Source organism: Pelmatolapia mariae, linkage group LG3_W, assembly GCF_036321145.2.
Source record: "Pelmatolapia mariae isolate MD_Pm_ZW linkage group LG3_W, Pm_UMD_F_2, whole genome shotgun sequence".
Lineage (NCBI taxonomy): Eukaryota > Metazoa > Chordata > Actinopteri > Cichliformes > Cichlidae > Pelmatolapia > Pelmatolapia mariae.
Window position 1 is genome coordinate 85589151 of NC_086229.1, and position 275414 is coordinate 85864564.

At 41.7% G+C, this 275414-nt stretch overlaps 13 protein-coding genes, 2 long non-coding RNA genes and 6 other non-coding genes across 31 annotated transcripts; 5 read left to right on the top strand and 16 right to left on the bottom strand.

Moving 5' to 3' along the window:
- Positions 1–10002: 10002 nt before the first annotated feature.
- Positions 10003–12500, bottom strand: gpha2 (glycoprotein hormone subunit alpha 2). Its single transcript, XM_063465308.1, has 3 exons — positions 12380–12500; positions 10201–10385; positions 10003–10107 (listed from the first exon to the last, which is right to left on the bottom strand). The coding sequence occupies exons 1-3, from the start codon at positions 12498–12500 to the stop codon at positions 10003–10005; spliced, it is 411 nt and encodes a 136-aa protein (XP_063321378.1).
- A 7210-nt stretch (positions 12501–19710) lies between these two features.
- LOC134619480 (glycoprotein hormone beta-5-like) lies at positions 19711–22716 on the bottom strand. The gene is made up of 3 exons (XM_063465316.1): positions 22637–22716; positions 21586–21787; positions 19711–20229 (listed from the first exon to the last, which is right to left on the bottom strand). Exons 2-3 carry the CDS (start codon positions 21784–21786, stop codon positions 20041–20043), a joined length of 390 nt encoding a protein of 129 aa, XP_063321386.1. The 5' UTR covers position 21787; positions 22637–22716; the 3' UTR covers positions 19711–20040.
- Positions 22717–26080: 3364 nt separating this feature from the next.
- On the bottom strand, positions 26081–78417 carry ppp2r5b (protein phosphatase 2, regulatory subunit B', beta). The gene is made up of 13 exons (XM_063470160.1): positions 76944–78417; positions 51226–51422; positions 47542–47643; positions 46939–47031; positions 46404–46534; positions 44459–44518; positions 41063–41171; positions 35538–35591; positions 34303–34353; positions 34049–34168; positions 33626–33753; positions 32471–32572; positions 26081–30835 (listed from the first exon to the last, which is right to left on the bottom strand). Exons 1-13 carry the CDS (start codon positions 77134–77136, stop codon positions 30607–30609), a joined length of 1569 nt encoding a protein of 522 aa, XP_063326230.1. The 5' UTR covers positions 77137–78417; the 3' UTR covers positions 26081–30606.
- Positions 65150–65231, top strand: trnal-aag (transfer RNA leucine (anticodon AAG)). Its single transcript has one exon. It is a non-coding gene; the product is annotated as a tRNA-Leu (tRNA).
- Positions 78418–83593: 5176 nt separating the features above from the next.
- batf2 (basic leucine zipper ATF-like transcription factor 2) lies at positions 83594–89782 on the bottom strand. Its single transcript, XM_063469023.1, has 3 exons — positions 89568–89782; positions 88402–88521; positions 83594–84667 (listed from the first exon to the last, which is right to left on the bottom strand). Exons 1-3 carry the CDS (start codon positions 89628–89630, stop codon positions 83594–83596), a joined length of 1257 nt encoding a protein of 418 aa, XP_063325093.1. The 5' UTR covers positions 89631–89782.
- A 5018-nt stretch (positions 89783–94800) lies between these two features.
- arl2 (ADP-ribosylation factor-like 2) lies at positions 94801–97128 on the top strand. The gene is made up of 5 exons (XM_063465327.1): positions 94801–94989; positions 95276–95386; positions 96005–96167; positions 96625–96705; positions 96804–97128. Exons 1-5 carry the CDS (start codon positions 94925–94927, stop codon positions 96936–96938), a joined length of 555 nt encoding a protein of 184 aa, XP_063321397.1. The 5' UTR covers positions 94801–94924; the 3' UTR covers positions 96939–97128.
- Positions 97129–97513: 385 nt separating this feature from the next.
- On the bottom strand, positions 97514–101529 carry LOC134619499 (uncharacterized). The gene is made up of 12 exons (XR_010091995.2): positions 101466–101529; positions 100864–100897; positions 100575–100605; positions 100161–100208; positions 99927–99972; positions 99593–99641; positions 99304–99349; positions 99046–99100; positions 98651–98694; positions 98155–98193; positions 97876–97952; positions 97514–97676 (listed from the first exon to the last, which is right to left on the bottom strand). It is a non-coding gene; the product is annotated as an uncharacterized LOC134619499 (long non-coding RNA).
- On the bottom strand, positions 97748–97819 carry LOC134625088 (small nucleolar RNA SNORD31). The gene has a single exon (XR_010093701.1). It is a non-coding gene; the product is annotated as a small nucleolar RNA SNORD31 (small nucleolar RNA).
- On the bottom strand, positions 98017–98088 carry LOC134625087 (small nucleolar RNA SNORD31). Its single transcript, XR_010093700.1, has one exon. It is a non-coding gene; the product is annotated as a small nucleolar RNA SNORD31 (small nucleolar RNA).
- LOC134625089 (small nucleolar RNA SNORD22) lies at positions 98804–98929 on the bottom strand. The gene has a single exon (XR_010093702.1). It is a non-coding gene; the product is annotated as a small nucleolar RNA SNORD22 (small nucleolar RNA).
- On the bottom strand, positions 99453–99517 carry LOC134625086 (small nucleolar RNA SNORD29). The gene has a single exon (XR_010093699.1). It is a non-coding gene; the product is annotated as a small nucleolar RNA SNORD29 (small nucleolar RNA).
- A 2708-nt stretch (positions 101530–104237) lies between the features above and the next one.
- On the bottom strand, positions 104238–110210 carry sb:cb1058 (uncharacterized protein LOC394209 homolog). Of its 2 annotated transcripts, none has more exons than XM_063465347.1 (3): positions 110127–110210; positions 106813–107561; positions 104238–105419 (listed from the first exon to the last, which is right to left on the bottom strand). In XM_063465347.1, exons 2-3 carry the CDS (start codon positions 107464–107466, stop codon positions 105267–105269), a joined length of 807 nt encoding a protein of 268 aa, XP_063321417.1. In that variant the 5' UTR covers positions 107467–107561; positions 110127–110210; the 3' UTR covers positions 104238–105266. The 2 variants fall into 2 exon arrangements, with proteins under 2 accessions (XP_063321417.1, XP_063321423.1); XM_063465353.1 differs by having other exon boundaries at positions 106813–107558; positions 110127–110166.
- A 6683-nt stretch (positions 110211–116893) lies between these two features.
- Positions 116894–121934, bottom strand: b3gat3 (beta-1,3-glucuronyltransferase 3 (glucuronosyltransferase I)). Its single transcript, XM_063470161.1, has 8 exons — positions 121780–121934; positions 121305–121412; positions 120996–121176; positions 120719–120902; positions 120463–120624; positions 120287–120373; positions 119698–119901; positions 116894–119449 (listed from the first exon to the last, which is right to left on the bottom strand). Exons 2-8 carry the CDS (start codon positions 121396–121398, stop codon positions 119351–119353), a joined length of 1011 nt encoding a protein of 336 aa, XP_063326231.1. The 5' UTR covers positions 121399–121412; positions 121780–121934; the 3' UTR covers positions 116894–119350.
- Positions 121935–123725: 1791 nt separating this feature from the next.
- On the bottom strand, positions 123726–132259 carry naa40 (N-alpha-acetyltransferase 40, NatD catalytic subunit). Its single transcript, XM_063470162.1, has 8 exons — positions 131898–132259; positions 129863–129958; positions 128976–129028; positions 128726–128821; positions 128247–128405; positions 128070–128153; positions 127202–127279; positions 123726–126081 (listed from the first exon to the last, which is right to left on the bottom strand). Exons 1-8 carry the CDS (start codon positions 131901–131903, stop codon positions 125934–125936), a joined length of 720 nt encoding a protein of 239 aa, XP_063326232.1. The 5' UTR covers positions 131904–132259; the 3' UTR covers positions 123726–125933.
- Positions 132260–133765: 1506 nt separating this feature from the next.
- Positions 133766–133847, bottom strand: trnal-aag (transfer RNA leucine (anticodon AAG)). The gene has a single exon. It is a non-coding gene; the product is annotated as a tRNA-Leu (tRNA).
- Positions 133848–151113: 17266 nt separating this feature from the next.
- Positions 151114–164698, top strand: rcor2 (REST corepressor 2). The gene is made up of 14 exons (XM_063465365.1): positions 151114–151296; positions 154335–154460; positions 156169–156225; positions 156988–157068; positions 157376–157428; positions 157528–157689; positions 157787–157911; positions 158183–158246; positions 158361–158600; positions 158769–158846; positions 159149–159206; positions 161024–161091; positions 161385–161546; positions 162401–164698. The coding sequence occupies exons 2-14, from the start codon at positions 154337–154339 to the stop codon at positions 162746–162748; spliced, it is 1620 nt and encodes a 539-aa protein (XP_063321435.1). The 5' UTR covers positions 151114–151296; positions 154335–154336; the 3' UTR covers positions 162749–164698.
- Positions 164699–165966: 1268 nt separating this feature from the next.
- Positions 165967–216657, bottom strand: mark2b (MAP/microtubule affinity-regulating kinase 2b). Of its 9 annotated transcripts, none has more exons than XM_063470165.1 (21): positions 215321–216657; positions 195053–195223; positions 193361–193414; positions 191266–191314; positions 190964–191029; positions 190450–190520; positions 190124–190180; positions 188172–188408; positions 187029–187148; positions 186020–186119; positions 185736–185848; positions 185459–185533; positions 185167–185224; positions 184702–184853; positions 183236–183330; positions 179703–179852; positions 174898–175164; positions 172600–172626; positions 169356–169394; positions 168536–168642; positions 165967–167881 (listed from the first exon to the last, which is right to left on the bottom strand). In XM_063470165.1, the coding sequence occupies exons 1-21, from the start codon at positions 215369–215371 to the stop codon at positions 167532–167534; spliced, it is 2409 nt and encodes an 802-aa protein (XP_063326235.1). In that variant the 5' UTR covers positions 215372–216657; the 3' UTR covers positions 165967–167531. The 9 variants fall into 9 exon arrangements, with proteins under 9 accessions (XP_063326235.1, XP_063326237.1, XP_063326240.1 ...); XM_063470167.1 differs by having other exon boundaries at positions 185495–185533; positions 186020–186122; XM_063470170.1 differs by lacking the exon at positions 179703–179852 and adding an exon at positions 176659–176706 and having other exon boundaries at positions 186020–186122.
- A 5350-nt stretch (positions 216658–222007) lies between these two features.
- krcp (kelch repeat-containing protein) lies at positions 222008–228887 on the bottom strand. The gene is made up of 14 exons (XM_063465375.1): positions 228803–228887; positions 228637–228713; positions 228171–228332; positions 228004–228085; positions 227838–227885; positions 227485–227728; positions 227290–227379; positions 225609–225740; positions 225333–225520; positions 225043–225239; positions 224837–224931; positions 224685–224739; positions 223232–223329; positions 222008–222752 (listed from the first exon to the last, which is right to left on the bottom strand). Exons 2-14 carry the CDS (start codon positions 228696–228698, stop codon positions 222523–222525), a joined length of 1683 nt encoding a protein of 560 aa, XP_063321445.1. The 5' UTR covers positions 228699–228713; positions 228803–228887; the 3' UTR covers positions 222008–222522.
- A 10800-nt stretch (positions 228888–239687) lies between these two features.
- On the top strand, positions 239688–243061 carry LOC135932574 (uncharacterized). Its single transcript, XR_010573574.1, has 3 exons — positions 239688–240048; positions 240849–241016; positions 242529–243061. It is a non-coding gene; the product is annotated as an uncharacterized LOC135932574 (long non-coding RNA).
- Positions 243062–245539: 2478 nt separating this feature from the next.
- Positions 245540–251474, top strand: cct7 (chaperonin containing TCP1, subunit 7 (eta)). Its single transcript, XM_063470173.1, has 12 exons — positions 245540–245617; positions 246856–246939; positions 247055–247124; positions 247213–247319; positions 247397–247575; positions 247664–247835; positions 247955–248119; positions 248198–248386; positions 248611–248708; positions 249909–250041; positions 250379–250585; positions 250677–251474. Exons 1-12 carry the CDS (start codon positions 245549–245551, stop codon positions 250905–250907), a joined length of 1704 nt encoding a protein of 567 aa, XP_063326243.1. The 5' UTR covers positions 245540–245548; the 3' UTR covers positions 250908–251474.
- A 158-nt stretch (positions 251475–251632) lies between these two features.
- hspa12b (heat shock protein 12B) lies at positions 251633–271016 on the bottom strand. Of its 2 annotated transcripts, none has more exons than XM_063470175.1 (14): positions 270650–271016; positions 268536–268599; positions 267875–267957; positions 267348–267472; positions 267077–267263; positions 266723–266827; positions 266404–266520; positions 263911–264088; positions 257818–257904; positions 256727–256831; positions 256394–256652; positions 256196–256299; positions 254360–254550; positions 251633–254274 (listed from the first exon to the last, which is right to left on the bottom strand). In XM_063470175.1, exons 2-14 carry the CDS (start codon positions 268579–268581, stop codon positions 253801–253803), a joined length of 2061 nt encoding a protein of 686 aa, XP_063326245.1. In that variant the 5' UTR covers positions 268582–268599; positions 270650–271016; the 3' UTR covers positions 251633–253800. The 2 variants fall into 2 exon arrangements, with proteins under 2 accessions (XP_063326245.1, XP_063326246.1); XM_063470176.1 differs by lacking the exon at positions 270650–271016 and adding an exon at positions 269361–269582.
- Between the last annotated feature and the right edge of the window lie 4398 nt (positions 271017–275414).

The window sequence follows — 275414 nt, forward strand, 5'->3', positions numbered from 1 at the left end:
TTATTCTCTTATATTTTTTTCAGTATTACAGTACTCTACAGTACTTTAATCCATAGTTCCTGATTAATGAGGAGTTACTGAAGTACAAGCTTTTAAAAAAGATGTTACTGTCTTTACAGATGTGGCAAGAGACTGAAAACATGCTGTTGTTTGCATATATTTGATATTCAGCTCTGCACAAGAGCTGCAGCAGGGTGCAGCCTGTTGCTTTTACAGTATAATACTTGTAATAAAAGTACAGTAACAGTAATTAGTGACTGAGTAGCCCGGGGCGTTTCTCTTGATTTCTTTAGTAAATTCATTTACCTGCACAGATTAGCTGAACGAACCCCGATAGCCGAGTGCTCATCTTAGCTAGCTAGGTCTCAGGACCTAGCAAAGGACGGTAGTTACGGAGTAGCTTACAATAACGTTTAACTTACCGAAAAAGTGCAGCGGGGCCTCGGGTCCTTCAGTCGGGTAGTCCAGTTTACTGAAGAGCACCTCAGGCTGTCAGGTTAAAACACTCGGTCGTGTTTTCGTAGCGTAAACGCTGGCCTTCCTCTCAGAGCCTACGCTCTATCTGCTATTCCCGAACAGAGATACGCAAGTTTCTCCGTGACTGCAGCTGCCAGTCAAAGCTGCTATGATGACGTTTCACCCCAATTTAACATCACCGCGGTAGGAATTAGAATCAAACTTATGGGAGAGGAGACCCCTTGGACATCAATCAGCATGATGAGAACTATTGATAACAAAAGAAAGAATCTTTGGAAAAAAATTATCTAAGGAGAATAAATTTATTTCAGCCTGACCCCAGTCCCATCCGCTAACATGGAGGAGGCGGGGTTTATGACCTACACTGCAGCCAGACACCAGGGGGCGATAGAGACGTTTTGGCTTCATTTTTTTGGGGAGCTGTGGCATCGTCCATGTTTTCTACAGTCAATGGGTCCGATCCAACAGATGAGCTACTGTAGCTCAGATTTTTGGAAAAAGTTATTATTGGTTCTGATAGACAGTGGTCAGAATACACAGAGTATCACAGTTTGTTTGCATAACCACAGACCAATCAGGGCAGAGCTTTATTCCCAGCGTGTAACAGCGACGATATGTCACACCCCTAGGTGTCACATAATAACGAGAAAGGTACCCTTCCGTGTCCTTATGAAACGCTTTGTTTTGTCAATTGAATCCAATAGAAAACCGCTCGCGGCAGTAAGACACGCTTAGAGAAGAGGCCAGCCGTCCATTCCAGCCCTAACCCTAACCTTAACCCTATCACATAGTGTTTTCCAAAGTGATTCAGGATCTGAAAGTGAACAGATTTAACATACATCATGTGCAAATATTGTGCAAATTTATTGTTTATAAGGTTGCGGAAACCTGCAGTCAGACTGAAGACTGAAGAAGTCACTTTGCATGCCTCCGAACGTGTAACATACCGACAATTTGTCACAGTCATCGGTATGTTCCACGTTGGGATGAGAACGTGTTGGTCAGGGTGTCCGTGGTGACCCTGTCCACTACCAACAATGGGCATGTGAGCATCAGAACTAGACCACAGAGCATTAGGGCAAGTGACATGGTCTGATGAATCACATTTTCTTCTACATTATGTGGTTGGTTAGGTGCACTATGGGAAGAAGGCAAGCCGACAGAGGAAGTGTGATGGTTTGGGCAGTGTTCTGCAGGGAAACCTTGGGTACCACCTACGTAAACATTGTTGCAGACCTTTAATGAAATCAAAAGCAAAAATGGTTTGAGGAGCACAACAAAAAGTTTGAGATGTTTACTTGACCTCCAAATTCCCCAGATCTCAGTCCACTCAAACATCTGTGGAAAACAAGTCTGATCCATGGAGGCTTTACCTCGCAACTTATAGGACTTGTCAGATTCCACAGCACACCTTCACGGGTCTGGTGGAGTCTGTGCCTCTGGCTGTTTTGGAACCCAAAGGGGGACAGATTTGAGTCTACAATTTAAATCGGACCAACACAACAACAACAACAAAAAAGCTGTCCAGTTCTGCTTCCTCTGAATTAGATCCAGCTCTAGATTTAAAACCAATGCAAACTGCAGCAGCTTTTCGCATACAGAATAACATTGTTCTAATCCTGACTTCATGGATTAATCCATTTGCTCCCTGTACATTTTAGAATTGATTTTAAGATATTAATAACTTCTAAAGCATGCCCGGACCTGCCCTCTGCTTCATCTGAGCCAGTCACAGTGTTAGATCCACGGATGAAGCCTTTCCAAAGTCAAGTTTTCCGTCTGAAGGTCACCATCCTTTTTCAATTGGGGCCTTAGAAGAGGACATAAAGCTTGTAGAGTCAGTGACTTCCTTTAAGGACTTGCTTTTTATTTGATGACATCTTTTGTCGCCCTTTTTCTCACTTTTTTTCTATTGATTAACATATTTTAGTCTTCTGGTGTATTCCTTTTTTATTTAATCCTTATAATTATTATTGTTATGATGATTATTATTATATAGGATCGGCCCATAGCTGACATCCTTTTGGCTATCTGGAGGACTGCACCAATGCACATCTTGTAGCTTCTGTATTGGCTCTGTGTACACGCAGAGCTAGACAAAGGGTCACCCAGTGGGGGCCTTAACCCTCGTTTAGATTTACTCTATTTCAGGTGAAATAAGGTGACTGAGTCACTGAGGTGACTGACATAGGTAAACTTTCTCGGAAAGAAGCCAGTGCATATTTTTGTGTTCTCCTTCGGAGTGCATTTATGTTGCTGTTATAAGACGATGTGAACAATAAGAGGACACTTGTTCATACAAGTATTATACACGCACAGTTTAGGGATCAAAATCAGTGTCCTTGTTCATAAAATCACTAAGTCATTCATTTTGATGACCACTTTGTTTCACACACACAAACGCACGCTTCAGTGGTTCTTGCAGTTATGAAACAGGCAAGAGGCGCCACCTCAATCACTCTGACAGTCAGATCAGTGGGGCGAAGATTATTATTTGAAATGTGTGCACACACATAAACAAGGTCTCGTGTTCCATCTAGTTTGTTTTAACTTATGTAAACAGAATTGTCTCCTTTTTAAAACTCAGGAAACACACACACACCCTGCAAACGGCACAGCCTCAAGCATCAGAACCAATTCACAGGAAATAAAGTTTCACTGAGAATTTTAAGCCTAATCTTAAAAGTAGAGATAGTGTCTGTCTCCCGAATCCAAACTGGAAGCTGGTTCCACAGAAGAGGGGCCTGAAAACTGAAGGCTCTGCCTCCCATTCTACTTTTAAATACTCTAGGAACAGCAAGTAAGCCTGCAGTGCGAGAGCGAAGTGCTCTAATAGGGTGATATGGTACTACAAGGTCATTAAGATAAGATGGGGCCTGATTATTTAAGACCTTGTATGTGAGGAGCAGAATTTTGAATTCAATTCTGGATTTAACAGGAAGCCAATACAGGAGAAATATGCTCTCTCTTTCTAGTCCCTGTCAGTACTCTTGCTGCAGCATTTTGGATTAACCGAAGGCTTTTCAGGGAGTTTTTAGGACTTCCTGATAATAATGAATTACATCTCTACTGTTTTCCTGTGAAGCAGGATCAGTTATACAGTTGTGGTCAAAAGTTTACATACACTTGTAAAGAATATAATATAATGGCTCTACCGAGTGTCCCGTTATTTCTAAAACTCTGATTTTTCTCTGATAGAGTGACTGGAACAGATACTTCTGTGTCACAAAAAACATTCACGAAGTTTGGTTCTTTTATGACTTTATTATGGGTTAACAGAAAAATAGTGAAAAATAGGTGGTTGTGAACAGGGCCTGCCTGCTGTGAACAGTGGTGTTATGGTCCTGGGTCGTTGACCCAGCTTTTTGTGTTTCATTTTGGTGTCATCTTATGTTTTGTGTTCATTCTTATTTTGTATTAGGGCTTAGGGTTTGGTTCTTGTGTTTAGTGCTTTAGTGTGCTCTGTTCGTGTCCCTGAGTTTGTCTTTGTGAATTTCCTGTTTTACTTTGAAGGTCTGTGTCTGTTATCACTGTGTCAGCTTGTGTCTTCCTGTCGTCTTGTGAATTAGCATCAGCTGTGCTCCCCTCCTGTGTGCCATTACCTTTTGTGTGTATATATAGTGGGTGTGAGGCTACGTCCACACGTACCCAGGTATTTTTGAAAACGCAGATTTTTCTATGCGTTTGCACCTTTCCTCCACACGTAAACGGCGTTTTCGGTCACTGAAAACGGAGATTTCTAAAAACGCCTACCAGGGTGGATATTTTCGAAAACTCCGTTTTTGCATTTACGTGTGGATGAGGAAAACGGAGAAAACGCAGCGTCAAAGGTGTGCGCCTTTTTTGACGTCACACTGTGCGCCACGTTATTGTTTCGGTGAAATGAATTTCTACAATACTGTTACTGTTAATTGTATTCTCTGCAGTGTTTAAATGCTTACATATACACACACAGTTACTGTCCCTCCACACATACGACTCGGTTCTGCTTCTACGCCCCATCTTTGTTTACTATTTCCCACCAAAGCTTCTAGACTTCTGATTGGCCAACATTTCTACACGGTTAGGAATATATCGCCACCTGTTGCTTTGGCATGTTCCTAGCAGCGTTTTCCTTCATTTCTGCGTTTACGTGTGGACGGGATTATTTTTTAAAATGAAAACGGAAAATCTCTGTTTTCAAAAATACCCGTGTACATGTGGACGTAGCCTCAGTCTGTGCTCCTTGTCGGTTCGTCTGTGTAACCTGTGTCATTCTGCGTCTTGTTGTCATCTCTACGGCTCTCTGTGCCACACTCTGATCTCTATTCCCAGCTCTTCATCCCCTACGTACCTCCTTATGTTTTCCCCGCGTATGACTTTGTGAGTTATAGTTTCGTGTTTTGTTATTATTAGTTTTCCCCAGTTTAGGTTCATGTTTAGTTCTGCCCTCGCCTTTGGTTATTGAGCACTGTAAATAAACCTCACTCGCATCTCCACCGCTGTCTGCAACTTGGGTCCTCATTCACTCCACCACACGGCTGCTGCCCCAGCTGTGACAAGTGGCCCCAGACTCTGGAGCTCTCTCACATTGAGCCCGAGATCTGTGGTGTCTTTTAAAAAGCACCAAAAAAAAAAAAAACTTTTTAAACTTGCTTTTGGCAAATAGTTGGTTCTTATTTTGTTCTCTCTTTTTTTTGTGTATTTTATTTATTTTTTGTCATTGACCTAGCAGATTAAAGTTCTTGGACTAACATGTTTTAACAGTAGGTTCTTTATTTGGCCGGACTTGGGTGGTGCTTTCTGTGAAAATAGAACCTTCTTAGAAAATGACAAAAGCTCTGATAGTTTGCTGTTACTGTCACAGTATCAGAGAGAGTTTTTAAGAACTGTGCAGACTAGTTACAGCTAGTAGAAATGTAAAAGAAACTAGATAATCTAATAAATGACCAAAGATCTGCCATCAATGATGTGATTCAGGTTCTCTGACTGTTTGCTTATGGTGATAGAAGTTAGCTAGTTGCTGTGTGTCCCTTACTTTTTGAAAGCCAGCATTAAAGTGCAGTACCACTCTCTACTATCTTGGATATGTATATATTAATATGAATACATTCTCTTTTTTTTTTTAAGCAACATGGTAATCGTCAATACCCCCCCCAAGTCTGCTGGGGGTTTTTTTATGTAAGTGTGTAATTTGGTCATATTATCATATTTTAAAGACTGCTAGTTTGTTCGAAGCTGGGTGTCATGCCCAAGAGCTGTGACTTTAAAAAACAAATCCTTCAACTTCAACAAAATTTTATCCTGGGATCTGCAGGTAACTGTTGCAACTGTTGCATCACCTTGCATGCGTCACCAATCAGAAAGACGCTGAACACAAATTTCAAAGTGAACAAAATCATAAAGACCATAACGCACACTTAAACGATCACACCAACACACTTGTTAAATCAGGACAATTATTGCCGAGGCAACCAAAACTGATTGACAGATCTTCTTGTATTTATAATAAAGTTCCTCAGATACTTGAAAGTTGTTTGAAAGTTGTCTGTGTCTAAATTACAGCAAGTTGGACTTGGTCGGTGAGCACTCACAGGGAAAGACCAAAGAAGATCCAGGACACGTTGACAAGGTGATCCTTTCCAGTTCGACGTTTTACTCATAACTTCTGATCGATTCTCACACTCTTCCGTGTAAAATTGAAGTGTCAGTCATTGTTTAGAGTTTACCGATTCCAACGCTTCAAACTCTAATGTCAATCTTGTAACACCCTTTCATTTCCTCTCTGACACACACACTCTTGTAGCATCTTTGTCTTTATTGCAGCCCGAGGCTAACATTAGCGCAGACAGGTAGGATAACGAGTGTCATTAAGGTTAATAATAGCATTACATCAGACACAGAACTCTGTAATTGTGTGCATGTGAGAGAGTGGTGATGTGCTTTGGTTTAATTAGCAGTAAAATCCAAAATTACCCCTCTCTCCGTTCCTTCTCGTTCATGCCCTTTCATCTAACCTGATCCTCTGTTTCTACATTTGTCCACTCTGTCTTTTTCCACCTCTCGCTTCTCTTCCTTTTTATCCCCTTCAGCATTTGTTTCAAGTGGAAAAAATGATTTAAACTTGTTATGTCAGCCCATTGAGTTATTATTGTCTTAACACTGAGAAGGAAGTGTCGATACAAGTCTGCGAGCTTTAAAAAGAATTATGTTCGAACGTTGTGGTCTTGATGATGTTAATGTACATACGAGCTTTAAGAGAAGGACGGCAAACATTTTTATGAAATTTCAATTTAAACTAATGTTGACTGCAAATTTGTGGTTATTTTAAGGAGGTAGTTTGCTTTTCACATGTAGTTTTAGTAACCCAGGACTTCACTTACTGAAAGAATAACTTTTGTGGTCACAACCTTTTGCCTTCAGAACTACCTTAATTTTTCATTACACAGATTCAACAAGGTGCTGGAAAGATTCCTCAGAGATTTTTCTCTGAGTCTTTCACATGATAGCATCACACATTTGTTAGCTGAACATCTGTGATCTAAGTCTCCTGTTCCACCAGATCCCAAATCTGCTCTATTGGATTGATCTGGTGACTGTGGAGGCCATACAAGTACAAAGAACTCATTGTCATGTTCAAGAAACCAGGTTGAGATGATTTGAGCTTTGTGACGTGTTGCGTTATCATGCTGGGAGTGGGCATCAGAAGATTGGCTCACTGTGGTTGTGTACCAATGGACGTGGTCAGCAACAGAATTCAGAGAGGCTGTGGTGTTTAAACAATGCTAAAGTAGTACTACGAGACCCAAAGAGTACCAATTGTGTACCACTAACACCAACTTGAGCCATTCGTATAAGGCTGGAGGGAGCCATGTTTTTACACCACATTCAGACCCATTTGAATTTTGCAGCAGAAATCAGACTCATCAGACCAGACAACATTTTTCCAATCTTCAATTGTCCAGACCTCATGAATTGTACTCTCAGTTTCCCATTATTAGCTTACAGGAGTGGTACCTGGTGGGGTCTTCTGCTGCTATAACCCATCTGCTTTAAGGTTCCACATGTTTAGCTTGAACTTCAGCAGGTCGTCTGGACCATGTCTTCACATCTAAAGCCATTGAGCGATGCAATGAATGTGATTGGTTGGTTACATATTTGAGTTAACAAGAGTTGAAAAAGTGTACATAACAAATTGGCTGTTGAATGGACCACTGAAAACCTTATACCGGCTTAGTTGATGCATCTCTTCTTATGCCCTTTTGTGGCTCTGTCCTGGTCAATTCACATACTTGAACATTTTAGATTTGTTTTGGGGGTTTTTTAATGCTTTTTGGGGTTATATCACCATATGGGACAAGTGGTGAAAACAAGTTATAGCACCTGTGTGTTATTTATCTACATTTTCTTCTCTTTTTTTAAATAAAAGCAGCCTGAGATAGTACTGCAGGAGCAGGGGACACCTGTGAGACCAGGATTTCTGAAGCAGCTGGCCAGGTCAGTATGACAGTGCAGTGCCAACACCATCAGTAGAGTTTTTCCTTGAATGCTGCAGGCAGACACAGCAGGGTAACAGTCAGACAGCTGATTGATTTTTTACACCCAGGGGAGAAACAAGAGCTGATTTGTACGGTCGATTTGCTGATAAAATAAGATGTCAAAGATTACAATGGGTTGGGAAGTCCCACTCTGCAGGAATGCTGTAATTCCTGTGCATGTAAGCACAGAAATTACAGTATTCCTGCGAAATGCCTGCTCACAGTCGCCCGATGTCCTTAGGCATATCAAGGACTGACATGAGCATGTTCTGAACGAGCATGCCAAACCATCTAACAAGTCTTTTCGTGGTGGTAATGAAATACGGTAGCAGCTCTGTGGACTGAGCCCAAGAACCCAGTCTTAATGTAATCAAATGTGCCTTTTGTTCACTGCAACAATCTCTAAAAGTCTTTGTTTTTTCTCTTTGCAGCCATGTCTTCCCTTTCTCATTGTTCGTCAAAGATCCAGAGAATTAGAAAAGCAAGTTCCTCAGTAATATTACCAACTGAATTGTTTATTGATATGATGCGTGTACAATGAGACAGTGATGAATGAGGTTGATAGGAGCACAAACTCACTCAACATTTATCACTTAATTCAAGGATGAATTTAAAGTTAAGCTTAGGGATAGAGGTTGTGGTTAGGCATGTTATGTGACCACTTAAGTTTATTTGTGCGTGGTTGTTAAGAAAAAAAAAAAGAAAATTCACAGAAATTATTTTAAAGTTGCAGAATAGAAATTTATTGACATACAGTTTCATTACAAATTACACAGTGCATTGTTCCTCTTTTTCATTTTCAACATTCTTTGGTTTCATCAATAGATATTATTTACAAAATGACTTTAGTTCAGATTCTTAAATATAAATAAATTGTGTACATTCTTTGGTCTCATGACTGTGATTAGTGGTTACTACAAGAATGACATTCCTCATATATTTGAGCTTTGTATTGTTTCCAAAGACGGTATTTCAACTTTTTTGTTAATCGAAGTCAACAAAGACATGACTCGACTGTTTTATCGACTGCTATGCTTTCATTCATTTTATATTAAAGTCATTCTAAATCTGACTTTTGGTTCCTGTGAGTTTGATTATCTCTGTGTCCTGACACTTGCTACTGAGTCACAAAGTGTGATGAAAGATGACTGAATTATGAAGTGTTTGCCAAGCCTCAAAGCCCTGAGGCAACACTATAAAAATGTTTAGTTTGTGTGCAGTGTGTGTGCGACAGGATGGTTTCTACAGCCTAAACTCAAAGCATGTCAATCAAGTTTCTCTTACATCACATTTTACACAAAAAAAACTAACAGTACATTAAAAAGTGTGAATTTTTCATGCAGTAATAAAGTAGTTAGATCTGTAGCCAGAGAATTTACTGTCTACAATTTCAGGGTGTCGTGGTCTTTAGTACGTTTAGTACTGCCGGGAGGCTTTCTATTTTGGATCTTTTGTTATTTCATTTCCTGTTATGCTCATTTCCGATCTTGGACTTTACTAGAGTAGCTTTGCATGAATCACATATCAGATTAATCTTTAATTATCTAATACTGAGACTTGGTGGAGCCCCTCAGCTCTTCCACTGTCAGAAATAAGTCGTTTTAGCTCCTCCCCCTCACCTCATGCTCACTTTGTTCTGATTGGCTGTCTGTCTTAAACAAAAGATTCGAATTGTGTGCTATATATGTATACTATATATGTATTTACAGCCAAAACTCTGTGCTTCTGATGACCATATTAAGGATGAGTTTAATTAATATGAGCGTCCACCACTAAAGCAAAGTATATATATTTCACAAAATTAAAGGAAAGCATAATAGGTCCACTTTAGTGAAGGAGACCCTGCTAATGAAAGTACCATATTACAATGTCAGTTAAAGTTAATTTTGTTCAAACAAGCCACAATGGACAGAAAAAGAAAAGTTGTAGCTCAGTATTTTACTGCCTACACTGTAACCTGGTTTGTCATTGTGGTTAACATTAGTATGCAGTATAATATGATTGTGTTTCAATAGCGTGATTTGCGGCACATGTCACAGCGGCACGCCTTTGCTGTCAGGATCTCTATTTCGTCATGGTGACGACCCTGCGGGCAGTCCAGGCGAACTTTGACCTAAGTGAAGAGAAGCCAAAGAAAATGAACAACAGTAAAAATGAAGCAGTAGTTGCTCCTATAATTGTTTCCTCAACATCTCCCACCTCTTACCTTGGCGTCCTTGCTAATGGTGCAGCATCGTGAAGTGGAAGTGATGTTGTGGGTGAAGTTGGAGGCCACCAGTACCGAGTATCTGGATGGAAAGGCGCTGGACTCGCAGTAGCCCACGCAGGCGTAGACCAGATGGGTGCCTTTACATGTGCCGCGACGATCGCTGCGGATGGTCACGTTGAAGGCTGGAGGAGGGGGAAAAGTACAGGTGAGTGTTTGGTTTGCAGATCCATGCAGGAATTTAAGACTAACCAATAGCTCACTCCCAAAGAATCATGGTCTTTGATATGCATTCCCACTAAGTCCAAGAGTGCTTAGTCATGTCTCTCTGTCATACAATCAAATGCATAAGAGTTCTCTGATCCTTTAATGGAAAGTTAAAATGTGTACATTTTCTCACCACTAGATGTCAGTAGATTGCAGATTCCAATCAACTGAGTTCTGTTGTCTTACCTCTCCCAATTCAAGTGCATAGTCCTTGCTATGGTGGCTGCTGTAGGACAAACGACCCAAAAAACATTCAATTTAGACTGGGCTGATCCGTTTGGACCGAATCCATCCGGGAGTTTTTCCCTATCTGTGGAAGGCTGCCATTTCCACATTTTACCTCAGCTGCCAATGCCGGCTGAGAAGTGTCCAACTTTATTTACACTGGGAGACGCTATAAAATTTGTGAACAAAAATTTGTGAAAAGAGTCCCATGCAAATCATCAAGTCAAGGAAGCTTGCTTCTGAAGAATATTACTGTGGTGATTTGTGAGGATATGCTAAACTGATGGTAGGGTTGCTTTGTTTCTTTGCCACCCTTAACTACTGTACTGTCTATTAGCTATTGTTAGCCTCTATCAGCTACTATTTGCTGACAATAATCAAACTTTCTTTGAAGTGACACTGGTGCACTTTGGCGCTTAGTGAATTAGCACTCATATGTTGTGAGAATGTAATGGACACTCAAGCTTAGCATTAGCTGGCGTAATGCTTTGGTGTTCTGCAAATGTGGTGGGTCTCTGGCTACATGGTGGAGCATGGTGGTTTCCACCAACTTCAGACCAGTTCCTATGTATTTTTAATGCATGAATTATAGGTTTATGAGAAGGCAGCATTCCTGGCTGCTCCCAAGTAACCTTAGGTAAATACTGAACCCTAAGTTGCTCCCCAGTGCGTCCATCGGAGTGGGAATGTTAGACAGAAAGCACTTAGGTAGAAAAGGTATAGAAAAAAAGTTCATCTATGAATGAATAAATGAGACATATTGTATAAAGCATTTTGAGTGCAGTGAATAGAAGAGCACTATATAAGAACTAGTCCATTTACCTTTTATTACATAACCACCCCCCCCCCTCCCCCCCCAAAAAAATAAAAAATGCTGAGTGTACTTTTTAAGTCCACAATGAAAATGTCAAAATGGTATTTTGACCTGGGACAGACTGGCGTCCTGTAGTGTGTACCCCAGCTCATGCTATGGCAGCTGGGATAAACTCCAGAACAGAACTGGATAAGTGGAAGAAAATGGATGTATGATACTTTGACAAGTACATACAAATTGATTATGGGACTATTACTTCTCAATCATGTTTATAAATGCAAAAGCCTATAAGTCAGTTTAAATCAGACCTAAGTCTCTGAGGTTATTCATCCATGAAAAAGTAAAATATGTTAAAATAAAAAAGATCCAAACCACAATTATGAAAAGTATGGTTTGGCACTGTCAGGATAATGCTGCTAGAATACCAAGGACATAATTTAAGTCTGTGAGGATTCAATGCTAAAAGCTAACTTTGAACAAAAAGTATATCTAAGCGGACACTGCAGCAACACTGAACTGATTCCATTCTGGTTGGTGAACCTATATTTGAAGCAAAACACCAAAAATTTGGTTCCTGTTTGGTTTACAGTTCGGAAAGGGGCCACAACTTAACCACTTCTAAAACTGTGTAACTGTGTCCACTGGCCTCAGTGTCTGCTGAGAAACAGCCCACACTGGAAGAGGTTTGGGAATTGATCATCGCGTAAAACTGTGCAGGCAAAGGTGGGGTAATTTCCGTAGTATGAGCATACTGAATCCGCGAATCATCTGTGAATTTCTTCTGGTTACCTCTTCCACAAACTTTAGACCTTTCTCTTTTTTTTAACTAAAAAGCTGGCACCTGGAAACTGAACTATACAGTTTAAAACTTACGGTAAAGGTGACAGCCTGGGGTGAGGACATCGGAGCTCCAACCAATAGAAGAGGAGAGCAGCAGGAGTGAGATCACTGGTAGGGCCAGCAGGCAGAGATGTGAGGTCATGCACAGCGACATCTGAATGGTTCAAACAGAGGGATACGTTACATGTTGCTACAAGAACCCAGAAAAGAGAAAAAGCGTTTTGTCCCCAGCTTTTAAGGAAATCATGCAAAATGCACAGGGCCAGTGGTTTCCGATCCTTGGCGCAATAAATCAGAGTGGCCTCAGGACGGCTCAGAATGATTATTGCTGCACAAAAGAGTTTTTCAGCTTTGTCTTATTTTATTGCCTGGTTTCCTGTAAAATCTTGGAGAGTTTAAGCTCTTTAAGCCGAGCAGGCATTGTTTGGTTTTGAAGAACATGCCAAAAAAAAGTTGGAGCCAGTCATTACGTCACTTAAATCAGATTTGCATTTGGTCTTCTGGGCCATGAAGAAGCCATGATGTCTTTTTTTAATCTTCTCAGGATGAACTTTCCCCTCAAATGAATGGCCTCCTGAGAGCCTCCTGCTCTTTCTGCCAAGGTGGTTTCCCATCCTGCATGTCTGCCTGTGTGTCACTCGGTTGAGTAACGGCTGATGTGAATAAAAACAATAGTGTCTCTATCTTTACAGTCTGCTTCATTTAACAGGTACCCGCTGACACACGCACGCACTCCGTTTAAGTTCACAGAACGTACACAGCTACAAATATATATGTCGAGCACACACACAGACGAACACAAGTCGCGATCGATGAGCCTGAACATCGTAGGTTTGACGTACCCACCATCTTCACCCACACGTGTGCAAACAATAAAGTCACGTTTTCCCGGGAATTTCACCCTGCTGACCCCTGCCATCTAAATTTGCAGCTCTTTCCAGCTCTACTTCCGAGGAATCACAACTGTGGCATTGGCAGAAAGGCCTGGGGGATGCCATTAACACTGCCTGTACAACCAAATCAACAGTCCAGCCGCTTACATATGACCGCATGATAGTAGAAATTTCTCCACTTTGGGAAAAGTTTTAGGCTTCTCTGAAAATAAAAAAAAGTAAAAGATAAATATTTAGCTTTAATTTAACTTGTTTCCTTAACCCTAAAGCTCTTCCTGTGAATATGATACACTAAAATAAATACATATTAGTGTGTTATATATGTTTGTTTGTTTGTTTTTATGTTACGGACTCCAACCTAGCTGAAAATTAGCTACACCAGTGAGATGTAAAATGAGTTTTTGGAGTAGGCTGTTTTATAAATGTGTTCAGATTGTAAAGATCTAATTCATATAAGAACTAAAAACCATTGTGTAAATAATATTCACTATGCTTAGTTTTACAAAGATAATTTTGAAAATAAAGGGATACAATTGTAGTCATGACTTTCAAAATAAAACCCCTGCAAAACTCTTTTCTACAAACTGCATCATTTGGATGTATTTTTGAGAAATGCAAATGAATAAAAAATTGCATTTTTTTCATATTTATGGATACTTGATATGACGCAAGATGTGCTTTTACTGTGATATGTTTGTTATTATATAATACATGAAAAATCCTCCCACAGCAGGATGTTAGGAAGCGAGAAAAAAGATGAAAGCTCTTCCTTAAAATTGAGAAATGTCAATATAATCTAGTTTGTAGGAAATTAAGAAAGAAAAGAGCACCATTTAAATGTCTAAGTGCATTAAAGTTTATATCTGGTGTGAAAAATAAAATAAACAAAAAGGAGAAGGCTCTTACCTGGAGATGCAGAGCTGAGAGTTCTCAAGTGCAGGGGTGTGTCGTCTGACAGGTGTCTGTGAGAGAGTGCTTGTTCTGAGCCTCATGCAGGGATATAAGTAACACAGGTAAGAACGAAGGCACTTATAGCTCTGGACACGCCCACAATTAGAGAGCTGAGTGTCTGAATCTTTTTTCTTTTCCTCTGCTCCCGTTTTCTCCTCCTCTGTGGCTGCTCTTTCTACCTGCACGACAAAACACTTGTGGTACTGAATTCTCTCTATATTCTAAAATTGAGGTGAACCTTTTTTCCTGAATGACTTCTTCTTGGAGCGTGTTACCATCCCTTCACCTCTCCCTCCCCTTTTGTCTCAGGCTCCCCAGTTTTTAACCTTTTTAAGGGGGCCGCTGCTGTGACACAGAGGAAAACTAGATAGGTTTTCCATCAAGCGAACCCACTCACAGCTTTGCCCCACATGCATGCATGGAGACACACACACACAAAAAAAAATCACACAGGAAATAATAATGTTGTAGGCCTCGGTTGCCAGTTGATACACAGCACGAGTGAACTGAGAGGCGGACCTCACACAAGCCCATACAGAGTCGGGCTGGCTTTTCCATTTGTGGCTGCAGGGGGAAGGACGGGGTCAGGTCCGAAGATTTTGTGGGTTTGGGTCAACTGTGTGTGTATGTGTTAGTAAGAGAGAGAGACACATGGTAGGTATATTGTATATTGTGGGGAACAGCTGGCTCTGCTTCTCTTCTTCCTCATCATGAGCAGAGAGAGTCAGCTTAGCAACCACCCTCATCCAAACTCCAGCGGGTAAAGACATTCTTTTAATAGACTCCCAGATTATTAGTTGGATTTTTAACAGCAGCTTCAGCGACATGTCGCTAATGTCCCAAACTGCCAGATCAGACCGCTGATGGCTGTGTAAATCTTTAAAAAGGTTCCCGAGGGATACTTTAATGTCTTTGATTTTTCAATGAGTTTTATTTAGTGTTGTAAGAAAGAATCTGGGACCCGAGTAGACCACTGATGTTAGGCTATACAACTGTGGACCTTTTAAAGCCATCTATGCCCCTGATAGAACTGGATATTGTGCCAGTAGAGATGATTTTAGGAAGTCAATAAAGTCAATAAAACTTAGCTTTGGTTTGGGTTCTTTGAACAGATGTTTCTGAGTGAAACTGTCACTTGAGATCAAAAGATGTCAGAAGGTGAAACTCTGCAAGCAATTTCTGAAGGTAACAACACTGTGAGTAAGACAGGAGGGCTGCTCTGTACTCTTATCAAAACTTTGCTTTTTATATTTGCCTTCAAAAATTCTGCTCTGTGATTTACTTATTGATAAATGTGGAGAGAAAAGGCAAAAATACCAAGTCTCATGAGTGATTCGAACTCAATCAGCAACTTTTAAAAATTGGTTTAAAACAAATTACTAAATTACTAAAGTCACATTTTTATATTTAGTCCACACGCTGGACTTCTTTGAGACATCAGAAATTAATCAAACATAAGATTTAACCAGTAAATCAGATTTTTCTGTTCAGTAAGGCCATAATTTTAAAGACTGTAATAATTTTTGGCATCTTAATAAACTACTTTTTGTAAAAGCTCAAATTTTAAAATTCACTGATAATAACAATTTTTATATTTTAGCATTAAAAATATGATTCTGATTTAAAAAAAAATTTTATTAAAAAATTGTTAAGTACTGTATAAAAATAAATGTTTACTGTAAGTTATTTAGTGGAATTATTTTATTTTACTTTACAATAGCAAAGGATAATTTGCTACACCACAATCAAGAAAATGGCTTTAGAAAACAATCGGCTGATTTGCACTGTAAGGAATCAATAAATAAAAATATAAATGTACATAGATCAGAAACATTTTTAAAATTTCAAGCCTGTTGCTTGTAGGCAAAAGTTAGAAAGCTGGGCTTTTCTTCCTTGCTGCTTCTGCTCCCTCACTGTAAACAACACTGTAAACAACATTGCGAAATATCAATACATCAACAGAAAATTAGAAATATAAAATAGTAATGATGCTGTCTGGGATGGAGAGATATTCCGTAACTATAACTGTAACAATATTAATGACAATATTATCATGTGCATTATTGACAAGACATATATGAATGTCGCTTTTATCATGACTTTGAGTTTGTAGCTAAAACATGGCAACGTTTCTCACTACAAGGACACTGTGAACACTTTATTTGAATGACATAAGCGGTTATATCTCCATGGTACTGCGAAGCAGTTCAACCCCTGAGAACATTGGTGCTTCCAGTGTGTGCAGCCTCACACACTCTTCTCTCTCTCTCTCTCTCTCTCTCTCTCACACACACACACACACACACACACACACACACACACACACACACACACACACACACCTTCTTAGGAAAACACAATTATCAATATGGCCCCTCTACCCCAAACATTCCCACTCCAGTTATGTCAATGGAAAATGGAGTGTGTGACATCATCACCGTGAACCCCCCACCTATACACACACGGAGTCATAAAACTATTAGCCTGTTGACCCCAAGTGTCATGGACGGTCACAGTGTGTGTGTGTGTGTGTGTGTGTGTGTGTGTGTGTGTGTGTGTGTGTGTGTGTGTGTGTGTGTGTGTGTGTGTGTGTGTGTGTGTTTCCTCTTATTCCATGCCAACCAGAAACAAAAAGAGAGAGAGACAGAGAGAGGTTATAAATCTGAAAGGGCCACAGCACCTCATCAGGAGTCAATGAACTGAGTTGAAGCATACACACACACACACACACACACACACACACACACACACACACATATTACTCCAGTGTGACTCAGCGGGGTGACTGATGTTTGTATCGCTCAGTGTCCCCGTCGCTTTCAGCTGCCATGGAAACCATGGCGTCTTGAATAACTATAATATCATTAATGTGTCCGCTTCCACTTCTGCCCTGTTATTTTAATCTCATTGTGTGCGTGTTTGTGTGTGTGTGTGTGTGTGTGTCTGAAGTGAGGGTAGGGATATTGTGTGCGACTGTTATTCTAAGCGGCGTACGTGTGTGTATCATCACGTCTGACGGGATATTGTGTGTGCTGTCAAAGTGTTGAAGTCGATGTGAGTTTGAGATAAATTACGTGTGTGTTATTTTGGGCACAGAGACAATGCACGGAGAGGATTAGACAAAGTTTCCCTGTTTCTAAGATGATGTTTTAATCCTGCCGACCCATTTACTTCCACTGATAATGCAAACAACCTTAGACGCACGCACGCACACACACACACACACACACACACACAGAGACGCACAAATTAACAAGCATACAGTCTTTTACTTTTTCTGTATCTTTATAATTCCAACAAGTGACACAAATCAGCTGTAAATAACTATTTGTGTGCATCTGAAATAGCATCATATATCAAAGACTGCACACACAAGCTCACAGAAACACACACACAGACACACACATAGAACACTTAACTAATTTAGACTGACAGGAGGAAAGTGGAGTTTCCACAAAGTGAGCTCAAGGTGTACCATTCTGAGGACACGTACACACACACAGACACGGAGGAGTGGAAATATAAAAAGGCCAGCATTGTCTACAAAAAGCAGAGCAAAAGCCTGTGGAATGTGTTCCTGTGAACTCATCTGACAGTCAGCGTGCTGAGGAGCATCAGGATGTCACTTATTGGATTAAACTGTGCCTGCATCCATTTAAACAGTGTGAGATTTATTTGAAGATGCCTGACATGTGAAGCTGCTCACACTTATTTCCATTTCACTTACAGCACACTGTTTAACCACTTGATCTCTCACTGTTGATACAGTGCTAAATCCTTTGTAATCTGTAGGTAAACCAAGAGGCAAACTGTGGGCATGTGTCAGAAACTGCAGTGCCCTTAACGGCCACTTGAGGCTGGCTGTAAAAGTGAAACAATAACCACAGACTCCTGAGTTGAAATGTTCGACTTTACAGCGTTCAAAAGCATGTTTACAGCCTGTTTTTTAGTCTCTATAGTTTCCCTCCTCATATCAACTCAACACTTGGTTCATGCACTTGGACATTGTGAAGGCTTGGAGTGGAGTGAGGGGATTGCTTTGATTACTAAGGAGCCATGACTGTTTTGGGTTGGGTGGGTTTCACCTCCAGTAATTGGAGGTACTGAACTGGAACTAGTAACTGTGTTTGTGCTGCTGGTGCCTTTCTGCCTTGTTTTAATTGAAATATTTGACTAATAATCTGGCTTGCTATCAGGTGGAGCCAGTCCAAGTAGAAGAAGAAGAAATTCTACTATTTTATTAGTCTGCGACTTAGCATGCATTTAGCATGTGCCTGTGGTATGTGCCAGTACAGATTACGAATGCAGCTTATAACTCTTCATTCGTTTTATTGTAAGGTAAAGAGATTACATTAGTACAGACAAAATCCCAGCAATCAAACGTCGCCCTATGAGCAAGCACTTGGTGACAGCGGGAAGGAAAAACTCCCTTTTAACAGGAAGGAGCAGAACTCTCAGAGAGAGGCGACCATCTGCCGAGACTGGTTGGAGATGAAGGGAGGAAGATGGGACAAAAGAAACACTGTGGAAGAAATTACACGTGGAGTTGTGTATAACCACACAGAGAGCGAATAAAGGTGAGTGAAGAAGAAACAGTGCATCATGGTAAGCAAAGTGCTCTATTGGGCCACTTCACTGCACTAAAAAGTGCTGAAAAAGTTTATGCCACTGGTTACCACGTTTATATGATAGAAAATGCTGAATTCATTTTCCAGTATAATAATTAACACTGATGGGTAGAAAGCCTTTGACCAGCCTGCCTTTGGAATTAATGCAAATCTGCCCACATCTGGAGGGTTACTCAGTAAATACATTGTAATTGTTACCATTTCCTTTCATGTGCGCTGCTGTCATGTCTCTGATGGCAGACAAGCAGATGCCATGTCCAGGAATCTGAGAGCTTGAAAAGAAGGCAAATGGACCTCTTTAGGTTTCTGAAGATGTTTTGCGTCTCCTCCTGTAACGAGGGTGCCGGTTTTGAGGGTCCCGCAGAGGTTTCACCTGCTAACCCCAGTGATGGTAATGACCCATCCATTTCTTTAATGTGATGACTCATATGATCAATAGCGAGTTAACAGCCCTCACCTCCCTTGCATTAGCTTTCCCTTTTATTTTCACCCATGTCATCTTTAATGTGTTTGAAGCCTGTTTTATGGTACAGGTAACTGCATCCCATAGTTTTTGCTTGCTTATAGTGTGTTTTTCCTAATGCCTTTAAGTATTACATGCTGACTCACTGTTTTTTTTTTTAACTTTTAAAAAAATGGCACATTTACTATAATGTTCATATTTGTTGTATTAAAAATTGAGTTAACAGAAAGGTAATTCCACCCTGCAGAAGACGAAGAGCTCTTGCAAACAGTGCACTGCATATTACCTGTTTTTTTTTTTTCTTTCAGACATTGATGTAAAAGTAGGAAAACTGCGGGCTGGAATTTTATTTTATTTTATTTGTGAGTATTCCCAAACATATTAGTTGTATCCAATTTCTGTATAACTTGGTACACAAGGACAGGAAAACAGTTACATTACAAAATGCATTCAATGCTAATTTTTGTGCAGTCTATATAATGAGAAACCGAGTATCGTGAACATTATGAGTATGACATTACTTGTATTTTTTACAGCAGATGCAAAATAGATGCACATTATTGTTAGTTGACAAAGTCATGAAATATCCATCTTCCTGGACTTTTTTTGTTTTTCAGTATAAACATCCTGCTGTTATATCTTTCTAAGTGCTATCACCACCAACTTAAAGTTTTAATCACATGTTTTTATCTTTTTTCAGTTCAGACTCCGCCATCACACTGTTGATGGAAGCGTTTAGGGAGAGGAGAGCCTTGTCTGTCAGAAGGTCTCACACTCTGTGTCCTGTGTGGAGCACACATCGCAGTGGCACTCCAGAGCCACGGGATAGTGGTAGAGAGGGGAGATGTCAGGCTGGCAGCCGGGCAGCCGGGCGGTCATGTGGCGACTGCGGTTGTACGTGCACACACGGTGGTGACGGTGGATGTAGGGGGGGTCTGGTACAGGTTTCTGCAGGGTTCACACACACACACAGAGGTGAATCACAGGTGGCGATTGGAGGAAACAAACTTCAGTGACTCTCACATGAATTAAAAGCTTTTAAGAAGTTGGTGGTTTTTTTTGGTAGTTTAAAAACAAACTTCAAATTTTATGTAGTAATAGTTGACATAAAAAATCAGTCTGAAAAACACAGATACTGCAAGTTGTTGTTGTCTAAAGTTACTCAGAGGTACAGCATTAACATGTCAAGTTTTCAGAAGTACAGTGAAAGATTGGTATCCCCTGACTGGGATCTGAGCATTTCTTATAAAAAAAAAAAGTAACCAGAGAGCTAACGAGACAAGAACAGATCATCAGCTTTGTTATAGTTTGGTACAAGTCCTAGGACATGTAGGTGGGCAGTTCAATCCAAATATCGATAGTTCGATACCAGTTTTGGTTAAAAGCATTTCTTCCCTGCACATTATACGCACCGCACTCGCTTGTATATCCCCAATGTTTCGATTATTGTATCGTCTGAGTCGTCTATGTCGTCATCCTGGATATGTCTCTTCCAAGATGTTTTTTCTGTTTTGTTTGCAAATTAAGTTGTTGTTTTTTAAAAGATTGTTTCTAGCGCGATGTTTCTATCTGCTACGTTCAGTATATAGCCCACTGTATTATGTAAAATCTTATTTACTTATTTTGTTTATGGAAGTAAAATAATATACCTCAAATATGCACTATGAAAAATGTCTCTTTTTTTATCAATCAGTCAATCAATCAATCAAACCTTTATTTGTCACATGCAATGTTTACACCTGCAGTGAAATTGGACCCCCCCGACCATACATACATAGCAAAGACATGATGTGGGGAGACAGGTCGGAGAGCCTATATCACATATTGCATTAAAACAACAGAAAATAACCCAAAGTCCTTTAGAGACAGGCGTATTTACATTCCATGTCTTCAAAAAACCCAGTTTCAAAATACATAAAAAGCTGAAAGGTGTGTCATTACTGTGTAAAATGAAAATCACAGTGATTAGGTAGTCATTAAAAAGTGTTCAGAATTTGCAAATTGATGATGATTCATCTCATAAATTAAAACACACTGCTCTCCCCTATACAGGCTGACTCTATAAGTTAAAAGTATCAGTATCGGTATCGGCCCCATAATTACTTAGTATCGGATCAATACCAAAATTTGTAGTATCGACATATTAATAGTGCACTAATAGGAGATGACTCTTTTATTGGATGTTTCAGTATCTCAGCGTTAAAGACACAAACTCCTGTGTAGGTTACAAGTAGCTGATGTGACATTTATTTTCTCTGTGTGTGTCTGTGTGTGTGTGTGTGTGTGTGAGAGAGAGAGAGATACCTCCCACGTGTGACAGCGCCCCCAGCAGGCCTCTGTGGTGATGCGCAGCCCCTTGCAGCCAGGCTTGTGGGCCACAAAGGAGAACTCCCGCACTGCGCATCCACGGAAACCCTGGAGCGTTGTTGTCACGGTGACACACAGCACGGCTGCCCCAGCAACCAGCAGGAGGAAAAAGGAGAAGGCGATACGGTGGAGGTGCATGCTGGGTATAATGGAACAAATAATACATAAAGAGGGTTAAGTTCAGCAGCTTTGTGGAATAAATGCTATTTTTCATATTATTATTTCACTTAATCATCAGGAACACGTGATGTGGTGTGATACATGGAAAGATGCTATCATTGATATTGAAGAAAAAAATATTAAATGAAGAAATATTATCACTAATTACTTAAAGAATATACCTATACAGTGTATATCTCTTCTTGTATATTGAAAACAATTGATAATAGTCAATAAAGGTGATGAATTGCCAATATTTTACATGAGAACAGAAGTTGATCTACAGCAGTGTGGCAATGAGCATGACTCACAACTCCCTCTAGTGTCTACTCTGGCTACTGCAGCCAGTAACGCCACTAAAAAGTTGGACACAAAAACATTTCTTAGTGTTGAGTACAAACATCTTTGCAGATGGGAAACCTGACACTGGTGTTTACATGCATAAAACCTCATCTTCGTCTTCTCTTGTAGGAAACAGAATAAACATTTGTGTCGTTTCAAAGGTCTTTAATGCTACAGGAGACTCAAAAACTGAACATTTTCAAGCAACCCACCTGAAGTTTACTGAAACAGCTGGATTTAACTCAATGTAGCCAGACTGTCAACTGTTTCACTGGTTTCTTTTAAGAATACATAAAACCCCATTAAGTTAGCAGAAAATTAAATTCTTTCAGAAGCTCTGAGACCACTGTCACTGGACTCACTCTGTAATTACTCTGTAAAGACTGCGAAAGCATCTGAACAAAACCATGCACATCAGGCTCAATTTGTTATTGTCGCATACCCATCCTACCTTATTTTAAAGATGTTTCAGAAGACGATCTCTCACCTTTTCAGCTGAAGATCTTTCAGAGGGTTTGAGCTGCAGGACTCGGGTCTCTCTCTGTCCGGACAATCCAGTGAATGGAACCAATCTGTCCTTGTTATTGTTTTTAGAAGGCCAATAGGGCGGACGGACACTCTGACATCATAGCAATTACAATAAAATACCATTAGAGACCCCAAGCCAGAAATAATGGAGACTCCCTGGAAAATAATGATGCTTGTCTGTATTTTCTTAACCTCAGCCTGTATTGTATCTCTCTCTCTCTCTCTCTCTCTCTCTGTGTGTGTGTGTGCAGTTTCATGTGGGGAGTTGCAGTACTGAACTGTACACCAGAGTTACAGAATGGATAGAAATATACACAAATCTTGGTAATAGTTGTTGGTTTAAAAACAACTAAAAACTTAAAGACTACATATCTCTCTCTCTCTCTCTCTCTCTCTCTCTCTATATATATATATATATATATATATATATATATATATACATATATATATATATATGTACAGTGTATTGTTATGATTTCCAAAAGTCATACTCAAAATCAAATCAGACTGAGTGTGACAGCAGGCTTTTGTCCTTGAAGGTCCTTGTGCATGTCTGGTGTATGTCCTACCCATAAACTGTATATAAAAGATGGACATAAGTCTGAAAAACAGAGAGACTGTCTTTAACCTGCATTCTTTCTAATTCCCAGCAGAGGCGATTCCTCTGATTTATCATCTTCCTTGACTGGTGTCGAGTCTTATTCAATACAAGTCCGTTAGAGTCATAAAGGATAATAAAGTTGTGTCGTCCATTGTTATATCTGGTTTCAAGATGGCGACAGCCAAAATGCACAAGCCAAACCGCTGACATCAGCAGTGTTTGCAATCTTCATTTATATGGTCTTAATGCATTTATTCAGAATACAAATTAACTGTGTCCTCAGCTACAGAACTGTTTAAACTGTACCCATTCTAGTGCTGTGACCATCGGGGATGCTCTTTTGCACTCACACACTGGCACTGCCAAGTTGAAAATCTAAAAACCAGAGTCACAATTATAGTCAGTTTGTTAAAATACCCCTGTGCGCTAGCAGTTACAAGTAAACAAAATGGGAACTAAAAATCAGGATCTCTGAGCACAAAAGCAAGACAAGAAGTGCTGAAAGATTCCCAATGGCTAAGCGTCGTAATCCAGCTGGCAATCTTGCAAATTCTCTTAAATTCCAAAATATAGAAATAATACTTCTTCCTAAAAGAGGCGGTGCCTGAGAAAGATTATTGCTACAAAGATAATCATACTGGATTCATGCCCTTCACACAGAAACGCTTGGATAAAAAAATATTGTCATATTATAGAATGTTTATGTTTTACTAATGTTTTACTGTCTGATAACTTTAGTGGAAATATGTCTGTGAAGGTTCTCAGTCATCCAGGTCATCATAGTCTAATGAGCTTGGAAAGAAAAGCGTCTGGGCTTCTTGAAGTTTTCTTGAAGACGTTTCACCTCTAATCCGAGAAGCTTCTTCAGTTCGATAAGCAACTGGTGGAGAGTCCCAGATTTTAAGCCCTATGGGAGTGTCCACAAGAGGGTCATGGACCCCCTATTGATCCTCTCCCTAATCACACGCTGAATTTGTGAACTTTCGGCCACTTTAGGAGGTAGAAGCATAAACTATATGAAAAAAAAATCAGATAAAATGATGATAAAATAGATATAAATATAAGTGTTTATTGGCAAAAAAGCTGCCTACACAACTAGCATACAGAAAGCATTAGCTCCATAATCTCTGGAGTCCTCCAACTCTCCACTTTCCTAATAGCTTAAGTTTGTGAGGAAGGGGCTCAACTAAAAATATTTAATTCCTCAGCAACAAATTACTGTATTTTGTTCACCAGCACTTTGGTAACTTTTGATATGTTTCAGTTATGCATACTTCCATACCTACATTTCAAGTGTATTCTCTTAGCCAAATATGACTACATAAACTATAGGTATCAGCACGATATCCTGTACAGATAAGTTTTCTACGCACCTTTCTCACCAACAGCAAAGCCCATCTTGGCTACAGAAAGGAAGGGGAAAGACCTTAAACCAATTTTTAGCCAGTATTATTAGGATACATCATCAGCACACAAGGTGACGCTTAGGCTAGCAAGCTACCAGCTAGCTTTTTTTTCCTTTCCTTTTTTTTAATCACGGTTAGAAGTTATATGTCTTGTGACATAGTTGATGGTATAGATTATATTTATGCATGGTAAATTGCCAGCTTTTCATTAAGAGTATTTAGTATTATATATGTGATTAGAGATTCAAGAACTCATGCAAAATGTAGCATCTAATGCTAAAAATGTTGCAATGGAGAGCAGGTTTACAGCACAGCCTCAGAAGCTAATTCCATCTTCTGAGGTGCGGGTACTCTTGATTTGACTCCCAGTTTATATTACAGTACTGATAAGTCATACATGCCAACCCTCCCGATTTTTCCAGGAGAATCCCGAATTTCAGTGCCCCTCCCGAAAATCTCCCAGAGCCACCATTCTCCCGAATTTCTCCTGATTTTCCACCTGAACAACAAAATTGAAAAACCATATCCCAGAACTCGGCCCAGCCAATTCCAGTTTCCAACAATGGCGGCAGCTACTTAGTTTTAATTTTACTCTTATTACTCTTTCTGAGTTGCAAAATAAACTTTTAACATATTTACACAGCTACATTCTCGCCTGAAAACTTCAAATATCTGAGCCGGCGAGAACAGCATACTCCCGGCACATCATTTTCAACCCCCCGCGGTCTTTTGCTAGTCAGGTTAAACATGATATATAAGTCACTCAGATAACTTAAAAATGTTATTATCTGGCTTTTTTTCAGTGTTTTTTATTTGTTCGTGAGTGCATCAGTTTGGCTGAGATTAAAGTTATTAGATTAGATTAGATTAAATAAAACTTTATTAATCCCTCGGGAGGGTTCCTCCGGGGTTTTCACACAGCTGAATAAACGTCAAACAGAAACTGATTAAACAGAAACATGAGATGGTCGAGAATTTATGCCAGCGTCCCGTTATATTTTAGATAGCAAGGAGAAGACGGCTGAGTTTATTCAACTCCACCGAGATAGTTCATGACGTAATCCGAAAGGCTAGACCGTCCAATTTCACAGTCGCTTACTTCCAGCCTACCCGACTTTTGGAGGACCCGGCCCACTTAGACTGCAAAGGCCGGGTCCTCAGGTGGATGCAGCCTCTGAATTTGGACACCCGGTGAAATCCAATTTATTTTATTCCGGGTTTTTTGTGTATATATGTATATGTACATTATATCCCCTCCCCAACAGCCCTTTTGAATGTCGCCCTAATTCTGAGGTCTCAAGGTTGGCAAGTATGTGATAAGTATCGCAATCATGTCTGGAAATGGAAGAATCATTGATAGGAATTAGGCGACACAAAAAAGACACAGACTCCAGAGTGTTTTCTCAAAGTGAAGTTTTAGTTTTTAGCACATTATATTTTTTTCTCCATTCTACACTTCCCTGTAATGATACATACAGTAGTAAGCCACTCTACATTCAAACCCCCCCACCACTGTGTTGGTCCCCAAAATATACATCTTCTTCGTCTGCATCATCTTTATCATTTTCTCTTGTTTTGTTTTTTTTCTTCAACACAACAAACAGACCATTGGGCAGACAGTGCAAATCTAGAAATTCAGTGAAATTGCTACGTAATGCAGTAGTAGGTTTCGGTAACGTTATATTCTCATTCTGTTGCTCTGACTTATTGCCATTCTATCGTGTCTATGTCTTTTCTTTCCTCTATCTTCCCCCTCCTCTGTTTTCTTTTTTTGTCTTTACTGTCTGTCTTTCATCAGATCCACCCACATCGCCCCTCTGACTTAAAGCATTTGTTAAAATCTGGCCTCCTGAAAACGGCCACAGAGAGGAAATGCGAGCGTCCATGAAAGCAGTGCTTGATGGCGGTCTGTGAGGCGACACCGGAGCTCTCTACAAACACTCTCTCCTCTCTCACTTCCTGTTCTGGAGCAGTTCCTGATTGGATGGCAGAATGCTAGAATCGAGGAATATTATTATTAATCATTATCATGGAGAATTCTTGAACATTGGGAGCTGGGGTCATCCCAACAACAACAATCTAGAGGGTTTGTGAGTAAGCAACCCAAGAAAAAAAAAAAAATCATGAAGCAAACCAAGTTTAGTGACAGCGAGGTCAAGTTTTGTCTCTGTTCGATTGTGTTTCTGAGTGTCACCTGCCTGAATCAAGACAATGTTTGAAATCCCAAAAATGGAAGGGTCTCTCGTTGTCAGCCAGGTGGCGACATGGAGTAAATTATAGGATTTAAGAAAGAAAATGTTCCACTTGTTTTTGGAGTTTTAGGCGATTGAGGTTGACGACAAAATCGGACTTTGGATTTTTGCACTCTTTTTGCAAAATACAATCAAAGAAAAAAGTCGAATTAATGAAACCAGCACCAATAACTTATCTGTAGTTGCCCGCTTCTAGCGTTACCCATAGACTTCAGTGATGTTCAGTTGTCCTGTTGTTATAACGATAACTTAGGCGCCTTTATGTGACAGTAGCTTTCAAACAGTCGCACAGTGAGTACTGGAGCTTTGTGCTAAATTGTAACAAAATTTGGTTTTTGGCGTCAAAGGTGACAGAAGTTGTAAGATCTTTATAAAAAAGAAAGGAAATAAAAACGCAAAGCCGCTTCACCAAAGTTTGAAAGCAACAAACCCTTTTGGTACGAAGCTGGAAACGATTTCGAAACATTGCTGATTCAGACAAGTTTTTAAGTGAGCGTCTAGGAAAAAAACGGTTCTGCGGGATTTTTTGAAAGTTTGGTTCGAAGCAGCCGACACTTAGCTCTGCGTGTCAAGCGTTAAAAAAAAAAAGAACAATCAGTTTTGTTTCACGATACATTCGGATTCAAACCCTGTCCCACAGGAAGGAGAGAAGGCGAGAGAGAGAAAAAGAAGCAAAGAGACGACTGCTTTCTCCCGTTCTCTGTCGCTCTGTCTACGCATATCTCCTGCTCGCCGAATCACTCACTGGATACACACTCAAGCACCCACGCACGCAAACACATGCGCGCTCACACACACGCACACACACACAACCTGACCGTCAAATAAGGTTACATTTCCTGATCAAATAGAAAATAAATAGCATCAGACTCAGTTTTCCACAAAAAACAAGATTATACAAAAACCAATAAAATTAACAACGTAATTTACAAAGCAAAAATTTCTCATCAAATAAATCTACACAGAAGGTACCTTTAAGACAATGTGAATATCAAGGACGCAACAGGAATAAAAACAAGAGTGGGAGGTAAACGTTTCAGTGTGACACCCACTTCCTGTCGTCACCCCCTGAAAAACACAGATTATCCTGAAAGAATGAAAATATTGCTAAAATAATTTTTTTCAGTTTTTTTCCTCCCTCTCTTGTATCCCATCACTCTATCATAATGATCAGACAAGAATAAACAGATTTTTGTTGGTTCACATCAAAAAAAAAAAAAAAAAAAAGCTTCCTCATCATGGTCACCATCTAGCAGCTTTAGGTCTGCTTGAACCTGCAGACGTTCCAGGTTCAGAAATCCAACTGGATTGCGGTGTTTTTCTTTTGATTTGACACACATGCGGTGGGTTTCATTCATTCTCCTGTGTTGGGTGGGCTTTATGAGTCTGCTTGGATTTGTTTAAATGTAATACTCTGTGATGAGGTTCTAAATTAGAAAATAAACACACGTACACACCAAAAAAAATATCATCATTTGGTGCCAAATTAAAATTAAAGGTAAGCTGTGGAACTTTCAACCAATAAGAGATGATAGATAAAGCATGTTTATTTACCCAACCTAGCTGTCTGCTAATCTGACCCAGTCAACTACACCCACGTGGAAAGCGTTTGTGGGGTTGGTGTGCTCTCTTAGAGCTCGGTTAAGAAGCTTGATCGTCCAGGAGGCGCTCAGACTAAAGCTGCCACTTCACCACACAGAAAATAAGTCGGTTCAGGTGGTTTGTGACCAGGATGCCTCCCGGGCACCTCCTAAAGGCCCATGTATGCTCAACATTCTCAGCCTCGTGAATGACAAAAGTGGCGTCGTATTGCATGCATCAAGTTGCGCTTGGTTACTTTTTGTGGCGATCGCGACAGTTTTCACAACCATTTTATTGACACAGATTTACAGATTAAACAGAGGGAGGTGTTGCAACAGTATTGAAAAGATGAGACCTTCTGGAATAAATAAACATTCAGTAATTTCTTTATTTACGATTTTGACCGAACCAGCGCTAATGTGGAGGTTTTGTCTGAATGGCGACGCCTACCATTTAGGAAAATACTGCGGCGAGTACCGAGTCGTGGCAAAGCCATTATTCGCAGACACGATGACCAACACGTCAAGGATTAATTAGCCATCGGTCACGGATGGATGCATGGATTGAGGCTATGCTACTCCCATTCAGTGTATGCACCTTGCTAACAAAGGTTGCTATCATTAGCCAATAACCTCTGGATCCAGAAAGTCAAACTTCAAAACAGGACTTCACAAACCAGTATCATCACAGAAGCTAAACCTAGCATATGTAGCTTGTTTTAGCTAGCAAATGCGGATGTTAAAAATGTAAATTCACCAGGCCTCCCGAACAGACAAAGTACATTCATGATGAGTAAGACATAAAATCATCTGTGTTTAGAACAAAACTCCACACAGCACCTTTAAAAAAAATGATTCACGAGCTTTAAACGTGGAATGTTTGGGGATTTCTTTGTTTGCTTTTTAAATCTACCACACCACAAGTAATGAATGAAAGCAAATCCACCCATGCCAATCCAGTTCATTCCTCCTCCTTTTAAGGTCTGCTAAAGGGGAATTCTGCTGAACTTCAGCACTCACATTACAGCCTCATACATTTAACACGTGATGTGAATTCAGAATTCGAGTGGACCTTCCCCTTTATGATATCTGCTACACTAGTGTTTCTCCCATAATACACTACAGAAATATCCAGAGACATATGTATATATATAAAAACATTATCATCATCAGTAGTACTTAGAGTAGAGTAATAGTAGTAGAGTAACAAGTAAGAAGAAGGAACATTATTGTACTTATATCATCATCTTCATCAGCGGTTATTAGGGACTTCAGGCTCATCCTTTGGTGGAACCCGGCAGACTGGGAGAGGAGTTAACGCCAGAATCAGCCGTGTGTGTCTGTGTATGTGTGTGTGTGTGTGTGTGTGAGAGAGACAGTGTGATTTAAAGTAATATTCAGGTGCATGAATTAGCTGTTGGCGTGTGAATTGTTTAACCTGGATAAACTCTCTGTAGCTCTGTCCTCTGATATTTACAATAAAAATGTACCTGTGCCCGCGTCTATGTGGCGGTTCGTGGGTTCGGCAATAGTTTTGGGACTTTTGTGTGAAATTGCTTCTTTTGTTTATTGATGTATTGTGCTATCCACGCATGAAATCAGCATCTCTGACCAAAAGATAAATACGAGGCCACGGCGCAGACTCGTCCTCCCTTAGGCGACTTAGAAATGTGTTAAACGTGGTAAGTGTTGCACCAAAAGAGATGTTTTATCTCTCGTTTTGAGGCAGATTTGAAGCAGACCAGCTACCGATTTCAGGGCACTGATCTGCCGTTTCCACGAATTTAAATGACAGTCTGCACTCGGACAGTATTTATCTTCTGGTCTGCAACATAATGTGTGTACAGCAAAAAGTGAACCAGTTTCACACAACTCTGTTAGAAAGAAGGTACAGTGTTTACCTTGGATCACCGAGTTTGCGCCTTTTTACAAAAAGCGACCACCTCCGTGACACAAGACGACAGAGAAAAAAAAACAGTGGACTTGTTTTGTACCTTTTTCTGTCTCCCAACACTTTTACCGTCATCTTCCTGCTTTCTCCCTGTCCCCTAACCCTCCCCTCCCCCCCATTTGATCTAATGGAGTGACACCTAGGTGGCGCTTTCCCCGGCTCCAGAAGAGGCCCCGCTGGGCTTGGGCTCGGGCTGGTCGGAGTGAGCTGTCTGCGGGGAGGAAGGGTTAAGCGTGTCCCCTCTCTCGCCTCGCTCCTGGAGGTTGCGCTGGTTCCTGGCGGCCTCCGTGAGCATCTGCATCCGGCGCTCCTGGTACTCCTCCAGGCCTCGCCAGAGCTCGGCACGCTCCCGTTCTCGCTTCAGCTCCCTGGAGAGGCAGCGGAGAAGGGAAAGTAGTTAAGTTTAAAGGGCAGAAATCAGACAGTGAAAACTTTTTTATTTTGTCCTGCAGGTTTACCGGCAGTCTCACACGGCAAACTGAAAAGTCATAGATAGTAGTTCTTTAAAGTTGGTGAACAGTGAATTTCCTAAATTTCTGCAAAAATACCACCTACAACATAAAGTGTTCATATTAGTCCTGATTGTAGATAAAGAGTACTTGATTAAACAAATTAGATTAAACCATCGAGACACCAGTAACAAGTCTGATTCAGTGCAGAGAGGTCTGTTAACACCTCTCTTCCACAGCATGTCTTTATCCTGTCTTCCTTCTCTCTCCCAACTGGTCGCAGCAGATGTCCCCGCCCCTCCCTGAGCCTGGTTCTGGGAGGTTTCTTCCTGTTAAAAGGGAGTTTTTCCTTCCCACTGTCGCCAAAGTGCCTGCTCAAAGGGGGTCATATGATTGCTGGGTTTCTCTCTGTATGTATTATTGTAGGGTCTGCCTTACAATATAAAGCATCTTGAGGCGACTGTTGTTGTGATTTGGCGCTATATAAATAAAACTGAATTGAATTGATTGACCTCTACTTTTAATATACGGCGTGACCTCTGTGCAGAAAAAAACAATATTAAAACTTTAACGTACAGGTCTGTTATTCAGGTATTCAGTCTTATATGTTGGCTAGGAGGAATTTTAAGGTCAAGAAATTAAAGTAAAGCGTCTTTTTTATTATTCTCTGACTAGTCTTTGTCTTAGTACACTTTCACAGATTCACTTCACATTTACAGACGTTCTGACATTTTGCTAGTAAAGTTAATGTTGGCAAATAGCTGACCACAAACTGTGCTGCTACCATCACCATGCTTTATAGATGGAATAAGATTCTGATGCTAGGGTACAGTGTTATTAGTTCCCTGAACACAACACACAGTCACAAGCATTGTTCATACAGCCTACTGGTTTATCCAAATGGGCTTTACATGTAGCAAAATGCAGGCTAGCATTTTCTCTGATCAATAGCTAAAGAGATAGATACTTTTAGTTGTTAAAAAGTTACCTCTGTTAACTCTTTTTTTTGTCTTAGGTTTCAAGAAATCTTCTTTGTTTGTTCCACATTTGTGTTGTGAAGATTAGCCTTTGATAGCTTGTTTGAGTCCTTTTCCTTTAACTATAATTTATATCAGACTGCCATCCCTGACTCTAATTTCAGCTTCTATTAAAATGCTAATTCTTACAGATATGTAATTCTAGATCTAGTTCGTGAATAACAGAGTCCAAAATTTCTATCCTAAGCGAAACTTAGATAAATTCATCTAGTCTTTACTTCATCACTTAACAAATAAAATGTGTCTTTTCATTAAGAGATGATCAAACTGCTGAACTATCCCTGTAGATTTTATTTTCCTCTGGTATCTACTATCTTGAGGTTGAGGCTGGAATTATGATGTGATCTGTGTCCAAAAGATGACCTAAGCGATACATACTTACGACGTGAAATACAATGTGACGGATAATGGAACAAACACCGCCTAAAAATGACTTAGTTCTTAGTTTCTTCCTCTTGTTGTCACCGTCGTATCCAGTGACACAAAGACACGCACAAAAGCAGTGAGTCACACTCACTTCTGTTTCTCCACTTTGTAGGAGGCAGTGAGGTCATCAAAGAGTTTGCTGTTCATCTCCATGAAGGTCTTCAGCACGTTGTAAATCAGAGACACGATGGTCCTGGAGAAACACAGATGGGTTATTGATCTGGCTCATCAAATGCTCCAATAATGGTGAGAATATGAAAAAAGTCATTTGGTGTGTACCTAAAAATTTAAATGAATAGTGAAAAGTAACAGGAGCTTGTATAGTAGTATGGCAGTATAGTATTAGGGTCTGAATACTGTGTGTGTTAAAGACAAGAATAAAAGGACTTCTGTTATGTCTAACTTAACAATTATTTTCATTATTCAACTACTTGTAGCCTAAAATATGACAAAAAATCTTCCCAAATGAACTCGCCACTAACAGTCTAAACTCATAGACTGAATATAAAAGATGGACACCAGCCCCTGCCTACTTTAAGCTGTAAAGCTTTGGCCTGAGTATTTTACATGTTGCCATCTTGGGGGGTTTGTAACCGAATATTACAAATGAGAAGCAGATCTCAGTGAGAAACGGAGGGTTATGCACGCTCGTGGTGTATCATCGTGTGAGCCACACGGCTGCAGACTCCTTTTTGACTCTAATGGGACCATAATTTGAAAGTGAACATCAGGCTGTATTCAGAAGGACTTGAAGCTAACGACTAAGCCTGTGAACCCATCAGGACCCTTTTGTAACCAAAAGACACCCCCCCCCCTTCCACTGGCTTCAATCTTCAGGCCTGTAAGCTACTTCCATCTTTGATACAGTCTGTGTCTGAAAGCATTGTTCAATTGGTCAAAACATGGGACGGAGAAAATCTGGAATGAGGTATTGTTTTTCAGGAACTTGACACATGCTCAGTCATCCAGGTAAGTAAATCTGGATGTAGCGTTTTTTTAGTGGGAGAAACATGACAGTGATAATGTAGAGATCTCAAGAATTCACAAAAACATCATCAATTATGATACACTTGGCGTTAAAGGTTTAATCACATGAGCTGCTTTTTTCCTCAGTGGTGCTCCCCGATGACCCTTTTCACCCTCTGACTGGACAAGTTGTGATATTTGCTTGTAACAGAGGTTAAGCTCCACGAGGAAAAGCTACAAACAAAAAGTTATGATGGGAGTGGTTATGCGTGCCACTGACTGGTTCCAGTGCTCCTTGGAGACTCTGTAGAGGGTAGCGAACACCAGTGGAAGGATGACTTGACAGTTTTCCTCAATCAGACTGAGGATGTATTCATTGTTCCAGAAGTAAAGAGCCCGCTCCGCTACCTAAAACACACACACACACACACACACACACACACACACACACACACACACACACACACACACACACACACAAAGAAGAGTTGATTTTCTTTCTTTCTTTTCTTTCATCAGAGTTGTGCAACATTCTTTTTATTAAACTGATTCGTCTGAGAAGTAACTGATTTTCCAGCCTAATACCTGGAGGTAATCAGATTACTATAATCACATTTGTTTTAATCCTGTCTACACCCAAAGCAGTTTTAATCTGTGAGTGACTTCTGTGGTTATTGTTTCCACTTCTGCGTTATTTTAGCACCTGGAAGTGAGGACTGGAGATGCAGGCTGCTATCTGCTTGAAGAGCGGCTCCTGAATCCGCATGAACTGAGATGGCTCTATCACATCCAGGATCTCCTCGATCTCCCCCAGGAACATCACCTAAGTGCGTGCACATTTTTTAAAATGCAGATACAGAGAGATAGGGAAGGACAGGTTAAATCGACACAGTTGCAGCGATGCAACAGTTGAGGAGAAAGAAACATCAACAGCTTTTTTGTCGTCATCGGTCTCACCTCTTTCTGCGTGCAGGTTTTAGGCCAGTACTTGAGCAGCCCTCTGATGATCTGCAGAGCAAATATGAGCACACGTTAAGAGAAATAAACACTGAAGCCATTAGCTCAGCAGGGTAGCTGGCTGACATCCATCTCTACCATCTCCAATGAGTCATTTCCATGCTCTGGCTTTTGCATTAAGATAAATGTCTTTAAGTTTTCACTGACTCTCAACTGGCTGCATGGGTAACATTAACTATGCTGCTTAAAACTCCTACTTGCTATCTGTCTAAAGTCTGGGAACATGGGGTTATTTTCGTTATTATTAAAAAGGCAAAAAAAGAGAAAGATTTTTAAAAACAATAAACTGGTTTCTTCGGGGGGTAAAACTAAAAAGGCATGCAGCTAAATGTTCAGAATCATTTTGAATTTCCTGTAAAGTGTAAACAGAAGTATATCTAAACCAAAATAATGAAGTTGTGGGCCCCAAAATCAAATCAGAAAAAGATCAAATGACTTAGTTTCAGGAAATTCACAACATATGGCTGCCCCTCGCTGAGCCTGCCTCTACCGATGATTCCTTCCTCTTAAAAGGGAGCTTTTCCTTCCCACTGTCACCAAGTGTTTGCTCATAGGGGCTCATCTGATTGTTAGGCTTTTCTCTGTATTATTCAACCCAGTATCAGCAAAACGTGTAACCGTGTGCACATTTTGCCTCTCCAAAATGTGAAATAGACATGCACCCATGTTGCAGTACCAGCAGGGGGAGATAATATCTTTAAAGCCAAGAAATCAAAAAACATATGGAGTATATTCCAGGGTTCTTAATAATCAGAAATGATTAAGTTAATATGTGTTTACAACACAACTTCTGCGTGTGTATTCCCTTCACGTTTTGGAGAGGAAAAGCGTGAAATGGGCACACTTTGCGGTGATATCAGGTTGTATTTTTGCCAGGTCTTTACTTTACAATCAAGAACGTTTTGAGGCGACTTTGTTTTGGCGCTTTATGAATGAAATTCAATTCAATTCATCCAATTACTTTTTGTGAGTTTATCTCTACAGCTGTGTTTCCTCACTTCACAAATAGTCAGATGACCCACTGTTCACCTTAAAGTATTGATTCATACAGCTTTGAAGCTTCTATGATTATTCACATGCATTATTTTCTCCCATATTTTCAGTTCTTAGGAAAAAACAGAAAATCTTTATAAAACGTGTTGGAATAAGTACAGCGAATGAAGAAGCAGTCTTACATATTCAGTGACTGTGGCATCTTTCTCCATAAACTGCACCACACAGTAGGCCAGCTGTAACGACAGAGAACACAGGGTTAAGCACACACAAACTGTCACACTCACACCTACGCACTCTCTCTCTCTCTGGAGCTGTCAACGAGACAATGGGGAATTTAGCACTTATCCCTCAGGATTACACACTGCTAAAGATCGGAAAGACAAGTTTTCCAAATGTGCGCGAGTGCGCGTACGTGTGAGTGTGTGTCTGCAACTACATAGCTTTTGTCTCCTCGTATATTAGCGGCAATCATTTCTTATTATTCTGAGATTGTGTGTGCATTTGTGTGTTTGCATATGTGTGTTCTGCGGTTGCCCCCTCCGCCCAGGCCGGTTGCCGTGGCGAGTGGGCACCGTGGCGACGGAGACTGTGTGTGCGTGTGTTTACTTCGGAAGGAGTGATGTCACACACACAAAGTCCCTTAAGGGCAATGTGAGATAGAGGTTAGACCTCTTGTCTCTCCCCCTCCGTCTGTCCTTTGACTGGTTCCCAGTATTACACTAGTGGTTCATTTTATCTTCATAAGTTAGATCCAAAGTGACTCAATTAAAGGTTTTTTGGTTTATACTGTCATATATCGATGATGTTTTTAGATCTTTTTGTAGGACAGTTCTTTCCTTTGTTGTTCCTTCCTTTGCCACCTCGTTGAACTGCAGCATCATTGTCTGCCTCACTGTCTGAGCTTTCATCTCTTACAGATTTTTCTGTCTAATCTCCCTTTTTCTCCATACTGGCTATCTTTCTTGTTCATCTTCTTCTCTCCCTTCATCCAAGACTTTCCTATTCCTTCACCCGTGGCACAACATGGTTACAAAAATACAGTGTAAGAGGGAGCGGCGGCTAAAAAAGGGAGTGTTGAAAGCTGGAATGTAAAGAAAGCAGGAGAAAAGAAGAGGATTAAAATAAAGTGGGCAAACTATTTAAAGCATTAGTGAGGCATTTGAGAAACTTGGGGTAAATATGACATTGGATTCTGCTGTCAAGTCAAGGTTTGCGGTTGCATGAGGTCATTGTTAGGCAGGGATTATGTAGTAGACTTCTGTGGACCTTTGTAAAGATTTTACTGATATTGATTTGTCAGGGTGACGGGTCAAATTAAGCTCTATTTTTGGAGCTGAAGTCATTCTGGCAAGCTCTACTTGATATTCTGTCAGGAAATGCAAGGCAAGCCCTGCTTGCCCAAAATAACCTAGCAAAAGACATTAATTAAAACCCAAGTGAGTGCTATCTCTGTCCTTGCATCTCAAACAATCTGTTCTATAAGCTTCTTCATTGCCTGTTTGCACCATCTTTTAAATTACTGCCATCTTCTGGCCACAGTTGGCTAGTGTCTCTAAAGCAGCTCTGCTTGCCCCTGATTCCACTGAAATCTGTCTATTTCATGCGCATGCCTGTGTCCAGTTAGCAATGACTGGAACATGTCAAGCTAAGAGGCCTAAAACTTTTTCTGGTTGCACATGTGAGAATTAACTTATAGCATATCATTTTATTGCTCTTTAAATACAGTATTGGGATACAAATATTACAGCTAAATATAGCCTATGACCAAATCATCTTTGTAGTGTCTCTATACTGTTTCCACACTTTGGAATTAAAGAACATAAAAATACTGAAATCAGAGGAATGAGACCATCCAAGAAGGACTGCTTGGTTCATAAAAATAAAATTATTACTTTCATAATAATGATAGACTTCAGTCACTTCAGTACACCTCACACTTCAGTACCCACAGTAACTGCTCAAAGCCTAACTATATGCTTAGGAAATGAAAATATGTGTGTTTTTAAAATCTGAGCGGCAAACAGTAGTCCATGGACCTGCAACCGAGAATAACAGCCATAAATCGCTCAGGAAAACCAACACACTTTTTAATTACACTGGTGACACAGTTAATGACTGGCAATGGGTAAGGGGTTAGGAGAGCAGAGAACTCCATTTGTGTTCATGAATAATTTTGCCAATGCACAAGTAAATAATAAAAAAGCCCCCGTACTGCATCCCTTGGTTCCCCATTTTATAATCAGATGCCGATCATAAACACTTGCCACCCTGGAAGTTACTGTTGCTGTATATGAGTTTATATCTACTCCTGAAACACAATCCATTGTTGTTTTAAGAAGCTTGCAGCAGCCAAAAAAGTGAAAAATTGTTTAGCAATGTTGTGTTTAATTTATGTTGAAGCAAATATATCTGCATTTAATGAAACATGTTTGTGTGAGACAATGTGGACATGTTACTGATGTTACTTGTGTTATTTTCATCGGACAGCCAAAGACGTGTAGCTCAGTTTAATCTGTGATTTTAAACTGGCCGTAGGTGTGAATGTGAGGTTGTGGTTATCTGTCTGTCTGTGCTAGCCACACGATGGGCTGGTGACCTCCAGAGTGTAACCTGCTTCCACTCCCTATGATAGTTTCGAGAGACTCCAGCCCAGCCCCCTGTAACCCTAAGTGAGAGAAGCTGTTAGGAAAATGGATGGCTGAATAGATGATTAGGTTTACTGAACCCACACTGGGGCCACATACTCTAAGTCAGTGATATCAATACATTCAAATGTATTTCAGTGCTCATCTTCTAAGATGTTTAAACAGTTTGCTGTGATATCATATTTTGATATTGGCATCCAGAACTAGGTCAGTCCTGAACAGCCACACCTACTGAGTACAAAACTGCCATCCACAAGACCATGCTTCTCCCGTGACCCTGTCAAACCGAGTGCGTGTGAGCGTGTGAATAATTTATGTGTGTGAACCACAGGGAGAGGAGAGATGGGGAGAAATGTAGGGCACAGTGATGCTGAGACCCAGAATACACACAGACACACATTTTGTGGGGAACAAACTGTATCTTCTGCATAAGCAAACAAAGTATGGCACAAATAAAATGCACAGGCGTGCACAAACACAATAGACTGGCAGCCATCTGTGTCACCAAGTATTATAATAACCCAGACACACATACTCGTACACAAACACCAAAAAAAAAAAAAAAAAATCAAAGGCACTCACACACGAACGTAACTCAGATGTGAGTGCGTCTCTCAGCGGCACTATCTGTGACTCAACCCTGCCTCCTAGTGGTAGATTTGACACATTGCTAAAATGTTTAACTACCAGTATTACCAGGAACAATTTTAGACACATTAAGCTCACTTACTTCTTCTTGGGTTCATACATATATTCAAGCCAGATGTTTGTTTAGATGTTTTTAAGTGCAGGAGACCAATCAGACAATTACAAAGAGATTTTGGTCATGGTGACAGCTAGAGTTTAGGACAGCTGATTAAAGTGTCTGTCAAGAATAAAAGCAACAAGCTTGCTTCTACCTGGAGATCTTTTTTATAGATTTGGTTTACAAAGACATGAATATAAAACTGTGCAAAAGTCTTGAGCTACCCTTCATTTTTTACATGTTATTTTATTCAAACCAGTTGAAACACAACTAGAAAGAAATGCAGTATATCAGGCAAAAACAGAGTTTGTGCAATTCTAAAAAGCTTAAAAGTTAATATTTGGTATGACCACCTTGATTCTTAAACACTTACGTGTGAGGTAAGCTTTCTTTTAATAATTTCTTTAAGTAGTCTTCAGGAATAATTCTCCAGTCTTCTTGAAGGGGACTGAAAGATCTGTTCTGTTCTCTGTCAAGATGATCCCACCTCTATGTTGAGGTCTGGGCTCTGGGGAGGCCAATCCACGACTGATGGTGCTTCACTAGTCATAACATCAGTCGTCTCCGTCCTTTTCTCTCCCCACACGTCACTGCCATTCTTGTTCATAGCCTGGTCGATTACTGCAACTCTCTTCTTTTTGGTCTTAGTCAAAAATCTCTCCATAAGCTTCAACGTGCCCAGAACTCTGCTGCCCGTATCATCACCAGGACCCCTTCTATGCACCACATCACCCGTGTGCTGCAGCAGCTTCATTGGCTTCCGGTTAAATACTGCATCAATTTCAAGATACTTTTGTATACATTCAAGGCTATCCATCATCTCTCGCCTTCATACCTCTCTGATCTGGTTCAGATCACCATTCCTGCTCGGTGTCTCTCTTTCCGTCCCTTCCCCTCAGCTAGCCACCATGGGGCGCAGGGCTTTCTGTTGCTCTGCCCCCCGACTTTGGAACTCGCTTCCTCCTGAGATAAGAAACATCACTTCCTTTTCTCTTTTTAAGGCCAGACTCAAAACTCACCTGTTCACAAAAGCCTATTCTAGCCTTTCCATCCTGCTATTTTAATTTATTTTATTTATTTGCTCTATGTTTTATCCTTATAAATTTGTAAATTGTTATGTTTGTTGTTGTTGTTGCTTGTCTCTATTCTGCTGTGTACAGTGTCCATGAGTGTTTTGAAAGGTGCTTTATTAAATAAAATGTATTATTACTGTGTTTTTTCTATCCAAGTAGGTTTTTTCACTGCATGGGGAGTTTGTTTGAGATCACTGTCAGGCTGAATAATGAAGTCTTTTTCAATCACACACTTTCCAGATGATATTGCTTGGTGCCTCTAAATCTGACAGAACTTTTCTATGTTCATAATTTGATCAGTTTTGACAAGTTTTCCAATACTCCTGACTTAAATGCAGCCCCAAACCACGACAGAGCCTCCATCATGTTTTACAGATAGCTATATCTCTCAGGTCCTGTGTGAGGTCTTTGCTTTTTTGCTAATTTTATCTTAAGACATGAATTTTATACACTGCTCATCTACTATAAATAGTTTTCAGGCCTGCCACTTCTTCTTTTCCCCACGACTTATCTACTTCCTCAATTTTATTAAGGACAGGCCAAGATATACTCTTCGGGAATCACCTTGATGGTGCAAAAATACTATTTTTTTCATGTCAAACTGGGTTATCTGTGTGAGCTTCCATAGATTCAGCTCAAGAAATGGGAGCAAATTATGTGTTTTACGAAGGGCTGCTGGTACCAGAATCAGAATCAGAGTACCACATCTGGTCACATTTGCTCCAAGACAGTAAGAACAATAACTAACTAAACTAAATTAATTAATACAATATATTAAGAAGTTACAAAATATAACAAAATAGCTCTACTAAATACAAATAGCTCTAATTATAAATATTCCAGTATATTATAGTAACAAAGTACCTAAAGAATCCCCTAAAATGGACTGAAACTGAGTGAAGGCAGGTATTTTTGCTTGAAAATGTAACAAATACAAGCAAAGTACACCAGCGCTGGCTTCCAAAGCCACATGAGGACACAGGAAAGTACGGCTGCAAGGAACATCAGTCATTCAAACACATACTGCATCTCTCCTCTTCATTCGGATGTATTTAGGGCATCAAACAACATCAAAAAATGTGACTGCATTCGTGGTGTTGCATCAACATAAATGGGTGTCAAAAACTGTTTCCCATGCTACACAAAATCAAAAGTAGCTGACGGCAGGGCTAAGCTTTGTTAAAGAGTCTAACCTTAAAGCACAAATATAAATTGGTAGTGAGGGTAGGATAGTCACCGACCTGCGCGTGGAAGATGGAAAGGGACTTTGCCGTGTGTAGCGGGATGAGGACCCGAACCAGGAACTGCTTATGTTCAGACTTCAGCGGCAGGGCGAAGCCGTTTATGATGCTGGAACAGAGGAGATGAGAAGACAGTTAAAAGTGACCGTCGTTCCTCGGGGGCATGTGGGGGGCATTTTTTAATGACAAAAAGCACGTGTACGCCTTTTACTTAAGTCATCCTGTTTAAAAATCAGCACCACAACCCTCCAACTTTAAGGCCACCTGTCCAAAAACATCCCGGTCACCTGTTACCAAATGCGATCTTCTAACGAACACGTTTCAACCAATGAATGGTGCGAATGGTGATATTTATTTACACCACAACATCATGTGTTGCTTCAAAAAAGAAAAAGAAAAACCCTCCTCTGACTCACACATGTGTACGCCTGTGCATTCATCTGTGCTCTCAGACTCTATTTTCGTACTGTGTCCGTTTCCGAATGACTGGACAAGCGCGTGGTCTGCTCTGTTCACAGCTGCACCGGCTGCCCACAGAGAGAAAAGTATGAGCAGCAGAAGAGTGGGAACTAAACTTGGAAAGCGCGACGCTCATTTAGCTGTAAAACGGGCCGCCTGTCAGTTCTTTTCACGGGCGATTCATGTGTTTGTCTGCATCAGTCCGTCCGTCTGTCTTCATTTCTAATAGCGCTGTTGTCAGTTTAACAGAGGAGTCCTTCAGTAATATCTCCCTCCTGCTGTTCCTCTAATCTGTCTCTCTGCTTCCTCTCTCACCCTCTTTCTGAACGCCTCCCCGTCTCCTCTATCTGTGCACCGCATCCTCTCTCACCCATCTCTCTCCTGCACTCTCCATGTGTGGGAGGAGCTATAAATACCTCTGTTACCACCAACATGAATACAAACCTCTCTCTCCTCTCCTGCTCCCTCCCCTCCCTCCTTCCTCCACTTCTGACTCACTGTTCACTCACTCGTCCCCTCTCCGGCTCCATCTATCCCTCCATTCCTCCTCCTTTTTCCCTCACCTTGGACTCGTCCTCTCCCTCGCCTTCCTTCCTCTTTCTCCAGAGTAACCTCCTCAAGCCGCCACTTGTTTCCGAGATCGCCTCACTATTGTTAAAGGCTGAAAAGTTACTGTTGGTCTCTTATGGCAGGAAAAAACACTCTCAGTCTGGATACATCCTTCTTTTTAACTCCTTTCTAAGTATAACATCAGACAAGGAAAGACAAACACACAGGGCAGAGCCTAGACTCCATTAGCCAAAAGTCCCCTGAGAGGAATTAATATTTATTATTTCTGATACTGATTTGTTTGCGTTCTTATTGCTTATTCCTTCTTTGGTTTATTGTCTTAGTCTTTCCACTTCTAAGTTATCATTAGCACATCTGTTTATCTGCTCTGGCTACAAACTTAAAACAGGGATGCAGCTTCACAGCGAGACTTCACTACCCAACATCAAGAAGCTAATGTGCATCTTTTACTCCCTGTCTGTGACTTTAAACTTGTGCCTTTGTGGGTTTCTCTGCCTTAGACTTACTAGAGTGCCCTTGTTAGCATAACAAGACCATTAGGCTACCGCTATATAGCCTGCTAAAAAGCTAGGTTGTTATGTAGCTTTAGATTATAAGACAGCATCAGCTGACATCAGCAGCATTGCAGCTCACAGGTTACTTCACCACAGTTTGGGTAAAGACTCATTATGCGATGGATGTTTGCAAGGATGCCGTTCTTTTGCACTGCAGACAGATGGGCGCCTCGCCATCACATTAGCTCATCTGTACTTTAGCTGGATGAGCTAAAAACATTAAGCTAACTTAATTCGGACTTTTCTCTGGAGTCTGTTCTGTTTTAAAATGGCTTTCATGGCTACAGAAGAGGATTAAGGTCAGAATTCCCCCAAATAATTTTTTTGCAGTGGCCCTAATCCTCATCAGTGCAAAATTGATATAATGCTAAATACTCATCTAAGCTACTAAGCATCTAAGCTAATCTACTGGAAGCAGTACATCTACTTAAATCCAGAACTATTTTCTGTCTCCTGCAGATGATAAATTTAGTTGTTTCTGAGTGAAAGCAATATGAGCAATATGACTGGAAATTTTTTATTTGCTGCTAGCCAACAATACTAACAGTAGCTCTTTCTTTGGTGCTAATTCTAAAATTACAACCCCTTCAGCTAATTAACAACAGAGCAATAAATAGATGTATACAAATAAATAAAACAGCTATAACTAATATCTGCAAATATGCAAACATGTGGATAAAATATTATTACTATTATTATTGCTATTATTATTATTATTATTATTGTACACTGAACAGTCTTACAGGAGCTGGTATAAAGGACCTCCAGAGGTACTCAGTCTTGCACCTTGGTGCAATCAGTCTTTGACAGGAGGTGCTACTGTGCTATTACTCTATAACTACCAGCGCATGGAGTTGGTGTTGATCATAACTGATTCAAGAGCATTCTTCTCATGGCCACCTGCTGGACTGTCTCAAGATCAGAACCGACCACTGAGCCGGCTTTCTCGATAAGTTTGTCTACTCTGACCCTGTCACAGGGGAAAGGTGTCCGCACCAGCAGACCACAGCAAAAACAGAGCACTGGCCACCCCTGTATGACACTTTGTCCCTTTGGCAGATGTCGCTTGACCTTAGCTTCCTTAGGAAATAAAGTCTATTGCTAAATATTATTGCTTAGAATATCAAATGTAACCATAACGGGCCCACAGGTGTTGATAAAGAGGCTTTTTTTCCCCATCTTGGACAGAGCCAGGCTATCGCTTTCTCTTTAACCTAGTCTGATATGCTAGGCTAACCACCAGCTCAGCAGCTACCATGAAGACACGGTGTTGATAGTAGTTTTTTATATCTCACAATGACAGCATGCACATTTCACGGATTCGTCCATTCTTGCTCCTGGTTGTTTACATGTGAGGATCAACATAAGAAACGCGTGTTTGTTTATCAGTTTGCCTTTCTTCTTTGCTGCCTCTTCATTTCTGGCTCCCTCATATTTTCCCTCACAAAAGAAGGCAAGAAATTAAACAAACCTGTGAGTCATATTTCGTTTATATCTTTAACCCCCACCTCCTCCTGCTTCTCTCCTTCCTGCACCATCGCCCACCTCACCCCTTTACTCATTGCCCTCCCTTCCTTACCCTCATTTCCCTTGCCGTCACCCTGGGTTGTCTTTACTTGATAAGAAAGAAGGAAAAATAAAAATGCATATTGTTTTATGTGCCGTGCAGATGCAGCAGCGGCTGTGCTTTGTAACCAGTTTTTGGTGCCGGCTGTCTCATAAACAGAAACAGCTGGCAAGTATAGAGTATATGTGTGTGTGTGTGCAGCACAGCAGCAATGTATAGTTCAAACGTGTGCTTTTGCAGACAAACCTGCCGAGGATTTCCAACAGTTCCGCAACTCCATTGAAGTGCTCAGTTTCATATATGAACCTGAAGGTCAGAGACAGGACACACACAGGCAAAAGCACTATTAAATCAAGCTACAACTGATAGTTAAACAACACTAAAAACAGGAATTAGATAAACATTAAATGAACAGTTTTATCTTCCTGTAAAATGACATGTGCGTGCATGAAAGTTGCTAGTATTCACAAACTTCCTATCAAACCATGTCTGAAGCACACCTCTGTGACATTCACAGTCCCAGTGAAGTTTATACACATTTTAGCTGAAACTACATTCAGCAAAAGGAAAAAATGAAAAGCAAGAAGCGCCTTCACTGAGGCAGCTCACTCTCTGGGCAGTATCACTATTTAAAAGAAAAGTATTGCATTTTGTTTTCTTTGTTCGCTTTTAACATAGTTTTTAACGTACTTTAAAAAGTTTGTAGTGTAGCAAAAGGAACAGCAAAGTGCAGGCTTTTCTTATTTGCCCTGTTAAACCTATTTTAATATATTCAATTCAATTTTATTTTATTTTATTTATATCGCGCAAAATCACAACAGCAGTCACCTCAAAGCACTTTATATTGTAAGGTAAAGACCCTACAATGATACAGAAAAAACCCTAGACAACCCAGTATGAGCAAGCACTTGGTGACAGTGGGAATGACAAACTCCCACAGGAAGAAGCCTTTGGCACAACCAGCCATCTGCCACGACCGGTTAGATTTGAGGGACACAAGACAAAAGACATGAAAATACTTCAAATAATTTTGAATATAATAATGTTTTTGTTATAGTTACATTTTATAATTAAAGATTATTATATTTATACTGTCTTAAAAAACCATCTTGGGGAATCTTGAAAGAAAGGCTCATATAACAGTATCATTCAGTATCAAATGTTACCAACACAAACAAAGGCAGTAGAATTTAAAACATAGTTTTAATGGTAAAAGACATTCTATGAAAGTTTGACCTTGAAGTAATGTACTGTTTAGAATGACCACATATCATTTCCTGTATACCTATATGAGTACAGTACAAACAATGGTAATAAGAAACATATTTTTAAATAGCTCTGTGGAGCGTTATTATCGCTTTGACTTTCAGATCAATCGATCGACCTTGAAGGAGAGTTCAGAGAGGTCATGTGTGACGTGATGTTTTAAATGTTTACACAGTACTTTCTATGTGTCGACAATCAACATCACACTTGTAAGAATCACAGTTTCCAAGTTTTACATCTTTTTGTCAATTTTGAACCAATATAATCTTCTATAATCATTTCACGACTGATTGATCAATCAGTGATTTAGGACACATGTAGGATGAACATTCAGTGAGCTGAACACATTCATGTTGTGTTTGTAGGAGAAAGAATACAACTGATTAAAGATTAAAGCTAGATTTTAACTTTTTGCTACAACACTAGTTACATTAACGGTCCTGTTTTTCACTCTTAATAATCTCCTTTATAAACTAAAAGTTCTAGTACAACAAAAATGCTAAGCAGACACTACAATTGAGGAACTGCTGCAGGATCCAAAAGATCTTTTCGTTTCTTTCTGAATTAACACTGCATTCAAACCCCTGTAAGGGCTTGGCAAAGTAGAGCTAAACCAATAAACCAATTTTGTTCTTGCAGAAGAGCAATAGCTCCTTTGGAGCTCAGGCTATAACCTCAATTAGAGATACAAAGAGAGCCAGCATTTAACAAGTATTCTCACAAGGTGCACGCTGGTTTAAAGTACTAACTCTGAGGTCATTTTGTGGCTGTAGCATAATTATCATTTATGCAGGATAGATGGGCAAAACGTGGTTTCTGAGCCTGCTCCCCTTCCTGCTCATCGTCTTTGACTGTCATGTGATGTTTAATTATTCGTTTTTAAATCATGAGCATGGGTTGGGTGGAGGTTTGGTGTAGCTTGTACCTGAGGAAGATGTTGTTGATCTGTTTGCGGATGTAGGCTCGGAGGCCCAGCAGTTTTCCATAGACGCGGTGCAGGATGGTCTTTAGGTACTCCCGCTCCCTCGGGTCCTCGCTGTCAAACAACTCCAGGAGCTACACACACACACACACGCGCACACACACACGCGCGCGCACACACACACACACACACACACATTTGCTATGAATGAAAGTCTGCACCTGTGAGTACTGCACTCTATTTTTGACCTCCTCACTCTTACAATTAGTCTCTCAAACTTCAGCTTCTGGAGAAAAATCAAACATTTGTACCAAATGCAGCAGGATGAATATTACAATAACAGTTAACAACACATTAAACATAAAAAAAGTCCATTTTTAATACATGCACTGAGAGGTCATAGTTGATGACATTTGAGAAGTACAGCTGCATGTTTAAGAGAAGTGCTTCATTTATTTATACCTTCACTTTTATCAAGCAGGAGTATCTCAAAACTTTGAATTTGCATCTTTCCAGGAGACGAAGAGGAAATGATTACCTGCAAGACAAACTTCTGGTCCACGTAGCGTTTGGCCATGGAGGGCTGGAAGTCCGGGCTCTCCAGGAAACGCAGAAAGAACTCATACACCAGCTGAAAGAGGAACAAACACCACAACATTACACAACATTTGGCGTGTCTGTGTTTTTATCTTCAGTGGATAGTGTGGCATCCAAAATGTCAAACTATTCTTTCAAAGACACACACGCCACACAAGCATTTTGACTCATCTCTTCCTGAAGATGCTGTAAAGTGACTGTACATCATGTCTAAATGTCATCTGGGTAAAGATCGAGTCTATGCAGGATTTGTGGGGTTTTTTGCAGGATTTGCATTTGTAATTGATGCTGGCTAAACTCATAATGTGTTGGCATAAAACTTGAGCCAACATTTAAATGATCTACATGATCCCCCCTCAGGTAAACACTCAACACAGCATTAAAAGCAATTTAACCCCACTGTGAGAGAATTAACAGTGCTAAAGGCATATTTTGCCTGAACTGTGCTTTTTCTTCCATTACACCTTCATGTTAACTTAGATGAAGTCTTGTAAATCTCCAGCAACACGTGACTTTGCATGTCACACGGATGTATGGTGTGTACCTGCAGGTGTGGCCAGGAGGCTTCCAGTGTCGGCTCATCTTCCTCGGGGTCAAACTCTGGATTCTCGCTGGGTGGGAGAGTCCTGAAGATATTTACAGAGATCTGGAAAAAAAAATCATAAACGCAGGCAAGGAGAAGGAGGTAGTGTGAAGTAGAGAGACAGGAAGTAGAAAAGATGAAAATGCAAAGGGAGGAGGAAGAGGAAAAAGAGATTAGTGAAGAATAAATAACATTCTCGCCAATTGTGGATATAATGTGCAATAATTCAGAGATGAAAGCAGGCGATGAATAGTTTTTAATACTCTATCCCATAATGGACGTGGCAGCCTTGTTACCTTCAGTAATCACCTGCAGTTTGAGGACGTTTGTGTCACTTTAACTCGCGGAAAAGTCGCCGCAACAATGAAACAATTCTCCTTCCGATGGAACGTTTCCAGGAGTAAAGCTGTTGTGTTTGGTGGGTGTCTGCGATAATCTTTTATATCAAACGACATCTACTTAGCAAGCGTGAAGACGTTTTGGGATGAGGGAAAAACGTCTTTCTGTGGTTTATGTTATCAGTTTCCAAGCAACTTCCACTACTGCTGGTCACACTTGATGGCGTGCACAGGATGAATAGCTGAAGGTTTAACTCACCCTGTCGTTACTTGCTCATTTTAAAGCTCTGTGTGAATCTTGGATAGGCCCAAATCATCTAACCTGTTCATTTTTCCATCTCACTATCTTTAAGATTGTTTATCTGCTGCAACTTTTCCTACTGTGCATCTCCAGAACTTTGACTATCAAAGAGTTCCAGAACATCAAAGTATCTTAAATTTGCACATTTCATTTTAAGCTTGATTAAATTACTATTTAAACAGCATAAACACTTTTTATTTGAGTGAGCACACACAGTCACAATCATTCGGTGCACTGCTGGTTCGACAGCTGTCCAGATGTTGATCATCAACAGAGGGAAACCCATAGATGATGATCGGTAACAGGACTGTTGCTCAGAGTGCTGTATCGAAGAATATTCATGGAAAGTTGACTTATAGAGAAGGACAGTGTGATAGAAAAAGGTCTGCAAGCAACAACGGTGACCTCAGCTTTGAGAGGATTGTCAAGAAAACTCTACAGAAGAACTTGAGAGATTCATGAGGAGAGGACTGACGCATAAAGAGTGAGCACGCATAGATGTCTTCAGGAAAGCAGAACCAGAGACATCATCAGAAGCGTCTTGTGTGGACTAAAGAGAAAAAGAACTGGACTGCTGCATTACACACTGTATTTTAGTTGGAAATCAGCATCCTAGAGTCTGGAGGAAGAGTGGAGAGGCTCAGAATCCAAGGTGTTAGAAGTCCAGTGTGAAGTTTCCACAGTCTGTGATGATTTAGGCTGTCGTGTCATCTGCTGATATTGGTGATGGTGGCGTTTTTGTTTTTTACAAGTCCAAAGTCAACACAGCATCTACCAGGAGGTTCCAGAGCACTTCATGCTTCCTTCTGCTGACCACAGTACTTAACTACTACTAATGGTTTACCGCGTCTGTTATTACTGAGCTTGATTGGCGAGCCCACTCCTTAACCCCACAGAGAACCTATGGGGTATTGTCAAGAGGACCAAAAATGCAGATGAGCTAAAGGTCACTATCAAAGCAGCAGTAACACCTCATCAGTGCTGATCTGCTCCATGCCACAGCACAATGACGCAGTTATTTATAGGAAAAGAGAAACAAAAAAGTCACGAGTGCATAAATGAACCGACTTTCTTTCTTGGCAATCGCATTATTTCCATGATGCATACATGTTGACATCACTGTGAGGACGTTAGCATGACTTTAACCTTTAACTCAATACCAGTGGGTAATAACAGAGCATCAAAGAGATTCTAGCTCGACTTAAGACTCTTAGGTTTGCAAAGCGTAGCAAACGTAGCCTCGCTTTTTTTTCTTGGCATGTTTCTCCTACGCTGCTTTAATTCCATAATGCTGCACTTGGCTTTAAGAGTTTGATTTCTAAGCTTTTTTTAAGTTCATTCACTTTCCTTCCACCCCATCCTCTGTCCTATCAGCATTTTCGCATCCTCTGGGTATAGCACCTCTATCTACTGCTGGCTTTCTTTTCCTGTTTCAGACCCTCCTTTCTCTCCTCCTCCCTTTATCCTCTGGGATCTCCGGAGTCCACACTTTCACTCCACTCTTTCTTCCTTTCTTTTCCATCCCTATCTCTCACACTCTCTCTCACACCATCTGTGCAGCCGATTGCTCTTTAGCACCTTTGTAAGCATTCTACTCTTCTCTCCTATCCTCTCTTTTTATTTATCTATCTATCCTTGCTCATCACCTTTGTTTATCTCCCATGGTAACTCCACCGGAGATCCTCCATTGGATACCACACTGACTAGCTTCTCTTTATTTCCCCCACAGCTTGGGATGGGCATCCAGGTGTTTGACAGGGACTGACTCACAGGTGAAAATGTCTTTCCGGCCTTCTAGATCTCTTCTCCCTTCAGGTATCAGGCTATCGATTCATTCGTCCACCCACCACTGTTTGTCACTGTCCATTCCCAAAATATTCCTGGTTTGGTTTTTGGATAGTGAATATTGGAGAATATTGCCTTGCACCTGAGGTCTCTTTTTCAACCCTTCCATTACTGTTTTAGTGCTTTTTAAAGTGCACTAATTTTCCACCTCTCTATTCTTAAACTGTACTACTGTAACTTTGTATTAATCACATTGTTTTCTTTATCATCGCCTGTGCCTCAGTCCAGCCCCTCAGTTCATACTTCGTCCGAAACAGGCTGTTTTAGGTCCTTTCTCCCAGCTTTCTTCTGATTGACTGCCCCTCAGAAGCACAAGATTTTCACAGATGTTTGGAGCTTTTATTTTTTGTGGGCATAGCCACAGCGCCAGAGCATCTAAAACCTGAGCTTCAAGCTCACAGGGATTTGTATACATGCTATCCTCATGCTTAACATGAACATTTACCACTGGAACCAGGATTTCTGCCAGTGTGTTGCAAGTCTAAGAGAGCTACCAGTATTTTTTTTGGCAAAAGAAAGAACCTTTACATTAGATAATGTATCCTCCAAGCCCACATTTACTGTTAAGTATTTTCACACATAAACGCCAGCTAGAATAAACAAGGGGATTAAATAACTAGCAGAATAACAGTTATACTAGTTACGCTGCTACCCAACCACTTGTCTCCACTAATGATGTTTCAAGAGCTAAATCATTCACTGCTGTATGTAAATGATGTTATATATATTTTATGCTGATATCTGTACACATCTGTTGTTATGCTGGAAATGGGAAATAAATAAATTCCCTGGTGTCTTTGTGTTCCTACATCTCTTCATTGTGCAGAGCTGCATATACACAGTGCTGATTTCTGTCTGCGTCACTGCACAATTAACCAGTAAGCAAAAGGGGCGTGCCACATTAATGCTGTTCAATATTTAACTGTACTCGGAGTGCTTTAAATTAAGTACTATGTACGAGGTGATGTCTTAACGTCACCCTTGTTTTAAGGGATTTTTATAAGATCAAAGAGAAACAGTAACCATGTTTCACAACGAATAAAAATTAGAGGAACATTTGTGCATCCTTTCAGTTATCTATGAGCTATGATCTTTATCTTTGGGCTGGAATTGTTTGCACTGGTGCATCATTTTAACCCCTAACCTCCCCTCCTACTGTACCATCTTTATAGCCTCCGGGTAGAGAGGCTCTATGAGGACTCCTCTGCTCGTGGCCACGCTCTCCACCAGCTCGTTGAGCGCCGCACGTTTGATCTCCTTCCCTTTCAGGTCAGCCACGCAGTCCAGGAAATCAAACAGCACGCAGCACTGCTGCAGCTTCTTACAGAACAGGTCGTGCAGCTCTGCCACCGGGGCGTCTGGACAATTGAGAGGTAGGAAGAAAGAGAGAAAGAGAAACGTCAGACACGGAGGTTAAACGAAAAAATGCTCCCCTGTGTGTAGAGCGTAACGCAGGAAGCTGGGGTTTACGTTTGTTTGGCGCGGATCTTCTCTCTAAAAGCTATTGAGGGATAGAGAATATTACTCTACAAACACATCTGTACACACCCACGCATACACACACGACTGTCCACACACACACCTTCCTCCAGAGGGCTGTGTTGTATCTCACTCCTATTACCTGTCAGATTCATTCCTTAGACCAGTTTGTCACGATGAAACTACCTGCTGCTGGTCGTCACGTCGAAATCTCATGCCTCCAAAAACTCCACTTTTCACAGACACAGAGAAAGCGCCTGATGCATTTGGATTACTGAAGCCCTAACTCATACAATGAGTTTTAAATTGATTCCACAGGCCTGGGGAGGAGGGGTGCAGAGGTGCGAAACTCAATGCAGCCTGTAAAGCTTTATGCAAAAGAAAAAAAAATTAAATCCACACAGAAAATAGAGAGCTGCAGGGTTTGACAGCAGCCCAATGGGAATGCTTGGTTTCTTTTTATGAGTAACCAGATGATTGATGACTCAATAGCTAAAAATAGCAGCAAAAAATCCACATCTAAGTGAGATGTACGAGAGGCTTGCACTGAAAGATAATAAACAAATCCATACGAGGAAGATTATGTTTAAAAAAACCAGTGCAAAATACTAAAACGACTCCTCTGTGCTAACATGCTAACAGCAACAATGTAAAAATGCTTTTGGAAAATGCTTTTGGACTATGGGTTCAATTCCTGTCATTTCTTGTTTTATGATGTAATCCCTGACTGTCATGCAATATTTGTAGTTTTTTCTCCGTGTTCTTAGTTGATTGTTCTGACCTCCTGCATGTCTAAGACCTTATCCTCAATTAAAGACTTAGATATTAAAACTTTTTACTCCAGAGTTTGCATCCAATTTTCCTCTGAATTGCTACAAAATTAGCATGTTGCTTTCACTAATTATCAACAAGGACATATATTATACTTCATGATGGTGAACACCATCCTGCCTATAAGCTTACTGTTTCTTTATTTATGAATAAAAGAAGCAGTAAAAGAAAACTCAGCATGGCCACCGTGATCAAAACAGTTTGTGTTTTGAACCAGGAACTCTTCTTTTGACTAAATTATATTACAGTAAATTTAGTTTTGTCACAACAATATTTCTTTCAAGGCAATTTATATTGTAAGGTAGAGGCCTTACAGTAAAACTGAGAAAAGCCCAACAATCAGATGACTGTCTGTGAGCAAGCATTTGGCAACAGTGGGAAGCAAAAACTCCCATTCAACAGGAAGAACCTCCACCAGAACCCGCCTCAGGGAGGGGCAGCAACATTTTGAAAAAATCCAACTGAACCAGCAGCTAAAATTTTAAAGTCTAAGGAGCTTGGAAGAAAAAGCGTCTGGACTTCTTTAAGTTGCTTGAAGACGTTTCACCTCTCATCCTAGAAGCTTCTTCAGCTCAAAGGTCAAATGGTGGAGAGTCCCAGATCATCCCGGGCCTTCTGGCCTCAGGAAATCACATGATAGGGTGGGGCTAGGTTTCAAAATGAGTTCACCCGAAACCTTGGCTGATTGTGACCCACACCCGTTCTCACACCTTGGCTCTTTTGGGGGGGGACACTCTCATAGGGCTTAAATCTGGGACTCCCCACCATTTGACCTTAGAACTGAAGAAGCTTCTCAGATGAGAGGTGAAACGTCTTCAAGCAACTTAAAGAAGTCCAGATGCTTTTCTTTCCAAGCTCCTCAGACTACGATGACAGAACCTTCACAGACCTAAAACTTTAAAAATAACTAAGTACAGATACACTGGTCAGCTGACGAGAGACCAGAATCGGATGATTTTCAGCATGCTCAGAGAAAAGTAAGCAATGCATCTGTAAATTTGTGTAAAATTACCATACTTAAAAACATATGGCATTTAATTGCATTTAACTGAACTGGTGTATACTGGTTACTCCGTATCCTTTCAGCCTGATATGTCCCATTAATCTCCCTCTGTCAGAGGAAAAAAATACAGCTTACCAGTGGCTGGGAAACAGTCTAGACTAACTGTGTTCGAAGGTTCGCACACTCACACACACAGCGGGAGTGGATTAATTTTAACCCTTCTTAACCCCCAGGTGGGAAGCACAGGAGGGATATGGGAGTGCTGACTAGAGCTCTTCCAAGCCCCAGACCCCTCACCTATTGTGGGCACACCACAGCCATCTGCTGCCTTTGGCACAGAGCTTCACAAGGATAGACGAGGACTGCCCTTCGCTTGAGGTGTGAGAACATGCTCTGTCGAGTCCATTTTATTTCATCGTTTATGCCCTTCTGTGTTTTCCATACGGTAATACCTCAGTCACGAGATCAGTGACCCAGGTTATCCGAATTAGCACTTTGGGGTTAGGATCAAGGTTACGTTTTAGAGCCTGGTCCAGGTCTTGTTTCTCCTCCATTCCCTGAGTAATCATTCCAGCAAGCTCTTCAATCTGATGTTTCTACAACCTTCTTGCCTTCCATAAACACTAATGGCTGCGGTTGGGGCTGGCATCCACTGAGCTGCACTGAGTGGTCAATTTGTTCTTGAATTGGAGCCATTTCTCTGTGACTGGACAAACGTGTGAAAGCCAAGTTCGCACAATCTTCTGACTATTTGTGACGGGAAAAAAAGCGAGTATGAAAAGTCCATGGGTGAACTACTTCTTCTGACAACTCGGAGAACAAATACGAGTCTAAAAGTACAAACATTTTCATGTCATTGACGTGAAGACGTGTCCCACCGCTCCACTTTTCCTCGCCCCTTCCTAATCTACCACCCCCTGTCCTTCCCATCTTTCCAATAGTCTCTTCTGATTCCTCAAAGCTCCACACCCCTGTTTTTTCTCCGTCCTCTCCCAACCTCTCCTCCCTTTCTGCTCTTCCTCTGTAGGCTGACTGTGAAGGTGAAATCTAATCCGTTTTTAATGGAGAGTAATTGTATGAAGATGTACCGTGCGGGACTGAGAGGAGGAAGGGAAAAAAACGAACACGGCAAGGTGAAAAGAAAAGGAAACGAAAAACTGTGTTTGTGCGCTCGTGCAGACAGGCAGCGAGGACGGGAGGTGAGAAAAAGAGAGGAAGGATGAAGGAAATAAAGGGACTCGTGGGTCGTGTGAGAGTGTGAGAGCAAGTGTGGGAGAGAGCAAACCAAAGAGCCGAGAAGAGAGGGGAAGTGTAGGGAGATGACAGCCACATACGGAGCGGCTGATGTCACCCCGTCATGCTGCTTACAGGTTGACGGTGGTTAGATTTAGAAAAAGAATTAACAAGGATACAAATTGAATACACAATGAGACGGCAGACGGATCAAACTGAGGCGATAATGAGCGCGTTTCAGTTTTTTGCAGGTCACTGCAGACTCGCTTATTCAAAGCAGCTTTAATATCGTGTCAGTGAAGCCATTAGAATATCAACTAAGGATCTTAATCACACTGAGTCACTTGTGACTGAGCTATTTTCATGTTTTCTGACAATCCAAATTGGGGTTTTAGTCGTTACCTAAATAACAGCTGAGCCGTGCTCTGACTGTAACACCGCTGCCATTAAAAGCAAGCGGTTACATTTTATTTTTTCGATTTAGTGCGTCTGTATTAGCTCAGGACATCCATCATCGACGTGGCACACACAGACACACACACACCAGGGTTACATCACCAGCACACAAATATAAAAGCACATAAAACACCCTTTCCCTTAAAAATATTCCCAGTTACACTCATGTATTAGAGCCAGTACTCAAAAACTGCTTTCCTAATACTTTTTTTTGCTGCTGGTCTTCGTACGGCTGCAAAGAGAACTATTTTTTTCAGACATGAGAAGAATAATTGATCAGTTTTGTCTTTTGAACTTCTTTCGTTTTCCTTTTAAACCTCCTCTTATATGTAACGTTCTCAGCTTTAAGCTTTTTGTTTTGGTTTAACCTCATTTCCAGCGATAGGCTGGTATTTTGAGGGGAAACGGATGTAAATCCTGCTGAACACTGCCTGCCCATGACCAAAGAGTGAACAAAGTAGGCCACTTTGCAAATAAAGACCCAGACGTTTGTCTCGGGAGAAGTTGGAGGCCAAAACAGAGCCAAAAGGAGAGTGAATATTTGTGTTGCATTTGTCAGGTGCACAAAAACATGTCCCCAGGGTCATAAATGCAAATGTAAACGCTAATGTAATCAGGCCACTGCTAGCAAACCCACATTAACTTTAGAAAGTAAGCTGCTTCCAAATGGCAAATTAATATATTACTGTACAACATCTTATTGATTTTTATTATTTAATCCATGAATTAAACTTTTAGAGTTCAGGCCGCAATATGCTGTCAGGACAGATTCGACGCACCGTAGCATCGTAATTTTAACAAGATTAAAAGTGTGTTGAAGATGTTGATGCCGAGCATGTTAACATTTCAAAGGACACAGTATATTGTTCACATCTACCCTAAAGACAGGGACTGTCACCCTGAAAAAAAAAACATTTCCACCAAGATAGAAATGTTTCATCATAGGATGAAGATGTTCACTCTGTGTAGCTGTGTGCGGGTGGTTGTTTAGCTCAGTAGCTGGACGCACAAGCAACCACATAGCCAAAAACAGCAGCTCGGGTTCAATCCTGTCCTAAGTGTCTCTGCTGTCTTTCTTTCTGTGTCAACATGTTTTTTAACAAAGCTGAAAAGAATAACTGTGTATTCATTTGCAGTAACCGCTCCTCTTAAGGAGAAAAGCGGGACCAAAACACACCAGCCAATTGTGATCACTTTCAGAGGGTCAGCGGTTCAGGTTTTCCCTTTAATGTGTCACCCTTATCTTCACTACTGTTGATGCACAATAAAAATACTTTCATATTAATTTTTAAAAATGCTGAAGGTGCAAAAGGAGTTGAAGGTATGAAAAAAGCAATTTAGTTAGAAAGTTGTAACAATAGCTGAACTAAAGTGATCAAGAGTTTATGTTCGGTTTAGGGAAGAAAATTTAATTAATAAAGAAGCAGTGAGCAGTTTATGGGATAAAAGCTCACATATAACTACAGCCTTAAAAAAAGCCATGTGAATGAAAATTAGGATCATTTTACATTTTACTGATACACAGAAGTTCATTTGCACATAAACTGAACGTCTTAAATAGCTGCCTCAAACAACTGGGCCACTATACCAAAATACAACCATTTATACAAAAGAAAGACACAATTACAAAATACAGAGATCTTTATGTGCCGAGGGGATCGCTGTTTTCTCCTCAAATGCATTTTTATCCAAATCAGAGCAGCATCATTGTGGGTTTTTCCATTGGGAAATCAAAGAAAATTTACTGTCGTCCACTCATACCTGTGTGTATTATTTATTAAAGCCTAAAGGGTTAGAGTAACTAAACTGTTCTTTCTGCAGGTCAAAATACTGTTTTTATATTACAAAAAACTGATTTATAAATTCATATGGGACAGTTTCATTTCATGTCTAAAACATTCAGGTTCACACAGTGGAGCTGATGCTATGATTTTTTCTTGTTGCTACAAAAACACCTAAATAGGCTTGTGTCAAGTGCTGCTGTCATGCATCGTGTCACGTAGAGGTAAATGCTAAATTCCTGACACAATTCAGCATCATTACAAAGCTTCTCTCACTGTGCAATGCGGGAGGCAACATGTCATAAAAATATAGTTTCATTAGTTATTATTAATCTCAGCCTCTCTTCCACACTGTGTTTTTGTCCTGTCTTCCTCCCCTCACACCCCCAACTGGTCGTGGCAGATGGCTGCCCCACCCTGAGCCAGGTGCTGCCGGAGGTTTCTTCCTGTTAAAAGGGAGTTTATCCTTCCCACTGCCACCAAGCGCTTGCTCAAAGGGGATTGTCTATCCCCTTTGTCTTCTTTATATATATGTAAAGGCAACTCTTGTTGTGATTTGGAATTGAAGTTTAACTAAAGAGAAAAAAAAGGAATCTCCTCAAAGGTGCTTGATCCGGAGTCAACACTGCATTTGTTGGCCTCTAGTTTTATCATCATTGTGGATACATATGTTAACAGTTGTAAATTTGTTTTGTGCATCAGCAGCAGGGTGGTGATTGTGTATCAGATGTTTACAATGAACGAACGCATGACTTGAAACGATCTGGTCATGAAGACCACAGGCACGGATGATGTTTTAGCGAAGCTGAGCCATTGTCTTTTGAAAAGGGTTTGTTGACCGTAAGAGAAATCTCCAGCATCTGCTTTCCACACAGAGAGGAGAAAGGCTTGGTGGCTGATTAAGAAAAGACGATGGACCACGAAGAAGGAACAGACAGAATGTGACGTAGAGTAAAAATGTGAGAGGAGGGTAGGGCTGATTTGGTAACGGGAGCATTAAAATGTAAGACCGAGCAGCGCCGAGCACGCCGCAACACCATCAAAACACAAACACTCACATACCCCCAGCTGCATGCGACTAAATATAGTCCTGCTGGAGAGCGACACAGAAAAGAAGGAAGAAGAATCTGGGGAGGAAACAGGAGAGAGGAGAGGGGAGCGGTACAGGGTTAAAAGATGACATCATCCCCTTCCTCCTCATCCTTCTGCTTCTGTCTCGCTCATCTATCCATCGATAGGTTCCTCCCTTCATTTGCCTCCTCTGGTCCCTCTCTTCACTCCTTCATTTCCCTTCTCTCCCCATCTCTCTGATGTTTTGTTTTTTTTAAATAAGCAAGTACAGCTCTGCTCTTTAAATAAGAGTCATTCTGTTTGGGGCTGAGTGTGTGACACAGAGAGACGGCAAGAGAGGAGGACAGCTTCTGTTTTAGCTACCATGCAAGCCGCCTCTGCAGCCCTGTCATTAAGCGCACACACTCAATGCACAGATAAAGTGACGCAGAGAGGAAGATAGGATGGGGAGGGAAGGGAAGAGGGGGGGCAGAAAGAGGTAGAGGGAGATAAAGCAGAGAATGGCACAGTTATAAATAGTAGAAGGAAGCTACAGCAGCTATCAGAGCTGAGACACCATGCAGTGAGTAAAAGTCCGGGCGGTATAAATATCACCTTAAGGGGTTTAGGTGACGCGCTTTAAGTCCATCTCTAAATAATCTAATCCTCCTGAAACACACGATCTGTCCACATCGTGGCAAACTGTCAGGGAAACATGTGCAACATGTATCTTGCTCATATAAACAGCATGATTAGGAAGATTAATGAGAAGCGAGGGTTGCGATGTACGATTAGACGTCCCCCGTTTTACACGTTTTCAAGAAGACTGAAGTGTAAACAACAATTTATCTCCCAGGGAAGCTCAGGACCAGTGATCCTGCTGCTTTAAATTAGAGCAGGAAATACTTGGAAGTTGTCATTTGGTGACGGTACTGAGAATTGGTAATGAGACCAGCTGGGTATTAGCATATAAGATGTAAATAGTGTTGTATGTACAGACTGTTAGAGGCAATTGAGCCTATACTGGCAAACAGAAATGGTAAAAAAAAAGTGGTGTTTGGGGTTTTTTTTGCTCTTATTATATTCCTCCAAGTCAGCTCAGATATCAGAACCGCTTTTCATGAAATTTGGTGGCATGCCCCTCCGGTGGTACTCCTTGGGCTCTCGCACTCTGGGGCCTCTGGATGTCTGGAGCCTGGATCTCCTCCATGCCTGCTTCATGCCCTGGGGGACGGGGCTATGGCCCTCTACACCCTCTAGCAGACCATTACATGGGGAAACCTTTTGAATACAAGCGCGCTGATCCACACAGGTGTGGACACGGGTGGTCACTGTCCATAGACATAAACTACACCTTTATTGGCTGCTATTTCCAAGCACATTGTGCGCTGTCGGTCCTGCTTGCTACACAACAACATTCAATATTTAGTATTTACTGCTGTTTACACTTAGCTAGATTAACGTGATGGTGTTGTGTTTAGTATGTTGCTCTGGTTTTTCTGCTTGTTTTCTCTTCTTTTTCTCTCAACAGGTGATCCAAGAGATTTTTTTCTCTCTTCTTTCTCTTTGTAAGTGCCCTTTCTCACTGTCCCTCTTCCCTTCTGTTTTTCTTTTCCTTCATCTTTCTTTCTCCCTTTCCTATCCCTCAGTCATGTCTGTCCCGTCTGTAACAACTGAAAATAAAATAAAATAAATAATAACAACAAAGGTTGATCAAATGGACCAATACGGCAAGGCCGTGATGATCCATTTGGCAAAGTAAATCCATTGGGTATCCTTGTTGGTCTTCAGACAACAATTCTGACGGCTGAAGAACCAAATGGGACAGGCAAAAAAAAAGAAAAAAAAGAAATTTGGTGGCATAAATGTGGTGAAAGGGTATTCCAGACGTCTGTTCTCCAGTTTCTCCATCAGGTGTCCAAACTAAATCAGCTGGCTCCTTACAGTCTCCGCTCTAATTCATCCCAAAGGTGTTCTATCAGGCCGAGGTCAGGACTGTGTACTGGTGAGCAGTCACAAAGTTGGGAGCAGGAAACTGTCCAAAATGTCTTGGTATGCTGAAGCACTAACAGTTCCTTTCACTGGAACAAAGGGGTCGAGCCCAGCCACTGAAAAATAACCCAACACCATAATCCCTCCTCCTCCAAACTTGGCACAAAGCAGTTAGACAAGTACTGTTTCTCATGGCAACCGCCAAACCCAGACTCGATCGTCACACGGAGAAGCGTGATTCACCACTTCAGGGAACACTTCTCTGCTGAGTCCAGTGGTGACGTGCTTTACACCACTGCATCCGACATTTTGGATTGCATTTGCTTGTCCATGGAAACCCATTCAATGAAGCTCCCTATTCACTGTTCTTGAGCTAACCTGAAGGCCACATTAAGTTTGGGGTACCATTGGGTTTCTTCATTTTTGCAATTATCAGAATGATATGAAAGCTTTAAAAAGTTAATCAGATTTGTGCAAATGGATTATCTTATTTAGTTTATGATCTGCTTTTCAGGGAAATTGTACAAATCGTGGCATTAAATAAATGAATATATGAAATCGCTATTCAAACTTCTAGGCTGCACTTGAGCTAACCAAAAGTGTGACTGATTGTGGCAAGTGTAAGTGGTAAGAGTAAGTTTTTGGGGGGCAGTTTAATTAATGTAGTGCTTATTTTCTGTCATATGTATTCTATATTGTTATTGTTCTGTATTGTAATGAATTCAGAATACAAGCTATCTTCTTGAGGCAAAAGCTTAGGCTCCAAGGTGCTCTAAACTCTCAGTTTCAGACATTTTTTACAAGTCTTGGGTCCACATGACATCACTGAGAGAGGATATTCCTAATATGGTCATCTAAAACACAGAGCTCTGGCAGGTAAAAGTGAATTATTTTGAACTGTGAATCATACAAAGCTACTCTAGTTGAGTCTGAGAACAAAAATAGTGAGCTTGACATGAATATTAAAGGTCTAATTTAAGATAAAGTGAGATGTTTTGTATCCAGGAAACCAAACGGACTATTTATGGTGTTGTTCAGCTAAAACACCATGAAGAAACATGATTGTACCCTACAAAGACTGACATGATCCTTAGGCAAGCTGATTTTGTCATCATCGAGGTCTGAATTTTTATAAGTTATGCAGGATGTTTGAAGGGTCAAAATCAAATTCACTATAAACTCTAGAAAGGATTGGTCTTGAATTGAAACTATGATTTCTTGGCCATCTTGTGGCTTTTAAGAAAGTGAAAATTATTTCTTTTTTTCTATTTTGAGGTCAAATCATCGCTAGGACCTTCTGAGTGCCAAAAAACAAGACAAAATCATATTTATGTATCAGTAATTTCTGATCGTGCATGCTAAAGTAAAACATCTACAGGATGAAAAAAACAAGGCTGAAGTGAAGCTTGTTACTGAATAACAATGACACCGGCAGCCACATCTGAAGACCTGTGCTCCAAATCGGCATTATATTTTAATAGCGGCAGATATCAAAACACGCAGCGAGTCTTTATGCCGTACTCAGCCATTCTCTGTGTGACAAAGGCTGTGAAAGAAACCTCTGTCATGGCAAAAGATTAAGTAGCGCGCTAAGCCCATCTTTAAATAATCCAATGTTACTAATAATACACTTTTCCACCACAAAGCATAATGAACAGAGACCGACTGGGCGTTCAGGCCGTGCGTTCACATCTGTTGTCTGTGATTTATTTATTTTTTGGTGCTTTGGTCATTACCTACGATCAGATTAGTCGCCATCAGGAAATGGATTTCTCATAAGGATCAATAAGAAACAAGCTATTTGAGCTGCCAAGCATCACCACTCGTCTCCTTTCTTAAAGCCCACACTGGCGTTGACAGCAGAGCGACTTTCAAAGATTGGAGATGTTGAAATTCTCCTTCAGAAACAGAATATTTGCTGTGAGAGATGTAAACACAAATTGGAGACGGTTAGTAAACAAATATGGGAGAAGGTTATCCCAGCTGGAGACATCCTCAACATTTGATTAGCAGCTTTCTGCGCTGCTGTTGCTGCTGCTTTTCACAAACAAGGAAATGTGATAAATGAAAAAAATCTCACATTTCTTGTTCTTGATTTAGGCCGAGCATGATTTTTTTTAAAGCTGCTTGTGATTCATTGCAAACTGGGAGCAAGCTCCTTGCAGCGTATTTACTTTCCTGCTTTTAATATCTCAGCCTTCTAAGAGCATTTTCCTCAAAACGACCATTCAGGGCTCGGCCAGGATTTGATGACTCTTTGTTTGCCTTGCTTTGCACGTGTGCATATTTAATAGTAAAGCACCCACAAAGGTTGAAACTTGCAGTGATTCAATCAGAGAGCTTATTTACCCGAGCATCGCTGTATTCCTTTAAGGATCCACTGTTTTTTCAGTGACACTGCAGCGCGCGTGCTTATTGCATTGCTGGCCGTTTCATTACATCCTCTCCCCTGCAATATCCTTTTTTTATTTTATTTTATTTTTTATCTCTACCGTCTCTCCTCCTCCACCTGCCAGCTTAATGCTCAGTCATTTCCTCTCTCCTCATCCACTCCATTTCTTTCATCATCCCCCTCACTTTCTCCCCCCCACGCTCCCTCTTAATTGATCTTAGACAGTCAGAGAGAGCAAAAACTACTCCATGCCTTCTGTAACCCAATACCAAGGCCCATCCAGCTGGCCCTAACACACACACACACACACAGAAAGAGAGAGTCATTCAATCGCCCACATGCAATCTGTGTGAGAAGGTGAATGTTTTACAGTAAACAGCACATTTAAAACAGAGCCTTCTGTACATTCATTATTTTAATGTGGACAAACACACAGCCCAGACAAGATAAAACACAAACATGTGAACACGGGGGCTGCTCATGTGGGGTTATGATACGCTGCTCAGACAATATTTCCCTCGTTGACAGATACAGTATGTAACCCTAAAAAAATGAGAGTAGTGAGGAAAATGAAATACACAAGGATATGACATAGCTTTAAATACTTAAACATGTGCTTTTTGGGGGGGGAATGAAAAATGTGGAGATTCAGAGGTACAGCTGGATAACGTGCACCTCGGCTTAGCTCTTTGAGCTAGCACAGCACAGTTTTTCTGTCACATTCACTGGTGTGGCTAATATTAGCTAATATTTGTAAACCTTATAGATACTGTAAATATTATTGAATTATGGACATGTTTGGTTAAGTTTCTCTACTCTATGACTCCTCTGCCATAGTTTTATTCCACAGGTTTGTACATTTTGCCTTGTTAGCATTAGCCATCAATGGACTAGCAGAGCACCACTGATGTATATAAACACTCATCATGACCATGAATGTCACGGTAATCTGGGGCTTTTAAGGATTTTTTTAACTGATTATACAGCAGACACCTTTCATGACTAAAAAACAAGAAGTGAGTGCAGAAGTCTGAATTTTGAAATAAATTTTCTCTAATCTACAGGAGTTTAATCAAAAGTTTAAAGTTTGAATACAGAATCAAATAGATAACTTTAATTAGATGATTTTGGTAGCCATCTGATCTTCTTGCGGATTGGTGGAGTTCATTTATTTTGTTGGTTCCCTGTCACGCACCAAGCTTTTAAACAAATTTTCAAGATTGCTGAGATCAGAATTTTGGACGGCCATTCCAGATGCCTAATGGGCTAAGTGAAGATTCAAGAATCATTAGTCTAAACAATTGTCTACCTCTGTACCAAGATCTGGAAGAAGACCCAAAATGTCACTTAAAATGTGAAGGAGTTGGTTCTTCGGGAACAACTCAGGAACCATCAAGGCTCAATCATGCCATGAACTGGAAACTGCTAGAACACCAGCTTCACTGTCCATGGTGAAGCACACTTTATATCACCTTGGACAGATAGGGTGCTGACCAAGAATGAAGCCAGTGCACCAAAATCCAATGCCAAATGCATTCTGGAGAAAGTTTGATGATAAAACAAATGAGACATAAAAAGTTGAAGGGCTGAACTTGAAGCTTTTAAACTTTAAGACTTAAGTACTAACCAAGCATGATGGTGGTAGCACGCTCTGGGGCTGTTTGCTACCAGCGGTATTTGTACATTGCACAAAGTGGATAGAATAATGAAGGACTGCCTTCAGATTGTTGGCTCAAACTTGGATACAATTGGGTGTTCCAACAGAACAATGATCACAAACGCACATTAACGCTGGTTTTGAAACAGATAAATCAAGCTAACATTAAGCTTCTCGAATGGACTTCCTAAATTCAACTCAAATGTATTCAAAATTTGATTTAAAGCCAGCTCTGTGCCAGGAAACCAGAAGATTTAAATGATCTCCACCAGTTCTACCAACAACAATGATCACATATCCAGCCAGAGTGCCACAAAGCATCGAGTTGGTCCAGCTGCAACAGGTGAGTGATTTTTAACCATATATCAGTGGGGGTGCATGTATACATTTAATCCTGTGTGGATTAGAGAAAATTCAAATTTGTGTGCTAATTCTATTTTTTTCAATTCTTTACAGATGTACGCTGTACGTTGCACCCTGGAAAAAGAAAAGTTCATCATTAAAATATTAAAAACCCAAAACTGCTATGACGTTCACGCCCCTGATGAGTGTATGTTAACTTTTGACCACAACTGCAGATGCTGCCTTCAGGCTTGTGAGATGCAGAGGGTATGACCTCTTTCTATTAAAAAAATACTTTGTGCTGCTTTGTGACGTTACAGTCAGCCAACAGGCCAGTGAGTGCTACTTCACAGGTGCCAATATTATTATGACATTTGATAGTAATCAGCATGTGTAATTGGCTATATCAAAACAATAAATCCTTTTTAAGCTGCCTAAATGAAGTGAGTGTCTGACACTGAATTAAACTACCTTACGTCAGATAAAGCAGACAAAAAGAGATAAACTATATCAACAATATGCTGACAGTGCAATTGTCCTTTGACTAAGCTGTATGTGTTATTATGTTAAGTGCTTTTAAATTATCTAGCAGAAGACAGGCATGGACAGCCATACTGAAGAGGAAATACTCCGAGTCATCTGCACCTCTTATTACAGAAAACTTCAACCACACTGGTTTACATGACGTCAGTAATCCAGTCAGTTTTTACATGTTACAGTTACTTTTTACAGGAGTAGCAGCTACAACTGTGATTTGTATTAGAGAACTATGATAGAATACGTATAAAAAAATTAAAAATGACATTTTTATTTAACTACAATTCTTGTGTCATAGTTGCAGCATTTGCAGAGCATGCCTTAGGCAATGTGGTAGCGTGGCCGAGCGGTCTAAGGCGCCGGATTAAGGCTCCAGTCTCTTCGGGGGCGTGGGTTCGAATCCCACCGCTGCCAGTCCTTTTTCTTTTACATAACTTCCTTAAGGACTAATAAGTATTCTGATTCAAGGTAGAAATGCATTGTTGTGTTCTCAATCCACAGCTCTCTTAAAACAGAGAGATATACAAAAACAACGCAGTGTAGCCACTATGTTGCTATAAGTTTGCCCATTTTCTGCTACGTATTAACGCAAAGGTTTACACAGCTGCTTTTTATCTACACCTGCCGGTCACCGCATTAGGTACACCTGTTCATCTGCTCATTAACATAATATCTCATCAGCCAATCAAATGGCAGAAACTCTTTACATTTAGGCATGTACAAATGATCAAAATGAGCTGCTGAAGTTCAAGTTAAATGCTGATCTACTATATTTTCCCACACAACCATCTGTAGCTAGATGGCAGAGGTCAGAGGAGAACAGCCAGACTGTTTTTATTTGATAGAAAGCCAATAATAACTCAAATAACCACTCATTACAAACAAGAGATGGAGAAGAGCATCTGTGAATGCACAACAAACAACATGAAAGCGTGTATCCATCCTGCCTCCTATCGCTGGCTCAGGCTGGTGGTATAATGGTACAACCGAGGGTTCCGGTTGGTACTGTTATTGACCATTCCCATCCTTACATGACCACAGTGTACCCATCTTCTGATGGCTGCTTCCAGCAGGATAACACCAAACCAAAATAATTTCAAACTGGTTTCTTGAACGTGACAAGGAGCTCACTTTGTACTCAGACGCCCTCCACAGTCACCAGATCTCAATCCACAGATTCACGTCACAGATCTGCAGCTACTGTGTGATGCTATCATGTCAACATGGACCAAAGTCTGTGAAGAATGTTTCCTGCACCTTGTTGAATCTATGGCATGAAGAATTAAAAGTAGGGTTCAACCCGGTACCACTATTAGTACCTAATAAAGTACATTATAGAGCAGGGCGATATGACCAAAAATATTTATCACGATATACATTTGAAAATTTGCGATAACGATATAACTGACGATATAATTGACACTAGAAAAAATACTTTACAACTCCACAACTTTATTAGTGCAAAAAAGAAAAAATCAACGTATTTTAAACGAGCAGCTGTTTTTTATGTGCATTAAAGTTATATAAAAATTTAACAGTGCAAATGCAAATTCCTTGCTGACAGTTTAACCAAAAGGCATTTCCAGTGGAAATTGGCCGACATATCCTCAGCATAACCATGTATAATATCCACAAAATTTAAAAAGAGGTTCTACACACACAATAATACTAGTAATACTATGTTGAAGCACAGTACGTATCACTCCGCGAGGCTCCTGCCTACGATAGCCGCAACGCTCCAACAATCCATCAAGTGGTGCGGCTTCGTAGCTTAGCAGAGTCGTACTAAAACATTTGACTGATTTTCGAGCGCCGTGTACCACATAAAATCGTTTCGAGATCAGTAAACACAACCAGAATTCATACATAAGGCACACGGGATTATAAGGGGCACTGTCGATTTTCAGAAAAATCGAAGGATTGATTTTAAGTGTGCCGTATTCTCCAAAAAACACGGTAGTAATGACGGCCCGCTAGCACGCTCTACCAAAAATAGTGCTTTGTTGTGTATCTGACAGACGAAAGCTAAACCAGTGCCACACCACTGAAGTTGCAGCATTTTTACAAACTAATTCTGGTTCATCCGTTTCATTCAACGATCCCCTTTCGCCCTTCTCATTCTCCGTCGCCGCCATGCTTTTTCCGCCATGTGCGTATGAAAACAAAGGCACTGCGCATGCGCGTTTTACCCATATTCTATCGCGATATTTCATTTTCCTATCGTTGCCCGACATTATACCGGCATTACCGTGAACGGTATGATATAGCCCAACCCTAGTACATTATGTCGTCTTGACCACACATTAAATACAACAGCCAAAGCGGCCGGTGAGTGTACACCACCAGCACGGTTTGCACTGAACCAGTGGAAAGAGTAAGACTGAACTTTTATTAGAATTCATCTTCTAACTCAAAGAAATGTCCTTATCCCATTAGCAGAGTGTGACGCTGCCAGATATTAACCTTTATTTATTTTTTAACTTCAAACACAGTGAGTCTCATACTGAACAAAATTACAGTCTTTTTCTATCTACATAAGATACCATTTTCTTATTCTGTTAGATTTTAGCATCTTCTCTAAGATTTCAATATGAATGTCTGACGGCGTGTTTTTTCCTTCTAATCCCTTCATTGTTAGCCGTGAAAATGGCCCATTTTCGAGAACATTACGAAACACAAGCAGCAGTGTATTTTTGTACTTTCCAAATCAGCAGTGGGAGCGTTTGAAATGCATTTCCTATCAGAAGCAGAGGCACTAAAAAAGCATACTTCGACCTGGTAAAGAGCATTCAGTGGGCTGATAACATAATCAGGCAAATGAAACGCTGCTAAGAAGCGCACTTCCAAAAAGACTGACTACCTACTGTGCAGATGAATATTTCTTATCTTAAAGGGGAACATGAGCTTCTAAACTATTACTTCACATAACCACTTATTCAAAACATGAAATGACATTCAGGTCTTCCTGTTATCCCACAATGCATCAACTCACCATCTGTTACTCTGCGAAACAGAGTCTGATTGTCTGTAGCGCTTGTCTCATGTCTGCAGGGTGTTTCGTAGCTTTTAGAGCTGCTTAAATGCTACATCGACTGGCAGAATGGGTTTTGTTCAGGTACGGGAGATTTAACACTCTCTAAGCTCACACAGCATCCTTTAGGGTCTTCAGTTATTTGAAGCCACTCAGCAGCCCTTTGAAAAGCCACTGCTGCTGGCAGCCAGTGATGAAAATGTCAAGGATGGAGAACATCATGCATGGCTATTCGCTTATGAGGATATTTCTTTGGCATGGTTCAAATATCAGTGAGAAATGCCAACGCTAGTTTGCAAACGGGCGGCTGTTTGCATGGAAATATGTGCGTGCTGCAGTTTTGCTGCTTTCACATAAGTGTGGGAGGTAATAATAAACAACTAGGTATCAATTTTTGATGAGCAGAAATCCAACACCATGGATGACTGCAAGAAACAGCTGTGGTGAAACAAATGCTTTATTTTTAATTTTTTTGCCCTTCATTTGCTGCTGTTTTACCAATAAGATGGTGAGCCTGACCAAATTGTGTTTTTCCTCTAACTGGGACGGCAAAACTAGAGCCTCTGGTGGCATTCGTTTTACAGGAATAGTTCGAGTATGATCATCTTGTGATTTCCAAATACAGATACATGTTTGCTTATGCCCTAATTTTAAAAGTAGAAAATGAGACATAGGGCAGGGCTTGAAGAAGGGCTTCGACCTTCCCTTTACGATGGGTCTCCTGTTGATCCATGTTTGGATTACATCATTCACTACAGTCAAATATGCAGTGTAAGCTGTAAAAGTGGGAGAGAATGAGCCGCTGGGATGGGCTGAGCAGAAAGTCTGCTTTGTGTGTTTTCTCTTTGAGCTCCTGCTGAGGTAGCTGCTGGCACCAACAATGTTCTCCAAGATCTCAAGATAGAAAAGCATCCCATGATCTCCATACAGTCATACACACTCAGACCTTGGGAACATTTTTCGGGCAGCTCGGAACATGATTGTTGATCTGCTACATAGTAAAACCACAATTTAGACTTTAATTTATTTATATGGCACCAAATCACAACAACAGTCGCCTCAAGGCACTTTATACTGTAAGATAAACCCCCTACAATAACAGAGAGAAAAGCCTAATAATGAAGCAAGCACTTTGGCGACAGTGGGAAGGAAAAACTCCCTTTTAGCAGGAAGAAATCTCCAGCAGAACCAGGGTCAGGGAGGGGCACCCTCTGATGGGTGGTAAAACCTGAAAAAGACCTATTCCAAAACTCTAGCTCCTATCATGCTTATTTGCTATCTGGACATCACGTCTGTAAGTAATTACACTTCTCTGTACAGTAATAACATTTGTCCTGCAGTGCAGGTGCTTTTATTTTCATTCACCATGTGGGCACACATATTATTTCATTTTAACCAATCACTGTTGATATTTCTACCAGCAGCAATGGCACCTCTGCTTTGATGTTATTGCTCATGGTGTGTTTTGTTCTTCCTGTCAATTCAGTCTGTTTGAGAAAGAGGCTGTGCGGATTGTACATGACCTACATGAATTACTGTAAATCAGACAAGAACGTAAGCACAGTGGAAACACAGGCTTCCAGTATACTGTACTATATTAAGTGCAACAGGAAGAAAAGTGCGAAAGTTAGCTGCAGAGGGAACAGAGACTGAGTGGATGTCAAGGTCAGTGGATGTCAGGCCTGCTCACAGCAGTTGCAGGTTCCTGTTTTAATCTATGGTGACAGCTGGCTCGGTAATCTCAAAAATCATCCTGAATCACATATGTGCAAATTCTCTTTGGTGTGGGAAAAGGCCACAAATCTTAATCACAAGTTTGTGTGTCTGCTGACTAGATGTCGAACAGGAATGTGACCTTAGTCTCGTTGGCCTGCCGGCAGCGACACAAGACCCGTGACCGAGGAGCTGTGCTGGTGTCTGTGGCCCCAGGGGAGAGCATCGCAACTGTGAAGGAGCATTGAGCTAACAGCCTGTTCTCTATTTAGGCAGGCAACTGTAGTGCACCTGAACAAATGGAGCACTAAACCCGGGACAATGAGCACCCCCAGCTAATAATTCTGCAATCAAATTCTTCTATAATATGTAAAGAAAAAAATGCCAAAACTCTGGATCTGACTGGTGAATCCCTTTAGGGATATGTGCAATTAATTAGACGATTAAATATTTTTGCCCCCTCTTGTTGGCACCAGAAATACTAATAGGTTAAGCTAATTATCCATATTTATTTATGTGCAACAGCAATTAACTGTTGTTCTTAGATGCCCCTAGCCAGCACTATAGTCCCGTCAGACAGCAGCACCACTCTCACTATGTGACAGGAAGTTGTATTCAAGAAAGGTGGAAAGTGAGACAAATAAAAGCCTGCAAAACACAGCTGGCATCTACCATTCAGTCATTGTAAATTAACCTGAATCCATAAATCATGGAGTCTATGGTGCTAGCAGTGGTGTTGCTAATAGAGGTGGCAATCACATGACACATAAAATCAAATGTATCTAATAAAATATTGATATTCGGCGTCTATGCATTAATACAATATCGCCACACAAAATATTGCGATACCACGCTATATATCAACCCCCCACCCCTACATGAGAAACTAACCTGACTGTATGTGTGTGCAATGTTCTGCCATTGAGTTAAGTGCTTTAAACCTCTATTCTTTCTAATGGCTAGCAAAGTCCGACTCCCTCTGGCGGACAGATCTGTTAAGAAGTCTGTTGGAAAACGAGCCTCAACATCTTTGCTCTTTGACCTCAGTGAACACTCTCCTGATGAGTTTAGTTTCAAATCCTATCCTATAGTACTGCATGATGTCTGTTTTCTTAATTCTTGATCCCTGTTAGAGTAAAAAAGGATAATAAAAACAGTATGGCATGTCTACCAAGCAAATGACAAGTCAACGAGCCAATGAGTGCACAGTATCTCTCAGTTTCTCAGTCGGATCCACCCTCGCTCATCATGTCTGGATTCAAAACTCTGAGATGGAAACGGAAAAATACTTTTCTTGAAGCTTCATATTGGATTTTACTAACCCAGAGGGTGACGTTACGGTGACTATCCATTGTTATAGTCTATGTGCTTTGCACAGCAGAAAGTCACAACCATGTTATCAGCATTTAAAAAAGTTTCGGTTATTAAAGAGGTTGATATAAGAGGTTCAAAGAGCTCAAATATCTACATGGACAATGTTTAACCTTTAATGGTGATTAATTTGATCAGTTCTTACTTTCTTACCAGTCAATTAATCTATATTTTTCACTCATTTTAGTGACTTGGTTTCCTGCAAAATGACTTCTTTAGGATTTGGATTGCTCATCGACTAATGGATGGATGGGTGGTTAGGTAGGTAAAGAGCTAACATGTGTTGCTCACTTTCAGACTTATTCGGGTATTTTACAAATGGAAACAGGGACGAGAGGACCGCGGACAGTTAGATCCACTTGGCTACGTTCCAAAACCATTAACTCCCAGCGTCTTTACTGGACACCATCCCCAAGTGTTTTATAATTTTTTAATGCAATGATGAAAGTGTGGAGAGAGTGGAAAGGAAGGCAATGCTTTCACCGTGTCTAAAACGTCGCTGATGCCGGTCTGTTGGCTCTGCATCTGTATGTGCTAATATGCTGGTTCTCTGACTTTATAATCACCTGCTTTTGCTGAAATTGAACCTGATCTCATTTGTGAACTCTAATTATTGACACCTATTTTAAAACTTTGCTGTTAAAGCTCAGTTTTAACAGGAGAATTTAGGTTACAATGAAGCAGAACCACTCAAAACAAAAGCACGTGCTCATTGCAATAAAGGCGATCTTTAATCTCACAATTTCATGAAATTCTTCTAGGAAACTGGAACAGAAATGTGAGGTTGTGTCAGCTGTTCTTAAAAAAAGTATTTCTGGATCTGTTTTTTAAAGAGTCTTTTACTAGTAAAGGATTTAACAAATCATAAATTTCACGTTTTAAAAAGGCGTTTCTATTTGTATTTAGACCAAATGTCCTCTGCAGAACGAGGCAGCCGCTTTGAAGAACCAGTCCTAAAACACAGCGCCCAGAGAGCAGTGAAATGCCTGTGTTTGTGTGTGAGTGTACGTGCACACATGCATGCTGCAGGCCAACTATGAATACACTGTAAAAAAGGATTATAGGGACCCAGTATCCTTCACCCTTCATCTGTGGATTAATTGACTTTCTTGGCTGTGCTGCTACTCTTTTATTAGCCAGTTCAGTGTTCCAGATCAGCTCCCTGTTTACTGGAGTTTCACAAGTCTCATGTGTTTATCTCACATTATTCATCTTTAATGCAAAAAAAACTTCATAGTAGTCTTTAATTTGTCTGATTTATCCCTAACTATCTGAAGAATAATATTAATAACACTCCTTCATCTTGTAATTCAAGAAACACTTCGACGTCAAATCACCAGCCCTGAATCTCGATCACAAGTCAATACCTTGTTCAACAACACACCAACAAGGTAGTTGCTCCCTTACACTAAAGTTTAACCAGTCTGTTTTACACATGTATTTATGTCATATCTGTGAAATTCGCCGTAACAGTTAATATGACTGATTACAACATCAGTATGTGGTGCTAATTATGGTCCATTGCCAGCATTTTTTAAAATCCAGCAACCTTAGATTAGCTGATACCTGTCTACACATCTAATAATGTAACTCATAAATTGTATGTTATATAAACTGCTTTAGCAGGTCTAGAACTGCTTCAAAATTGCAAGCTGCTTTGCAACCCACCTCCAAGTAGGGTTGGACAGCCGAGCTTTAATCTCAATCACAATTTTGGTTCGTTAAAATAAATGAAAATGACTGAGCAATACTAAAACTGCATGCTCTGCCAACAAAACGCAAAGCAAAGGCAAATCAAGCGCTCCCGAAATCGGCACCTGATACTGTGCCTGCATGTGCCAATCACAGCTGTTCCCTGGACTGCAGTGTGGAGTTCCCTGAGCGCGCTTGACCTCCGTGATATGCAACAGATAACACAGCACTGACACAAAATTCAAATTTGTGGCACAGCAGAAGGCGAAGAGCTTGTCCCTTGAAACAGATCGTCATCTGTTGTTTGGAAATAATTCAAATTTAGGGCAAGAGACGTTAACCAAGAAGAAATCATAAGGGCACCACGTGGCTGCACTGCAAAGAACACAAGTTAGTCAGCCGTCTGAAAACCCGCCACAATCTGCAGCACGACCAGTGCACGAGGCCAAGGAGAAACGGCGCAGCATCCGACACAAACTCACACGTCCAGGAAAAGGAGGCTGCACAGCATGTCGGCGTGTCAACACCACCCACAAAGATGAAGTCTGAACTGAAGTCAGTAAAGCAATCGCATGCCAGTTTGCAAGATATGGCACAATACGTGACTGATAATCAGTAAGTAACGACGACTTCCGCAAAATGGTCAAGACACTGGACAAAAAAGATGTTTTCGCCTTTTTCTGCAAACCTGCGCTGCTTGCAAAAGATCACAGGTGAAGTGGAAAGGCATACACAAGTTTCAAGTTTATTTTATTTACATTCATCATGCAGGCACCACAAATGTATTTTGCTTCTAGGAGACGCACAAACACACATTCGTCTGCAAAGATAAACTCACAGGACTGCAGCACAGTGTTAAAGTAAAGCAGCTCTGTTGATTTAATTTTGTATTAAGCTTTGGTACAATTTATATTTTATATTTTTCTTCAATGAGATGCTCTGAATTTAGATAAATAAAGAGGAGCAAATTTATTCTGCTGCAAAGGAATGGTGCAGCAAATGGATGTGAAAACAGTTTACATGACAGTGAAGTAAAAGCATTTTTGTATATTTCTATATTTAATGATTGATATTGATCAAAATAACTGTTATAATCATTTCCCTCCATCCCACGTGACTCAATAAAAGTCCAAATACACCTCAACTTCCAAGACATTTACTGTCCACCTCGCTACACTTGCTGTTCTTAGAGATCTGCACTGATTCTGGACTGAACTTTGTCTTCGTCTAACCCACAAAAAAAGATATTTTTAAGAAAGATATATTTCACAGGCTACTCAGATCGCAAAGATGGCAGCTATGAATGGATTCCATGCTAAAAGGGACCATTAATATGGTCAGTGAGGAAATGAACCTCTCAGAGATCAGCTAACAGCTTGAGGAACTTTACATGATGACACTACAGATTGTGGATCGGAAGAGACCAGAGGACTGGCCTGTTTAAGGCTTCTGACCTGAAAAAGACACACTGTTAGATCTTTCCTGCTGTCCAGTCATTCATAATCTCTGAACTCGGTTGAAAATGTTGTTTTTCATTCACATTTCCCCAAACCTCCCTTTTGTGCGTTTGCTATTTTACATTTAGTGACTCACTTTTCACTACAATGCCTTTTGAATACCACTAACGAGAGAGTTGGCTTTAAGCCACTGAGAGCTTTTAGTGAAAATATACAGTTCCATGTGCAAATAAGTTGTTTTGAAGCAAGATCAAACACATGTTTTAAAAAAGTCCTTGGTTCTTAATATTTCTGCTCTAAGCCATCCATCCATTCCACTTATCCTAATCAGGGTTGTGGGGGTGCTTGAGCCTATCCCAGATGCCACAGGGCGAGAGGTGAAGGACACCCTGGACAAATAGACAAACTAACACAGAAGCCGCCACAGAGGCAGCACAGTGGTGGGAAGATTAGCGCTGTTACCCCACAGCAACTGTTGCTGAGCTTAAACACTGCTAAAAATGTTTATTTTTACGACATATTCTAGTTTGCTGTTAAATGTCAGGTCTTCCAGTTTCATTTCTGTCATATCACAAGAATGAGATGAATCTTTGCTCAGAGTTTCGAGTGCAAGAAGCAGGAGGAGTTCAAATTAACAAAGAGAATGTGACTCCCTGGAGGGAAAAACACCCACAAGTCTGTCTACACTTGGCCTACATACTGCCCGTTAGAGACTTCCCCACACCAGACGCTTCTCCTGCTGCAGAATCTTACTATCAGTTCCTCAAGGGGGTCCAGAAACAGTGCAGCAGCAGTAGTGCAGTAACTGGGACTTCTACAGGACATGTGCAGAGACCCACCTCAACCAAAGGCGCTGTACTGATGCGGTAAAAACCTCTTATCACCTTGCTGCACACACCCCTCGCTCACGTGCTTCAGAAGAAGTTAAAACGCAGGCGCACACAGCTCACGCCGCCTCCGAAAGCACAGAGGTCTTCTTTTCAGAGGGTTAATGGGAAGAGATTGCAGGCTACGTGAAAGGGGGAGTAACCTTATAAAGAAGGGTCAGAAGGACACACGAGCACATGCAACCTGCTTTTGTACTGTACACGCAAGCGAGAGAGACAGGAGACAAGTCACGAAGCCAGAGAAGAGCAAGAACGTATATAAAAAGGACGGAACATGAAGTGATGGGGTTTGTTGACTGAGTGAAGCAAAGTACAAATTTATTGATCTGGCCAGCTCTAACGTGTACTCGCTGCCTAAACACAAAGCCTAGCAAGAAAATATATGCTGTTAAAGAACCTGTGCATGAAATCAATGCTGCAGCACGTTTATAGAAAAGCCATAATGTCAGTGAACTCCTTTTACGCCCGTTACTGTTCAAGAACCAAACCAAGCATCCACAAACCAAAGACATCCAATCAGCAAAAGCTCAGAGCTGACAGCTGGATTCAGAAAATTCTATTATCCATGAATCCATGCATTTACTTCACTTTACTATCTTTGTTTTACTTTACAGTCCACTGCACATTCATTCAGGTATTCCAATCACAGGTTTTCCACAGTATGATGTTGGGATGCACCAATTCCAGGCTGGGCTAAGAAACAAAACTACATTATAAAAGAAAAACAGAAACAAGACTTTCAACCCTTAATTACACAATCTTTGAACATTTAGCCAGTGCAAATATTAATGTACTCGTAAAGCGGTCCATGCCTAGTAGCAGGACCAGGAGGCTTCACCCAGGCAGGTAGAATATACAGGATATGCAGGGTGGTGCTTTTGCATCCCAGGGCTTGAATCTGAAAGGCCACAACACGCCTGCACAGATCAAATTGGCCTCTGTGTAGTAACTGCAGCTCTGGGATTACAGCTATGGCAACGACAGACCTGCAAATAGCGCAGCTCTGCCTGCCTTCATGGTGGATGCTGCACCAGCCTGAATGTCAACATCTTTGGCGTTTCACAGATTTTACAACCCGAGGTTTATTAACCGAGGCAGTCTTACTGACAGTGACCGTCAAGGGGAGAGGCCTCATGACGGAGAGACTCTTCTCTCATCGCCCCCGCCCCACCCCACTATCAGCCAATCAAGAAAACAAGCACATGTTGGATGGGTTTGCTTAGTGTGGGTGAAAGTGGTCAATGCAAATGAAGTGACTCCATGCAAGCAATTCATCTTCAAGAAAACAAACGACAAATTATAAAAAAGCTCAAAAGGAAGCATATGGTCTGATGAGAGCTCGACTGAAACAAAAAAACAGACACTTCACTGTCACCTGACTGAGAAACAGTCACATCTCAAAACCACCTAAAGGACAGAAATGCAACGATGATTCAATGCACTGACTACTTCTGCTCCTCCACTGTAAAAATTCACTGCTGCTTTAAAAGGACCTTAAACTGATTCTGTTATTATTTGGCTGTGATAATACTGCGATGGTCATTTTTTCACTTGTTTCTGACATTTGACAGGAGGAGGGAAATATGCATGACACATGTTAATCTATTAACTGCTAATGAAATGGTCTGTTTGTCCCAGCACAGAGAAGAAGAAGAAGGACAACAGCAAAAACAACAACAACAGGCCTTTTACATATCCAAAAGAAGACAGGCAGCAGATCTGTTAAATAAACCAAATCCACCACCATCACCTCCACCTGTCAGACCTGACAGGGACTGAGAGGAGAGCATGTTTAAGTGGAAACCAGTCAGTGGATAAGTGTGTGTGTTGTGTTTTAGTCATGTAGGTGAGCAAAGAAGGCAAACACAGAGAGTTGACTGTGACCTTTTACTGTCACAGCTTTCTCAGTGTCACATGTTCCAGCTGTTGTTTCTCACATTGATCTGTGACTGCTGTGGGGAAATCAGAGCCTCACCTTTGAGCAGGGGCAGCGGAGTGAGCTCCACCTGGGAGCTCTGGTAGCGGAACTGAGAGGAGCTGTGGGACCTCCTCTGTCGGGCCCTGCGCATGGACCTTCGCGGGAAGCCATCCACCTTCTCCGCAGACGGCACCGAGAAGCTGGTGGTCGGCGAGGACGGGCTGGACGGAGGCAGCTTGGTCGTCTCCATGATGGCTGGAGGTGGAGGTGGTGTGGATGCTTTTGCGAGTGAGTGTGTAACGAGGGGGAATGTTTATTAAGAGGATGTAAGGCTGAATAAAGCAGAGGATGAGGGTGGAGGGGGGAGTGGGTGGCTATCTGAATCACAGATGGATTATCAACTGATCAGAATTTTAAAAAAGCGGCTCCAGGGGTGGTGGTGGAGGAGGAGGAGGGAGGAGGAGGAGAGGGGTGAGAGATAGAAAGTAAGGAGGGGGGGAGAAAGGTGCAGAGGCGGAGGAGAGGTGAGGAGAGGAGAGAGAGAGCGAGATTTTCTAGGGGTCCAGTCCCGTGCTGCGCGCCTCGTTGTCTCTATCAGAGCCGGACTGGAAATGGCATCTTCATCATCGTCATCATCATCCTCGAAGCTTCAGCTTTTCACACACAGATGAAAAGAATCGCTTGTGTATCATCGCCGTGCAGGAGTAGCCTGGAACAGCTACCAGATGATGCTCAGACAGGCGCGTCTCCTCCTCACACACACACACACACACACACACACACACACGCCTCTGCTGCTGCTGCTGCTGTATTGGCGTCACACACCGCCTAAGTCATCAGCCTGGATTTGGATGTTTATTTGCTGTATGATATCATGCAGCTGAGCTCCTGATAGGCTTAAAAAATAAAGACAAAAAGCACCTCCTGTTTATCCGGATCAGACGCAAACAAACGCCCTCCGTGCCACTTTAAAGCTTCTTCTTCTTCTCCTCGATTTTTTTATCAATAAAAATCAGTGCTCGGTCCTGGCGGTGAATGATGATATCATAAAATCATCAATCTGGGCCCACTTCAGCTGCGGCATCACTGTTGTCCTCCTGCCTCGTTTTTCCCCCTCTATAATGGGTCCTTCTTTAAACCGTTAAAACCTGATATTTCTTTTTTTCTTTGATTTCCTTGAAGGCTAAAGATGTTATAGTCCACTCAGCCTCCTTCTCCTCCTGCCTTCCTTCAACCGTATCAGGGCGGGGAAACAAGCGGTCCCTCACCGCACCGACATGTGCAGGTCCTCCGATGTAACGGCGAGCCCCGCAGCTCCGCTCCGCTCGGCGTCTCCCTCCGCGGTCAGAGGACAGGGAAAAAGGTAAATGAAAGAAAAAAGAGGCCGCTCCTCCGCGCAGGGGCAGAGAGGAAAAGCTGAAGGCCTGTGTTATACAATAGCAAAACCGTCTGCGTCTGACACACTGACGCGTTTTTTTTTGTTTTTTGTTTTTTTTGCTCCTGTACCCCCTTCTCCGTTCCCGTTATCCGGTTGTCCTACAGCGACTCAGTGAGCTGCGTCAATATGCAGGCGATGAGTCGGGAACATACAGGAAATGAAGCTTCATGACTTTCAAAATAAAATAGGCTACCTGTGCAAGCGTGTGTCTGGATTGCGGAAATCAAGCCCCTTTTCATAGACTGTACATAAAAGATGATAGTAGACAAACTGACGTCACTTTTTGTCAGTGACGTTTCCTATTCTATATCAGCAGCTACTTGAAAATCACAAAAGAATAAAGAATAACCCGCTTTATCCTCATAAAGCTGGGTATAATGGCCATTGAGGCCAGTACACCAGCGCCGCAACATCATCACACAGTCACTTTTATTAATGCTCGCCGTTAAGGTGCTTTAAGACTCTGCAGCATTCAGTAGTATTATTTTGCTATTTCCATATAGTTGTGTATGTTGTACCGGTGCACGCTACAAGAACTACAAGTGCACTTGTTGCCAAATGCAGTGATCTGATTGATTAAATCTGTTTATCTGGATCTGGAAATCTAGCTTTGTTCAAAAAATAAATGCCGCAAATTCATCCAGCAAAATTACTCGGTCAGTGTGAACGGCTGTATTAATGATAGGTGAATCCAAAAAATCTTTTTGATTAACGATATATTTGCACAAAACTTTTCTAAAGGCCTTAACTGTGACCATAATTTATTAAATGAACGTCACCCTTTAATAAATAAGACTGGAAACTAGTGGCCTTGACCTCTAGTCCCTGGTCCCAGGTAATTCTAAACAACTGTACTTCTGCTTTACAACCAGAGGAGTAATTGTGAGAGCAATTGTGGCTTAACTTTTCAGACCTGAAAGCTGTTTTAGCCTGTGAGGGTTACTGGTGGAGCCTAAGGGCTTCTGTGTAGTCATAAAAAAAGGAAACTCCAGAGATCTAAATAGATTTTAATACAGCAACCCCTTAAGACAGCGCCTCAGGATCATCATGGATGTCAATAAGCCTGGTTACTTTGGTAACTGGAGTGCTATTGGACTGAAGCGTTAACTTGCAGGTAGAGATGAAAGCAAGGTTGAAAGTCTCTTTTTGATTTCTCTAGTTCAGTCTAGACAACAACAGCAAGGTGTACCAAATAAAAACTGAGCTCAGGAATTCTTTCTTTATAAGTATAATGGATGCGCAGAAAGAACTTCTTACTCGTTCTGTTCTACACAGATACTTTCATGGTTAACAGAGAAAATCCAACATGTTTAACTTCTTTTCGTGTACAGGCACTAAGCACTAAGGCGGTCAGCTATGATGAATCTTCTCTGGCATTTTTCACTGCGGAGTACAGGCTCAGCCAGCAAAAAAATAAATAAATAAAGATTTTATTTTGAAAGCGCTGAGCAGATGCTGCCTCGTCTCACTCTCCGCGTCTTGACGCAGGTTCCTTAGCCTTGAGGTGGTGCAAGGAGAGAGAGGAGTGAGCCTCCTCACTGCGGATGACGCTATAGGATGGAGTTATTTATTTATTTGCCTTTATTTACGCGTGGCCGGCCCTGGCTTTTTAAAGCCGGTCGATTATAAGCAGGTGTTTCATCGGCGTTCCTGCTCTTGCCGCACCACCTTTGGCTTTCTCACTGCCGTTTCATCCAGTAAAGAAATATCCCCTCCTATCCTCCATCAGTGCACCGCTTTGACGCTCACCGCCTCCCCCCCATTCCTCCCCCTCCCCTTTCCCCCATTTTGCTCTCCTCCTATTTGAGGTGAAGCTGGCTTTGAGGATCAAGTCCCATCCATTGTTCTTCAGCCTGCTCAGCCACTTGCTCGCGCTCACTCTCTCGTGTAAGCACACGCGCGTGCATTTAAAGGCGCATTTATCCGCACCTTTCATCTGTTTCTCAAAGTCACACACACACTGATTTTCTCCCCATAAACACACACAAGCCTATTTTATCTCATAGAGACTACAGTGCAGTAAGTGCTGTAACTGCGCATGCGTCCTTTGCTTTACATTACACCCTTGTCCCCTATGTGGTGTATCAGGTGAGTTCACCCAGTCATCTTCCGGGATAAAGACACACGCACAGGCACACAGAGTTTACAGTGTGGGTCAGGGCAGCATTGATGCTCTGCTTTACATTTGCTGTCAGGGAGGCTGTGGTGCTGTTAGAGACGTGCTGGTTAACCAACATTCAACAGCATTTTGGAGCTTTTTATTAGAGCAGTCTGCAGTTGTTAGCTGTGCACAGTGGACATTGTGGAGTCTGTTGGGGCCCCTCCAACCAGCATTCATCACCATTATGTTATGAGTAGTCTGACAGCACCAACAGCAGTCCTCTAAAACAACAGGGAAAACATTACTACAGCAGAGACCATGTTTATTTTAGCAACAGTGACCAAAGCCAGGTTGTCTGGTTATGCAGTGTTAATACTATAGAGTGCTGTGCAAAAGTAACTCCTCGTTCTGTTATGCATTGACAGAAAAAAGAGGAATAGATGCACTGGTTTACTGAAAGGTTTGCAAACATATGAGGATATAAATACCATGCTTCTTGAAGGACATTCAAAGCTCTTCTTTGGATGTTGACTGCCTTTTGTTTTATGAAGCAGGGTGGTTGCAGCAGGCGACCACCCTGCTTCAATAACAACAAGGTCCGGGCTCTGGGGAGACCAATCCATGACTGGTAGTGACTTGTATTTTTTTACCCAGGTATGCGTTTTCATCATCTTGGCAGTGTGTTTGCAATGGCTGTTACTGATTTTCAATCCAGTTCTTGTGTAATTTGACATACCACAGCCTTTTCTCAATTTTCCCTTCATAAGGAATAACTTCTTGACAGCCGCCCTTCCACTGAGACTATTTCTGTCGAGGCTTCAGTGAACAAGTGGATCAGTTGAAGGTCCAGATGCCACTGCTGTAGTTTAAGGTTTCTCAGCCCTCAGGGCACTACCAGGCACCTGGTGCCCCGAGCAGTCATCTGCCTTGCCTGGTGTCAAGAGGCACATCCGGCTATATATTACAGAATTTGCATAATTCTGCTAATAGACCCTAAACAAATATTCATATGTTGTGTAACAACATATGAATATTTGTTGTGTAACAACATATGAATGAGTGAGCTGAACTGCTTGAAAATTGTACTGTATTATAAAATAAAAAAAATTTAAAAACTTAATCAGGACAGCATTTTTTTAAAGCATAAAACCCATTTTAATATAATTTTTATTATTAGTTTCCTTGTTCAATATATTATTTGATCCATGATAAATACAAATAATACAAAGCCCCACAGCCGCCATATGCACAAATATACAGGTATACCATATAGGCTGAATATAAAATATATAAAATTTAAAAAAATTAAATCACTTGGAAAAAACACTTTTTTCAGCAGCAGTTCCTTTAAAAGACATTAATCCGCCTCCTGGTTCACGGGGTCAAATCACTTGAAATGAGCACAAAAAATGTACTAAAACATAAATTGTGTTAAATTGTCAGTTTGGACCAACAATTTTATATTTTTTATGGAAAGCAAGAGCTGCATCAAATATAGCATCTGATTTATAGAAAGATTTTTTAAATTACAAATGAATTTAAATTACAGGGTAATATTGCTCCCAATCCACCTGAAAAATAATGGGTGAAAACCATTACTCCATGCACAGCATACTTGTGTGCACCCCCCATCACCCACCCCTTGACATCCAGAAATGATTTTTATTTCTACGTCAGCTGTAATTATCCTTTTGGGCTCTATGAACAAACATAAAACGAATAACTTAAGCAACAACAGCTGCAGGTCCATCTTCAACCCTTTAAAGCCAAGTGTATCACAGCTGATACATGAGTTTTCGTGGGTTTACATCATCCTGACATCTACATCATCAGTGAGATTGGTTCCTTCTGATTCATTTATGAGGAATAAATTGCAAAAATATGCAGGATGCAAATTAATAGTTAATTTTTTTTTGTTTAAATGTTGTTAAAAGGTTCAATAAACACTCCACTTTCACTAAAGTTTGAATTTTTAGGTAATCGTTTCACAGTTCAGGCTTTGAAGGGTTAACCAGTCAACGGTTATACATAAGAGGTTATTTAATCTCATAGTGTGCTTCTACATGGAAGTCATGCTTGTATAAGCAAGTCTTAAGAGTGCGTGACAAAAAAAATGACCAAACAAACACTAAAACGTTTCTGTACAAGACTTTAAAATGTTATAAACATGATCTGACTCAACCACTGTCAATGAGCTGCTACACTGTTAGAGAGTTAGCTCCATTATTAGCTCTGATAGCTGGGATCACTATATTCTAATGCAACCTTGTAATAAAGCAGCCCTTCACAGTGGATCACAGGGAATTTAGAAGGCCAGCGATCCCACCGGGGCTTCATAGTAACTGTACCGATTTCATGAAAGTGGCTGATTTCACTTTAAGATTTAAATATCAATTAGCAGCAGTAGCAGAATATGTGCTGAGAATGTGTGTTCAATTAAGGTTAAGGTACACAAATAAAAAGAAGAAGAAAGTGAGTAAGGATGTGTTGTTATCTTTGGCACTGCCCTGTGTTTGTACTGCAGCTTAGAAGGAAATTTGTTCTGGTAACCTTTCCATGAAGTTGCAAGGAAGTGAGAGGACCACTCCACCCAATCTAAAATTAAAAGTTACAAGTTTCACCATGTTGACTCAGTTTTACTATGTTGATTCAGGAAAGAGCGGCGCCTGCAAACTGATTACTGACTGTGGAAAAATGTCTTTTTAGACACTGGAATTTATTGCGTTCGTTCGCATTTCAAAATCCTCGACTCTCAGCTAGGATGACTGGATTTTGGCTTGAAATTAGAGATTTCTGCTCAAAGACCCTCAAAGTTCGGGAGGCATTTTTATGCCACTCTCTAATAAGCGCAGACATAAAGATTACTTTAGTCTCAGAGAGGATGAGATAACCTGTGACGCTGGAGGTACAAATACATGAGAATCTAGTCAGCTACTGGTTGCATTCTGGAAACCGCAGGGTTCAGATTGACAATTATTCTGTGTCCAAACCAAATGGAAGATCAATCATGAAATCGCTGCATTTTTGTAACAGAAAGCTCAATAAATAAGTAGCATCTGGTATGAATATGAAATATGACAGAAGACATTTAGTCTTTGGTTTGTTACTAGCTTGAGTCCAGAGGTCATCTCCTCACAACACATGAATTAAAATGACTTTTCTGTAGCGCTATTGGTTATTATTCCCACTTATGAGCCAGTCGAAAAAATCACAAAATTCAAGATCCTTTGAGGGAACCCCTGGTTGTGGCGCCAATGGCGGAGGTTCAGACGGAGCCCTATCAAAGCTGCTGGAGGTAGCTTGAGATATATCGAGTGGACCGGGGACAGTGAGCAGGGAGAGCAGAGACACACTGTTTGATGTATTGTCTTGATCATAACTCTGCTTTGAGGAAAAAGAAGGCACGGGTGATGGCTCCAAACCTGAAACGGCTGGAGCTAAAAGAGAAGGAGGAAGAGGATTTTGAAGAGGTGATGGTAAAAAAGTAGACGGTGAAACTGAACTGCTTGGGTTTCCACTAAACCGACATGGAGAAAGCTGGGGCACGCAACCCGGTGCTACTACACCCGCGCTTCCAGCCTCTAAATGGGAATAAGGGGGTGTACCGTCAGCTGTAGCATTTAGAAAAGATGTTTTCTCCTTAAAAAATCCGTCCGCTGTGTAACCCATTTCACAGAGGATGTCTTGCTCCGGCGTGGGCTGCGCGGCTGTGGAAAGCACACCGGAGGGAACTGGGTTTGAAATAAGACCGTCACAGATGGGTATACCATTTGTTGTGCTTGAGGTCATTATAGGTTCTTTGCTAAATAAAGAGTGCGGAGCTGTGTATGTGGTGAAAGATGCTGAATAGGGAACTGTCACTGGGCTGGAGGAAGAGGAGGAGGAGGAATTGAAGAGCTTAGGTGAAGAATGAGCAGAGGAGGCTAATGTTGTGTTAGCTGGAGGAGAGACGTGGTTCCTTTTGACGCAGTCAAGGCTCTGAAGTCCCAGGCTGGAGGTCATGGAGGTCAGAGAGAAGGGGAGTGCAGAGGAAGCAGCCACGGTGGAGTCCGAGGCCTCGGCGATTCCGTGATGGTTGGAGCTGGTCTGACGGTCAGCAGAAGAAGAACCCGCAAGGCTGGAGGGGAGGCGGCAGTAAGGTTCGTGACGCTCCAGCGACGTCGTGTACAGGTGCAGCTCTTTTTTCAATGCAGCGATCTCCTTTTGAAGAGCCGAGTTTGAGTGCTCAAGACTCTGGAGTTCCTGAGGAGACAGAGGGCAAAGGGGAAAAGGAAGCGATTAAATAAGGGGGTGGGGAAAAAAGACAAAGCGGAGGGATCAATAGTAAAGAAGAAAAGTCAGGTATATCTTTATTATCCCTAATCGAGGCGCTCACCAGCCATAAAAACTTATTACAGACATACATCAAAGGACAAACAATGAACACAATCACATGCCACCCACATAATATCACACCAGGCCTGTGCTGCACAGTAATAAGACGACACAGCGAAACAATCTTAATGACGCTCTCCTTTAAGGCTCCGAGAGTGTACAGCAATAGAAAGCACAAGAGGCATAAAGCGGATGAAGTGTGGCCAACGCCAGAACCCCAAAGGAGAACTGAAATATTGCTCCTAAGTGACAGCACTGCGAGATCAGCATGAAACGAGTGGGTAGGCGGTGGAGAGAGAACAAAAGGTGATTCCTTGCTGATAAGTGCAGACTAATGCATGGGACTAATTAGGAAAATTTAGAATTGAAATGTGGCAAAAGGCTTTCTAAATAAACTTGTGCCTTTTTGGAGCATTTATGACAGTTTTCTTTACATTTAGCGGTAAACTTAAAGCACTTTCGAGATGCTGTTCCTGTTTTTAGTGGTCATATATACATACTGTTACCATGGTGGCCATAGTTTCAAATACATACAACTAATGAACTCAGTCTTTAACAATAAAATTCCCTGTTTTTGACTGTTCTACTCTTGGATCTGCCGGGGATATGCCTAATATAGTCATCTCGGACAGGCTGTGGCTGAAGCCCCATCACCTGCTGCTCAAACCTTCGAGTCGCAAAGAGCAGACAATAAGAAGAAAGCTGAGTCAGACCTCAGTAAGTTAGGCCTAGAGATCAGCTGATGATCCTCGGTAACCCCCGGTCACTATAGGGGGAAAATAAATGTATATTCCACGACCACCGCTTTGGCTTTGGCTGCTAGCAGAGTCGCCGGTAGTGTGCATGGAAGGTACCAACTCCTGCAAACACTCGCTAGCTAACCACCAACCGGCTGAGAAACTTGAAACAGTGTGGCGTAAACAAGACGCAAACAAGAACAAAGACCTTCAAAGTAAAAGTTGTACCTTATCGCTGAAACCAACACACGTTAAAAGGCACAACTTTTTGACGATGAAGGCAAAGGTTCTTTGTTTTTAGCTGAGGTCACATTTTTTCTCAAATTTCACTACTGCTTCGCGAGTCATTGCCACAGACAACTCAGCATCTTCCATAAAAACTAGAGGCCATCTCCGACTAACCAAAGCAAACACAGGGAGATAACACTGACGAAAGGCAATTTCGCCTTAAGGCAATGCTTGAAGTGAGCTGGAACAACATTCCAGCTCATTCAGTAAAGTACAGAGTAGTTAAATGTGATTGGCAGATTTGACTAATACATAATGACTAATGATTTCATTTGCAGCCTGCTTTCAGCTGACGGCATGGAGATATCTGCTTAGTTTCCCAAAAAAATTTAGTTCCTAAGAAAAGAAGAAAAAGGAGGTCAGCATACAACACCCTCAAAGATGGAGAAATGTGTGAACAGAGAACAGGAGAAGAAGATGAGAAACTGTTTTCAAAGTTAAGAACTTTTCAGCAAGGGACATTTGATAAAATGGAAATGCATATCTTACTTGCAGTACTTGAATCTACACATGATTTGCTGCTAATCATACTGGGTTTTTTTATCTATATATTGCAAAATTGTGAAGGTTGCATGAAAATACTAGTCATTGTGGTGCAAGTTACAGTGGTTAGTTAGCAGTTTTGTGGCAGAGCCTGCACACACACACACAAAATCTACTGTTGAGTTCAAAAATAAACATGCCGCTTGTCTCTAAGTGACTATTTTCACCCAGCAGTGAGGTTCCCACAGCTGCCAAATCCCACTTTAACCTCTACATAAAAGTAGAGCTTTTAAAGGAATGGGTGAAATCAGCGGCTACACCAGCGTACCAGTTTAAGATTTAAATAAGGATTATTTTGAACTGTGACCCATTCAAATCTACTCTAATGAGCCATCACTTCAGCACAGCTAACATTCGTCTCCTTTTAATATTAAAGTGTAAACTTGACAGTTGCCCTGAAAACTGTACTTCAGTAAGAAAAAAAATGTAGCTGCTTTATTTTTCTTAAGGTCAGAAGAGTCAGAGCTGTGCTATGCAGCTGTGAGTCGCGGTCTCTGTCCCATTGAATTGTAAGCTGCTGACACAACTTTGAGTTTTTAACAAGTTCGAGTGGCTTGTGGCAACGACACTTCCCAGAACTTCAAGTGAAGCACACACACACGCAGCAGAACTGAAAGAGAAGGAAAGAGGGAAAGCGAAAGTGCAAGTTCCCAACTCAAAAAAGACACGCACACACATTCACACCCATTCATAAATTTGGTACACGCAGACATATTGAGCAGGTTAAAACAGGTAGGATGTAATCTAAAAGGAAAATAGAGCTTAGTGGTAGTAAAAGAGCACGAGCTTGGGTGCAGCACAGCAAACCGGTGGTTTTGTTTTCTCTTTGTCAGAATGAGAGCAATTAAACACATTTTATGAGCGTGAACCGATGGACGAATCAGATTAGTGACATGACAGGAGAACAAATGCTTCTTTTTACTGCACAGAAACCTGAATTTGTACTACTCGACCTATTGGTTAAATAGGACTCTGTGGCTTAGGCTCATCCTCATGTCCACTCATACTTTTTTGGAATTGGAAATGGCAAAAAATTTTAGGATATGAATCACACTTATCAGATGTATCAAATTATCAAACGAAACTGCAGATCTCATGTGACGGGAGAAATTTTAAAACTATGAGCCAAGTAATCTGGCTGGAATACAGAAGTGCAAAGTTTAGCAAGATAAGACAAGAGGAACCTATTAAAGGTCTCACAAACAACCAAAGCAGGTGACCAGTGAAGTGAACGCAGCACAGAAAGCGTGCTAAGATACAGCATTCCCACTGTGCTTAAAGATGCACATCAACAGATTAACTGTGTTTACAACTGATATGTTGTCATTTATTACCACTGCTTATCAAAATCACCAGCATATGACGATGCACTATAACTTAGTTCCATTTAGCTCTTCATGTAACTAGTAACTAACATTATTTCAGTATTTTAGAGAACACCGCCACCTGAATACTTTCTGCTTCAATGGATGGGTTTCAAATCTCAGTAAGAAATCTTGAACACCACACTTTTACAATAACCCTTCTAATAGTTGTCATAACTGTAATGCATGTATGATCTTAAAACAGTTTTCAGGGCTACGTGCTGTTAGGCTTGTGTGTAAGCACGCGGTCGTCAAAGATACTTTAGAAATCTGACTGAGTGCTCTGGGAAGCGTGTCCATGTGTGTGGATGTGTACCCTGACCTGTGGAATTTGCTCCCCCCAGGGAAAAAAAAAAGACAGGCAAGTACAGATTGAAAACAAACGCGTCTGTGTGTGTGAGTGATAGTGCGTTTGTGTGTGTGTGTGTATGGCAGACAGGAAAGGGAGGGCTGGTAGAGAGGGCAAAGCAGAGGGAGTGAAAGCCCTTCTCCTAAAGCAGGCTATTTACAAGAAACGCCTGCAAGCATGCTGCCAGATTACACAATACGCACGCGTGTGCACACACATACACACACTGCTCATCAAACAGTCTGTGTGTGAAAAGGAGACAGAAAGTGACAGAGTCAGAGGATGACAATGGAAGGAAGCAGAGGGGGAAAGGAGTCAGACCTCATGAAGTTCATCTGCTCTCTCTGTCTGTTTTCTGCGGCTCTTCCTCGCCGCATCCCTGTTCTTCTCCCGTCTTTTTGTCCCTCTGGGTCCCATCTGTTGTCCCCCTCTTTCTCTCTCCTGCCAAAACAACGACAGAATTAAGGAGAAATATCTGGGGTTTATTAGACCGCACAGTGACACAGTGGGCGTTCAAGTATGCACTTCTATTCTGACTTTGGCTTTCTCCTTTTTAAAGGGCGTGTATCGATATCATTTCGATACCGCATTTTTGTTTTAAAGGTATAAGATGACTTACAAGGTCATGAGACAAACCAATCACATGAGACAGTGCATGTGGCCCTTCAAAATAAAGCGGGTCAATAATACGTGAACTGCTTTGATGCAGCGCGTGATGCGAAGCAAAGACGAGGGCTGACAAACATATGACAAACAACAAGGATGGTTTGATTCTTTTTATTGCACACAATAATTCAGGTCTTTATTAGAATACACCTTCCATTCATTTCATGAGTTCAATTTTCTCTCAGCACAGCTGTTGCTGACTGTTCTACAGGCAGTATATACAATCTGTGTATACTTTGCAAACACACACACGATAACTGCAGTAAATAACCTTAGCCGGACATGAACTGAGGGTTCAGGGCACCAGAGGTGGAAGACCAATTCTCAGTTTAAAAACTAATAATAATAATGATAATTAAGGTACTAATAATTTAAATGAAATTTAAATAAATCACTTATTTTACAAACAGATCTGTTTGGAGGGCTTAAAGTGGATCTGAGTTGATAAATAGTGGTTTTAGAGGCAGTGGACGATGATTATAACTAGCATGACTAATAATTAATACTATATATTACTATTTATTATTGTATATTACTATACAATAATGATAATAATTATAACTTTAGCTTTAATAATATATCATTTTTATTTACAGTGTAAAAAGGAAAAAAGCCAGAGGTTCATTAATCAGAAGAGGATCTGACTCAATACAAACAGTGAATGGGTGTTATACCTATTGTAGCCCATTATTATAATGAATTATAGTGAATTTTACATCACATAAGGTTACCCTTAGCATCAACAGCGTGAAAAGGTTCATAGGATGACCTGATTACGGGGATTTGATGATCGAGTCAAGAGAAGAGAAAGAGGAACTTACCGATCCTGCAGTACTGCTGGGGCTGGTGGACTCGGACTCGGAGTCCATGAATAACGGGGACATCTTGACCCACGCTCCTGCAGCAGACTGGCTCACCTGTCGGCTGGTCGCCTGCGGCAGCACGAGGCTTTCACCGGTCTTGGACCATGAGTGCAGCACGGGAAGCCGTATCCATTCATACGCGATTATCGGGATATCAGGACAGAGCAGGAGTGCAGGTTACAGAGCAGGTAATGCTGGGACCTGTTGCCGTGCTACAGACTAACATCTGATGTGTTGCTTGGTGACTGTGTGGCGCTGAATGAGGCGCTCGGTCGCTTTATCTGATGACTTATGAGTTCAGCAGGTTTGGCAACAGATGATGCAACATGATGCTGCGGTTCTCTTTCTCTTTCGGTTTCTCTTTATTTTAAACTGACCCGTTGCCATGCAGGGCTGGAGGTGGGGGCGTGCTGCTTTCACGTGCAGCATGTTAGTTTCACTCCCCACACGTGCTTACAAAGTGCAGTCGATTTATCTCTCACACACGCACATTGTTGTGCAGCTTCACGTCACGCAGTAAATCCGTGTTTTTCTGCTAACATCTCTGACATGTTAGCTTCACACTTTTAATTGTGACTGTGAAACGACCAACGTGTGAAATCCTAATTTCCGACAGCACGTGAATGCGTTATGTTAAATGGCTAGGGAAAGTTTCACAGGGGCAGGAAGAGCTCCGGTCTGCTGACCATATATAGACTAAGGTGTCTCCTTTCCCACGTGCAGGGAATTTCTAAAGCGGATTGCCAGGAAATTGTTGTCCAAGCCCCCAGAAATAAGCCAGCACTTGGAAGAGTTCTCGGCAGGAAATGATGTAACTTTCGACAGAAACATATGAGCTCTGAGGGCTTCAGGTCTTCTAAGCCAAGCAGAAAATGACTATTACTCATGGGATTTTCAGAGATACCTGATCCACCCTGTAGGCTGAAGGGTTTGTTTGTTTTGTCTGCATGTCATTGCACATGTGTATAGTGACAATAAAAGGCATTCTAGTCTTTTTTTTCTTTCTCTCCTTTAAACTTAACTTAATATTAGAAGCTACCATTATTTACTTTTTCACACATTGTCTTAAATTTCAAATGTAACATTTTATCTCTAAGATGTCAAACATTTGGTCCGAGGACCAGACCCGACTCACCAAGGGATCCAATCTGGCTCACTGCAGGGCTTGAAGGGCTGGAAAGTTTAAAATGCAACACATCTGGGAAGTGTTCACAGCGCTTCACTTGTTCTGCTTTTTGCATTGTTACAGCCTTATTCCAAAATTAATACATTCATTTTTCTCACTTTGTAATTATGGGGTATTGTGATGTGAAAAATGAATGTAATCCTCTTCTTTTTTTTTTAGTGTAAGGCTGTAAAAGGACAAAATGTAGAACAAGACAAGCTCTCTAAATAGATCCACATATTCAGTTTTTCCTAAAAAATTCCCCAAATGCTGCTATTCCTGGTGTTAAAGAGTGAAAATGTTTTCCAGCTGAAGTGGTGAGGGAAAGTACCAACAAGGTAGGTGGTATATCCTCTTGACAGGAAATTAGAAAGGGAAAGTTGGTGGTGAATTAAAGACATACGGGAAAGCATTTGAAGTAAGAGTCTAGAAAAAAAAGAAAAAGACAAAAAAAGTGGGAAATGAACAAAGTGCAAAGAAGAACTGGGAAACTAAGTGTACAGCAAGAAAAAATGTTTAGAGTGCATTGAATTTGAGTCTCGACAATAAAGGAAGGTGAAAATAACTTGTCAATTGGCTAGACAGAGATCGAGCTGGAAAAGATGAGCAGCAGGTTGGGGTGATTAAGGATAGAGTTGGAAATGTGCTAATGAGTCAAGTCAGGGTGTTGACAAGATGGAAGAAATACTTTTGAGGAACTGATGGGTGTAGAAAATGTCAGAGAGAGGAAGATGGGTGGAACACAGTTTGTGAATCAGAAAATGCAGATAAGAAAGGACGAAGTGAGGGCAGCTATGAAGAGAATGAAGAGTGCAAAGGTGGTTGGTCCAAATGACATACACTACCAGTCAAAGGTTTGAACACACCTTCTCATTTAATGGTTTTTCTTTATTTTTACTACTTTCTATATTGTAGATACATCAAATGTTATTAAGCAAGATAATATGTAGCAATTATGTAGCAAAGAAAACATTAATAAACAGCTCCAAATATGTTTTATATTTTAGATTCCTGAAAGTAGCCACGCTTTTCTTTGTTGACAAATGTTTTTCCTTCACAGGTGTGCCTTGTCAGGGTTCATTTGTGGAATTTCTTGCCTTCTTAATGGGGTTGGGACCATCAGTTGTATTGTGCAGAAGTCAGGTTGGTACACAGCTGACTGTCCTATTTGACAACTGTTAGAATTCATTTTATGGCAACCGATTGCATAAGTAAAGTGAAACGACAGTCTATCATTTCTTTAAGATCTGAATGTCAGTCAGTCAAAATTTGAATGTGTCCCCAAGTGGAGTCACAAAAACCATTGATCGCTCCGATGAAACTGGCTCACACGAGGACCGCCCAGGAAAGGAAGACCAAGAGTCACCTCTGCTACTGAGGATAAATTCATCTGAGTCAGCAGCCTCAGATTAGAGCCCAGATAAATGCCACACAGAGTTCCAGTAGCGGACACATCTCTACATCAACTGTTCAGAGGAGACTGCACAAATCAGGCCTTTATGGTCAAATAGCTGCTAAGAAACAAATCCAAAGAAAAGCAACAAGCAGAAGAGATTTGTTTGGGCGAGGAAACACAAGGAATGAACATTAGACCAGTGGAAATCTGTGCTTTGGTCTGATGAGTCCAAATTTGAGATGTTTGGTTCCACTCGCTGTGTCTTTGTGCGATGAAGAAAAGGTGAACAGATGGTCTCTACATTTATAGTTCCCACCGTGAAGCATGGAGGAGAAGGGTGAAGGTGTGAAGATGCTTTGCTCATGACAATGTTGGGCATTTACTCAAAACTGAAGGCACACTGAACCAGCATGGCTACCACAGCATCCTGCAGCGACATGCCATCCTATCGGGTTTGCGTTTAGTTGGACGATCATTTATTTCTCAACAGGACAATGACCCCAAACACACCTTCAGGCTGTGTAACGGCTATTTGACCAAGAAGCAGAGTGATGGAGGGCTGTACCAGATGGCCTGGCTTCCACAGTCACCTGACCTAAACCCAATGGAAATGGTTTGGGATGAGATGGACCTCAGAGTGAAGGCAAAAGGGCCAACAAGTGCTCAGCATCTCTGGGAACTCCTTCAAGACTGTTGGGAAACCATTTCAGGTGACGACCTCATGAAGCTCATAGAGACAATGCCAAGACTGTGCAAAGCAGTAATCAAAGCAAGGGGAGGCTATTTTGAAGAACATGTTTTGAGTTATTTCACACTTTTGTGTTCACTACATAAGTTGATGCCTTCAGTGAGAATCTGCAATGTAAACAGTCATGAAAATAAAGAAAAAACATTCAATGAGAAGGTGTCCAAACTTTTGACTGGTAGTGTACCCGTGGAGGGGGAGAAATCTAGGGAAGGCTGCAAGGGACTTTTTAATCTTGGAGAGTGAGAGGATGCCTGAAAAATGGAGAAGAAGTATACTGGTACTGATTTTGAAGAAAAATGGTAATGTGCAAAGCTGTAGTAACTCCAGAGAGATAAAGCCAGGAAAGATGTGCTGAAGAGTTGCTGAAGCTTGACAGTGTTGATTGAGAAGTTTAGAGAAGGTCAGGAGTTGCACTGTGTTTTTAAGGATCGAGAGAAAATATAGGATAGATCAGACGAGAGGAACAGTGGTGCTGCATGAGGAAGTCAGGAGCAGCAGAGAAGTATGTGAGGATGGTGCAGGACATGCATGAGGACAGTGAGCCAGGGCATGAGATTACCATCTTGCCCCTTCTTGTTTGCAGTGATGATGGGCAGGTTGACAGATGAGGAGCCAGAACTCTCCAGCGACTCTGATGTTTTCAGATGACATTATAATCTGTAATGAAAGCAGGGAGCAGGTGGCGGTATGCTCTGGAGAGAAGAGGAATTAAAGTCAGTAGTGAAAGTGAAAATTGTTCTAAAATAAGCTGACTGCTTAGGAACGCTGCAGAAGTACAGAGTGTGAAAAACAGCATCGCTATCAATCACAAATATCCACAAAAAAATCTTAATTTTCACCATCTTGTGAAGTCACCGCTGCAGAAGTATTTGCATACAATGACATTTGACCACATCTACACCAGCTCCCTGTGAGGGAGAGCTATTTATAATAATATGTTTTACTTAATGTAAATAGATTAAATTAGTTATTTTAGACCAATTATTGTTAGAAATGTCGCATCTTACTTAAATATATTATGTTTTCTCTAAAAAAATTCATATTTTACGTTTAGATTAACTGACTTGTTTAACTCCTACATAAAAAAGGTTGTTAATTTAAATTGTTTTGTTATCTTAAGTAAATCATGCAAGAAAAAAAATATGAAACAACTCAGATTTTACTTTACAGTTTAAGACTGAATGAAGAAACTATGTTTTTGTTTTCATTTATTTTTTTTAAGAAGAATAAGAAGAAGAGGGAAAGAGCTGGTATGGTAAAGCTTTGGACTACAGAGCCTGAACTGTACTTATTTTCTTTGGTTCTCTGTATATTAACTTAGATTAATTAGATTATTAATTAGATTTATTAATGTTTATTAATAAATCACATTTATCCTAAAAAGGTGTCATTGCAATTTTTCCAGTGTATTTTGTTAAAAATTAGAAAAGAAGCGCCTAAGAAATCTTTGCAAAAATCTGTAAAGTGGATTCAGTGGTTGAAAACTCTGTGGTAAAAATAGCTGCTTCCTAAATGGGTCTCAGTGGTTCCATAAAGAGTGTTAACCATTTATTAACATTCAAGCAGCTATAGGATTTTTCACATTCACAACTCCTAAATGTAAACATGTTCACATTTCTGATGCTTGTTTTCATTTTCAAAAGATCGTTAAAATTTTCTATTTTGAAAATTAGAACATTCCCCAAACCGACTCAAATGTGTAATTTCCACAACAGACACAAGTGGGCGCTGCCGCAAACCATCACAGTAGTTCTCTAATTCTTATAGCCCGGCCACACCTTAAAAATACACACTGACCAATCTGCCGGCGCCGGAAGTTAAAATCAACCAATCCACGTTCTCTTGCTGCGAAACAAGCCAATCGGTGGCTACATGGGGCGGGATTAGCACTGTGGCTTCTTCCTGAGTCGCAATGCTGCTTATGAGAGCCGAACATTATCATACTAAACTTTAAAATTATAACATACATTTATTACAATATAACAGTTAAACGGGGTAGCGCCACGATGGGTTTACTAACAATTTTGAAGAAGATGAAACAGAAGGAGCGCGAGATGAGGCTGCTGATGCTGTATCCTTTCTGTGACAGGTTTGGCTAGGCTGAAAACAAAGTGGCATTCGTGCACTTGGTTTATTATAACTATACCTGTATCAAATAAGAACCCGCAAGATTCTCTGTGTGTCTGTGTCGTTAGATAAAGATGCCGGATAACGCCTTTCTCTTTATTTTTCCTCTGTGCGGATTCATCCTTCTTGCTATGCTAGCTATTACACGTATTCAAGTAAATATACGAGACGCTGATTAATCGATTAAAACCCCTCAGGTGTGTGAGTTGTCTTTAACCTGGCGCGTGCAGAGGTCTGGACAACGCGGGGAAGACGACCATCTTGAAAAAATTCAACGGGGAGGACGTCAGCACCATCTCGCCCACACTGGGCTTCAACATCAAAACGCTGGAGCACAAAGGGTAACGCGCGCACGGGCTCAAACACGCGCACACGCACGTTGCTTTGACACCTATGTTTCTTTAAAAAAAAACAACTAATCTAGTCACGGAAAAATTTCAAAGATGGTCGATAGAATAATCTAAAATTAAAATGTGCCTATATGAATATGAAAGTAGGTTTTGTGTATTGTCTTGTGTGAAAACCATGACAAATAATAAATGAAGCTTCAGTGTAATAAAGGAATAAAAGTCACAGGAAATGCTTTATCCCTTTAGATCTATTTGCCTCTATTTCCTTCAGCCCGTGGTGCCTTTTTATTTGGCTTTTATTTCTGTGTGTCAGCCTGTTAAATCCAGAATCAAAGTTAAAATCCTTCATCTCTTAAATAATCAGGCCCCATCTTACCATAAAACCAAATGGGACTGTATTGTCCCAATAGAGCACTTTGTTCTCAGGCTGCTTGCCAACTTGTGGTTCGTACTGTATTTAAAAGTAGAACGGAGGCAAACGTTTGCTGAAAACCTTCTGTGTTAATGTACAAAAGTATTCTTTAGACCTGTTTTTCCACATTCATCTTTTTTTTTTTCTAGCCCAGTCTGTACATTTCCATTCATGCCTCCCACTCCTCGTGTTTCCAGGTTTAAACTGAATATTTGGGACGTAGGCGGTCAGAAGTCACTGCGCTCCTACTGGAGGAACTACTTTGAGAGCACAGATGGGCTGGTGTGGGTGGTGGACAGCGCAGACAGACTCAGACTGGAGGACTGCAGACAGGAGCTCAGCGCACTCCTCCTGGAGGAGGTATATGAGAATGACACACAGTGGAGTGACAGAATCCTTTATTTTGGTTGTTTTTGGGTTTTTTAAAAAGGATAAAAGAGTTTAAAATAAACGTAATGGGTTTGTGGTAACCGTTAGACCAGACGGGTAGGTGTGTGAAAATGTGACACTCACTAGTCCTGAACACCAGCCTTAACCCTGTTATTCTGCCTGTCATTTAAAAGGAATATTTCGCCCAAAGGAATCAGAAGTATCCATTTATCTTTAATAGAAAGCAAATCTTTAATCGTTTTTATCAGTCTTGTTTTTCTGAGTTGTCTGGACTTTCTATATCTTTTAAGATATTTTCAAAACTGGGCAACTCTCACTGGCCTCCATGGACAAACAGCCCTGCAAGCCAGAATCAAAATATGTAAATTTGATTTCAGTATGAACACGTTATGCTATTTTTAAATAAGCTGCGCTCCGTTCTTTGCAGAGGTTAGCTGGTGCAACGCTGCTGGTTTTTGCCAACAAACAGGATTTACCAGGAGCTCTGTCCAAAGAGGCAATACGAGAGGTGAGCTCTGCGCCCACTTGACACTGCTGTCACTGCATTTCAGCAATGATATAGTTGCATATATCAACAGTGGATGCTGACACTTTGTTCTTCTGCAGGCGCTGGCCCTGGATAACATCAAAAGTCATCACTGGTGTATCATTGGTTGCAGTGCAGTAACAGGAGAGAACTTGTTAGCTGGCGTGGACTGGTTATTAGATGACATCGCTGCGAGGATCTTCACTGCTGACTGAATGTTTAACTGCAGACCAGCTGGTCTTTGTTCATGACCTGCCGCCTTAAGTGACTGAATGCTTTTATACTTGTCCCATCAACTAATGATTTATCCAGCCGTCCTGGGTTTGCACTGATTTAAAGGAGACTGACCATAGTTTACGTGCATGAACCCAGTAATAAAAGTTCATACATTCTTGTGGCAAAACACTGCAGTTGTCTTCTTACAACATCCACACTTGATTCTTGCAGACAACTTGTTATGCTCATCTTTGTAGTCTAAAGTTCTCTCTTTGACATGCAATTCTTTGCAAATTCTGGTTGTATCACAAGCTCCTACAGAGCCAAATTTGGTACTTTCCACCATTCTTGCATAGGCCAGTGCTAGTTCTGCATAATTTGTAATCTCATTTATCAGCCTCAAGCTAATTGACAGTTAGCATTTAGGTTTGATTTAATTTGTGCTACAACACAAAGCATTCTGTGTCATCCCTTTAAGCCAGAAACCTGACATTCTAAAAACTTGCACTATTAAAATGTTCTGGTTTATAGAGTCTCCCCGCAGTCACACTTGAAATAAAACAGCTTAGTCTGCTAAATTTTAAACACTTTATTGTTTTGTTGCTGCAAATTTTAAGTGACAGAACCCCACAAATGTAAACATTATCACAGGTGTCCACACAATTCCAGTGTAGTTCAAACTGCAGTCATCTTGGTGGCAGCACACAGGAGGTCATCACGATGTGGCGTGTACCAATCTGCAAAGTTTAAAAACAAACAAACTTAGAAACATTGAGGGCAGGAACGCTCATGTTATGATTAAGTCAGTTTTAAATCAGAGTATACCAATCAGTCATGAATCTTCAGACTGGGGCGGTAAAACAACCTCATCACTTCTGCTTAACACTAAACCGTTGCCTAATTAAGTAACTTTCCCAGTTTAAACTGGTTACTCACCATCATGACTGTGCGCAATGTCTCATGACATGAGGTGCTGGACAGACCACATGACGCCATTGCCTCAAACAAGAAACCTGCAATAGATGAAATGTGTTAGTAGAGTCTGCTTGGCGAGTGACTGAGAACACATTTTAGCTGCTGAGATCAGAGTCTACCAATCAGTCATGAATCTTCAGACTGGGGCGGTAAAACAAACTCATCACTTCTGTTTAATGTTTAACTGGACATAAAGCTGCTGCATGCTGTTAACAAAACAGAAGCAGTGTTTGTACTCACCAGCATGGACCGACTGAACTGACGATCTGGTGTTTAAAGCTGTTTAAAGACAGACAAGTATTAAGTATCCTCCTCTATAAAGCAGCATTCAAAGCCACTGTGTTATAAAGTGTCAAAGAAGTTTAAATATGAAATTTCTGGGATGCGATCAGAAAACTCCTTTCAGCCATGCCTCAGTCAGCACTCCTTCTCCATCAGAGCACCAGCAGGTCACCTTACACCTGGAGGGGTAACAGTCAGGGTTCTCAGTGCCATGCTGGGTCAACAGGAGGGGAGACCAACTGAGATGGAGGGGGCCGAGTGAACCCCCTCTTTGACTGTCTGAACTATTCATCATTGGCACAAACCCAGCAGTACTAAAGTCAAGATCCAGGGCTTTCACAGTCTTATCAGACAGGAAGCATGACCGCACAGTTTTAGACCTTAATACCAGAATCATTCATCCTTCATTTTTACTATGATCACTTTTCTGATGGTTAACATGCACAGCACCTACCTAGGGCTTGCGTCCAGCTCACAGCTTTGACAGGCAGCTCTGTCCTGAAGGACGACACAAAGTTACATTAGCCACGTTTGCTCACAATGACATTAGGCTACAGGTTTGTTCCTCTGCAGATAAACATCAGATGATTCACAATTCCATTATGTTTCCATTCAGACTGTTGGTAACCCCAACAGGTCATCCCCTTATTGCCAAGGCAACACCAGTGGGTTCACCTTTTCAGGTCTGGCATTGACACGAGGCGTAAGACGTGTGCTAGTATCATCATACAGGAAACTGGAGCGACACGCATCAGTCTAAATTAAAGTTTTTAGAGTCCATCAAGCTCTAAGCCTCCTACATAAAGATGTCTCGATGAGCACTAAAACGAATCTACAGAGTTCACCCACCTGGACAAACAGCTGGGAAGGTGATAGCAGCACCTGAAGTCCAAACTTCAGCTACCTGTAAGATGATTGCATCAAGTCAAGGTACAGAAAGGAGGTTCAAGTCTCACAGTGTTCCCTGTGGACCATCACCGACTTCAGATTTAAATTTTATCAACAGCAGTTCAGACGAACGAGATTCCAAAATTTCTCTCATCATTTTCAGCAGGTCTGAATATTTAAAACTGTGCAGGGTTTTTTTTTTTTTTTTTATAAACATACCTTTGACAGGGAAAGCTCCATGGAGCTGCTGAAGCAGTCAAGTCACCTGACAACAGAAATCATTTACATCACTCAAGTGGCCATATAGATTGTATTATGACAAATAAAATACACAGATGATAGAAAATCCTTCAAAGTGAAAAGCTGCAGTTGCTCAGATGTTCGTGTCGTTTCACATCGGGTCAAAGTGAGCTAAGTTTCATCATCACTGAAACTGCGCTGCAGATGAGACGTCTCGTCTCTGCACTACAAGCTCAACAGAAAGAATATTCAAGTCTTAAATTCTTACCTTGAAACCTTCACGACTGCCTTCCTCCCCAAGCATTTGGTGGAAGTCCCTAAAGGAGAAGTTGGACTGTTAATAAAAAGCAGGAACTACTTCTTGTGCCATTAAGGACTTGCATGTTTGATCAGGGCTTTGGTGACAAACTGCCATGTGACATATGTCGTCCAGGTGTTTGATGGGTGCTAACCCATTTCATCCTTTCAAACGGTCAGAAATGCCTCACATTATGGAACCAATAAACTAATTTAGCATTTCAGATTCAATTTATAGAATTTGGGGAAATTGGCATTTCTGACAATTTCACCTTAACCTGAACAAATTAAAGCTTAATACTTACATGCTGATTTGGCATCGCTTCCTTCTGAAACAACTCCAACTTTAGCCTAGCAAAGAAATATCAGACTGTTAATAATTTGCAATAACATTTACATGTTTGTTAGCCCTAAATTAAAGGGTAATCAGATTAAAGGTTGACATCACATTAATCAGGCATATGCTTGTCATTAATGGTAATCATCATGCTTAAAACCCAACTGTGGAATTTGAACAACAGCAGAAAATCTTTACTGACCTCTGGATTTAAGCCACTCTGAACACTGCAGGGTTCACATCAGAGGACCTACATAGAAAAAAATAAATAAATATTTTGGTTAATGATATCTGTAAGCCCTCAGGAAATTAGAAGTCAACTAGAGATTTGTCAATTCAATCACTGCCCTTAACTTTAAACCACAGTCATTGTCTTATAAGTGTTTTAAGAGCCATTACAGCACAATCAGGTTGGAGCCTTCATGCTGCTCAGAATCTGGTAAAGAAGTTTCTTCAAAACGCTGATTCAGTAAGAGAGAGTTCCAAGACTCATCACCGCAGCACAACATGCTCATTTATAGCCACACAGATGTTTAACTGCAGAGCCACTGAGAGAGATCATTCAAATTCCTAATCCAGATTAAAATCTGAAGCACTCAGAGCATTTTCTAATTACCTGATGTAGGAAGTGTCATCACAGGCCATGCCTGAAACCAGACGAGGAGAAAAAAAAAAAAAGATGGCGCCATTATGGAGTTGTAAAAGAAAAAGCATGAGATGATCAGTGGTGATTCCTTCATGCTACTCAGTGTTTGAAATGCTGTCTTCAACGTTTTTATTCAGTGAGAGAGTTCAAACAGGTCATCACAGTAGCATGACCTTTCACGTTATGCCGTTTAATCAGTTTGCATGACCCTACTCTCCACTTTATAATGCAGTAAAGCGAATCTGTAAACAGACATTACCTGTGCAGGAAGCACGTTTCCAGCAGCTCCACATCTGGAAAGAAAAGAAAGAATGCGTTAGCATGCTGCAGCTAGCAACCAGCTAGCCATGCCGTTTACCACGTGACCGCTAAAATTCAACGTGCTACTGTTCCCATGAAACAGTATGAAAATTAAGCTTAACAGCGTCTCAAATCAGAATAAAAAGAGTGCAATCACTGCCATTCAGGACAGGTCTGTGAAAAGTTTCATCATTTAGAGACGCTGTTAGATGCAGTGCGGTCACTTCTGAAGCCACTAAAATGCAAGCCTGCTTTACGTTTATGTCTCAATACTGGATGCATCAGGTAGAGAACATATTTTTATTAGTAGTGACATAAGTTTCCGTCGAAATGTTTAAATTCTGCTGGTGGATGGTTGAAGATTACACTAAAATCTGGTCGGTGCTCAATGCAGAGAAACTTCTAGCAAAAACACCACGCAGCATTTAAAATGGCTGAAAATGAGAAGTGAACTAACGTGAAACTGCAGTATCACTACAGTAGTTTCTTTCTTTAAATCATCAAATTAGTGGATAAACTCTGCAGCTGAAATAAAGTGGCTAAGTGTTGCACAAATCTTACCTCTGCCAGAACATCGAAGGAAGTGGAAGAAGAGCGCGGTGCATCTCGTTTTTATGTCCCGCCTGTTGGACTCCGCCCACCGGCAAACGTCACCGAGTGGCTAACGCTTATCTTGACTCTTATCTGTATTCAGCTATGAGTGAATTAAACTGGATAGAGTATTTTGTACACAACCTAAACTCTGTATTTTTAACGCAAGAACATCGCTCTCAGCATGTAGCTGAAGAAAGCCTAGAGAGAGTGGATTTTACTACGTCACTTCCGCTAAGATTGAGCGCCATTTTTACCTCCACCAGATGGCAGCAAAGACACAGAAACAGGCTGCAGATTTTACAGACCTTAGTGAGTGTGGAGGGGGGGAATCCAATTTCTACATCAGGCAGGACAGAAAAGAATTATCCAGCTAAAACATAACATATATTTAAACAGCGGAGCACTTTGCTATCAGTAATACCTGCGTAGCCAAATAATGCAAAAGCAATTTTGACTCAGAACACGTGATTTTCTACTCTTCCACCCTCCACATTGTTATTCTTTCATGTAAATATCCTCCATTCCAGCAGTGGGCGAGATCAGGATCTGGGTATGACTATTGCAAACTAAACATTGTTCATTTACTGGAGTGATTTCTTTTCACTGAGTTCAGGATTTGAACACAACCTTAAATTAGGAATGAATTTTTTACTTATCATCTCTCATTCCCCTCTCTAGTCTTTACTTGCATCCCTTGTCCCCATGTAGAGATAATGTCCAAATGTCTCTCTTATTATGCTCGGATTCTCCAAAGTGTAAAAAAAAAAAAAAGACATGGTTTTATCTCTCTCGCTCTGTTTTTTTTTTAAGGCAGAAAATGAAACACAGTCCAGCCATCGATCTGGAACACACAGTGCTTGGATGAAGTATGAAGTGCTACCACAACATGAACAATGTGTTTCTGATACTTCCTGCCAGCCAGCAGCTCATGTGTGAGGGCAAAATAACCAGATAGTGACGGCAAATGATGAATCCAACCTGAAACAGTACGTTCCATGGTAACCAGAGTGAGCACAGGCAGCAGCTTTTGAAGTACATCTGACTTCAAGGATGACAGAAATGATGATTGAATAGGTGAGTTAGAAAAAATTTAAAAAAAAAAAATCTTTATACTACAGCGTGTACACTGCAGCAGTCATGGAGGTGAAAGCTATGATCAAAATGCTCACTGGCTCGACCTGTAAGAACCAAATACATTACTTGGTGGAAACTCACACTCCCTTTCTCACAGGTTCACCCACTGTGGGCAGCTCTTTATTTTGAGTTAAAAGGTTTTTTCCCCCCCATCAGATGCCCTTCCTGACACAATCCCAAAAAGGATTTGTGTCTTCTGCCAGAATCAAACTGGGGATCTTTTGCTTGTTAGGTGAATGTGTATATCACTGCACTCTAGAGGCGCTCTACATTATGCTTTATGAAGCCTAATACGAAGTGCTGTCCCTGACAGAGTAATAGAGTGGTGTGATTCATCACGCAGGTCATAGCTGGCATTTGGACCAACTTATAACTGCTTTTTTTTTTTTAAGAATACCGGTTATAAAGCCGAGCAGATTAAGTCTTTATCTAGATTCAGCTATCTTTGTAGGTCACAGCAACAATTACAGTGGATGATGGATTTTCTAAATGACTCTTTTTTATTCATCCAAACTAATTAAAATCTGATTCATCCAAGTCCACCAGGTTACACCTCAGACTGTCCTGGAGCTCAGTGATACCCTGGTTCAGATCTGGAAGGACATTCACCAGGAGACCAGACTGTCTCATTAGGAGCATGCTCCAACAATCTGAGACATGCATACAAGTACGTGGGGGCCACACAAACTACTGAGTATCATTTTGAGCTGCTGCATAATTTGTTAACTTGATTTTCAAGGTTTCTTTGGAGCTGTAGGTTCTCTGTAGGTTGATCATTTTCATTTCTATCAATGTGGGATCCTTTAGTTCCTAGCACATTACCCAGTCCATATCAGTATAGATCTGCATTTGTTCCCACTGAGATCTAAAGTGTTCATTTCCTTTAATTTTTTTAAAGTGTATGTTTTTTAAATTTATATATATATATATATATATATATATATATATATATATATATATATAGATATATAAATTTAAAGTTCCCATCTTTTATCCTTCATGTTCGGGAGGCCCTGGAGCTTGGGGGTCCTGCGAAGTATCTTTGCTGTACCTGTCTTTGCACTTCTGGACAGAGCTCTCCGATGTTGTTCCTGGGATCTGCTGGAGCCACTCGCCACATCTTCTCAAGCTCTTCTCTGAGCCCTTGGTATTTCTCAAGCTTCGCGTGTTCCTTCTTCCTGATGTTGCTGTCATTCGGTATTGCTACGTCTACCACTATGGCCGTCTTCCTCTGCTTGTCTAACACCACTGTGTACGGTTGGTTAGCCACCACCATTTTGTCCATATCTGGAAGGATATTAGCTCGGCCATTCTCCACCACCCTAGGGGGCATCTCCCATTTTGACCTCGGGACTTCTAGGTCATACTCGGCACAGATGTTTCTGTATACTGTGCTGGACACTTGGTTATGGCATTCCCTGTATGCCCTGCCTGCTACCATCTTGCACCCTGCTGTTATGGATCTCGTGCTTAGAGTACATATATATATATATATATATATATTTGCAGACATCTGTTCAGTATCTGTGAAGTGGATACAGGGCAATAAAAAATAGATGAATGAATGTTTGAAAATTAAAGACCATTTATTGCATTTTTGTCACATCTAAAAACGTCCATTATTAATAGTTCTTAAATACAGCCGTCAGTTTTACAAATCAAACACATAAAAAAGACACAACTTTGCATTCAAATAGAGATGCACTATTTAATATGACTTTTTTGACCAAAAATAAGCATTATCTTTTTCTGGACGGACATCTAAGCTTACACCTCCCTGCTCTGTCCCTTCAGGTTTAATAACCTTCACTAGAACACACACGCAGGGACCTCATGAGGAAAAAACTAAAAACCTGTAATAGATAACTCTTACATATTCCTTTGCACAAGGCTGGACCCTGTCCGTCTTTTTCACTTGCAATAAAGCCCACATAAATAATAGAATGTGTCCATAATAATGTGAATCCCTAATAAAGTTTAATTACTGATTTACTGCATACAATTGTGCATGTCCTACACTCATAAATAGCTTGTCTGATTAGGCAACGAGCACCACGGATAATCCTGCAGAAGTGTGTATTACTCCCCAGCTAAAGTCCATCAGTCAGCTGCTACGTTTTAAACTTTCCACCCCCTTTGGTTACACATCAACACTCGAGGAGTTTCACAGCGCTAAACCAAAGGAAGCAGCGATCATTTGCACTGCGAGCTCTTAGTAACGAACTGGATATTAAGAGCTAAAATGCTCTTACTTGACTAAAACTGGAGATTAGAAGGGTACCAGCAGCTGCTGAACTCAGTCACATAAAGACCAGGGATTTCTGTTCAGGCCAGTCTCATAGACTTCACTGTAAAACCAGCAGCCCATCGAGCTAAAGTGGATCCCTGCAGTTTGTGTCCTGACTAAGGTGCATCCTAATAAGGCGATAAAGGTTCAGCTGAGTAATTAAGACTCAGTAAGTTACATAACTGATTAATATTCCTGAGGTGATGACTCAGACATGTCATGTGGTAAATGTTATACAGGCAGGATTGTCCGATACTTTGCAGCAGTCACGGTAAAACACTGCATGACCCTGATATTATTAAATATTAAGAAGCCTCAAGCTTCATTGTCCATCTCTATCTCCATTTCTATTGAAATTCTGCTAACACTGAATTGTGCTGGTGCTTCTTCTTCGACGACGGTGAAGACGACGATGGCGAGGAGTTCACCGGTGCGAGTGTGACGCTGTAGAGGTTGGCGACGAAGGCCCCCCAGCCGCGGCGCAGTGCTCGGTCCAAGGCCTGGTGGGAACAGGAGGAATAAGGGTTAGCTACATTACAGCCACTGACAGGTGACAAGAAGAACCTCAGATGTAGTTACAATGTTACAATGATAAAGGCACTCCCCAATGGCAGCAGTCTCCCCTAGCAGGACATTGCATCACAGACAAAACAGCTCAGCAACACCTCAGGGAATATGACACAGCTGCTCGAGCGCCCTCGAAACTCTACATCACAGTCTGTTCGAGCATGTGTGAAACAATGGAGTAAACACCAACTGCTAGGACCCAAAGGATCACACCACAGGAGACCTCAGTGCTCTTGTGTCGATAATGAGTCAGTAATCAAAGCAGCTCCATGAAGCTGTTTTGTGACTGAGCTCTTCAGTCTTGAATTGAGTTTGTAGTTAGATGCTGAATTTAAATTGGCCAAGTGCTTCATTAAACAGTTAAAATAGTAATAAACATCTGGAAGTAGCCATTTGCTTAATATAAATGTATTACTGTAAGTTTTACTTCGAATTTTTACATATGTTGAATGATAACGTTTGACATTATCCTGCACTAGGCTCATTTCTTGTGCACTGAATAAAATGATTTTTCCTGGAATTCACTGGAATTCCTGTGTTCAGTATACAAATTAATGATTGTTTCTGTTGTGTCGCAGCACGGCTGCTTCCTGGGAAATTCCAAGAGACACACTATTGACTTTTTCTATAAAAAGAACCAATGAGCTTTATTATAGTCTAAAAGTCCATCTGGAAAATAATGAGCTCACTGGAAACAGGTTGTGAGCCGAGGCTGTGGTAACTCATGGCTAAATATTTAACCAGCGCCGCACACTGAGCAGAAACCAACCAATCGTCTGCAGAGCGGAGCTGATTAACAGCACTGGAATGTTTTTTCACGGTGTGGGGTTTAGCAGGCGGGTCAGCATCACCTGACCTCGTTCCACTGAGGACATGATAGAGGAGCCACAGGAATGTCACCTCTGTGTGTGTGTGTGTGTGTGTGTGTGTGTCAGCAGGAACAGAGATTCTTTACAATAACCTGCTTAATTTTTCGTCATTAAAAATGACGTAAAGGAAAAACTCATTTGGGGGTGACTTCATGTGCCGTGACACGCACCAGTGGCCGCTGGACCTTGGACGCGCAGTGGCAACATGTTATTAAGGTGATATGATAGTTTCCATGGCAGTTAATAACCCAGAGTGCATTACGTGGAGGATGGCGAGGGAGAACTTTACCCCTCTTGTCCACACATGCTGGGCGTGCAGTTATACAACCTTCAGCTTCGGCTTAAAGTTTAACCCGACGGAGCGAAGCTAAATATGGAGTTTATGTAAATGTGACAAACTGAAGAGGAAGTTGATACAAGTCTGCAGCCTAAAACAACACCGCACATTTTCTCTCACCTTGCGGTAATTTTTCCTCTTCACCACTTTCATCCCTTCCTCTTGCTCCTTCGTCATCCTCCTCTCCTCCTCCTCTTCGTCTTCTCTTCCTCTCTTCTTGTCTCGGATAAGGACTTGGTCGTCAGCGTCCTCCCGAGCCGGGAAGTGAACGAGCACGGGTTCCTTCTCCCTGCCCGCCTTTTCATTTTCTTCCTCCACCTTCTTCAGGTTCTCCATCTCTACCTCAATCTTCACCCTGATGTCCTCGGGGAAGTCAGCTGGACCCTCCGTGCCCAGGCTGGGCCTCTCCTCTCTGGCTGCGTCCTCCTCTGCTCTCCCCTCTTTCTGCTTCCTCCTGGAGCTTCTCCTCCACCTGCTGCTGCGGCGGCTGGGTTTCCTCCTCAGGAGGCTCTCATCGTCATCTTCCATCATGCCTTCGCTGAAGCCAAACACCTCGCCTTCTTCCTTCTCATCAGAACAGTGCACCGCGGTGATGGATGGGTCACTCGAGACTCCCTCCTCTATGTTGCAAACATTTACACCAGTCTCCTCTACCTCTGTGGCGGCCTCGGGCTCGTCGAGGCGACCGTAGAAGCCACTTGATTTGTCCAGAAACTTTGGGGCCCTGATGGAGCTTCGGACTGAGCTCATCCTGGAGTTCCTGCCAATAGCCATCTTTTTGTTATAGTTTCTTCGAGTTTCTGTCTGTCACTTCTTTTGGCCTCTGGTGCACTTTCTCACCCACTCCTTCTGCTCCTGGTTTGTTCCTGCTGAGAGAGGAGAGATTAGAGTTTAATGCTGTTACATAACCCTGCCCTCTGTCAAACACACAGTCTGATCCATTTCCATACAGGCAGCCAAAATTTCAGGAACAGTGATAGGAGATAAAAGCTGAAGGAAAAAGCGTAAAAGACCATAGACAAAAGATAATTACTTTTCACATCAATGTGAGTATGTGTGTGTTTTATCAGCCTCTCTGGATGGTAAGTACTGTACAACAGATATGCTATGCAGGCGTCACAAGAATGTCTGTGTTTGAATATCGGTGGCTGTGACCGAGGCTGGAGGTCAGAGTCAATGTTATCGGGGTTGTGATGATAACAGATGTCAAAAAACTGAACGCGCAGCATTCTTAGCGCTGAAGATAAACACACAGGGAGTCAGACAGCCGGATGTGCAGCCAAAATCAATGACTTCAGACTAACTGTCGGTGTCAGCGACCTGCTTGTCTGTCCATTCTCCACCTGTTCTGAAAGTTAGTCATACAATCTGCTTCAAACATTGGCATGTGTGTTTCGGGGGTCCCGTGTAAGCACAGTGCCAAATCACGGGCTGTTTGGATGAGTTTCTTATATTCTGGCTGTGTTGGAGTAGCTAATGACTGCTCCACTCCGTGTGCAGGAAGAGTAGCACGCGCACGCTCAGACGCAGGTGCTTTTGTCTCTGTGAGGACTTTTTTATTTTATTACCTCCACCAACGAGGTTATGTGCTGGTGGCGTTGGCACGGCTGATCCGCGTTAGTGCGTTAAAACAGGCTAATCCACGTTAACGAGTTAACGCAGATCAATCTGTGTAAGGGGTTACTCGGCGTTAACACATTAATGCAGCTTACACGCGTTAATGCTGTCATTATGACTAACGCGATTAACAATTAACCCATCTGGAGCGCAGACTGACTCAAAATCCCTGAAATGTCTCTGTCAACACATTTTGGGCAGTTTGTCCATTTTAATCGCATAATCATTAACCACGTTAACGCAGCCCTATTAGAAACTATTGCCAACATATTGAAACTTCCTTATAACTTCTAAAATATCATGTCACATTTGACCTCTGACCTCTACTTTATGATCAGTGGACTGACCTGTGTGTCACAGTGATTACAATGCTATATAGAGCTATTTAAAATGACAATAGGTTTCTAAACATTTAAGCGAATTTTACTAAACAATGAAATGAATGCTACAAATGTACAATATCCGCATAAAGAATAAACAATACGAAACGACACTTATTGCACTTGTTTTGTCCAAAAAGTCTACAGACCTACCTGTGTGTATGTGCGTGTCTTTGTGGGGACCAAATATTGGAAGTTTACTGTACTTGTTGGGACCAAAATCCTGGTCAAACAAGTTTGAAGGCATTTTTGAGACTCAAAATATGGTTTTAGTGACAGGGTTGCATTTGGGTTATGTTTAGGGTAAGGGTTAGGGCTAGGCATTCATTTTTCAAGGTTAGGGTAAGTGGCTCGGCAAAGTTCAACTTTATTGTCTTACATTTGTCGGCTACTCTTATTTTTCTCTCTCCTTTAAACCGCTACTCATATTAACGCATTCATCATTTTAATTTTAACCCTAAAAACAACTTGAAACGTTCAAACAAGCATTGCAAGGGCAACACGAGGTTCTACACTCAACTGCAGCAGGAACCGTTTTTCCAGTTTCAAAGATTTTGGAGTTTTCTCTGAGAAATGACGGCTCTCAAGAAAGCAACACAAACAACGAGTGTCTCTTAGAGCGCTCCTCCTTTGAGGCCCTCAATGATCATTGCTTGCTCGACTGTTGTGTGAATTAACAGGAAGTCATGTTAATCAACTTACAGATGTGCCTTTGGGGCAGAATTGCAACTGCAGCAAAAGCTTCGCTTGCACTGTCCGCCTGGTGGGAGAGCGTCACAGTTTTAATTAATAAAAGCGGCCAAACAAACATGTGTGTTAGCCCAGGATGAGGCAAGAAATCAGCTGCTGTGACATCACTGATTGCGCTGCTGCTAGAAGCGAGACGTACTCAGGGGTTTTGACCCTGCAGTGAAAAAGTGCAAGATCGCTTCCCCCCCTCTGTGATCACGCTGTTAATTACCTTGTAAACCGTTTCATCGCAAGTTACATAATAACCAAGTCCACACTAATGCTTCTCTGAAGGAGTACACTTCCTGCTAATAACCAGAAACCACAGACATATTTGGTGTTCTTTTCAGATCAACTTTGTTTTTGAAAACAAATTAAGACTTTGGATTGTTACAAGGGTGGCAAACAGAAGAGGAAACAAAAAAAACTTCCTTCTGTGCTCTGACAAACATGTCCTGGAAATCTTGAAGACTTGCGAAGTGCAGGTAACGTTTCATATAATGTGCAGATTGCAAAATAAAGAATGAAAGGTGTTGTGTAATAGGAGGCGAATAAAGAAAAGGATGCCTTAATTAAAGTGTTAAAAATTAAACAGGGCTGAGAAGCAGCCTAATACTGACAGCATTAAACAGGAGTGAACGGAAATGCCTGCTACCACATATTTAACAGTAACGCATTCAACAGGTGAAGAAATAGTTGGAGCCTTACCAGATCTCTCGCTCTCGTCTCTTTCCCCTCTCGGTGTGTGAGTCTGAGTGAGTGACACGGAGCCGGGAGCGCAGCTTATTGCCCTCATACACGTCACACGCCAACCCTGCCCAGACCTGCAGAGTGTTCGTCACTGGTACAAACACACACACACACACACACACGCTGACAAATGCTGTAAAACACTCTCGCTATCAAAGACTCTTTCTCTCCCTCTCTCCACCTACACACACACCTTGTCATTACGTCCTTGAACACACACTGACTTAGAGATAAAGCCATGTATTAAACAGGTCAAATATTAACTTAAAAATCTCAGCAGCAGCAGCGCACGTCCTACCTTTGCTGGCTAAACCTGCAGGGTCCAGCTTTAAAAACTTTGCAGGGATGCAGCGGTGGGTCAAGTCAACAAAGTTTTGCCTTCAATGCTCAATGCACCAAGGTCTCCATGGTCAAATAAATGATTTATTGGTCCGAGATGGACACAAAGCCTTATGACTTAGAAACTATGATCATTCAATCTCTGATTTACCTCATACTTTGTTTTAGACAGCTCTTTATAGATTAACCTTTTATAAAAACTCTATTAACTTTATTCTGCCTGTGAGCTCAGTTATTACACTCTTATGCATTACAACACATACAGTGGGGACTCTGTCTATCCTGGTAGTCCTGGAGAGGCTTACCTGAACAGTCTCTGAACTTTTTGGATACTACTCTGGATACTAGGACTTCCTCCCACAGTCCAACAATATGTAATTAGTGAGGTTGGGTTAAATGTTAGCCCTGTGACAGTCTGGCGACCTGTCCAAAGTACAAAAACTATTTACATACTGCATTAATCGATCATTTTATAATCAAATTATCTGGAATATACATTTCTCTTTCATTCAGTTAGCACTTTATCATCAGCTGGTTATGTTAACAGGACAATTCATCACTCGCTTGGTGTCCAGATATCAGAATGAATCAACTTACTTCAGTTTCTCGCCACACTTTTTAACCAGGCTGCCTGTCATGTGGTCTATGTCTGCGGTTGCAGTTTTGTCTTTGTTTTTGTCTGTGAGTTTGTTCTATTGTTTTGAGCTTATTATTAGCTGTGATGGAATGACAGGAATAGTTGTCCTTATCCTCCTTCCCATGAGAAGATCAGTTGGACTGTATCCATTTGCCAGTGGAGTGGCATGGTAGGCCATAAGGGCAAAATAAGGATTGCCAGAGTTCTTCACTTCTTCACAGAATGTGTTGTTAACATCAGTAATATAACATTTATGTACCATTCTGAACTGTATTAAGTTAGTGTAGATATGTTGCATGACCTAAACTAGACTGACTGATATGTAGAGAACAACTATAGCTTTTCCACTCTTGCACGAATCTTTGTCGTGATTCAAATTGAAGGCGTTCCTGTGAAACATGTTATTCTCTCAAAACACAGATATATTCATCCAAACACAAATAACACATTAATCTCTCTGCAAATCTTGCACAAAATCTCCCGTAACTGGTTGCATTTTTGATTTGTTTGCCACAAAAAAGACAGCTGTTTAAAAACACTTAAAACTTTGTCTTTTTAGAATAAGTGAGGGTTGCTAGAGTAGCAAAATGAGATCAAGCAATTTGTTCTGAAAATCAAAGCGTCTGCTTCATGTGTGTTTTTTGGTTTTTTGTTTGTTTTTTCTTTTGCCGTATCCACCTGTTTTTATCCACGGTGCCTGCAATGATTTTTAAATCCAGCAGATGTCGCTATTAAGCAACACACCAACACGGTGTAAACACAGTAAGGGTCATGTAGCACACACCCTGTGAGGCCTCATCTACCCATCACTAGTCTGACCTGATCTGATAAAACAGTTAAGTTTGTTTCTGTCACTTTGTGCAGATCTAAAAGGTCTTATAACTTATAGCTGCTGCATGCTAAGTGGGCTAATTTTTATGAATTGTGGGTGCAGCTCTGTGCAGCTAACCAGCAGGTTAACTTTAGTTATGTCTGTTGTAGATTCATCACTCTGGTCTCCAGCCGTGGAGCTACAGAACACAGGGAAACACAGGGAAGAGGTATCCTGCCATAAATCCTATACATAGAAAAGTAGTAATGAAGATGAAATGGGAGTCAGAACTCCATATGAGTTTTTCTGAGTTGTTCTGGGAGGGAGCGGTAAGGGCCATTAATTCGTCTTGTAGTTGTGCCAGACTTTCATTAATACAATTTAAAGTTTTCCACAGATTACACTACAGTAAAGAAAAATTGTCAAAATTATACCCTGCTAAATTTGATGATAAATGTAACAGATGCTCACAGATACCTTGCAATCTTACTCATATGTTCTGGGCGTGCCCTAGGTTGTCTGAATTTTGGCATCAATTCTTCAAAATAATTTCGGATATATTGGGTATAAAATTGACTCCGACTCCACATATCGCTATATTTGGCAAACCACCAAATAACCTTCATACTACAGCTATTCAAAATAACCTTATTGCCTTTGCTTCTCTCATCGCTAGAAAAAGAATTTTGTTGTTGTGGAAATCATCTCAGCCACCATTAATTAAAGTCTGGCTACAGGATATCTTAGGACTCTTAAAATTGGAGAAGATAAAATTCTCCATCAGAGGCTCATCGGATAGATTTTTTACTCACTGGAAACCATTACTTAAATACTTAGAAAAGTTACCAGCACGAGAAATCTCTCTGTAGCCCACCATATGACATTGTACAAATTTTTCTGCTATTCCCGGCAGTGGCTGTTTACCTTATAAGAATATTCTATTTAAAGATATTCCAGCATTATTAATTTATTTTGACCGAGGAGCAAGTAATCATTAATATTAATATTGTTACTATTGTTCGTTAAGATTTATATCAATATTGATTAATGTTAAGACCTTGTTTTTTGAGGCTAGCAGATGTTAATGTTAATATTAAACTATAAGGATACGTACTATTGTCTTATTGTTGATTTTTTTTTTGTATGGGTTTTGTATTTTTTGTATGGGTCAATTCATTTTCTCTGTAACATTCATTTTTATATTATTGGGAGGGAGTGGGGGGTATTCAGGTACTCATCCTGTTTATGTTTTTTTTTTTGTATGCTATAAAAAAAAGAAAAAGGAAAAGATTATTACTTCTATATGTACTTATGTGTTTTATGACAGTTTGGTATTGAAAAATAAAGGGACAATAGAAAAGTGGTAATGGTAAAGTAGTTGTACATAAACTTTTTCTGGAGTAAAAGTACACATGTTCTATATTAACAAACATTTCAAACTCTGTGTAATTGTTTAGTCGTTGAAGTGTACACCACAGCTGGAGCTAATTCACTCAATCACACCATAATTTATTATTTGATTAATAGTTTTATATGAATCTTTTAGTTCTGCTGAATAGCATGAGAACATAAAAACATTTTTATAGCTTCTCTGTTTTTGAATGAATCAAAAATCACCATGAAAGAGCTGATCTGTGCTACACATCAGTAACCTGCTGTCTTGAGGGTTTGTTGACTTTTTGAAGGTGAAGTTTGCCAATTTAACGTTACCTGTTGTTTCCACTGAGCACCGGTGGATGCACTGATTTATCACTGGTATTTCTACATCAGCAGTATTGTTTTACTCCCTTAAAACGTACGTAGCTTTTTGTTCTCTCCACAGATGGCACAATAGATGTTGATGTAGCCCTGAATCTCCCTTGTGGACGTGTAACTTAGTGTCGCGGAGGGTATGTAGTGCTCTTCTCTGGTCAAATTTGGACAAGCACGCCCAAAGATCAATCATTTGTTTGGCCTCGTCCTCTCTCCACAAGGCAAATAATTGGTCACGTTCTAATGAAAGTTTTAATGAAAGGAAGAGCTTCACAAATTAAAGTGCACTTGCAGTACTTAGGGAGGTGTCGTTTCAGTGCAGACAATCCCACCAAACGCTTTCAAAGCATACAAATGTGGCATGAACTGGATTCAGTAGAGCATCCCTGTTTTTTAGTTACACGATGAACACAAAGAGGGTGTTGCACCAAAGACCTCACTGTGCTCGGATTTCTAGCAGACTGCTGTCTGCAGCTTGTACGAAAGACGTCTGCAAACACTCGGCATTGACACAATCGCACTTCAAATCTATGAGTCAAAACGAGTCAAATGATCCACAGGAAGACCAAAGCCAGTGTCAGAGACCTTTTATATGGTCTGAACATAAAACTGTGCCATACGTCGATATCAGACTGCACATTCCTTCCTACGATCCCACATTCCTAGCTCTGTGAGAAAACAGTCTTCCAGATATGCCGGAGGCCTCCTGGATTTGGATGGGAAATGCCTCCTAAAATCAGAAGTCTGCTGGCTGGCCTCTGGCTGAACAGTGTCTGAAACAGGTTCTTAGGCGAAGCCTCAGGTGGATCAGTAGAAGTTTCTGGTGCCCCAGGAGTCCTTGAAAGATTGTAACTATTTCTTATCAGTGTGCTTATCTTGGCTAGCAAGGTCTTGGGTCCAAATCCACCTGCAGCCTGTCTGTGTAGTTTGCATTTTCTCCTAGTGTCTGCATGGTTTCTCTCCGGGTACTCTGGCTTATTCTCATAGTCAAAAGACAGTTAGTGGGTCAATTGGTCATTCTAAATTAGCCATAGGTGTGAACGGTTGTCAGTTCCTGTGTTGGTCCTGTGACAGGCTGGGACCTGTCCAGGGTGTACCCTGTGCCTCACCCTAGGACAGCTAGGCTACAGCCCAGCTGTGAGCCCAAAATGGATAAGCAGAAGAAAATGGTTAGATAGCTTTAACCATGTAAAGAAAACACAAAAATCAGACACATGATGGCAAAACATACATGATTGCTCTTTTCTCCCCTTTTCTGTTCATAAATGAATCTCAGAGTCTCAGAATCTCAATTTGGGATGACAATTAAGAATCATGCGCATCTCATTTGCGTTACTGATACTGAAAACAAGAAGGACAGACAACATTATCATCAGAGTATTACGACAATTAAACACTGGACCATATTTCTCTTCTGACTTTCCACAGGAAAGGTTAGTTTCCCAGCTGCAACTCATATCTGAGACCTCAACCCTGTGAGTGGATGTCTGTCTGTGATAAATACTGTTTACCACAAAAAGCAACAAAGTAAAAGACAAACACCTGATGAAAAAATACAGCTGTGTCGACATATTTGTCTCCGTGCACATATATGAATACTAATTTCTTATGTGTGGATTATATCCCAAATGTGAAGCAATTAGTGTTTCACAAATGATACACAGACAAAGAATTTTCTCAGATGATAACATTGGAAATAATTTACCAGCTTAGTACTTTCAGAAAATGTGTTGTTAACATCAGTAATATAACATTTATGTACCATTCTGAACTGTATTAAGTTAGTGTAGATACGTTGCCTGGCCTAAACTAGACTGACTGATATGCAGAGAACAACTATAGTTTTTCCACTCTTGCACGAATCTTGGTCGTGATTCAAATTGAAGGCGTTCCTGCAAAACATGTTATCATCTCAAAACACAGATACATTCATCCAAACACAACTAACGCATTAATCTCTCTGCAAATCTTGCACAAAATCTCCTGTAATTGGTTGCATCCTTGATTTGCTCGCCACAAAGAAGACAGCCATTTAAAAACCACACGTGAGTCAGTGTAACACCCTGAACTGTTAACTTCTAATGCAGGTAAACCCTGCAGCAGGAATGTGTGTATACGGATTAAAATCAGTTAGCCTGGTCAATGATATGGTAGTGTTTGCACAGTGAACACTTTGTCTGGGTGGGACTGGGAGCTGTTTAACTCTGTATGTGTGTGTGTCAATGCCTGCTTTTTTGCCCGTGTCACGTTTAATAGCCCTTTGTGCACCTTCATGTAAACGCATGCAGAGGGTTCCTCTGCAGCTGTGATGACACACCATCAGGAACACACAGAGATTAAAAGGAGTTTAATGATGTGTTATTCATGACAGTGAAGCTCATACTTTTAGAGGTAATAATAAAACTTCTTTCAGTATCACCACTAATATCGTCTACTGCGTGTGCGTGCAGCTGCACTTGTGACTCATCGTGGACCAACAGTGGCGTGCATGTAGCTCTGACTTCAGCTCCTCTTACTCATCTCCCACTGCATCTTCATCTTGGAGTCCCTCCGCGAGTACACCTCCACACGCTCCAAATATAGTCACCAAGTGGGCCGCTTCCCCTTAGAGAGGGCGTACCAGCTGTCAATCACACAACTTCAGCTGTTCTGAGGTTAGAGAATCCCCGCCCACGAGAGAGTAATCACCCATGACTGAGCAGGTTGCCATGGTCGCTGTCAGGCACAGACAAGTTGGGGCTTGGTATCTGGACAGTGAGGTGAGGATGTGGTGAATGTGCAGAACATTCGGCTGGAAGACGGCGTTATAGACGGTGCTAGGTGCAGACAACGTGATAAAAATAACAGACACGCTGCGTGACAGGTCAGAGGAGAGGGACCAAGTCATATATCACAGCTTGACTACTGAAAGTGACACGCTCAGACAGAGAACAGATGCGCACAATGAATGTGGCGTGTCAAGTCAGCAGCTTTTAAACACCTTGGGCTCAAAGTCCAAAAGGTGTTGGCCCTGAAAACTCGCTGCAGGGAGCAAAAGTTAAACGCCTCCAAAGCCTGTCTCACCGGAGACTACCTCCATGATTTTCAATATAACTGCTGTTTAAAAAAAAACAACAACTAATTTTAAAGACAAAAAAGCTTCACTTAAGTTCAAAAGAACTAGAGACAAACAAAAGTGACAAAACGTGTTTTTCATTACTTTTATTTCCAAGGCCAGGGACAGACATGATCACACTGTACAATGTAAAGAACAGTAATAAATACAATATACACCAGTAGAGAAGTTACTTACAGGCACTAATTACACGTAAGCAGGCACTAGCTGTTTTTACAGCGTCTGTTGAACTGCAGGAAGTGTGGAAGATGACGAAGCACAGCTCAAGTTTTCATATACGGCTATCTTTAAGTACCAGGGATTTCCTGCCCGCTGGAGGCAAATTCAAGTGTTTTTCTGATCGCAGCAGTGTCGAAATGTAACATGTTTGTTTATTGCGTAACTCGTTTATATGCGCTTCAGCAGAGTTGTTTGTTTAATCACTGCCTTAAATGGTTTCCACTTTAAAAGCATCACTAAAGCTGCTCACAAAACACTGGGTTAAACTAGCTGTGGTGTGATGACACCAGTTACAACCCAGAACTTGTGCATTGGGTGTGGAACAGTTACACAGGTGTTTGTCCTGCCCGTGTTGCTAAGTTGCACCACTTTGTCTGCAACACGGGTTGTTGAGGGCTTAATAAAGACGCAACAGCAAGTCGTCCGTGGGGTTTGTTCACTGCTCGGCATGTTTAGAGAGCACTGTTTCAGTCATGGATATTTTTATTGTTAAAAAAGACGTAAGTATCCACTGCCTTGGCTCTACAATGCTTAATCCTAGACATTGTTATTACAGTTTGAGTAAAGATTATTGACATTGCTTTGATGCTGATGACTTGTTTTTAGGGGTAAAAAGAAAAAAAAAGGAACTACATCCTGAATATTGACTTACAAACACAAAAATCAGAAGCCATGCATGAACTAAGTGCGCAGTTGTAGCTAATTCTCGGCCTGAAAACAGAAACGACACTGAAGGCTGCACTGCTAAACCAGGGTACACATTATATCCATGTGATTGAGGGACCAGAGCCAAACCTGGGACCATATAAACCCCTGTCCATTCAAAACTGTGAAGGATGCAGACTCTTGAGCCTGAACAATATACTGTTTGCTAATATTATCGGCCGATATCACAGATATATCTGTATCATTTCATGTTCTTTATACAAAACATAAAGCTGAAAAAGACCTAGGTGATTTAGAAATCTTGTCACAGCAAAGTAGCTAAGACGGCTAATTCCTGGAAAGCATACTCTAGAAATATGTATTTACACGTATGAGGAATATCGGCCGATATCAGTATCAGGTTTTTTTTTTGTTTTTGTTTTTTTAAACCCCCTAAATATCGGTATCTACCACAAATGTCCTGTATCTGTCAGAGACTAGTAGACACTTCCCTTGTTAATCACTTGTATATAAAAATAACAGTTTGCACAAAACGCTTAGACATGAGCTCAAATAAGCAGCTCAGTATCACTAAACATAAAATTCAGACCCAGAATTGAAAAAAAGGAAAATGTGTTTGGTGATCTCAGTTCTGAAATCATCACCAGCCCCATTCTGCTGTGTTAACAAAACTGGGGTGATAAACAGTCCAACACCTTCAAAGTAACCTTTCATACTTCATTATCACACCCACACTACTAAAATGTATATGAGGGTCCTCTGAGCTGCTCCCTTACTTCCCATGGGGTCATCCTTGCAGACTTAACCCTTGGGACTGCATTTGTGTCACCTCCTAGTCCCAACCCGGGGATCTTTGGCATGCTAGGCAAAGGTTTTACCCACAATAACATGAAGCCACAAACATTTATGATCATCAAACAATAATGATAAAATGCAGTAGTTTTTTCCCCCCTACAAGGCAGTTTGTGAATGAGACACTCACAAAAAATGACAAGCTTGGTTGTCTGTATTTCCCCCCTTCTTTCTTCATCGTCATATTGACTCAACTCACTATTTAAAAAAATGAAATGAAAAACCAAATCTTCCTTTTTAAAATACCACTCGATGTTTTGGAAAAGGTATATACACGGTTTCTGCCTGTCACATCATTTATACATCCAGCCCCTGATAAAAACATCTAACTGCTGCCGGGAACGGGAAACATCACAGGCGTCTAACTGAGCTACAAGTAAACAGAAGTGATACAAGACGACCCTGCTATGAGACGCACCCTCCCTCCAGTTTTAAGCCACAATGTTCCAGCAGGAGAACAGCATGGCTTCACAAACTAATACACTGGCGCCCCCATCAGGTAGTAGTTTAACATTGACACTGACTGTACTGCTAAACAAGGATTGCAAACTCAAAAACAAAAAAGACGCACACACTAACATACAATCAGCACAGTTATGACAAAACACACACTCGATACACATCTATATTTACAACCGGGTGTAACAGTCTCTCAAAACCAGGTTCTCTTCTGTACTTTAGTGTTTACAGTATTTACAATGCAGTTACATATGCAGCATTAACAGCAGAATATAATCACACACTGTGTGTGCACATGTGTGTGAGTGTGTGTTGATGTGCATGTGTTTCTCTCAGACCTCCACAGCAGGGTCTGAACCCAGTCCCTGAGCCTGCAGCGCCTCCTCTCTCTTCATCTTCGGTTTCTCTGTCCGTGTGTGCCACACCAGCACCTGCAAAGCACACAAACACACTATTACTACACGTGACCTTATATATAAACTGTTACTAGAATCGTAATGCAACTACTGCAAATGCCAATGCACGAACACTTCTTTCTTAAAGGTCTCTTTTTCTGCAATTTCCATAAATCATAAAGAGAAAAGACTGAAGACTTCAAAACAAAGCATTTCACACTGAATCATCTGTTCTAAAATAATTATAGACAAGTCTTCATTCTTATCTTTTAACACACACGTACTTTAGTGCAGTTGTCTGCTTTGGGCTCCAGTTCATCCATGGTAACCAGTCCCTGAAGAAAGCTGCTTTCCAGCAAGCCCGTTGGTGCCTCTCCGTCAAAGCATGCCTCCGGATTGGCCAGGACCAATTTAAGGGAAACAGCGAAGCCCGCCATGTCGATCGGAAAGGGCCGACTGGGACGCCAGCCGGTATGGAAGCGAATGACCTTAAACAAACCATCGTAAATATGATCTCAGTATTTTAGATCAAATGAAAAAGCTGAAAAGCTTAGCTCTACTGTGTAATGCTGATTTTGCGTTTGTAAGCTGTGTAAACATGCTACTCCTGAATTTCTTTAAAGAATTATAATGTAGGGTTGGGTAATATGTTCAAATCTTACCACTGGCCACTGTCGGCCCATCATTTGCCAATTCAACAACATAAAACGAGACAGATGTGGCCATCGTGACAGCCATCATCCCCTGGATACCTTCAGAAACTCTCGAGTTTTTAATTTTTGGGGTCCCCCCACCCACCCACCAGGTGCAGTTAGATGCAGGGGATTTTTGCATCTTTAAAACAGCAGCATGGCAAAATGTCAATGACCTTACCTTTCCTCCTTCAACCACAGGCCTCTCATACTTCATTCCTCCAACCAGGCCCACCGGCCAAACTGACACCCGCTGTGTGCTCCTCATCTGAGGAAAAGAGAACATTTGTTCCCAGGCATCAGTAATAAGCCTAATAGTAAAAGACATAAACATAGTCACACACTTAAATATCCCACCTCCTCAAACAACTGCAGGCTGTATGTGTTATCATCATCAGCAAAGTACACCACTCCTTGCTGGTTATCCCCTCCTGGCTGAGCCCTCCTGTCCTCTCTAAGCCACCGTAGCCCTTCGTTTCTCTGCTCCACTCCACGGGGCTTGAGCCAGCTGGGGTCACCCTGAGCAGGAGAATGACTCAGTGTTTTTAAATAAGGAACAAAAAATTGCAAGAACGTGCATGGATAAGTTGCACGTTCAAAAAATTGAGCGAACCTCCTGTAGTTTGCGGTCCTTGGCGGTGGGCATGTGTAGGTGAGTGTAGGTCAGGCCGCTCTTCATCAGCAGGTCGGTCACCAGAGGCGTCTTGTGTGGCGAGTCCTCCACCAAGATCCAGTGAAGCCGAGGGACATGGAGAAAAGTCTGGGACATACGAGTCAGCTCGGCCTTCTGCACCAGCCTGAAAACAGATGGAAATCGGAGAGAGGGTGAGATCAGTGAAGGAATGCACAGCAGAGGGTGGACACCAAGTAACGGCCGCTTGGAAGACTACCTTGCATATGTCGGCGTGATAACAAAGATGGTGGGCAGGGACGGTTTGGCTGGCTGCTTCTGAGGTTGCTTTGTTACCTCCAACTTCCTCATCTCCTCCTGAAGACGGTGTAGTTCCCCACGCAGCCGAGATATGGTGCGGTCTTTAGGGAAGTCGTGTTCTGTACAGTCACAGCGCTGGCCTGCACAAACAAATCAAAGCAAAGTGAAGCTCTGCCACTCAGGTTTGCACATTTTTGACTCCTTTACACCTGCTGATGCTGAAATTTTATACCATTATTAATTCTGCTCATAGGTAGGATTCGCTTACCGAGCTGCATCAGTGCATAGATGAGGCCCAGGAGCGAGACCATGAAGTAGAGCAAAAATACAGTCTTCAGCTTTAGCTTCATCCTCGTTGCCATGGTGCCCTGACTAGCTGAAAGTTGACAGAAAGTGCAACCTGTTCACGCTTTTCTTATTAATCCAGTTGTTTATGTTCTGATGAAGTTGTGCAAGCTGTAACCGAGGAGCTAAACTGAGTTCAAATGTACCCAATTTGACACAGGCAACATTTAGCTTGCTAACAAGCTAAGAGGGAAAGCATTCCCATGCAGCGGGACGTTTCTGAGAAGCTAACTGAGGAAAAGTTGAAGCTGTGCACGGGTCAGTGTGGCCTAACTCCTGACGAGGTCGAATAACATGAATCTAAACTGAACTCAATGATAAACCAGTGGAAGCTAAGCTATATTAACCAGACAAGCACAAACATTCCCATTTTTTTTCTTTTCTTTTTTTTTTCTTACCGGAGGCGACAATCGGCGGAGCTGAGCGAAGCTCAGAGCTTCATGTCATTTTGGACAGATGTGAGCAAAGGCACCTCACAGCATCCATTCATTCGGCTCAACTATGACATTTTTTCTGCAGCTAATGTACCAACAGCGTCCGGTTTCTGTGCGACGCGAAAAGGACTCCCCCTCGGAACATTTAAAGCCACACAGACAGTTCCAGAAGCGGCACAGAAATCTGTGCAGCGTAAAAATGAAAGAAAAAAGTACTTATTATCAAATGAATTATCACTCATTTTGATTAAACAAATATTTTTAAAATCTTAAAAAGGAGGTTCACATAAGCAGCTCATTCTCTTGACAGTACTTTCGTTAGAGGTTTTTTTTCTTTTTTTCTTTAAAGGTTGCATTTTAGGGTCAACTTGAAAGAAAGATAGAACAGCGAGGTCAGAGGTCAAATGTGACATCGTATTTGAATGCAAATTCTAATTTAAATATTTTGAATCCCAATATATAAAATTCCATATGTACCTGTATGTTGTCAGTAAAAACAGTAATAGGAAGAAACTAAACATAATTATTTATTTGACCTTTAGTTCTACTGACTTTGGAGGAGAGGTCAGAGGTCAAATTTGACATATTGTTTTAAATCATTACACAGTGCGTTCTATATGTTGGCAGTATACACCACACCTGTATATTAAGCATCAGTGACTGGTCTATACAGGCAAATCAGCAACCCTAACACATTTTGACGCAGCTACATGTGTAACAACAGCATAATGAAAATCTGAAAAACTGGCTTCCTGGCACATAATAATGAATAATTACCTATAAAAAGAAAAATAAATAAAATATATTAAACCTTTCCATACACATCCTCTTTTCCTGATGGAAATTCACTTATGTTTAAAAAGAAAAGAAAAGGAGGCATTTCTTGAAAAGTCAAACAACTTTCCTTTATTCGTAACATTATTTGTAACATAAAACACTGACAAGGCAGAATGACTTAGTTTTCCCTTTCATTGTCATTTACGGACAGGACTGGAACACTCACTCTCAAACACCGAGGTTTTTTTTTTTGCCTTTTATTAACATCATGTTTAAAAAAGTGTTTCTCCTGTAAAAGGCCAAGAAATGAAGATGGATCCACAACAGCTTATATATTTATATATATTTATATACATGTTGAGAAAAGACCAAAAGCAGTATCTGGAATTTTTTGTATCTGTAACCATTAAAAAAAAATAAAAATAAAGTCCTCACTGACTTCAAAGTAAATTAAATTCAGGCTCATTTCCAAAAATTACATTTTCACATAAGATTTTTTTTTCCCCAGTGAGCCTTTTTAAATTTTTTATGATCATTTGTTTTAACTGCCCACATGCCTGGATTGAATATGACCGAGTGCAGATCCAGTCTCTGTTCAAACTTTGTTACATTTACTTTCATGCAACTTCACATTTTCAAAGAATAGAATAAAACTAAACAAAAATCTCCTCCTGAATACCAGGACTACTTTCCGGTTGTTTCTTTAAACAGGATGGTAACAAGACTGAGCCGTGGGTCAATCCAATCCAGCCAGCGGCTGACTGACTGACAGCGTGGCTGTTAAGTACAACAGATGAGGTTTGATTATGTTTGATTAACCTGAGAGAGAGACTGTGAGTCCATCGATCTCCTACCCCTATGTACAACATCCTCTTTTTTTTGAAATTGTAACATATGAAGTACAAAATTTTTTTACTGTACTATTCAATCAGATAGTCTAGTCCCCGCAAACTGAAGCATGTTTAGTTGTTTCTGTTCCTCAGAGTTCAACCAAGCAAGAAAAACTACCATGTCTCCAGGTGCTGAATGTACTTTTAGCAGGAAACAACCAAAGCTTTCATCCCAGGATCCCATAAGACTTTTCTCCTCAAACCCTTTTTTTTTTTGGTACCAGATTATTTTAGTACCAAGTATTTATACCAAGTGTCTGTCTACTTCACATAACAGCCTCTAACTTCACGTATTTGTAGCAGGCTTTTCATTATTATTTCCATTATTGTCTGTCATTGGTGTGCTGTTACAGTGGTGGATCCAGCATATGTACACGTCCTCTCTGTGAACCAAAAAACTCAGGCTTCACACAGAAGCACCGTTTCAGACATGTTTATCTACTCCTGGCTTTGTGTGATGTTAATATAGATGACAATTGAAACCATCACTTTGACAGGGGTAGCCAATGAGAGGACAGCTGTCTTAAAGGGACAGGAGCTGTAACAGCTCATTTGAGACAGTGGATAAAATAAACTGCACCAGAGGCCAGGATAGGATAAATAAGGATTATTTTTAACTGAATCATGCAAAGCCAGAGGAAAAAAAATAGATACATGGAGCTGGAAATGTGCATAACTGAACCCCAGTCAATGCAGTCAATCTCAATTCTAAATCAAGTAAAAAACAAAACAAAACAAAAAAAAACACAGCAATTTAATCCAAAGACACAACAAAGGGTTTGTGAACAGGCGGGGATTCATTGTGGTTAAAGTGGCATTAAGATTATTCTAGACCAACATGAGAATTTTAGATGCTGCTTCTCGCAGTGGACCTAAATCTTAGAAGCCACTAGTCCGTAATCCTAATTTAAGACTAGATTTACTCCACCCGCCCCCACCCCCCAAAATACCAAATTTTACAGGAGGGGACCAGGAAAACAAGTTAAGACTGTGGAAGAACTAAAACAATTTAAAAAGCTCCCTCAAGTGCGCTGCTGTTACCCTCATCTGCATCCATTCACGTGTCGTTTTCAAGCAGCTATATGATCAAACGGTGACCTCTGTTGATGCTATTCCACCTTAATCCACAAGATATGCAAGAAGTGCAATGGAGGATGGATTTAGTTGTTTTTAAACAGGCCTAGTAGCGTCAGATTTGTCGTCAGAAACTAAAAGAAAAGAGGGAAACTGGGGTGTACTATGAAAATCCGTAAGCTAGGTAAAAATGAGAACTGTGTGGCAGCTGTGGGTGCAGGAAAAACTCATCTAAGGAAAAAAAAAAAAAGGAGGCCAAAAGGTCAAATGATTAATTTTCACAACTAAAGATGTCTTCTGTGAAGCTGAAAAAGTATCCAGTTACAGCATGCATCTCTGATGAGGCGATATGACACAGGTGGGGACACACTGGGAATATTTACTTAGTCGGATGCAGATTTACAGCAACTGATGATGTTGAGAAAACATTTTTTTAAACGTATTTTACTGAGAGACTCGAAAGAAAAAGGCAATCTTGGAAATCTCATTTGATAAGATGTAAGCATTAAAAGCGAGGGAGACATCGATACATTTACCTGAATCGAGGAGGCGGGTGGTGCCGATGGTGTATTGTAATCATGTAACAGTAGTATCACGTGCCAGCTGCTGCTAGCTGCAGTGCTTCTGTTACAGAATAACTTACAACTAGAGTCAGAACAGATAATATTACAGTGCAACGGCGCTTCTTGTGCTGGTTTAACCAGGACCTAAACTTGGGCTCTCACATGAAGCCCGATCCGAGGACCCCGGTGCAGTGAAACAAGCAAGTCGTCTCAGTGCAAAGGCCCCAGAGAAACCCCGAGCTGGATTGTAGAAACTGACTAACTCTGAGTTATTTTTATCAGCTTATTTTGGATGGTTTTAGTTGTGATTTCAAGACTCAACTAATCCTGTTTTACACTTGAGAGACCACAAGTGGGGAGTTTCTTTAATACAGCTCGAGGCCAAGAGTCAACTTTAAGTCTCAAACCACAGTTTAAGAAGCAGATCCAATACAGTATAGCAACACAGAGAGATGATGAGAGCTGCATGGGATAGGATCGGTCTCCGTGATGGAGACTGTCAGCTTTTTCTTGACTGGAAACTAGTTCTGGTAATAACAGCGATAAGAGAATGGGAAGAGATGATTTGGACAATGAGCCGAGGGGCTGGAAAACAAATCAAACAAACAAAACAAAAACAAAGAAAAGGCTGTGTGCGAAAGCTCACACTGCACGCTGCATCGAGATGCCGGCTTTTAATGCGCAGGTGGGTTTTCCCACCTGTCGGCCTCCATAATTCAAAACCACTTGTGGACTAGCAGGCAGCTGAAGCTTTCGCACGCAGCCGGTTAAAGTTGCTGGCTTTTAACCAATCGCGTGGCGTAACCGAAGCCGATCAGTGGCAGCAGCCCCCGCAGTGTCCGCCCCCGTGGGTGTGTCCCGCCGAGGCCTCGCCGTGCTTGGTCCGCCTGCTCAGGATCTCGTAAGAACAGTCATCGCCGCAGCAACCGGACATGCTCGGTGAGGTCTCATCTATCTCAAACCTGGAGGTGAGGGGAGACGGCGAGCTTCGTTAATGGGAGACCGAAGGAGGTCTGGTTTCAGACAAACAAGGTCCGAGTGTTTCCTGCCTGTATGTGACCTTTATAAGTGGGAACTTCCTGGAGAGTTAATGCACTAATGATGGCGATCACATGAAGACGCCATAACTGTAAGACCCGCCAGTCTCACACGAAAGAGAAAGTAAAAGATAATTCAATAAGGCAGCGCCGTGATGTCGCCATTATCCCAATAATAACCCTCAACAGTCCTCATGTTTGCAGCGCAGTGATCATAACAAAACTGATTGCGGTGTCATGAGACAAGGACTACTAAAAATGAAAGTCACCAGTTCAGTGTGGGACTAAAAGGGAAATCCGGTTGCAATCTTTGCTTCTGTTCCTGAGTTACGACATTGAACAAAGGCCAGAGAAGTTCCACATTTCTTTATGGTTTCATCTAATATGTATTAAATTTTCAGAATTAAAATTTCTGGATTATGTCCAGAAATACATTTTTGTGAACTACCAGCTTTGCCCATTCCTTTCTGATCTAAGACTGCAACTTCATGAGAAAGAGACTAACCCACAACACCTGTGGAGCCATACATACTGAGCTGTGAAGCACATTATATTCTAAGGAGCTTGGAAAGAAAAGCGTCTGGACTTCTTTAGGTTTCTTGAAGACGTTTCACCTCTCTTTCGAGAAGCTTCTTCAGAGCAATTGGTGGAGAGTCCCAGATTATAAACCCTATGGGAGGGTCCCCAAGAGGGTCAGGGTGTGGGTCACAATCAGCCAAGGTTTCGGGTGAATCCATTGTGAAACCTAGCCCCACCCTATCATGTGATGGCTTCACCCGAAACCTGTTTTCACACCTTGGCTCGTGTGAGTAGGTAGAGGATCAATAGGCGGTCCATGACCCTCTTGGGGTCATTACAGACTACAATGACCTGGATGACTGAGAAGCTTCGCAGACAACTAACCTTATATCATATTCCATAATAATATAATATAGTGTCCATATATTATATTATACTCCAGACTACATGTTCAAAGGCTGAACATTTGTCTCATTACAGTTAAACCCTCCATATTTCCTAAGCGTTAAAGAGCTGGCATACTCACTGTAAAGCTTCTCTGAAGAACTGGTATGCCCCTTTGTTCTGTTTAAAAACTGTCAACATCACCTTCTTCATCTGTGTACTGGACAGAGGACAAGAAAAAGAAACATCTCTTTAGTGTAAAGTGACCTGAAGGTGTGACCATAGACTGTATATAAAAGATGGATGTAGCCCATGTTTTAGCATTTGTTTGTTATGATAAATGTACTGTGAATGCGATGTTACATTCTCCAGTTGTGTTTGTATTCAGTGTAGGTCACCTGTAACCAACTTAACAGTCACCAAAATTTGGATCCACGGCAGATTTTTGTTCATCTCACTGCTAAATATAAAATTGACAATCTGAAAAAGGCATTCTCTCTAAACTACGTCTAAAATTCATAAGTTATTAAAAAGCTTCTGTCCGATAAAGTGCAAATAACTCCCTAAAAGCTACATTCAGCTGCTCCCTTGTCATGAGGGATGGCTCCGCCTACACTTGTTGTACTAGAGTTTTACCGCGAATGCCATTCCTGACTTAACCTCAAATGGGTTTTTTGTCTCTGGCTGGAATCAAATTCACACTCCATCTCCAGGAAAGCTCTTGGCTATGAGGGGAATCCTGACCTTGACAGTCAGAGTCGTCGCCCCCTGTTGGCCATTAACAAAAATGCAGGTTTAATGCACTTCTACATGTGCTCCACTTTCATCTTTTATTTACAGTCTATCACTGTGGACATTAATTCTTTGGAGATTTCTTTTTGTTGTTAAGAAATTAAAGTTATGTTTGCGTGTGTAAAAAACATGCTACAAGTATTTTCTTCTTTTTAAAGAATACCTAAAGAAGTAGCAACTTTTTTTCCTCCCATAGTCACACAACCTAAGTTTTTTACCTGTTAGCGATGAGCTGGAGTATCTGAATGAGAAACTTGCCAAGCCCTTTCCTTCGCACTCTGCTCTCTAACTGCACCTCATAGCTGCAGAGCGAAGAAAGAAGCGCAAATTTAAAAAAAGTCTTTTAAATTTGAAATCTTTTCTGAAATTCACAAACACACGGCTGGGTACCTCACCAATATAAAACCTCCTCCCCGCACTCTATGTCGAACCGGAAGTGGGAGAAGGCCACGGGGGAGGAGTCGGCGTCGCGGGCCAGCAGGTACCAAGCCCTCTCGTCATTCATCTCCTCCCTCTTTTCCCTCTCCTTCCATCCCCACTCACTCTGCTCGTACCTGCAACAGAAAGACAGCAGACGAACTCGAGTATGGCACAATAATTGGAATTCATGCTGCTCTCAGATTCTTCTAAACTGGACAAATACCGTTTAAAACTGAATATGAGACAATATTAAATACAGTGACTCAATCTCTGCCTTCTTTTTCTACTCTGTGTGTGTTTAATTCATGGCCTCAGATCCACATCTTGCCATCTGCCCTTATCTCATGTCACAAAAAGAATTTCTGGCCTATCTGCACTCTGCTCTGAAAAAGATAGGTCACTCTGTTCCTGAACTACTTCGAACTCTGAGAGGAGGCGAGAACAGACTTCTTACAGCGTCTGCATGTTGGCTCTTGTGAGTTCGAAAGCCCACTCCACAGACAGCGGGTTAAGCGCGGTCACTCTCTTGCACTCTATCTGCAGGTTCAGCCTGGAATGGGAGGACAAGTCAACGTGTGAGTTTATGAGTCTGTGTCTCCGGGAAAACCGGCTGTTCCCTCCATGCGGAAAACACAAAACAAGAATGAATTTCATGGAACGGGATACTGAATAAATCCTCTGTGGGTGTACAAAGCAGTGCGTACCCATTTCTGTCGTATTTTTTGAAGGCTGGGAAGGCGGCCAGGGGGTCTTCGAGCTGTGAGAAGAGAGGGCAAAATGAGAAAACGCTAAACTATCAGCACTGTTCTCCATTCAGTCATGTCCTTTAAGCAGCCTTTACGCTCAATGACCTGAAAAGCCAAATAAGGGCAGGACAGACTACACGTCCATTAGTCATTCACGATGACACAAAAGGTCAGCTTCACCTTGTTACTGTGAAGATCAAGACTACTCTCGTCCTTGGACAGATTATGGCACACTGGGCCAAAACCACAGACACTCAGGCTCAGAGAATTTAAGTCTGAAGGCCAAAAGTCAGACCCTAAAGATCAGGTTAAATTGCTCATTTATTCATTTGAAACTATGGTCCAGGCGTCACTTTAGGAGATTTTCTTGCATTCCTTTGCTGTTATCACATCCACCACAGTGGGGGCAACTCATTTTGAAACAAAGTGACACAAAAGTAATCGACCCAGCCAGGCCCATCATGATCCCAATGAGGAAGCTGCTGCAGCTCAGATCATGTTGTGCGAGCTCTGTTTTCCTCCAGTTTGCTAACGCTCTAGCCAACCTCCAAGCTGCAGGAGCCGTGCATTCGAATAGACGGGTGAGGGATTTAATGATGCAGATTAATTATGCATAAAGGCACACATGGTGCGGTATTTGCCTTTTCCTGTCATGCCCATATCAATTAAGGCTGTAATCGGGGTGAGGAGGGCATCCCCGAGCTTTTTTTTTTTTTCCCCCGTGCCTTAAGCTTACAATGGAACAGCGTGCAAGAGAGACAAAAATCAAACTGTGCATTTTTAACATCAGTGCAAAGCCACAGCAGAAGATTTCTCCTTTTCACTCATATCCACAACTGAGGTACCTTATTGGCTGCGTCTACTTTGGCGCATACGGCGTCCATAGCTGCCCTCTCCTCCAGACGTCTCGCTTTCTTCTCCTTTGCTCTGTTGGACTTCCTCTGAAGACACAAAATGAATGGAGAGGAAAAAAGCAGGGGACATTTGGTGAATTACAGATGGATCAGAAGGACATTTTTCACCCTGACACAGACACACAAAAAATGCAAAATCCTGAGGTCACTACAGACAAAGAGGTGCTATAACCCTTTGCCTTTTTTACCACTGAATTTATTCCCTTCTCTGCTTCGCATGATTAGTGCCAGGCATTTTTCACCACTTCTTTACTGCTGAATCGATCTTCCCTTGTCAAAGAGTGTAGCCTGTGCTGACGAAATGACAAGGTAATGCAGCATTCTGGCACAGCAGCTACAGCCTGTCAGGTCACAAGAAATCACGATGAAACCTGGTGGCAGCAGAGCCCACAAACACAGAAGCAGGTAGTAGCCAGAGGATACCACTGTACTTTTTCGCCAACACACACACACACACACACACACACACACACACACACACACACAATCGATCAAACCTAGAGTGCAGTCTTTCCCACTCATCTGAGTATTAGCAGATCTTTGAATTTCTGTTTAATAATGACGTGTGCTGCTGTACACGTTTTAATTACAACCACGAAGCCACGTGGCAAATTAATCAGAGAACAGATCGACCCTCAGACATGAGCATGAGCACATCCGGGAAGATCGAAGCTCCACAAATACATCAAGGCCTGGAAAACAATGAAAAAGCAGAGCTTATTACTCTTAATAACGTGATTATTGTCTCTCTGAAATGCTTTCATTCTAAAGCCATTACAGCAGTATAGTATTTCTATAGCCTGTGCAGCTCCCTGTGGGAAATTTCTCTGATACCGTTACTCTCATTAAGCCTGCTCCTGGTTTGATGTCCAAAGCATCTGCATTGATGGTGCAGCCATAACTCACACAAATGACCCTGATAGCGTTTATGCTGTGCAACAGAGAGATTAGACACTTTAACGGTTCCTATACTCATCCTCTGGACCTGATGTAGTGATTTTTTTTGTGGCTCCATGCCATTTAGATACTTATTTGTCTGATTGAGTCAAACAATCACAAGTAGTATTAGTATATTGCCCTGGTTGGAAGGCTCCATTAGTTATTAGAGTTGGTCGTGATGCGTTTAGGGTGCAGAATTGGTGCTTCACAGGGGAAACAACTAGGCATTAACTGAATTCCTTCATTCCAGGGCTGAGCAATTATGAAAAGGAATGCCAACTTTAGCTCCAAGCATTAACTCTGTACCGAGCACAGGGAGGCTGCACACTGAGCTGGGGAAGGGGGAACACGTGGATTGGTTTATCTGGAGCCAAAGAGAAGGACAAAGTCAAGTCTAGCTAAAGTTAATAAACTCAGCTTTACAGCTTCTGAGTGTGTGCAGGCCTGGCTGGTGTAGACGGGTAGCTCATATTATCAACTTCCAACATGTGTGAATTAGCCAAGGCCAGGTGGGGAAAAGACCCCACATCCTGGCCTGTTTGGAAAATGTACACACACATACGCACGCGCGCGCACACACACACACACACACACACACACACAGGTGATTAGCATTAATGGTTAGCAACGCACTCGCCATTTGCTGTAATGGCATTCCCCGACAGCTAACAAGGCTAGCGGGCTAACAATGTCACAACACACATGACATGTTAAGTGTGCGCAACGCCAAGGACAATGCAGTAACCCAGCTGAAAACGTCATAAAAAGCCATGTGTGTGCTCGAGCTAACGCTACAATGCTATGTTACTGGGTTTATGTGGAGGCAGCTAGACGGCTAACAGCCAAACCAGCACCTTCAGCCACATCCATCCACCATGGTCTTTCTCGCTTTCCCTCTCTCCTGCCTTCCTTCTTTCTTTCATATCTCCTCTGCTTAATCAGCCGCTGACGAGCTAAAAACCTTTCTTTGTGCCACCTCGCTTCATATATATATATATATTTTGGGGGAAAAACACATGCAACTCACCCCCATTTTGCTGCCGTATCTGCTCGATCCCCCTGGAGAAACACACCTCTATTGTCCCGGTGCTTTGCTGAGTTATTAGTATCGTGACTACAGGCAGAAAGAAGGGGGCCAGATGAATATGACAATGATGGATAGTGTGCTAACAAAGCTAGCTGGCTGACTGGCTACAGCAGACGACCGACGGCTTTGAAAGAAGCAGCAACCGGCTGCGAATTTGATCCCAACGTGAGTGAAAACCGAGCCGTTTAATTTCCCTCTGAAGTCGGATTGGCGCCAAGACTGCGAGGCTGAATTATCCGGGCTGCTTCGTTGCCCTTTTCTTTTCTCCTCTCCGCCGCGTCCAGCTATGCTGCGTTCACGTGTTCCACCTCACCTCGGACTTCTGACACCCTTAGCCCCCAAATAGATTTAAATAGTCTTAAGAAGACTATTATAGTGGTTTAAAACAAAACTAAAACCTAAAAATGTTAAACGTTAAATAAAAATATAAAATGGAAAACGAATTTAAACTACATTGTTTGTTTACAAATGTAGCTTCAATAAAAGTTTTTTTTTTAATTCTTAGCTGTAATATTTATTAATATGGTCATCAGGAGCCTCTGCTGCATGTTTATTTAGACTTGGATGTATACATGACTTTAAGTGTTGTGTTTGTGTAATATTTAATCTGAACTTCCTAAACCTGGACCGTCTATAATTTCTTTTTTTTTTTAAAAAAGCCAAACACTTAACATGTTCAAACAATAAAAAGGTGAACTGAAATAAGCAAACCCACCCTGGAAAGTAAGTGAATTTAAACTGAATTGAGAACGAAAATTCAAAATTAAACGAAAATTAAGACTTTTTTTAAGGCAAACAATAAATATAGAACCTAAACATAATGTGCAGTATCCTCACATACATCTACTACATGAAAAGTGGCACTGGAGAAAAGCGCAAACTATAGAAAATCAGCCACTGTGAAAGTGTCTTGAGCCTGCATTCCATCTGAAGGCCACTAGATGGCGACAGCTGTGTTGCAAAAATACTTGAGGTCCTATTGAAGTCTAAAGGAAACAGTTTCCTGTCTTGACCTCTGTAAGCACGTTGATGCTTGATTTATGATCTCAGTTCCTCATTTGGAGCTATACTGAATAAAAAATGAAGCCTATTTTGGCTTTTAGTCAATCTATCTTTCAAAATAGATCTGTATAAAGCTACACAATCATTTGCTAACTTGACAATCACAAGTCATCAGCCAATGAGTGTATGGTTTCACAAACCTGCACCTACTTGTCACATGTGGATTTTGGCAATCAACATGGCCACAGTGGAAACAATCAACTCAATGTTTCACAGCAAGAATTAAGAAACCAGTGCGTGACACACATTTATACCATGTGCAAAAACTACTAGAATTTACTCACCAAAACTGAAGCACACCCTCCTTGAACCATCTATAGCGCATAACAAGCCTAATTATTTTTCAGATAATTCCACTAAATCCTGTAAAAGAGACTAACAGCAAAAACTCACTGTTCAGTGATTCCAGTTAGTGGAGATGAGTAACTGTAGCTGCCAGTGTGGGATGAAATGAAATAATAATAATAACACAAATAAAAGTAGTCATTATGCAAATCCCCTTACATTGTGTTGGTGTAGTAAAACTTTAAATTCATTAAAAGCTGTTTTTTTCCATTACTATTCTACATCATTTTAAAAGGAGTCAAGTATCCTTGAATTATTGAAATTATACAGATTTCACTATCAACTCAACTGTCACACCTAATTCTGCTGTTGTTCTGCTCACAAACGTTGCGTAAAGACCACATGTTTAAAGTATATCCTGTGTATTAACTGTAGCTTTCTATGTGTACTTGAAAAATGTCTGGCAGCGGTGGGATTCGAACCCACGCCCCCGAAGAGACTGGAGCCTTAATCCAGCGCCTTAGACCGCTCGGCCACGCTACCACGTGCGAAGTAGCTTTCCTGAAAGAGCTGTTGGTCACTTTTCTGACAGTACCTGAACGCACCGCTGCGTTAGCGCGAACATGGTTTCCTTGTTTGTGACGACAGAGCGCCAGACAGCACAGGTCAGGAAGCACGCGGCACTTTCAGAACCAGGAGGATGACCTCTGACCTTTACGGCTACTCCTTCTATGACAGAATAATGCTTAAAACGTGAAAGGCTCATAAATAAGAGCAACACAGACAGGCTGGGAGTAACATGTGCGGTAGCTACAGTAATCTGGTATCTCATTAAATAGATTTTTTTTCCAGTTCTGGTTATCTGAGTCAAAAACATTATACAAACCTGTAAAATAAAAGTGATCGTGAAGCCTCCATTGGTCACCGTGGAGCACCTCTACATGACGTGACCGTCACTCAAACGCGCATGTGTCAAACAGCTGCATAGATGGCAGAAAACGCATGTAAACATTGTATTTTCAAATAAGACCCTATAGCCGAACATTTCTTTTTTTATAATGCACCGACTGTGTTCTGAACAAGTTTTCTCAGATTGAAAACAAACCATCCACATTTCACACGTGAGCTTGTTCATTTTCCTATGCTTTGTCTGTGTTTTCATGCAAAGCAGTGGAGGTTTAGAGAAATTATGGTACATTTGCCTGCTGAAGTCACTCTTCCAGTTTAGGGTGTTACAGCATCTAATGCTAATGTTACCACTTGGACCACTTTGGACTTCACTTTCCACATCTGCTCCAGCTGTTCCTTCAGCCCCTGGTACGTCTCTATTTTTATGTGCCGCTTCTTCCTGATGTTGCTGTCCGCTGGGATTGCCACATTTATCACCACTGCGGTCTGCTTCTCCTTCTCAAACACCAATATGTCTGGTTGTCAGTCTGGTTTAAGTCCCACAGGACCTTACCCCCATTAGCATTGTCTCCCACCAGGAGTTGGAGGCTTCTAATGTATATCACCCAGATGTTCCTGTACACTAGCCCAACCACTTAGTCTCTCAGTTGTGTTTATATATATATATATATATATATATATATATATATATATATATATATATATATATATATATATATATATATATATATATATATATATTTATTTGGGGCAAGTTTTTCAAAATATTTCTTTCTCACAATATATATTCACTACTTCGCTAGCACTTACATCACAATACTTTACATCATCATTATTACTAATAGTAATAGTGGTTAAATAATTTAATAATTTAATAATTTACATGGAAAAGAATAAAAGAAAGTGATTTCAAAGTATAGTTACATAATTATCGGTTTGGAATTTCCAGTAGAAAATTTCAGTGTCTTTTCTGCTATTTTGCTAAGATTTTATTAGAATACAAACAAAATACTCCACTTTTCTCAGTTGTGCATCTATAGCTCATAGTTAATCATGCGAGTGAAAGATAACTGCCACAGCTTGAAACCCCATGCTGCTCCGGGCAAATCTACCATGTTTGGAGAAGGAGTTTGCCACAATGACCAATAGGTGGAGGTGTAGGTTTGGGAAATTAGCCAGTTCATACTGCAGCTCTTATTTCATTCTACTGAAGCTAGAAATGAAAGTTTTTCTCAATTACTCTCTTTTGTTTTTTACAGCGTTTGTAAAACAAGATGCATTTCCCCAATCAGCTCATACACGCAGCAAAACATTATAACTAATGTGAAAAGAGTTGCAATTTAAAAACCTTTAACTGTTTATCAAAACAAACTATCTGCATTAAACGATGACACTGGTCAGCAGTTTTTTTTTTCCAGAGATGAAATGTGACATTTCTTAATGACTTTGCTGAATCCAAATATAACAATTTAAATGAATGATTGGCTGTTTCCCATGATGTTGAAGTTTTTACATTTCACACCTATATACGTTGTAACATTTTAAAATAAATAAAAAAAACAGTTCCACATAGAGACAAAATTACACCACAAAACAAAGCAGCGTTGTTCGGTTCACACAAAGGGTCTGTTAACGGTAAATTTATCTGGGCTCCAGCCTACCAGGCCAGACCAGCATGTTGTGTTTAGGTGGGATAATGTTATGACATGTAGCATGACATGTTGGTTTCTTCTTCTTGGCTGCATGTCTCTCTGTGGATCTCCACAACCAAACTTAGTTCATCATTTAACAATGTGGGGCACCAACAGTGAAAATGCAAAGGTTTAATTTGCATGTCATTGGTGCGCGCTCTGGGAGTCACGTCACTCAGTATGTTTTTAAAAAATCATGCAACTTTACTCTGAAGTATTACACATTTTCTGCTACTGGGAAGGACAAATTTAAGGTCACAGTACAGGTCAAAGGTCAAATAGAGAGAATATATTTAAATTTGATATTTGCTTATGATGCTTGATACCTCCACCTGGGCCACTTCTGTCAAAATACAGGGCTTTACTTTATTTATTTATTTATTTATTTATTTATTTCAGAATCACTGACTTTTTTTTTTTTTACCCACGTGTCGCCAGGTGTTGAATTCTGCTGTGCAGACGTAACACAACCCTTTTAAGGATTGTGCATGTTGTTTTAAGAAAAAACTTTGATTTGCATAAATCTGTAAAGATTTAAAGTAGTTTCCGGCTCATGTAAATATCGCAGTATTGTTAAACTTGTGGTAACATTTTGTCTCCTTAGGACAGCCCTGCTGTTTTTCCTAATAACAGCCAGTGGTCTGACCTTGATCTTCCAGCTTTTTTCTGGTTTCTTTACCACAGTGACTTCTTTCTAATGCCGCATCCAACAATTGAATTGTTCGCACTAGATCAGTCTGCTCTAAATGGAAGCCAAGCCAGTAAAGGTTGACATAAGAGTTTATATTTCCTATACTGCCTCATCATTTATCCTTGCTAGGGTATACTTTTTACTACTGAGCATTTCTCCTTCTTTCTTAGTGTCTGCACATGTTTCAGCACATTCAGGCAAATAATTAGGCACAATTGTCAATCGTTTGAACAGTTACTGCCTGTATAATATGTATATGTAAATGAAATTGCATGTGACATGAGAAGCTACTTTCAGCTGCCTCTTCCTTCGTCACAAGAGGTCACCACAGCAGGTAGCTCTGCATATTTGGCTTGGCAGGGTTTTTACAGCAGATGTCCTTCCTGATAGATCCCTCGAAGGGATTTGTGTTTCCTCCCAGAATCAAACCAGAGAGCTTTCACTTGGTAGGCAAACATTTAAACCACTAAGGTGAAGAGTCCATCTAGTATTCAAAATCTGAATGAACATGGAGGAGCTGCTCAGGTAACGAGGAAGCAAGACTATAGATTCTTCACTGCTTTTACTGCAGGGGGGGATTTATATGAGGACTGACTGTCAGCAGGTAAATGGAGTAACAGATTTTACAGTTATTTTGTTGTTGTAATACACTATTGCAAATTTTATTTCCACTGTATATGTTTGTTTTTTGTTTTCCGTATTTTTTCCATAAGTTTCTTTATCACCGTGTGAACAGACAAGTCAAAGGTAGAAGGCTTATATTTCTAAAAGTCTTCTACTTGTTAGTAAATGTCTGCTGTACCAAGCTACAGATATTTGTCTGAGAACACATGGCTGCTCGTCATGTGACTTGTTAAGGGTCACACATTATCACACTTTGGCTCGTGTGAACTGTAACGACTCGCATGATGACAGAGGGTGGGTCAACGACTCTCGGGACCAACTTCAAGGTCACAACCCCACTAGGTGTTAAATACCCAGTGCTCAGAGTCACAGCCTGTCGCTCCACGTAACCACACACTCTCAGTTATCTTCCTTGAAAAATATCAGGGAGGGACTGCTATGTATGCGGCACTCGTCTGCATCTTCCTATATTCTGATGCCTCTCACCGCCACACATCCTGGCTCCTCATCCATGGGCAGACGGTAGCCCTGGTAAAATATTTATATGCAGGTTCCTGCTTGTTGCAGTTTTTCTCTGTTGCTTTGGCTTCGTTCTCAAATTGCGTTTAAAGTTATCAAAAACATAAGAAATGCTTCACGGTGATTTTTTATTGTTATTGTTTGGAAATGTTTTAAGACATTAACACAAGTGACTTAATATACTGTCTACAGTTTACATGTGGGCAAAGTAGATGTATTGTTCTCAAGCAAATGCAATATTTGTGTTGTTTTTTCCACATTAATAAGACTTTTGACTTAAAAGACTGATGTCCCAGAAATTAAAGGTGGTATTATTGTGCAGCTGACATCCAAGATCCTGACAGATGAATCCTCCAACAACACAATTAGAGTGCAGCTTACACAAACTCTATGCTACATTTACAGAGTACGTTTGTGTATCCAGTAGCACGATCCTGTCCATCATATATTTTATACTTTAAATGTATTGATTTATTTATTTTGGATCAGTTCGATGGTGAATCAGTTCACCGAAACTGGTCTATGTTCTGAATAATGAGGAGGTAGCTATTCTAGTCTTCTTTTAAATATTGGTCATAAATGTCTTTGTGAGCAAAATTGATAACATTTCTCTAAAATGTGCTGTTGTTATTTCATTATGCGAGCCATCGCATTCAGGGTAAGCCTAATTCTCAGAATAAGCCAACCCCACGGGGTCGTGAGCGTCGCTGAAGTGGAGTTATAACAATTTGTGAAGATGGAGGAGAAAATATTTAGCTGGAGAAATAGTCTGCCAATAAAAAAGGAATAGGAGTAAGAATGTGTCACAGCTTAGAAAGTAAAGCACAAGAGCTCAGAGCTGACATGCTGGTTCTCCTATTATCGCCTATTTGTTTTAAATGACTGCTGAAAACTCATTTTCATAGATTAGATTAACATGTAATCTTGTCCCCTTTATTTTTGCCCATAGTTTGCAACTATGTGCATGTATGTGTGTATGTTGGCATGAATGTCTGAACGTATGGTTGATTATGTCTGTATACTGATCTTCAATGTGAAGCACTCTGTAACCCTGTGTTTTACAAATAAAGTTGGGTTTTTTTCCTGTCATTGTAACTGTAGTTGATTATAATGTGTGACCACTGAGGAAAAAGTATTCCCCTCACAGTGCATGACAGTGCAAGGGTGCTTTTTACAAACTAAACCTGAGACTGAAGAAGTCACTTGGGTGAGTGACGAAACGTTTCTCCCACGGAAAACGCTACGTCCAGATGAACAGAATCAACTTTTGGAGATTTACTTACCTGGATGATTGAGAATGCATCAAGATGTACAAACTAAAGCCACGTGGCAGTGAAATCAGCACCTGAAGAATATTCACTCAGGAAATCCAGCATGATTCTGACTTCATCTCCTCACAGTTTAAACACATTGGTTTACACATTGCCGAAATATGTTATTTTGGTGAAAGTGACTTTCTTTAGTTACACTAAAAAATAAATCTTGACAGATGATTAACTATTCCGGCAACGCTGCATTTAAAATGAAAAAAAAATGTGAAAAGCTGCTTCAGAATTGAGAACATCAACATTTTTAGCAAAAAATGTGCAAAAGCTGTTACGAAAAACTGTAACTCATTGTTTTAAATACTTATGACTTTCACCCCGGGGGCTCTGCAGACGACATAATGTGCATGTGATGATTTCCACAGACTGTTACTTCTCTGCTGAGAGGAAACAATCTATTTGGATCACAAACACACATACAAATTCCTCTTAATTCTCAAGTAAAACCTTGTCCTCATGAGTTCAGCATGTGTAGAGTTTTCACTTTGGGACACAGTAGCAACATTCTCCTCAGAAAAATGATAATCTGGTGCAGTAGGCATTCGATGTCAGTGATGACACTCTTTTATTATTGTGAAAAGTTAATTTGAGAGGAGAATAAAAGGTTTTGAGCAAGCTTCCACATTTTGCAGGTTAACTACAGTGTTTCCTGTACATATGAACAGTTTGGGGTACTGATTGCGTACTGGGTTTTTGCTAAATTTAAGGGTCTTCAGCTGTTAACTATGGTTACATATCATCTATGATCAGCTCTTCTATATCTGGAGCATACGCTCTTAAATCCCAAAGACTCTGTTTATCAGTAATTGGAGTTTATGACATCATACTGGTGAGTAAAGGGTGGTGAAGTAACTCTGAATACCATGAATTACCTTTCCAAATAAATTTTAATCTCATTGATCAGACGTGCGGGCCCGTTTTGAAGCTGACTGAAGGGTCGCCACCTCAGTACTTTTCCACATGTTGGCGCTGACTAGAATAAGGCCAGCCCAAAACAAAAGGGTTAATTATTAGACTCTGGATTGTTGACTCTGGGAATTCTTGATTTGGTGGGATATGAAATGGCCACCGACACAAGCCCACCCACTTTTCCATAATGCAAATAAAGGCCCTGTGTATGGGGGGTTCTCTCTCTCTCTCAGTAACCTCCCCAGCGCAGATGGCCCAGTCTCTAAACCCCGCCCACAGTCTTTTGTCTTCAGGGAATCTGTCTCTTGGCTGTTAGTAGAAAAACTATTTATTTCATGTGTCAGTAGGGGGCGCGACGAAGCCTACTGAGGCCCCATACTCACTGTAACAAGCCGGTCTTCTTTTATTTTTGGATGCATAGCCACTGCAGAAACACAGAATTATAAACAGGACCTGAACAGAAACTATTCGACTACATTTTCTTTTGTTTTGTCTGTAAATATGCACAGAGACCAGCATATGAGGGGATACTAAAAAGCAAGCTGCCCCCCCTCCCACTACCACCCACACATATACCGATATAAATATTCGCGCGCACAACTGTGAAGCTCAGCAATGCTCTGTGCATACATAGATAGATATATAGACAGGCACAAACCAAGAATATCAAGACAAGGACAGATGAGAGCAAACTTGAAAGGGTGAAGAGGAAAGTAAATGAAGATACAAGAGAAAGGATGAGGAGGAGGAGAGAGGTGAAAGATGAGGCAGCAGGGAGACACAGAGAAGCAGAGGGGAGGAGGATGAGAGAGGGAATCAACAGATGCAGTGTGGAAAGGACCGAAGGAGAATCGTGGATGAGAACGAGGCCTCTTTCAGCACAGAGAGCTCTGCAGCGTAGAACTGAAAAAGAGAGACTCGATATCCAGTTCGTGGCTGTCTCACTGTTAAAAATGCTGCACAGGATCCATATTTGACCTGAAATATCTGATATCTGCCTCCAGAATCACGTCTATCTCTATTCACTGGAAATATTTAATGTTTTATTTATTTTCAGACTAGTCTCACCAGATTTGTTTTTATTACTCGCCAACCAATTGATTGATTGTTAAAGGGAATGTCTGATCAGCTGTCAAGTGGAAGCACCTCAGTGCGTTTAGGCATATAGACATCATCAAGATGCCCTGCTGAAGGACGGGAAAGAAAGGTGATTTTAAGTGACTTTGAAAGTGGCATGGCTGTTGGTGCCAGATAGGTCATCTGAATATTTCAGAAAGAGCTGGTCTGCTGGGATTTCCCCCACAACATACTGTAGAGTTTACAGAGAACGGTCCAAAAAAGAGAAAATATCCAGCGAGCAGCAGTTCTCTGGCCAGACTCCTTCAAGCAGGTAGGAAGGCAACAGTAACTCAAATAGGCACTCACTGCAGCCAAGCCATGCAGAAGAGCATCTTTAAACACATAACACATCGAACCTTGAAGCAGATCGATTATAGCAGCAGAAAACCACACCTAACGTCAATCCTGTTAGCTAAGAACAAGACAATGAGGGTACAAATCACACTATTGGACAATAGAGGAAAAACAGTGTTGGTCTGATGAGCAATGTTGGGTAAGTTACTTTAAATTAGTAACTTAGTTACATTACTAGTTACTTCTATCAAAAGTAACTCAGTTACTTCAAGTTACTTGTTACTTTCAAAGTAACTAGTTACTAGGGAAAATAACTTTGGTTTTATTCAGAATTCTCTTGTTAATGTGTTGCTTCCACAACTGGATACCCAGCAAGAGTGCCAGTCTTCTAGCTTGCTTACTTGCCACAAGTGCACTGTGCCACCTACCAACAGAAAGGAAAAAATAATGTGCATATTTCCACGAGAGAAATCCCCCGACTGGACCGTCGTTGACTGCCGCCATGATTCTAGCCTACGTCACAGCGTCATGTGTGCTTTTTACATCCAACACAAAAACTGCAGTCGTGGTGCTTTCGATTGTACTCAGAACTCGGAAATTCTGCCTTCTGAATAGGAAGATGTAGGCAACTCCAGACTGCAGATGAGCTGCATACAGAGCTGGACTGGGACAAGAAATCGGCCCGGGCATTTTGACTAGAGACCGGCCCCCCATTATAGGAAAAATCATAAAGCCTTTGAATGAAAACAAACGCTGTTGTGACAGTGATGTACACTGTTTTGATGGTATATATGTATCAATCTATCAATCATTTGTTGTAAGACTCAGATAATTATTTTTTAAAAGCTAGACATTTTAAATGAGAATAAGAAAGAAAAGTATTTCTTTGTGCCCCCCTTTCCCTGTTAATGGGAACCTGGCCCCCTGGCAACACTTTGCTAGACCCGCCCCTGCACAGTTACCAGCTGTCAGCTACTTAGAAAAGGATCCTGGTGTTATCTGTCTCTCAGAAACAGTTCATAACTTCCCTTCAACTCATTCATGTCACCTAAAAGGTAAACCTGTTTCTCCATCACCTGTTCAGCTCTGATTCAGTAAGGACATCTCCTGGTTTCATCTTCATGTTTCCCTCTCATGAGATAACCAAACCGATATCATGACCAGCAGCTTTGCAGCTGTGGCTCCAGCAAACATCAGCTGATACTAGAAATTAATATTAAATAAATTCTAACAACAGCTGATCGAGCTTAAACGTACTGCTGTTGTTTAGCGCGACATCCGCTGGTTTCCTCTTTCTGGCACAAAGTGGGCGATAAACAAACAAGAGAGAAAAGCCGAACAGCTGATCATTGATCAGTTTAATGATTGAAGTAGAAACAGGAGAGGGAGGGGGGAGAGAATGAGAGAAGAAGAGGCAGCTGTGCAGCTCCAGCTTTGTGTCTTTTTCATTGTAGCTGAAGTACAGGGCAAACTGTGTTCCTTTTCACCTCAGTACGAAATGCGTAATATTTTCTCTGAATACGAGACGATTCTGTTTTTTAGGGGACGGTTGGCAACTCTAATAATTAACCTTATGAACAAAATAAAGTTCAACATCAGTAACATCATAGCACCCACCCAGCTGTATAGAAACTCCATCATGGTAGCTAGTACGCAGTACGAAAAAGTCAGCATAACGAAAATAAACTCCACCTAAACTTGGTTTATATCTGACCAGATAGACTGCAGGTCATAACTTCTTACCTGAAGTTCAGTTCACCTGACACTCGGACCGGCGGCCGCCTCGGGTCTCTCCTCCTCCTGCCTCCCCTTTCCTTCATCCACCTGCTGGCCTCCACCACTTGCTAATGTTGGTGAATCTGTGGAAGCTCCGCGATAGCCACCACACGAAGTAACGAATAACGAGCCTATCTAAATCCCAGTAACGAGTAACGCGTTCCTGGTTTTGGCATAATAACTAGTTACCGTGCTCGTTACCACAATAATAACGTAGTTACTGTAACGCGTTACTTAATAACGCGTTAGTCCCAACACTGCTGATGAGTCTCAATTTCTGCTCAAACAATGAGATTTAGCACAAAATGACATGAAAGACTGGGTCCACCCTGCCTTGTATCATAGTTCAAACTTTTGGTAGTGTAATGGTGTTAGGGATGTGTTCTTAGCACACTTTGGGGCCCTTAGTACAAACAGAACATTGTTTAAACACCACAGCCATTGTTGCTGAAGATGCCCATCCCTTTATGACCACCATGTACCATCTTCTGATGGCTGCTTGCAGCAGGATAACGCACCGCATCACAAAGATCAAATTATCCGAAACTGGTTTCTTGAACATGACAAGTCACTAGTCACCGACAAATTCACATTATGGATGCACAGCTGACAAATCTGCAGCAACTGTGTGATACTGTCAGGTCAATATGGAGCGAAATCTCAGGAATGTTTCAAGCACCTTATTGGATCAGCTTTGAAGGCAAAAGAGGATCCAGACCAGTGCTAGCAAGGTGTACCTAATAAAATGCCCACTGAGTGTATGTGGATCCAACACCTCTAAAATGTGAAGAAGTGCCATTTGATTGGATACCTAATAAACAGGATTTTGATAACCACTTGTCAAAATTCAGTTTCATATAAGAGCATAACTCTGGTAACAATGTCTGTTTATCAAAAAAAGTGATTATTAGGGCCCGAGCACCGAGAGTGCGAAGGCCCTATTGTATCTGCTCTGTTTATTATTATTATTATTATTATTATTATTATTATTATTATTATTATTATTATTTTTCATTGAAATGAATTGCTTTTTTGAGGGCTTTAACATGCTCCAAAACTCATGAAATTTTGCACACATGCCAGGTCTGGTGAAAAATTTTGTATTTTAATGGTTTTATATATGAGCACTGGGAAATGGCTCTGTAGCGCCACCTATGCGTTGTTAAATGCAGCCCTAAGAACACATCTTTTGAGCTACATGTATGAAATCTGGCACACATGTGTATCATGCCAAGACGAACAAAAAAGTCTGTGGGCCCAATGACGCAAACCCAACAGGAAGTCCACCATTTGGACTTGAAAGTGATATTTTGGCTTTAATTTTGCCATTTCCATGCCTCGAACTTTTTCGAACTCCTCCTTGGGATTTGGTCGTATAAGCTTCATCTTTGGTCAGTGTCAACTACACAGCTGGGCCATGTTAAATTGCGGAGCTTTTGAGTTTTCATGATATGGTGAGGCCGTGGCACCATGGCGAATTTCCATGATTCGCCATGAAAATCTTATTGTCTCTCATTCTGTCATACATGGTCCGACCTGGACCAAAGAGCACACATATGATAAGGCTCCACCCCTGAACATATTTCAACTGCCATATTTGACATGAGGGACAGCGCCACCTAGTGGGAACAGGAAGTGTCATGTTTTACACTTCGGGGTATAGTATTGTGATCGATGACATCTGCGGCCTCAAATTTCTTCAGGAAAGCCTTAAGGTGTTGGTCTTGGGTTACAGTGAAAACTGTGACTTTTCGTCAGAGGGTGTGACCCCTGCAGAATGGCGAACATTGATGTCTCACCATGAGGAAACAAATTAGTATAACTCAATGAAATCCAGTCTGATCAGTACCAGACTTTACAGGGATGATGTCAGACCCGCCCTGAACAGATTGATGTGCCCATTGTCAGGACTACATAGAGCGCCACCTAGTGGGAACAGGAAATGTCATGTCTTACATTTTGTTGTACTGATTTTCACAGGTACATCGTGGCCACCTCAAAAGCGGTGAATATCACAATCAGTCCCTCGTGATGCTTCAGTGAGAAAATTGTGACTTTAAACTGAACGGCGCACCCTGGTGGCAACACGGTTCACCATGAAAGATGAAACGGATTTTGAGGGGCTTGGGAAGTTTAAGAAGTCTTGAAATTTGGCACACACCTCCAATGTGATGAGGGCTTTCTTGTTATGTGAACACTTTCCGTGAATAGCGCGAAATGGCTCCACAGCGCCCCCTACAAAATTTCAAAACAACAGCCCCTGCTCTGTGTTTTATGTATGAGTCTGAAAATTGGTAAGGTTATGGAAGATATCATGATGTACAAAAAAGTCTCTTGGAGCAATATTCCAAATCCAACAGGAAGTCAGCCATATTGAAATTAATGTGTAATTTTGGCGACAATTTCCCTTCTTTTCAGCCACCGTTCTTTGACGAACTCCTCCCAGGGATTTCATCATATTGCCGCGATCTCCTCTGTGTGGAATCTAAAGACCTTTGTGATGTTAAATTGCGAAGCTTTTTACGTTCAGGGAAACGGGGTGGTCATGGCGGCACGTGGAGTTTCAATCGCTCGCCAAAAAGCAGTAATCTGCTGTCACTCAAAAACACAATGTCCAATCTCTCCCAAAGGTCGCAGGCGTGATGAGACTCGAGCTCGGAAATGTTTGTTATGCCATTTGTCAGTAATGGTTAGAGCGCCACCTAGTGGGACGACTATAATAATGGTTGAATTAGATGAAATGTTAGCTGGTGGTTAACTGCATGAATTCCATCAGTGTGACATCAGATCGGACGCACTGGTTTTAGGTGTTGGGCTTGGCTCGACGTGCTGGGGTGCGAGGGCCCTCATATCGCTGCTTGCAGCTTTAATTACATATTAGTATTGTTATTTAAACAACCCCCTGATAATTAAGATTTTTTTTCAGTAATGTTAGGACCTCAGAGTGTTAGATTGCTTCTAAGATTGCTGTGGCTACCGATTATATCATCCCTTAAAGAACTTTTACTGACGACCCGCTGAACATCACATGTCACCGTTTGCACTGGCAGACCATATGGAGGGAGGAGGAGGACCCAAATGCAGACAACGAAATTATAATTTAACAAAAGGCGAGCTGTTTATTTGTGGCTGGGAAAAGGTACAAAACAAAAGGCAGATGCACACTGAGGCAAAACTAACCAGAACTAAACTGGGAACAACTAAATGCTAAACAAAAGAGACAAAGAACAAAACCTTGAACATGAAAAAACCTGGAAATATGACGAGAACTCAACAGACAACCTAACACTGAATAAAGGAAGACAGGACTTAAATACACAGAACGGTAATGAGGGAAGTGGAAACACATGAGGAACATAGCTGACACAAATTAACATGATGCCACAAGGGAAACAAAACTAAACACACTGAACATGGAAACACGAGACTGTCAAAATAAAACAGGAAACATAATGAGACGAAGACTGTGATGACAAGAGCTTGACAATATGACATGGAAAACACAGACATGAAACATATAACAGACTGGGGAGACGGAATGATACACAAGGAGAGCTACATGGAAACAGATAATGGGAACGAGGCACAGACATAACTAAAAATCATATATAGAGGACAAGAGACTTACACAGGAAACAGAAAACAACAGAAGGGAGCATGGATGAAACTTTAACTAAACAAAACCTAATTACGACACTAGAACTTACCATTACTCTAATACATCATAAGAAATCAGGCATACAAAATAAACTCAAAATGCAGGGTCGCGTCCTGACAGTCACTAACTGTACCTCTTCAGAGCCCTGGAGGCCCTTGTACCACGCCTGGGCTGTATCTCTCTCTTTTTTTTTTAATGACAACCACCATTTTTCAACAAAAGATGCCAAAATGGCATCACTGGCTTACTGTGACTCAAAGGGATTTGTTGTGCTTGATTTGAGTTGCATCAGCTTTGGTGACGTTATAGTTAATAATTCAACAGATTTATTAGCAATAGTGCTTACTGACTCATTGCTTTACACTGCAATTTAGGCTACAAAGCTGAATAAGTAGAAGTAAACGTGTCAATATGTACTAGAGCTTTTAAGTAAAAACTGTGCTGGACAGCTAAGGTGTAAAGTTTGAAATGAACTAAAGACTCAAAAGCAAACTTTAATTTGTCTAAAAGCAAAGTCGAAAAAAGGAACCAAAAGAAACCCACAATCTTCATAAGAAGCCAGAAAAAGAGAAAATTCACCTGGGAAGATACACTGATGCTATATGAAAAAGACTAAGAGGAAGGACAGGACTGTAAATACACACAGATGATACACTGGGGCTTGGAAATAAGACGGAAAGAGACAAAGTTGAAACTAATCAAGGCAATCTGACAATCTGGAAATAAAATTCAAAACCAGAGAACAAGAGAAAAGATGTTACCAAACTAAAACATGAAACTAAAGACAGACAGTAGATGCAAACAAGAAACCCCAGACTAAACATGACTCAGAGAAACCCTGGGGAGGATAGAATAATAGAATCAAGGCAGAAAACAAAACGTAAAAATATTACAAACCTGAAGTGACTCACAAGACTGACAAAGCCCAAGCAGGAAGTCAAATCCTAAAGAGTGTAATAAAAAACCCAACTCAAATAAAGCAACAACAGATGTTAAGCAGAAAGTGACATACTAACAGTATTAAACAAGAATCCAGACCTCAAAAACACAACCAATCCCAGATCCCAGCTGTTACTGGGTAAACTTTAGGGTGTTTTTGTTTTAGTTGAAAAAAGTCAATATTACCCAAAAAATGAGGAAACCTAAGAGATTGCCTGAGGCTCTTCTACTTCTAAGAGTGCATGAACAGTGGCTGGATCGTTCTGTTCTCTAAATATGCTAATATTATTAAACTGTGTGAGCCATGTAAGAGTCCAAAGCTGGCCATGACGCTTTTTGTGTGTTATTTTTTTTAAATTTTGGACAACTGAATTTAAGGGTTTGGATGAGTTGCACCCTTTTGCAGATTTCTAGCCTTAAGCTACAGTTTGTGACTGGTACTGGATAAACTACCTCTGAGTTAAGCTGATAAACCAAGGAGGCTAAGTCCATTTTTTCCACCTTAACAACGCTTTTGACTGTAAGAAAGGTGTCTCAAAAACTGAATGTTGTGTTTTTGTGCAGTTTTTCAGTAAATTATGCCCCAAAGCAGGGATCCTGACTATCTTTGTTGACTAACTTCCACCGGCATCAGACTGAAGTTTGCATCAGTCAATACTGACACTAAATCTGCTGAGTGCAGTCATGCTCCTAACATGGCTGATAATGGATGGCAGTGTTAGTGCTTCTGTGTGTGTCTTTTTAAGTTCATCTTGTTGTATTACAGTTTATACTAAGGCCTGGAACCTACTTGTGGGGGTTTGAGCACTACATGCTGAGTACAGAACCTCAGGAAATTAACACCTGATCTGTGAGCAGAGAGTGCTTTACAGGGAAAAAAAGGTAAAAGTGATGCGGCCTTGAGACACGGCTGCCTATCTATTATGCAAGAGTTCCTAATTTCTTGTGCACACGATGACATTGCAGATATACAGCAGGCCGAGCTGTGCAGCAGACACTCCAGTGATGTTATTGTCCTTTTAAACGTTTACTCAGCTTGAATTTACATACCCTGATCCATTTCTGTCGCAAACCGATGAGGCCTCATCACATTTCACCGTGGCACTAAAACGAGCAGAAACATTCAGTGGTCCTCCAGTACAACGGCAGCTACAACCAACCTCAGCAGGAAGAATCCTTTCTATCGCATCTGATTCTACACCTTGCATCTCTTGAGATCAGAGAGACTCGGGGGAGTCAAAGGAGGGATAGATGGAGGGATGGGAGTCAGGGGGAGGAGGGGGACTGAAGACTTGGGAAGATAGTAGGGGAGACACGTTTTGCCTCGATGGAAGAGAGAAGAGCACACAGACTGACAGACAGACAGGCTAGAAGGAGAAATGAGACAAGTGGAGAGCTTGGGTGTGTGTCTGTGTGTGGGGTGGGGGTGGGGGGGAGGAGGTGGAAGAAAGAGTGAGCTAAAAAAGAGAGTAGGAGGTACACTCGGCTCTGAGAGATCGAAGAGAAACCGAGCGCGAAGAGGAGGGAAGGTGGTGGGGGGGTGGGGGGGAGATGGAGTGACAAGTGGAGGAGAGGACTGAGGATGAGGAGAGGAAAGGACAGAGAGAAAAGGGGGAGGACGGGTAAGGGGAGAAGGGCTGAGGGGAGAAATATAGCAGTTGTTCATTAGTGAGGATGTGTTAGGGACTGGAGGACTGAGCACGAGGAGAGACAGTGGAGTGGAGGGGTGAGTTATGGACACTGACTAATGAGAGGAGAGGAGGGAAGGAGGGAAGGGAGACACCAGGGGAGAGGAAAGGAGGGTAGAGGAGGTGGAAAGGGTGTAAATGAGACTGGAGAGGGAGGAAGAAGAGGGAGGGAGGAAGAAGAGGAGCAGGGGAGGAGAGGGGAGGGGGGGTTGGAAAAGAGCGAAGCGAAACTGATGGGGGAGGGGAAGAATCTGCACGTACGCACACACAGAGTTGAAAACTACAAGCGACATGAGAGGGAGACACAGGGGAGAGGAAGAGGGTAAGGAGGAGGCTGAAGAGAAGGAAGGAGGGGAAGGGAGAAAGACAGGAAAAGAGTCATTACTGGAAGGTAAAGGGGTGAGGGGGATGTGGAAGAGCAGAAGAGGGGAGGAAATGGAGAGAGGAAGGGGGGAGAGGAAGGGAGAGGAAGAAGAGGAGGAGAAAAAAAACAGGGAGGGGGCACAGATAGAAGACAAGAGATGAGGGGGGAGGAGAAGGAGAATTAGGGCAGATATTTAGGAAGGAAGAGGGAGAGGGGGGGAGGAAGGAAGGAAGGCAGGAGAGAAAGGGGGTAAAGTAGTGAAGAAGAAACAGGAGCAAAAACAAGGAGATGGAGAAAGAGAGAGAGAGCAGCAGTGAGGAGATAAGGTGAGAAGTGAGAGGATGAAGAGGAGGAGGTTGGGAAAGGGAGGAGGAAGTGGTGATGCCACAGAGAAAGAAAGAAGAGAGAAAGAGCTGGAGGAGTTTGTAACAGGCTGTTACATGTCAGCAGCAGGCACTGGTGACGGGAGCAGTGGCTTCTGTGAGAGTGTTACTGCGAAGGTTAGTGGGTTTATTCCCAGCATCAGGTGAGAGAGCTCCTGCTAAAGCTAACACTGAAACATCCCCCATTCTGCTCACACACCTGTGAACTCACACGCGCACAGGCTCGTGCACACAAACACATCCAGGTCGCAACTCTTTGAACTGTTCTGTTTTAAATAAATAAATAAAAACGAGCACACTGAGGCTATTCATCTGAGTCACTGTCAGTTTATGCACAAAGTAACGCACGCGCCTGAAGACACGTTCGCATACTGACGTACTCGCGCGCGCACACGCACGAACACTCGTTTCAATTGTGCTCCGCTCCTGCCCTTTTCTCCACCAAGCAAGTCTGGACAGCCTGCCTCAGTACAGAGATGCACTGAATCCCTCCGCCGACACACTGGCAAGTAGTCCCTAATTTATGGGATTTTGATAGATAGCGGATTAAGACTCTCTAACACCTATTGTTTTACAAAATGAAATACCTACACGTTTCTCTTCCATTTAAAGGCCATTAACGATGTAATGATCAAGACGTGAATTGTCAGGCAGGCATATTTAAAAGGAAAAATATTTTTAGGACAAAGATTTTAAGTATCACGCACTGACGTGAGCACTCTTAAAAGTCAATTCACACACATGGCACATAAGGTAAAATCCAAAACCAAGACTGAGATAAAGTTAATAGTTAAGGGACTACTTCTTGTCAATCCAAACGGCTCCCAAGCTTGGGAGAGGCGAACGCATCCAAGCGGATGTCCACCTCACTTTTCTCCGGGTGTTGTCCGTCTCCCGGCGCACACACACACTCACACACTCACAGCTTCCATCTATCCGTGCAGTTCTCCTCATTGTAGTGTGACTGTGCTCATCAATTAGGCGAGAGTTCAGGCTTTTTAGACACACTAATTGCCTTTGAGCGCTTCAGAGGGTACTGCAAGCTGCGGACAGAGGCTCGGAGAAGTTTTGGGTGCGGGGGAGCGGAGAGAAACGAAACACAGGTACAGTGTGACTATTATCTCCACTTCTAACTACTGGCGTTACTAATGTAACGCGAGGGTACTAGCCGCAAGCTAACTAGCTAACGTTAGCATCCCAGCGACCAACTAGGCTAGACTTAAATTGCACTTTGGTGATGAGGAGAGATATCGTATATATATTTTCTAGTTTCCAGCCTTTTGGAATGACTTGGACCTTGGAAATTGCTACTATTTTTAGTTTAAGGACCCTAAACATACCGGCAAGTTGGGCAATTATGACATAAAGAGCGAGTTTTTTTTTTTTTTTACTCCAGGGCAGCAGCAGACAGTAGCGTTGGTAGTAACAGCAGCGTACGCGTGGGGAAAACAAAAGGACTTCAAAGTGAGACACAGCGTACAGATGACTGTACAATGAAGCTGTTAAAAATATTGACTTTTTTTAAAGCTAGTAAACGTGACTCAAATTTGAGAAACACCCGGTGCGGGTCCGTGATCTTTTTTTTTCTTTTTAGTGGTGGGATCTCAGGATTTAACAGATTATAAAACACAGTCCGCCTATTACAATGTCAACTTTAACATGTAATGTCCCCCCGCTTTAAGGTCACCCTGTGCTGACTCTTGCGAGCCATGAGCACCTGACTAGTCACTGTAGGAGTACTATTGTTTTTCCTTTTACCACTGTGAGTCAAAAAGTGTTCATCATCAGACTACCCACTTAAAAATTGAGGTGAAGAACCTAAATAGATTTTAGACATATTACCCAAAACTAAATGATCGAATTGCTCGTGGTATTGTTCATTATAGTGCAAAGCATATCTGATGACCGAATATTCTGTTTAAAGTGAGGAAAAGTTTAAAAATCTGGCTATATGAGGGAAAAGGATGTGGAACAGGAAAACCTGCATGTAATCGCCTAGTTGAGTATCATGTATTACTACGAGTATCCCGTCCCTGTCGAGGTTATCAGTTAATATGTTGTAGTTATAGCTCTCATTCTATAAACGGTTGATAAATCTGCCAGTGATTGAGGCTACCGCGATAGAGGCTACCACAACTCTCCCCCCACCCCCTTCCACCACGAAACTCGCTGAAAGTGAAGCGGGGCGGTCTCACGCAGCGAGTTCTCTTGTAAATAAGTAAACTTGAGTATATCGACAAAGACGAAGGGATGTGTTGAAGGTGGCGATATTTCCAGTGTAGCCGGACAGGGGGCAGCCGCTGTAGTTTCGGAGGCCACCGGGAACAGCGATAGACAAAGACCACCAGAGAGCTTCAGACACTTGTATTGTCTGCTCGGAGTTTGGTGTGTATGATTTTTAATCTCGAGGATCGTGAGGGTTGCGACTCGTTTTCCCGCAGAGGCTTGACTGGCTCAGTATGTTGTGCGGTGCTGGTGATGTGTGTGTGGGGGTACAGTACCACATCGGTCACCCAACTTCGCGTCCATGCTTTGTTCTGGCCGCGGTTCAAGTTGACAAGTGAAGTTGCGGGTGGCACGCGCCTTTTAACGTGCGTTTGCACTGGGACCCGTGCCCGGTGTCGCCAGTCATTGTTTTAGGGGCTCTTATCGTTTGCGCTTGAGGAGGAAGGAGTTTAGATGGGCTACTTTCTGCTGTGGCCTGAACTGACCGTCTAGTCATTTGTGCTACGGCAGTATTTCATTGGTCCAGAGATGTAGAGACATCGAGAAGACAACAAATATCATGTAATAGTATAGCAATGGCTGTGGATCACACTTCGTCTCTTAGAGGAGGGTCTTATTTATTTATTTATTTATTTGTTTGTAGATGTTTCTTCTTATCGGTGATTATATTCTTTGTTTACTGATGTTGACGTAGATCCCCACTGAACAGGTTTTACTGCATGCCTTTGCTGTTGGAGGGGCTCATGTAATGGATTTCTCTTTATGTGTGATTACTTGCACTGTAGCAACCAGCGCCTTTCTGCACCAGCAGATGGGTGGTGTACTGGTATCAGCCAACAGCAGCTTTGTTGACTGATAGTATATTGGAAAGTAAAAATTGCCAGTATTGAACTAAAATTTGGTTCACCCTTTTTTCTTTTTCTTTTCTTTTCTTTTACATACACAAAAAGGTAGGACCACATATAGTTAATTACGCACTCATCTAATCATTGTTTGTTGGATTAAAGAAAGCTACTTTCAGCTTCTTCTTTGTCACAAGGTGTTGACACAGCAGGTAGCTCTGGATGTTTGATTTGGCAGAGTTGTACAGCGGACTTTCTTGACACGTCCCTAAAAGGATTTGTTTTGTAATTGGCTCTAAAAATGTGGCTTGTTAAACTTTTAGCTGAGAAATACTTGATTATGTTAACTGTAATCAAAATGATTTGATCAATTGCTTATTATTTATCTTTAATATTATTAGTTATTTGAATATCATAAAAACATTGTCAGATTTTGGTCCAGAGCTCAGTGTCGTGTCCTTGATGGCTCTTACAGAGCAACTGCGGTGAGATAACAGATGTTCATTTGGGAAAAAATGGGACGTTGACATGTCACTTGAAATGTAAACAATGGGTAAAATAGGCCTCTGTTCTGTTTGTTTGTGGGTATTGCTCCACCCAGACAAGAAGACATCTTTAATCAGCTGGAGCGACAAAGGAAGACTCCGGTTAATCAGTCTGGCTCTTTTGTTGAAGATGAAGTTGTTCCTGTTGATTTAGTCGGGATTTGCTCTTGATAAGCCAGAACCTGAGCCGAAAACTTGCATTTAGAGATTTAATCGTAAGTAGTTGAGGTCTTGACTGAGTTCTTGTATAGAAAACTGTTTTTTGGAAAGTAAACTCAGCTCCAGGGAGATAATGGGATTCCCTCCAAGGTAGCAACATAAGGGCCCATTTTACTTTACAAGCGTGAGTTGGTTTTTATAGGGTTGCAAGTGGAAACAAATAGCAGCCAGTGCACTAATGAAACAAGGCATAACTCATAGTTTAATAGGAGATTGAATCGCTTAGGGCAGAAATGTTGATGAATGGTGGATTTTTAACTAGTGACATGTTATATGTGTGTGTGTGTGTGTGTCTGTGTGTGTGTGCAGTCATGCCCTCAGTGATGGAGCGCTCGGGGGCTGGGGTCCTGTCCAGGAGCAGAGCCAAAACCGTAACCAACGGGAATAGCCAGCCACACTCTGAGGAGGAGAGCAGCGATGAAGAGCATGCTCACGGTACACACGTACACACTTTTTGTTATAGTGTTTGATTTATCAGATATCACGGTAAACGTCTGACTCTGGCATTCTAACATGGAGCATTACAAAGTGTACCTACATCTGATACTTGCAGGCATTTTCCTGCCAGCTGTTCCTGTTGCATGCATTGCATTGCTGCAGTGCTCTCTGTCATCCCCTCTCTTCATCCTTGTCCTCTGCCCACATACGTTTCTCCTTCCTTCATTCTCTCCTTCACCCACTGACTTCCTGTTGATCTTTGAGGAGCCCATTTTAAGATAAGAAATGGCAGTGTTACACAACTAGTTATCCTCTCTGTTACCTTTCTTCCCTCCTCTGTTCCTTCTATCAAGCATCCTTCTTCTTTATCATGCTCCTTCTGGCTCCATTCATTTCACCCATCTGCTCATGTTTCTATCATCCCCTTCTCCTCCCTTCCTGTCCTCTGTCCCAGAGGAACCTGTAATCTGTCTCTTCCTCCTTCAGGTTTGCTTCCCTGCATTTCTCAAAGTCTCTCTTCACTCCTCGCTTTCCACATTCTCCAGCTTCCTAGTTTCCTGCTAGCTTTACCGCCGCAATAATTACCTGATGTCTGCCACCCATCGATGCTCTACCCCCTTGTCTTCGTCGGATTTTATTAGTTAGTGGTGAACAATATCAAAATATTAAATAGCATTTCTGGATTAGCTTATTTATTGTTTTTATTTATTTATTAATGGAAGTTGTACATGGAAGTTTTTCTATATTTAAATGTTTTTTTCATATACTAGTGTTTTCCCCCACTTGTTTTTTTACTGTATTTTTACAAATGTAGTATAGTTTTGTTCTAATGTGTAATTAGAAAATATGTAGCTGACCTTATTATTTACCAATAGATTAATACATAATAAAATAAACAATAGATGCATTTAAAAACAGATTGGTTTGTTTTGAACATTAAGACTATATTTAAAAGTTAGATTTAGCCTGTGTGCCTGAAAAATGAAACAAATACAAAAATGCCTGAATGAATTCTTTCTGCTGCACTGAAGGGGGTGACACTTCTATGCCAAAAAGACACCTGGTTGTATGGAAGTTTATGCGAAAAGAAAAGTTCAGATTCCTCAGTAAACACTTTCTGAATTAATTTATGGTTACAGACGCTAGTTTGAAGTTATAGTGATGACTGCGTGATGTTAGACACCTTGACCAGGGGGCATCTTTGCGAGATACCTGAAGCACTCTCCAATGACTGAGCTCCTCAACCTCTGTAAGGGAGAGCCCAGCCATCCTTTACATAAAGCTCATTTCCACCGTTTGTATCTGCGATCTCATTCTTTTGGTCAATACCCAGAGCTCGTGACCATAGGTGGGAGTAGGGACGTAGATTGGCCAGTAAATCAAGAGGTTTGCATTAATGTTCAGGTCTTCTCTTCACCACAAAGGACCGGTGCAGTCTGCATCATTACACTTGTGGCCCAGATTCATGTGTCAATCTCATACTCCCCTCTCCCCTCAGTCGTGACCAAGACCCCAAGATATCTAAACTCCTCCAATATGACTATTTTATTAATTTTATTTTTCTCTTAATACCTCACTTGTTACTGTGGTGTGATCCACTTTGTTTAGTTTTGCAACTTGGAACCTTTTCTGGTGAGTTACAGAAACGTTTTTGCCCTGCATTGCAGCTCTTGAAATATAAACTTATGTACGCTTGTCTCTGCAGACAGCATGATCAGAGTGGGAGGAGACTACCAGGCTCAGATCCCAGAGTTCAAACCAGGTAAGCTGGGAGGGAGAAAAGCACAAGAAAAGGAGACGATAGAGGGCATTAAAATTGACGATAAAAAGAGGGAGAGGGAGGGAATAACCTCTGTGTCTCCTGTTGGGAGGAGACATAGAGGTTGAAGAGAAGTGTGGAGGAGACTAGAGGTGAATGCAGATTAGTAGAGGAGTGAAGGTCAAAAAGAGTCATTTTACAATAGAAAAAAAACAGGAAAATGAAAAGAAGGCTGGAGGGGAAAACGAGGAGCTGTTATCATCTTTGTCCAGTAATGCAGACGTCAGAGTGACGCTTATTTGTCAGTGTTTTAGTGTTATTGAATGCAAAATCAAAAGGTTCAAAAATATTAAGTGTCCTCCATGAAAGAGCCCTGTTGCTTTGCTTGAGTAGATGAAAAATGGTTTGATGCTGAGGAAACAGTCGTCATAACCTTCATGGAGGAACGGCAGCATGCTTCAACAGCTTGTACCAAAGAAGGGGACAAGCAGGCAAACCAGCATAATCTGTTTTACTGAGTGCACAAATGTTGACTTCCCAAAAGAGTTCAGCTGATGAAGAGGGAGCTTTAGCCAGATGGAAACATGCAAAGATGGGTGGATGGATAAGAAAAGAGAGATGCTGGGGATTGAGAGAGCTTAAGTGGTGGATAGGAGGGACATGGAGCTGACATGAATGAGTAAAAGAGGGACTGACAAATATGTATAACCTCAAATAAAGTGTGGATTTAAGTGTTCGCTTTGTGTTATTTGTTTCCATTTTCAGACAGCCCAGCCCGCTACAGTGAGAAGGACCAGAGGAGCATGTTGGTCTGGTGTCCCAACAGCCAGCTCTCTGATGCTATGTGTAAGCTCCACACACCTGCCTTACCTTGCATTCATGTGTGCGAGCTTAATGGATATATGCTGACTGGAGGGTGGCAATTAAAACTCTCGACTGTCTCTCCCTGTGCACTTATGTTCTTTCTCTCTCTTGCCCTTTTCCTCTTCATCTCCTCTCTGTTTTCTGTTATTATGCAACCCCCCTCCCCCCTATTAATTTTTTTAGTCTTCTCTTCATTCTCCTTCACCATCTTTAGATTATTATGTATTACTTTAACAATTTTTCTGGGTGTTTCTTTCTTCTCTGGTGACCAATTCTTGTCTTCTTCCAGTGGACGAGTACATCCTCATGGCTAAGGAGAAACACGGATACAACATGGAGCAGGTAAGGGCAGTGTATCAGAAACAAAAGCTCAGATGTTTATATTTCTTTCTGTCTTCTGACCTAAACTTTTCCTGGTTTCCTGACTTTCGGCTCCATCAGGCTCTGGGTATGTTATTATGGCACAAACACGACGTGGAGCGCTCACTGGCCGACCTGGCAAACTTCACCCCCTTCCCTGATGAGTGGACAGTTGAAGATAAAGTGCTGTTCGAGCAGGCCTTCAGCTTCCACGGCAAGAGCTTCCACCGCATCCAGCAGATGGTGCGTGACTGAGAGAGACGCACATGCACTTACCACCCGAAAGAATATTTAAAACAAGTGATGAAAACTAAATTTTCCTTTTTTTCCGCGTTTGTAGCTTCCAGACAAGCTGATCTCCAGCCTGGTAAAGTACTACTACAGCTGGAAGAAGACCAGAACCAGGACATCCGTCATGGACCGACAGGCCAGGAGGCTGATCAACAAGAGAGAGAAAGATGACAGGTTTGAGATGCCTTCACCAGTCATGGAGAAACAACTGCTCACCTGAGATCTGACATTTGGAGAACTTTTTTGTTAAATGACACTCAGTGAGCGTGGCATCCTGGGAAACCAGGCTCATGAATATAAATAAGACAGGCTGATATTATTTCTTGTCTTTTCAGCTGACATTGTAGAGCATTTCAGACGTGTGTTTGATGAAATTTAAACAATAAAACAGCACAAAGTTTAAGCACTGGTGTGCTTTGTGTAATTTATGTTTTTTGTCTTGCAGTAATGATGAGATTGAAGGAGAGCAGGCCAGTGACAGTGATTTTGAAATTGATGCCAAGAAAGAGGTAAGAAAAAAGTGTGTGTGTGTGTGTGTGCACATTCAGAGAAACGACTTCTGTGAGGTGAGGACAGAGCTGCCTTGACACTTGAATGATATTTGTGATTCGATGTGCACACAGGCGGCAAAACAGAACGCGAGCAGCACCAGCTCTGACAAAGCCACGCCCAGCCGCTCCGGTCCAGTGAAGAAGGAGAACATCGGAGCTCAGTACAGACACCACCCGCTCAGAGCCCGTCGCAGGCCACCCAAAGGCATGCACCTGGAGCAGGCGGACATCATGTCTCTGTCGGCCTCTCACGATGCTGGAGTTCTAACCATTCGCCAGCTGGACACACAGCTGGTTTCACTCAAGAGACAGGTACCAGGGTTTTCAGTGTGGCTTTAATGTCGTCTTTGGTCATCAGATTATAAATGCAAAGAGTAAATGCACATGAATGTTCTGAAAGCAGCTTTCAGCTGCAAAAACTACCACTCGGTGCTACCAGCTAAAAAATAACCCTACCTCACTGTCCCTCCTCTGTCTCAGGTCCAGTCTATCAAACAGAACAACAGCAGTTTTAAGCAGAGCCTAGCTGAAGGTGTTGATGGCCTCAAACCTACAGACGTAAGTCTTAAAACTCCCCTCTCTATGCCCTTTCCCTCCTTTCCATATCCCTTATTTACTGCCTCATTTCTTGCCTGTATTCAATTTTCTCCTCCCCTGATCTCGCTCCAGTTTGTTCCTTTCCTCATCTATTCACGCTGCCCTTCCTCAACTCCCTCCAGACAGTATTTCACCCCTCGTGGGACTGACTCTAGTCTTAACCTGCTCATTGCTCTCTTACTGCCATCTTCCTCCCTCTCTCCCCCCTTGTTTCCTACCACCTACCTCACTCTCATTCTAATCTCTATTTCTTTCTCTCCTAGCCTGCCCCTAAGATGAACTCTCGTTGGACCACAGAGGAGCAGCTCCTTGCAGTGCAGGGTGAGTAAAGGCTGTAGCTTCCTCTTCCTCCTCCTCCAAGAGGCACCTCTTGTTGTCAGCTCTTCTCTACCTACCTCCCATTCACAGCCAGATGTCTTATTAGACATTCATATTGATATTCTGCACACACAGGAGCTGCCTGTACTCGTGTGTTGGTACGGTTCAAGCTCCTCGATTATTTCTCCAGGAGCTACTATTGGATATTTTGCAATGGGCAGATTGTGCTAATCAAATGATGCTGGTGGGAGTTTTTGTCTTCAGGGTGGTAATGTTTAGAAAGCTTAATTTTGCCCCTAAAAGAGAGATTTATTTTTTTTATTTTGACATGAAAAGAGACAAAGTCCTATTATGAAGCCTCTGGGTGTATTTACCCTCATTATATTAGTTCTTTTGAAGACAGACATGAGTATGGGGTGATCTGACTGTGAGTGAAGTACTTACAAAAACTTATCATTAGCTCATTCCCAAAGTGAGGGCTGAGGCCCCCTGGTGGACCGCAGTAATAACGGAAATTCAATTTGAAATTAGTGGTAATAGGAGGTAGTTGGGTTGTGATATTACTCATTACTCTACCCTTGTGTTGAAGTCATTGTCCCAGTGACAGGAGGGTCACACATTGACCTCAACACTTTGCATATAACATAATATTAGCCATGTATAGCCAACCGCCTGCACTGTTTGATTTTGAATAAAATTTCCTAGCAAATGCATCACTTCTGTTTTGTATTTTGATTAGCATCAAGATTTAGGATTGGGTGGGCCTAGTGGGAATTTCTGGTTTTTAAGTGGGCTGCACCACTCTTGACTTTGGGAATGGTTGCCCTAATTAATCTATAGTTTTGTCCTTGTTGGAGACCATAACTTACAAAATTAATGTCATTTTATTTGGTATGAAACAAGCATTTGAGCTCAGAAACTCATTAAGAAAGTGCTTACTGAGGTCAAAGCGCAAGGGAACCAGGGGCTTTTTCCCAGTATACCTCTAAGACCTAAAATGCCTTTTTTGCCCATAGATGAGTCCCCCTGCTGGTCATTAGACAGAATGCAAATGTAAGGCACTTCTAATCTACTCTGTTTCGACATTAACTCCATCACCAGTATACAGTCTATAGGGGGAGAGCCCTGTTTGTTTCAGTATTTCATGACATGATGGAGCTACAGAGTGCAGTTGGACTGGAAAGTGCCGTAAACCTGCGTCTGCTCCACCCCACAGAGGTTCACAGTTCCTTACAGTGAATAACTCGGACTGCATGAATACAGAGCACTGTGCACTAAGGCACTCTGTCTTTGTTATCATTATTTTGGAAATTGTAAATTATTTCTTTGCAGTAGCTTAGGTTAAATGTACACACATTAGTCTAAATATTAAACTTCAGGTCTGTTTATGTGCGTGTGCATTATTTCAGCTTTAAAAGCGAGCATGAGGAGAGAAAATCAGAATTGGTGAGAAAAGACTGAAGTTGTTAGGAGCGTATCAGCCACAAAAGTGGAAGGTAAAATTAGCAGCTGCAGCCCGTGTGCCTTTGAGCAAAACCTGTACTTCCATCTAGTACAGCTGCTCCAACAGAAAAAAACAAAACAAAAACCCTGAAAGTGTGCAGTGAAGCAGGTCAGGGCGGGAAAAGAGCAGGTGCATTGAGCCAGCTGAGCTCAGATGGAGGTTAACTGTAAACATGCTCACCATACGTGACTCTTCCTCTCACATCCTCTGCCACGCACCTCTCACTGAGCGAGAGGAAGCTGGCTGATTCTGTTGCTTTTGATTGCTATATGCTGCTTGGTACAGGCAGGACATTAACCCGACTTCTCTTTTCCAGCTATCCGCCGTTATGGTAAAGACTTCACCGCCATCGCTGAAGTGATCGGGACTAAGACTCCGGCTCAGGTGAGCTTCCTCTTTCTCACATGTTGAAAGTGTGTGAAGACCACCTCTCGTCTTATTCTGACCTCACCCAGCAGTGCACTTGAGCGAGCTGCCTATCAGCTTTTCATCTCTTTTCCATTTTCCCTTTCATCCTCCGCCTAACGGTGTCCCCTATAGGATCTCTGTAATCTCCATTATCCCTGCTTTCATTTGTCTTCTCCCCTCTAACGTCCGCCTCTGTGTCCTTGAGATCGGCATCACTTTGTCCTCATTCTCTTCCTCGCTAACTCTCCGTCTCTCCCCGGCTTGCTCAGGTGAGCTCGTTCTTCGTGAGCTACCGGCGCCGCTTCAACCTAGACGAAGTGCTAAGGGAGTGGGCGGCGGAGCAAGTGGCCACCAGCCGAGACCAGAGAGACCCCAGGAGGAGTGGTGAGGAGATGGCAACGGCTACAGATGGCGGCGTAGAGGAGGAGGAGGTGAGACCAGACAGGATACATAGGACAGTTAATACCTAAGAGGTGCCTGTAAGAGTTTCTGATTTTGTTGTCACGTGAAATCTGTTTAAGAGAAGTTTTACATGAAACTGAAGCAGGTTGTAAGAATATTATTTGTATTTAATATAAAGCTGTCAGCATGTGAGTGCTGCAGGCTATACTGAAACCTTCCATGAAACAAACTCATTTGTAAATGAATCTGTACACCTCTGTTATATTTTAATTGCACCTTCTGCTTTTAATAAAGGATTAAACACATGACAAAGGCTGTAAACAGATTTGTATCTCTAAATAATTATTAGTTTGATGGAACTACTTTCAGCTGTGGATTAACACGTGTGTTGCAGGAGAGCACATGACTGAGCATAGAACATGCAACAGCATGTTAAAGCAACATGTGGCTTAACTAATATTTGGAAGTAGTAGGCTTTCAAGCTTAAAAACTGGGAGCTTTGCTATCTCCACCAACCCTGTCCTGTGTCTGACTAACAGATTTAAAACAGACGTGCTGTTCTCAGACCTCGTAATGCAACTTTGAGTGATTCACTGTTCAAACTCATCCCTATGTATCTCACACTGGGCTTCGGTGTAGCCCCTCTGTCCGACCCTTGCAAACAAAAGTTGAACAGCAGGTGGGCGGGGCCTCTGTGCTCACAGACACACTATTTGCTCACTCGGTGACAGCACACAGAGCCAAAAGTAGAAGAAACGATGAAACGCAGAATCTGATCACAAAATGTTAAGTTTTTATCTGCCCACCGCTTTTGTTCCTCTCTCTACATCCTGTTTGCACCTCCTCCTGACACTCCTCCATCTGTCTCTTCCCTCCCCTTCAGGTCAAAATGGAGGACCCCCCCTCAGACGCCACGGGCAGCTCCTCTCCGCCCTCCTCCGCTCACGCCCCGTCCTCTTTCTCCCAGCCTCCCCCACTGCTGCGTCCAGCTCCTCCTTCAGCACCCCCAAGCCTCCTCCGTCAGCCGCCTCCTCTTCAGACGCGCCCGCTTCAGAACAGAGCTCCCCACAACCACCCCCCACCTCCGCTCATCCGGCCCGCAGTGACCGCTGCCACCACCTCCTCCGGGAGTCTCAGGGGTTCTCCTCCCAGCTCGTCCTCTTCCTCCGCTGCAGTTCAGATGCCTCCATCACTGGTCGGGCTTAAAGTGGAGCAGCCCAACTCACACTGATACACACGCAGCAGTAGGAGTAGACACAGACACGCACACACATAAAAAACACACAAACACAAAGCTTCTCTTCCTTCACCCTGGGACCATCACATGACCACATCACCAAATGACATGCTCAGGTCCCCAGTGTGACATCAATCGTCATTAGTGACGTGAAGCTCCTTTACTGTACTGACAAACACCTACCTCCAACACAGACCTCTAAAACACACGCAAACACACACACACAGAGCTAGGGACTCCAAACACTACCTGCACACAACACAACACACAGAAGAGACACTGGATCATGAAGCCGTTAAAGAAAGCCACAACCACAAGAGTGCAAATCCACCTGCACGTCTCCATGGCAACTCTTGAACATCTGGAGGACTGTGGATGAACACTATGTATATCTATATGCTGTAGTTGCATCGGTCTAGTCATCCACACAACCATCAGGAGAAAGAAAAGGAATAAATGAGGGAAAGAGGAAGAGTGGCCCACAGCTGAGCCAGACGTGCTGCTCCTGAGAGGGCGTCTACGTCACACGCAGCATTTTTTTTTTCTTCTTTCAGATTTAGACCCTCAAAGGGGAGCAAAGGTACTTTTGCAAAAGCTTTGTGATCAAAGCTGAATCTTTTATTTTGGTTTTGAATTGTTGATTCTTTTTGTTCTGCGTTGGGCGAAATCTTCCCTCATAGCCATGTATTGCTAGTATTAACTGGAGTGGTGTTTTTGTTTTGTTTTTTTTGGTTCAACTAGAATTTTAAAGGTGTGCCTGAGGTAGGCAGTTAGTTACTGTAAGTAGATTAGATGGTGTACTTTGATTACTGAGCGCAAAGGAGAAAAAGAGCCTGTTAACATGCGCGATTGAGCTCGGTCTCACGTTTCTGGAGCTGTTCGTTGGATCAGTGTTCCGATCTTGTTACTTTGTTGGAATATTTGAAGTGATCAATCCCAACATCTGCAGTGCAGCTCTAAACATCAGTCTGTGATGTTTCAATAACGGTGTTAATATTCTCTAAATAAGTGACGTTTGATCTTTGACATCTGCGCCTGCCAAAGTGTATTGTTGCTTTAAACGCAGAGTTAAGCTTGGAGCGTCAGAGAGGAGTCTGACATTTTACATGGTTGCATTGTTTCTTACACAGGAAGAGTTTGACATTTTGGGAAACACTCGTTTGTGCTCTCGCAGGGTCTCGGTCTCCGAGCGGCAGCCTCGATTACCACTTCAGAGTGGTATCTCTCTGCACTCGTCAAAATGCCAAACCAGTCATTTAAACCCAAAATAGAGCAAGTTGCGACTTTCAGTTAGTGTGTCTGAGTAATTTATAGAAGTGACTTTACAAAGAGGTGATGACTTTGTGTTCCCCCCCCCGTCTAGATAAGGCAGCCTCGAGTCCTGTGCTGTCCTGGCGCAGAGGTCAGAGGAGATCTGGAAGACATCTTTGCTGCAGCGTCAGCCGCTTGATTCATTTATCCAATAAACTGAGTGCTTCTGAGTTGTGCAACAGTGCAGTTTTCTGTTCATGGCTAGTGCTTCCAAAAGTGATGGTATGGCACAACCTGATGAACAAATGCAGACGATTGAAGCATCTGTCTGGATGACCTTTGTTGTTTATTTCTGTTGCTAGTCTTAGACTACTCTTGTCCAGCTGTCTGCATTGCTGCCTTTTTATGCAGATCTGAGGTCAGTGGTCAAGCTTCCTTAAACTGTGAAGTGTTGCCCCAAGCGTAGCTTCAAATCACCTACTTTTGTTAGAGGCCTTCAGCGTTCAGTTGAACGCAGCACTGAGGAGGAACGGAAACTGCATTGCTACGTTTGGCTTTAATAGAAGTTTTGCCTTTCTCACCTGTTTTGTTTGTTCCTCCAAAAAACCCTGCTTGTGTGTACTGTATGTACCAAGGTGTTTACATTGTGGAAACTGAACTGTGTTTGAGGCGTTTTTTCTTTTGAATAAACAAATGACCAAATTCTTCATGTCAGTTTTTGAAGACATTTCTCCAGCTGATTTCTGCTTCAACGTTCAGATGTTTAGGTCAGAATTTAGCATGAACAACATGAAAGCAGGGATCCCTCCCACCCTGGTGGTGGTGCCATGGTGCACGGGACCAAAATCATAATGAAAACCAAGATTCAGTCAGGTTGGGAAGAGCCGAAAGAAAAAAAAAAGGGGGGGGGGGAGAGAGACACGTCTCACTCCTGTACAACATCCACTCGCCCAAGTTTAAACACAAACATCGACTCCATCTGCTCAGGTGATGTGACAAAGATTCACAGTGGCTACTAGACTACACCTCAACTGCTGCTCATATAATGGATTTTCAGAGTCAGGCTATCATTATATCATTGTTTTTATTACTATCATTGTAATTTTTCATCATTTTGTCTTTGCACAAAAAAAGAAAAGAAACAAAAAAACAAAACAAATAATACAAATTTCAGGAGTTGATCACCCCCTCCCAACCCCCCAAAAAACCCACCACTACAGTTACAGTTCGCTCAAAACACATTTAAATCAATGTAAATTACAGCAATGTAAAACGAAATAATGTCAAATAAAATCAACCCTGAAAGAGATAATATAACAGCAACAGCCAGAATAATTAGAATCCAATACCCAGCACCTTAATACAATGATCAACGTTTTAAAAGGAAAATCTGACGTATTAAAAACTGAAAGAACTAAAACAATAAAATTAAAATAAAAAAATAAAACGACAGTGTGTCATTGTGAGAGAAAGAAAGAAAAGTGTTCAGTTAGGTACAACCAGCTGACGGGCACCAGCCTTACTCCGACCCCTGCGTCTGTCCGTGTGTGTGTGTGTCTCTGTGTGTGTGGTTTCTTTTTCTGCATTGACAAAACTGGAGCATCAAACGCAACGAGAAAACGAGTTAAAGGAAGTGACTTCTTCTGCTTGTGGTTTCGAGAGTGAACGTGTGCTCTGAGAAGTCTTTCCTGCTTTTTTTTTTTTTTTTTTTTTTTTCTTCCTTTTTCCTCTCTCTCTGCTCCAAACTACTCTGGACCAACGAGTCCTTTATATAAAAAAAAAGAAAAGAAAAAGAATTAAAATAAAATAAAAGAAGGCCAAAAACGAACGAGCAGTAGTCGTCACCACCACCACCATCAACATCATTAAATACATCGATATGTCCTGCACCGGAGGAGAGGAGGGGGGCTGGGTTTGTCCGTGTGTTGAAGGTGCGCTTATACTGGGGGTGGGGGGGGTGGGGGGGTGGGGGGGGGGGGGGGGGGGGAGACAAGAAAACAAACAAAAAAAAAAGGCAGCGATGATGCGATCTGACAGTGAGCCTTCACTGTGCCCCAAATCTGTACAAACTCGACGACACAAAAATATATTATCAAATCAAAAGTAGAAGAAAATAATTCACCATTCGTCGTCGATGTCGTCCTTAATCGTTTTTGTTGCTTTTTATTTTTTCCAGTGATCTCTTACAACACAGTCTCGCACACATACCAACAACCACCGACTTGTGTGTCTGCTCTTTGGGAACACCGGGCTGGGGTAGAAATGCGTCGGTACTGGGTTGACATTCTGGATACGAAGGCGTGATGCCAACCAAGAGGTACCAAAAAAACCATAGGAAACCAGAAATCATCTGAGCGTTTATGTGCTGACAAATGGCAATGAAAACAAACGCCCAGATTTGATTCTTCAAAAGAAAGGCAACTTTAAAATGAAAAGAAAAATTCCATCATCAGTCCTCCCCTCTAATAAGATGCTGATCTTTTTCCAGTGCACAACTCTTTAAAAGCCAATAAAGAAATTCAGTTAAAAAAAAAAACAAAACAGAACTAAAAGTACGGACTTACAAAGCTGCAGCCCGCAGGATCAACTGGCCTCCTCGGACGTGACTGTGTGAAAGATTTAAAAAAAACATAATGGGGGGGAGAAAGGGAGTGAAAAGGTGAAAAGATGGATGTGCTTGTGCTGACTTCAGTCTGAAGGCGGAGGAAGAGACAGCGAAGAGTGTGTGAGGGCAGGAGGGAGGTGGAAGGTGGATGGATTAGATTTTTTTTGGGGGGGGGGGGGGGGGGGGGGGTGGAGAGGGTCCTTTAATCTTTAACAGCAGAGTTTGTCCATCCAAAATCCGTGTGTGTGTTTGTGTATGTGTTTGTGTGTTCTGGCTCAGGCTGGAGTCCACTCAGGTTTGGAGGAGAATCAGAGCAAAACTTCTTTTGAGTTTTCCAGCAAAATAAGGCTCCACGTTCCATTCTGAACTTTCTGTCAATCATTCAGAGCAAAGATTCCCCCCACAGCATCCCTCTGTTTGCTTTGATCTCCCATCCACCCGCCTGACCCCACCCCACCCCACCCTGTCCCGTTCTGGCATCAGAACCGTGCAGAGAAAACGGAATAAATAGCAGGAAGAAATGATAGGAGTGGTCAAAGTGTGCCTCCTAAAAAACAGAGAAGAAGAAGATCGGACATGCAGAAGAGTGGAACGTCTAAGTAGAACGTGACAGAAACCCCTCACCCTACAGGGGGGTGGAGAAGAAGAAGACCGGCCTGTAAGTTCTTCACAACTCAGAGGAATTCGGCTCCGGCTCTCTAATCCGAGCGCCTTGGGGAACTTATGGAACAAAACTTCTAGGGAAGAAAAAAAAAGTTTTCTAGTCTCAGAACTGGCAGCCCGACGTCAGACCTGACGTAACAATCGTGTCGTTTTTAAAGTGATCCCACCCCTTAGCTTACGTCCTAACCCAACCTACAGCATCACTCCTCTCGCCCTCATCCTTCACCCTTGCATCTCTTCTTCGCTGCTCCTCTGCGCTCACAGTTTGAGCTCGTTGGCGATCTTTGAGGCAATGTTCTTGAAGGCGATGGACGTGCCCGAGATCCGCTTGAAGCGCACGCCGTTGAGGGAGAGTCGCGGCAGCTTGCACACCTCCATTTCCCACTGGACGAAGTCGTCGTGCGCCGGTTTCCCGGACATGCACAGCAGCATGTAGCGCTCGCGCAGCTCGTACTCGCAGCTGTTGGAGTCGAGCACCTTGCGGATCTCGCGCATCATCTCCGTGGGCTCCATGGACGACGTGGTCTTCATGGACCAGGTGAAGCGCAGCGAGCGCGGCTTGACGGGGTCCTTCTGGCTAGAGATGGCGGGAGGGGTGCCAGTGCCACCTGGAGGAGTGGAGAAGAAGAACAGTGAGAGGAGAAAGCAATAATGTCTAATTTAAAACCTCATTAAGATGATTGTCTGAACAAGAAATGCTGACCTCAACAGCACCAGAGGTGGATTTAGTGTGCCCGAATGAGGGAACTTTAAAATCCCGGCGATGATCAATTTTCAGGAAATGTAGCTACTTATTGAATCTGCCATATCTGATTTCAACAGCGCTCTCTAGTGGTTTAGTAGACCTCGTTCACCAAACCAAAAGTAGAGTTTCTCTTATAGCCCTTTTCCACGAGTATCTACTCAGCTTGTCTGGACTCTGTTTTTAGGGTTTTCCATTAAGTGGTAGCACCTGGTACCAGGTACTTTAGTTCCTGCTCGATCAGGGTTCCAAGCGAGCCGAGTTGATCTGAAAATGTGACGTAAACAGAGAGCATGCCGCCGATTGGCCACTCAATGGCATCACTCTGAGTCATGAGCTTGTCTCCTTCAGAAATATCAAACCTGCCATTTTTGAACCTTCGCAAAAAGGGAAACGGCAGCAGAAAAAACACCACCGTGGTATACTATCGCCTAGATGTCCTCTGTTGCTGTGTTGTGTATCTGTCACATATAAAATGACCAAAACTGAGTTGAGAAGAGTCAAATTGTCATGAACCCACCAGTGTTTCCAGATCCTGGGGACGAGTTGTTCTCATCGTTGTTAGAAGAGGAGGACAAGCCACCGGACGTCTTCTCGGACTTGTCTACAGTACTGGTCAGCACAGACCTGTGTGGAGCGATGGGAGGGTGGAGGAGGAGGAGATAGGGAAATGAGAGGACAGAAGGAGAGATGGGGGAGGTGCAAGAGGGGTGGAGAAAAGGAAGGAAGGGGAGAAGGCAGTAAAAGGAGGGAGGATGGGCATAAGCAAAGAGAGAAAATGAGGATAAAAGTGTGAGAAATCAGAATTATTTAAAGAGCAGAGACAAAAAGGTGGAAGGAGGAGGAATGCAGAGGAAGGATTGAGAGGAGGGAAATAATGAGGATTGTGGAAATGAATGAAGACAAAAAGAAAAATTTGAGCACCCCTGAGTGCGTTTGTGCACACGACTCAGATCACCGGGCAGCACGCGGGTCGATCAGGCCCGAGTGCGCATTTGCGTTTCAGGTGTGCGAGCACACAAACGCACATCGGGGGCGCTTGGATTCTGATTTTCCCTTCACACACAGGCACCACCATGCAGCATCAACCTCCGCACCATCACTCTCAGCCTCTAAGATGCTACCATTCACCTCTCATCATCTCCCATCCCCTGATTGGTTAAACCGTTACCACCATCACCAACTAATTACACATCCACAGCTTGCCCCTTACCCCGGCCCCCACCATTCACAACAAGCTCAGATCATCTACTCATTGGTTCCACTCTACTGATTGGCAGGCGATTCGGTAGAGTCTGGGAGGTTTGTGGGAGTTTTTGTTTGTTTTTTCTGTATCTCACCTGCTCCCCTCATCATGACCCTCTCCCTCATATGGACCCCTCGAAAAAAAAAAAAATCAACACAAGTTTAGTCTTTATATTTTTTTAAGGGCTTATGGCAACAAGTGGGCTCTTACACAGACAGGAAACCAGCTGGCTGAACACAGTCACGCCACTCACCATGCCCGCCTCAACCTTCCAAGCCAACCATTTCAAGTGTGTGTGCCAAATATTGAATTCCACTCCAACTGCCTAAAAGTCTGAGGACTCCACAGCCCACAATGCACTGCTGTGGCAGGTGTTCCAGGTAATGCCAGTCCACTGTGAGCAAACACTATCATAGTACCACCACTCAGTGGAATTTAACAAGTTCAATTCAGCTTATATAGTTGTATAATGTAAGGTACAGACCCTACAATAAGACAGAAATCCCCAACAGTCAGACAGTGGGAAGGGAAAAACTCCCTTTTAACAGGAAGAAACATGTGGAAGAACCTCGCTCATGTAGGGGAAGCCATCTGCTGCTGCCAACATTAACATGTATTTACTAATACTAAAAAAAACCACAACAACAAAAGATTCAATGCGTCACTATGGACTTGTTCAACCTGTTTTAATGTTAGAAAACTCCACCTAGAAAACACCCAAGTTGTAAGGTGGAATTTAAGGAACTGGTTCAACTCGCTCTGGGATGGATGAGAAAATGTTTATGAGTCGAAATAAATTAAGAATGAAGCAAGTCCAAATGAAATAGCTAGCTACAAATGGAACGGCTCACTGTGGATCAGAAATGGGGTAATTTGAAGAGTATGGAACAGCATGGACTTTCACAAAATGGAACGGTGGGGTAAATGGTGTAACACTTTGGAGTGGAATGGAATCCAACAAACATGGAATGTTAGGAACACATCATGAAGTGGAACTGTCAAGATCCAAAATGGAATGGTTTGGAAGAGAATGGTCGGCATGGTGAGGGCAAGTCCTGTTGCTAGGAGGAGGTTAGGAGCATTAATAATCCCAGCACTGCGTTAAAACCTGTATTAGTAACACTTGACCTACAAGAAAGCTCTCTCTCTCTCTCTCTCTCTCTCTCTCACACACACACTCCCTGTAAACAACACATGAACTTGCAGCCCATCTAACACTTGACATATGCACACGCATCCTCTCTCACACCTGCAAACAACAACGAACACACACAAACGAGACTAAAGCAAGAAAAGCAGACGACAAACAGAAAAACACAGACAACAGCCAAACACGTGCAGACGATGCCAGGAAAGTGACACAAACATGGAAAAACTCAACACATGATTTGCAATTCAGTTTGTTTCGGACAAAGACAAAATTCTTGTTTTACATTATTGAAAAGAAAATGGGGGGGAAAAAAAGAATGACCAGAAACACCATGTCAAATACCTTCTGCAAAAGAAGCCATGGTTAAAAATATAGCACAGTGGAAATGACGAGGAGGAGTGTGGGGTGTGGGGAGACCCCAAACAAACTGTAGATGAGGAATTCTGTAACAATGTAAAGTCATTGTGCCATTTTGCATCCCATTGCCATTTAACTTAATATGAAGGGATGCAAAATGGCTCTCAGAGTACGAACACCGTGACCGTGATCAGTCTTTTGTTTTCCCGTGAAAGGGGAAACAAAAGACTGATCAGATGATTAACTGATTTTAAATACAGCTTACTCAGTCCCAACATACAGGTATGATAATCACTGGAAATATGTGACTACTATTTAGTCATGTGTTTAGCAGTAGCTTTAGATTTCACTCTATAGTTAGACATTTTCTACCATTACATTTTCAATTTGAAATATTTTTAGAGTCACTAAACAGCTTAGAGAAAACACAGCTATAATAATATCACCGTGATAATAAAGTAACAGCTTTAAGCCAGCAGGTGGAGCAATGGTCCACTCTAAGACCTGCTGGTTAAAAATCATCCAATACACTAATCAGGAGACATGTCCAGTCTGGCTGTGTACATACAGAAATGTAAAGTGTGTCAACACATGTCTTTCATTTAGACCAAATATGTGGATGGACATGGAAATAAGGTGTTTTTATCTTAATGTATGCACACAGACACACTGAGCTCAGTGTGTCTGTGTGCGTAAATGTGAAACAAATGTAATTGTGTTTATATATTCACAGCATTTAAAAAAAAAAAAATGAAAAAAAAAAGCTTCTTTTCCAGTCACTGTAGGTCAAAGCCATCCACTTGTGTTTCTGCTGCTGTTAAAGAGCCAGTGCTACAGTGAGAACAGAGCAATGAATGAGTGGAAAGAGTGCAGCCTCCAGGAAATAGTGCAGCCCCGTCCCTCCTGGGCCCTCTCCTCCTCTCTGACTTCGTCCACAACTACAACCGTATGCTGACAGGGACTTATTACAAGCTACCTCCCCACTGGGATCTAACAACAGGACACCTTTAGCCTGCGTGGCTAAGGCAATTCAGATTACGGAGACCAAACTAATGAAAGCAGGAAGGTGAAATGGGTGATGGTTTGGTTAGCTGGGGTAATGGTTAGCCACACTTTAAACAGACTACTGGTTCTATTGCTGTGCTTCTGTTATTTCTACACTGAGTTATTTAGTCTAAACCGTGGTCAGCGACATGACACGTTTTAGTATTGCCTCACTAGTTTTACATTTTACTATGATCCAGAGTAACAACATGACTGGCATCTCAAGCTACGAACGGGTTAAATGAGGGAATGGATGAGTTTGATGATGGATTCGTCATTAAGGCTTGACCTAAATCTGGGACTCTACAGGGAGATGCGAGCTCACACACAATCTACCTGGAAAACAAATGTGGGGTGAGGATGAAGTAGAGGTGGGCAGGAGGGACAATGGAGGGACGAAGAGGAAGATGAGTGAGGTGTTAATGTGCCACTTGATGATGGAGTGAGTGAGTTAAGTGAGTGGATGGCTGGGTGAGGGAGGGGAGTTAGTAAAATGAAATACATTTTTAAAAAGAGAAAGAAAATGGACCAAAACACAGCACTCAAAATCAGAAGGCTCAAAAAACAAAGGGGCCAAACCACAGAGAAACAAAAAAAACAACAAAAAGGTGAAAAGATAAAGGCTCAAGGCACAAAAGGAAGATCTCAACAAAAAGCTGCACGAAACACCAAAAGGGGAGGAAGTATTTATATATATATGCATATATATATGTAAAATATATATAAAGAAGAGACGTGTGTTTATATAAATCAAGGGGTTATATTTAACGTTGGGTATGTTGCCTACCTTCTCGGAAACCTGAACGAGAGATTTCTACAAAAACAAAAGAGGGATAAAGAAAGAGAAAAAAAACGTATGTGTAAAACGCATATATCAATGACGTTCTTGTAAAAGACAAAGCTGCCCTCTGAGGAGCAAACTTCAACAGAAAAAAGAAAAATCAGTCCAGACTCACTTGGGATTGAAACGGCAAACAACACCACAGTTAACACAAAGAGAAGAAGGACAACAACAACAACAAAAAGAAGAAGTTACTGCACTGCTGTCGACGTGCAATCTGAACGTGTTTAGATGTACCCTTTATTGGTGTGAATGTGTGAACAAAAACACCTCAGAGGGATTTAACGGGCTCTCTCTGAACACACTCCCCTCCCTTACACAAAGATGTCCGGGATGATCCTGAAAAGAAGCGTTTGTGAGGTGAAAAGTTCAAATGTGATAAAACTTTAAAAAGAAAGAGAGAAGGCGAGAGAACAGCTGCTATAAAAAACACAAATCACACATGTACAAATGACAAAAAGAAAAAAGAAAAGCAGACGTTAAGCAACAACTTTTATCTCCTTCAACACAGACAAACCATCGCTCTCCAGACCAGATAGGGAGCTTATATGATATGGTAACAAAACACACAGATTTACCGTGTGTGTGTGTGTGTCTGTGTGTGTGTGTGAGAGAGACAGAGAGACTGGTCAAAATGTACAAATGCAACACAATCTGTCTGCCTGCTGTGCTACAGGCACATAACTGTCTGTGTGTGTGTGAGCATGTGTATCAAGGTGTCCCCAGTAGCGGTATTTATAGTTGAGGGAAAAGTGATATCTCCGGTGTAACCATGGATACTGTCGCCACGGAGCTACAGTATCTCTGAGTGGGAGGCCTGGAGAGTGGCTGTGCCTGTACTCTACACACAGATACACAGACAGACTCTACACCATGCACGTAGGCTACACATATGATCATTTTTTTAAGCAGACAAAAACAACTAAAAATATAAGCAAACATATTCTCTCCTCACGCGCGCACACACACACAGGATAAAAGAACAAAAACCCTTCTATGGTGGCTGTGACACATTGCTCACTTGGAACTTTTCTCACTTTTGTCAGAGGTTTTCACTTCCTGTCCTCAGCATTTTTCATTCTAGCATTTGCTCTCACTGTGAGGTAGCTACATTAAAAACACACTTCTCTTATTAAGTATATGATATCTTAAATGTAACATCTGTTACTTGATCAACTTTGCCAAGTGTAAAACAACCTGCGGGCCATGCATCTGAAATGACCTGTGTTCATGTGGTTTATGGTAGTTCACTGTAACGAGTCAGTCAACAAATCTTATAAGACCACTAAAACCAATAATAAATCCACTAAAATCTGCATTATTTACTCAGCCGTGTGTTAAGAATGCTATTCTTCTTCCTATATGACAAACACTGACAGTGCAGTTCATTTGGAGTCAGGTCCAAAGTCCACATACGCAGACCTGCTGCTGTAAATGCTAAAGTAGGAAACGTGCCTTAATACCTGTCAAAACAACACTTTATATCACATTAGCCTCATTATTTGATTACTTAAACATTTTTTAATATCAGCAACATCAAATTCTCCTGAAACTGAAAGTTATTTATTTGACAAATGCAGAAATCAGTATCCTGTATTTACCCAGCAGAGTTAGACAGCCAGATCAAAGCAGGAAAAGTTCACTTTACTTCCAGAGAAAGTTATAAATATCGAAATAAACAGTGCTGGCTTTTATTACAATCAGGTACCCTTGAGAGCGGCTTCACTGCTGCAACCTGCACTACAAGACTGAGATGAAAACTAGGCCAGACTGGAACCACAACCAAAATTACTCCTCCGTCACCACTGCTCCAAGCAAAATTATAGAGGACGCACAGCTGTTCCCTTCCTCTCCCTTTCTGCTCTGAGCACAGTTACAGATCAGCGCGTGGTTAGTGACAGACGAGACCAGCCCCTTTAAAAAAGTACTCAGTGATGATATGGCCACAGAGTACAATGTTCCTCGGAGAATATCAAAATGACTTGTAATGGAAACTTAGTCATTTTCTGGTTCAAGCTGAAACCTCAATAGACTTTAAACTGCACTGGTAGCTGGATAATAAATAGACTAGCTGTTATCACAACTGCTTTGCATTTACCAAACTCCACGCTTCCTCCTTCTACCACACGTCCTCTCCTGTACTTCAGGTTTTTCGGCTTCCTTCCGTTGCTCTCTAACGCTACAGAATCAAACATCAACTAACCAGTGTTTACTTTTTGTGTGCGGCTTACGCCCGTTACTCACTTGCGTACAAACTTGGATGTGAACTTGCTGAAAATCCCCGTGGCGCCATGTGTTCTTCGGGCCTGGCTGTTGCCATGCGACAGTGATGGAGAAGCAGGCCCGCCGGGGTAGGCGGAGCCCTGCTGGTCCCGGGCACTCCGCTGCTGACCTGCGTGGAACGTGCTGCGGATGCCCACCCCTCTGGAGAAATTGGTACGGTCTGACACGGCGGCGCTGCTGATGTTGTGGGCAGAAGGGGAGGCGCCGGGTGCCCGCTGCGCCGGGGCACTACAGGAGAGAGGGTGGAAAGACAAGAAGGAGAAAAAGAGAAGGAAGGATGGTAAAGAAAAGGCGACACAGAGGAAGGACAGCGGAGAAGTGGTCATGAGGAGGAGGAACGAAGTGCGAAACATTTTTTGTGAGCAATAAAAGGTTTGAAGGTGCGATAAGTAAAGAGGCGGGAACGAGGAGGTGAAAATGAAAAAGAATGGTGATGGATATGGGACAGGAGACAACAGAAGAGAGGAGATAAAGGAAACACGGAAAGAGAAGGATGAAGTAGACGAAAGTGAAGTGTGGGAGGTGATGCAGGAGGAGAGAAAAGGTATGAAGAGAGAGGATTGCAGTGGAGAAGAGTGTGGGACAGGAACATAAAATTAGTCCAACAGTTAAAGATTAAAAATCACCTCCTTCTGATGTGCTGTTAACTTCAGCGCAAGGTCACACAAGTATTTACGTCTACTCATCCTCGTGTTTCATCTAATCCCTCAAGTCAGTATTTAGAGCCACATGAGGTCAGTGGTCCGTGCACATGCACGCGCACAGACACACACGAGAACGCTTTTAGCTCAGTGACTGGTTGCAGTCACTGAGCTAAAAGGCTGGATTTGCTTTGTAGGGATGTGCATCTTCCATGACAGCGTGTGGCTGTGGCACGCCTGCAGCAGATGGCAACAAACAAGCACAAATGCATGCACACACACACACAGATTAACACCAACACAGAAGAGCAGGAATACAAAAATGAACACTCATTGGCAATGTAGCAAGACCGCTCGGACGCTTCAGGTGCCCATCTTAACAGTTGCCTACCAGCTGAAAGTTGTTGCCAGTAACTGGTATGATCACAGTCTAGCTTGAATGATTGCTGAGCTCTTATGAGAGCAGGTGGTGCTGATCAAAAATGCAGTTTCTCAAGTGCAACAGAAACCAAACGGTCCTGCACAATCCCACTGACAGTTTCAAAATCAAGAAAAAAGACGAAAGAAGGGGCTCCATTCAAAGCACCAGTGAGATGGAGCGAAAAACAGCTGGGTGTCCTTTAATTTGATGTAGATGTGATCATGCTGTCCAGTAGATCAAAGGTATCCAACACACACACACACACACAGATGCAAATTCAAGGAGAGAAAAGCTGGATGAGGCAGATTAGTAGGGACCAGTATCCAGTGTTTAAGTTGAAGATGATAAACTTAATCAGACTGGTATATATTTCTGATTGGTTTCAACCTATTTTCCTTCTCACTTGCACATTAAGTGAAGTAGTGGAGAAAAGGCTTATTCTAAGGTGGTTCAGGGTCATATTGTAGTCTGCACCTACCCTATATACATTTCAGCACCAACCTGCTTTATGGCAGTACTGTTATGAACACGTCATTCAGAAAGATTTCAGACTAGATGTATCAAACAGGAATGGATGTGAGTTAAGGGTACAGATTATGTTCTGGAAAAAAAAGGTGCCTAATCATCACTCAGGGTACAGTCTACGTGTTGAAGCGGTACCTTCTCTCCAGCGTTCCCAACCAGGTTCTGAACAGCCCAAGCTGACTGCTGAACGACGCATGCAACAGAACAAGACTTCAACATAGAGCAGACAAAACCACATACAGCCAAAAAGGGCCACCTTAACACGTGCATGGGTGGAATCAGTCAGACATTTAGCGGTCTTCTTTTTTTGTTTTAAAAAAGGGTCGAAAGCTATCACAAAAATGGCTGGAGGGTCTGCAGACTGTATTTAAGGTAGCTGAGGAACACATGCAGTCCTTCCACCTTGTTCTGTGAGAGAGCTGTCTGAACTAAAGCCCAAAAATGTTAAAGTAGCCCGTGAAACAAACACTGTGAAGCAGGGGAGCTAGCCAACAGAGCAACATATATAGACAAACACACAGATGGCAAATATACACACAGGCATTTCACACACACACACACGACCAGTAGGATCCTCGGGTCATTACTCCATTTCACTGACTCACAGAAACAATGTCAGAGCACAGTTAATGCTTAATAGATGAAAATGGGGTTTTCCCAGGCAAACTCATAACTGAGGGAGGATTACATATATCAGAGTGAGACTGTATGAGGGGAAAATCTTCCTCAAAGAGCCTTTGGGAACAAAACACTGAGGCTGGGAAACCTTAAAGGTGGATAAATTCCCACAAACAGAGCTGAAAAGCATTTCTACCAGCCGGGGAAAACCCTCATCAACAAACACAATGTGTGCCATAATATCAAATCGGGGACAAATGGAAAATACCTATAGAAGACATGCAACAGATAACACAAAGGTGTTTTCACATAAACAGAAAGTAACACAGCTACATCTGTAATTTGTCTGGTTCTCCCCAGAGCAACTGCACATTCTCTTTTATTTCCTCTAAATGACACAACACAGGGATTGTCCGCTCCTTCAGCTTTTCTATTTTACACGCTGGACTGAGAAAATAGGTGTAGGATTATCAAACCAAGATTCTTATGCAATCTATTAAGGCTTTTGAGTATAGACATAATTCTTGTTAGTCCGCAGATGGTTTATGCTGCGAGGAAACAAAAACAAGTAGAAAAACAGCTCTGGCCTGTCAGAGGTACAGGACAGCTTAAAAAATAAAAAATGAACCTGCTCATCTTGTTCTCAAATCCTGCCTGCTCAGTTATGTCTCCACTGATAGATGAGAGCTTTGAATGTGAGTGACTGGCCAAAGACGAGCTATGTCAACATCTCCACAATTGTGCAGCTTTTCTGAGCTCCACGATGTACTTCCTGGCCGTTGCTAAGTAACTGGTGAGCCTATGATTGCAAGCCTTAGAAATGTTGACCATCTCACTATGGTGATGTTATAGTGGAGAATGTATACATGCAGACAGTGCATATCACAGCAAGAATAGCAGCAGCAGAGCCTCCAATATGGCAGTGTTACTTAGTGTGTTTGCTGCTGCACGTTTCTTCACAGTTCTGCTTCGTCATGGGGGGGAAATAATTGTTACCATGAAGTAGAGCTGGGCGATATAAGATTTTTTCATATCACGATATGTTTTTTTCATTTCAGGCGATAACGATATATATCACGATATAAGCCAAATAACTATATTTGTAAGATTTAGATGTGCCGTTGCTCACAAGTAAAATGTGAAATAATCAGCAGCTTGTCTTGATTTTAATATTTATTTCCCATAATAAGTTCAACAGGGTAGATGTACTTAAGGAACATGAGACTTTTTCAGATAAACAAAGGCAAATATTGCAAACTACACAAAAGGCAGCCGCTAAAGCGTTTAAGTTTCAAAATAGAACATACAAAACAGACTACTAAATTGTCAATTCCACTTAGAAACAAAATATTAATTCTAAAAATAAATCTTAGTTTGTTTTACAGAAGAACAGACAAAATTGACTAACTTTTGTCAATATCAAATAAACTGAGAACTAAAAGGAAATTTTCAATCTCTCCTTGTTGTATAGCTTTCTGAACTTTCTCAATCCTTTATCATCCGCAACTGAAAATAGTTGTGGATGATTACTATACCTTTCTAATGTGACGTTGTTGTCCCTGGCTGTCTTTCTCTCTCTCTCTCCCTACTGCTCTGTTCCTGTGCTACTGCGAGTGTAACTACCGCCCCTCCCCCCTCTTCCCAGCGCAAAGCACAAGGCTCCCGTGCGGAGTGAAGCGGAAAAAAAAGTGCGAGAGAGAGGGTGAGAGAAAGAAAGAAAAAAACCCCACGGCTCGCGATAAGGAGCCGGCTCGCGTCGTTCACGTCAAAGATCCGGCTCTAAGAGCCATTTCGTTCGCGACCGACACATCACTACGAAATACCTTCGCACTACGGAACTTCTACGGCCCTTCCGTTCGACAATCTCTCCGGCATTGGAACCATCATCTGTTTTCTCTTCGGTAACCTGGTCACCCACGCTCTCTAGTCAGCACACTAATTTCCTCCATTACCGGGGCGGCACGGCGGCTGGCTGCTTCCCAAACAACTACACATGTGCGGCTTGGCACTTGTGCTGTACGTAACAAGTCACGTGACGTGACGCTGCGGTTGTGATTGGTTCGGCTCTGCGCTACTTAATTTGGATTGGCTGTTCCTCTTTTCTTTTTCTATTTTTTTAAGAGAGCAAGAGAGAGACGAGGTCTATCGCAATAGTTTAATTTTTCTATCAAGAAAAAGTTATTTCGCAATACATATCGTTATCGTTCTATCGCCCAGCTCTACCATGAAGTTATACAGTGACCGTAAGCTTTATGCAGGATATCCATCATAAGAAAAAGAGGATTTTTTTTTCTGATTACTGTACACTTTACTGTTTTGTGATGTTTGGTCCTGTAATCAGCTGCATTTAGTCATATTTTTAGAAGCTTTTAATCAATTCTGCATTTAGTGTAGATGAGCAGGTGTAACACAATCTGAGGACTTTTCTTAGTGTGCTTGGGGTAAATCACTTTATCCTGTCTTCATCTCTTCTTTTTCTTTTGTGTCCATTGCAGGAAAGATGATGATCTGAGCAGAGAGGTGTGTGTGTGTGAAAGACAAACAGAGTGTGAGAGACTTGCCTGGGCCGTGGTGCGTGCAGGTCAGAGGGGCATGGATGATTGGAGGAGGACAGGGACTTGTGGTGGCGGGGACGCGAGGATGAGGAGGAGGAGGAGGAGAGGACGGCAGCGGCTGAGGCAGTGGAGGCGCGGGAACCCGGAGTGTTTAGGCTGAGAGGAAGGACGGGGAGGAAGAGGAGGAGGAGTGCCCCGCCCAACACACACACACACACACGTACGTGTATATGCAAACACACCCACAAACGTGAGTAAGACAGGACAGGCACGCCAAACAGAGACACAATCAAACATCCACCCCAAAAAACAAAAACAAAACACAAGCACACCGGGCGGGGTTTGTGTGTAGGTGGGCAGGGAGGTGAAGTGGAGTATGGTTAGAAGCAGCACTTATCATACACTGTAAGGGGGGAGGGGGGAGGGGGAAGACTGGAGGAGGGAGAGAAGAGCAGAGAAAACAGGACACAAGAGGAAGAACAGAGGAAGTAGAAACAAAGAGCGACAGAAAACACACACACACACACAGACACACAGCAGAAGAACTGGAACAAAGGAGGAGGGCCAGTGCGTTGCTGTGAACATTGCTTCATTGTGAAACCACATTCAAAAGGCTGCCTGTCCCTTTATCTTTACATATAAAAATGTACGTGACACAGAGGGCAGAGCACAAGAGACCAGCTTCTTATCTCTCACACACTCACACACAGCACAGCACAGCAGAAAGTCAAATTATGTGGATAAAGTCAATAAACACACAGTAAAAACAAAGTTTTGCCTATAAATTAAAGAGATAAATAAAACAACCATCCGTGCCTTCATTTAGGTATAAAATCTGCCAGATCTTCCCTCCATGACAACGCGAGGCTTTAGTGTAATGTAGTTTCTATCTTTAGCGCAATGCCCCAAAGTCCGTTCTGACCACCTGCACTCGTGCATCTGTGAGTTCAACACAGACGTCAACCTGACAAAACCTCTGAACAGAGCGTTCAGCAGAGATCGGCCAAATTTCACTTACGTGTATACATGACTGGGGAAAAAAGAAAAACACACAAAAACTCGACGTCCTTTATGTACACAGTAAAATAACAAACGATATTTTTCCTGTTAAGTTCCCCCATCAGTGGATAAATGTGCTTTGTTGCCTCTTTTAGGACAAATTTCTTTCGTTACATTTTCAAAATAAATACTACTGATAGAAGCAAAATGTGCTATATTAAGTCAAATCTGACAACAAACCGTTTCCTTTGCAAACAGTCATGCCAAAAATGCAGATTCCAGCAAATGACACGTTAACAAGTTTAGTTTCTTACAGTAAACCAGCTGGGTAGGAGATCAGAGCTTGCAGTTCCTGACTTACCACTTTCACATACCTCCTCAAATGTAAACAATCCAAACTTTTTCCATCTATTTTATCATCTACAAAGTTGCACAACTGACATATCTTATGAATTACTTAAGAAAACAAACAAACAAACAAAAACAAACAAAATGCTGAGTACTTCCTGAACCCTCTGCTAATCAGGAGGCTGCTACGGCCTACAAAGCTCTGCACATTACCGACGGCGTTAACTTGACTTTATCCACATGCACAAGAGAAAAAACAGACACACACACAGAGTGTAAGGGACAGCGGAGAGTGGTACCGTGGAGAGACAAGAGATATCAAGAGTGTGGAAGAATGAACAGTGAGAGAAAGAGGGACATTTACACAGAAAACAAACACACAGTTGAGAGAAACACAGGGATTAGCATGGCTGGTGATGGAAAATATTAACTGGATAACCCAGTGTGTAGTGAGTGTGAGCGTGTATGACTCGTGTTGAAATTTGTGCATGCCCAGCCGCCTCTCTGCATGTGAGTGGATGTATTTGTGCATATGTAAGCCTATTAGGAGGTGAATGCGGGGACCATATAGTGCCACTAAGAGTTAATATTCCATCACAAGTCTCTAATCTCCTTAGAGAGAGGGGAGGAAAAGAAAGAAATAAGAAGAAAGATTAATATAAGGACAAGAAGAGGGGGAAAAAAGGAAGCTGGAATAAAGCAAAGGAAGGAGGTGCCAAGAAAATGTGAGCGACTCCAGAGGGAGGCTCAGCAGCAGATAAAAGAAGCCAAATTAAGGAAATTAGAAAAGGACAGAAAGGAGGGAAAAAGAGAGAGGGGGTGGTGTGGGTAGGGTATAACAAGTATAAAAGCCCAAACTTCAAAGCATTAGTGATGATCAAATAAAGTAACTTTAAAATCAAAGCAGATGACAACCACTGAGTTAGCAGAGCCTACCATAGTTAACAGACCCACAGTACTAAAAAAGCAATGCTGTCTCAAATGACCGTTTCCAACAGTGAACGAAGAGGAGACTTGATTTTACAGCCTTTACTTGGGTTCAACTGAATCTGCCATACTGTAGGTGGTTCGCCACGTTGGGAACAATGGGGTCATTTGAGACGGACACATGAACAGGTAAACAAAGCCGTATGAACCATGACCATGAATGCTGCGTCCTAGTAGGGATTATGGTTTGGTTTTATGTTTAATGCTCATGAAAAAGCCCACAAAGCACATGGCTGGGTTAAGCATGAGTGATGTGCGTATAGCTGTATGCAGGGATGTATTATGAGCTGCTTGACACCAGAAGTTAGCGCGCGCAGAACCGTCAGAGGGCAACAAGATTTGGACCGTTCTTTTAAAAACCGAAAGGGGATTGAGGATGAGAGGAGAGCCGGGAGGATGAATCACACGCAGAAAGTTTAAAATGAGAAATTAGAAAGTGGAAAATAGGGGGAATACGCCATAAAACTCCACAGTAGCTCATTCCAGTGAACAAGGAGGGGGAAAAAAGATGGAAGCTTGACTTAAGGCTAAAGAAAATGGGGACTAGTCGATTATTTAACTTAAATGCTGCTTTTAGCCATCTGGGATTTTATAGGATTAATGTCACTTCTGCACCTTCTTTTATCTTGGTGCAGCATGGGTGTAACACCTGAAGGGACTCTGGAGGGACTTATAGGTGTCACATCCATATGACACTTCTATTGTGCGTTTTTATTTTATTTTTTCTAGCTGAAGAGAAAATAGAGTTTGAAGATCGAGTACGTAAACCTGCACACTTGGATGCGCTTGCACGTCGGGGCTTTCTCCCGGCCTCCATCAGGCCATCACGAGTAATCTGTAATCTTCTGGAGGTTTGGCCTAAATTCCCGAGAGAGCCCAATTTCCATGTCCAGCAGAGCTCACCCCACCCTGGGGGAAGGCTGCGGGCCTCCCTGAGCCAGCTGGCAGAGCTCTGGAGAGTACCAGCCAAGGTCTGGGATTCAGTCACCGAGACAGCTGTGGGACTGCTTCATTCACAAACCATGGTGAGTGTGTGTTTGTATTATGTGTATATGAGTGAAGAAGAGGCGCTGCCTCAAAGCAACTAGTTGGGCTTTGAATGACGAGAAAGAGTGCCTGTGAGAACGTCTGAGTGGCTGTGTTTGCCCTTGTCTTCTCTCATTTGTAATTCTGTGTGTGTATTTAGTGTGCGTGCGTTTGTGTACCTGTCTTTGCCGTTCTGAATGCTCTGGTCAAGAGTGGCTCTGTCGGTCAGAGGAGAATTCCGACTGCGGCCGGTACCGGTGGACAGGATGCTATTCTGAAAAGGAGGAGCATCAAAACAGAAATGTTAGAAAAAAGGGACAAAGGTTTGAGTAAGGGTTGATGACCCCACCAAGGTATCCAGGGAACAGCCTTTCAGCAACTTCTCAATGAAAAAAGGACAAGCAGCTTAAACAACCTAATATGAATGAAATCTTTCCGTAATTAGCACTCAAGAGAATTTCCCGGATCAAATTAATTTTTATGCACCCTTGTCCAAATGATCTGTGAATGACACAATAAAGAAAAAAAAAACCCAATTCATTTTCACCTTGCTATGCTTGAATAGTCATTTGAAACCTCTCCACTCCCACGCGTGCACTTTCCATTAGAATGACAGTTAAGCTCCGCACAGTTTGAGGTTGGGCAGAGCTATAATACATATCTGTTATGTCACCAAAGCCCACAGATAAATTAATAATAAATGTCTAAAGGCGTGTCGAGCTGACAGGTGCAACAAACCTCAAGAGAGAAGTCAATCGAGCAAAGTTTTTAAACACCCACACAGTCCTACCAAGAGGTCTGTCCAGGGGCTTTAAACCAAAACGGTTGGACATGAAATTTCCTAAAATATTTTTCATATGCACACTCGACCTTTACAGTTACGTTTTAGTTTAATGTTTGATGGTAGGCGTCAAATACAGATCCCTGTCAGGCACTTCCTGTGTCAGATGTTAAGGTTATAAGACTCCCTCAGGGTTCTGCCAATTGATGCCAACTGAGCAGATGAGAGCGGGTGAAGCACTTAAGGCATGTGACACGTGCTTATGTCATTAAATGAACGAAGACGTAACCAATGCGGGCGGATGTGCTGTGGAATGCATGTTCTCTTTGTTCAGGGTTGTGTGAGTAACCGGAAAGACGAGCTTCTGAGCTCTCGTTCTCGGAGGCCTGAGCCCGGCACAAGGCTGTGAAACATCAAGTTTTTCACCAAGTTTGTGGACGCTGCTCTCACCCCTGGTGAGACGTTTTGGGTGTATATAACTTAAAGATAAAGGCCTTATCTAACTATCTTCTAATGTAAAAGCAACTACATAGCACGGCAGTGTAACAGCTCCACACCCGCACAGTTTCACTTTCACAGAGCAGTTAAGATGTTCATGGTTTAAAGGCCACTTGTTTTTATTTAGTTTGATAATTAACTAGGAATTATTTTGATCTTTGGACCACAGCATGTGAGTAATTATGGCTGATGACAGCATACAATAAAGGGCAAAAATTACAGCTCTGCAGACGCAGCAGTTACTTGTGACTTGTGCGCATGTTTGGGAATTTGTGTGTGTACCAAGCGATGACGCAAATACAACCCTTTGTGTTTTTGATACGGCTTAAATGCAAATATATCAGCAGTATGGGTATTAGGTCTCACGGTGGAGGGTGTGGCACTCTTCTTGCGGTCGGACGAGGCCAGAGGACTGGCCGGCACCTTGGTGGTGGAGCTGCCTGATGAACCCTTCCTCCCAGAATCCTCCCCTGCTGACCGGTTGTCTGTCTGACCTCCCCTTTTGGAGTAGGAGGAGCCTGGAAAAAAAAGGAAGACAGTGCGTCAGACCAGGACTTAATAGGCTTGAACCTTGGACCTTTTTTCTGCTTTGTCTGCTGGTTTGTCACTTCCTTTTTTACTTTAATCAAACAAGAAGCAGTCATAGCAAACCCTCTACTCATGCACTCACTCTTCTACTTCCTTCGCTTAACCTTCTCTTCCTTGTTCATTCTCCTTGTTAACCTTTATTCCAGCCTAAATCTTGTCCTCGTCTTGAGCTTCCATGTCTACAACACAACTACAACTATGTCTCCAGTGTTCCCGTTCCCCTTCAACACACACCAATCTCACCCTGGTCGGTGGTTCGGCGGTTCTGAGGCTTCTGGTTGGATGACACGCTGCGCTGTACCTTAAAGAGGGAAAAGATACACAAAAGTCAGAGCAGCATTTAACATGCTTAAATACACAACGGGATAGTTTAATGTAGAAGTCATGACCTATGTGTGTAATTAAGAACCTCAAACATCAAAGTAAAGAGCCTTTGTTACATGTGTGCGGTCAAGTGAGTGTATCTGTGTCGCTTGCTGGAGTTGGGGAAACCTCATTAAGCGCTAGCTGAAGACATTATGTGTTCTCATTATACCTTATGAAGCGGGGAGGGAGCATTTATGTTGCTTACATCACTTCCGGGCCGAGGTTTGATGCCACCTTCATCAAGCTGAGGGAAAAACCAAAACAGACGTCTTAATACGAGAGAGAAAGAGAAAGAAACTGGAAAGTACAAAAAAAAATATAAAGATATAAAGATAGAGTCACTTCTTCATAAAGGACAGCTCAGCTCTGACAAACAGTACCTTGCATAGTTATTATGACTCTGGTATTGCTGGGTGAAGCATGCATTTAAAAAAAACCTGAGTAACCTCAGAGTTCCTATAGTCCAGAAGCAGGTATGTGGCCATCACGTCGTTGTACTTCTGGTTCACCAGCGAGTCCTGGATCTCCTCCTGAGAGAATCCCATCTGCAGCATGATGTCTGCACATACAGTAAAACCATGTTATAAATAGAATGGTGAACTTTATATATCTCCTAAAGATTAAAAAAGAAGAAGAAGAGAAAGAGAGAATGTATACAGGCTTAGGTGTGGCTGTGTGTGATGAAGAAAAAGGGGTTTAGAGAGTCTTTTTTTTTTTTTTTCTTGCCTACCTGTCCTCCTGGGGTCCTTATAATCTGGCTGAGGTTCGATGTAGGGTTTGAGTTCCTCTTCCTCATAGCCCACATTCATCCACCGGTCTCTCATTATCTGCTGCTGGTAGCAAGCCAAACAAACAGATAAAGGGAGGCATGAGTTGGCAAAAAGGACAAATGGGCAGAAAGGAGTGTGGGGAAGGATGAAAGATGAACAGAGTAGTAGTAGTTCACCGAGACTTTTCTCCTGGGCAACTAACGGTGTCACAATTCAGATACTACACTGGCAGAAGCATTTAGACTTTAAGGATGAAGCCCACAATATCGCTTATACGCTGCAGAGTCCATGCTGATGAAAATGGACATTATATAAAGACTGTATGTCTGATAAAAGCTGAGCGCAATCACAGCAGGTTTCAGTTAAGAGTTATTGATCCACTGGCTTCTTAAAGCAGATTAGACTGTACATTCATTGTTTGAGCGAGATGCACTTTGCCGATTGAAACAAGTGCGTACAATCTTAAGTGGGTTTAAACGAACAGGCACATGACTCATTTTTAAATACATTAAACTGAATTTATGGGGTTGCTTTAGCACGACCAATCAAGGATCGGGAATAACTACATACGCTATTAAAAGGAAAATCTACAACATGACAAGCCAATGCAAGCAGCAACACTTCCCCCCTCCCTGTCACCTTAGTAATATTTTTCATCCGAGCAAGTTACCTTCCATCCACATTCAACGCAACCAAATTAAATTACTCTTAACAGGTATTTACTAAGTCTTTAAAAAGCACTTTGCACCTCAGCAACAAACTCACATATAGCTGATGAAGCAAGTCTAACTTTACAGTCTTATATGGGCTGTAAACATCATTCTTAGCAACGAGCTACATTCAAAACACCTGTAGGATTCATGCAGTTACATTTAGGTGTCTGAAATGATCATTTCATTTATAACGAAACAAATGCAGTAACTGAATTGTGACTTGTGTATGTGCGTGTGGCACTGCTGTGCGTTATACCTCGAGGCTGCCTCTTTTTGAAGGGTTCAGGATGAGGAACTTTTTGAGCAGGTTCTCACAGTCGGTGGACATATAGAAAGGAATCCTGTATTTACCACGTAGCACGCGCTCTCTCAGTTCCTGGAGATGGACAGGTATATGAAAAGTCAACAGTAAGCGCAAACAATCAGCAATTTTAAACACACACACAGCTTTCTTTGAAAATAAATTTGGCCAAAACAAAGCAACTAAACATCCAAAGGTTTATGTAAAGATTAAACATTTTATGATGCGAGTGAAGAGGAAATCTCATCAGTATTCCCCTACCTCAATCAGATATGGCTCCACGTAGCCAAGCTAAACATTATCTATGCTTACAAATGAATTACAGTTTTATTAAACAGGAACCATATTCATATAAGCTGGTTAGCATTTCAAAAAGCTCTGATTCAATCAGAGCTGCAGCAGAGGACGTGGGTGATATAAGCATTAAATGAAATTCACCGACTTGTGGGTATTTCTACTTTAGCTTTAATACCAGAATGCACTTCCAGATCCCAGGCACAGAGTAACATCGCAATTTAACGTTTTTTTAAATCACCACCGTTCAGCTCATTTATCAACTTTCATGTGCTCAGACACGGAGCAGGTTAATGCACGTAGTTACGCTTGTTAACACAGCTGTAATGAATGTGCTTATTCTGTCAAGCACTGCATTTTCATAAAACTCAAAAGGAGGTAGAGCAAAAGGCATGCTCAGTAAGCCTATATTATATTTCTCTGGCATTTTAATATCAATACCATCACATTCAATGTCATATCGCCCACCCAAAATGTGTCTGCACTTCCAGAATGAGTCATGTGGGTACTGACTGAATGCACAGTGTGATAGGTGGTGTGAATGATTGGTAGCAAAAGCAGTTCATAGAAAACATTAAATCTCCTCTCTTTAAACACTGAACACACATCATCAACTAACGCAAATTTGGAAAGTCAATACAGGCAGAGAGATAATAACTTTCACCCATTCTAGAGTTCAATTTCTGCATTCTGCAGGAAGAGGGAACAGAAACCAGCATGACAAATACTACAACCACCCACAGAATACAGACTTCCACTTATGTAATGCGTGCACACACACATACACACACTCATCCTTCCGACCTTGAGGTTTTGTCCATCGAAGGGCAGCGAGCCGCTGACCAGTGTGTAGAGGATCACTCCGAGGCTCCAGACATCCACCTCAGGCCCGTCGTACTTCTTGCCCTGGAAGAGCTCTGGAGCAGCGTACGGCGGAGAGCCACAGAACGTGTCCAGCTTGTTCCCCAGAGTAAATTCATTACTGAAGCCAAAGTCGGCTATTTTGATGTTCATGTCTGCGTCCAGCAGCAAGTTCTCTGCCTGCAGGTAAACGGCAAGGAGAGAGGTCAGAAGAAGGGACATTTACTATGTTCAAAATACAGGAGGAGGAAAGAAACCACGCCATACCAAATGTGCCAAAAAATGAAAAACACTTAAGATCTGCTTTGTGGGCTCATCAGATCAGAGATCAGAGGCACAAAAAGTATAAATCTGAGCTGTTGACAAAGTGAAATTAAGAAACTGACTAGCTTGGCATCAAACGTAACATGATCTGACATGCAAATGGCTTTGTAGGCAGCACATTCATGGTACAGATGGATTTCTAAAACACTTTTCTTTGGGTTAAAATAAACAGCTGTGTGGGAAAGAGAGCTTTCACAGGAATCGTCTGTGCCGTTCAAGCAGCGCACAATGGGTAAACGTGAGAGACCACAGTTTTTTCCTGCGTGTTTGTATCTTTAAGCTTGAAGTGAACCAGTGAGCAAGGAGGCTGGGGTTGCCTAGCAACAGGTCCGCTCTCCTTTTCACTTGCTCTGAATACTTTGCAGCTTCTGTGCGTTTGAGTGTGTGAGAGTGTGCATGCACACATTAAATACAATACTGACATCATCTCTAACCTCTGAGCTAAAAAAATAAATAAAGGAACATCACAGGTTTTTAATGATTTGTTGTTGATATTAATTACCTATTAGTCATCCACATCAACCTTATTATCTCTCATGAAAAGAAGCAGAGATACAGTAGAGCATGACATCAACGATACAGTATTCGTTTATTTATTTTTTTAAATTCTTGGCACTCAAATGGGGTCATTTTAAATGCACACTCATCAAAATTTGCTCTCAGTGTAAGACCAAACAACAGACCTGAAAAATGAAGCCATGGCATTAGTGCCTAAGCCTGCAGTTCATCTTGTGGCCACTTGAGGCTGGCTCTAAAAGTAGGTCAATCTAAGTATGAGGGTCTAAGATCAACATGTTTACAACCTTGCCAACCAGCTTTCTTATGGACAAAAACGGGTGATACCAGCAGGTCTACAGCCACCCTTTTGGAGCACTTCTTAGAAATAAGCCTGTGCCTGATTTTTATTTTATTTTACAACCCTCAGATCAACAGTGATTGTGTTAATGTGAAGGAAGGCAAGCATTATGATAATCCTTCTGTCTCAACCAGAAACGGCTTACTTCTCAGCCTGCCTTTTATTGTGTGTGTGTGTGTGTGTGTGTGTGTGTGTTTTAAATGACAACCATTAGTAACTGTTATCCGTAGGAAATCCATGACCTTGCTAAAAGCTGTTAAAATTTCATTAAAAACCCCCAAAATAGACTAGAAACAACTTTGAAATAGGAGGTTTCTGTCCCATTAATCATGATAATGTGTTGACTACAGGTCTGTCTGGTGGGGCAATAAGAGGATTTACAACTCTGAATAATACTATGAACCAAACTGACCCAGAGGCCTTGGATCTGTGTGTGCATATTGTGCGCTTTGGTTTTTGGGATAATCTAAGATGAACTGGCAGAAAGAAAAAAAATACAATAAACAACAAAAAGATGACATAGGAGGAGAAATGTATACAATGCATGTTTGCGTTTAACAGACTTTGTGTATATCGTCTGGGTGACTCGTTTGTGGAGGTGGGATTTCAGCTCAAAGAGCCAATTGTATGAAGATTAAATGTGGAGGTGCGGAGAGGGGAGGAGGTTGCTTTGACACCAACTCTAATTCAATAATGCCTTCGAGTGTGTTCTCACCTTGAGGTCTCTGTGTACTATACACTTCTGATGGCAATACTGCACAGCTGACACAATCTGGAGAGTGACAAAGTGAGCGAGAGAGAGGGAACAGGGAGAAGCAGGGGAGAGGAGGGATGACAGGACGGAGAGGTTCAAACAGTGAGCTCTTCATTAGGAGTTCATCCAAAAAGCAATTTCGAGATAGAGCTAGTGATGCAAGACTTAGTACAAACTGTACACTCTTAATATCAGTCCAAACTGGCTTGAAACATACGACGCATACAAAGTTGGACTAGTTTCTGTGAAAGGAGGGGAAAAAAGAAGCAGTTTTCAACCCAACACACCTGTCTGAATTTGGCACGGGCTTCCTTCTCCTTCATCCTGCCATGAGCCACCAAGTAATCAAAGACCTCTCCTGGGAGACGACAGAAAGAGGAGGAGAGCAGATTTAGTGCTAGAACTGGATACCTGCCTCCAGAATAAAGGGTCAGAGGAGTACTGAACTGAACGTTGTCCTTTAGGAGTTTATTACTGATACTCTGTTTTATTACAGACTTGACTGATAATGATACAACAGCAGTACCAACAAGCAGTCTGCTAATATTTTCCAATTTCATGTTTTCAGGAGAAAAAAATAAATAAATAAAATCTGGTCATCACGTTGAGTCAATAACATAAATAGATTATTATAATAACATTTACAGTGGCATTCATTTTCAGCAAATTTATCAATAATAAAGCTCTTTGCAAATGATCTTGCTTATAAAGGTCTTTTTATTTTTATTTTTTCGTTTACTTATGATCTATCACAGAATGACAACTTTTAGGGGGAATCATTTCACAGTGACACACACTTACCTCCACTAGCGTACTCCATTACCAGGTACAAAGTCTTCTCTGTTTCTATCACCTCAAAGAGCTTGACTGCAGGTGAAAAGAGAAAGGCAAAGCAAGAGGAATGGAGGAGGAGGGAGTGATGGGGCAAGGAAATAAGAAGAGAACAAAGGGAGAAGCAGAGCAAAGAGCAAGAATGAAAGTAAAAAGGGGTAAAAAACCAAAATCAAATAGCAGGATTAATATTATCTGGCTACATGGCCTTAAAAACACTGGCTCCCAGCAAGTGACGACACACTTGAACCTCATGTTTCAGGGTGACTCACCTATGTTGGGATGATTCAACATCTTCATGATCCTCACCTCCCGGAAGAGCTGTGAGAAACGAGACAGACCGTCAAGCACGCCATCAGACTGCAGAGGGAGTTGTTCTTGTTGTGACACTCATTTATACGGTCATTTCTCCAGTGTAAATGTCTATCACTTGATTATGTGCATTTGCTCCAAATGACAGGGAGCGAAAACAAACGCCAGTATTGTAATTTCTGTATGATTACAAAGACTCCAGAGTCTCTGTTTGTGGTGGGTAAATTGACACTGACACACAACCACTCACTTCCTGTTCAAGAGCAGGAAGGAAAACAAAAACAGTTAGTGATGATATACCAACAGAGATCAAAGTAATTCAGCTACCAATCTAAAGCCTGGTAAAATTTAGAATTGCATAATTGAACAAAAATGAGTTAAAGGCGACTATTTAGCGTTTTCTAGACAAGCACTTCCTGCAGGTAACATCTGAACATATCAGCTCAATAACTTTTCTGTTGAAGTTAGAACCGTAATCTTTCTAGATCAGACCCAATAACACTTCTGTCTGTTTCGGCACGGCCAAATTGATCGTTTTAACAGCTGCTGGTTCCAGATGTTTCTCAAAGTCTTTCATGTGAGTTTATTACATGCCTCCAGCATCGTGCAGCAGCAGTATCTATTCATAAGCTTCTCCAAAATGAGAGATTGTGTTCTCTTTCCATGTGGCACTTCAATAATCAATCATTATGACCAACAGAGACACAAAATTAATCAGAACCCAACAGTAAATGATAGTTTACAGAGGCACAGTTTATAAGCTGTAATAAGCTGCATTCCCATAACTGCATAAAGGGAGTATGGCCTTTTTAATAACCACAATAGCCAAATATCAAAATACAGACCCCAAATTTTAAAAGGTTCTGAGCCCATGTATTAGACTGTAGTGTTAAATCATGCATGTAGTATAAAACATTGCATATTTCATATCAGGAAAGGGTGTAAAGATGCTCTGCTCCCTGCTCATTATATTTCTTCTGAGTCAGCAGATAAGGTCAAGCGAGGCCGACTGAGCACTTTATGGGCACATTAACTATTTATCCATACAAAAACTGTGCAAACCAGGAACTATTAAAGTTACCAACAGCCCTAAATGCACCACTAAAGCAGCATCTCAGTGTAAAATATTTATTGCTTTGTTACAAGTGTTACCTTCTTCAAAGACTGCTGTCCTTGAGCGTAATCTAAAAACGACATCAAAACATTAAAGCTGAGTTTATGCTTATGTTAACATGAAAGCGGCTACACTGTTGCACCTATTGTGTGCTCTGTAGCTAGAAAAAAAATACACAAAAATACAGCCTCTTAGTTTGGATTGCAAAACAAACTAACTTGTATTAACTGTCTGATAACCCAAATAAAACAGATAAATGAGCCACACTGCACTGGAGTGCAAACGTGTACTAATCTGCCACATTATATAGTCCACAGCAAACATATTTAAATCTTATGCTGAATGAAACTAAAACTGCTTGGCTTTTTTTTTTTTTAGATTTAGAAACTTGAGACTTCAGACTGACGTATTCTTAGTTCGGCCTTTATATAAATCAATGTTTAAAAAAGAAAAAGAAAGAAAAAGAAAAAGCCACTTCAAGATATGATAGCTTATTTTAACTAGCATTCCCTGCCAATTCCTGTTCCAACTTCCGTGTGACCTTTTCCCTTCGTCTTTACATTTCCTTATCATCTGTGCATCGGCGTTTATAGAAGTATATACTCTATGTTATATATATGTCTGTGGAGTGGTTGGTTTGTGCGTTCAGTGTGCACGTATACATGGTTAGACAGTGTGTGCGTGTAAGTGGACAGACCCCACCCTGCCACGATCAAAGGAAGTAATTGCAGCTTGTTTCCTGTAATTAAAACTCTCTCCGAAAACTAGACCACTTCAGAAAGCCAGAGAGAGCGAGGGAGAACGAGAGAAAAAGACACTTGGGGCAGGGAGAGTGGCTTAAAATGACTTCTGAGAAAAGGGATGAGAAGGACTGAGGTTTAAATTCTGTGCTGGGAGTGTGTGTGTCTGTAGCGAGAGAGAAAGAAAGCGAGGTAACTCACCTTTTGCAAACTGGAGGAGTTGAGCTGTGTCTTATCTATGATCTTTACAGCCACCTAGAAGCAAAGCAAGAATGTGCTCACTTGTCATTACACTTTGATTCATTTATTATGGCGCATTTTGCTCACACAAACCCGCAAAACCACAGCCTGCGACAGCACCGCACAAACAAATGTCCACACACTTCTCTCTTTTTGGGACACATCTCACACACACACACACACAAGGAATGATACAATTTCACAGCATTAAGTGATAAATACACAATCGCAGCAGGTGATAGTTGCATAATAGGATAGAAAATAGGAGAGAGGCACACGCACTCTCAAGCTCAAGCATGCTTTTTATCCATGCCATTTTAAGGGCCTACAGCTCATAATCCAACAGCAGTCCCCAGCAAGGGAGACTGAAAAACAAAAAGCCATAAGGGCAAAGACAAATAATCAAAACAGCCGCAGAGGGAAAATATATATATATATATATATATATATATATATATATATATAAAGAGAGAAATGCACAGATGGGATGGATTCAAAGTGAGAGCTGTAGGAAAAAGAGGATGACGCAGAAAATGAGGAGAGAGGACATGAAGGCAGGGGGAACAAAGAATCGTGTCTTCAAAGGGACACGGAAAAGGGAGGGCTACTCCTCAGTCCAATTATTGTCTTTCACTGTCAACTAACGTCTTTCTTTCACTCCTGTTTCTGGTCGTGCTCGTCTATCTGACTCCTTCGTGCCCTCTGACTATCCCTTGTTTTCGTTTTGTGCGAGAGTGCGTGTGCGCCAGCCAGCAGGTCACATGGCATGTTATCAGGGTGTCAGGCACAGAGTTGTCACACATTGACAGAGCACGCCCACCCCACTCTCTCTCTCTCTCACACTCTCACACACACACACACACACACACACACACACACACACACACACACACACACACACACACACACAGTTGGAGAGCCGACTTGACTGGGCAACAGACAGAACCAAGCATGGGCTCACTGCAGTCCCAGCTTTTCCCTTAAAGGGACTGATCACCGGGTTACATCACATCTGGAATTCAAAGTAAACTGGAGACATTTAGGGCCTCTCTATTCAGGCTGACAATGGTGAACTAATCTCCTGCAGCAGATGCACTGTCTCCAAAGCCATGCAAGCCTCAGACCAAACCTACTGTGTAGCACAGCATGAACCCTCCCCTACACTCAGCGACCAGGAAGACAGATTAACACTTAGACAGCAGCCATTTTTCCTGCTTTTTACCATCTTTGCTAACTGGAAAGAAAAGGTTGAGGCTTCTTTTCTGTCAAAGTCTAATTACCAGGTATACTTGTATTGTCAATAAGTACACTATTATTACTATTACTGTTATTATTACTATTACTACTATTATTATTGTTATTATTATCATCACCACCAGCAGTCGATCATCAGGTTTCATCATCACAACATGACAGCATGTCTCAGCAGTTTCCCTAGCATTGCCTGTTTGTTATTGAAACACTGACGAGCCTGTTTCTGGTTAAATAAAGAGTCAATACTAGAGCATTTCTCCTGAATGTGATCGAAGCAGCTAAAAATAAAAGCCAAGTTCACAAAGTCAGAACGACTCTGTAAGTGGAACCGCAGGATAAGATTAAAGCGTACAGTCCAATCTAGCCTGTGTGTGTGTGGGAGCGTGCGCACATGCCTACCTCTTTTCCGGTGAGGACGTGTCGTGCCAGTTTGACCTTGGCAAAGTTGCCTTTGCCAATGGTTTTCAGTAACCGATAGTTACCGATGTGCGGCTGCTCGTCTGATGTGGTCGTGGCCACGGAGTTTCGACCTCGCGACGTACTGGAGCGGCCAGATGATAACTTGGACTCCTGTGAAAGAGGGAGTACAGTGCAGTTTAACCATAAAGACAATGTAATGAAATAAAGGCTAAAGAAATTTAACTAAGAAACATGACAGAGCACAAATTACAGGGCATTTAAAAGGTTTGTGATTCTCTGACTTTTTAGTGCCACTGACCAGCTCTATTTCCTTAAAACTGCAAGAACACAGAATCAGTCATTACAAAAAAAAAAAAAAAAAAAAAAAAAAAAAAAAGTACACGACTTTAAAGTAAAAGGCAATCTTCTGAATCTTCAAAGCATTTGGGTCAGTGATTATATAACAATTACCCAAGTGAAATATAATAAGCATCACACACAAACACACGGTTTTTTCTGTGAACTTTTGGAGGAAGACAGTAATAACGCATTTTAAACCTAGAGATGTAATTGGAAACCGTCCTCATCCGACAGCTGTCACCATTATAGAGAAAACACCACATCTGTTGCTTCAGATGTAAGAAAATCTGTAAATAGCTGGGAAGCAAATGCTGATTAAAAATACAGCAAGAAATGGAAATTCCCCTTTTTTCTCCTATTAAAACTTGTATAGGCTACCAGTTCTGCTGGTGGACTGCTCACATTACACCATTTCTAACATTTAAGATTCAAATTCACAGTTTTCCCTGTAGTACCTACCACATTATGACAGTGCTTATTATTTAGGCATGTGTAGACGTCAGAGAACTGCTGCTCTAAAACTAAGCTAACAGTCTGATAAACCGGTTCTCTTATGTACTGAGGATAGGCGCTACCACTGTGGGCTTAAGCCTCAATTATCCTCTGTTGTGGTCACAGGCAGCTGAAGACGTGACGGCCAAGTAGTCATTCCTGTTGTACTTCAGAGGTTTGCTTCAAGTCTGTTGCCTGAGGTGACGTTGGTGCGTTGTAAAGTCACAAAAAATTAGCAGGTACGCGGATATCCCCACAACACAAACCCTTGCGCTCACAGTCTCAAGTTTACGTCACTAGGAAAAGCAGACCCTTAGAGGTTGGTTATAATCTAGACACGCTAGATCTAGACATGCTGGCCCTGTTTTTAAGCAACACGTTTTTAGTTACTGAGTAGATTATTTTTTCCTCAAAGCCAAATATTTTTCCCCAGTCTCAACATGTTTACATATTCTCAGCTTTTAACAATTTGGGGCCTTGTGTCCAACTGGTGACAGGTCTGGACTGTAGGGCACCCAGACCATTACGCTAGCCATACATGTGGTATACATTTAGCATGCTATTAGGACCCGATGAAGTATGCAAGGCCTTCCCAAAAAAACCATGAACGTCAGCATGTGGCACTGAAATTTGTAAATATGGTTCAGCATTAACTGTGCCTTACAAGACATATGAGATAGTTGTGGCTTTTGCACTTCACATCACACAATATCACAGAAAATGGCAATTCTCTGCTTTACCCCAGAGTCATTTTAATTGCATTTACTCATACCGAGTAGAAAACCAGGAAATAAATACTGATCCATTTAATAAAGATGTTCCAAGTGTTTCTGAGCCAATCCATCGAGTTTGAGTACAGAAACATCTTTTTTTTTTAGTGCATTGCCACATGAAGATCATCTAATATTAGGTTTTTGGATTTGTCTCTTGCATACTGAGATTTCACAAGCATGTTTACATATTACTAAAAGATTTAATGTAGCTGATGGACTTTATGAAACACTGTTTTTCAGCATATTTTCAGTGATTTAGGAAAGTTTCTGAATTTTAACATTTGATATTTTGTATATTTTGTGTAACTACTGTTTAACTCAGCTGCTGGGCTTTGTTGGAAAAAAGGTTAGACATCATTTAAGTTCTTTAAACGACTCAGTCCAAGGTCAATAATGTGTATGTGTTATTTTAAGTCCTTTAACATGGTCGTACTGAGCCTTCGTTCATCTCAAAGTAGACAGTAAGTTGTTCGAATCAAACGCATACACCCCCCAACATTAAAAAAAAGAAAAACACAACCTTGCTGTGCTGGCAAGTTTTGCATGGCTGGCAACTGCGATAGGATTTCAGCTCCAGGAAAGGGTCACAGCAATTGTGTGTCTGTGTGTGTGATCTGAGCAGACAGGTGACGGGGATCAGGGTCAGAGGAGAGAACGACTGGCTCCAGGGTGACGAGTCTCAAACACAAACACACACACACACACACACACACACACACACTAGAATACGCACAAAGGTGAGGGTGTGAGTTGCACACATCTCTTAGAGATTTGATACCAACGGAAGAAAGCGTCAGGTGAAATTCACACTGCTGGTAAAGAGTAAAGATGTCAGTACAAACTGACCCTTTTTTTTTTTGTCGTCTCCCACTGACCGGTCATTTTAATCACCCAATTATCTCCCCCTGGCTTGCGCGAATGAGAAGCTGTCGTTGGGTTGCAAAATACCCTCAGACCACGTTTTTATCAACACCGTCTTCACCGTTAGCAAATCTTGAGCCACGGGAAAGAAAGATAACCGTGATTACTTCACTATGTTTGCGTGTTCCTTTCTCCAGATGGTATGATCTAACGTCTGCGTCCCGACAAACCCCCGCGCACACATGCTCAAGCATCCTCATCCTGACAGTGCAGACCTGCATAACATATAATAGGCCAGATTAAGCTCCAACACAATCGGGGGAATTGAGATAAAAAAACAAATGACAGCTACATTAAGCCCAGAGGACAGGAGAAGGGGGCTTATGTGCACTTATGTGAGGGGCGAAGCAAATGATTTTTATTTTTGGAACATGTGGGAGAGGGAGACAGACAAAATGTCCAGTGTGGGCATTACTTGAGACAATGAGGCCCAATCTGACGGTGCAAAGCTGATTTCTACATCAGTTGGGCTGTCCTCAGAGTTCGTAACACAACATATTATAAAAATCACAAAATTTAACAAATTAGCTCTACTATATATAAACAGCTCTAATTACAAATATCCCAGTATACGACATAAAATTGCTGTACTTCTCTTATACTGCAATAACATTCCATGTGTACATAGGAAATCACATCATGGCTTTTTCCTCTCAGTGCACTTTCAGCTAGAGAAGAAACGGTACATTTTCATGACTGAACTGTTTGCAGGAATCAGTGATGTGTGCTTTAACTTCACTGCAGCGGATATGACTGAAATGACAGTACCAGCCAGACTGACAGGTGAAGCTGTCGCTGTCAACAATGACTAAGAAAATAAATCAACCATTCTGTGTTAAATAAATAAAGACAACTGCACACAAACAGACCGCATTACAATACACGAGTGGCAATGGAGACACTGTAAATCATGGGAAGAGTCGAGTCATTTCCAGTGAACCGAAACCTACTCAGCTGTCAGCCTCAGACTCTACAGGCAGATAGAGAGAAAAACATATCACGATGTTCCACGCGTCAAATATTTGAACGCTTCAGAAAAGAAACACTATGAAGCGATCTAAGATTTCAGTGCGGACGCTAATCTCAGGATCAGGACTTTATCACACGGCAACACAGAATGACTAACCTTGTGTTGTGGATAAGGTCGTTTCAGATGTTTTGTCTGTTTTCTGTCTTCTTCCTGTCACATGATGGCATTTGCCTGCCTCTTATTAGGAACAATTTAACCCCCATCTTACATGTTCCCTAATGTGGTTATAACGGCCTAACCACAGCTCTGCAGCTACCACGAGGAAGTGCATCAGGTTGTGTCAACTAACCAGACTTCAGTAATCCTCCACACATCGCTGGTATTTACATTTTTAGGTTTACTTGCATTAAAGTTATAGCAACGCTGCCTGTTTGAGGGTTGTTTGTTGTAGAAATACTTCAGAACATGGAATATGGGTGTGATGTCAGTACCAACAGGTGGATAGCTGTTCTCTAGTCTCTAATCTGCATTTAAAAACAGCCAAGCTTTGAAAAAAATCCCCATCAGAGATACACTTATGAGGATGCAGCAAGAGGAGATAAAGAGGAGCAGCTCTGTGAATCCAGAAGAAACTGCATCAAGAGCACAGGTGCAGCACAGCACTGCCACTGTTCAGCTGTGCACGTTTTGGGGTCAATACAGTGACAGTGTAAAGTTGAGAACAATTCGTAATCACGATTGCTGAGCAGTAAAGGAACTGTCAATTTGTGTCTGCCAGAGCGACAGCAGCAGGAGTCATTCACGCCGTTTAATTTCTGGGTGGCAACTTTAAAAATAAAAGACAAGCGTACACTGAACTAACTGAGACTGCAAATGCAAAAGTTTAGTCTGTGGGAGTGTGAATTCTTTAGTTTCCTGTTGAAGGAGAGGAAAATCTAGATGAGTATAAGGTTAAGACTGGACAATTTGTCATTAGGATGCTTTCCCACACTTTAAGCCAATTTTTCACACGCGCGCTGAAGACCTGAACTCTTGCCCGATTGCTGGATGTTACACTGCTAGCTCCCTACCACAGTGCGATTGTCCATAAAAGCATTTTAGACTCAAGGGACAGCCCTTTCCTAAACACATAGTATTTCAGGTAACAACAAGGTTACTGAACAATATCTACATGTGAATGAGCAACTCTGCATAATCTTTGGGAGTTGTAAAGATGATTCTATGTTTTTGTATTAATTAACATTAGTTCATAAACAATGACTGAATGTAAATGTGAGAGACACTTCAAAGGGCTAATGCGTGCCTGCTGTCACAACGCCATTTGATACATTACATTAAAACAGAAATTGACACACAAAAACAGAAGCCAGAAGAACATTAAAGCATATTTAAAGTAAACGGACTAACCGAGGCAGTGTAAAGTATGAAACCTGACTTCTGAGGGTGATACCATCTGAAATTCACACCCAGATGAAGAGAGAGAGTGCGGGGTCATTGTACCACTTCATCTAGTTCTCCTTTTTTCGCCTGTTTACTGTATTTGTGGCCTTTTTCATGTGAAGTCCAGATATAATGAGCGTGCACAATTAGCTTGGCTTTTTAAACAGTATCGCATCCCCACTGACTCTGCGATAGCCGACTTTTCGCTCGGCCACTGGACTGTGGCTGTTCTAAACAGCTACAATCAGTGGAGATTCCTGCTGGGATAGCACGTCCTGCAAACTAGTTCTGAGGGCAAATGCTGGTCTTTACAATTCAAGCGCGTTTCCTCCAAGTTCCTTCATGCTTCCTACACCCCTCTGCTCTTTAGTCTTCCTCCTCTCCTATCCTCTTTCATGTCTGACTATTTTTGTCTTCTGATTCTTCCTTCATTTTTGGGCAGCTGCAGAGCATGCAAACCCCCTCCCCCAGTATACACACACACGCATACTCACTTCCCCCAGTTTTAATTATAGACGTGTCGGAGGACAATAAGTGACATCATTGTTTTCTACTCATATTACTCTCTGAAGTTGATTCTGACTCATGAATACCAACGTGGAACTGGTAATATACACAGTTTAGACAAGAGTTTAACCACACAAAGACTCGGCGTAATATAAATTTTCATGTCCGTCAAGACCATCAGAGGCCATTGGAGAGTTGATCCTATTCTCAGTGGAAAAAGTTTAGGTAGTAAATTGGAGACAAAAATCCCAACTAATCTACGTAGCAACGCTAAAATAAGGACAGAAATTAAAGGCACAATTCTAAACTTTAGTTAATAGACCAGCACATTAATGAGGGACATTAAGGATGAGATTGAAGGAAAAAAAAAAAAAAACCTTTCCAGTGAAACCAGCTGCATGTTTAGAGTTAAATTTAGTCTAGATTTTACAGAACTTTAAGTCAACTCATTCTCGCGTCATCTCATGAAATAGTCACAACCTACCAAACTAATGATTCTAATTTTTGGACTTTATACATTTTTCCCCCCCATGCTCCTCAAGAAAGATTTACCACCATTTACTTTCGATGCCTGCACATGACTTCTCTCACATATACATGAACAACTGACGTTTTTCCACTTTCAAATAAAAAATTCTAACTACAACAAACTGAAAACCACACAAACCACCCATCAACCAGCCATCAGTGTGAACATTTGCACAATTTGGGAGGTTGGAGGTTCTGGTGGTGGAGATGGCTGTCTTACCAGAGACCAAAATTCAAGTCATTAATATCTCAGATTTTTATCATTTTTAAATACGCTAATAATTAAAATGCTGTTGCCTAATTAAGTTCTGGCTTTATCCTAAAACAAATTAGTCATGTTTATGGAGTACAGAGGGCGTGTTTAGGTTTGAATGTGAAAAACAAGTTGGTTATGTTTAGGCATCAAAAGCTGCTGGGTCAGGTTTACCAAACCACAAGCTTGGGTTAAAACATACAACAGCTGCCACTTCTTTAAAAACTTCACTTTCTTGGTTGCCATGGTGACTCCTAACTTTCTCTGGACCAAATATGTGCTTCTGATCCAATACAGTACTTGGAGATTCATGTTACTGACATGAAAAACAAAAAACGAGTCCAAATATGGACTGTAAAACTTGTTTTTATTATCTCTTAGTTAAACACTCCTGTGGCGATTGTATTGCAGCATCTATGGAATGCTTAAAACCAATACATGCACATTGTGCATATGTCTTGACAGCATTGTAAGCCACTTCCTTACAGTAACACACAAACATTAACATGTTTACACAAGTTTCTGGTTTGTATAAAGTAGTGAATTTTAAAGCAATACATGATACCATGGGGTTAGGGAAGTATTCTATTTTAATTATCTTCATACACTTTGCAACTTAAGACTGTGGGGACACTGTTAAGGCATACTAAAAGTTACTGTGTGCCTGTGCAGTAAGGGTGACACAGGACACTAATCAGATGTAACCCCCCCCCCTCCCCCTCCCTATATATAAATACCCATATTCAAAGTTATATTTAAATTTTAGTGAAATTACCGTTTAGTTCATTTGTAATTTGGCTGTTTCATATTGTTGTTACTTAATACAAGGTTGGCTGTGAAAGTTCACAAGGTTTACCAACCTGTTACACATCTGCAGTACAATGAAATAAAGGAAGATAAGCCACCCGCAAAACTCAGAGCCACACTTTTTTGGCTACCGTGTCTCAACTAATCTGCAGTGAGGACAGCCCTGTTCTAAAACATAAATATAATAGCAGTGTAGTGTTCAGACCCAGTCCAACTAAAACACACCTCCCAGCACATGCTCAAGATGAAAAGTCACTGACAAGATGTTTGCAGCTTAAATCCACTCTGTCACACTGTAAACACAAGCATTTGCAATTGACCACAACACAGACATAGAGGCAAAGCAGTCGAGCTAATCTAAGGTACTGCCTGTGTTTTGACTTCCAATCACTGACCTTTACTAATCTGAGTTCTGGGAGGAAGGCACTCAGATACAGCCTTTTTTCTTTTAAATACAACAGTGCAGTTACGAAAGTAAGGGAGGGCTGCACAAGAAGTATGCGTTATGCACTAATAGTAGGACAGCCAAAACCAAATGTGAGATTGGCCTGTGTTTGCCTGCTTTTGTCAACTGACCTCAACAACAGAGAGCTAACCTAAGGTTTAAAAAACAGGGATAGGTGACTTTAAACACACCAAGAAAAATGATCATTACAAACTAAGCTAGGATAAGAAAAAAAACGACCCAACTTGCAGCACATTAAGAGAAACAGACACTGTTCATTCTTTCCAGTTTACCACTACCAGACGCCAGTCAATTATCAACTATTAAACTGATTAAGCGTTAAGTGTACATTCAATTGTAATCACAACTGAAAGTTCATTAGTTTTTATAAGAGAAACGGTCTGAAATTAGGATAGGATTATTTTTGTTACATCTCTGTAGAATGTAACAAACTGTGCGAGTTTAATTCTTAAAAAAAAAAAAAAAAAAGCAGCATTATGACAAAGACAGGTCAACTAATGCAATTACACACAATTAAAATCTTGCAACTTTGTTTTACCAATGTTGGCAACAACTAACATGGTACACTGGCAGCTACTATTAGATGCTGTTTTTCTTTCCAAATTACATTTTTAAATACCACATCCCAAACTGCTGTTAACAATTAAACATTCTTGCAATGTTCCCCCTCATTTGAAATGATTAACTACAAATTTGCGACTCTTTCCATTCTTGTCTAGAGACAACTTCAGTTTGTTGTTAAAGCCTCAGAGAAAGCTTGAAACAACACACTTCAGTCTGAAATACTACAGTGCAAAGTAACTAATAAACAATATTTTCTTCTTTTTTTTTTTAAATGCATGAGTAATGAGCTGACAGTTTCCTATTTGACAATACATCAATATTTGTAGTTTTACACTCAAGCAAAAACCTACAAATCAGCTGATACAAATAAAGAAAACAACAGCTGATAATTAATCAAAGCTTATAAATTATAAAGAGGGCTTGGAGCTGGACAATTTCAACATAGTAATAGTAATATCACTTTATTGTTTAAGCTCCAATCAAATCCAGAGATAAACCAAGTCATGACTCATAATTTTTGCTTTTCTTCAATTTTAAAGACCATTTGCACTGCTTCTCAGCTGTAATTGGAAGCCTGTACATCCAAACAAGAAAAATGGAAAATCTTCAAGCCCAGCCAGATTCTCTGACTTCATTAATAGAGCTGCTGCAATGTCAGCTACATGTGATCTTACTAACAGGCTTGTAAGCTGCCTTCACATAGCCAATTTACCATGTGAGGAAATCTGAGGTGGTCTGTAACAAACCTCTTGCTGTAATTTGGCAGCAAGATGTGTAGTTGATGAGAGCAGTCCTCCTTAAATACACTTGTCCAAACTTAATCTTATTTAATAAATATTAAATTGGGCTTAATCAAGTGCGGCCATGCTTCTATAAAAAGAAACAAAGTTATTAAGCTATAGTTTTCTGCCCCCAATTGCTCACTACCAATATCCTTGAATGCTGTGCAGTAAGTTAATGTTCTATCGGTAGGGCTGCAACGATTTGTCGTCGTAATCGATGATGTCGACGCTGAATTTAATTGTTGACGAGTCATATCCTTAAGTCACATAAATGCGTTTTTGTAACCGCAATACACTACAGGAAGCTATGGGATCAGTAACGCCTGTATCGTCTGTCAAGACCGCACGCAATACCAATGAAGAAGAACAAAGGACAGAAGAAAATGGAAACAAGATTTATTTAATTTTTTTTAAATGTGAAAGCATTTGACAAAAAACAAATTTAAAGCAGACTGTGCAACGTGGACCTTTCCTTCCGCGACAACACTGCTGCAGCGCACGATCATTTAAAACGTCGGCACCCTGGAGCTGTGACGTTTCAGAATGAATAGTTAAATTAGTTTATGTTAATGTTTGTACAGTAGTGTTTATGTTAGCTTACCTGTCGGAAACTTGTCAGAATGATGTTTGCTAAGCGAACACCATTTCAGTTTTGTTAGCTAGTAGTAAGCCATTAAACAGGAGTGGCTACAAATGGCTGAAGTCATGACAGAGAGCATCGTTAGCATGTCCACTGTAATCGTAAACTCATGAACTGAATCATCTTTAAACTTTCAAAGCTTTTTTTTTTTTTAAGTTTAATTTTTATTTATTTTATTTTTTTATCTGACGGTTCTATTCAGTGTTGTTAAAATACTTTTGACTATTTTCAAATTCACGTGTTTCCTGGGTCATTAATTTTATTGAATGTGGGACCAGACAACAGGGTGATATTCACAGTTGGGCAGACTTGAGCAGGTGAGGTACTGGAGCCTGGAACAGGAGGTTTGCCCACAGGAAGCGGAGATAAGAGTTACTGAAATAATCATTGACTAATCGAAGAAAAATTTGGCAGATTAGTTGACTATCCAAAATAATATTTTCTTGCAGCTCTAGCTACAGGTGATACTCAAAGCACAGTTCGTTTTTCATGGCATCAACACAGGCGTCCTGTGAAAAAGCAGCTGCTGGTCCCCATTCGTGTGCGATTTGAAAACGTTGATCATATTCCTATAAGCACTTTTTGGCATGCATATGCCACGTCAGTTTGCTAAGGGTTGGTCTAAATGCTAGCACCAGCAGCGTTCTTTATGAATAGAATTATGCGATGCTTCTACCAAGCGGTTATGTCAGCTTACTATGACACAGGCTACATACAACCTTTGGTTTTCTAGATCAAAACAGTGCAGAAATGTGCTGCTTTTCACAGCTGTAATCCATCACAACTTTCCACCTAGCAGAAATGCAGCTCCAATAGGAGGCTGCTGCAGAGCATCTTAAAGCCAGCAGCTGACGTTCATTCCAAAAAAGAATATTTAGTTTGACGAGCATTTCTGGTTCTGACTAGCAAAGGCAGCAATGTTTACATGTCTAGCTGACTAGTGCACATTCTAGTAAAAAATTAGGTAATATGGGGACAGCAGTTATAACTCAAGTCTTAAAGTTATAAAAACTGTACTATTGCATCAAGGATTCAATCCCCCAACAACATTTGGACTTAATGTGCAAACTTACTTTACTACACACAGAACAACTACAGACAGAAGCTGCATTACTTCTACTTTATGAGTGAGAGGGAACACACACACACACACACACACACACACACACACACACACACACACACACACCAAGCTGAAGTCAAGATGGCTGTGTTGCCATGGAGATTTGTCACTTCCTAAATCCTGCCATCTATCTTAATGCTGGTTTCTTCTTCATACTTCTTTTATTACCCGTTGTGCTCTCTTCCTTCCTGTAATTCTTTTCTTCAACCCAAGATCAAAGCACATAAAAAGTGTACGTGACAAAGAGAGTTTATTGTCCTTAGACAGCAATATTTTGTGTATCATAACTGTCAGAAGTGTCAGGAAAATCCATCTGAACAGAGCACACTGTTATTATCTAATCACCATAGTCAGGGTTTTCCTGGCTCAGAATGGGGCTTTGGTACTAAAGGCAACCAGCCTACAATCAATCCTGGTTGTGTTATTTGACAGAAATCTATGCATTTCCTTGTTATTTGTGAATACTACAAAATAGATTAAACAAATTATACATGATAAAACGCAAGGAGCTGTGGGCCATCTTAGACAAGGATTAATAAGGCTTCGCTATCAGCATTATGCATGAGTTACGGGGCAAAAATAAACAGCTGTATAAGTGTAGGTCTCACATTTTACACTCATCCTTGTCAACCAAGGCTTCTGAACATCTGGCATTCGGTGAACTGGACCTTTACACACTTGGACTCATGTGAACAGGAATTTTATCAGACAGCTTCTTTGTTACAAAATCAGGGCTTTAGCGGTGAAGTGGATTAGAATAATAGCCTAGAAATTAGTCTTAGTGGGCGGCATAAAAAGAAAAGGAATATACAAAAGAACGGCTTTTGTTAAATGTTGCAAAAACAGTTCAGAAAGTTGGAGATCGGCAAATAGATTTAACGTTAGCTGCAGACAATTCTCATTCTAAACAGACTGACTTCCCTGCTGCTGTGGGGACATCGCTAATGGAAATAAAAGTTAATTCAAGTGGTCAATCGCTCAGATACTGGAGGGCATGATCTGGTGCTGAAATGTGGCACTTGACAACGCAAAGGCGTGTGTTTGTCTCTTACACACTCACACACAAGGGTTGGCTACTCTGTAATAAACTACTGCTAAAGCCCCTGGGAGAGTCTGGGATTTAACAGAGTGCTTTCTGCTCAGCTTTCAGACCATGGACAGTATAAACATTTCATTTCTTAATATTAGTCTGACAGAATCCGTATGCTTTATGCCTGAATGAGCAGCCTGGCCGTGTTTTTGTAACAGTCAATGACTGGAACGTTTACGTAAAACTTTCAAAGCAGCAGTGTTACCTCATGCACACACAATACCCCGACAGCATGCATCTCTGGTGTCCACTTCTAATTTACAGTAAGATTGAAATATTAATCTACAATGAATTTTTGCTGTTCAAATTCCAGAAGAGGGATCTGTATCTCTGAGCCAGTCAGCCAGCACCGAGCTCACACAGTCACAAATCACTGATATGATATGTCTCAATGAAGTCACGAGGAAAATAAGCAGGCCATGTCTGAATGGGAGACTTTTGCAGAATGTTGATGTTACATATCGAGCGTCTGAAAAATGCCTCACTTAAGAGCAGATCTGAAAATGTACCGTTCATTTGATTAAAAAAAAAAAAAAAATGGACAGTTTTTAAACTACAGTTAGACGCCAACACAAAGGAGAAATAATTTCGACAGCAAGTGCTAAAAGTATGACAAGCCGCTAAATTGAGCAACACACACACACACAAAAAAAGATAAATGTTTTTAAAAAGGCATAAAACATAAAACATCCAAGTCTGGGCATTTGAGGTAGGTTTAAAAAATAAATAATTTTACAGAGCTAACGACATTAAAAAAATGTGCCAATGCATATCAGCTTGCACCTTCCTTCGGGTGTAGGGAACAATGACGTGATTAAGCAACATTTCAGCTGAAGCGGTAATTCACACATCCAGGTGTAGATCCAGGTGTAGCTCCATCTCAATTTGAATTCAGGACAAAAAGCGATTGTAATATTAGTACACTGGTTAATATTGGTTCTTTGTCATGCCTTCTAAAATCCTGGAGGCTAACATGTAATGTACAGTACAGCTACTATATATCCATACTAGCCAAACAAACTTGACACCCCGCATGAGGCCAAGTAAATCTTTGAGAGGCCCTAACTTTAACAAGGTGGTGTCACGCTCGATCTCAGTTTGCTGTCAATGTAGTGTTGTGTGTGTTCTCTTACACTGAAACTCCCTAGATAAGTGAATGTGTGTGTACATGTCAAATCAGTTCAGAGTTTGTGTTTGCACTACTGCTGTCACAGTTGGGACACACTGCATAACACTTCCTTGTGTGCCCTCCTCCTGCTGCTATGTAACACTGGGTGTGAGCAGTGTGTGCGAGCCACCAGAGTAAACAGGTCTGTGTAGCTCTCACAGGGTGGAAAAGCTGAAGGTTACATGCGTGTTACATGCAGATGAAGCACCACGACCAGCCACCTCGCTTTAAACAAAGATGCTCTCTGACAACCCTGTAACACATTTACTTGCCCATTCTCAAAGCTCTACTGCAATACTGAGGACACACAAATAAGTAACAAGGTCTGACGGTACACGTTAACCAACTGATACAAATGCACAATGTGGCAAAAGTCGACAAAATTTGTCATGTGGGAATTTATTTTTCAAACAATCAGTCTCACAAACAGTAATTTGAACTTGCGGATCCAAACTAACAAATTAAACCAAAAACATAACCAATGCAGGCTGTAGACAGAGCAGCAAACTCCCTCATCATGCAAAGTAAAATTACTGTGTCGATTGAGTTTGCTTTGATGATGGTGCATAAAGGGTTTTTGATTGAAAGTAAAGGCCTAAAAATGTTCTTAATATAGCATACACTTAGATTGATTTTTTTGTAGGTTACTAAAATCCATTTGTAGATCGCCTGGCTTCTGTGCTGGTCAGTACTCCATGATGATTCAGAGCGTACAGAGGGATACATTTCACTGTGTGTTATACTTGTATAACTATGCATGTGACAAATAAAGAACCTTGAACCGATTTCCATCTGTTTTTGGAAACACTGGATCAGAACCTCATACATGCCAATTCCAAAAACTTTGAACTATGCCCAACTGAGTGAGCTCCGTGACAGTTAAAGTTATTTACATTTTTATAGATCTCCAGGTTTTCTGAAAGACTTTCAAAGTTTTTCTTTGGATACTGGCTGCTGTTTAACTCACTTTCAGTCCTGTCCTTGTACTTGAATGATTTCTGGCCGCAGCACCCAGCCCTAAGCAGAGATGACGTCTCTCTAAGCCTATGACATAGCCTGCGCAGGTGCCTGACGTCGTTCCCAGCATTTAAACCTGTGCGGGCTGCAACAACACAGTCACAATTCCAGGGAAGTGTCCATCAGGTTATGACACAGGCTACACTGTAAGGTTTCAGATGGGTTTGTGGTAACAATGTACCTGTAGCGTTTAATCCACACAAATGTTATAGTGGTGAATGCAGCATGAAGTTAAATATTAAGCTGGGCAACTAAAACCACTTTCAAAGACAGTTAAGTAGGCAAATCAAGTTCTGGCACAGCCAGTCTCAGCCTTGGGAAATATGTTTTGGATACTGAGCTGCACCACAACAGCATGAATGCAGTCAAGAGAGCAAAAACAATAGCACTTTGGATGCATGCTTGAAAGCCCTCGTTTTAAACTGAAACTAGGATGTTTTGTTTTTTTTAAAGGTCAAACTACATAAATAGCTTTACTTCAGGAAACAATTATCTCAGGAAACAATTATGAAGAAGTTAATAATCAAAAATGTGACAATTTAATGATGTTCTCAAGTTTTTAACTTTTCCTTGACACAAAAACCAGGCACACTGGATTATAGGAAGAAATCCAAGTATTCACAGCAAACTGATATCAAGCGACTGAATTACATTGAAGCAGTGAAAGAAACCCACACCTTCACCTAAATGACGTCAGGCTCTTCAAATCGCACATCTACAGTTGGCCGCCACACCTACCACTCTGCTCAACTGGTAGGGCCTGTTTTACCCTGTTCTCTCAAGACACAAAACACACACTCACAGACTGAGCACTGAATTTCAGTGCATGCCGGTCAGATCCCTCGGTAGCACCTGCACCCGGACCTTCAGGTATAAATGCACTTGCAGTTGACTAACTGAACGTACCCAGTTGTAAGGGGAAAATGAGAGACTGCTTGTGCTCGTGTGTGTGTGTGTGTGTGTGTATAGGCAGGAGCAAATCCGAGTGTGAGGAAGTAAACGCTCGTGTGTGTAAGGCAGGTTCTCTGTTGCTAAGGCCCTGGCCAGCTTTGTCTCTCTGTTCATCTGCCTAGTGATGGCTCTAATAGGGAGTGGGAGAGACATGGTTTATGGTTTCCTGGGCATTACAGCAACTTGTGTGTGCATACATGTGTCCTATAGCTCCTTTACACGATGACTCATCCAAAAAGAGCATGAATGAAGAGATGAAAAAAAAAAAAAGAAAGGTGGACACAGATCAAGTAAACACACTCACACGTTCAGTGCTTCTTTCTCATCTATATTACATTTCCAGCTCCCCAGCTTGGTGGGACATTCTTGCCTTCTTTCATATGCCTGAGGTATCGAGTGAAAAGCGTCAAACTGTGCTCAGCTCTACTCCTATTTCCTTCATGTTTGCTGTTGTGACGCTCAACAGGATTTTGAATCTGCAAGCATCACTATTTCAGTTCTCGTGGCGTTTACAAAGGTCAAACTAAAATAGAAACTACTGCTGATGAACTGTAACAGTTCAAGTTATATTAACCATTTGTATAAATCAATGAACTGATTTAGATGAATGAACTGCCATGCAGTTCATTCAATGACTTTGTTTTTGGTACACAAGTTACGTTTTCCACTCACTAACTAGAAGTAACCTGGTGTCTGCCAGTGACCAATGTCAGAGTAAACTGCAACCCTGACGAACCTAAGCCTGGAGCTACACTCACATCTTTTCATCAGGATACTTTTAAACTGTTTTTAAGTAGTTAAAAAAGTATCCTGCTTGGAATAGTTAGTTACTTTTGACTGTTTTAATAGTTACTATCTAATACAGTTTAACCCTCAGTTGTCAAGCTAATATCCATCCACTCAAGTTCACCAATTACCATAGGCTCAAGGCACTGCTGTCAAGACTGAAAGCAATGCCAGACGTGGTCGACGGCCTTCAATCATTCACTAATTCGGTGAACTCCAATCAGTCTGATCCAAACAAGCGCGTTTCCAACTGACGTTGCACCAGTCTCAATCACACTACTGTCAGAAGGATGCTCAATGATTAACCCAGCACTGAAACACACTTGACAAAGGAGGTATGACGGGAGAAATGATGGTTAATAAAAAGGCTTACAAACTGCACTTGTCAGTAATAGCTGTTTAAGATAAAGCATATGAACATGCCTTAAGTTCGAAATTTTCTATAGTCCTGTGTACACGACAAGAAAAGAAACCGATACGCTGATGATGATATTCTGTACTGATACCATTTTTAAAAATAACTGTCTGCCCCAGAGCAATACAGATATTTGTTTGCTTATCTTGTTGTTTATTCGTTTGTTTTTGCTTGAAAAAAACAAAACAATTTTATTCTTTCAGGAGCTAAAGTGGAAAAAGCCAGTGCAAAAGTGGAGTTACACAACAAATAAACAGACAACTAGATCACTACGTTCCATCCCATTGTGTCTGTCCACCACCTCATATCAACCACAGTGAGCTACAGAAAACATGTTTATGTCTGATCTGAAGGTGAGGAAATTCTCCCCACACATTTTTTAATGATTTTAATAGGAGTGTGAGTGAGGAAGTAACATCTGCATGTACTGTTTTATACATCTGGCTGGAGGTGGGCAAGTGCTTTATCTCCTATTGTGCTTTATTTCCTTGTTCCTTGTTGTAAGTCCTTTGGGAATAAAGACTTGTGTAAATAAACCTCATGAAAACTCAATAAAACCTCTAACGCCACTTCCAAATCTAGTTCAGTTAGTTGACCCAATGAGGAAATGTCTCAACTTTGACAAATTAATAGCTTGGCTCTATAATGTGCGGAAGATCCGGCATAGTGTGCAACCATCCAAACAAAGAAGGATGAACTGACAGACCTGAAGAGCCATACCAGTATTTCTAGCTATATTAGTGGGTCAGAAGACGTGGCTTAATGAATAGAGGCAGAGCACTGTAAAACAGGAAATCAGACAGTTGAGTGATCAAGTCTGGGAAGTGGACAAACTGTGCAAACGTGTTAACAAGATGACCTGTACCAAAACTTATTTCAAACTGCACTCATGTAATATTTTAACACCAGGTAGTTTAAACACAAAAATACAACCTAACACGTAATAAACATGCATTTATCCTGTTATTTAACACTGAAGTGTTGTTACACTCATGTGGACCACACAAATAAGTTCCTCAAACTAACAGCAGGCCTGAAGCCTTGCACAACGTGGGAACGTGTCCGATCAAAGCCACTCAACATATCTGCCATTTCACACCGTCAGAAAGATGTCATAAGCCACTTCTCTGTATTTGACAGCTCTCTAATTATACGTGCGCGGCAACTGTTCATGATGACTGAATGGAAAACTGTGTTGGTCAGTAACTTTACTCCACAATCCCCCCAGACCTGTAGAACCATTAACTCACAGATTAGCTGGCAGTCATGTGTAAAGAAGGAAAAAAAGAAAAGCTTGCAAACTCTGAAGCCAAGTAAAGCAGCTCCCAATTAGGGTCCCTCAAAATATTAAAACAAACCACTGCAATCAAGCCGTCTTTAGCAGATACAAGCGGATAATAACCTGCTCGTGGGTTGAAAGGATCAAAACCTAGACTTAAATCTCTGACGGGCACAGAGAGACTCGTCACCACTCAGCCCGTCCTCATGCCCGGTGCCATTTTGTCCCGTATCTTGAGACCTGACACCAAAGGCTTTCTATACATGGCCTTTAAAGACAGACTGGACTTGTGTGGGAGTATTCATCCATGGCCTTTTACCTACAAACCTAGTTAAGAATTTGCCATGACCCCAAACTTTTCTCTTTTTTTACCCCTCAAATCCAACCCTAAATCCTCACTGGATGCTGTGGGACGAGAATGGACGCATTCAGAACAACAGCAGGATTATTTCAAACCGACATAAGGTTAAGGCCGCACAAACACCGTCCGACAACAAGTTCAGTTTGAGGGGTTATTAATCGCCAAGGTACCGCAGTTAGGTTTTACACTCTTATGAGCCTGACAAGATATCACAGGAGCACTTATCTCCCTTCCTGCTTTGTGTGTCCTGTGCTACAAACTAAACACTGCTCCATATTCTGCCGGTTATGTCTGCTTTCAAGTATTTGCCTATCAGAATGGACAATGTTTGATTGTCCATTCTAGACCTGGCTAAAGTGGAGCCAGGTCTGACGTTTTAATCGACCGCTTCTCTTTCGCCAAGGTCCTGTGCAGAAGCTGTCACACTGAACACAGTGAGGAAGCTTCTGCTCATGACTTTGTACGTGTCTCTCTTACAGCAACATGTCCAAAAGTGCCCAGCTTTCACTATGACGTCAACTTTTAAGATCCCACTGGAGATGGAAATGCCCTGTCTGTTTGTACTGTACGCAAAAGGCAGCTACAGTGGATGACTCTACTGCATTACTGCTGACCTTTGTTCCCACAAGGGTGTAGCTGTGTACTCATGTCTCATTGTCACTGTGTCTACTTATTTGCCTACATATGAATATAAGCGTATGTCCACTTTTCTTTACACCCTGACGCTGTTTTTAAACGACAACTCCAGAAAACAAAGGTGAAAAAGTCTAAAAGTTTTTTTTTGGGTGAAATCTGACTGATCATGTGGACTCATTAGGAAGCTGGTAGGGTAGGTTAAAGACAGTTTGTCTGATCAGACATTTGCATTCTTGCACATAAGTCCATCAGGTAATAAATAGAAGAAGTTGTTTGCAGCTGCACTGCATGTGTAAGAAAAAAAAAAGTGGTTTAACAGAAGTGGCGACAGGCAGCGGTACACGTGCATTGTATCTACTGGTAAACTTATGTCAGCATTTTGCTTTTATGGGAAGTAAAGACAGAAAAAAATATCTTTGAACCCTTCAGTGTTTACTACCAAGACACACTCCTATTGGCTGATAAAATAAGTTCTGTATTTTGGTAGGGCCATGCATCAGCAGTTCACACTCAAGTTTGGGGTTTTGGTCATTTCTGTTTAGCTTGACAGAGTGCACTGTAGCACTCCCCTTATTGTGTTTCTTTTGTGTTACAAAGCCACGCATCTAATTTTTCACAAAGGTTTCATTAAAAATACTTTGCACGTCGGAAACAATAGTTCTATTTAAGTTCCCACACTCGTCAAAACTGCTGATCAGCTGCTAAAAGCAAATCCTCACCACAGATGCATTCGTAGGGCAGCACCGCAAAGTGGGTTTAGCTTCAAACGCTTGCTGACATCATCCAGTGGCTACACTGTCAATACCTAGACAATTTTCTTTCCCCATCAAACATTCAGAGATTTTAATGAGGAGGCAAATACCACGTGATGCTGAACATGGACTGCCCGAGTCACACTCTTCACTAGAAACTATAATAGCTTTCATGTGAGCAAATGCGACTTTCTCATAATGGAAAGATAAAACTGTCTGCAAGATTAAGGCAGATGCTGCAGATATGGAAGCTTATTTCCAGCGTTCTAGTATCAATTTGGAGCACATACCTCAAAGAACTGCTAATCAAATGTATAGAAACAAAAAAGGGTTCTTGAAGCGGGAAACCATATCTGCACAGCCTCTGCAACTGATGAATCTGAATTTTTAATTGGGATTTTTTGGAGCTCTTTCACATATGGATGGGGGTTAGCAGGCTTTTACTAGGTCAGAAGATGTGTATTGTTTGTACAGCCTGAGTGCCTTCAATCACCCCCTATAGCCCTACTTGCAATCCAAGTGTTACTTTTTTTTCCCTTGAACAATGATCTACAAGGGCTTTTGACTTGACTTAACAGTTTATTGTTAATAAACTGAGGATATATCCAAGAGCAAACCTTCTTGCAAGTTCCCATTTGAAATACAAATTCTCATTTGCATTTAAATGCCACTTCTTCTGTCTGATAGCTTTGTGACACATTTAAGGTTGCCAAATAAAGACTGCAACAAGCAAACACCACAACTTTCTTCCAGAAGGACAGGTAAGTTGCAAATTAGCATAAAAAAAAGAAGTCTACATGTCTTCATCAAACTTTGTGATAAAGCAATGTGTTGAAAACTGACTTTCAGCTCTCTTTTTTTTTTTGCAGAAGGTCAAAAGTGACAAAAAGTCAAGTGGGAGGACATGCCTAAACACAGACTAAACAGAAACCTAAATTTGCTCTGCTATCCTGTAAGGAGTGGGAAATCCAATGTGAGTGCGTAGGCAAGCTGGTGAATCACTGCTCTGTGGCAAAGACAACAGAGACACAGGAGAGGAAGGAGAAAAAAAAGCAACCAGAGACAACCAAAGCCTGTAAAAGGCCAACAAAGGCCTCTCTCCCCAGCAGATGAGAACTTAAAGTAATTTTGTGGACAAATATCACAAGTAATTACATTTTTAAGATTAATTTACAAGGACATCTTACCTGCCCGGCCGAATTTTCAATGACTTGAACCAGTGGGGGCCTTGTTGACATTTTTGAAGGAGTCTGTGTTGCCAAAAAAATAAAAATAAAAAAATGGACAAGGAACCTTGAAACTAGTACGATTCGTCAGTCTCTGCTGAGCATTTAAAACTTGTGTAGTTGATAGCTGAGGAAAATCTCCAACAGATGTCCAGTGCTAGCCAGCTAGCAGCGCGACAGACAGCCTGTGAATCAACAAGTTGAATCCCACCATCAGCGGCTAGCCGAGTTAGCCAGCTAGCTCGAAACTAGCTAGCAGCAGCAACCGAAGGTCTCATGTTTGTCAACAAGCAGAAAATGGGAAAAACTAATGTTTTCTTCAGCTCCGGCCTGGGTGTGAAGGCATTCAGTTCCCAGTTCAAGTTGATCTGCGTCGATAGCGAACAGTGAGGTATAGCACGGATGTAAGACGCGAGCTAACTACCTGGTGCTGTGACGTTTTGACCAGCTAGCTACTTATGCTAGCCTGAAGAAAAAGTTGGGCAATGGTTGTATTGAAAGAAGACAAGGTTCAGATTGGTGGCTATCGTGCTAACTTGTAAGGTCGACAACTGAGGTTTGAGGAACCAATGACCGCTTGCCAAAATCTACAGCAAATGTTGACACGGCGTCGTTTTCATCGCGCAGTGTCGCCGTTTGTCTTTCTCCTTTTGTGGCAGAGATGTTTCCTTTTAGGTCTTCAAACCAGTTCCGAGGTCTACAAACTTTCGGGCCAAAGTTATTTCCCAGCGAGGTCTCGACCTTCCCAACTCTCACAAAGCAAATTCAAATATTCCCAGTGAGTTATCCGGGGCCAGGGTATCCTAAAAATAAAAGCAGCACCTTGTAAAATGGTCACATGGCAGGTGAGAATCACAAATTATTTTGTTGCGCTAGCTAACTGGACGACATTAGCCCATGTAGCTAGCTAATTCAGGGTTTCTTTTGAGGTAAGGCTAGCTCGTTAGCTTATTCCCCAGCGACCGCAGTGGCGGTGACTGCCAGAGAGCAACCCACAGAGCTCAAAATCCACGGAAATCACCGGCGCTCTTCCTTGTGTTGCGTGATTGGAATAAGGTCGTTCACCAGTGCTGCACTGCAGTGTGGCGATATACCAGTTCGTTCTGTCGGTACACCGACTAATATTCCAGTCACCAGCCGACCAAAGGAGGAATCATCAAGTTGTAAAATCCATTATCAGCAAAGTGGGCTTTTCTTGCTCGGAGGTGCGTGTCACGGGCAACGGGGAGGGGGGAGAAAAGCGAGGAGCTGCGCCCGAATGCAGTCTATGCGCACGATCCTGCCCTCATACCGGAACAAGCTCGCGGCAACATGGCTGCTTGCTTGCACCACGACTTGAAAGGGGAGGGAGGGAGTTCTGAGTTCGGCTTCACTCGATTTTTTCCGAGCCTTTACTGCTGAATGACCGCAATTCCTCCATGCTGGTAAATGGCAGGTGCGGGAGACTGTAATTGTTCTCCTCCTCAACCTGGCAGGAATGAAGGCTCTGTCACAACTCCAGACATAATGGAAGAGAGAAACTTGGAGCCTCCGGGGTGCAAAAGTTCACCGGTCTTTCAGTTCATTTCCTCTTTTTTTTGGTTTATTGATTTATTTAAGTATGCCGATGAATATTTTATCGGGCTCTTTGCCTCCTGCATTGTTAATATTGTGGCAAAGTCTTTTACAGAGCTCTCCTGACAAGTTAATGTGCATGTTTCTGCTTCCAGCTGTGATGGAATTTAACCCACCCAAGTAAGTCTACTATCTTTAATTACAAACATGAGAAGCTTTACTCGAGTATGTCGGATTTATGTGATTTTACATTTACTCCACTACATTTCAGAGGGAGAGATTGCACTTTTTTACTACACTAATCTGTATTTAATGGTCATATTCAATACTTATAAATGTGCTGATTGGAGGAAGTTTCTGATTTTTACAGATATTACCAAAAAAAACCCAGAGACGTGCCTACAGCATGAATGCACGTAGTCCCACGAACACTGATCCCCCTTTCAGTAAAGCCAAAGGGAAGCTGGACTCTCGTTCAGTGAGTAACTAGTATTTCCTCGTTATGTCTGCGCAGATTAATTTCATCTGTAAACAGGCCTATGGACACACGTACACACGCCTGTTTCTGCTCGTCTCTGGAAGCTCCAGTTCTGCAGGCAACACCTACAAGAGTTGCCAGATATTTTTACCACTGAGTCACATCCCTGTTTCCTTTCATCTGTCACACGTTTAGCTTATTCCCATCACACCTCTAAGAATTCCAGTGCTCATTTAGTGAGGCACACTGTTACAGTGCAGTGCAACACTTATGGAGGGCACATAAACACTTCAATCTTTAAGCTTAAAACTAGTCTATTGGCTAGGATTTGATATTTTGGACTAAAACAATAATACTTTGGTTGATATACAAATCCATTTGAAGACAGATTTTTTTAAGCCAATTAGAGAACAATACCTCTTGGCAGCCACAGCTGTAAAAATAACATGTAAATAGAAACTCATGCCATCTAAAAGTGTGAGATGCTGACTGCAGGTACAGACATTTTCAAGTTACTTAGCAACAGCCATAGACTGACAAAGGTAATATGACTTCCACTGGAAGTAGTGATGCCACAAGTCTGTCAGCTGGGAGGTCGGCAGAGGTGCAATATAAAAAAAAATTAAAAAAAATCAGCATTTGAACAATGTGAGGATGTTGTGCAAAATAAAAAAGAAGAATTCAGGATATGAACGGGTATGAGAAGGTTGTTGGGGACGACCGGGAGAGCATCCAACTGGCAGGATTTCCCGATAAACCAAGGGGGAAAAAAATCACCTCCCTGATGATGGAGGGAGAGCACTCCAGGGTATGTGCACTGGGTATGTTCCAGGAAACAAACACGCCTGCTTTTAGCATATCAATCTACCCTCTATATATTTAATAATGAACCTTGTTAATGCAGAATCACTGCACCTTTCACTCAGTGCATAAACCTGGATCATGTCCAGTTTCATGGTGGATCAAAGTAGAGGGATGCCAGTTTGGGGGGGGAAATGTCAGAAAGCTATAGCAAAACAGTAAATATGTAAACTCAGTGACACCACAGTCTTTTTTTTTAGACTGTACATGGACCATTTTAGCAGGAGGCAAGCTGCTTACAGACAAATATGTGCTGAAGTGTCGCCATCTGCAGGAGGCCTCCTTATATTACATCTATCTATCTATCTATCTATCTATCTATCTATCTATCTATCTATCTATCTATCTATCTATCTATCTATCTATCTATCTAATGCACATTTGCACTGAAACACATTTTCTGGCTGCTGTAGATAAGAAACAACACTCTGTGTAGGAGGCTGAGTCGCAGACTGAATTGCACTAATCTAAGCATATTTTAAGTGTCACTGGAGGAACATTAATAAAATATATCAGCCTTTGAGTCTCCAATTACTATTTCCATGTGCCAAATGTATGTGGCTGCTTTGAGGATGTAATATGTAACAGTTATTTTTTGATATGCAGTCAATAGTTTTCCCAGTAGAGCACATAAAAAACAAACCATGAGCACTTTGATCTGTGATCGTCAGGCTTTTCCAGCAGTTGTGCTTTTCAGCAACTCCCCTCTGAAATCCACCTCAGCCTGGGTGTGTGTAAGTCAGTGGAAAAACACAGATCTTCACTACTACAGCACCTGATTAAAGCAGCACCCTTATTTAGTTATTTTTTCTTTCACATAGTTACACATGAACTGGTCTAAATCCACTGGAGCATGAGAAAAATCTAATTTTTTAAGCAATTATTAACTATTTTTTAATTTTGATATTTCAACACTGTTATATAACCCATGGCTCAAGTCACTGCATGCATGACATGCATGTATTTGGAGCTACTGATGTTGCAGTTTTGTGTCATACTTTATAGTCTCCTGTTCGCTGACAAATTCAAGCATTATTAACACCCACGCATATGTTTCAAATAGTTCTAATTAACACCTGTATTGAGTGTAAAGGTATGCATGCTGGAGTGCTGTGGGCCATTAAAGTGTAATATTGCTTATCCACCATGTAGAAGATTAAATGAAGCATCACAGGGGTGGCTATAAAACAAATGGAGCAATCTAAGGAAGCCAGGAAAAGAGTGGAGGACACAAACATAAAATTAGTGATTCCCTTAGAACCATCATTCTTTCTTCAGCAGTCCGCCGGGTGAAAATCCTGCCCTTAACCTTAGCAATTTAGAAGCTGCTGACTCGCAGCGTGGGCAAAAGTAGTACAGAAAGAACCAAAGCCAAAAACCAGGCTTTTTATCCACACTGTGCTATAATCACAGTAAGTGCAACACCATGTAATTAGATAAACGGATTGAAGCACATTACCATTAATTATGATGAACATAATAAAGACTTGTTTTGTGGCCCATTAAGCACGATGCATAGCAACACGTTTTGTTTTTTATCTAACAGTCTGTGAAATAATGAAGTGAGGACGGTTTTATATCCACAGGTATAAAATAAAATATGTTGAGGAAGTCGGGCTTTCCTTTGTATCGCCACAGGAAATACCATGGAGTAGGTGAAAGCAGTTTGATGGCCTCCAACTGATTGTGACCAGTTTGTTTTTGAGTTTTCAAGGTAGAAAAATTGCAAATGTCTGCCTCTCTCAGTAGATGTGGCGCCTTCCAAGAGACACTTTGACAAAGATATCTATAAAATACTGAAGTCTTAGTTGTACGTAAAATATAGCAGAATTTTACTGTTGAAATATTCAGTTGGATGGTCATTAAACTAAAGGTTTGATATAGATGGAGCAGTCCTAGAACATCCTGTCTCAACGATGCTGAAAAGCTATTCAACGTGTTACTTCTAGGCTGAACTAATGTAATTGTTTATCAGGTTTCCCTAAAACAGGGGTGGGGAACTCCAGGCCTCAAGGGCCGGTGTCCTGCAGGTTTTAGATGTGTCCTTGATCCAACACAGCTGATTTAAATGGCTAAATGACCTCCTCAACATGTCTTGAAGTTCTCCAGAGTCCTGGTAATGAACTAATAGTTTGATTCAGGTGTGTTGACCCAGGGCGATATCTAAAACCCGCAGGACACCGGCCCTCGAGGCCTGGAGTTCCCCATCTCTGCCCTAAAAGATCTCCAAAAAGCCTTCAGTTGATCCAAAACACTGCAGCAAGAATCCCGACAGGGACTAGAAATTGTGATGATATCACTCACATATTAGTTTTTGAAGTCACATATGATAGTTGGAGGTGTTAAGACTAAAGTACCATGTTAAACAAACAGAGCACTTCACTGTGAGAATTCAGGCTGACTAGAGTTTCAAAAACATGAATTAGAGGGAGCCTTCAGCTACCAGAATCCAGACAGCCTCTCTACTTTAAATATTAGGCTTCAAACTTTACTTTTTGATAAAGCTTATCGTTATGGCTGGATCAGCTGACTCTGGCATCAGATAAACATGCAAGTTTGCTAACTTTTGCATTAAATACATTTACAGCTGGGGATGATGTGGATCACATTTCTTTTGCAGGTTATGTATTAAGGTACATAGAACAGTTGGCCATGATGATGACACGCGCTTAAAATTCTTTCTTAGTGCTGTGAGAACGAATCTCTGTTTTAAATTAAGTGTGTATTTACTGACCTCTGTTAATCTCAAGTTACCCAACGTGGGGCTGTCTGTTTAATCCAGTGAAAAAAGTTCAAACACAGCCACAGTCATGACACCGTTATCAGGAACCGAGCGGATATGAACTTAATCCCTCCCACGCTCCATTAATCTTTTATTAAAAAGTCTCCATTTAGCTCTGGCTCTCTGAAGATAACAGTGTCACCATGCAGGTCTCACGTTAGCTTGCGTTACTGTCAAGTGACCACAGCAGCATGAACAGCCTTTTCTGTTTAAAACTGTCAAACCTCTTTTAATTGATGTTGGTTTGATTTGGTATAAAGTATTCCTCATGGAGTAATGCATAGACCAGGGGTGGGCAATCTCAGTCCACGAGGGCCGGTGTCCCTGCAGGTTTTAGATGTGTCCTCGAACCAACACAGCTGATTTAAATGGCTAAATTAGCTCCTCAACATGTCCTGAAGTTCTCCAGAGGCCTGGTAATGAAATAATCATGTGATTCAGGTGTGTTGACCCAAGGTGAGATCTAAAACCTGCAGGGACACCGGCCCTCGTGGACTGAGATTGCCCACCATAGACTGTAGAGAGTCTACTCTATATACTATCCATGTGGAAAATAATATGCAAGTGGGTTTAAAACAGGAGTTGTTATGCAGCTGCGTACTTTGATTCTTGGGACTCTGCTAGAGTAGCTTTGCAAGATTCATAGTTCAAAATAATCCTTGTTTATTTTATGTAGGGCGTCAGGGGCATCCATCAATTCATACTCTGTCTGATACAAGCCATTATACCTCCCTTTAAACCAGCTTCCACTGGCTGCAAGAAGTTTTATACGGCAGGTAGGTGGGACATTCTGCCATAATGACCATATTAAGGATATCTGCTCTTTCTGACATCATACTGATCCAAGAGGTAAAAAAAACCAAAACTAAATCTGAAGCTGAGTGTATATACACTGAACCAGTATATGCACAATTACAAAAAAAATAATAAGGGAAAATACAATAGTTAAACAATAATTACCTTTTAATGTGTATTAAGTAAAATCAGAAAAGCAAAATGGTACAGCCCAGTGACATGAACAGAAAATCCCCCCCCCCAGGAATAAACATTGTAAAAAATTCCGATGCGCTTACATATATCTGCAAGAAAAAAAATTAATTCTGAACTAAAGTAGAGCCTCAGTTTTTAAAAAACACAATCAATATAAACCAACATTTTAAAAAAGTACCTGAGGAAAAACAGAAATATTTACATCACTAAATCTTCCCTTTGCTTTAAAGCAGATATTGTTTTTATGAGTGGGAACTCCATAATGAGAGAAATCTTTCTTAATCCTTTTTTTCACGACATATTGATCTTTTGAGGTCTCTCTTTAGATGCTCAGATGTATTAAATAAAACTGGTGAAACCTTTTAAAGCGAAAGAAGAAAGGAGACATTCAACAGAAAGGGATAAAAACCCACAGGATTATAAATAACAAAGGGTGAGGGTGTTAAAATAGCTTTACATCCAGTGAGGCAGAGAGGATTCACCTCTGACTCGCTCTCTTTAAATAGCACCGAGCAGCTCCTCCACGGCGACAGTCGTCAGGTCGGAGTAGAAGTTGCCCTCGTTGTCCCCGCCTCCAAACACCAGCAGGGTTCTGCCGCCGTTCATATCCGCGTCTTCATCTTCCTCCGAGAAGCAGCGGTGACCGGCCGTCTCCATGGTGATGATGGAGTGCCCCGCCCTGGGTACAGACAGCTCAGGCACGCTCACCTCTGTCCAGCTGTTGGTGTCTGAAACAGCAAAACAAAGGCATGAAATTCTTGTTTTTACACTTTATGTTCAGAATAAACTCAGTCAGGTGAAGGTGGCGGTTAACACATTGTTAACATAAACAAGAAAATGTCAATTTAATTATTATTATTTTTTTAAATCTTCTTTATCATACCTGGTAAAATAAAGATGAGGCTCGATTTATATTCTAGAAGCTGCTCAAAATCGCTTTGACATACTTATGTAAGCTACTTTATTGTTTATATGTCTGTGGCTTTTATTTTAAATATTAAGGACATGAAGGAGATATTTTTTGGGCACAGAACAAACCGGACTTACAGTATGGATTGTGCAGGAACAGTAGAATAAGCCTACCTAGTTTGGGAATTACGTTACCAAAACCCTAAAATAATTCTGTCTTGATCTTAAATCCTCTATCAGTTAGACTCTGTCATTAACAACAAAAGAGCTACTTTTCAGAAACCAAACCTCTGCTCACCTATATCAAAGATGAAGGCATCACTGAGGGCATTGTTTCCATTGTAACCACCGTGGATCAGGAACTTTGTGTCAGACAGCACAGCGCTGCCGTGCCAGCTGAAACACACAAGCACACAATGTTCACATTTAATTTCAAGTTGCTTAAAGGTTCTTGAAATGACTGCAGATGATATTGTAACAATCTCTGCTCTCATTTTAATCTCCTGTCTTATTAAAATCGGATTAAACCTTAATTTGAGGAACGTAAATGTCTCCATAAAGCCCCCATTTGTCCCTAAATGTTACTGCTTGTGTTATGTTTATAATACAGCTGTGCCTACATAAAAGAAAAGCAGCTGGTCTCAGAGGCTAAAGTGTGGAATTAACTGAGCTATCCGCAAACATCATCAGTCTTTCCCCATCACAGTACACGATGTCCCCACCTGGGTAAAGACATCCATTATAGTACATGTTCCCAGACAGTTTGTAGTAAATTGCCTCAGTAACTACAGGCCAGGGGCTGTAACACTAAGAGACTGATCCTCAAATACATCAAGCACACTCCCACCTACTCTGGACCCACATCAGTATTTAAACAGAACCAATAAGTCAACAGATGTTGCCATTTACAGTGTCCTCCACACCACACTATACTATACCACCTGGAACACATGCGTTCAACACAGTCAGCCCTTCTAGACGCTTTCATCGTAACATCCGCCCACTGACTCTAGCTTTCTTGAGAACCTGGCCACAGTTGATCAGGATGGGTCCCCTACCACCCCTCCATCCTCTCCAAAGGAGCACCACAGGCTGTTTTGAGCCCTTAATAGCATCTCACAACACAAATGGCACCATTAAGTTTGCAGACAACACAAAAAAAAGATAGGACTGATCACTGGAGGAGACACGAAGAAGCTGACAGACTGAAAACAGCTTGGCTCTGAACACCAAAAAAACAAAACAAAGAGCTGTTCATTAGTTTCAGGAGAAATCAGAATGACCATCTGTCACTGAACATAAATGGAGAGGACGTGAAGAGTCTTTAGTTTTGGGTTCCTGGGAACACATATCACAGAAGATTTCCATGGACACACAGTAGGCACTGCCTCATTTAGGAAAAAAAAGTCTGTTTTCTGAGAACTGAGGAAATTAAATCGGCCTCAAAACCTGGTGTCTTTCTACCTCTGCACCACTGAAAATGTCCTCACAGCATCCTGACACGGTACCCAAACGGCTCCTGCAGCAGATAATAAAGCGCTGCACAAAAACAAAAGATTCCCAGCACGCAGCTGCCTGCTCCTTAAGACGCATAAAGAAACTACGCTGGATCCCCAAAGGATGCCCATCAGCTGTTTGAACGTCCCAGGTTCATCAAAGCACGTGTAACACAATCAGATCCATCGTCACACTGAACTCAGCTCTGACGTCTCACACGCTCACATAATATTTTGAAGTGTTATGTGCGATACCTTCGAGGAGAGGGGGGATTCCCAGTTGTTTTGACTGCAGAAAACTCCATCAGACCTAAGACATAAACACGTTGCATTTTAATAACGCAAGCATGGATGTGTAGTTACACGTTTCCCCTGATTTAGGTACTTTGTGTGTGTGTGTTGCTCACCAAGGTCCAACATGTACATGTCATTGTAGCATACTGGAGTGTCCCAGCCACCAAATACATAGATCTTCCTCTCCTGCATCACACATGCAGAATGACTGCAAGACAAAAAAAACAAAGAGGAGGTTAAAAATACGGAGCAATTATATTTAAAAAGAAAAAAGTTAAAAAGTGTGTGTTAAATAAAGCTTTGGACTGAGCCATGTTACCCTGAGCGGGGGGAGGGTTTGTCTCCGGTGACGATGGGCTGGTACCAGATGGAGAGGCGGGGGTCGAAGATATACAGAGAGTCGCTACAGCCATCGGGCTCTGGGTTGGGCCGAGGAAACACCCCTCCCAGCACGAACAGCTCACCCTGAAACATACTGCAGCTGTGGTAGGCCAGGGGAGGAACCTTACCCTGAGCCTGAAGAAGAAGAGCAGGAGGAAGTCATTTAAAAACAAAAAATAAAAACAGAAATAAAGTGAGCACAGGGTGTGGACACAGATCAACACGCACCTCTACCATGGTCCACTTCCAGCTCTGCGTGTCCAGGATGTGCACGTCATTAAACCACTTCTTGTTTTTAGAGCCACCGAACACAAAGATCCTTCTTGAGTCGGGGTCGTAGATGGCTGTGTGGCCGATCCTGGCCTCAGGGGTCGGACCCTCTGCCAGAGTCTCCGCGGCCACCCAGGACATGTCCTCTGTTGCACACAGAACGTCCCCTTAAACACGGCTCTCACCTGAGCTGTAATATCAACAAGAGTCTAAAATGCTGTTGACCTGACTGACCTGTGCAGAGCTTCCACATGGGATCTTTGCAGAACTGCATCCTGGCTCCCTGGCCTCCAATCAGAATTGCTGTTTGAGCATCGATGGGACATAACGTCTGACCCCAGCGACCTGACGGGCTGGCCAACGGAGCTGCAAGAAAACACGACATGTCATGTTCTGTTGGGAGTAGCCAGACACGATCATCACTCATGTTTCTGAAACACTCACAGCAGCCTGCCTGTCACCAACAACCATGTCAAAGTCAGTTAATTCAACTATATTCCCCATTCCAGCGCTTGGATGTTTGTCATCCGAATCCTGTGTACTACAAGCAGGATTTGGGGCTTAGTGACTTCACTTTAGTGTTACATTACTGGGTTACATCTCCATAGTAACCTGATCTGTAGCTCCATGTGCAAGTTTTGTAGAGTCAGGGTCAAAGTCATACAGTGCCAATAGGTTCTCAAGGGAGCTCAACCAGTTAAACCTGTATTTTTTTTACAAAAGCCCTAAAACTGCGTCCACACTGGCAGTGACGTGGCAACCAGACACCACAGAAAGTGATATTCAATGACTTTAAGCAGCTAGAGGTGAAAAAGCCAGCAGCGATAACAAGTTGAGCGACTCACAGATAAAAGATATACTTTTTTCAACTACCAATGAGAGCGCAGGAGACTGTTGACTGGCTTATGACTACATTAGATGGTTACCTAGACAACCTGACCCTGAAGTGACTGCAGGCAACTGGCTATCAGCTTTAAAGTGACGTGCGAATCATTTCCGGTGTGGATGCAGCTCTCATTTCAAGTTTGTGTAGTAATGGTGACATTGTATGGCCACACAGTAATGGTGACATAAAAAAATGACTTGACTGCAATTTATTACACTTTGCATAGCCGTGCAGAAGGCTTGTCCTCGTCCCCCGGCCGCATGTTCGACAGCCCTGCTGTAAATCCTTTATCCTTCCCCAAAGTGCAATGACAGATCCAACAAATTCTCATCTAACATAGATATATTCCCCCATTTGTGATGCCAGTTGCAAGCAGTTCTCATTAAGCAGATTGTCTCATTATTCTACAGACATATGGCGACATAGCCCTAAAACTGCAGAGCCTTGTTTGTAATTGCAAAGAGGCCTCATATTTGTTGTTTATTTGCTCACACACAGTCTGACACCAGCACTTTACACTACAAGCCACATTTACACATTCCACTATAGCTGCATACGAGGTGCGATTGGTCACATGCTCCCAACATTGCCTCTTGAATGCAAACTCGCTCATTGCTTTACTGGGAAGGCCTGGTTTGACCTCTCGGTTTGATGGCCACCTTAGAGAGGCCAAATTCGAATTTCTGGCTGATGAAACACAGCAGTGCTTCAACATGCTGATAATAAAGTGAGAAACGCTGTCTAGATTAATAATTCTCCCAAAAGGATTTGTATTTGAAATGCTCTTCCAAGTTATTCATTTGTTTGACTTGCACGAATACTGATACAACGCCAACAGCGCAATCTAAAATCAAACAGTCGGAGGGAGCCGAGCCCCGCGTGAGTCACACGCCCAGGTTTATGTTACTTTCCTGCAAGTGAGCAGTGAATGGAAAACATCTATGCGTGAATTGGGATGGGTGGTGTCAGCTGCTGGGACTGAAGAGGGAATAAATATGACAGAAAAAGGAAGAAAAAATGAAACAGCACCAGTGTGTGTGGGAGCCTTGGCCTGCCTACTCTTCGTCCTGACTGCACTCGGAGGAGGCGTTCTTCCCACGGTCCCCTGCATCTCTGCTGCTGTGTAGTGAGGACAGAGAGAAAGCAGGTTTGATAGAAGAAAAAGCACCTAAAGAATTTTTTTTTTTTTTAAAAACACAACGAAACAAAAAAAAAAAAACCCACCTCCTTTTTCACCTGCTCCCTTCAGCTTGGTGGTATCGGCACCGCTTGCAAACAGCTTTTGGCTGCCTTTGGCTTGACCTCTGACCTTGCGCACAGGTGTGGTCTTCTCAGTAGTTGCATTTGGACACATGTTCTCTTCTTCTTCTCTTTTCTTTGTCCAGTCATTGCTTTCTTCTTCTTCTGCAGTTTGCTCTCTTTTCCTCTTGCCGTGGAGCTCTCGGGCTGCGGGTGGAGCAGCCGTGTCCTGAGATGCAGCACAATTGAAATGATGTCATTATCACTACCTGCTTTCACCAACAGCAGCAACATTTCTTTGTGATATTATAAGACACAGTACATCCTTATCAGATTACCTTTGGTGTGTATTCCTTCACAGCCATGATGACTTCTGGTTCTGTTGACTAAAGAAAAAAAGGGGGATTATATACATTAACCTGTGACATCTGTCCATATCTTAAAGTTTTAACTTAAGAAAATCCTAATGTTTTCATAAGCTCTTTAGATTTCCTTAGTATTTACCAGGTTTCCTCCCTCCAGAGAGACGTTCAGTGTCACACTGTCTATCCAGGTCTCCTCTTCCCACTGCTCCCATGACAAACATCTGAAGGTGAAATATGCATCATTCACAGAAAGGCTGTTAGAGTGCATTAAAAAAATAACAAAACGGATAAATAGGGCGAACCTACTTATTATAAGGAGTCAGTTTTCCAATAGTGATGAGCATCCGATCAGAATCGCTGAGCTCTGCGTTGACGCAGATCCTCTCCCCCCACCGGCCGCTGCTAAACAGCACCACCTGGCGGACGCTTGGTGGAACTGCAACACGGACCCTGCTAGAGCCTTCAGCGCTGACACGGAAAAACAAACGAAGAAACAAGCAAATAAAGGCACACTGCTCGATTTTACATGCAGAAAAACGAGAGGCGAAAAGTATTTACTGTTTTAAAGAAAGAGAAGTTAAGCGACTGTGTGTAAAGAGGTCTAATTCAAAGAGGCGCCAATGAGGAGCAATAAAAGTGTAGCGACAGAGCTTTAGGCCTAGCAATTTTAGTTGAAGGCGACTGAGCTATTTAAAGACACATATGAGCGTCTCACAGATGCAAACGAAAAACAAATACATGACATTATGTGCGAGTCGAAAGCCTGCGTTACCTCAGCAGCTTCTGAGGCGGCCCGTTTACTCCGAAAACCGCATAAACTCCGAAATCATCCATCCTGGCGAAGTCCTCCTGAAAACACAAACAACATCCACCCGGTTCCGACTATACTCTTTTATTTTAAAGTGCGATTTAAAATATCTCAATAAATCACTCTTTACCCAATCTCCCGCCACCGCTGTTTGTACAGTATCTGTACTCCGCGCGAGCTCTGGGGTTAGTTTAGGTGCGCGTGTTTTGTCATCAGAGTATCGAGTAGACGCTGAAAGCTACACAGCAAACCAGTTCTCCGCCCGCACGGCAAACGCGGATAAAAATTTCAAGCAGACTCAGGGCTGCAACTTTGGGGGCTGCAAGCCAATCACAGGCCTGATTTCGGAGGCGCTGCGAGACGCAACAGAAGCTGCGTTCAATAACACCTTCAACAAAACGGTGAATTCTAGTTTAATTAAGGCATTACTTTTATTAGTAAGTTAATTCTATTTACTAATTAAGAAAACTTATCCGGTATATAGAAATTAAAACAGCAAATTAATAATAGAAACATAGACTATACAGATTATATACAGTGGGTGTACATAAATTACAGCCTTTATGAGACGAAGTGGTGTGCTGGAAGAGTGTTTGCAATGGTGATGGACAGGCTGACAGATGGTGAAGGAGGAGTCTTTGTGGACTAATGCTTGCAGATGACATTATAATCTGTATTGAGAGCAGGGAGCAGGTGGAAGAGAGCCTTGGGAGGCTGAGGTATGCAGAAAAGGAATGAAAGTCAGTAAAAGCAAAACAGAATGTGTGTGTGAATGAGAGTGAGACAGGTGTAACAGTGGAGATACAAGGAGCAGACATAGTGAAGGTAGATGATTTTACATACCTGCGGTCAACCATTCAAAACAATAGACAGCGCACAAAAGAGGTGAAGAAGAAGTGCTGGCAGGGTGGAGATGAGTGTCAGGGGTGATTTGTGACCAGAGGATAGCAGCAAGAGTGAAAGTTAAGGTTTATAAGATGGTAGTGACTTTTGTGGTTTGTGTTAAGTATTTCACTATAAGCAAAGTCATGTCCAAGTGACGAGATGACGTCAGAGAGGTGCGTGCCTGCGTGCACGAGATTGTTATTGTTTTCTCTTGTGAGCATGCGCAATAAAAACGGTTAGTGTGGTTCCCAGGCCAAAAAGGAAGATGGCTATCGTTATTTTCTCTCCGTGAATATTAAGCCACTAAAGAGTGCAAGCTAGCCACTTTGGAGAAGGTTTACACGCAAGACTGCTGTAGTAATGTCTACCGCTACAGGTTATGGGCCCAGTCATACCAGCCAAAGGTGGTTTAAGCTTTTATTCGACGGCGATGAGAAAAACTATGAGCTCTGGGAAACGCGGTTCCTCGCGCACATGGAGTTGCGCGGCCTCGGTGCTGTCCTGCAGCAGGAAGCAGAGGACGACGAGGATGCCCGCGCCGAAGACGAAGCGAAGAACGGGGAAGCATACGCAGAGCTGGTACAGTGCTTGGATGACAAGAGTCTGTCACTGGTCATGAGAGATGCAAGAAATAACGGAAGAAAAGCGCTGGAGATTCTCCGCGAGCACTATGCAGGAAAAGACAAACCACGTGTCGTAAGTTTATACTGTGAACTGTCCTCCCTCCAGATGACTAGTAAAGAAACAGTAACTGACTATATTATCAGAGCAGAGACTATATTCACGTCATTAAGAAGAGCTGATGAAAATATAAGTGATGGACTCCAGATAGCCATGGTAGTAAAAGGGCTACCTGATTCATATAAACCCTTTGTCGTGCACATCACTCAGACAAATGACACGGTAACGTTCAGCGAGTTTAAAACAAAACTGCGGAGTTACGAGAGTACCGAAAGATACGGGAGGAGTGACGTGAGTGTAGAGGAGGACAACGTGATGAAGACCATCGGCGGGACAAGGTCGCGGGGAAGACAGAGAGGAAAGAAAGTGGACATGGCTACTATCGAGTGCTACACCTGTGGTAAAAAGGGACACATGGCCAGGACTTGTCTTGCAGATCCCCAGTTAAAGAGAGAGGAGCAAAACTGGGGCACACCACAACGAGGAAGAGGACGCGGTCGTGGACGAGGACGTGACTACATGAATAAAGCAGAGGAAGAGGCTACATCCTTTTGTTTCTTTAAAATGAGTGACTGTCCTATGCAACAAGAAAAGAAAAGTCTTTTAGTAGACTGCGGTGCCACCACACACATGATTAACGACGCCACAAAGTTCAAGACAGTGGACAAGAACTTCAAACCAGAGAACCACGTGATCGAACTTGCAGATGGAACCAAGGTGAAAGGAATGGCGAAGATGAGGGGCGACGCAGAGATCTACATCCTGGACAGCGAGGGACGGCAGGTGAAAACAAGGCTGAAGCAAGCACTCTTCGTCCCATCGTTTCCTCAGAACATTTTCTCAGTTAAAGCAGCAACAGCCAACGGAGCCGAACTCCATTTCAAGAATGGGGATAACTGGTTATTCCACAAAAATGGAACCAAATTTGAGGTGAAGGTGTACGGTAGGCTGTATTACCTGAACACTGTAGAAAAAGAAAATGTTGATGAGATATATGGTTGTCATGATATTCAGACCTGGCACAGAATACTTGGTCATTGTAACCTAGATGATGTTGCAAAACTTGAAAAGGTGGTTAAAGGCATGACCATAAAAGGAAAACAGGAAGGGTCCAACCAAAACTGTGAAGTTTGCATACAGGGAAAATTCACACAAAACAGAAACAGACAGGCAGATGCTAAAGCTAAAACTATACTGGAGCTAGTACACACAGATTTATGTGGCCCTATAGAGCCAGTAGGCAAAGATGGGTACAAGTATGCGATAACATTTACTGATGATTACAGTGGAATGATTTTTCCGTACTTTATAAAAGCAAAGAGTGGCACAACAAAAGCTACAGAAAAGTTCATTGCAGATGTAGCTCCATATGGAAAGATAAAATGTATAAGATCCGACAATGGTACAGAGTTTACCGGGCAACCGTTCCAAACTTTACTCAGGAGTAATGGGATAAGGCACGAGACTAGTGCACCCTACTCACCACACCAGAACGGAACTGCAGAAAGAGGTTGGAGAACCTTATTTGAGATGTCACGATGCATGCTGTTGGAGAGCAAACTCCCAAAGCATTTATGGACGTATGCTGTGCAAACAGCTGCCCAAATCCGCAACAGATGTTACAGTAGGCGACTGGAACAGACTCCTTACTGTGTATTCACTGGAAAAACACCTGACCTATCAAACATGAAGGTATTCGGTTCTGAGTGCTACGTGTACAAACAGGATAAAAAGAAACTGGACTCTAGATGTGAAAAGGGAATTTTCCTAGGCTATGACAAATATAGCCCAGCCTACAATGTCTACTATCCTGAAGTAGGAAAGATCCAAAAACACAGGCTGATAAAATGTCTTACTAAAAGTAGTGCAGACAGTCAGACACAAACAGATTTTGACGTCAGAAATGTTTTTGAGATCCACAAAAATACACCACCAAACATGGTTGACCAAAATGACGTAGAACCAAAGGCGAGTGTAGAACCAAACCTAGATGAGTTTACAGGGACAGATTCAACAGAAAGTACTCAGGAAGGAGAAGAAGTGAGGTATCCTACAAGACAGAGAAAAGCTCCAGAGTATTTAAAGGATTATCAATGCAAAACTGAGTGTGACAATGATGATGATGAAGGTGTAGACTATTTCTATAAAGTGGCTTATGGGGTGCCAATAACATTCAAAGAAGCCATGGACTCTAAAAAATCAAAAATGTGGAAAAATGCCATGAGAGAGGAAATGAACTCTTTAAAGGAAAATGAGACTTTTATTTTGATGCCACTGCCAGAAGGTAAACAAGCAGTGGGAGGCCGTTGGGTGTATGCAGTAAAGGAAAGCCCAGATGGATCTGAGACTTACAAAGCAAGGTATGTTGCAAAAGGATATGGACAAAAAGAAGGGATTGACTATAAAGAGACTTTTTCACCAACAGCGAGTATGACGTCTGTTCGAGCTTTGATGCAGGTGGCGGTGCAGGAAGACCTCACACTGCACCAAATGGACGTAAAGACTGCTTATCTCCACGCTCCGATGGACTGTGAAGTTTATGTGGAGCAACCAGAAGGTTTTGAGGTAAAATCCAAGACAGGAGAACACTTAGTGTGTAAACTGAACAAGTCACTGTATGGTTTAAAACAGTCGGGACGTAACTGGAACTTGTTACTGCACGATTACCTTGAAGAGAATGGTTTTGTCCAAAATGATGCTGATCATTGTGTCTACAACAGAGGTTCTGAGAGTGGGAAGGTCATTCTATTAGTGTGGGTAGATGACTTGATCATAGCAGCAAGTGACAACACCTTACTCAGGGATGTGAAAGAGATGTTAAAGAAAAGGTTCAAGATGAAAGACATGGGTCCACTTAAACATTTTCTAGGCATCGATTTTTCACAGGATGAGGGAGAGATTAAAATGACTCAAAAAAGACATATTGAAAAGGTGCTGACAAAATTGGGGATGTCCGATTGTAAACCGAGATTCACGCCAGGCGAGCAAAAGTTAAGTTTTGGCAGTGAAGGAGAGATCATTGATCCTACAGGGTACAGAGAGATGGTGGGAAGCTTGATTTACATTATGACATGCACCAGACCCGATCTAAGCTGGATCGTTAGTAAATTATCACAACATCTTGCGGAACCAAAACAACAGCACTGGTCTGCAGCAAAACATCTATTGAGATATTTGAAGGGTACTAGAGACCAAGAGCTTCACTATCACAAAAGTGAGAAAGGTCTAAAGCTTGAAGGGTACAGTGATGCTGACTGGGCGTCAGATAAAGATGACAGGAGGAGCACAACTGGATACTGTTTTAGTCTAACTGAAAATGGTCCAGTTATATCCTGGAAAAGCAGAAAACAGTCAACAGTAGCTCTATCTACGTGTGAGGCAGAGTATATGGCGCTGGCTGCTGCTACTCAAGAAAGTATGTATCTTGTACAACTACTTAGAGGAGTAGATAGTAGAGAGCATGTACCTGTTAAGATATATGAAGACAACCAGGGGGCGATAGCTTTATCAAAGAACCCGGTATGCACACAGAGGAGCAAACACATAGATATAAAGTTTCACTTTGTTCGATCTGCGCACACTGAGGGAAAGATATCTATTGAGTACTGCCCTACTGAAAATATGATAGCTGATGTTCTTACTAAGTCAGTGACAAAGGTCAAGTTCGAGAGTTTCAAGGAGTATCTATTTGGAAAATAAAATGGATCAGCACAGAGAATCCTAAAAAATGAACAAAGGAGCGATGCAAAAGTTTTTTTTTTGGTATGGCCAGTATTGAAAAATATATCTGTATATTTTTTTTTGTTTGTTCTATTTTCTATTACAGAGAACAACGAACATGTCTTTGAGTGGGAGTGTTAAGTATTTCACTATAAGCAAAGTCATGTCCAAGTGACGAGATGACGTCAGAGAGGTGCGTGCCTGCGTGCACGAGATTGTTATTGTTTTCTCTTGTGAGCATGCGCAATAAAAACGGTTAGTGTGGTTCCCAGGCCAAAAAGGAAGATGGCTATCGTTATTTTCTCTCCGTGAATATTAAGCCACTAAAGAGTGCAAGCTAGCCACTTTGGAGAAGGTTTACACGCAAGACTGCTGTAGTAATGTCTACCGCTACAGTTTGGAGATGGTGGCTCTGACAAAAAGATCAATGGATGTAGTGAAGGAGGACAGAGGAGGATGCCAGGAATAGAGTGAGATGGAGATCTGCCACTGGGACCTCTAAAGAAAGCAGCCAAAAGAAGACGTTTATTGCATGCTACTTATTTATTTTTTTTATTTTAAACGGGACAATGGGACAAAGTATTCACTCACTGTCTCTTTACTGTTTCGCTAGCTTAGCTTAGCTCGTAGCTGACTCGTTAGCACCATGGCTACTTCACCTGTCCCTGTTGCACTTTCCTGCTCATTGTGTCAGATGTTTAGTTACTCCTCGGCCTCCTTTAGCAGTAATGATACCTGTAACAAATGTAGCATATTTGCAGCTCTGGAGGCCAGGATTACTGAATTGGAGACTCGGCTTCGCACCCTTCATTCACCCGTAGCTAGTCAGGCCCCTGTAGCTGGTGCAGCCGAAGATAGCGTAGGCCCCGCTAGCTGTTCCCCGGCAGACCCCAAGCAGCTGGGGAACGAGGGCGGTTGGGTGACGGTGAGGAGGAAGCATAGTCTTAAACTGAAGCCCCAGGTACACCACCAACCTGTTCATGTGTCTAACCGTTTTTCCCCACTCGGCGACACACCCGCCGGGGGTCAAACTCTGGTAATTGGTGATTCTGTTCTCAGACATGTGAAGCTAGAGACACCGGCAACCATAGTCAATTGCCTTCCAGGGGCCAGAGCAGGCGACATTGAAGGAAATTTAAAACTGCTGGCTAAGGGTAAACGTAAATACAGTAAGATCATAATTCACGTCGGCAGTAATGACACCCGGTTACGCCAATCGGAGGTCACTAAAATCAATATTGAATCGGTGTGCAACTTTGCCAAAACAATGTCGGACTCTGTAGTTTTCTCTGGTCCCCTCCCCAATCAGACCAGGAGTGACATGTTTAGCCGCATGTTCTCCTTAAATTGCTGGCTGTCTGAGTGGTGTCCCAGAAACGATGTGGGCTTCATAGATAATTGGCAAACCTTCTGGAGGAAACCTGGTCTTGTTAGGAGAGACGGCATCCATCCCACTTTGGATGGAGCAGCTCTCATTTCTAGAAATATGGACAAATTTATTAAACCCCCCAAAATCTGACTATCCAGAGTTGGGACCAGGAAGCAGAGTTGCAGTCTTACACGCCTCTCTGCAGCTTCTCTCCTCCCGCTACCCCCCCAAAAAACCATCTCCATTGAGACTGTGTCAGCTCCCAAACAGACAAAAAACAAACCAAAAACCAGCAATAAAAAACTTAAACATAAAAAATCAAAAAGAAAGAACAATACAGAATCCACATCTGAACCAAAGAGTAAAACAGTGAAATGTGGATTATTAAATATTAGGTCTCTCTCCTCCAAGTCTCTGTTAGTACATGACTTAATAATTGACCAACAAATCGATTTACTCTGCCTTACAGAAACCTGGTTGCAGCAGGATGATTATGTTAGTTTAAATGAATCAACACCCCCGAATCATTCTAACTACCAGAAACCTCGACGCACAGGCCGAGGGGGCGGTGTGGCAGCAATTTTTCACACCAGTCTATTAATTAACGAAAGACCAAGACAGACTTTTAATTCATTTGAAAGCCTGATGCTTAGCCTTGTCCACCCCAGCTGTAAAACTCAGAAACCAGTCTTACTTGTTATCATCTATCGTCCACCTGGGCCTTACACAGAGTTTCTCTCTGATTTCTCAGACTTTTTATCTGATTTAGTGCTCAGCTCAGATAAAATAATTATTGTGGGTGATTTTAACATCCATGTAGATGCTAAAAATGACAGCCTCAAAATTGCATTTAATCTGTTATTAGACTCAATTGGCTTCTCTCAAAATGTAAAAGAACCCACCCACCACTTTAATCACACTCTAGATCTTGTTTTAACATATGGCATAGAAACTGAACATTTAACAGTGTTTCCTGAAAACCCTCTGCTGTCTGATCATTTCCTGATAACATTTACATTTACAATAATTGATTACACAGCAGTGGAGAGTAGACTTTATCAAACTAGATGTCTTTCTGATAGTGCTGTAACTAAGTTTAAGAATATAATCCACCCACTGTTATCATCTTCAATGCCCTGTACCAACATAGAGCAGGGCAGCTATCTGAACGCTACTCCAACAGAGGTCGATTATCTTGTTAATAATTTTACCTCCTCACTACGTACGACTCTGGATACTGTAGCTCCAGTGAAAACTAAGGTCTCAAATCAGAAGTACCTGACTCCGTGGTATAATTCTCAAACACGTAGCCTAAAGCAGATAACTCGTAAGCTGGAGAGGAAATGGCGTGTCACAAATTTAGAGGATCATCATTTAGCCTGGAGAAATAGTTTGCTGCTTTATAAGAAAGCCCTCCGCAAAGCCAGAACATCTTACTATTCGTCACTGATTGAAGAAAATAAGAACAACCCCAGGTTTCTCTTCAGCACTGTAGCCAGGCTGACAAAAAGTCAGAGCTCTACTGAGCCAACAATCCCTTTAACGTTAACTAGTAATGACTTCATGAACTTCTTCAGAAATAAAATTTTTATCATTAGAGAAAAAATTACCAATAATCATCCCACAGATGTAATATTATCTACAGCTACTTTTAGTACCATTGATGTTAAGTTAGACTCTTTTTCTCCAATCGATCTTTCTGAGTTAACTTCAATAATTACTTCCTCCAAACCATCAACGTGTCTTTTAGACCCCATTCCTACAAAACTGCTCAAAGAAGTCCTGCCATTAATTAATTCTTCAATCTTAAATATGATCAATCTATCTCTAATAATTGGCTATGTACCACAGGCCTTCAAGGTGGCTGTAGTTAAACCCTTACTTAAAAAGCAATCTCTAGACCCAGCTGTCTTAGCTAATTATAGGCCAATCTCCAACCTTCCTTTCATATCAAAAATCCTTGAAAGAGTAGTTGTCAAACAGCTAACAGATCATCTGCAGAGGAATGGCTTATTTGAAGAGTTTCAGTCAGGTTTCAGAGCTCATCACAGCACAGAAACAGCTTTAGTGAAGGTTACAAATGATCTTCTTATGGCCTCTGACAGTGGACTCATCTCTGCTTGTCCTGCTAGACCTCAGTGCAGCGTTTGATACTGTCGACCATAATATCCTATTAGAGCGATTAGAACATGCTGTAGGTATTACAGGTACTGCACTGCAGTGGTTTGTATCATATCTATCTAATAGACTCCAATTTGTTCAAGTAAATGGAGAGTCTTCTTCACATGCTGAGGTTAATTATGGAGTTCCACAGGGTTCAGTGCTAGGACCAATTCTATTTACATTATACATGCTTCCCCTAGGTAGCATCATTAGAAGACATAGCATAAATTTTCACTGCTATGCAGATGATACGCAGCTCTATCTATCCATGAAGCCAGGTAACACACACCAATTAGTTAAACTGCAGGAATGTCTTAAAGACATAAAGACCTGGATGGCCGCTAACTTCCTGCTTCTTAATTCAGATAAAACTGAGGTTATTGTACTCGGCCCTGAAAATCTTAGAAATATGGTATCTAAGCAGATCCTTACTCTGGATGGCATTACCTTGGCCTCCAGTAATGCTGTGAGGAACCTTGGAGTCATTTTTGACCAGGACATGTCCTTCAAGGCACATATTAAACAAATATGTAAGACTGCTTTCTTCCATTTGCGCAACATCTCTAAAATTAGAAATATCCTGTCTCAGAGTGATGCTGAAAAACTAGTTCATGCCTTCATTACTTCCAGGCTGGACTACTGTAACTCATTATTATCAGGATGTCCTAAAAACTCCCTGAAAAGTCTTCAGTTAATCCAAAATGCTGCAGCAAGAGTACTGACAGGGACTAGAAAGAGAGAGCATATTTCTCCTGTTTTGGCTTCCCTTCATTGGCTTCCTGTTAAATCCAGAATTGAATTCAAAATCCTGCTCCTCACATACAAGGTCTTAAATAATCAGGCCCCATCTTATCTTAATGACCTTGTAGTACCATATCACCCTATTAGAGCACTTCGCTCTCGCTCTGCAGGCTTACTTGTTGTTCCTAGAGTATTTAAAAGTAGAATGGGAGGGAGAGCCTTCAGTTTTCAGGCCCCTCTTCTGTGGAACCAGCTTCCAGTTTGGATTCAGGAGACAGACACTATCTCTACTTTCAAGGTTAGGCTTAAAACTTTCCTTTTTGCTAAAGCATATAGTTAGGGCTGGACCAGGTGACCCTGAATCCTCCCTTAGTTATGCTGCAATAGACGTAGGCTGCCGGGGATTCCCATGATGCATTGAGTTTTTCCTTTCCAGTCACCTTCTCACTCACTATGTGTTAATAGACCTCTCTGCATCGAATCATATCTGTTATTAATCTCTGTCTCTCTTCCACAGCATGTCTTTCATCCTGTTTTCCTTCTTTCACCCCAACCGGTCGCAGCAGATGGCCGCCCCTCCCTGAGCCTGGTTCTGCCGGAGGTTTCTTCCTGTTAAAAGGGAGTTTTTCCTTCCCACTGTCGCCAAAGTGCTTGCTCATAGGGGGTCATATGATATGATTGTTGGGTTTTTCTCTGTATTTATTATTGTGCTATCTACTGTACAATATAAAGCGCCTTGAGGCGACTTTTGTTGTGATTTGGCGCTATATAAATAAAATTGAATTGAATTGAATTGAATTGACACTTTGATGCTGCAGATAAATAATTCACGCTCATATCACCAACACTTGTTTTATTTCAGAAACATACTATGGAGGACCAGAAGAGCCACGCGCATCGAAATAAAAATTTCTGTGCTTTAATAATGAATTGTAGAATAAATTCTGCAATTGTAAATTCATTTTTGAATTCCAATTTAATAAACTGCATTTCAAAATCCTTTTTCCAATTGCATTTCAAAATCCTTTTTCCAATTGCACTTTAATAAACTGCATTTTAAAATCCTTTTTTCAGTTGCAATTTAATAAACTGCAGTTTAAAATCCTTTTTCCACTTGCAATTTAATAAACTGCAGTTCAAAATCCTTTTTCCACCTGCAATTTAATAAACTGCAGTTCAAAATCCTTTTTCCACCTGCAATTTAATAAACTGCAGTTCAAAATCCTTTTTCCACCTGCAATTTAATAAACTGCAGTTCAAAATCCCTTTTCCACTTGCAATTTAATAAACTGCAGTTCAAAATCCTTTTTCCACTTGCAATTTAATAAACTGCAGTTCAAAATCCTTTTTCCACTTGCAATTTAATAAACTGCAGTTCAAAATCCTTTTTTCCACTTGCAATTTAATAAACTGCAGTTCAAAATCCTTTTTCCACCTGCAATTTAATAAAATGCAGTTCAAAATCCATTTCCCTTTCCTGTTCGCTCCTGGATTAGCTGCTGGATTAGCTCCTGGATTAGCTGCTGGATTAGCTCTTCGATTAACAACTTGCTGGAGGCTATTCAAATTAGCCACACCGTGGGATGTAAGGAGCTCTCTGATTGGTTGGTCAGACACAGGCTGTCTGCCAGCCTGGATTTTTCTAGCTCATAGCTTCTCCCTGCTACGAAGCGTGTGTGCTTGTACAAAGGCCGTTCAGCGTCGGGATTTACACTCGGCTCGACTCGGATATGTGAAGAATGAAGGGACCCTGCAGCGAAACGGAGAGCCAACCTCTGACTGAGTGCCTGTCTACACAGTCTGACCACCTGTTGAAGGTAAGGTGCTAACGTGGCTAACGCTAGCATCACCGCACGTAGCCCCGTTATTTTAAGATCATCTTAGCTAATGAAAGTTTTACGTCGCAGCTGTACGAGCTCGCTACGTGTTTTGTAAGCTGCTGTGCTCTTCACAAATAAAGCTGGAAGCAGCTCAGACTGTTAGAACCAGCACTGAGGCCTGTTACATTTATACAGTGTTAGAGCAACGGCTGCAACCTACAGCCTTAAACTAGCGATTACAATGCTGACAGTAAACTCGTCAGTCCAGATGTTACCACATTACTCTATGGTACTTAGAGTTAAAACAACTGAGACAGGCTGATTAAAATAACAGCTGTCAGTTCTCTCATTCCTTATATCAAGACTGGAGATCACACTACTGATTTCAGTTCATTTAATATGTGAGTGCACAGATTCATTCTCAACTGGACATAAACGATGATCAAAGGTTGTATATATGATGAAGTCATCAAATCCCAGCCTCTAACACAGTGCGCTGAATCTTTGAATGTCCAGTATATTCTAATCAGTGCAATGTAAGCATTCACTGAACCTACAGTATCTACACCTGTGTGGTAAAGATACAGATAATGAAGTTTAATTATTAATACAATATACATCATGAAAAATGAAAGCTGAAATTGATTCAGTTTAGTACTTTTCTCTGTATGTTCTGTGATTATAAAGGCCTTATATTCTGTGATATATACTGTAAATGATTTTCACAGAAGTCTTAAAGTACTTAAATCACTGCTGATAGTCTGGTTGTTTATATTTTCACGTTTTTGTGTCTGTAGGGCTGTTTGATGACGATTTGGACTCCTCTGGGAAATGAGGACACACCCACATCTGTTCCATACTGCAGCCATGGATGGTGTTACAGCTCTGAGTCAGCTTTGGGCCATCAGACGCACACACTGGAAAACCAGCGCCTGTACTTCATGCAGGAGAGACAGCCTCATGATGTAGGTTCATAAGCGAGTTCAAACATTTCTGGCCTCTTATCACTTAGATTTTGAATGCATTTAAAGCAGGAACTGCACACTAGGGGTGGGTTTTAATAATCGATTCATCGATTAAAATCGATTCTGGCTTGGATAACGTGAAATCGATTCATTAAAATCCTGAATCGATTTTTTAATATAAATTTATTTTGCCCAAAACGCCAGAATCTCAGGTGTAACCTCACAAAATTTCAACAACCACCAAACAGCTAAGACAGTAAATGAGAGCAGGTACACGGATTCTGCACAAGGACGTAAACACACAGCGCGACCTGCGGATCTGAATCAGTGAGATGTCGCCTTTCTCACCCGACGGGCGCTGCAGCTTTAAGCGTCTGCGCGCGACGGCAATCACTTTCTGGCACAACAACTGCACGGACACGGTCGGTGCCGAAAGCCGACAGCTCGCTGATTCTGATATTTCGGTGGGTAGCGCTTTGTGTTCACGTCATTTTTGCGCTGATTCTAAAGCTGTTAGTTTTATCTCTCTCCAAACAATATTGACCGAACCAGCAGCAAAAGAAGATCCAAACTACGCTTCACATAAACATCGTCATGAATTCCCTCTGACGTTTACTGTTTTGCTTTACCCACGATAAAATCACACTTCATGCACAGCTCTCTCTCTCTCTCTTTACTGTTTTCTGCATTATTTGCTTGCTTGTTACGCACAAGTCTACCGTTGTTTACAGCGCTGTCGGCCGCTGTTTTGTTTTTTTCGTTTTACATACTTCCGAAAAGAAAACCTAATTTCTGCCGTTCAATACTGAACAAATTTAAACTTTTTAAAATTATGCGAAATGCAAAACACTTAGCCGTGTCTCTAATAAAACCACTGTAACGTCAGAGGTAACGTTCATATGTTGATTAATGGTTTTCTTTCGTTTTTGATGTACTGCAGATACATATTTTTATAAAATCTCAGGCCAGGAAAACCACCTTCATGTTTTTCTGTTTTATCTTCAGCTACTTTGACACAAAGGAATCTGCTGTGACGCTCACACCTTTGATAGTCTTGCATGTGTCAGCTTCCTTTTTATAGATACAAAAATATGTAAATGTACTGATCTGAATTATAATATTTCTGACTGTCAAAATTTCCCAGATTCAAATCGAATTGAATCGGGACCTTGTGAATCGGAAATGAATCGATTCTAGAAATCAGTGACGATACCCAGCCCTACTGCACACCTAGCTGTCAAAAGTTTGGCAGCATGAGTACTGTAAAGTTTTGTAGGGTCCTTGTTAAAAATTCCACAAGCACCACACCACATTTGTCATATACAGTTCCATTTTGTACAGGACATTTTTGAAATTATATATATATATATGTATGTATATATATATATATATATATATATATATATATATCCTAGTTATCCACTTGTCAGTAATTTTTGAGTAAATGGATGTCACTGATAAATCAGTGGTGATTCACCTGCAAATGTTTTTAACTAACTTTGTTTTTCATAGAATTCATCAGCATCTGCGGAGAGATGCATTTGAATATCTTCTGGTTCCACTTTTCCTTACCTGGAAGCTGAGTATTGCTGATTTCTGACAAGGACACAAACCTCAGCGCTTATCATGGGTGTTACATCCTCTGTGCAGCAATTCCAGAAAAAACGAGAGAGCAACGACCACTCATAAAGACCAGCCAGAAAGCTGTCCCTTTCTGGCAGCTGTGGAAACGTCCAATAAGAAAGTTTGCATTCTTAGAACAATGCTGGGTCATGTGTGATGTGTCATATGAGGATATTACATTTTGACTTAATTCTGCTCAATTAAGTGTTTTGATCGTTGATCCAGTATGGCAGCTTTGTGTTGTGCTGCAAGTTAAAACCCATTGTCCTCATGAGCACAGCATGTAACAACTCTCCTTAAAAAAAAGTCGACTGACTTTAACTGGACACAATGGTTTCCAGTGGGAGATACATTCATCACTCATCCGTGACACTGGAGAAGTCATCTGGATGAGTGATAAAACAATTTTCCATGGAAAATCCAGAGGAACTAAACTTTGTTGTTGTTTCTTTGGGCTCAATTTCGCCTGAGGCTGAAATTGAGCCCAAAATGTTTTCTTCTTTCAGAAGACTGTTTTCTTGTGAAAGAAGAAAACATTTTGCCAATAATCAGATAAAAAAGATTGTTAAACCAGGTGGTATTCTCTGGAGTTTAAGACCAAAACTGAACTCAGTGAATTGACATTGGACTGGAATTCATAAGATGAATAGAAATACTGCTGAAGCTGAATGATATATATATATGTGTGTGTGTGTGATCTTTGTTTTCTCCAATTCACCAGGTCTGTAAAGTTCAGTATGACTGTAGTACATGATACAAAAGAATAAATACAGAAGAATAACAACTTTATGTGAATAACTTTACTCTTCTTAAAAATAACTCATAAAACAAGTAAAAGTACAAATGTGTACAAGTTAGAGACTTCCTCAGTAAGTTTACACTCTTTTGGAGTGATTGTAATTGTGTGTTAAAGAGAAAGAGATTAGGAGGTAAAGTAGAGGATGCAGAGTCCATCACTGAGGCCATCTCTCCTGCATGAAGTACGGGCGCTGGTTTTCCAGTGTGTGCGTCTGATGGCCCAAAGCTGACTCAGAGCTGTAACACCATCCATGGCTGCAGTATGGAACAGATGTGGGTGTGTCCTCATCTCCCAGAGGAGTTCATATCGTCATCAAACAGCCCTACAGACACAAAAAACGTGAAAATATAAACAACCAGACTATCAGCAGTGATTTAAGTACTTTAAGACTTCTGTAAAAATCATTTACAGTATATATCACAGAATATAAGGCCTTTATAATCACAGAACATACAGAGAAAAGTACTAAACTGAATCAATTTCAGCTTTCATTTTTCATGATGTATATTGTATTAATAATTAAACTTCATTATCTGTATCTTTACCACACAGGTGTAGATACTGTAGGTTCAGTGAATGCTTACATTGCACTGATTAGAATATACTGGACATTCAAAGATTCAGCGCACTGTGTTAGAGGCTGGGATTTGATGACTTCATCATATATACAACCTTTGATCATCGTTTATGTCCAGTTGAGAATGAATCTGTGCACTCACATATTAAATGAACTGAAATCAGTAGTGTGATCTCCAGTCTTGATATAAGGAATGAGAGAACTGACAGCTGTTATTTTAATCAGCCTGTCTCAGTTGTTTTAACTCTAAGTACCATAGAGTAATGTGGTAACATCTGGACTGACGAGTTTACTGTCAGCATTGTAATCGCTAGTTTAAAGCTGTAGGTTGCAGCCGTTGCTCTAACACTGTATAAATGTAACAGGCCTCAGTGCTGGTTCTAACAGTCTGAGCTGCTTCCAGCTTTATTTGTGAAGAGCACAGCAGCTTACAAAACACGTAGCGAGCTCGTACAGCTGCGACGTAAAACTTTCATTAGCTAAGATGATCTTAAAATAACGGGGCTACGTGCGGTGATGCTAGCGTTAGCCACGTTAGCACCTTACCTTCAACAGGTGGTCAGACTGTGTAGACAGGCACTCAGTCAGAGGTTGGCTCTCCGTTTCGCTGCAGGGTCCCTTCATTCTTCACATATCCGAGTCGAGCCGAGTGTAAATCCCGACGCTGAACGGCCTTTGTACAAGCACACACGCTTCGTAGCAGGGAGAAGCTATGAGCTAGAAAAATCCAGGCTGGCAGACAGCCTGTGTCTGACCAACCAATCAGAGAGCTCCTTACATCCCACGGTGTGGCTAATTTGAATAGCCTCCAGCAAGTTGTTAATCGAAGAGCTAATCCAGCAGCTAATCCAGGAGCTAATCCAGCAGCTAATCCAGGAGCGAACAGGAAAGGGAAATGGATTTTGAACTGCATTTTATTAAATTGCAGGTGGAAAAAGGATTTTGAACTGCAGTTTATTAAATTGCAAGTGGAAAAAAGGATTTTGAACTGCAGTTTATTAAATTGCAAGTGGAAAAAGGATTTTGAACTGCAGTTTATTAAATTGCAATTGGAAAAAGGATTTTGAACTGCAGTTTATTAAATTGCAAGTGGAAAAGGGATTTTGAACTGCAGTTTATTAAATTGCAGGTGGAAAAAGGATTTTGAACTGCAGTTTATTAAATTGCAGGTGGAAAAAGGATTTTGAACTGCAGTTTATTAAATTGCAAGTGGAAAAAGGATTTTAAACTGCAGTTTATTAAATTGCAACTGAAAAAAGGATTTTAAAATGCAGTTTATTAAAGTGCAATTGGAAAAAGGATTTAAAATGCAATTGGAAAAAGGATTTTGAAATGCAGTTTATTAAATTGGAATTCAAAAATGAATTTACAATTGCAGAATTTATTCTACAATTCATTATTAAAGCACAGAAATTTTTATTTCGATGCGCGTGGCTCTTCTGGTCCTCCATACATAACAGCGTGAAATAGTACATCTCAAATCGTTGACAAACTACTGCCGCTTGTTCTTGAACGTACCCCCACCAACAGCGCATGCTTTCGAAAAGCATTCTGGGATCCGATGCCGGTGGAAAGCTTCTCGAAAGAACTGCAAAGATGATGGTGAGTCAGCTAGCATCATGCACCACGCTCAAACATCTAATCCACCTCCATCCTGTAGTTTATCAGGGAACATGGTCTCCCGGAGTGCGCCTGGTGTCGGTGACGGGCCGTTAGAAGTCCCGGAAAGCTCTTATTTTGTGAAATGGCTTTTAAAAAGGTTATTATTTTTAGCCAGACAATGCTAGCATAGCCGCTATCAATGGGCGGATACGATGCTAACGGTGATGCTAAACGGCTTCCTATAAACTAGTGTTAAAATTTGAGCTAGCGTCGTGTAGTTACATATTTAACTACTTCACATGGATTCGCTTTTAGCATTTGAACATATTTGATTTTAATACCGCCCTCCACCTAGTTTGTGATGAGCTGAGCTGCTGTGTGTTTAGCCTCTTTGTACGGCTGAGGAGCTGCACCGGTTTATGTGATGTTCTGCTTTTAGCAGTAAAAATCTGAAAGCTAATGGCCCGGAAAATAATGCGAGCTGTACAAACCTACATGCATGCACTGAGACCACTGACAAAGCTATTGCTACAACAATGTTGTGTATAAATAACCTAGGCATTTGTACTTTGACATATTGTTCATCCTTAAGAGTGCCTACAATGTGGCATCAATCCTTCTGGCAATGTGGATGTACAATAGATGTTTGCGCATCGTCACTGTCACAGTGCTTTTGCAGGACTTTTCCCTCCTATTCTTGGATTTGTGTGATGTCAGAGTGTATATGTCTGTGTAGGTTCTCAGTCATCCGGGTCATGATCGTCTTAGGAGCTTAGAAAGGAGGCGAGTGGACTTCTTTAGGTTGGTTGAAGACATTTAGCCTCTTATCCAAGAGGCTTCTTCAGTTCTGAACTGAAAGTGAGAGGGGAAACATCATCACCAAATTTAAAGAAATCTGTTTGCCTGCTTTTTAAGCACCTGAGATCAGCGTGTATGTACTTAAAATAGCACCAATGTGAGCAAATGAACCACAGCCACCTTCTATTTGTGAGGGATGGACAGTCAGAAGAAATTTGAGGCTGAAGTGTGTTAAAATGGTTTGTTCCAGATAGTGGACAGACTGAGAGGCTTTGTTGCAAAGCTCCTGTAGCGGAGTCCAAAAACACTAACGTTGTGCTGGAAACGAGCAGAATGATGGGATTTCTGAGGTGCCCACTCACGATGGATGCTGCTGACAGGTGTGAGCAGATTTGCTTACCCTCTCTTCTTGTCTTCCTGTGTCTCCCTCTCTACTTCAGCCCACACCGGTTATCCTGCTTAAGGAGGGGACGGACACATCTCAGGGCATTCCCCAGCTCATCAGCAACATCAATGCTTGCCAGGTCAGAACATAAACTCATCTCTTTGTAGTTCTCTGTGTCTATTTTTCATTTGCTCTGAATTTAACTAAACATTCTTGAATTCCTCTAAATGTGCTGCTCGTGTTTCCTTCTGCAGGTGATTTCTGAGGCTGTGAGGACCACCCTGGGGCCCAGGGGGATGGACAAACTGATGGTGGACAGCAGAGGTGAGATGGATGGTGGAAAAAGAAGGCGTTATTGTTCCTGGATTGGTCTGCGGCACAGTCGGTGTAATGCAAATGTTTATTTTTCCAGGAAAGGCCACAATCTCCAACGATGGAGCCACCATCCTGAAACTGCTGGATGTGGTTCACCCTGCGGCCAAAACTCTGGTGGACATCGCCCGCTCCCAGGACGCTGAGGTGAGCTGTTTGAGGCCATTCGTGCATCAGAGTTTATGCTGTCAGGAATTTCAGATTGACACCGTCTTTGTCCTCAGGTTGGGGACGGCACCACCTCCGTCACCCTCCTGGCTGCAGAGTTCCTGAAGCAGCTGAAGCCGTACGTGGAGGAGGGTCTCCACCCGCAGACCATCATCAGAGCGTTCCGCACCGCCACCAATCTCGCCGTCAGCAAGATCAAGGAGATCGCCGTCTCTGTGAAAAAAGACGATAAGCAGTGAGTTCTCTGTTTGACTTGAGCAACTTTTGATGTTTCTCCGGGGAGCAGTACAGCTGACGACCTCTTTTCTGCTTCACTGTGCCAGAGAGCAGAGGGAGCTGTTGGAGAAATGTGCGGCCACAGCTCTAAACTCCAAGCTGATCGCCGGTCAGAAGGAATTCTTCTCCAAAATGGTTGTGGATGCAGTCATGTCACTGGATGAGCTCATGTCTCTGAAAATGATCGGTATCAAGAAGGTCCAGGGAGGAGCTCTGGAGGTTGGTGCCAGGAAGTGTGATTTTCCTGTGTAAAATCTTTCAAAACAACAGTGTTAAAGAAGCAGATAATATATCATACATGGTCTTACCTCAACATGTTGGTTTTTTAAATTGTTCAGGAGTCCCAGCTGGTCTCTGGCGTTGCGTTCAAGAAGACGTTCTCCTACGCCGGCTTTGAGATGCAGCCCAAACGCTACGAAAATCCAAAGATCGCTTTGCTCAATGTGGAGCTGGAGCTGAAAGCCGAGAAGGACAACGCTGAAGTCCGTGTGAAATCTGTGGAGGTACGAATCAGCCACCACAAAGCTGTTTGTGAAAGGGTTTTGTTTCCATGCTCCCTCTAACCTGAACCTTTGCTGCAGGACTACCAGGCCATCGTGGATGCAGAGTGGAACATCTTATACGACAAGCTGGAGAAGATCTATCAGTCAGGAGCCAAGGTGGTCCTGTCAAAGTTGCCCATCGGTGATGTGGCCACCCAGTTCTTCGCTGACAGAGACCTGTTCTGTGCTGGGCGGGTTCAGGAGGAAGACTTAAAGAGGACCATGATGGTGAGGCATTCACAAACTGTTAGTTTTTTGTTATGGATCAACCAGGACGCCAAAAATCCAAAACCAATCTTGGTAGTTGATTATTATGTTGAAAACTGCTGTTGGACAGTTGGTCATTTAGCTTGAAAAAAGACAGCTAGTTGGAGCTGACTTGGCTTTTGAAGTGCTGATGCTTGGACTGATTCTGAGGGTGAAAGCAGCTGACTGTGTAATGTAACCACCAGGCCTGCGGAGGCTCCATCCAGACGTCTGTAGGAGCGATGACCGACGATGTGCTGGGACAGTGTGAGCTCTTTGAAGAGGTCCAGGTCGGAGGAGAGAGGTGAGAGAGGCATCTATTGTGACCATACATAAGTGTAATGGCCAAACATATTATAATAATTATGCTACATTCGTTCAGTGGAAGAAGAAGTGTTGAAAAGTTTGAAAGATCAGTTTTGCATATTCTTCCATCCCTCTGAGAGTTGTTTGTGGTGGGTTGCACTAGAGCTACCATCGTATGGCTTCTGAGGAAAAGAAGGGGTGTACACTCCAGGGGGACCTTTTATTTTTAAGTGTTAATAAAATTTTCATCCATACATTTTCTACTGCTTATCTGTGTTTGGGCCATGGGGGCAGCATTCACCACTTCCAGCTCATCCCGGGAACACTGAGCCTGGGAACGACCTGCCAAGAGGTTGGCCAGTGAACAAGTCACAGTTTCTGTCCTGGACCCCTTTGCAGTAGGACATGCCTGAAACATCACCTAAGAGGCCCCCTGCATCAACTTGCCACATTTAAAGATCAGAACGAACTAAACCAACAGTTTCTAATGTTGCTTTTCTCAGGCTTTGTTGCAATGTACGGTAAAACAGCGGTGAATGGGAGGAGGTGAAGAGATCAGCGGTGCTGTTATGAACCTCAGCAAAACGGTTTGTTTCTCTCCACCAGATTTCACGTCTCAGTCACAGCTCCACTTCTGTGCGTTGCAGCCCAGCACAAAAGCTCGAGAATAAAGCTGATATGGATGCATACTGGGCGTCTCCTGGGTGAGGTAGATCCAGGACACGCTAGAAAGATTATATCGCTCAGATGGCCTGGGAAGGTCTTGGTGCTCCACCAGATAAACCGTAGCAGGTGGTTGGGGTTAAAGAGGTCTGGACTTCTCTGCTAACACGTGTATTATAATTCTGCGTCAGATCTACGGCGTAACTTGCACCATAACTGGAACCTCATTTTAGCCCTACTCCGCAACCATCTGCATAACCTTACATGCGCCTCCCTGAGAAATGTAACTACATGTTGGTCGGATGCGGTTTAGGGATAAAAGGACTTTCCGGTTACTGTGCAAGTTAAAGTCTAAATCAACGTTAGGCTGCTGCCCCCGTGACCCCGGCCCAAAAGAAGCAGAAGAGGATTTATGGATGGATGAGATTTTACTCAGTGTGACAAAAGTCAAAACTGTCACTGCAATGGCAAAATTGGTAAAGCAGCAACTTTAAAGTGACAAATTTGTGTTTTGTTGTGTATTTTTTCTGTGTAGGTACAACTTCTTTAAGGGCTGCCCAAAGGCAAAGACATGCACCATCATCCTGAGGGGCGGGGCCGAGCAGTTCACAGAGGAGACGGAGCGGTCGCTGCACGATGCCATCATGATCGTGCGCAGAGCCATCAAGGTCAGCTGCACAAGTTTTCAGATGCTGGTTATTCCTGGTTGAGTTTAAAGAATCGGTGTCTGTTTTTATTTAGCGCATGTGGGAGGAAAAAACATGTGATTGTACTTAAAAGTAAGATTGTAATTGGCTGATGATAAATTACATGTGTACTGGTTGCTTGGCTTGAAACATGAGTAGAGCTTCAGCAATGCTTCATGAGGAGAAAGCAGCTTGTTTTTGAGTTGCTGTAACCCCGTCTCTGACTCTTGTTTCCTGTAAGTGTGGTTTATCTTTGCTCGTCACTATCATTGATATATTTTGATGTCAAGTGTGTTAACTGTATCAACCCTCTTCCTAGAATGACTCTGTTGTAGCGGGTGGAGGAGCCATAGAGATGGAGCTGTCCAAGTACCTGCGGGACTACTCGAGGACCATCCCCGGAAAACAGCAGCTCCTGATTGGAGCATACGCCAAGGCCCTGGAGATCATCCCCAGACAGCTGTGCGACAACGCCGGCTTCGACGCCACAAACATCCTGAACAAACTGCGGGCGAAACACGCACAGGTAGAAAACAAACAAACACACACATACCTTTTAATCCCAGGTAGTATTTAAAATGAAGGTGACTGTGTGCGCTTCATCTGTCACCTGTCAGGGGGGCATGTGGTACGGTGTGGACATCAACAACGAGGACATCGCAGACAACTTTGTCGCCTGCGTGTGGGAGCCGTCCATAGTGCGGATCAACGCCCTGACGGCGGCGTCAGAAGCAGCTTGTCTCATCCTGTCGGTCGACGAGACGATCAAGAACCCCCGCAGTACTGTGGACGGACCTCCAGGTGGAGCCGGCAGGGGCAGAGGCCGCGGGAGACCCCATGCTCACTAACGACGCGAAACAGCAAAACCCCATTTTAAACAAGGACTAAATCCAAACGCCAGAAAGAATGTGTCTCCTGTAGCGATGCAGACAAAGATTTGACATGTTTTACCCACGTTTGGATTTTAATTTTGGATAAAATGAGGTGTTGTAAGCAGTCAGACACACGGCAGATGTTAAGTTTAGTCAAACAGCAGGGGGAAGAAGAACGACGGCTGATGTTTTTTTTGTCTGTAGGTTTTCTTACTGAAGCTTTCACACGGTAACATCCATTAAACATTTCAAGCACTGCATCTTTTCACACATTTTATGTTTGTTTTTTTTTACTGAGGATGGTGAAGTGGAAGCAAACTGTCAGCAGTCCCCCTCTTTAGTAACACACTCCTGCGTCCTGTGATCTGAAGGAGTCGTTCCATAACTTCTAATTTGGTTTTGTGTTACGTGACAAAGTGCCGTGTAACATGGAAAGTGAAGCACTGATGCAATGTCGAGCAGTTCTGAACCATTTGTTAGCCCCGCTGTGTGAAACTATTTATTGGAGCACTCTCATCAATAAATTCACAGCTGAAACCTGGACTGTTTGTTCTGACTGACGTTTGTGTGAGCACTCAGATGACCTTTGTTTAAAGAAGTGATCCAGACACAAGTGAACTTCTGAGTTGTATTCAACAGCGATACGGACACAAATGCATCCCAGTTTGGACAACATATTAAAGATGAGGTCGGAATTATATTTATCCATGTTAGATTTATTAAACAAATACACAAGAAGACAGTTACTGGTTTACCATGATGAGGTCTGCATGACCTTAGCTCCACAGCTCCACACATATACCTGATTTTCTTTGTACAGGTACTCAGTACAAGGCTCCACTGATCAAATCTTGAGAATTATTAGATCAATAAAGTGTAACAATTGTACACTGTTTATAAAAGATGGATTATAGCAACTGTGACGTCAAGTACTATGCAAAGTCATATTTTGTAACAACTCTGTAGTTGCCAGTTAGGCTTTCCACAGCTTTATCATCTTTTTCCTCCACAGTGGGGCCTATCATTTACAACATACACATGTACTGATTAAGACCTGAAACCTGCGACTTAGGTCTGAAGCTTATTAGACATAAGTTGTAACTGAGTGCATAGATCAGGTCAGCATTTTCTCATATATGTTGTACAAAACGACACACTCACTGCTTCATTAGTTACCAATGCTAGTACCGGGTTGGACCCTCTTTGACCTTCGTTCTTCGTGGCACAGATTCAACAAGATGCTGGGAAATTTCTCTGACATTTTGGTTTATGCTGACATGACAGCATCACACAGTTACAACAGATTTGTTGTTGCAAATCTCCCATTCCACCACATCCCAAAGGCGCTCTACTGCACTGAGAAATGTGGTGATTTGAGTTTGTGACATCGTGCCTTATCTGCTTGGACGCCAAATTCTGACGCTATCATCGAAACGTTGCAGCACAAATTCACAATGATCAAAGCATGCAACATTTTTCCAGTCTTGTCAGGTTTTGGTGAGCCCGTGTGAATTGCTGCTCGCTGGATTTTATCTAGTTTTCAGATCTTTATCTATAAACCCTAGAGATGGTTGTGTGGGACAATCCCAGTAGATAAGCAGTTTCTGAAATAGACCAGCACCTCTGGCACCAACAATCATTCTTCATTCAAGGTCACTTAAGTTGCCATTCGCTCCCATTCTGTTGCTCGGTTTGAACTTCAGCAGGTCAGCATGACCATGTCTGCGTGCCTAGGTGTACCTAATGAAATGGCAAGAACGCAAGGTTAAGGAACTTCACAATAGATTTTGGTTTTCAGACATAAAGCTGCATCCATCTGCAGGTAGTGAGTGAGTACTTATGTGCATGTGGTGCTTCATCTAGTGTTTCCAGTAGTAACAATGCATCTGTAGAGGGCTATTTCCTGCTGTGTGCTGGATGAGAAAGTCCATATGTTAAAACAGGACATGTTAGCAACTAGCTGGTGGACATAGTGGGGCGTTTATCAGCTGATGAGCCAAATGTTTCCTGATGAGTTATCTGAAGCCAAAAAAAATAAAAATAAAAAGACAAAGCACTGGATTTAAATTCATAGTTTCCACTCAAAATAGAAGCTCACAACTTTTAGGGGTCATGATATCGTGTTTTAGGTTTATAAGCTTCTGCTTCAAATAGCACAACTTTATTATTATTTTTTGTTCAAAGTGGTTTGAAACATTTTAAATGACGCACTTAAATGTTATAAAGCGACAGTTCTTTTCTTATAGTATGTGTTTTGATGGATTCCAAGGCAGTGTTGTAGGTCAGTCTCCGCACCGCTAGGTGGAGTGCTTTCACATTAGAGAAACAAGGCTGCGGTCCAGTCGGTGACGTTATTATCTGCAGCGTTGCTGCGGTCACGCGGGGTTTAAATAAGGCATTGTTTATTACACGAGGCCCAAAGTAAAAGTCTGTATATTTAACGATCAACATGAGCGAGTTTCACTCATTAGGTAGCATATTGTGTTTCGTTAGAGTCACTGAGATAGTAAAGTCTGTAGAACATTTGCCGTTTGTGTACTCGCTCTCCAGCTTTTAATCGTTTTCACAAAGTTCCCACAAAGTGTTTCTCTGACTGTTGGCGGGAAATGCTGCTGACGGCATTATAAGGCGAGACATGACGGACTTTGTCCCTCTTCGACTTCAAAGAGATTCAAGACTTTGGTGTTTGTGAAGCATGGATTCTCTCTTGATCTTCTTGCATCCTAAGTTGCAAGTTGCTCCTAAGAATGCAGTGTTTTTCCAACAAAACATGTCGCCCACTCCCAAAGTACCGCTTTTTCTAAAATTATCATCCCTCCAATCAGCTAATGTGTGTTTTTGCATCCATGGCTCCACTTCCTGCTCCTCCTCAGTTAGACAGGAAGTCTATGGAAGCCCGGACGGAGCGGTTAGACATGACATCAACAGCCGTGACTTTAATCTCTGTGTCGCCAAACTGCATGGTCGCTCTGATTTCCCTTCTCTCTGGGGTTCCTGCTCCTGCTCCTCCCACCGCACCCGGTGGCGGTAACGGTTCGGGCAGGTCTAAGGTTATTGTCCCACACTTCCTGACTCCAGGGTCGGAGATGTATGTGACATCATCGGTGGCGGTGCAGTAGATGTTGATGATGATCTTCCGTTGGCCTAGACGAGCAGGCGTGTAGCTTCGCCTCACAACCTCGCCCAGGGCCACCGACTGATCGACGGAGACGAAGCGATCGAGGATGTCCGTGCACCACTCACGACCGTCTTTGATGAGGAGTTTATCCCGTGGGTGGCGTCCCTCCACAAACCTGTTCAGGACACCAACACCATAGGTCAAAGGGCAACGACGCACTCGGACCTGTGACAGAGAGCGAGAGAGAACGATCGTAAGATAATGTGTTACAGCGCTACTCCGATACTGTCCGGTATTCCCGAGCTCTCACCACGGTGGGATCCAACCCGAAGAGCACAGCGCCCTTCAGTATCGTAAGACCAACGTCGTGAGGAATGATGATGCGGCACGTCCTCCCCAGTGCCTTCTGGACGGCTTTTTGCAGCATAGGGGATTCTGCAAAACCGCCGACTAGGAAGAGGAAACGCACACCACGCACTTCTGGTTTTGTCATCAGCTCCTCTGTGAAGGAAGAAGATATAAAGCTTCTTTATAAGTAATTTGGCTTTCCATTGAGAGTATTTCTGCCTTTTCCAGCGGCTATCCCTGGTGTTTCTTCATGTCAAACCCTTTGTTGACTCCCAGCTTTCTTTTAATGACCACCAAATATTCATACTGGGAAACCATTCCATGGTTTTGAATGTACCACTGGCATGCACTTGATTTGAAACAGACTGCATTTTTCTGCTTTTGTTCTCTTTTGAAAAGGCTGGAAAACCTAAAAATGAAATCACAACCATCTTGAAAAGGGTCCCAAGGAAAGCCATTATGTTTTGATTGATTTGAGCTGTAATTTGTAGCTGTAGCAGCTTTTGTCCTTGTACATCTGAATAAGCACACTTCATAGTTCTGGCAGTCGATAATCTAGTAAGGTCAGGAGTTCGAGCAGTGTGCAAGAATCTAAGCAAACTCATGTCCCATCTTTAGTAATTTAGTAGATTTAGTAATCTGTTTTTTGTTATGTTTTTGTTTTGTGTTTTGGAAAAAAAATCTGAATTAAAAAGTCACCAAATATTGGTCTTAAAAAATACTATAACCTAACCAGGCTTTACGAATGATGGAAAATACATGGTCACAACGGGGTATAAAAATAGTGCCGCTAATTTCCTTCTGCATGACAAGTGCATTTCATTACTGGGCCCCTAATAGAGCTGCTAGGTGTTGATGAGGATTCAGTTTAAATTTGTTTTAAAAAAAAGACGGTGATTTAGTTTTGATGAGTTAAATTCTATTATTTCATTAGTCAGTTACCTAGCACTAATTAGCTGAACTCTATTGCGCATGATTAACCCATTATGTGCACCCACAGACAATAAAATGATGGACATAACTTCTGGGTCTGAAAAGCGAAGCCAAAGCATCAGCGCGTGAAACCTACATTCTTTTCAACGGCCACCAGATGGCGATAGCTGTGATTACGAAAAGACTTCCTGTCCTATAGAAGTCTACGAGGAAAAAGCTCTCTGATTTGACACAGATAAACACCTCCCTCATGCGTTTGTCACTTGTTTCGAATAAGATATTAATGTCATTTGATTTCAGAGATGAGGATCATCCAGGTTAGGCTCATTTGCAAGCAGTTTCACGCTCAGACACGCCCCTCTCTCGTCACATCCAGTTTCAACACAAAGATGGCAGAAATTCATCTGGTTCCAGGCGTCAAAATGGGATTAATGGGTGACTTCATGGTAGCTGCGTCTATTTTTTATGTTTTTAATGTGTGCACTTGAATTTTGCCAGTGTTAACAAACAGCTCTACCCTGTTGTTGAAATATGGTCACTTCTGGTTCCAAAAACCCCTTAAAAATGTCGATAATTTCAAGGGCCTATTCTGCACAGGTTAATCTTGAAGCCCAAGCACGGTGTTCGTTGAGCTTGAATACTAGTTTTATCTCGGAAAGCCTTTGCACTGGCTTTCTCCTGGGGTTGTTTTTCAGGTTTCTTCTAGTAGATTTACTGCAAAGTTAAACAGAAGAGTTATGTGAAAGTACACAAAACATAAGTGGGGAGTTGAAGGAAAAGGAAGTTTTTAAGTGCCCGGGTCTTTTATGTCAGTCAGTACATTTTTGTGTATAGCATGTGCACAGCAGCCCCTTGTCTTTCTTACCAATGTGCTTCACAATCTTGCTGATGGTGGGCTGGAAGAGCTCATTCATGGCTTCCTGTGTCAGCCGCAGCATCCCCTGGGAGGACCACTTCACTATATTCATACTACACACACAGAAGGAAGAAAAAAATCACTCTGTCATCTAAAGTTGCACGTACGCTCGTTGTTCACTCATCGCACCTCTCAGCCCACACTCACTTGCTCCTTCTCAGGGCAGCCTCCACACTCTGCCCTCTGTGCCTCTTGTAGTAGTCGATGAAAGAGAAAGGCAGGGAGATGTTGAGGGCGTTGGTCCTGCCCGGAGACGCTGTGCGTTTCCTCGCCTCAAACGCGATCATGAGGTCCACCCAGGCCGCTGGCCGCTTGGCTTTAAAGCTCTGGATGAAGTCCTCGCCAAAAATCTGGCACAGCATGGCTTCGAAGGCCAGGTCGACGCCGACGGCGCCGTAGGGACCGCCTGGCGGAAACACTGCAGCTATGGAAACTGTAGGAAATGTGTTTGCTTTTTTTGTCCTTTGTAAAAGGATGTACCTGAGGCCTTGTAGAGCTCTTTAAGAGTTCCCTGTGGCTGCTCAATCTGATGGACTGTCAGGTCAACTGTTCCTCCTCCGCAGTCTGCAACCACATATCTATCACCTACACAGAGAGCGCACGGATGAACACATGCTGTTGTTTTGTTTGCATCCTAAGAACATTTTTGCTTTTTCATACCTCATGTTTCAGATATTTGAGAGAAAAAAACACATATCAAGCACATCAAGCTTGTAGGAGGAAATCGTGGAAGATAACGTGTCTTCATTTTTGTGGACGATGCAAAAATGCATGTGTGTATATTGGGTTTGTCTGCAGCTTCCCCAGAAACTCTTGAACACGCAGTGTTTTGAATGTAAACAACCTTGAGGCATCTGTGGTTGCTGCTCTTCCCCTGCTAGAGTGTATGTTTGTGATATGTCCGGTGATAAGGGTTAGTTTTCGTGTAGCTACCCTGACGACTGCACGCTAAACACAAGAGCTCATGAGACGTGTAGAAGCGAGTGAGGAAGAGAAAAGAAGGCGTGTGGTGGAAATGAACAGAAATAAAAATATAAGACGAGAGGAGGAATCAAAAGATGTTTGCAAGGCAGGAAGATAAGAGAGTCTCTTCTTCTTTACTGTATCTACCGTGCAGAGAGTCTCATGGGCTGGGTCCTTCCTGTGTGTGTGTGTGTGTGTGTGTGTGTGTGTGTGTGTGTGTGTGTGTGTGTGTGTGTGTGTGTGTGTGTGTGTGTGTGTGTGGAGAGGGAAGAGAGCACGAAGGGTCAGCAGGCGCACGTGGCTCCACATAATGCTGTCATGCCTCAACAGCAGAGTGAACAACTTTCATTCTATAACCCAGGAAAATGCAACATTAAAACAAAAAAAAAAGATCTTATTATTAAAACACATCAGGCAGCCATAATTACATTATTTAAATCAATTCAAACGGGACCTGCAAACATCAGGTTTGGGGTTTGTCCTCTATTAAAGCGGGTGGGTTTGCTCCTCAGAGTCTGCAGGCTGGGGTTAAAGTTCAAAGTCATCAATATCTCCCACATGTGGGGTCTGCCTGTCTCTCAGGCTCACATACGCACAGATGGCCTTACCAGTCTGCAGCTCTGACCACAGCTCTCCAGTTCCACTCTCCACCAGGAAGGTCCTGCTGTGTCTGGATCGCCTCAGCTGCTCCCTTGCTGTAACAGAACACACACACACAGAATTATCTATTTATTTATTTTTTATTTCTTTGCTATTCAGAGGCACAAGCCAGAACCTCTTTTGTCTTTCTGTGAGCCCCCCAAAAAAGTTGAGCATTGAGGTGAAAGTGATGCTTCTCCAGATGGTTCCATCACATTGGCATTACTAATTTTGGGAGAAAAACATAGAATCAAAAGGGAATTCTTGAAAACAGTTCATCATCTTGTCTGTCAAAGACTAAAACTGTTATCAGCTGTTTCCACAGCAGGTAGCTCTGCATGTTTGATTTGGCAGTTTTTTCACAGGATGCCCTGCAGATGCAACCCCAAGGGGAGTTTGTGTTACCAGCTGGAATCAAGCCAGAGACCTTTCACCTGCCAAGTGTTATCCATTACACCTCTGGAGGCGCTTGATCAGGTTAAAATCAGTAACATGAACATATTTATAGGCTGGTACAAAAAACAGATTTGGTCTTTAGGCCACTCTGAATGATGAGGAGCTGTCCCCAATCTTTGCTAATTTATCTATTTTGGACCATTTTAATATAAATGAAATATCTAACAAAAATAATGGCTTGCTGTGTGACATTGATCACCCATGACTTTTGCGCTTGGTTAATGAAATCCCAGCTTTTTCTTAGTGTGTTACTGAGCACTAATTAGCAGCTATCTGCATCTGTACATTTTCACATTTCGTGGATACAGCGTACTAACCAGGCTTGTTAGCCTAAACTGATAATTAAACCCTCCATCCATCTGCTGACCTAAATATGTGACCCAGCAGTAGAAGAGCAGACCATGAACACAGACCTAGAATCCCAGCTGTGCACAGAAACAGCAAAGCAATGGCTTTCCAATATTTACAGTGTTGGTTGTCCTAATGTCACTTCCTGCAAACATCTCTCAAAACCTTACCCCAAAAATGCAGTTCATTGATCAGTTTATGATGCATAACCTGCAAATAACACAATTATGCCCCAAATCCTCATCCTGGAAACCTCTATGAGGGCAAAACCTCAAAAAGGCCTGGATGTGCGACCTTGCTGGTGAAGTGAAAGAAGTTTGTTATCGCACTGATGTTGGTGACTTTTGCATTCTCAATCTGTGTTGATAATACTGGATTGTGATCGATTAGTGGGTTTCGAGTGATCAGTGGAGCATTTCAGAAACTGCTGATCTGCTGAGAAAGGATGGACAGACACATCTAGGGTTTACAGAGAGGGATATTTTCCTGGCACACTTTGGGCCTCCTTTAAATGCCACAGCCTACCTGAATGCTGTTGCTGACTGTATGCATCTCATCTTGTGCCATATAGGAGGCACTCAACGGCCTCCACAGTCACCAGATCTTAATCCAGTAGATGTGGTTAAAAAGAGATTTGGATCATGAATGTGCAGCTGACAAATCTGTGTCAGCTGTGCGATGCTGTCCTGTCAATATGGACCAAAATCTCTGAGGAATGTTTCCAACACTGAAATTTTACCTGTTCTGAAGGTAAAAGGGGTTCCAACCTGGTACTAGCAAGATGTACCTAAAAAATGGTCCGCGAGTGTTTAGTGCACTTTTATCAAGACATTTGAAGTCTTGTGAATCGGTTACAGTAAATTGGCTTGGTGTCTGTTAGTAGGTCTGCCTCCTGAATTCTGCATTAGGGTCCTTAGCCCTGCAGTCCAGTAATTTGACCGTCATTTATATGATCTGGAATAAAGAACTCATGATAAAAAAAGACAATATAACTGTTTGCCTCCAAGTGACCAAATAACTAATTACAAGATTAATGCACTTAAAAAAAAGAAGGAATTTCTCTGGACTCTCTCCAGCTGCGAGCCCATAGAGTCATCACCACCGTTCACCACCTTGCACCGCCTCGCCTGGATTCAAACATTCTTTATCTCTCTGTATAAACACACTTGCTGCACGGTCAGACACTTAAGTTTGCTTTTGACTACTACTCCTCAATGCAAAGAGGTTCGAGCCAAAGCACAATCTTCCTCAACTTCAACCCGGCAGAGATAAATGTTTGTAATTTATGCTACATAGGAGTGTTTATGGCATTTGTGCAGGACGAAGCATAAATCATCCGATCCAAGTTAAACAAGAAAACCATGCAGTCATAATATTTTTATGTGACAGGAGCAATTTGTTGGAAATGAAGAATGATCTCGAATTTCAACATTTTGTTTGTTCTCGACGTGTAAACTGTGAGAGTGGCGGCCTAAGTGGACGAATGGGGGAGGCAAACAAAAACACAGCAGGCTCACATGCAGCTGGCAAAAATACAACATACCTGACAGGCTGTTTGACAGAGCAGATACACTATATATGTGTCCACACGTCAAGGTGAACACATGAAAGGAGACATAATGGTTCTGAGAACCAAATAGTTACAAATCAATGGAAAACTAGATGAGAAAGTTAAAATGTAAAAATATATATACAGCATAAGGCAGTTTTTTTGATTAGTCATTTGGCAAGGGTGCTGGTAAACTGTGAGCCTGATGAAAGGCAAGCATAAACATGTGTGTCATAGGCAGCGAGCACAGCTTTTGATGGAGGTTAGTGCTGGTGAAAGTGGTTTTTACATGGTTTTCTCAAACCGCATGAACACCACACACCACAATAATTAGAGTAATCGACGGGGGGTTGTGGGGGAATAAGAACAAAGGTTGGAGACTTATTGGGCAACACTGTGTTGAAAGCAAATATACTCTTACTGTTGTTTAAGGACCTTGGATGACACAGAAGGTAATGTATGTACCTCTGTGTGTGTTTGTGTGTGTGTGTGTGTGTACATAGTAAATGAAGCTGAACAAAGAACAGCACAATCACACAGGCCTTGATTTCGCTGGTGCCTGCGTGTATGTTTTACAGGGGTGATGAATGGAACGCAAGTCTGGAAACCATTTACATGAAACAGCAGAAAAAGAAAATGTGTGTGCGTTAACGACTCCCCGGTGCTATCTTTGGAGATGAAATGAGGTGGAAGACGCGCTAAAGATAGTAAAAAAACACAGACCAAGTGTGTGTGTGTAAATACGTCTGTTTGCTCGAGTCCTCGGAAAGCGAGCGAAAACGTGAAAGAGGTAGAGAAAGTCTGGGAGAATAAAGGGAAAAATGAAAGTGAGTGAAGGAGAGGGAGACTGACAGGCCAGGAGGGGGTGAGATCATAGTCTCGCTGCACCTTGTTCCAATTACAATATCCTGTGTTTAGTGTGTGTGAATGTGTGTGTGTGTCACTGACTGCATATGTATAAGTGGGCCTTTGCAGGGGATTTTGGTCAGCATATGCGCCCACTGAATTATGCATCACTCTTCTTTCTCCCCAGCTTGAAATGACTTTTCTTCATTGCTACATCTTCGTGGTATTTCCTTCATGTGGGCATGAAGGACACGCTCTTCTGTTTTGGAAGTTTTTTGTTGCGTTTTGGCTTTTTGTTAAAGTTCTCACTTGTGTACTGGTTCTGGAGGTACTTTCCCCGACTGTAAATCCCCATATTTGAATTTTCTTTTAAAGCTGCGCTCTGATCCAGATTTCTATAGCAACAGTGGCTCACATTACTATGTGTAATGTGAATGAAGTACTTTGTAGGCATACACTCACTGAGAAATATTGCCTGAATTTATTTTCATTTCATTTGGCAAACCTTTGGGTCATAGCTTTGGTTTTTCATGAACAAAACACGACTAGGTATTGATCTACTTAGTGTATCTATTGGCAACTACACTACAAACCCCTAAAAATGGTAAAACCAAAAAAAGGAACCAGATGTCCTTAATTTGTTTAAGCTGGTGACATTTTTTCATTGAAAAAATTTCAAAGAATTTCATTGCACAAAGAAATGCCATTTCTCTTGTGACACATGACAATAAACACTTCGAATCTTTGAATCTTTTTTCATTTTAATCTTTTAATTAAATTCCAAATGTACTACGTCACTTATAGACAAATCAAAGTAATTATTACTGATTTAACATATTCACTTAATAGGACTTACTTTGGGTAACTGTTTTGTAATCACACAAAGTAGTATAACTATACATTCCTAAATTACACGCCACAATTGCTAAGAGTTAAATGAGATCATTAATTATATGGTATGTGACCTTTTTCTTCTAATGAACTCATGCTTACTAAGCCACAGACCTCAGTGATGCCTTTGACATGGATGGCCATCCGTCAGTGACTCAGATGCAGCCCTAAAATGGTTCAAATGATCTCTTATACCAAGAAATCTTGTTGTCTTTGTTCAAGGCTTTGTGTCTTTGAGTCCCACCAAGCTTGGTTCTTGGGCCCCTGTTATTCATTTGTCTCACATCTCTGGGACAGATTATTGAAAGTTTTAAAACAAGCTTAATTGTTACTTATTTGCTGATGATAACCAGCTTTATTTCTCAAACCACATGAGGTCTGTAAGGTTATCAATGCTAACGCCAAAAATGGTATCAGGGATCAGTAAAAATGGTAAAACTCTGCAGCTTGATGCTGATTTTGGTTCTGGTTGTCGTCCTCCTTATCAAGAATAATCTGGGACTGCTGGCCTTTGTTGTTAATGTCAGTATGTGTAATTCAGAGGTTATCCTTGATCAACCCCTGTCCATGTTAAACAAATGTTTCCACCAGGGAAATATTTCACCGCTCCCTATATTGACGTGTAATTTTCTGGTTTTTAATTTAGTAAATGTTTAACAGTATCACTCCACTAATAATGTCCCTTCACTGGCAGCATTTAACATCTATGATCCAGTTAAAAATCCTCTCCCTTGCTTACAGATCGTTGTACGGTCACGCTACCTTGCATGTGGTCGTGCTTCTTTAACTTTAGTGTTCTGCCAGCTCACTCAGGTCAAACAATCTGAAATGACTGTTTGCGCCATGTTATGATCTAAGGACATGCAATGATAGAGCCTTTGAGGCTTTGCACTGCTCTTACTCGTGTTTTAATAATTGCAGTTTTGTTATATATTATTTTTCATCTTTTTTAAATTTGTTTTTCAAATGTTCTTTTGTGTTTTGTGTCATTTACCTGCTTTTTCTATTAGCTTAGATTATATTCTAGAATGCACTTGGTGAATCCTGTCCGCTAAAAACACTAATCTTAAGTATTTCTTCCTTGTGTATTTTAAAATTGTTATTTTTAACATGGACACACTGCACACTCCTATCTGTGCTGTTACTGACATTCAATAAACCAGTTACATACTTCACTTATATTGTTACAGCATCACTGTTCTGACATTTTTCCTTCCCTCACCCCCAACTAGTCATTGCAGATGGCTACTTCTTCTTGAACCTGGTTCTGCCCTCAGTTTCTTCCTGTTAAAAGGGAGTTTTTCCTTCCCACTTTCTCTGTATTATTGTAGGGTCTTAACAATATCTTACAATATAAAGCTCCTGTGTCATTTGGCACTAACTGTAGCAGCCTTTAAGTACTATTTGAGTTCTATTTTCATTTAAAAAGTGTAAAATGTAGTAGAAATTCCAGCTTGTTCCTTTTTAAGAGTTTCATGTGATTTCTCATGAAATGTTAAGTGCTTTTCTTGTACTTTGGCTATGCAGAAAGTGATCTACTGCCACAAACTTAACTAAACACTAAACACATCTAAGGAAAAGCTTTTCTGGCACAGCGTAAAGTTAATTAAAGAGCTGATGTGCTAAATAGTTCCTTGCTTCCTCTTCATGGGAATTGTGTGGTCTGTTTCAGATCAGACCCTATGGTCTATCCAAACACTTGCATTGCACACACAACTGCAAAGTCATCTGAGGCAAAACCATGAGTAGTATCTGCATTCAGATCGCTGTCCTTAGTGTGCTCTCTTTCTTTGTCTTTAATTAACAGAGGCGCATTTAGCCTTTGAAAAAAAGACCCCACAACCCCCAAGTGAAATCAAAAAGCAGCATTTCCAGGAACACAGTGCGGTTTCACGCTCATGCTAATGGCAAAGTCAACAACAAGACCCCTGCTCAACAGAAATTACATGCACACATGCTCTCTGTTCTCTACCTTGTCTGAAGCTGGAATCAAAGGGCCGGGAGACGTCTAATTCCAGGCCGTTTGTGATTGGCTGCATGCTCAGGTCAATCACCTGGTGGAGGCGGAGCTTCCGACAATAAATGGACGCAGCCTCGGGTTCAAGAGCAATGAGGAGCTGCTCAGGACAGTCAGGAGACACCAGACCAGCCTATAAAGGACACAGCAGAAGCTTTACCCATATTGTTGACTGACAGGCAATACTTTTTAATACCTGGATGAAAATCCTTTTAGTCAATTTCTGCCTGTGGTTTAGAAAATATGCACATCATCAAAATCCTTCCCCCCCCCCCCGCTCAATTGAAATGCTCTGCAGGCGCTTACTGCAGCCACCTTCAGCTGTTGCTTGTTTGTGAATCTTTGTGTCCTCAGTTTTGTTTCTGGTAAGTGATTTAATAACTGTAGCTTAAGGATCAGGTGATCGTCTTGATCTTTCTCTGGCATTATCCATTTGCACTGTGAAGTGTTGTATGAGTAGTTTTACAGCATTTGGCTGAATTTATCCTGCTACTTCTTTTAGCAGTCACAACATCATTGAAGACTGGTTCCACTGGCAGCATTAGATGCCCATCCTGTAACATTGTCTCCACTATATGATGTGGTATGCTTCGCATCAAGAGCTGTTCCTTTATGTCTCCATACGTTTTTCTTCCCATCTTTCTACTATATCATCTTAGTTTCATTGTCCAAAGGATCCCCCTCTTTTACAATCTTTCTGGCAAATTTTAATTTGGCCTTTAAGTTCTTTAGTGTAACCAGTGGTTTGCACCTTGTATTTACATCCATGAACATATCTCTTGATCCTAGTTTTGCACATAGCACTTTGCTTTCAGACTTCTGGCCTGCTTGTGGTTGCTAGAGTAGAATGGGAGGCATAGTCTTCAGCTTTCAGCTTCCCAGCTTGCATTCGGGAGACAGTTTTAAAATTAGGCTTAAAACTTTCCTTTTTGATAAAGCGTATAGTTAGGGCTGGATCAGGTGACCTTGAATCCTCCCTTAGTTATGCTGCAATAGGTCTAGGAAGCTGCTGGGAGATTCCTGTGATACACTGAGTGTTTTTTCTTCACTCACCTTTTTTTACTCTCTATGTGTTTACACACCACTGTGCATTTTAATCCTTAGCTATTATTAATCTCTGGCTGTCTTCCACAGAGTGTCTTTTGTCCTGTCATCCTCCCCTCACCCCCAACCAGCCGCAGCAGATGGCTACCCATTGCTGAGCCTGGTTCTGGAGGAGGTATCTTTAGCTAAAAGCGAGTTCATTCACTATTTCCCTAATATTTTGATCAAGAAAACTAGAATATGAAATCATGAATGTATTATGAATTTTAAAAATATAGCTAATGTAGGGAGAAAAAGAGAAAAATAATATAGAGAGTGCATGGATGCATGTTGTAATAATAGAGATAATTAAAGGAGCCATTCATATATTTACAACTCAAATGTCAATGTTATTTAACATAAGCAGCACACACACTCACACACTAAACTACAGTGGATACAAATAAATAGAAACAAACACACATGGTGAATGACAGCAATGGGAGCAAATTCACTGACAGTTGGGATAAAACACTGAATAGAGTAGGAGAGGTGTATAAGCATAACTCATGATATATTGGGGGTAAAGTTGAGTGTGAATGTGTGTGTGTGTGCGTGCAGGGCGGGGGTCTAGTTTAAACTTCCTGTGTTTGTACGCCGGTCTCCCTCATTGTTCAGCCCTGATGACATCATCACCAGCAGGAAGTGCACACGCCCCAAGAATCAAGCCAGGAGCCAGCTCAGGGTAAGTGTGTGTGTGTGTGTACCAGTGTTAATATCAAAAAGTGTATGGATTCGACTATTCATGTCTGTACTAAAGTGACTAAATGGTAGATGGCAGATAAAAGTAAATAAATAATCACAGTGTTTGTTGCGTCAGTAAAGAAAGGGTGGCATTAAGAGTAAAAGGTTGTGGAGTCTTTCCCAGGCTGGTCCTTTCCCATTGATTTATACTGGGATAGGACCTCTTGCATTCCTGGGCTTGTACGTACACTTCCTACACCTTACATGTACAGTTCATAGAGGACGGTGTGTGCATGGGTGGGAAGATGTGCAAAGAGGAAAAAAGCAGTGTTGTAATTTGTGTGTGTGTGTGTGCGTGTGTGTGTGTGTGTGTGTGTGTGTGTGTGAAAGAGATTGTAAATAATCCTCTGTGAGAACATCAGTCCTTATCTCATGCTTTATTCACTATCTTTCTTTCCATTGGCCTATTGTTCTTCCTATTCTTCCGATTCTCACACACACACACACACACACACACACACACACACACACACACACACACACACACACACACACACACACACACACACACACACACACTCCACAGTGATTCCCTGTGTATCCACATGTGCACAACACTGTAATACACCGTAAATAATAATAATAATTTTAAAAAATCAAAACAACAGTGTGTTTTCATACCAGGTATGCTGCTTCTCTCATGAACTGTTTGGCAGGTTGTCTCCACACAGCAGGAACAGTAATCACCCATCTGATCTCATCTCCCTCCAGCACTGATGAAGACTGGTCTTTCACCTCCTAAAACAGGAGCCCCCCCCCACAAAAAAATCATTTTCTTCTTCTACTCTCAAGTGAACCACACAGAATGAAGTGATCCCCCAAGGGGTTTCATTTAAAAGTGCTAAATAAAGGTACAGCAAATACACATTCACGTCCTATCCTAGAATATGTGAAAGTATTCACTGTACTGCAATGGTGAATGAAGTGATCTGAGGTGTACCTTCAGCGCATGTTCCCTGAAGAAGCGAAGGGCATGAGCAAACACGTCTATGGCCCTGACCTTCTGACCGTTCACCGCCTCCAGTTCCGTCTCCATAGTGAGGTCCTGCAGCAAACACAATCACAACTGCTGAAAAAAACAAAACGCTGCACCAAGAAGTCTGCAGCACCAGTTAAAGCTTGTTACTTTCAACCACAGTTTTACTTCTCAGCTGTGGGCAGTGATATAAAAATCTCCCACTCTTGCACATGTCAGTTCACCATAATGTCATGCAGAGAGGACACATAGTTAGGTTTCTCTTTATAGCTTTAACACCGGGTACGAGATGCCACTATTTCCACATGTGTTTCTTACACTTGTGCTGTGGATCTTCATTTTGAATTTGTCAAAGTAAAGCCAGTGCCGGGCCTCTTCTGGATCCAAGTCATGGTAGAAGTCTCGAGCGGCAAACCCAAAACTGTGGAACCGCAAATCTGGAGTGAGCAGCAGACATGTTGGGCTCTTTTGGTTGGCCACTCCAGGGTCGCCACCCTCCCACCGCCTGCATTTAGTGAAGAACCACTGTCAAAACTTCGAAATAAAAATACAGAGTATATAATTGATGAGAATACACACAGGCTCTTACTTCATCATGTGTATGGCTTCTGAGTCCTGTGTGAAGCTGAAAGCGTAGCCGCTGGAGGTCGTCCCAAAGTCTATAGCTATGACAACGGAGAATGGACAGGCCATCCGGGGCCTGACCTCCACCCTCTTAGAGAGCGATGAGAGATAGAGAGGTAAGAATGGATACGGTTTCTATCAGTAAACCTGGTGGGGTTTTTAAACTGACATTCCTAACGTTAGTGGACAGAGTCAGAACAGAATTAATAAGCTGGCTTAGAAATCAGAAGCTATTTTTGATGGACCTCTACTTGCATACATTGGCGCCAAGTTGGTGTGTTTCTTTGCCACTAATTTCAGTCTCTCCGTAAGTTTTATACTGTAAGGTAAATGTTATGGTAAACCACTAAGAGCAGTTAGAAGTGGATGTGGCATTGCAGGCCTCGTTTAAGGACTTTATATAAAGTTAAATAAGTAGTAAGAGAGGAATGGGTGTGTAGGAGTGCCTGTGGTGAGTGGCCGTGTGTGTGTGTGTGTGGGTGCAGTAGCTACCGGTGAGGGTGAGGGTGTGAGGGGAGTGATGCTGCAGTCATTTCTGGCTGTGGCAGGCGAAGATGGGGTGGATACGTTTTCACCTGGAAGACAAGGGAAGAGATGAAATGTGTGAATATGCAGTGGTGCTAACAGGGGGTGTGGCTAAGGAGGGAAGTGAACGCGAATCCCCTCTTAAATATGAAAGTTTCTTTAAGTCTTAATATTGGAAAAGCATTATATGCACTCCCTGAGAACAAACATAAAGGTCATCGTGTCTGTTTAAGGAGATATGCAGTTATGGGAAAACTATTATCATAAGAAAGGAGGTGGTTCTGAACTGTCATCAGCTACTGATACTAACATGCTGAAAGTGTATTTGCTGAGTAACTGCAGAAAACACCTCATTTTTCACCGTGGAGGTTAGAAGATTAGGTCAAATGTAAACACACTTGACCTCTCTAGATCAAAAAGTGATAATCGTAATGAAATGGAATCGTGGGAATGCCACTGGAATGTGAAGTGTGTAGTATACCCAAGTGGGAGAGGGACATGGAAAGGTCAGCATGTCCACGGTCCAACAGATAAAGAAGGAGAAGTGAGTCATTTGGACAGGACTGCAATAACAAACGAGTGTTGATGTGTGTGTGCGTGCGTGTCAGTGTTTCAGTGTGTATCTCACTTAGTATCTGCAAGCTGTTGGAGTCTGGCTGCAATACGTCAGCCATCTTTACAGGAGCCAGGGTCTGCAGAGAAACAAACCGATGATAACATGATGAATGGAGAACGATGTCTGTGGAAAACACTGCTGTAATACATATTATCATCTATTTGACTCTTAACACAAAGAAAAAGAACTTTACCCAAGTTTCATGATATATTTATATGATGCATTAGCTTTTTTAAAGCAAAGTCTTATCTGGCAGGCACACTGGCAACACTGTTGCCTCAGAAAAAGAAGAAGGTCCTAGATTTGAGTACACTGGGCAGCAGAGATCTTTGTGTGTGGGGTTTGCATACTTCCCCTGTGCCAGCGTGGGTTCTCGCCTCCCACAGTTCAAACATATAAATGTTTGGTTATTTTGTGATTCCAAATTGGTTGCAGAGTGGGGTTGCTGAGTGCTGGGCTGCATAGTGCGTAAAAGTCCGTTCCAAACCTCCTCTTGCACAAAAACTGTGCACCAAAGCTTCCTTACATGGGTTTAGACAGCATAGCAGCTCCTGTACTTTTGCCCATGTAGTTTATCATCTGCTGCAGATACAATGATTGAAACCTGACCTTTTTATTCACATGTTTCAAAATAACAGCACATGGATATCATGGCTCCATCAGTTCACTAGCAGGTGCACTTTTATGGCCTTCAGGGATGCTTTCGGAAGTCATTGTCAGGTTATTATTCTATAATACTTATTTATTATTATTCTATAAACTCCTGACTATTATTAGTCAGGAGTGTTATTAGTAATAACACTCCTGATCTTTGTGCCATCACAAAAACCAACGTACCAGAGTCAAAGCTTCACATTACGAGGTCTGTTCACCAAACAACATGACGCAGACGCTTCTTTGGAAGGCGCTACGTGCTCCATTAAACATGTTGGAAAAATAGAAATAGAAAGCAAATGGGGAGTTGTTTTGGACGAAGAAAAGTCACATTAATCAGCGAAGGAGGGGAGGTGAACAAAGCACACGCAAACCATCATTCACAGCTAACATCAGCATCAAACTTAAAGCTTTTAGAGCTGCACAGCAAAGATTATAATATGATATAAGTAAATGAGAGTCGATTAAATAGTAAGATATGTTGTTATTATGTTAAAGGCTGGAGTATATCTGCTCCATGCTCTGTACATGTGCTGCATCTGCTGAACTGAATTATTTCTCCTAAAAAGAGCAAGTACTGTATGTGTGTGTGTTTTTTTTTTTTCCTATGGCCAGTGTGTGTGTGTGTGTGTGTGTGTGTGTGTGTGTGTGTGTCTATGTGTGTGTGTGTATGAGTATTGATTACAGCTCTGGGATTATACTGTGATCTGAGCCAGGAGTAAACTAAACAGATGAGTGCAATGAAACAAAGATGTGTTTGTTTAAATCTCTTTCTTGTGAGTGTGTGCGTAAGAGAGAGCGAGAGACTAAAGCGACCATAAGTTAGCTTGACATCCTTTCTTTGCATACATGCATGCAAAATCTGTGCGCATTTATCCGAGCCTGTGCCTGTGACACTGGAATATAACGTGTGTGTGCATCGCTCGCTTCCTTTCCCAGCAGCTGTCCTCACTATTTGATGTTAAAACCAGAAAGAGGATGAAATTCTCCAGCTATTCCCTGCCTTTTTGTTTTGCATATACCTGCCCCCTCAGTAATGTCATTCTTTTTCTCTCTGTCGTCTCATCATCTTCTAAGCTTAATGTGCGGTGGATGCTTCACACCCACCCGAGTCCCAGCCGTGGATCAGCAGAACATGCAACTAAAACTCCTGAGTGACAGATTTTGCAAAACGCTCCACTTTTATGCACCATTAACAATAAGCTCCATCAGTCTCTAGACTGCAGGAGAAACTGCTGACAACATATGTTAGACAGCTTTATCAGCTTTATTGTTGTTTGGTGTATTTGAGCTTTAACAGTCAATTCAAAATCATTGCAAACTTGCACAAACAGGATTTTGCCATCTTAGACAAAAGTTTTTTAGCTCGGAATAGAAGGATTATTGGATTCCTCTTCAGAGAGTAACCAACCTCATTATGCCAACAAGAGCTGGACTCCACAAAAAAAGCTTGATCTTTTAAGTTAACTCACCCTTTAAGTGCTGCTTTCTCCTCTGTGCCCCTTGTTGTTTCAGCCGCTCCTGGCTACAGCACAAAAATATTCCCAAACTCTGGAACTTGGCAAACTTGGAATCTATCTCCAGGGGTTTGCGATGGAGAGAAAAAGGGAAGAGGAGGAAACGAGAGGATGCTTTTCTAGGAATCCCGTGCTAAGAATGCAAGACTTCTTCCCAGCTGACTTGCAGGCAGATTTTCTGGAACCGGAATTCCAGAATCGGAAGAAAATGATGGCTTGTGCAAGAAAAATGACAGGAAAACAAAGAAAATCCTCAGTTGCTTTCAAATGGATTTCTGAATTGGACTTGCAGCTCAGCCTCTCTGCAGCTCAGCTCACCGTCTCCCTGCTCTGCACAGGAATGTCAGAGAAAAGTGGTGACACACGCACACACATGCACAACACAGACACGCATACACCAGTTGCAGAAGTAGGAGGGCTGTGACAGGGCACGGTGGGGGATTTACCCCAATGGGAAATTGCCGTTTGCGTTGGCGACTGAGGGTGGAGTCATTTTGAACAGTTAAGTCATCTCGCCCTCTCGCCTCCCTCCCGCTCCTCCACATCTATCCTTCCACAGATTAATTAGCTCTTCCTGTCTCCCTTTTTGCTCTTCTTTTCATCTTTTTCTCTGTTTTTTCTTTTTTTTTTTTTACTATTTTCATTCTCATTCTCATATCTCGCACTTTCACTGATATTGCAGCTGGCCTTCTTAACCTCTTCACACAGGCGTGCAGATCATACAGATATAGGGGGCGGTAGCAATTTTCTCTTTTTCTTATGCTTTGGGTGTCCGTCCGTGCATTGAGGTTGAGTTCTGCGCTGCAGGGATCTGATTTCTCCCCACTAGAGCTGTGATGGAAAGCATACATTAACCCCTTGTGCTTGCATACACACACACCTACGCACAGACGGCACGTTGTGACTAACTGGGCCCTCTCCCAATGCACAGAAAAAGCAAGAAGTGAGAAGGAAAAATTACCCCAGGTACATACACACACATCCACATATATGCCCCTTATCCCGTCAGATTTCCAAATCAAATTAGAGTGTAGGCTTACTAGTGTGCAAGTGTGTGTGTGTCTGGAAACCATTACCTGGCACGCCTCCCCTTTGCTGCCCAAAAACCAAGAGGCCCCATACAGATCCTGCCATCACCTCTCTCTTTCTCTTTATTGCCTTGTTTCATGCACATGTTTCCCCCCCACATTTAAAGCACACTCTTTCTTTGTTTAATCCCTTTCATTTGATCTCTTGCCCACATTCATTTGCTCCAGTTAATTTTCTAATCATTTACATCAGCAGTCGGGCGGTAACATTTCAGATCTGCGCTTTTCATCATTTTGATTGTGTTCAGCAGTCGGCTTCATCCCGATCATCATCAAATCTACAAGAGGGGCCTCGGGGTCCGCTGCCCCTTTTGTCAGCCTCACCATTCTCCTCCGAGATTCAGACGCAGGAAACTGAGCGCGGGAAGTGATGGAGTCAGGTGACAGGAAGGAACCCCTGCGTGGCATTCCTCTCATGAATTCCACATTATCTCTGGAACCCTGGAAGTCCTCGAGCAAAGGAAACACACCCATAACACAAATTCTAAGACAGCTCCTCTAAATAGCTCACGGTCACAGACACGGCCTGAATGAGAACCTGTTCCCTCCCAAGATAACATCAGACCATATAATGTTGATGCAGAGGAGCCACGTAATAACAATTCCTTTCCTTCTTGGTCACAGCATCCAGCTAACTTGGGTTACCGATGACAGCAGGAAGAAAACAGTAGTTAAAACTCCAGTAATATCCGATGTATAAATAACAACATTATTTTTTAACTAACGTGTTTCACTTTCGCTTGTGGCCTTTATCAAGGACGCTGTGTTCTGTAAATGGTAAATGATACACTTTTATAGGACCTTTCTAATCAGCTGAACACAACAGCTCATTGCATTTAACTATGCAGTCATAGTCAACCTGCTGAAGTTCAAACCATGCATCAAAATAGTGAAGAAAGGTGATTTTGAACATGGTATGGCTGTTGGTGCCAGACACATCAGAGTATTTTAATAAACTGCTGATCTGCTGGGATTTTCCCACATAACCATCTCCATGATCTATATATCCAGTGAGTGACAGTTCTCTTGGTGAAAGTGCATTGTTGAAGAAAAAAGCCAGACTGCTTTGAGCTGATGGGAAGACAACAGTGACTCAAATAACCATTCATTACAACCAAACTATGCAGCACGCAGCACCTCGAACGTTGAAGCAGATGGGCTACAGCAGTAGAAGACCTAACCGAGTGCCACTCCTGTTAGCAAAGAACAGGAAACTGAGGTACTGACTAGAGCTGAAAATTGAACATATAAAGCATTGTCTGGTCTGATGAGCTTTCATGTTGTTTGGCATAAAAAACATGAAAGCATGGATCCGTCTTAACTTTTATCAGTGGTACAGGCTGATGGTGGTGTCATGGTGCAGGGGATTATTTCTTGGCACACTTTGGGACCCTTAGTACCAAAAAAATATTGTATTAAAGCCATCTTTAGACGTCTGCTTCCATCAGGATAACTTACCGTGCCAGAAAGTCCAGATCATCTCAACTTCTATTTTTTTAACTGTTAGAAGAAAATAATTTTCAAAATCTGGGATAAATTAAATCAGTCTTATATCTCATCTTATTAGCTCTTCTTAATGTTGTTAATTAGCATGCTAAGCTTTATGATAAACTAAGTCACTGCTGATGGCATTACTGGCTTCAGTCTTATCAGTGTCTTTGAACAAACTGATTGTGCAGCATGAATATGCAAGACCTTTCCATTTAAGGAGAACATATTCTACTCATTTCCAGCTTCAAAGCTAGTAACTTTACTGATCCTTATTTATCATATACCTTTTTGCAGCCAACAGTTCATTAACTGTCTAAAACAGGCTGTTTCTCTGCTATTAAAGCCAAGTTCCTGCTGACTGGCTGCCCCTTGTAAACAGAAGGTTTAAAAAGCAGGTGGGTGGGGCTACTCTGCCAACATCTAGAGCAATGAAGCTCTAACCTCATTATTTGACACTTTAGCTGTGTGTATATGAGCTTCCAGGATTGTAAATAACAATGGCACATTACATAAACTATGGAAATCATAATAAATGTGAGCCAAAGTATTTTCAGCAACCAAGAGGCCCCAAATCTGAACACTTGAGGCCCACAGTGTAGAACACACGGGGGGAACTGTTAGAGGGGGAGTGAAGCAGCAGTATTGGCAACGCCGTTTCTCATTCTTTTAAACTTTCAGAAACAAATGTACAACAAGAGGATTTTTTTTTGTCATGCTAAAATTAAACACAGTGCATGCCTGTTGCTCATTGCAGACTGAGTGCTAACAGAACCTTGGATCATAAGCACCTGCATGCAGGAATATTGCAAGAATTCTGAGTTTCTGCAGAAAAATAAAGGCCAGTATGAGACTTTTGGGTGCTTTGCGTGTGTGTGCATTAACGAGTCATGTCCTGTTTGTCTGTGTGTAAGGGTGTGTCTGATGTTCCACAGTGTGTGCACAAACTGTACATGCAAATGTGTTTCTGTGTGCAAGCTGCATCGGACTAAGTCACCGGTGCTGCCTGGGGTGGGGACCCAGAGCACAGGAAAGCCTGAAGTGGATGGAGTGGAAGACACACACACACACACACACACACACACACACACACACACACACACACACACACACACACACACACACACACACACACACACAAATACACATTAAGCATGTCTGCCCTCTGACATAAAGTCTGCGCTATTGTGTAATAAAAAGTAGAAGGAGCAGGGGATTGGGGGGGGGGGGGGGGGGGGGTTACAGGATGTGAGTGTATGATTTATGATTCAATAGCAAAAGACAAGGGATGAAATTTATAGCAGAGGGAAAGGGGGAAGAGGGAGGGGGATGTGGTGCAGCAGCAGCGAAGAGGGGGAAAAAGGGGGAAAAGTCAGAGGGGAACATTTCTGCAAATGTGTGTGTACCTCGTTATTTTACCACAAACTCCTATAACAATATACGTGTGGACGTGTGTGGTGTGCATCTATGCTCAGTTTTCCAAGTCCGTCTTGAAGCAACACTCTGGTACCCATGTGACCACTGAGACCGTTTTTGTTGGATGTAATCATTCGTTTCATAGCGGCCATTAAAAGATTGTTTCCTGATGGGGACAAAACCTGCATTCCTTGTTCTGAGTTGCAAAGTTTAGCTGAAACTTAGAAGTTTGAGTTAGTCAAATAAGAAGTGGTATGTTTAAAAGTTACAGCTTCTTTTGTGTTACTGTACCTCAACTGCTATTCATAGAAAGGCGTGTGCACAACACACAGAAGGGAACTGATCCTAAGAAAAAAAATCTTCTGGAAGATGTCCAGTTGATTTGTTTAAATCAAACTAGTGGAAAAGCATTAAGATGTTTTTTTTAGATCCTGAAAACTGTCAAGCCATCCTTTAAAATAACTGAAGCGCATGTCTTCTTTTAGTCAAAAACTAGAACTCATTCTGCATGCTGTTTGCATGCAGTTTTAGTTGTAGTTTTAGTCTTTAATCACAAGGACATGAACCATTTCTTTAGCCCTTTGTATGTTTCCCACAGGAGAGATCGCTGCGGCTGCAGACAGATACATGCACACACATGCGTTTAAGCTGACACTCTATAGGGAACATCTGGTGTGCTTGAATGCTCATTTTATGTCTAGCATCTCCTTCTGAGCACACACACACAC

Coding starts and splice junctions, on each gene's coding strand:
- gpha2 (XM_063465308.1), bottom strand. CDS start 12,500: ATGTCGCTGTGCATGACCTCACATCTCTGCCTGCTGGCCCTACCAGTG. Junction 10,386..12,379: donor CCCAGGCTGTCACCTTTACC/GTAAGTTTTAAA, acceptor CCCCTCCTCCAG/CCTTCAACGTGACCATCCGC. Junction 10,108..10,200: donor CCATTAGCAAGGACGCCAAG/GTAAGAGGTGGG, acceptor CTCTTCACTTAG/GTCAAAGTTCGCCTGGACTG.
- LOC134619480 (XM_063465316.1), bottom strand. CDS start 21,786: ATGCACCTCCACCGTATCGCCTTCTCCTTTTTCCTCCTGCTGGTTGCT. Junction 20,230..21,585: donor GGCGCTGTCACACGTGGGAG/GTATCTCTCTCT, acceptor TGAACCCTGCAG/AAACCTGTACCAGACCCCCC.
- ppp2r5b (XM_063470160.1), bottom strand. CDS start 77,136: ATGGAGACGACCAAGCTGCCTCCGTCCAGCCCGTCCTCGCCGACCACC. Junction 46,535..46,938: donor ACCAGAAGTTTGTCTTGCAG/GTAATCATTTCC, acceptor GTGTGTGTGTAG/CTCCTGGAGTTGTTTGACAG. Junction 30,836..32,470: donor TACAAAGTGGAGAAACAGAA/GTGAGTGTGACT, acceptor CTGCCTCTCCAG/GGAGCTGAAGCGAGAACGGG.
- batf2 (XM_063469023.1), bottom strand. CDS start 89,630: ATGTCCCCGTTATTCATGGACTCCGAGTCCGAGTCCACCAGCCCCAGC. Junction 88,522..89,567: donor CCAGCAGTACTGCAGGATCG/GTAAGTTCCTCT, acceptor TTGTTTTGGCAG/GAGAGAGAAAGAGGGGGACA. Junction 84,668..88,401: donor GAGCAGATGAACTTCATGAG/GTCTGACTCCTT, acceptor CTGTCTCCTCAG/GAACTCCAGAGTCTTGAGCA.
- arl2 (XM_063465327.1), top strand. CDS start 94,925: ATGGGTTTACTAACAATTTTGAAGAAGATGAAACAGAAGGAGCGCGAG. Junction 94,990..95,275: donor GAGATGAGGCTGCTGATGCT/GTATCCTTTCTG, acceptor TGGCGCGTGCAG/AGGTCTGGACAACGCGGGGA. Junction 96,706..96,803: donor CCAAAGAGGCAATACGAGAG/GTGAGCTCTGCG, acceptor GTTCTTCTGCAG/GCGCTGGCCCTGGATAACAT.
- sb:cb1058 (XM_063465347.1), bottom strand. CDS start 107,466: ATGGCTATTGGCAGGAACTCCAGGATGAGCTCAGTCCGAAGCTCCATC. Junction 105,420..106,812: donor AGAGGAAAAATTACCGCAAG/GTGAGAGAAAAT, acceptor TGTTCCCACCAG/GCCTTGGACCGAGCACTGCG.
- b3gat3 (XM_063470161.1), bottom strand. CDS start 121,398: ATGGCAACGAGGATGAAGCTAAAGCTGAAGACTGTATTTTTGCTCTAC. Junction 120,625..120,718: donor AGGACCGCAAACTACAGGAG/GTTCGCTCAATT, acceptor TCTCCTGCTCAG/GGTGACCCCAGCTGGCTCAA. Junction 120,374..120,462: donor GCCTGCAGTTGTTTGAGGAG/GTGGGATATTTA, acceptor TCTTTTCCTCAG/ATGAGGAGCACACAGCGGGT.
- naa40 (XM_063470162.1), bottom strand. Junction 129,029..129,862: donor AAGTAGACGCAGCCAATAAG/GTACCTCAGTTG, acceptor CTCTTCTCACAG/CTCGAAGACCCCCTGGCCGC. Junction 127,280..128,069: donor CTCCAGCTCATCGCTAACAG/GTAAAAAACTTA, acceptor TCCTCTGTCCAG/TACACAGATGAAGAAGGTGA.
- rcor2 (XM_063465365.1), top strand. CDS start 154,337: ATGCCCTCAGTGATGGAGCGCTCGGGGGCTGGGGTCCTGTCCAGGAGC. Junction 157,912..158,182: donor AAGAGAGAGAAAGATGACAG/GTTTGAGATGCC, acceptor TTTGTCTTGCAG/TAATGATGAGATTGAAGGAG. Junction 158,847..159,148: donor ATGGCCTCAAACCTACAGAC/GTAAGTCTTAAA, acceptor TTTCTCTCCTAG/CCTGCCCCTAAGATGAACTC.
- mark2b (XM_063470163.1), bottom strand. CDS start 215,371: ATGTCAACAAGGCCCCCACTGGTTCAAGTCATTGAAAATTCGGCCGGG. Junction 185,534..185,735: donor TGGACTATAGGAACTCTGAG/GTTACTCAGGTT, acceptor TTTTTCCCTCAG/CTTGATGAAGGTGGCATCAA. Junction 168,643..169,355: donor GGTCATGATGAGGGGAGCAG/GTGAGATACAGA, acceptor CGCTCCACACAG/GTCTGTGCTGACCAGTACTG.
- krcp (XM_063465375.1), bottom strand. CDS start 228,698: ATGGATGATTTCGGAGTTTATGCGGTTTTCGGAGTAAACGGGCCGCCT. Junction 227,886..228,003: donor CTCTGGAGGGAGGAAACCTG/GTAAATACTAAG, acceptor TTTTTTCTTTAG/TCAACAGAACCAGAAGTCAT. Junction 223,330..224,684: donor AATCCCCCCTCTCCTCGAAG/GTATCGCACATA, acceptor TGTGTGTTTCAG/CTGGCACGGCAGCGCTGTGC.
- cct7 (XM_063470173.1), top strand. CDS start 245,549: ATGCTTTCGAAAAGCATTCTGGGATCCGATGCCGGTGGAAAGCTTCTC. Junction 245,618..246,855: donor AAAGAACTGCAAAGATGATG/GTGAGTCAGCTA, acceptor TCTCTACTTCAG/CCCACACCGGTTATCCTGCT. Junction 247,320..247,396: donor CCCGCTCCCAGGACGCTGAG/GTGAGCTGTTTG, acceptor CTTTGTCCTCAG/GTTGGGGACGGCACCACCTC.
- hspa12b (XM_063470175.1), bottom strand. CDS start 268,581: ATGGCTGACGTATTGCAGCCAGACTCCAACAGCTTGCAGATACTAA. Junction 257,905..263,910: donor TGATTCCAGCTTCAGACAAG/GTAGAGAACAGA, acceptor GTTCTGTTACAG/CAAGGGAGCAGCTGAGGCGA. Junction 254,275..254,359: donor TCGGGTTGGATCCCACCGTG/GTGAGAGCTCGG, acceptor TCTCTGTCACAG/GTCCGAGTGCGTCGTTGCCC.